Source organism: Mytilus galloprovincialis, chromosome 2, assembly GCF_965363235.1.
Source record: "Mytilus galloprovincialis chromosome 2, xbMytGall1.hap1.1, whole genome shotgun sequence".
Lineage (NCBI taxonomy): Eukaryota > Metazoa > Mollusca > Bivalvia > Mytilida > Mytilidae > Mytilus > Mytilus galloprovincialis.
In genome coordinates, this window is record NC_134839.1 from 93,455,764 (window position 1) to 93,671,367 (window position 215,604).

At 32.8% G+C, this 215,604-nt stretch overlaps 5 protein-coding genes and 2 long non-coding RNA genes across 15 annotated transcripts; 5 read left to right on the forward strand and 2 right to left on the reverse strand.

Moving 5' to 3' along the window:
- Positions 1 to 1,915: 1,915 nt before the first annotated feature.
- Positions 1,916 to 91,130, forward strand: LOC143064911 (uncharacterized). 6 transcript variants are annotated; one of them, XM_076238121.1, is made up of 11 exons: positions 1,916 to 1,934; positions 62,614 to 62,751; positions 64,566 to 64,721; positions 69,066 to 69,177; positions 72,994 to 73,017; positions 76,342 to 76,389; positions 76,724 to 76,756; positions 77,909 to 78,028; positions 84,123 to 84,233; positions 85,007 to 85,162; positions 87,663 to 91,130. In XM_076238121.1, exons 3-11 carry the CDS (start codon positions 64,584 to 64,586, stop codon positions 87,704 to 87,706), a joined length of 786 nt encoding a protein of 261 aa, XP_076094236.1. In that variant the 5' UTR covers positions 1,916 to 1,934; positions 62,614 to 62,751; positions 64,566 to 64,583; the 3' UTR covers positions 87,707 to 91,130. The 6 variants fall into 6 exon arrangements, with proteins under 6 accessions (XP_076094236.1, XP_076094233.1, XP_076094238.1 ...); XM_076238118.1 differs by lacking the exon at positions 1,916 to 1,934 and adding an exon at positions 18,913 to 19,025; XM_076238120.1 differs by lacking the exon at positions 1,916 to 1,934 and adding an exon at positions 54,651 to 54,670.
- On the reverse strand, positions 13,956 to 37,375 carry LOC143064910 (uncharacterized). 2 transcript variants are annotated; one of them, XM_076238117.1, is made up of 4 exons: positions 28,525 to 28,712; positions 21,166 to 28,305; positions 14,985 to 15,203; positions 13,959 to 14,648 (listed from the first exon to the last, which is right to left on the reverse strand). In XM_076238117.1, the coding sequence occupies exons 2-4, from the start codon at positions 21,212 to 21,214 to the stop codon at positions 14,008 to 14,010; spliced, it is 909 nt and encodes a 302-aa protein (XP_076094232.1). In that variant the 5' UTR covers positions 21,215 to 28,305; positions 28,525 to 28,712; the 3' UTR covers positions 13,959 to 14,007. The 2 variants fall into 2 exon arrangements, with proteins under 2 accessions (XP_076094230.1, XP_076094232.1); XM_076238115.1 differs by lacking the exons at positions 21,166 to 28,305; positions 28,525 to 28,712 and adding an exon at positions 37,252 to 37,375 and having other exon boundaries at positions 13,956 to 14,648.
- A 136-nt stretch (positions 91,131 to 91,266) lies between the features above and the next one.
- On the forward strand, positions 91,267 to 155,550 carry LOC143064909 (stimulated by retinoic acid gene 6 protein-like). 2 transcript variants are annotated; one of them, XM_076238113.1, is made up of 16 exons: positions 91,267 to 91,571; positions 95,383 to 95,455; positions 97,799 to 97,866; positions 99,829 to 99,971; positions 105,948 to 106,068; positions 107,056 to 107,104; positions 109,795 to 109,956; positions 112,960 to 113,066; positions 116,872 to 116,986; positions 119,338 to 119,467; positions 120,716 to 120,873; positions 122,466 to 122,514; positions 150,350 to 150,467; positions 151,398 to 151,529; positions 152,378 to 152,541; positions 154,900 to 155,550. In XM_076238113.1, coding segments are annotated over exons 1-16 (1,920 nt in total). In that variant the 5' UTR covers positions 91,267 to 91,569; the 3' UTR covers positions 155,229 to 155,550. The 2 variants fall into 2 exon arrangements, with proteins under 2 accessions (XP_076094228.1, XP_076094229.1); XM_076238114.1 differs by lacking the exon at positions 150,350 to 150,467 and having other exon boundaries at positions 154,900 to 155,038.
- On the reverse strand, positions 125,414 to 130,979 carry LOC143064906 (uncharacterized). The gene is made up of 3 exons (XR_012975347.1): positions 130,858 to 130,979; positions 127,009 to 127,096; positions 125,414 to 126,134 (listed from the first exon to the last, which is right to left on the reverse strand). It is a non-coding gene; the product is annotated as an uncharacterized LOC143064906 (long non-coding RNA).
- LOC143064908 (uncharacterized) lies at positions 138,646 to 142,829 on the forward strand. The gene is made up of 3 exons (XR_012975348.1): positions 138,646 to 139,087; positions 140,952 to 141,150; positions 142,522 to 142,829. It is a non-coding gene; the product is annotated as an uncharacterized LOC143064908 (long non-coding RNA).
- Positions 155,551 to 158,204: 2,654 nt separating the features above from the next.
- Positions 158,205 to 182,476, forward strand: LOC143064912 (stimulated by retinoic acid gene 6 protein-like). 2 transcript variants are annotated; one of them, XM_076238125.1, is made up of 17 exons: positions 158,205 to 158,262; positions 159,110 to 159,185; positions 159,891 to 159,958; positions 160,268 to 160,413; positions 164,299 to 164,419; positions 165,066 to 165,108; positions 166,234 to 166,359; positions 167,410 to 167,537; positions 169,719 to 169,833; positions 169,951 to 170,068; positions 172,444 to 172,601; positions 173,233 to 173,281; positions 175,255 to 175,372; positions 178,329 to 178,460; positions 179,555 to 179,718; positions 180,986 to 181,318; positions 181,973 to 182,476. In XM_076238125.1, exons 1-16 carry the CDS (start codon positions 158,258 to 158,260, stop codon positions 181,303 to 181,305), a joined length of 1,887 nt encoding a protein of 628 aa, XP_076094240.1. In that variant the 5' UTR covers positions 158,205 to 158,257; the 3' UTR covers positions 181,306 to 181,318; positions 181,973 to 182,476. The 2 variants fall into 2 exon arrangements, with proteins under 2 accessions (XP_076094240.1, XP_076094239.1); XM_076238124.1 differs by lacking the exon at positions 181,973 to 182,476 and having other exon boundaries at positions 158,206 to 158,262; positions 180,986 to 181,389.
- A 3,093-nt stretch (positions 182,477 to 185,569) lies between these two features.
- Positions 185,570 to 215,317, forward strand: LOC143064913 (uncharacterized). Its single transcript, XM_076238127.1, has 5 exons — positions 185,570 to 185,856; positions 205,216 to 205,292; positions 206,929 to 207,026; positions 212,429 to 212,554; positions 213,274 to 215,317. The coding sequence occupies exons 1-5, from the start codon at positions 185,809 to 185,811 to the stop codon at positions 213,549 to 213,551; spliced, it is 627 nt and encodes a 208-aa protein (XP_076094242.1). The 5' UTR covers positions 185,570 to 185,808; the 3' UTR covers positions 213,552 to 215,317.
- The last annotated feature ends 287 nt before the right edge of the window (positions 215,318 to 215,604 follow it).

The window sequence follows — 215,604 nt, forward strand, 5'->3', positions numbered from 1 at the left end:
AAGAAGTGAGTAATCCACATGCACTTGTTTCTATCCATAGGAAGGTCGACTATCCATCTATTTATATGGATAGTCGAGCTTCCTATAGCTATGGGTAGAAACAAGTGCCTGTGGATTATTCTATGTTTATAATCTTATAAAGAAAATCTCTTGTGTTGAAAGGTGTAGATTTTCTGCAAAAAAAGTTTGCTTTATTTGCCACAAAATCCATATTTTCTATAAAATGTAATAAAACATAGATAATAATACTTGGGAAGAAGTTTCCTTTTGGAATATGTACGAAATGACTGAACTCTTTTATTCGTTATCTTATCTTTTCTGTTTTGATATTATTAACCCCCTTGCTGCGTAGCGAAAATTCAAAACATTGTCAAGAAACGGGACAATTTCAGTAAAAAAATACCAAAAAACGGTAAATTGTTATTCATTCTGGAATAACAACATGTTTAAACACCGTTTAACTACCCATCGTGATGACAGACTGATTATTCGTCGTGCTAAAGCCAACCAATTTACCATAGGCGGATCTAGGGGCCCTCTTAGGTCAGTAAGTGCCCCTTCCTTATACAAAAAGTTCTGGATCCGCCACTGTAATAAATTACTCCTTCCCAGCAGCTTAGACACCCCTGGCCTCCAGGTGGTTGTGTTAATGTTCGAACATTTGTCTATCAACTTCATAGAGGCAACCTATGAGCACGTCGTGTTGTCAAGAGACCTGCCCTAACAGCCAGCACCGTATAATCAGGTTTCAATGGGCTAATGACCATCGACGCTGGAACATGAGAAGCTGGTCAGATGACAGTCGGAATCTGTTACGACCAGTAGACGACGGAATATGAGGTTGGCAGGAAAATAAAACTGACTATGACCAAAATAACATTTGCCCAACGCGTGCATTTGGTGCTGGTGGTCATACAGTATGCGGTTGCTTCTCATACTGTTGTAAGCTGGATATGCATATTCTCTAGGGTAACATGAACGGACAGACATACAGGAATTTGGTTTTTAGAAATACCCTTGTACATCGACGAAAATGCTAGACCACACAGGGCAATGATTGTAATCGAGTACAAAGATCAAGAAGCGATTGACACTATCTTTTGGTTTTCTATGTAACCAGACATGAACCCTTTCGAACATGTCTGGGATGCCATTGTCAGAAATCTCAATCGCAGTGATCAACCTTTGCAAAATCTTGGCGATTGAAGAGTGGCAATTGTTGAAGAATGGAATAGATTTCCTCAACTTTAGTTCAGAAGGCTTGCACAGAGTATGAGACGCCGTGTTATGAAACTGTACCGGAAGAGAAGTGGTTACACATCCTATTGACTCAAATATTGACATGAAATTTGCCGAACATACCAAAGATTTTTTGTAGAGAATTTTAATGATAATGGGTGATTTTTTGTTGTAAAAAATAAACAGTGAAATTTTAATTCCGTTTCTGAATTGCTACATGGGTGTTTTCTCTTTTTCGAGGAATAACTGATTTTTTTAAATGAAAAAAAAAATCTTTGTAATAAAAATAGGTGGTACCTAACTTTTGGTGGACTGTATGTATAACCTTTCAATGAATTTCTCTCTTCCTCTCTGATTATTTTGCTTTTCTTTTCCTCAGTTCTTCTTTTAGCTGTGACAAATCCAAGATCCATTCTTGAAAAAATAATACTCAACTTTTTATTATCTTCACACTTTTTATATTTATTTAGCAAGACAAACACATACCGTATGTTTAATGTAGATAAACATCTAATGTCTGATAAGTCTGAAATGAAAATGACGGCATTAGCTTGAGCGCCATATGTGATGTGTTTGTTTTTCTCCTCATTTCGCTTGTAGTTAAAACGTTACACAGTTTGTGAAGTTTTGAAGTATATTTATGATATTCATTTTAGGATTAAACCAAAGTAAAGAAATGACATAGCATCGTCTCTGTAAGTACTTTTTTTTGGTTCTATCACATTTTCTACAATTGATAGCCAGCATTTTGATACACCAAAGAATACAATAATCATGTATAATATACTGTGATTCAAAAATCAACTTCCACCTTTGGAGATTTTTTAAAAATTTTATATACATAATTATATCCTGCATTTTGTGAAGTACCATATTCATTTAAAATTTATTTTTTGGCAACGTTTTAATTTAATTTTAGTCCCTACCAAACGTTTTTAAAATTTATTTGTCATTTATTATTTATTATATATCATAGCTCAGTTTACACATTTCATCTTATTTTGCGTTTGTCTATCTGTACAATCATGTAAGACATCGCAATGACTATGTTGTACTATTATACCACTGTCCCAGGTTAGGGGGAGGGTTGAAACCCGCTTACATGTTTAACCCCTCCACATTCTCTATGTTAGTGCCTGTCCCAAGTCGGGAGCCTGTAATTCAGTGGTTGTCGTTTGTTTATGTATTAAATATTTGTTGTTCGTTCATTTTTTATACACAAATTAGACCGTTGGTTTTCTCGTTTGAATTGATTTACATTGTCATTTCGGGGCCTTTTATAACTAAGTATATGCTCGCCTTTAGTGACCCAGCACGATGTTTTTTTGGAATGTAAAGGTTGTTGATGACTTTTTTCAAAGTAAATGCTATCACATCACAGACAAAGAAGTGAGTAATCCACATGCACTTGTTTCTATCCATAGGAAGATCGACTATCCATCTATTTATATGGATAGTCGAGCTTCCTATAGCTATGGGTAGAAACAAGTGCCTGTGGATTATTCTATGTTTATAATCTTATAAAGAAAATCTCTTGTGTTGAAAGGTGTAGATTTTCTGCAAAAAAAGTTTGCTTTATTTGCCACAAAATCCATATTTTCTATAAAATGTAATAAAACATAGATAATAATACTTGGGAAGAAGTTTCGTTTTGGAATATGTACGAAATGACTGAACTCTTTTATTCGTTATCTTATCTTTTCTGTTTTGATATTATTAACCCCTTGCTGCGTAGCGAAAATTCAAAACATTGTCAAGAAACGGGACAATTTCAGTAAAAAAAATACCAAAAAACAGTAAATTGTTATTCATTCTGGAATAACAACATATTTAAACACCGTTTAACTACCCATCGTGATGACATACTGATTATTCGTCGTGCTAAAGCAGACCAATTTACCATAGGCGGATCTAGGGGCCCCTTAGGTCAGTTAGTGTCCCCTCCTTATACAAAAAGTTCTGGATCCGCAACTGTAATAAGTTACTCCTTCCCAGCAGCTTAGACACCCCTGGCCACCAGGTGGTCGTGTTAATGTTCGAACATTGGTCCGTCGACTTCATAGAGGCAACCTATGAGCACGTCGTGTTGTCAAGAGACGTGCCCTAACAGCCAGGCACCGTATAATCAGGTTTCAATGGGCTAATGACCATCGACGCTAGAACATGAGAAACTGGTCAGATGATAGTCGGATCTGTTACGACCAGTTGACGACAGAATATGAGGTTGGCGGGAAAATAAAACTGACTATGACCAAAATAACATTTGCCCAACGCGTACATTTGGTGCTGGTGGTCATACAGTATGCGGTTGCTTCTCATACCGTTGTAAGCTGGATATGCATATTCTCTAGGGTAACTTGAACGGACAGACATACAGGGATTTGGTTCTTAGAAACATTGTATTCCCTCATTTTGGTAATCACCCACTTGCGTCCTAAGACCCTTGTGCATCGACGAAAATGCTAGACCACACAGGGCAAGGATTGTAATCGAGTACAAAGATCAAGAAGACATTGATACTATCTTTTAGTTTTCTATGTCACCAGACATGAACCCTTTCGAACATGTCTGGGATGCCATTGTCAGAAATCTCAATCGCAGTGATCACCCTTTGCAAAATCTTGGCGATTTAAGAGTGGCAATTGTTGAAGAATGGAACAGATTTCCTCATCTTTAGTTCAGAAGGCTTGCACAGAGTATGAGACGCCGTGTTATGAAACTGTACCGGAAGAGAAGTGGTTACACATCCTATTGACTCAAATTTTGACATGAAATTTGCCGAACATACCAAAGATTATTTGTAGAGAATTTTAATGATAATGGGTGATTTATTGTTGTAAAAAAATAAACAGTGAAACTTTAATTCCGTTTCTGAATTGCTACATGAGTGTTTTCTCTTTTTCGATGAATAACTGTGTTTTTTTTTTTAAATCGTTGTAATAAAAATAGGTGGCGCTTAACTTTTGGCGGACTGTATGTATAACCTTTCAATGAAGTTCTCTCTTCCTCTCTGATAATTTTGCTTTTCTTTTCCTCAGTTCTTCTTTTAACTGTGACAAATCCAAGATCCATAATTACTCTCTATTCTTGAAAAAATAATACTCAACTTTTTATCATATCTTCACACTTTTTATAGTTATTTAGCAAGACAAACACATACCGTATGTTTAATGTAGATTAACACTGCTGCAATGTAATTGATCAAATGTCTGATAAGTCTGAAACTGATAATGACGTACTGCATTAATTAGCTAGAGTGCCATATGTGATGTGTATGTTTTTCTCCTCATTTCGCTTGTTCAAAAATAATATAGTTTAAACGTTACGCTGTTTGCAAAGTTTTGAAGTATATTTATGATATAAACCAAAGTAAAATGACATAGCATCGTCTCTGTAAGTACTTTTTTTTTTATTCTATCACATTTTCTACAATTGATAGCCAGCATTTTGATACACCAAAGAATACAATAATCATGTATATACTGTGGAGAATAGATATTTTCTGATTCAAAAATCAACTTCCACCTTTGGAGATTTTTAAAAAAATTTATATACATAATTATGTCCTGCATTTTGTGAAGTACCATATTCATTTAAAATTTGTTTTTTTGGCAACGTTTAAACTTAATTTTAGTCCCTACCAAACGTTTTTTTTAAATTTATTTATCAAATATTATTTATTATATATCATAGTTTATCAGTTTACACATTTCACCTTATTTTGCGTTTGTCTATCTGTACAATCATGTAAGACGTCGCAATGACTGTTGCACGTATTTAGCAAATATCCAGGTGTAATGATAAGTCGTTATCCTAAGGCTATTTTTTTCTTATTTTTTCTGTACACTTAGCTTTCATTTTTTATTACCATGCATTGTCAAGCTTGGTAACTCATAATTATTTGTCAGTAACTAAATGTACGATGCTGTCCCATACTGAACCTTCTGACCTTGTTTGTTTACATTTAAATTTCAATGGCGTCAAAATCACGTGATTTCAATTCGTTCTACCCAATCAAATTGCTCTACTGTCAATTAGGGGATTTTCCAGTCTACGGCAATTACGTTAATTCTTGGTGGGATATTGCTTCAAAATAGTTTGCAATAATTTTGGGTTTTATTCAACAGGAAAACTCTTTTTTTGCCATCCCTTTTGACATCAGTGGAATTCTGTATGAAAATTTATCTACAGTCATGATGGTCAGAATATCGATCTTTTTATAATGAATAAAAAGAAAATTCTATGAAAAATAAATGTAAATTATTTTTCATTAACCTACTCTATATTCCTGTACAAAATTATGGCATGGGCATCGTTTTTTCAATTAGTTTTCCTTTCATTTTGGTTGGGCTTTTTTCGCGGGAAAATCGCGAAAGACGTAAGGAGCATGTCATTTTAAAATTCCTAAAAATACGATTTGCTTGACCTGTATTGCCTGCCACAAGATTGATGACGCTGAATGGAATGTACACAAAGCAATGGAGGCCGGAAGTGGGATTTTGTGAAGTTCTAGAATGTTTTTAGACATTCGGAAGTCGGGATTGAAACGGCCATTAGAAATTTGGCATTTTTTAGCAATAATTGAGAACAACAATGAAAACTTACCTTCAGAAATGTTTTTTTATTCAAAAGTGCAGAAAAAACGTATTTTACATTGTTTTTCTACGCCGGAAGTAGCGTAGTGACGTCAATGCGGAGTTTCCCCGTGTGTTAAGTTCAAACACAAATACCTAACGAACTGACAAGATGAACGATTTTAGACTACGGTAGGATATAGCAAATAATTTGTATTTTTATGATTTTACATTATGCACGTCTTTCATCATAGTTTAATATATGCAAATATATACTTGTGTGTATAAACAGATTAAGTATTCATTCCATAAATAAAAGTTAAATCTACGGAAAGGTCGCTAAGCGACGTCCACTAAAAAAAACTTTTAAAATTGAGCAACTAAAATACATGTATTGTTATGCAGCATTTTAAATTTTTTTTAATATAGATTAGACCGTTGGTTTTCCGCTTTGAATAGTTTAACACTAGTAATTTTTGTGGTCCTTTATAGATTGCTGTTCGGTGCGAGCAAAGGCTCCGAGTTGAAGACCGTACCTTGATCTATACTGGCTAACTTTTATAAATTGTGACTTGGATGGAGAGTTGTTTAATTGGCACTCATACCACATCTTCCTATATCTATTAATTTCTTAAAAAATGGATAGCAGCATGGACTATTGTAAGATTGTTCTCAATGTGTGAATAAACAGTGGCGGATGCAGGAATTTTCGAAAGGGGGGTGCTAGCCCAGGGCAAAGGGGGGGTGCAGGGGTGGTGCAAACATATGTCCCGATTCAAATGCATTGATCGGCCAAAATAAAGGGGGGGGTGCGGACCCCCGGAACCCCCCCTCTGGATCCGCCACTGAATAAATATAACAAAATATCAGTTATTCGAGTTTCATAGATGTGAATTTAAGCATGGGTGCAATTAGGATACTCTTCATTAAAGATTCACGGATCGTTTGGGGGAAGGTTCAAACCCATTGAATCAATATGAATTCAAAATCAAATCGGTGGAACTTTATTGTAAATACATTGGTTGCCTTCAGCTGTTATCTGGACTTAGGTCGGGTTGTTGTCTCTTTGACAAATTCCCCATTTCCATTCTCAATTTATCTAAAAAAAATAAGCAGTGAATGGACACTTTTGTCTGGATCATAGATAAACGAAGGTGAAAAAACTGTCATCATAGGAATTAGGGGACCCTCAAGTTTTTCGAAATTTGTTAGTTATCTTATCGATTATCAGATTTTAATTGGCAATATAGTGATTTGATAAGGTGGTAGTTAATAATGCTAGGTTAATTGTTTCTATTAGAGGTCGGTCATTTAAAGACGTATCAACCGTATCGTATACGTTGACGTATCCGCATCTTCAGATCTATCAAAATTATATATAGATGTGATCCCGAACTTAAGAACACCTTACGTTCGAAACAATAAAACATTCATTTTCAAAATTTGCAATAGTGGTGTTTTGAAATTATAATAATAAGGGGGTCTATCAACTACTTTTACATGCACTTAAAAAGGAGTCAATGTAGGGCAGGTACACGAATATCGTACACAATCCTTTAATAATCAAGTTAAACAATATTTCAAGATCTTACATGAATAAACAAACACAAAAAATCAAATGTACTACTTATATACATGTAAGGAACTTTGAATATTGTTCATTTGCGATGTTATCATAAGAGGTAAATTAAATAGAAACAGGAGTTGTCTTCGGATGTCATATAAATACATGTACACCTAATAAAACAGTACTGATCGAGTATCACTCTATTTGTCAAATAACAATTTGGTTCTACGTGAGCACACGTTAGCACACAAATAAACGATTTTACCGTATTTACTCCTATCATAATCATGCCTGTAAACTGTTCCAACTACTGTTGATTCATTTATTTTCGTGGGTACCAATTTTCATGGAGTGAGGAAAACTTACATTTTTGTTGATATTTAATTTCGTGGTTTTGGCGAAATCTGTATACAAGCCTGTAGATAATTTGGTATTCGTTTAACATTTAATTTCGTGGTTCATCTATTCCCACGAAATCCACGGAAATTGGTATCCAACGAATAATAATGAATCCACAGTATCCAGAATATCTTTACATAAAAGTCGGATTACATGTTCGAAAAAACTCGATATTTCCTAATAGTTTTGTGAATTTTTGCATTAGAAATTAATCAGTTGCTCATTTGCATTATTGAAAGTACACAAAATTAAAGCTCGAGATCACATACTGTTTTTTGGTAAATCTGCAGATGCGGATATACGTCAACGTAAACGATAATATTTTCATCGGGACCAACTTGACTTAATTTATATAGTGATTAAAGAATGATAAAAATAATATAAAAATAATAGATATGACCATTATAACTATTACCATTCTTATCATGAACATGAACTTATATATGAAAAGGAAATTAAAAAATCGGAGTGGATAATTTTTTTTAATTTAGTTTGTAAAAAATAAAATCTTGAACTTATCATACATGAAGTGTTATTTGATTGGGAATATTTTTAAATTCGGTACATCGAGCACCCGCTTAACGAAATGTCCGTGCAAATACGTAAATAAAGTCATGTCGCGAGGTGTCCCTTAAGTTTACGACAAAAGTTATGATATATGTATTAGATACAATACAAAGGAAAAAAAGAAACAGGCCGCTAACAACCGTTGCCGGATAGTTTTTCTGCACGAGTAGTTAGGTCAAGGTCTGAGGCAATAGCCGAGGACCTTGACTTGACTACAAGTGCAGAAAAACTATTCGGCTGGTTGTTTCCGGCCTGTTTGTTTGTTACTTTTGTTTTGTATCTGACTTGTACGACGTTTCAAGAAAGTAGTTGTACATTTCTCAAGACTGAACATTTGAGAAACTTAAATGTCCATAAAGCAGTAAATGTAAGTTAAAGTATAAACACATATTTTTTCATTTCCCTTCAACCGAGAGTTTTTTCTAGAAAAAAATCAAGAATCTATACTTTGATAAAAAAAAAAAAAAAAAAGAACCATTTCAAGTAAAAGATGAATGTTGTATACAATTGTAACTTTTTTAAAATACAACTTCGTAAAAAAGTAAAAAAAAATATATTAAAGAAATATGTTGGTGGTTAGTTCGATAAAGTTTGATTTTTATGGGGGAAACGGAAAGGGGGAAAAAGGGGTGGGGGCTAAATTTATTTAAAATAAACAGGCTAGATCTTTATTTTGATGGAAAAAAGAAGGGTGTGCCATGCCATCCCCCATTCCCCCTTTGAAAAAAATGTAAAAATTGCACGTTTGCTGGCAAATTACAAGAATTCAATATTCAGTGGCGGATCCAGGTCGGTCCGGTGGCTGGAATCCCCTTTTTTGGACGATCAATGCATTTGAATGGGGTATATAGTTGGACCCCCTCCCTTTGTACTGGGTTGGGAACCCCTTTTTAAAAACGGCTGAATCCGCCCCTGATATATATATGAATTCAATATATAAATAAATTCAATAACAATATAAATGTATCAAAAGAATGAATATCCTACTTCTTTAGTGAATGAAATGTTATGAAAAACATGTATTTTGTCTTGTTGTTAGATATATTTAGGCATATACTTTGATTTTTTTTAATTCATGTTTGTCTCTGCAAGTGTTGATCGGGATTAAACACGTGTTACTCTAAGATCCAATCAAAGCCTACCGTCCAAAATTGATGACATATATATGAGTTGAATGATTTTCTTCAAAATTTGCTTCATATTTGGACATGTTTTACACGAATACTTTTTATTCATAGGATCAATCGTGCATTGGTGAGTTGATAGGGATTTTATCTTTTGATAAAATTTGATTTTTATTTACATATTTCCTGTCTTTTTTTATTGAAAAATTTTCGTTTCAGCATTGTCCAAAATACTATTCGTGTCCATATATTGAAGAAAATACATTTTATGACCGATTTTTTTTTATTCTTAAAGGGGGCGGGATGTTCTTTTCTGACTATGAAATTTTTTTTTTTTCAACGCCAGCACCCAAATACTTTTTTTTCAAATTAGCACTATTATATATTCGGTATTCGGAAAATCAGGAATCATGTAGAACATTAATTTGTCATCTGCTTTACCACTGTAAATTTTTTCTCTTAAATTTTGGGATAAAAAGATTTTTGTATTTGGGAGAAAACCATACCCCCCCCCCCTTTTTTTGGAGTTAAATGGCTAATCCCTTAGTGTACTGATATGAATAGTATTTTACTGGAATTGTTTGAAAAAAATATTGATGCTAACGTTAATATTTATTCTAAAAAAAAAAAGACAGGAAATATGTCGGTGAACCAAAAAGTTCAAATCTAATTGAAAGTTTAAGGATTATGTACCCCAATGTGTTGATTCAATGCTAAACATATGGAAATTTTATAGAAAATCCATAGCATTTATCCTTGTACCCTCATATTTGGCAATTTCATGACTGATAGATATAAATTATTGCATGCAGTGCTGGCATTGATTTCCTTAAAACGAGTTTATTAATGTAGATATTGGTTAAAACAAATTAAAATATGGACCAAATCAAGTACACCTTTTAGGGTGCGCTCGACTTTAGTGACTCAGCACGAGGTATTTTGGAATTTACAGGTTGTTTAGAACTTTAAAAAAAAACAAAAAAACACTACCACATCATAGAAAGGCAAGTGAGTAATCTATGTTTCAAATTTTATAACAAAAATCTCTGTATTAAAGGCTGTGGATTTTCTTTAAAAATCTCGGTTTATTTGTCACAAAGTACTCTTTTTCTATCAAATGCAATGAAACAATAAATAATAATGCTTTGCGTCAAGTTTCCCCTTGGTATGTGTACAAAATGGCCTATCTCTATTATTCATTACATCTGTAGTTTTGATACAATTGAAGTTTGAAAAATTCGTACAAAAATGGCTACAGAAGGGGTCATAAACAACATAACTTGGGACACTCTCGAAAACATATCTTACGACTATGACATGTCCTAAGACCATCATTAGACATGTATTAGTCATAATATACTTTCGAAAACAAGGACCCTGAATTACCTACATTAAATGTAGACAAGACAAGACAGACAATATTTTTTTTTAAAGTCTTAGGCAGCAACCATTTGATTTTCTGGGGGGGGGAGGGGGGCTATGGTTTTTTTTTTCTGGACAATTTTTTTTTTTTTTTTTTTTTCGCGACAAGTCGAAAACAATTTTTTCTTTCAATTTTAGCATTACATATAGTGGCAGCTGAGGGTGAAACAAACATTTTTTTTTCTCAGAATTAAAAACAAATTATTTTTTTCTCCAAAAACTAGAAACAAACTTTTTTTTCCAAAAAAAACCATAGCGTAACCCTTGGCTAGCGAAGATGCGTTCTGACTAACCTAGAAGTTTTTGCATTTCAGACAACACACTTTTGCTTTTAGATCATTGCAATTAGTACTGCTTTAAAAAAACATAGTAGTGTCGATTATATTTCTGAAAGATTGAAAGAACGATTGCTTTTTTTTGTCTAAACTATTTACAAAGTATAATGTACACTACAACGTTACAGTCAGAGAGGACATGCGTTTCAATGTCTGTTTTAAATTAAACGTTTAAACTCGCGATGATGTGAATAAAACAAACATTTTCTTTTCAATGAAATATAGCAGATCTTGCCAGTGTAAAGTAAACCTGATGGGCTTAACGTAAATATTTGAGGTACCGATGCTGTTCAGACGTTGTTCAGATTACGTCTGGTAAACGAGTTTACTGGCACTTCCTGTTGAGCTTTTCTGGTACAAAGTATAAAAAATATAGGGCGACTGTTCACCAATTTGTTTGTCTATCTAAATATTTTGTAAAATAGGAGGATGTAATGCCATAGATAACTGAATGAGAGCTTGTCTCGTTAATTACTCTGACCAAAATGATTTAAAATTACATCTGAATGACTTTTTTCCCGTATGTAAGTGCGGCAAGCTCAATGAGTGGAGAAACACAGTCTAGCGCTGAAGATGTAAGTGTCTAGCATCCGTCCGTCTGTCTGTGCTGAATGCACAAGTACACAGGCACGTACGATCATTAAATGGGGCTTAGAGAGAGTGCCACGCTCCCAGCAAGTTAAGAATCCTTTAAGCAAGCTTATTCGGGGGTCCGTTCACGTAAGGGGCCTCTTAAAAGTCACACTGTCTGTCACTCTCCATTATACACTCATTTACCAATGAAAGTCTTAATTTCTCGACATTCATCTCACGGGAATTTCATCTATTACAGGATCTATAATGTAACTATTGTATTCAAGGACATGTACATATCTTTAAAAAAATTAAGGTGAACAATAGATATATTTGGTTATTTTTAGGTCCCTTTTGGTAATTTCGCACATAGAATGCTTCAGTAACTAATACATCCCTGCAATTCACATTTTCATCTTTTAGAGTTCCGGATGAAGGTAAATCCAGAACAACGAGTAGAATCAAGTTCGAATTTGTTCCGGTCGGATAATTTTGTGCATAGTTATGGTCCTTGGACTTGGAAATTCACGCAAATATTTAGTTTTTCAGACCTTTTTCCATCATGCATGAAGATATTGATTTAATATTTAGTACATTCTTTTATTATGACAAGTTACACATCAAGTTCAAATTTATTTCTGGGTCTGATGATTTTGTGCAGAGTAAGGGTTCGAAGACTTAGAAAATTTAGTCAAGTAATCAGTTGTCCACACTTTTTTTCGTTATTCTTGAAGATATTGATAGGATAATTGGTATATAGTTCTATCATGGCAAGTTTGAATTTTGTTTTGATCTCATGATTTTGTGCAGAGTTATGGTCCTTAGACTAAGAAAACTCGCTAAAATAATAAGTTTTTCACACTTTTTTTCGTCATGCTTAAAGATATTGACATGATATTATAACGCCATGGCGAAAAAAAAAGAAACACAGACAAACAACAGTACACACAACAAAACATAGAAAACCAAAGACTAAGCAACACGAACTCCGCCAAAAACTTTTGGTGATCTTAGGTGCTCCGGAAGGGTAAGCATACCCTGCTTCATATTTGGAACTCGTCGTGTTGCTCATAATAGTACAAACCCGGTGATAAGTATAAATCTGTCCGTCACTTTCGTAAAAAGAGAATGGGATTGTAGTTACGACATAAGGAAAATATCCGTTATCATCTGTGAAACTGATATTCCATAAAATTCAACCAACTGTGATGGGTTTCATAACATTTACGAAGAGGCAATTTCAACTTCATCATTTGGAACCCTTCGGATTAATTGCCTTCTTGTGAACAGCAATTCTATAACAAGGAAATCGTGATAGAAAATACAAGCCCGGAGCTATCGTATCGACTGGGAGGTATATACTGCGTATGCAGGAGCTGCTGGGTTGTCTGGCGTAAATTCAAAATTTAATCCTAATATCTATGATGAATTGATTTGCTACATAGAAATGGAAAGTTCAAAATTGGGAAGCATCTATTTTGTCGTAAAGTTTTGTTTTCAACCGCCCTTTGTTATCAATTTCTAAATGTATTACTAAGTCAAGATAAGAGACATACTTAACTGTATCTGGTGTATCCTTTATATCAAGTTCGATTGGACAGATGCAATCAACATAGTTAACAAATTTGGAATTATTTAGTGAGATAACATCATCTATACATCGGAAAATAAAGTTAAAGGATACGCTAACTTCTTTTCTTTCTTCCTAAGAAGTTTATGTATGACGTCATTCTCATAAGAATAAAGGAACAATTTGTTTCAATCGACAAGAAGAGGGGCCTGTAATATGAAGTTTCCATGATGTCGGTTGTTTTTCTCGGATATATACCAGAATGTTTTCTTTCTGTAATAACTTTAATAATACAAGGAAGATACTTATAGATTATTACATGGCATTTTCCATATTGGCCCTGGTATCAGCCCTAGACTCCCATATCAAGCCAGAGGGCTTTAGCCCGAGGGCTTGATATGGGTCGAGGGCTGATACCAGGGCCAATATGGAAAATTACATGTCATAATCTATTTATCACATATTTTCATGCTGGAGAAAAATGAAGGAATATATCAAATAATTTTTTTATTTTCAACAAAAATAACATTTGAATAAAGAAAAAATTTTAAAAAATGTATCACAGTGCATTAACAATTTGTATCACAGTGAAAAAGTAAAGTGATGAGAATAATTCAACAAATATATAACAATAATCTTATTTTTCAGAGTTGTAAATGTTTATTGTAACATTGCCAATAGAAGCTTGTGGAAGAATGGAAAATGTAGAACATTTTCCACTGTTTATTTTTACATTTTTTTCTACAGATTCAAAATTTTCTATTGTTTGGCAAACTTCATTTAATTCAACACTGTCAAACATATCATCCTCCGGAAAATCTGCAGATTTGGCCTCAAAGCTAGTGTTTGGAGTTGGTTCTTGTGGTATTAATCCCCGGCTTCCTGAACCAATATCAGATAAGATATTTGACATAGTTTGCTGTTGCTGTAATGATGCTGAACTATACTCATTGACGGAAGCAACATTCTTATGGCCTGTCATGACGGTAGTAGCCTCCACATTGGAATGAAGAAGTGAGGACACTGTAGTTTTGCGAACACTATGGTTAACCTTTCTTCCTGTAAGACCACCTTTCATAGACATTTTTTTAGCTAAATCTCCTAGAGTATTTTTACCCAATGGCTGCATGGTAAACCATGTTTGTTTAGCATTTTCACTGGCATCAGGTTGTACCATCCTTTTAATACTTAGATAAAAGCGACTGTCTGGAGTCAGAGCATCTTCAGGGCGGCGACGAATATATTGCTTGAATGCATTCACTGGACAGCGTGGATTATCTATTTTAAGAAAATGAAAATAATCAAGGACATGCATCATATTAAATTGAAACAATATCTACATTTTAAAAAAAAATATTTTAAAGTGAATAAGCTTTAGTGCTATATATCTATTCTTTTCATTTGTTCATGTTTCCATTTTGAGTTCTTTGATGCGCATAGCTAGATATTTCTGGATATTTTGTGTTTTTTTTATATTCGTTTTAAAAGTATATGTAAGTTATATACATGATATATGTATGAATTAATTGTGTAGGCATACTTGTGTGGTGGTTTCTGTATTTATCATTTACTGTCAATTTTATATTAATTTTTAATAAATCGAAAGAAAGTTACCTGGTGTTGCAAACATTTTAGGTGCAAATGCTCTACTGTCACTGTGTCCTGTCCTGGTTTTAGTCAGCCTTTCGTTGTATTCCAAATATTGCTCTCTACTTGCTGTTGTCATCATTTTTATGTCTCCAAATGACATGTCAGTATGCTCCTTCCTTCCCCTCATACCAAAGTGCAAAGTATTATTTAACCATATGGTATTAAGTAGTGCCTCAGGGTTGCCTAAAAGTAAGAATTGACAGTTCAGATTATAGGATAATATTAAAACGTTACGTACACTATGTATAGCTAGAAGTTGCTTACATTCATTATCAATAATGACACTTTACATGTATATAGAAGACTGAAGCACATTTTCAACAAAAAAATATACGCGTTCACTGTCTTGAAACATGTATGACAAACTGCATTCTATGTTGATGTTGCCTAACATGTCTTATTCTGTTAAAACTTAAAGATATATTTTTGAAGCTGATATCATTATCATTTTATGTACATGCACAGTCACATGATAATATTGCATAAACCTATCTGTTCCTAGGAGATTCTGTTCAAATAGCATATCTATTTCAGAGGATGAGAATGGATCAGCTTTCATCTTTTTGTTTCCCAGTCCCTGTGACTTCAAGTGCTTTCTTTTCGCGGATAACACCTCTCTACTGTGGTGAAATTCCTTATCTTTAAGAATATTTATTCCACTCTTTTCCTTCAAGTGCCTATTATTCGATGACTGTATTGACTTCAGGCTGTCTGGCTCATACTCCTCATTTTTCCGAGACCGGACAGACAAATAAAATCTGGCTAAGTACTGATTGAGTTCAGGTACAGATATATCCTCTATTGCCCGTAATTCGTTGTTCTCCTTTAACCATTCAGTTAATAATTTTATGTCACTTTTAGTTTTTCTCTTTGTGTTATCATTTTTCATTTCTTCAATGAAATTACTGGTATAGTCCATTTGATTTCTATAAATCTTCAAAAATTAATTCTTAAAAATTCATCTTTACTAATAAATATTTTTTTTCTTCATGTGTGTTAATGTATGATATGTACGAACTCTGACTATTAATATCATAATTTTGAACCAAAAATCAAAAAAGTTACTCATTAGGTCTCTATGTTACTTCTATTGTTTTTAATATTAAATACTCAATGGAGTATATATGAGTAGTGTAACAGCCTTCTATTCAAAACAAAAACATTAGACATGTGCTTTAAACCTGTTTTATTGTACCATGTGACTTTACTCATTTAAATAACTCTGGTCATGTGATTACTGAGTTTTCTGTTTGCATGCTTTTGTATTTCTCATTGCATATAGAAAGCTCAGTAATCACATGACCAGAGTTATTTAAATGAGTAAAGTCACATGGTACAATAAAACAGGTTTAAAGCACATGTCTAATGTTTTTGTTTTGAATGGAAGGCTGTTACACTACTCATACCTACTCCATTGAGTATTTAATATTAAAAACAATAGAAGTAACATAGAGACCTAATGAGTAACTTTTTTGATTTTTGGTTCAAAATTATGATATTAATAGTCAGAGTTCGTATATATCATACATTAACACACATGAAGAAAACAAATATTTATTAGTAAAGATGAATTTTTAAGAATTAATTTTTGAAGATTTATAGAAATCAAACAGACTATATCATCGTTCGTTACAGTCATGAACCTTTCGTCGTCTGCTTCTGTTGCCATCTTGTTTACAAATAGTATTTGATTCACAGGTTACCGGAAGTCAAACTCGGGGGCACGATATGGGTTTTTGAGGGCTGATATCGATGGGGCTGATAACCAACTTTGACTTCCGGCTATTATTGGCCATGCAAAAACGTACATATCAGTACTAAATATGTGATAATAACTGATATTGGCTTGCTGCACCTGTATAGTTGTTTTAAGCAGATATATACATTGATCGACTCCCGATTTAAATCCAGGTTACAATGTAGTTTAAAATAGTATATTTTGGAGTGTTATTCATATATATTTACATGTCAGCTAGTAGAACATTAGTATTGTTTATACGGAGTATCTTGTAAAAATCAAACAATTTATGGATAATATAACTATCATATCTTGTTTATTGGAGCCGTAAATATCCCTTTGATCCCTCTTGTACATGTCCTATGGGGACTTGAACAAGAGACAATTTAACCACACAAACCCTGTTGCAATCTTACATATACAAATCCTATGGTTTGCCTTTCGAAAAATGTATTCGTTTGAGATTCGAGGAAAACATAACTACTAAATTTAAGAGTCATTCTTTATAATAACCAAAGGATAAAAAAAATTGAAATCCACTCATATTTTCAGAATTAAGTTATCATGAATTCAAATGAAATATATATTAACTTTCAAATAATTTAGACTTACACTGAAATAAAAATCATAAAATACTTTATTGAAACATGAAATTAAAATGGTAAGTGGTGCTACCGTATTTAAATTTATATCTATTTAAAAAAAGTTTTGATAACATTAACACATTACAAGAAAGAAGAAAAAGAGCATGACGCTATTTCTATTGACAGTTTTTTTTAATGAGTCATTTTAAATTTTGTGTACAAATTAAAGAGTATAGCAATTAAAGATTAAAGTTGTTTTAATTGATAAGAAAATACGGAAGACTTTGTTCAATATTACTTCCATGCTCTGACAGACTGAGAAAGCTTAAAATCATTGTAATCAATAACTGATGACACACAAGTTAAAGCTAACTAATTTACTGAGGTGGTCTATACTGTTATAGGAATACCTCTAATATAGATTCATATACTTATACTCAAGTTATTGTATGCGAACCAGTTAAATAGTTATTTTTGTTAAAACCCTTTTTTGCCCCTTATTCCTAAACAGCTACATTTATAACCTATAAATAAGACCAAACCTTCCTATTGGCACATGGAACATTGTGCTTAAATTTAAGAGATACATTCGTTTAGACTCAAGTTATTGTCTGCAAACTAGGGAAAAAAATTGTTTTTGGACCCCTTTCGACCCGTAATTTTTAAACGGTTTAGGCCATGCACCCCCAAAAATCAACCTTAACATTCCTTTTGTCGTACTTAACCTTGTAGTAAAAGTTCGTATAAATCTATATTCCTATACTTAAAATGTCCTGAAACATGACAAAAGCTTGCTTGGCCCTTTTTTGGTCTCAAATTCTTAAACAGCTATGACGATAAGCCCCAAAATTAATCCAAATATTCCAACTGTGGTGTGGAACCTTGTGCTAAATTTAATACAGTTATATACACTGATACTCAATTGTTATTTTCTGTGAAACAGACACATGTTTGTTTTATTAGGCTGTTCTTGGCACCTTATTTCTAAACTGCTATGACAATAACTCCAAAAATTAATCCAAACCTTCCTATTTTGGTATGGAACCTGAATGCTAAATTTCATAGAGCTATTATATATAAACTTATTCTGAAGTTATTGTCTTAAGACCAGACAAACATAAGTTTGGCATCTTTCTACCCAGCTACGAAAATAACCCTCATGATCAATCCCCACAATCCTTTTTGTGTATAGAACCTTGTGATAAAACTCGCAAAATTAATTCTTTATCTATTATAATTTTCTGGTGGCTGCAAGTAGCTATTAAGAGTATAATTTTCTATAAACTATCTAAAAGGATATTATTGATCTCTATAGAGTTATACAATATTTTTTTCGGTATTTTGATGGACGATACTTGTTGGTTTAATCATGGAAGTGGTATACTAATATTATAATATTATTTCCGTGATTTTATCAAGAGTAAATCTAATCTCATAAACAATTTAATTTCTAGTGTCCTTATACTTGACATTTTATTTGGTGTACTGGGTTTTTACAAGTTTATTTATATATATATATATATATATATATATATATATATATATATATATATATATATATATATATATATATATATATATATATATATCCGCTTACTGAGTCCTTGTCCTCAATCGTACAATATTTTAAAGACCTTGCAGTTGGATATCAATTAAATAGACACTATTTAATGGTTATAGCAGGTAAGTGGTATAAAATATTCGTCTTTAATTATTATATATTAAATAATTTGGGTTTTTTTAGTGTCCCGGTGAAATACACATATCATTAAGTTATTCTGTAAAATAATGTTTCAAACGGGATTTATTATTGACGACTGAGATTTTGTTTTAAAAGGACAGACGCAGATTAATATCTATCCAAATAATAGAATACAGGAGGTCCTTGTTACTTGTAAAATCAAAACTATATTGATCTGTATTTAATCTATGATAGTTTTGTCACAACCATTAGTGATTCACTTGAGAACATAACTATTACCTATTGATTACCTGAACTAACCTCACCAATACTATACAATATGTTTATATGACTATTTCGGTATTAACAGTATATGGTAATTGTATATTTTGCACAAAAGCTACCAGAAATATATGTTTAAAATCAAGAGCGAAACCCCTTTATAATTTAAAATAGATATAAGAAGGTCTGGAAAAGTCTGGTGGGAAGGTCTGGAAAGGTCTGGTGTGAGTATAACCAGGAAGATTTGGACAATTGGGACTTAGAAATAAATTAGGATCAGACAATATATTGTTTAGAATTTCCTTATTATTTGACGTGTATAGAAAATCCTAGTTTGTCGTAATTTGAATTGTCGATTATACATGTGGTTGTTTTGTTGGTGTGTTTCGTTTTTGTTAACTCTATAGTCCGTCGGAAATGAATAACAGTATTTTACAATCCAAACAATTTAGGCCCGTTTTACTGAAATCATGATAGAGGTTCCGTACTGGAAAGTTATTGTAAATCAATACACGAGACCGGATACATGAACGTTCACATACTTTATTTTTCCATCCAACATATATACAAAATAAATCACAGTTCATAAAGCATATTTACAAAACAGTAATCATGGCAACATATATTAACTCGCCGCTGCTCGTAGATCGAGAGCGGGGCGAACCGGTGCGTCACATGGTTCTCTCTATATTTTCTCTTTGTTTTTTTTCGTTCTCAACGTAACCTTTATAAAACATGATCATAGAAACGTTTTGTCCAATGAAAATAGAAAAAGGTACTTATAAACAAATAGTTTCCAAACAATGAAACATTTTAAAAGCAGATTAAATTAAGACTTAGTGTTAATTGACATTATTCACTCTATATACAGTTTGGGTGTTGACAAATAAATTACAATGATACGCAATGATGACCATTGTTGTCAAAAAGTATTCTCACGACCTAATCTTAATCTTAATCCATAAATATTTCCTAGTAACGCTAAAACGACTAATACATGTCTTTTATAAAATTATTTGAAAAATAGTTCAAAATCTTGTTTTCCGAATAAAATGCACTTCTAGCGTAATAAAAATATTGAAACTGAATTACTCACAAGAAATAATGACTTTTGATACCAAACATGACTTAAAAATAATCAAATGCAAAATTCCAGTGTAAAATCATTCAAACGGGAAAACCAACGGTCTAATCTATATAAAAACACCGAAAAACGAGAAACACTTATGAACTACACCAACAAACGACAACTTCTGAACATCATGTAGTTAAATTCTCTGAAAAACTACATATTTAAGTGCCTTTTTGGGAAAACAAATTAAATCAAACTTCAATAAAAAAAAAACTAGGCTTACTGTTGATGTCACCTTCGAATTAACCTCTATGAAGAGGCATACAAACCATTTATGATAAATTACTAGTATAAGGAAACAATATGTAAACGCATCTAGAGGTGGGCAGTTTAATTACTTAATTGATAGGGAATGCTGCTTGGGTTCTTATGCTGAGCCTGACTCAGCTAGTATAACCATGGGACTGTATCGCAATCTCGGCAAATTATAAAGAATAACAACTTGTGTGTGAAGATTGTAGATTATAATTCCACCAGAAATGGTACAGGAGTTTTACAGAGTGTGTAAACTGAAAGAAATAAAAATACAATATTTAACAATATGCACGAAAGAAATATATGAATGTTCAATGCAATAATAATATCAAGTCAAAAACGAAAGTAGAATTCTCAGGTCAATTCATAGAAATAAACAATTACAGTTCGTATTTGTTGAATAAACGTGGAATTCAAGTTAACGGAATTAACGGTATATATATTTAACAGTTTATAATCGATCTGAAACGTACTTGACGGTGATTTGTCACAATATCCACAGGAGCAGATTTGTCGTGGCATCCATTTGCAATAGACAGGTGAGGAAGAGAAAGTAAACGGTAGTGAAAATACGGATAAGTCCAGATTATTTCCGGAAAATATGAATGTCTGAAATTTCAATCCAATTGACTTTATAGTAAATATAGTTGCGTATGTGATCCAGAATACTCCCCGTCTGAAATCTACCTGATATCACTATTCCAGAAAGTATAATTCCAAATGTGAATGTCACTATATTAATCCAAAATATATACATATAATTACACAGGTTTGTTCTCTATGAGAAGAATCATGTCCACGATAGGGCGTGTGTAGGTTGTGGCTTTTCCATTAACGATTACTCGCACTTCTGCTTTTCGGACATGTTCGTCTGAACTTTTAAAAGAGTTCACTATAATTCCAACGGGCCATTGGGTACGGCAAATGTTTTTGTCCTTTAGAAGGATGACGTCTCCTTCGATGAGATCACGGCGATCTTCGGTCCATTTTCGTCGTTGTTGTAGTAACGGCAGGTACTCCTTCCTCCAACGGGACCAGAAAACACTGGCTAGAGCCTGTACTCGTCTCCATTCGGCAAGACATAGATCTCGTTTATCGAATTCTCCAAGATGATCTGAGGTGAATATGTAGTCGGTTTTCTGTGTCAATAACATAGCCGGAGTTAATATCAACGGATTTTCTGGATCTGTTGATACCGGTACCAGAGGTCTAGAGTTCACTATTGCTGAAACTTCTGCCATTAGTGTGTTGAGCACGTCATGTGTTAGGCTTCTTCCGGCTGCGTTAAGAAGCATAGAATCAAGAATTCTCCTAGTGATACCAATCATTCTTTCCCAGGCTCCACCCATGTGGGACGAATGTGGCGGATTGAAGATCCAAGTTGTACCAGAATTGTACAGAAAGTTCTTGAAGGGTCCATCTTCAATGTTGATTGAGTCAATCTTTAAATCGTCGATTGCGCCGATAAAGTTCGTTCCACGGTCAGATCGGAAAATCTTAACTTGGCCTCTTATAGCCGCGAATCTCCTGACAGCGTTTATGAAGGCTGAAGAACTCATTTCCTCGATTAATTCGATGTGAATAGCTCTTGTCACTAAGCATGTGAATAAAATTGCCCAACGTTTTGAGTTGGCGTATCCACCACGTGTTTTACGTGAAACAATTGTCCAGGGTCCAAAGGTGTCTATTCCAACGTTAGTAAACGGAGGTGAAGGTTCAAGACGGTCATCTGGCAAATCAGACATGATTTGATACTCGGTTTTTCCTCTGAGTTTGCGGCATGTCACACATTTGTGAATAATAGATGAGATCAAGCGTTTTGCTCCTACGATCCAAAATCCTGCGGATCGAATCGCTCCATCTGTGAAATGGCGACCTTGATGTTTTATCTTGTTGTGGTAGTGTCGAACTAATAATGTCGCTATATGATGGCGTCCAGGGACGATCAATGGTTTCTTTTCACGGAGGTCTAAGTCAGATTTGGCAATACGGCCTCCTACTCGTAATAGTCCTTGTTCGTTCAAAAACGGATTGAGGTTAGCTATCGGGCTCCGCTTATTAATTTGTTCCTGACGTTTAATGCAATCTATTTCATCTCCGTAAACTTCATATTGAGCAGATATTAAGATGAAATTTTCGGCATTCGAAAAGCCTTCCAGAGAAGTCACTGGTGCTGTCTGTTTTGACCCGTGTAAACGGGAGAAACGTTCCAAAAAGGCTATCGCTCGCATAAGTGATGTCCAGTTGGAGAATCTGTTGAATCTATCAGTTCCGACACCTTTATGCTCAAGTGTGGCAAATGTTTTTGCAACATTAACAGTTGCACGTATTTCTCCATCTTCCTCTGGGTCTTTTAGCTGATATATGTCCTCAGAATTCTTTTGCTCTGAGAAAAGAAGTTGTCTTGGTCCTAATAACCATTCGCTGCTATGAATTTCGTGGGCAGGTACGGACCTTGTTCCCGAGTCTGCGGGATTACGGTCAGTTGGTACATAATTCCATTGACTTGGAGAGCTAAATTTTCTTATTTTCTCTACTCGATTGGCGACATAGATAAAGAACCTTCTTGTCTCGTTACTGATGTAGCCTAGGACTACTTTACTGTCTGTGTAGAATTTTACGGTGTCTATATGTAAATCTAAATTGTCCATGATGGTCTGTGTTATCTCGACTGCTAATACTGCAGCAGATAGTTCAAGGCGTGGAATAGTATGACCACTTGTTGGTGCAACTTTAGCTTTCCCAAGAATGAAACCTATGTTTGGTTCACCACTACTGTCGGTCGTGCGTAGGTATGTAACAGCTGCTATGGCTTTTTCTGATGCATCAGAGAAGACATGTAACTCCTTTGTGGTGGTTTTGCTGAGATACAGCACGTAGGTACGTGGAATGCGCAATGTTTCGATAGCAATTAGAGTCTCTCTCCAAGATTTCCACTCATCTGCTGTCTCATCAGTGAGAGGTTGGTCCCAATCGACGGTTTCTGATACTATTTTCCTTAATAGGAGTTTCCCTTGTATAATCACCGGAGCCAAAAATCCCAGAGGATCGTAGAGACTGTTTATCGTCGATAAAATTCCTCTCCGAGTGATCGGTTTGTTTTCTGATGATAATTGAAATAAGAAGTTATCAGTGTTTACGTCCCAGCTGAGACCAAGACTACGTTGTAGGGGTTTACTGTCGCATTCTAAGTCTAGATCTTTAAGATTTGAAGCCAAATCACTGGCATGAAATGCAGACATAACTTCCGCACAAATAGAGGCAAACTTGTGAAGTCGTAAGTTCCCATATTTTGCTAATGCTTGCTGTGTGTCCTTCATGAGCTTAACAGCTTCCTCTTTAGTAGGACATGATGTTAGACCGTCGTCGACATAGAAGTCTCTTGTAACAAAGCTAGTCACGTGACTGCCAAACTCTAGTTCTGATGCTTGAGCTGCTTTTCGGAGTCCAAGCGTAGCAACGGCAGGTGACGGACTATTTCCGAAAACATGAACTCTCATGCGGTATTCGACAAGGTTCTCCTGAAGGTCATTGTCTTTATGCCATAAAAATCTCAGGTAATTTCGGTGGTCTTTTCTGACAACAAAGCAGTGAAACATATGTTGAACGTCTGCAGTTACTGCGGCCATTTCTTTCCTGAAACGCAGCAGTACTCCCAAGAGATCATTGGTCAAGTCTGGACCTGTAAGCAGGACGCTGTTAAGTGAAACTCCGTTACATTTGGCGGAAGAATCAAACACACCTCTTATCTGATCGGGTTTCTTCGGATGATAAACACCAAACAATGGCAAATACCAGCACTCCTCATGTTCATGCAATGGTGGAGCGAGCTCTGCATGATTATTGTCTAGGATCTTACTCATAAATGTAAGAAAGTGTTCCCGCTTAACTGGGTTTCTATTCAGACTGGTGTCCAACATATTAGCACGATGAAGAGCTTGTTGTCTGTTGCTTGGCAATGGCTGTCTTGGCACTCGGAACGGCAACGGTGCTACCCAACTTCCTTCCGAGTCTCTCACAAATTCGTTGTTCATCTGCTTCATGAACATTTTGTCCTCATATGACTGTCCAGGCTTATCATCGTCCCTTGTTTTTTCAAAGAGTGGCGATTGTAAATCTTTCGTTACAGGGTCTGTGTAGTTTTCCCGGATGTCAAACTTGCTTGTGCATGGTTGAAAGGTTGAAGGTTGTCCTGTAGGTAAAATGTTGGTTATTTTGACATTTAACTCAAGAGGCACATGCTGCTTGTTAATGCAGGTTTCTCCTATCACTACCCAACCCAGTTTCAGTTGTTGTGCATATGGAGTTCTGGGTGGTCCTATGCGCTGGTCGAGGACATGGTGTGCCTCTATAAGGTCTCTGCCAATTAAGAGAAGAATTTGGCAATTTTCCTCTATAGGTGGAATGCTATCCCTAAGTTCTTTTAAATGAGGGTGATACATTGTTACTTCAGGAGTAGGTATTTCGTCCCTATTATTTGGAATATGATCACATTCAATAAGTACAGGAAGGTCAAACTTGCCATTACCATTGATTGACTCCATGATGAAACCTCTTCCTCTTTTCCCGGAAGTGACTACTTTGCCAGAGCACGTTGATAAAGTATAGTTCTCCGGTTTATCTTTGACGTCGAAAAGATTAAAGAATTCGGGCGATGCTAGTGACCTGTTGCTTTGGTCATCAATGATGGCGTACATGCGAATAACTTTGTACTGGTTATCTTTGTGATAAACATTCACAGGAAGTATTTTAGCACAAGATTTTCCACTATATGTATCTTTGCAGATCTCAGTACAGGTAGAGTTAACTGAGGTTGCCTTAGTTTCAGCCGATTCTATAGGCTCCCCGCCGTAGGCTTGCTTAGGCGAGCTAGACTGTGAACTTGCAGGTTGCTGTGGTCTAGTGATCTGAAGTGCGGTAGTGTGTTGTTTACTTCCACATTCTTTACAACTTATGCGTGCATTGCATTCCCGGCTCCTATGTGTGGTAGAATCACAACACTTGTAACATACATTGTTTTCTTTTAAAAGACCTTTGCGCTCCTCTATTGACTTGGCTCGGAACGCTCGACATTCATTTAAGGAATGCTTTGTTTTGTGAAGAATACAAAGACCTTGTTTGCTGGCGTCTCCAGATTGCTGCTCAACTGCTGTTTTATGAGCACCAACTTTAGTCTTAGGGTAAGGCGTAGACCTTGGCGCAGCACCTTTTGTATTTGGTGTGGCTTTTGACCCAAAGATGAACCCAGGATCGTTCTTTGTTTTGCTTATTTCCCTGATGAAGGCAGAGAATTCTGTGAAAGGTGGAAAGGCAACTTCATATTTGGACTTGTATCTTGTAGCCCTTGTGGTCCACTTTTCTTGGAGTCCGTACGGTAATTTTTCAACAATAGGATTTATCCCGGACGAGGAGTCAAAATATGCTAGCAAACATCCCAGCTTGGGATTTTCCTTGTGATATTCTATTTCAGATAGAATGTCAGACAGTTCGTAGAGACGTGCATTGTCCTTATTCGTTAAGGTTGGGAATTTTGCAAGTTTACTCATGAGAGAGGCTTCCAACATTTCTGGAGCACCATACCGCTCGTCAAGCCTCTTCCATAATCTCTGTATACCTATGGTAGGATTATTGGCGTTCGACGCTCTTATGCTAATGGCGTGTTTAGCAGACTCTGGACCGAGCCACTTGATCAGTAAATCGATCTGTTCTGAGTCAGAGACTTGTAACTCATCAGTCACATTCTTGAAGCTTGCTTTCCAAGTATGGAAGGATTCTGCCCGATCGTTAAAGCTTGTTAATCGGGAGAAAAGCAGGTCCTTGCGTAAGAGGAATCTAGTTATCTCTGATGTAAGGTTGATTTGTTGCTGGTGTGCAACAGGGATCTCTTCTATAACGTCTTGTTTTGTGCGTAAGACAGGGGTCGCTTCTTTAACACCCTGTTTTTGGTGTTCAGTAGGGCTCTCATCTGAAAGACCTAGTTTTTGTATGCCGGTTACTAATCCCAGATCTGGGATAAAGGTAACTTCCGGTGACTTATTATCGGAAGGCAAGACGGCAGATGTCTGTGACAGCAAGTTCGATGCCACGGATGGCACGAACGCTGGTGCTTCGTGACTCAGCTCGATCTTAACAGGAATTTGTTTTTTCTTTTGAGGTCCTGTTACTTCCTTAACAACAGTTGATACAGGAAGTTTATTGACGAAATCTTGCACACGCTGGAGCGGGTCTTCCTTTTCGTCAGGGAGATCGCTATACGCTTGGCTATCATCGTATTCCAGGATACGAGCCTCGGCCTCTGCGGCTGCAGCTTCTTTCTGTGCTTCAAGAAGGTTAAATTTGGCTTTAAGCTCGGCCTTTTCCCGGCTTACTCGTGCGGCTTCTTGTTGCATTTGAGCCTTCCTGCGCATAGCCTCTTGTTCTAATTGTTGTTCTAATTGCGTTTTTCTGTGAGCGGCCTCTTGTTCTAATTGCACTTTTCTGTGAGCAGCCTCCTGTTCTAGCTGAACTGTTCTCTGTGCGGCCTCATGTTTACGTTGAGCGACTTCTTGCTCCATTCTTGCCTGTTTACGACTGGCTTCCTGTTCCATTTCAGCCTTTTTGTGTGCTGCTTCCTGTTCCATTTCAGCCTTTTTGCGTGCTGCTTCCTGTTCCATTTCACTTTGTCTGAAAAGGGCTTGTTCTTCTAACATTGCTTCCTGTTGTAAGATAAGGGCATGTTTTTCGACAAATGCTATCTTAGACTTTGCAGCCTCTGCCTTGGCTCGCTTTCTCCGTGCCAGGCTTGACATGTCTGACACGTTAGAGCTACCGCTGTGCGAGGTTTTCTTACCCCTTGAGGTCTTTGTTTTAGTGGATTTGGCCTTTGTTAGAGCGAGGCGATGCTCGTGTAGTTTTTCCATAACTAGCTCCACTTTGGACAGACGTAAATCCAAAGAGAGTTTACATGCATCAATTTCTTTTTGACTCTCCAATGTTCGGGTCCTTTTCATAAAGTCTAGGTATTCATCTGTAAGCCTACGATAATTATTACAGGCTTTAACAAGTTTGTCCTGGACTGTTAGGAGTTGCTGGAGATCGTTAGGAGGCGTTGTTACTTCCAATAACTGGGATTCAATGTCTGCCCAGAGAGCCTCTAGTTCCTGACAGAACTTGTCACGTTTTTCAGTGAAAGCTCCTTGTCCTTTTTCCGTGAGGTCACGTACTCGCCTAGCCTCGGGAGTTTCATCTGACTGTGATGTACTAGACGGATTTTCTAATAGTTCAGGGACATCTCCTTCTTGGGGCTGAATCTCTTCTTGTTGTTCCACATGACTGGGATCCATGTTGACTCAACGTTGTTGGGTTGCTGTCGAGTTCACACAAGATATGTAGTCCACTGTCAGTGTAAAGGTATGTACGTATGTACGTTGCTACGTTGTCGTTCCTTGTCTGGATATGTAAAGACAGGTTGTCGTCAATTTACTATGCTGAGCCTGACTCAGCTAGTATAACCATGGGACTGTATCGCAATCTCGGCAAATTATAAAGAATAACAACTTGTGTGTGAAGATTGTAGATTATAATTCCACCAGAAATGGTACAGGAGTTTTACAGAGTGTGTATTGTTTGGTAAACTGAAAGAAATAAAAATACAATATTTAACAATATGCACGAAAGAAATATATGAATGTTCAATGCAATAATAATATCAAGTCAAAAACGAAAGTAGAATTCTCAGGTCAATTCATAGAAATAAACAATTACAGTTCGTATTTGTTGAATAAACGTGGAATTCAAGTTAACGGAATTAACGGTATATATATTTAACAGTTTATAATCGATTTGAAACGTACTTGACGGTGATTTGTCACAATATCCACAGGAGCAGATTTGTCGTGGCATCCATTTGCAATAGACAGGTGAGGAAGAGAAAGTAAACGGTAGTGAAAATACGGATAAGTCCAGATTATTTCCGGAAAATATGAATGTCTGAAATTTCAATCCAATTGACTTTATAGTAAATATAGTTGCGTATGTGATCCAGAATGTTCTATTTTTTAAATTCTAAATACAGACGAAGATGTTATGGGAACTTTATTGACCTTATCATACATTTCTATCACATTGTGTATAGGAAGTACTCTCCTCCCTTACGAGAACAACAGGCGCTTGATAAATAAAATGTTTGTTTAATAGATTTAATTAGCCTAGGAAATGATAAGTTTTTTAACTTTAGGCACCAGTATATCATGAAATGAAATTATGTAGAGAAAAAATAGCCAATACCACCCTACAATCATTCATACTCAAAATGTTTACAAACATCGATATCCAAATCTTAGAGGAGTTGTTAGAAAAATAGTGGACCAAATTGTCGATCATAGAAATACCTTCGATATAGCCATTCACATGTACAATACTATTGAAAGATAATCTGTGTTATGTCCTTTAATCTATTGTATACAGATTTGTGTTCTATGATCAAAATACACTTTTAAAAAACTTTATTCACCAAAAAACATTACAACAACTTAATCGTGTTCTTTAAATCAATCACATTGTAAGATAATAATCATTAAAAAATGTCAAGATACAAGATACATGATACTTCTATTCTGTACAACAAAAGCAACGCACCCTAATTGATCTTGTTGTAATAGACGTTTCTATAGCATATCACTTTTTTTTAAACGTGATTGAAATAAGTCAAAATTATTTAATGCCGTTTTATCTACAAATTCTTTAAGCATGATGAGAATGGGAATTTTGACATCCATTCAACCCAAATAAATGTTTTTATGACCATTTTGAAATTGACTTATCATCGACTTTTGAGGTTATAATCTGAATCTTTGTCTCTAAAGTGAAAGTTCAATAGAAATTTTGCACAACTTCCAGGTTATGCTTAAATTTTGATAAAAGGTATGCACATTATTTACTCTCGAAGTCTGTAGGCTGTTTCGTATGAGGCCTTTAGGTGGTATCGGGATAGCATGCTCGCTGCGAGTGAGAGAGGTTGTGAGTTCGAACCTGGTTTGGTCAAACAAAACAATTGAAAATTGGTACTATGCTGTTTCTTTGCTAAGCGCGCGGCAATAAAGGAGCTAGTGTAAATACTGGTCGACTAAGAGTCAGCATAATGTGTCTGGGTGGGGTGACTTGTCATCCTGTGGATTGTTGCCTTCTGAACTAGCACGTTTTATATCCGAATCAGCGTGTTGGTCTAGTACTCAGCAGATTTTAAATTTATATTGCATTACCTTGCACTCGTTGACTTGCCATTGGACGTTAAACTGTTATCCATTTACGACTCGCTTGAGACAGTAACACTATTGCTTAATTTTAACTTGTTGATAAACTGATCTAAACTCAGCAAAATGCAAGTTATATTTCTTATTGTATTTCCGTTCACATAAACTTGATTTGTTAAGGTTACACATTTGCCTTTAATAACACGTGAATCTTGTTTTTAACAAAACATTAGTAACTAAATTTCTCTGAAAAATTCATTTCAATTGCCTCTTCCTAGAAAACTATTGATGTAAACTCAGTAAGTCCTCAAATGAAATTGAACTTTGATCTTACACTTAATTGAAGATTAGTTTGTAACCAAATAGTACTACAACCATAAGTATCAATCATAATATTTTATGAAATTAATTCAGTCGGACAAAATTGATTCTGTTGATTTTTACATAAAATTATACAAATTATGTGAAATTTTTATTTCTATGTCGTGCACAATTCTAACCCATTTTTACACTTTAATCTTAACTGCCTTTTTATACACGCTAAGTTCGCCGGTAAAGAGCAAATAAAATATCAGAAGTACTATATCCATTTCTAAACCCTCATAAATTTTGCACAAATTATCTTATACTCATCAGAAAAAATCTTTGATCTTGTATTCACTACAGAGGGTACTCATTTACTAAACAGTGATAGGCCTAAATTGTATTCAATTTGTCATCCTTATTTTAAAAAAATGGAAACCGGTATAATATTTCCAAGTGGCCTACTCTCGGGAATAATGTCACTGTCAAATACAATATTATATTTTTTTACCTATATAATGTTTTAAAGAGGTGAGACTCTAATAAATTATTTGTTTGTTTGTTTGTTTGTTTTTGTTTATATATTAGACATGATATCAATTGAACGCTTTAAATACTTATTTATAATGAGAACATTACCAGTATTCATTTTTTTACTGGACTATTTTCGGTAGTTGAAATAATAAAAAAAATATAAAAGGAGGAAGTCAATAAAAACTGGCAAAATCTTACGCTATGGATTAGTAAATCTAACGCTATGGATTAGTAAAACGATTGATCTAACGCTATGGATTAGTAAAACGATTGAAAGACAACTGTCATATTCTGGACTTGGTACGGGCATTTTTTTTTACGCAAATGGCGTGTTCAACCTGGTTTTAAGGCTAGTTAAATCTCCAACTTAAATGGCAAGTGTTTAAAGTTCCGTTATATTGGCAACATTTGGTGACAAATCCAAACAGAGGTATTAAAAGGGTTTGTGCGGCAATAATAGTGATCCTGAAGCAACGTTAAAACAAGACTTTAAGTTGTTTACTCTCACAGTTTAATTTCTTTTTTATAGTTAACGATAATTCATTTGAAATGACATTATTTTCATTTATTTCGGTTTAAGATGTAATGAAAATGAAAGCTACACTACTAACAATGAACACTGTCCTTTGCTGGACTTGACATCTATTTCTTTGACAGGAAACTTAAAATTAAAATTTATGACAAAAGAAATGAATTTTTATTGTCAACTGTTAATTTTCCATTTAAAGATAGTGACGTTCCCTTGTCATCATCTTCTGTTGTGTTTATATCTGAACTTGTTCAATTCGCTCGTGTATGTAACAATGTACTCGATTTAAACGAGAGAAATCTCTGTATTATTGACAAATTATTACACCAGGGTTTTCGATATCATACACTAGTCAACACATTTACTAAACTTTATTATCGGTACAAGGACATAATTTGTAAATATATTTCTACATGCAGACATCTTATACGTTCAGGTATTTCACATCCAGTTTTTTTTTGGATAATCTTTTACAAAGCCCAAACATGTCAACATTCACCTCAAAGCCAATCAAATCTCGATACTGTGTTCATGTCAATAAAGAGTGCATATTTTGGTATTTTTCGTGATTCACTTAACTCTTAGGGTCTTTGCATCGGAAATAAACACATTTATTCAAAAACAGTTGTTGACGTGATACGGGGTATTTTGCACAGGCCCTTGTCTCAGAAAAAAAATGTATATAGGAAACGATTCTGAGACAAGTGCCTGTGGTATTTTCTTCTCAAATATTTTATGATGGTATGATACTTTACCCGTAACGGGAGGGATTGTAATTGATTTTCATATGATGAAGACATAATCTTTCAATCAGTTTAATTGAGATCTGGAGCTGGCATGTCAGTAACTGCAAGTAGTCCTTTGTTAATTTATATATATCATTGTCATTTTGCTTAGTTTATTCTGTTACCTATTCTGACATCAAACTCGGACTTCTTTTAAGCTGAGTTGTACTGTACGTATTGTTGTGTGGTTATTTATCTACATTTTCCAGAGGAATATAGGGAGGGTAAAGATTCTTTTGCACCTGTCCTAAAACATAAGCCTCTGGCCTTCGTTAGTCTTGTGTGATTTTTAGTTCATTTATGTTTTTGGAGTTTATTATGAAGTCCATTTTCACTGACCTAGTACAACTATTGTTTAAGGGCAAGTTGAAGTCAGTCTCCAGGTGCGGGAATTTCCAATTGTGTTGAAGACCTATTTGTGGCCTTCAGTTGTCTTCTGCTGTTTGGTCGGCTTGTTGTCTAACATCCGTATTTTCATACTCAATTGTATTTGAATATCCAAAAATAATAAATGTTTTTAATAGCAAAAAAAATGATTATCTTCTTTGGAGGTATGTTCCAAATTTCAAACACACATCTATACTATTAAACGAGAAGCCTCATTCTGTGTGTCCCTTCTCTTCCTTCCACAATAAATTAATCATCATGCCTCTGTGTCCTATAGGTACTATGTATAGTCGCATTTGTCATCCATTCTTATGATTATTCAGTTTGGGTTATTTTGGGAGAAAACGAAAAAAAATGCGTCCGGATGTTTTTTTCGTCATTGGACGAAATTTTAAGCCAGACTAAACTTCCGGTTTTCGTTTTTCTATACTTTGAACATACAAAGACTATGAATAAAGTGTATTTGATATCTGCTATCATTTTCAAGTTTACTATCCACGGCGGTCACAGAGTTAATCAAATAGAGAGGGTCTATATAATATGTCAATGACCGCCGTGGATCGATTAATAAACTGAGAATTGATAGTAAAGAGCAAATACACTGTATTAATTTATAGTAATATGAATGTTCATAATATACTAAACGTATGTTACAGTGGCGGATCCAGGGGTTGGAACCCCCTTTTTTGGACGATCAATGCATTTAAATGGGGACATGTAGTTGAAACCCTTTTGCCTGGGTTAGGAACCTCCCCCTTTTTTAAAATGGCTGGATCTGCCCGTTCATAGTATACAGAATCACGCGAAAATAATTGTCCTTTCCCAAGTACTTATGGGTTCCTAACCCAGGACAAAAAGGGGGGGAGGTCCAACTACATGTCCCCATTCAAATGCATTGATCGACCAAAAAAGGGGGTTCCAACCCCCGGAACCCCCCTCCCCCTGTATCCGCCACTGATGAACAAACATGTATACATATACTATAAATAAAGTGTATTTGCTATTTATTACCAATTCCAATAGTTTTCTATCCACGGCGGTCATTGATATATTTCATATACTATTAATAAATTGTATTTGTTAAAATTTACTATAAATTCCAATGGTTTACTGGGGGGGGGGCTCTTTACTATTCACGGCGGTCACTGATATATACATATATAATATATCAGTGACCGTTTATAGCAATTATAGTATATATTTATGTTCATAGTTTACAGAAAAACAGAAGGAATAAAAATCGGTATTTCGAAAAAAGGGGCGAGGACAAAACAAATGTGTCCAGTCCCCAAGTACTCTGACTTTTGATACCTCTCCAGTTATACATTTTTTACAGTTTACATACGCTCTATTTCCCCGCGATTTCGCGGGTGTGTTCTAGTATTAATGATCAGAAGACGAAATATGTGTTCATCAACTGTGAGCTACAATATATATTTACTATCTGTCGGCTATATATGTCTTAAACCATAATAATGTTAACTTAGATGTTATCCTCCGAAACAGAAACCTATGTTTCGTCTTAATCTCAAAACTTAGTACATGTATTAATTTTTAATCTTCCGTCTATGACTCTACAAAACAAAGAATATCCTATTTTTTAATAAGACCTAAAAATTGTGGATACTGAACGTCTTTTCAAGCTTGCATACATTTAATTTTAGTACGTTTTACACAATCCTATTAACCACATGTTATCGGTTGGGTGAGCTGGATATATTTTCTCTTCCATTGTTGCCCTAACAAAGATTTTCTCTGTCTGGAGTAAAAATTATCACTTCTTCGGTCTGGCAATTGACTGGTAGTATTCAACACGAGGCGCTTCATCATTTATAGCCTCTGATACCATCTCATCCTTATCCAGGGGTCGAATTTAAGCTTTTTAGTGTACTGGCCAGTCGGACCAGTGGACTGTTAATCTACTGGTCCAGCTCCAAATCTACTGGTCCTGCATATATGACATTCATTTGACAAACACTAATATAAATGATAGATTTTTACTTTTATTTCCATGCTTTATTTAACATATGTTAGACAAAAAAAGAGAGTCTTTATCCTGATTTGATAAAGGCGTTTATAATCTCAATGATTTTCTTTATCAAAATCAGGATCAAGGACAGAAAAATGTCACAATTGTCTTCCACATCATCACAATCATCATAACAACCACAGGGTGCCTGACTGGGTGATCTGGACACTTTATTGACAGTGCTCTTCTTATATTAAATAAATCAGTAACTTTAATTCTTTGTTGTTGTTTTTTTTTAAATTTTCTGATTTATACCAAATCTCTATAATAGAGGAAATAAAGTTATATATATATATATATATCTTCAGTGTGAAACATTATGAATATTAGATCTGACAAAAAAGTTGGATGAAGTTCAGATTTACTATATAATTTAACCATTCGCGTTTGTGTTTTTTTACAAGATTTTTTTATATTTACGTTTCCTTTTGTCAATAAACTTTATTCCGGTATTCCTTAAAATTTGAATGTCACTTATTTTATTTTTTTGTCCGGTGGATTAACTCTTTCCAAATTGCTACAGAAATAGTACTTGATTTCGCAGGTAAATTGTTTGGTAAACAACTTGAGATTGCGATGGACATGATTTCCTAGGAAAATTAGTCTGGGGACATGAATTTTATCAAAAATATAACTATGCAACTCTTAAACATTACTAAAACATAACATTTAAATTTCCATGGTTTAAATGTAATTGAATTTATTATATGATTTTAAAGGACATGATTACCTAGGAAAATTAGTCTGGGGACATATATTACTAACATCGGACTAAATATACTAGTAAATTCTGTAACCATGGACTTTTTATACTAGTAATGTTTGTCCGCCCAGACATATTTTACCAGGACAAATTTATCACTTACACAATCAGTGATTTTTATAGACAAATTTCTACTGGTCCGACGGACCACCAGCTAACAAAATCTACTGGTCCGACGCAAATTCTACTGGTCTCGGACCACCGCACCAGCGCTGATTTCGACCCCTTTGACCTTATCATTAATATAGAGTTTTTCAAGAATAAACATTGTTTATTTTTTTCTTACAGACTTCATGATACGTTAAAGTTTTTATAAAGTTCCTCATTTTTGACTAGAAATTATTGGCTCACACCTAAGTGTGTACTTTTAAGATTACGCCATGCAGCTCGTTTTACCATTTAGAATTCAGAAAATTACAAAGTACGTGCTATGATCGGTCTTCGTTTGTCATGGTAACTCTGTTCAGAAGGAAATACATAACCATACAAAACTTTGTCAATTCCCGACTCATGTTAAAAAATCCGACAGAGTTTATCTCAACACTCATTATCTTTTTGCTCACAAATTCCAACGAATATTAGATTAATATGATGTGTTTTGAATGTTAATGACAAAATGTGTCCGCAATCAATAATCCAAGTGAACTATAATTACAGATCTAAACTTATTTAATTGCTCTGACCACAGTATGCTGATCTTAACGTATAAGTAACATAATAGCATAGATACTGTACCTATTACAAATCCTTGTTTAATGATTGTTGATAGTATCCAGTGGTAAACATTTCACAGATGGGTTTTGATATTTGAGCATCATAGTAAGAGTAACTTGCTGTGTTACAGATATTTACTTGCGTTCTTGAATGGAAAGCTGTGATGCAGTCTGTACGAAATTATGCAATAATTATACAAAATTATCTAAACAGTCCCCATACTTTGTCTATGCATGAGGATATTTTGTGTCGTGGCATATAATTCAATGAGTTCTATCATATTTGAAATAAAGACCAAACTCAAATCATATTACAACTGCAGTTGACCCGATACACATGCTACATGTACAGGGTATAGTACATAACAGGAAAGGGTGTCCTCATATAATTAAGCATATCTTGCCGCTAGAATACTGTGCCTGGGCTATATCCGCGTATCTTTTATAGATATACGCCCCAATGCTGTGTACTACTTTTAAGACTCTATGTCAAAGAGTACTTTAGAATGCCGTTCCCGATCCCGCGCTGTTTAGCATTTAGCCTACCTTAATCTTTACATCTGGTACTGCAGTTGAGAAGATCTAGTGGGCATAGACCGACTTGACATAGAGCAGCAGAGCAATCAAGATGAGGGACAATTCCTGTTAATCGACTATTGAACCCTTTGTCCTTACGTAATACTGCCTTCCCACGTTACAATAATTAAGTTCCTCAAAATTGACAATTGCATGCCTTTCGAAGTCTAATGTCTTGTGCATGAATGCTATAGATGATCAAGACCGTTACAGTGTATTTGAAATCCTTATCTTCAATATTGAAATCACCAAGAAAGGATAAGAAAAAGGACACATGACTAGGACGAGGGAAATAATACAAAGTAAAAAACTGATTTATATACATGTAACATAGCGTACATTATAGAATTTTGGAAGAGGGAATGTTACAGTTTATTGCTTTTTGATAATTTAGATTAAATGTACAACTAGAAATTCAAAATAATGTTTAAAAATCTTATTCCATCTTCCAAGTGTTTGTATCTAACTGTCCGGAATCCTTTCTGAACTGGCACGATCGAAGGGATGTCAGCTATAATCAAGATAATCGTTTTGGCTATATCTTAATGTTAAATAATAAATAATAATCTTAAAGTTTTTTTTTCAGTTTGTCAAAGCAAAGTTTCGAGTGAGGGATTGTATATATTCCTCAACGAAAAGGTAATCAATAGTTTTGTCCTTTATTCAACAGCTGAAGTACAAATGTGTACAGATAAATATGTCATACCGACCTTGAACAGTAAAATAATTATCCACTTTTGAAATATATTTGTTTTTGTTGCTTTTTAAATTTATCATTTAAACTATTTCACTTTCTGACATTGTTTGAAACGCATAAATTCTAATTGTCGACTTGCGATGTATTTGATTATTCTTATCTTTTTAATGGCGTAACTTGATGCAGATTCAAACATATTAAGATACAATGATATAATTATACGATCTCGTGACTGGAGTAGATATCTTTATTAAGTCAAAAGTCCTCTAATAAATTATTTTCTTAAAGTTGATATAATGTATTTCAAAAAAAAACTTACGTCGTTAAAAAATCCAGCCATGTATGAATGAAAATATGAAATATGATGTAGATTATCAGCAAAAGTTTCTAAACTGATTTTTTTTACATAATTGTGTATTTTGGCTTGTTCAAAATCTTCAGTTGAAGTCATATCCTCACATACATACGATTTAATCATCTCTAGTGTAATGAACAATAGGAACAGAGTTTCTACTTCATGTTCAAAATATGAAATAAATCAAATCAACGTAAACATTTGGTAGCATTTAATATATTGAACCTTAATTAATCTGTAAAAACAACCAAACTAGAAATTTATATATATACGATTATCACTACTACATGTAGTAGGTAGAAAAATTATATTTCCAATCGATAACATAAATATCTATAAAATCCGACAACTAAATGTGTATCGTTCATAACCTCTATTATATTTCATTAAGATCGATGCTAGGGGTCGTCTGAACTCGCAAATCATTGTATCGTGGGACCTTGATTTCGTATGTTTTCTTCCTTTAAATATCTGTAATTATTTTTTATTGACGATACTAAATTATTGATGTCGTCGTTGTTATAGTTATTGTATCTTAATTGTTTTATGAGCTGTAACTTAAAGTCTTAAAGACTAAAGTGCTGTCGTTATCTACAAAAAAGTTCAAACTTTGGCAATTGTGAACAAGATAAATACAAATTATTAAAGACATTCATAATGTCAGACAAAATCAATGATTAGGTATCAATTGGTAATGATAGAAAAATAGACTTTTTTTTTAATTTCATTCCAAATCAATAACTACAAAATTTCTGAAGGTTTTACTGTATTTGCAAAAAAAATGACATAATGGCACTTATCCTGTTTTATCAAAATTAAATGATAGTTTTTAGAACAAGAGTAAAGATAAAACATTCATTTATTACTTCTATGTAAATAATTTCAATCTTATATTTGTATGACTAGTTGCTTATATGTGTCCCAATAGTTGTGTGGTCTAGATGTAAATGATAGTTTGATAAATGTGATAAAATGTGGGAGACCTTCGTGCAATGAATATAAACTTTGTGAATATTGACATGTTGGTTAAAGCGAATGGACAAGTATCTGATTAACCATGCAATCTATACTATTAAATAAGAAGACCTCATTTTTGTGTCGCTTCTATTTTTTTCCACAATAAATTTATCATCAAGCCTCTATGTCCTAGGTTCCATGCCAATTCGCAGTTGTCATCCTCACTTATTCATATTCAGTTTGTGTTATTTTGAAAGAAAAACAGAAATAAAGGCGTCCGAATATTGATTCATTGGACGAACTTTAAAGTTATAAACAAGACTTCTGTTTATGACTGTTTAGGACTGTTTAAAATTACACTTAATCTTTATAGGAACTTTGGGACAATACAGCAGTTCAATAATTTTCGCGTTTTTCTGTATACTATGAACATAAGTATACTATAAATAAAGTGTTATAATGCCGCCGTTGATATAGTAAACTTGGAATTAATAGTAAATAGCAAATTCACTTTAGTGTATTATGCAGTTATAAAGTATTATGTATGTTCATAGTATACAGAAAATCGCGAAAATGATTGAAAATCAAAGAAAACAAAAAAAAAAGGGCAAAAGGGGCGGGGGGTATAAAAGAATTATCCAGTGCCTAAGTACCTATGTCTTTTGATACCATTCCTCTAATTATCCAGTCATAAAATCTTTTACAAAAACTCATCCTTTACACACTTTCAACCACGCTGTAAGTACCCGCGATTTTGCAGGTGTGTTCTAGTTATATTGAAGTGTATATATATGAACGTTTGCATATGTAAAATGCGTTTTATAAATCAGAGCATATGGAGAGCCCTGTGACGTTTTATTTTTGTAAAAAAAGACTATCTTATAAAATTGTATTTGTAGTACGATGATTTCTCTCTAATTCTCATGATTTTCGTGCAGTGTAAACAATGTTTGTTGTAGGAGGCTGAAAACAGACTCTGTCCGCATAGTACTACTCTGCTAATACTATACAGATATCGCTGTAAAACTCCCTCAATTGCCGAACTATTTGTGTGTATCGCAGTCGAATTCCAGTGACGTATTTCTCCGTCTGTGAGTATTTCAATCTCCGATTTGCCATCCATTTTGCTCATAGACAAACAAATACAGCAGGATTAACTTTATTTTCGTTCGTTTAAATCTTCAAGTTCAAAACTTTAATGTGATAATCACAAAATCAACCATGCAACACTGTCAATTATCGTGGAATGCTCTGACATATCGAAGTTCAGACGCGTAGGAAAAAGCAAACACTTATGCCTTAAATCGGACAATTGAGTGTCTGAAATTATTGAAAGTTATGTTACAATAAATAATTAATAACTGTTGGCGATGTATTGCTGTTGTTCACTGTTCATGTCAGTGGCGTAGCTAGGCGGAAGCTCGGAAGCCAAGGCTTCAACATCGTTTTGTCAAAAACAAAAAATCATAATAAAAACGAGCTAGAGGTATGAGAGAGAGGGAGGAGACTCCGAGTGAAAGAAAGTGAAGGGGAAAATAAATGGGGACTGTGCGGTTAAATAAACAAAAAGTTGTAGAAGTCAACGAGTCGATATCACTTCTCAGACTCTCGGCGTTCGTTCCCATCACCAGCGCTTTATTTTCCCTCTTTTTATAGCAGACGAATATTGTGTCTGCAATTTACAATGCAACGCAGAATTGACAATGCCTGTGACCAATTTCACCGCTGAATCAACGCAGTTTCAGTGTCATGTGCCGGGTTAAAACATATCTGCGTTATACGATGACAACCGAACGACTTTCGGGGCTATAGATGTATCCTTCACGCGTACAAGGAGACGTCCATTGATAAAGTAATTGACATTAGGCTTGCTTTTTTGTTGGTGAGAGAGATTGACTCTGACCAGGGACAGTCTATACTAGTTAGTATAGAAAGTCCCTGCTTTGACTCTTTTAATAATTCATATCCACACAAACAATTCAAACGAGAAAACTAACGGCCTGATTCATGTACAAAATAATGAAAGAAAAACAAATATGATACAGCAACAAACGACAACCATTACACTGAATTACATGCTCCTGACTTGGGACAGGCACATACCGAATGTGGCGGGGCTAAACTAATTTGAAGGCACCATCCTGCCCTAACCTGGGTACCCATTATATTAACCTGAATATATTGTTTACATCTCATCACCAAACAATTTTTAATGGTGTGGTTTTTGTCGAGCCTGCGACTTTTGTCACAAACGCGATCTTTACATTCCGTCGTCGTCGGCGGCGGCAGCGTCCAGAAATATTCACTGTGTGGTTAAAAGTTTTTGAAATTTTAATAACTTTCTTAAACAACCCTGGATTTATACCAAACTTGGACAGAAGCTTGAATATGATCAAAAGCTAGTATCTAGAAGGAAATTAAAAAAAAATATATTTCCTGTTTTTCCGTATATTACTTATATATGGACTTAGTTTTTCATCCAGTTACATACAGTCTGCAGTTAAAGTTCTTAAAACATTTATTAGATTCTTAAAGCAGGCGAGACACTGGTCTTAGCAAATATAACCTTTTTATCCCACTGGAATCTCCTGGTTTTTACAGTTTCTTTGAGGAACAATATATATTTTTTCACAAAATTATCTGACTTGTATCAAACAAAAATGCTTTTGACTACACCTTAACATTCAATATTTTCAGTTAATATTTGTGGGTCTAAAACCCTAAAATCCAGGAGTACCAGGGCTTTGCCCTGGACCCACTGGGTGCCTTAAGCGGCCCCCAGACCCCCTGCCGATTTGGGCTTCACCTTCAACATTTGTCTAGCTACGCCACTGCATGTGAGTTTTTCTGTCTTTGAAAGCAAAAGCAATGTACAAAATTATTTGCAGGATAAAGACAATAACTGTTAAGTGACTTTAAATATCAGTTGTATTTGTACTCGGATCGAAACAGGAGTAATAGCTCGCTGAAGGTCGCGTTACGCCTGTTGCTCAGCCTCGTAAAAATACAGCTCAGCTGATATTTATAGACACTAAACAGTTATTGTCTATTTACGGTTTATGGTCAGCATGAGGCAAATAACATCTAATATAATTTTAGTTGATACAGGCAACATATTTTACAGTTATTATCTAAATTTCTAAATTTTGCTTATATGTGTCCCAATGATTGATTGGGGACTTTCCGTTTTGAATTTTCCTCGGATTTCAGTATTTTTGTGATTTTACTTTTTACATAGCAGTTACAAACCCCTTCTTTTTTTAAGTGATACATGTTTACAATAAAACATACAATTTAGCAGACAACAATTGTTGTCGAGTGGTTTTCTTGGCTTTAAACACAAATAAAACACTCCTCAGGTTTTGGATTCTTTATTATGTTAACGAAAAGGTTGTAAACAAAAGACCCTGTAATTAAATATAAAATTATAACCAATGGTTCAAAAATGATAACATGAGTACAATATGAACTCAATGAATTTCCAATTAAAATAAATAATACAATTTCTTAATCTTTCTCTTATTTTGTTATTCTAACAAAATATCAATGTACTCTAATTGAATTAAGTTGCTTATTAATATAACAAACTATTCAATTAATATAATGTCTTAAAAATATAATTACATGCAAAACTAGATTCTACACGAAACAAACTAAATAGCTAATGTTAAGCAAAAGCAAAGCAATTAAAAATAAGCATAAGCAAACAAAATAATAAGCATTGATAGCAAAACATATAAAACCCAACTCAATGCTTACCTCACACTTAGATGCGAAGGTCAAACACAATATCCCCTCATGGGATGGAATCAACAATACATCATCATGATAGTAACTCCTGAATATAAAATAAGGAATATAACTATTGTGCCACAAAAATGCACAATTACACTAATACACATTTTGTACATGAAACTTTACTTTTAATTTATATTTACTAATCTAATGAAAAATACTACTCAGATAGTTTATATTAATATATTATGGTTTTAAATATTAACTCATAAACGTTTTTAATACTTTTTATTGTTTTTAACCATTTAATCAATTTAGCTGTATTAGCCGTCAGTCAATCAATCACTCATTTCAAATACACTAGAATTATTAATTAAATGACAATTAAATATATGTGAGTAATCATAAATACCTAAATGAATAATATGGTGACAAATTAACACAGTGGCTGAGTATAAAGACTCAAAAGGACATCAGAATAAGAATTTATATGAATAGTTCAAAATGTCTGCCTTCATGCTGAGTAAATCCAAAAGAAGAATTTCAAAGAACAAAGAGATTTCCCTCCACACATATACAATTCAATTCAATATTTTATTTAAGTCTCATCTCTCAATAATATATAATACAACATTACATTAAATGTAAAAATATATAAATATAAAAAGAGAGCCATTCTGTACAGAATTACAAGAGACTATAACATTAAAATTATATAAAGAATGCATCTATTATAAAACATATTGACTTTAACATTATTTACAGTATAAAACATTTCTACGTCTATTTAAAATAAGATTAAGGCTTTGGCACAGCTACGAATCATATTATTATCTGTAAATAAAAACACTAATTTCTGTTTATCATCATAAAACATAAAATCATTATTAAAATGTGTTGCTTCATCAAAATTTTTTTTTTCTAAAATCATCATACAAAGGACACGATAAAATAACATGGGCTTCATCTTCTAAAAATATTCATACAATTATCACAGACTCGATCTTTTAAAATTAATTTTTCAAATCTCCCCGTTTCTATTCTTAGTGGTGCTACACCACATCGAAATTTGGCAAAAGAACTCCTTTGCGAAAATGGCATTGGAATTTTACAATAAATTTCCGTTTCAAAACTGTTCTTAAATAGATTATATGTACGAAGTTTGTTACCACCTTTACCAGATAAAGCTTTCTCTGATTGTAAATTGCCTTGCCACTGTTCGACATATTTACTAAACATTTTAGACATAACAGTATTGACAACTGAGGTACTATCAACATAATCTGTAATGATACACAAATGTTCTGCATTATACTCAGAAAACGTTTTCCTTACATAAAAATTCCAATTTTTTATACACTTATGCTTTTTTACTCATAATGTCTGCCCATATGAAAATTTTTCTGTTTAAACGATCAGAACTCATATTGTTCAAACGGCACCATAGTCGAATTAAGCATTGCCATTGTTTTTGAAAGATAGGTATCCACCCCATATCCCCTGCAACTGCAGCATTTGGAGTATATTTACCCACTCCAAGAAAAAATCTGCAAGCTCTATTATGGATGGCATTTATAAAAGAAAATATTTTTACAACCCCAAATACCAGCACCATATTCAACAATTGGAAGCACCAAACTCTCATATAATTTTGAAAAGACATTATGAGTAACACCACCTAAGATTTTGCGCTTGGCTATAACAAGGCCAAGTGCTCTATTTGCAGAAGCTGCAACAGCTTTAGCAGTTACATTATAATCTAAAAATTCATTTAAAACTAAACCTAAATATGTATAAGTAGTAGAATATTCAATGATATCATTCCCACATTTAAATTCAACATGTGACTTATCAACAGAAGGTGTTCTAAAATGCACAATATTACACTTTTTGGAATTAATGGTCATACAATTATCTCCACACCATATATCTAATGCATTTAACAGAATTTGTAATTCTTTTTCATCGTTTGCAAGTAAAACCACATCATCAGCATAAAGCAAAATACAAACTTTTTCATCATCAATATCAATACCACACTCATATGATTTCAAGAATGAAACTAGGTCATTAATATATAAATTAAATAACTTCAAGGGAGATAATGGGCATCCTTGTTTAAGACCACTGTTAACATTAAACCATTCTGATAAATGGCCGTTTAATCGTACTGAACATAATATATTTGAATAAATAGACTGTATAGCAGCACAAAAATTTTCAGCCACCCCCATTACATTTAACTTGGACCATAGTATATTTCTATTGATGGTATCATATGCCTTTTTAAAATCAATAAACGCACAAAAAGTATACATGTGACATAACTGACCAATGAGAATAGACAAAGTGACCAATACTGACCATCAGTACTATGAATAGGCATTTAAAGGGTTCACATACCAGAACTCAGGTCATCACCTTAATTAGCATATAAAGATAAACAAAACAGCATGCTTTATTCTTTTATTATTGACATAAGATTCTATTCTGTAAATAAGTAAACAAATCCAATAAATACGTTCCAATGGATATTTTATTATACAGAAAAACATAACATCATATAGATCAAAGTACAATTCTGAAAGTTAAAACTATATACATACAAACCATTTAAATTTCACCCTTCCACACAATTATAACTACCAACTGTAAATTTAATATACAAATCTTTTAGTACAATCTCAACCCATAAAAGTATATTATGTAATAAGTGACAAAGAATATCTTCAATTTTTTAAGTTTAAAATTTGAAAAGTCAAATAACTAGATTTATCTCCCCTTATTTATGCATTGCTAATAAAAGTGTGACATTCAACTTTAGGAGCAGGTACTACTAATGCGATGTTTGTAAAAATAAACATTTGAAATATCTAAACCGCAATAGTAAATAAATCTACCAATTGTCTGGCCGAAGATTGAGAGGCGGAGGTGATTACAGTTTTACAAAATTGAAACATCATCACTTTTCTGTAAGTTCTATATTTTCCCAAAACAGGCTTGATATTGAAAAAGGTGCTCAAAGTTGCGCCACCATAACAATCCCCAAATTCCGAAAGTTTAATTAAATATTAGTATTCATCTACTACACTATTTTCTATGCATTGCTTTTATTTAAGATATAAAACACTACCATATCCAAAATACAAATAAACATCGTACCATAATATCACCTATGAGATATAGTGTAGAAATAATGTGAACCTAATTACTCGCATAGTACATTTATTACTTTTGGTTACCATACGATATATTTTATCAATACTTAACAAAACGGTAAAACGTGAAACACAGAACACCTGGTGATCAGTATTCTGGCGTTTTTTAATGACAACATATTTGTGGAATTGCAAGGAAGACTTTTTCAACAATAGTCGGCGCTCCTAGGCAACGAACTCGGTACCTCTCCTTGCTTAACTTTTCTTAATTTCGTACGAGACGAAGTTCCGTCGGACACTTGTCAAATGCAACAAGACCAAAGAAGCCATAACATTTAATTTTGCATTCAGATATATTAATGTTGTTCTTTCTATAACAATCCAAACTTTTCAGATTGGGTTCCACTAATATTTCCCCCCAATCTAGAAATTAAAGAAATAACAGACGTTGCTTCCTCCGCCTCATTTTTTAGACTTATACCTCTTATTTGACATGAGAGGTCATCTCATTACCAGAATCTATGAAAAATGGGAGAATTTTAATTTGAAATAACCCATTTCCTCCACCTAAGTAGCAAAGTACCAAATTCATCTGCATATGGGACATACATTTCACAACTCTTTCGGTATTCAAGATCTTGTTTCTGCAACTCAGACTTCATAAAACGTCAGGAGTGTTTGAATCGAATGTAGATGAATTGAGGCTCTGGCAAATAGTGTCTCGTCCTTTTTCGGAAAAAATGTTCATCGGACGATATCAGACCTTGTTGATTCATATTCCGTATCAACTTCATAAACAATATATTATGGTCTAGGAGTATAAATTCTATGTACTGACTTTGTTTGTCAATCTAAATACGTTTTATAGCGTCCATTTCTTTGTCTTTGTCTTTGTAAATTATCAACCTTCACAGTTAAGATATTTTTGTTATATCCTTTTGGCGTGACTCGATACTTATATATCACTCATAAAATTGAGAAAGGAAATCGGGAATGTGTCAAAGCGACAATAACCCGACCATAAAACAGACAACAAGTGTTTAAGTGTGTCATGTTAAATTTTTGCATTTCTTGCCTATCACTTTTATGTATTTACTTTGTCTATATGCCATTTTGTTTTTTTTGTTTTTGTTGTTGACATGATTATTTGTCTTTATAAAGTGGTTAAAATCATCACACAACTTTAACTACTGTTTTCCTATTTAAAAAAAAAAATTATACAAGTAATCAATCAATGTAATGTAGACCTAGAAAGTTATGGTTGGTGGTTCCGCCTAAGCCTTATCCAATGTAGATGTTTTAAGGACATTCTTAATCTTCAATCTTCCATTTTCTTGTTTGTGTTATAAATCTTTTGATACGGCCGTTTATAAATGTTATGGTGTTCACTTCTTTACAAAATATTTAGAAATTATCATCATCTCCGCTTTGTCTATCTGAAACTAATAGTTATGCCTTATGATGCAAAATTCGAGTAGCTGATTATTATGTATATATATTCATACTAGAGAAAAAGCTTTATCTAAGAACTTTTAAATTAGATGAAAAAGAGATCTAAGTGTTTGTTAAATCTGCATTTATGTATAGTATTATCATAATATCTTTGGCGTAGGGATGAAATCCCACAGCATTTCTAAGACTTCATAGATAGTTACCTGCAAAACAAACACATCGTGATTCTTATCGACAACATTGCTGAACAATCGTACATATCGTGAAGAAATCAATAATTGACACAGAATGTTGAGAAAATAGAATTACACGTTGTCAACTTTTATGCTAAATGCCTAAATGTTATGCTTTTTCGTATATATATTCATACAAATACAAGTGTGGACACAGATCAGTGTGGATAGTATGTTTGGATGTTTGACCTTGTTTGCTAACATGGGGTTCTATATATATTAAACTGTTGCAAAACCAATTACACTGAGTGCTAACCTGATCCAAACACTAAACATTAGCGGTATTATTTAATAAATACTTGTAAGCTGTTATTGGGCTATTAGTTTTTTTGTTATCTGTTATTGTGATAATGAATTTGCTGTTAACTGTTATTGAAAATTGGAATGTTAGCATTTTTTTTTTGACAGTCAATATTCGGTATAAATTCAAGATCATTGGACATTGGGGTCTACTACTACTAATATGTTTGTCCCGTATTCAGAGAAGGATTCCATTAACATTTACCCATCACAGAAGTGAGGTCCAGGACAATTCAAGCATATCTTATGATTATCCTTTGTAATAAATTCCATTTTTTATGAATGTGTATTTAGAATTATCTTAATTTTTTGTATGAAAATAATGTTCCTTGTTTCCCGTACGAACATATTAAATTAAAACAATTCTTAATATGACAAAAAGGAAAACTTATGGCCAGGAATATCTGACAAGGATCTCAAATAAGGACTAGGTCCTAACAACAAATTAACCTTTTATATAATATGGTACATAGACTCAGTTCTGTGATTCTTTTCAAAGCAGAACCAAATGCATTGTACAATGAAAGTTCCAACCATGTACTTGGGTCCGAAGCTGCACATGTACATAACTCATTACAAACAAAGATTTCTTTCGTTTCAAGCCATTGTTTCCCTACTAAACTATGTATTCTACTTACTAGTACACTTGGTACAATCAAAAACCTCAGCTGATAAAAAAATTGTTCAAAAAAGGCCTTTGAAAAAAGTGAAATAAATTGCTTTTGGAGTGTCAAAATTCGTTCGAAGTATTTGATAAATTGCATGCTTATAATTGGTGCTTTTGATTTTGCTACCCTATATACCACTTTGCCTCATAGTCTTATTAAGAAAAATTCACACACCTCATTAAATGGTCATTTAAAAAAAGTCAGAATATTCAAACTCTTTTTGGTCATTTTTTTTATTAGCAACAAATGGAGCTTCAGTCAATATATAAACAATACACCAACGTTTCATGAGAACTGCTGAAAGCATTTTTGAGTTATTTTTGAAAACTAGAAAATACCACCTTTTTCTAATGAATAAAATCCCTTAACTCAATAACATAAAATCTAAAATTAATAAAAATCGAAAGGGAGCTTACAACAATAGATATAAACATTTCAGCAAAGTTTCACGAGAACTGCTGAAAACATTTTTGTGTTAATGTCTGAAAACTGAAAAATCCCCCCTTTTTAATTAATAAAACCCTGTAACTCGGAAACGTAAAATCTAAAATTTATAAAAATTGAAAGTGACCTCATGTTAATAGATATACACAATTCACCAAAATTCCTTGCTTTGTGAAAGCGTTTTTGAGATATTATCAGAAAACTGAAAAAAAACCAATTTTATTGAATAAAACCCCATTACCCAGAAACTTAAATTCTAAAATTTATAAAAAAAAAAAAAAAAAAAAGTGAGCTCACGTCAATAGATATAAACAATTTCCCAAAGTTTAATGCAAATTGGTTAAAGAGTTTTTGAGTTAATGTCCGACATGTTGACAACATAATCATGATAATACGTTCCGTAAACGATCGTATAAAAACTATTATAATATATTGAGTAGTAATTTAAACACATGCTAGATACACAAATTAATACTAAAAACATAGTCATAGAAAATGGAATGCATTACAAAGGATTATATCCGTAATAAGAAATACTGATTTGTCAAAGACCGAATTATTTTAGTATTTCATTTACTGTTATCTGTTTTTGTCCATTTCAATTCCTTGTTATCTGTTATAAGCCAAATCAATTTTCTGTTTTTCTGTTATTGGGACCCCCCTTGCCCCCCCCCCCCCCCTCATCAGTAAAAGATTTTATTAAATGTCAAAATTGTTAATCAGATAAGAAGATATTATATAATGTCTGTTTACTTTGTTTTAAACTTTTTCACGAAATACAACACGTTTATGAACATACGACATGCTAATCATTTGTCATGTCTGTTTTCCCTGATATCATCCAAGTAATGCATATATTTTCCCTTGTCCATTTTGCTTTTTTTTCCACCATTGTGAACTAAAGGTATATATCCTACCACTAATTATTATATCAAGAAATACAAGGTGATTGAGTAACCATAGCTTATTAGTCCAAAAAGGTACATTAAGGATGTTTGCTGCTCAGTTTGAAAATAAATAACTTTCCATAAAACTAGTATTTTTTTTAAATTGAGGATTAAAAAAATAAAAAAAAATATAGGGGTCAATGTGCTTGTTTTCGAGATATTAGCCATTGGAATTTTGGCGGGAAAATGTTTTCTCTAAGTCTTGAATTTTCATAGCTTTATCATTGACCGCTTAGAGTTCTAAAAAACTACTTAAAAATAAATAAAATTTGATAAAACTTTTACAAATGGCTTATAATTGAACATGTAAAAGATTTTAAAAGAGAAAAATGGGGGTTCATGGGCAAAAAATTTTAAGACATTCAAATGGATAAAACCAGAGGATTTCGAAAATCTGACAAAAAATCCAAAACATGACAAGCAAACATCCTTAATAATAGCAACTCTTACCATGTCGTCATATACATTTCTGTGAACGTCTGGAATATTAGAGAAAGTAGCAACATAAGAACTTTGCATAGCAATTTAACACACTTATAAAACATTTTTGTCTTGTTTAAGGGAAAAAATACTTGGTTAGAACAAATGACGAACTTTTGGAAATAAACCTATAATTTCCTATTCAGGAGCTATCTTGACACATTGATGAATAATTGTTTGAATTTGATGCGACTGTCATATAAAGAAGAGGTTTAGCGCTATAAAACGAGGTTCAATCCACCATTTTCTATATTTGAAAATGCATGTACCAAGTCAAGAATATGACAGTTGTTGTCCATTTGTTTAATGCGTTTTGTCATTTGATTTTGCCATTTGATTAGGGACTTTACGATTGAATTTTCCTCGGAGTTCAGTATTTTTGTAATTTTACTTTTGACAATATCTTATGTAAACATTAAATTCCAATGTTTTTTTTTTATTGTTTTTTAAACAAGAGAATTATCAGTTCTCAATTCGCTAAAAGCTGACTCAAAGACCTTTGGATAAATTTTGACTAAATTTGACAATTAAAGTATTTACAGTTTTGACCTAAATCATTTCACGACAGTCTACTACATGACCAGATAATTTGATTGAGGCTAAGGTTTTTAATCATCAAAGAAGTGTACTTAATAACAATATACACGTCGATCAAGGACAGTTGCCAAAAAAAGATTTGTGTTTAAAATTGTCCTTCACCCATGGGTACCCGATCAAATCATTTAAATAGATAAAATATAAAGAATATCACATTAACTTCATACATGTTAGTCACTTGTCATTGACATTTTCCTTTGTAGGTTTCGTTGAGAACTAAATCCTTATTCTATTTGGCTGTTAAAGTGAAATATCACTAGCTTATATAAATATTTTGTGACATTATATGTATTACAAATCTGTTTTTGTGACATATTAAAAAAAAAGGAATTATTGAACATTTAGCAAGGATATTAGAAAACATTTTCATTTAACCAGATATTTGAGACGGTTTTCTGTATCATTTTTGTTCAGATGTCGTGTCTGCGTAACCACTATACAATAACCATGATATTTGCTTTAATACACATTTTTATTTTGATATGATACTGCAAAACTGTCATCTTTTTTCCAGTGATGTGTTATCCCTTTCATTAACCTTGAATTTCGGAATTATTTGGAAATAGTACAAACAACCTCTGCTTTTTCGTTCGTAGGAATCATTCATAAAGTTTTCTTGTTGTTTAATCTCTTTTTAAGTTAAATGGTGTCATAATCTTCGTGTGTTTATAAAAAAAAAATCGAATTTCTGTACATCACTTTTAGTTAACAAAAGTATCTGTGAAATTGGTGTCGTAATATTATATTTTAATTTTCTTTATGTCCTAAAATTTCGTTTTGTTTTATAACTGTTTATACTATTTGCCAATACTTCCGAATGTTTATTTGAATACCTAAGATGACATATGTCTGTACGTCCATTACATTCCATAAGGTGACATATGTCCGTAAATCTATTTCATTCATTTTTGTTTGATATAATGTGCTACTGCTTTCACGAAAAAAGAAATATGATATATAAATATTTTGTTTAAGAACAGGGTTTCATGAAGATTCTGTTTATGATTGTAGTCTGTGTTCACACCAAACGTAAAATACTATTACGCCGTTTACGAGTGGTTTCAATTTAATGTCCGTATGCGTATTTCGAGTATAATCATATCCGTGCCGAAAAACTGGCTACAGAGCAGAATATACCATCGGGACTAAAACTCCTCCAGCAGATGTAGTTATACCCGATACACGGAAACAATTTTATTGATTTAATTTTCCATGACAGTTCACTTTATTTATCGTTTAAGAGAAAGTCTCCAACATCTTTCCCAACTTAAGTTTATTTTGGCATCTTATCCAAGAACGATAAAACATTTAGACTGCACAACTGCAACAAATGTATAACGGTATTTCGAGACAGTTAAATTTTAATATTTAAAGCGCGAGCTTGGCGAGCTTTTTAAATAATTAAAATTCAACAGTTGAGAGTGGAGAAATATCGTAATACACGAGTTACAGTGGTGGAATCTGTTTCTCTTATGATTTTTATCCTTCCTTTTCAAAGAATTGAGGAAAGTTGTGTACTTTGACATGACGTCATTAGGCATGGTCGCCTTTTTCATGACGTCACAATAAGAAATTTCAACCAATCATTTACCGAGAAAAGATTTTTCACTGCTAGTGAGTAGAAATATTTTTCTCACACCGGTCAGGAAATTTGAAAATAGCACAAAAATTAGAGTACAGCAAATTTCAGTTTGTATTATTTTGAAATTCAAAATACATATAAAAATTATGTAGTTCAGCAATGTTTGATTATTTTTTCTAATGCGTTGATTTTTCTGTACTAATTTATAGTGTATAGTTATGGCCAAATTTTATAAATATTTTCCATTATCTGAAACTCAAGATCCCGTTTAATGAGATAACCCGCGTACAAGACCTACATTGTATATTGACTGAACGTGTTTTAAACTAAATGCAATATTGATTTATTGATGGAAAGGTATAGTGTGTGGTAACATTTTGTGAGGAAATTCGATGTTTGCTATACCACTGTTCATTCCAACGGAATTTATGACAATACTACTTTATCAATCAGAATGAAATTTTTGGCAGTGTTTTAAGAAATGATTTTACTTTGTAGTCGCGTATTATTTGTGAACTATTCAATGTTTTAAAAAGGCGAACTTTCGGTGTGAAGTCCATTATTATGCACACTTTTGAAGCCCAATCTTTCTAAAGCCTTAATACGCAAAAGAAAGATACAAAATCTATACCAATACAAAACTACATACTTATGAAATTAAAGCAAATCTTTTGATTGACAATTTTTTATTCATTATTGCAAAATAACGAACTCAAAATATCTGACATTTTCTCCCTTCCCAGTTTTCCCCTATTACTTTATATGATGTGGACTCGTCATCTATACTATTAAACGAGAAGACCTCATTTTTGGTGTCGCTTCTCCTCCTTTCACAATAAATTAATCATCTTGCCTCTGTGTCCTATAGGTAACATGTATAGTCGCATTTGTCATCCATTCTTATGATCATTAAGTTTGGGTTATTTTGGGATAAAAACGAAAAAGAATGCGTCCGGATATTTTCCCGTCATTGGACAAAACTTTAAGTCAGATTAGACTTCCGGTTTGTGTTTTTCTGTACTTCGAACATACAAAGACTATGAATTTGCTTTATGCTATCATTTTGAGTTCTAGCATGTATCATCCTTGCTTAACATGTTTCAGTTTGGGTTATTTTGGGAGGAAAACGAAAATGAATAATATTTGCTATTTACTATCAATTAGTTTACAGTGGCGGATCCAGAACTTTTCGTAAGGGAGGGGGGCGTTACTCTCATGCTTCCCCATATAATCAACAATTTTTTTTCAACGAAATGGGGGCAGACCCCCCCCCCCCCCCCTCGGGATCCGCCTATGGTTTACTATTAACGGAGGTCACTGCGGATATATTTCTATATACTTACAGACATTTACTATGAATTACTGTATTTGTTATAATTTACTATAAATTCCAATGGTTATCTTGGGGGGGGGGACCCTTTACTATTCATGGCGTTCACTGATGTATATATATATATATATATATATAAGTACCTTTGACTTTTGATACCTCTCCTGAAATTCTCTGTATTGAGTAATTAAAGTATATATGCATGTTCATAGAGTGCAGAAAAACAGAAGGTATAAAAATCGGTATTTGGAAAATAGGAGGAGGGCAAAAAAAAATGTGCCAGGTCCCTAAGTACCTTTGAATGTTGATATCTCTCCTGAAATTCTCCAGTCAGTATATTTTTTTTTTACAGTTTACATACGCTCTATTTCCCCGCGATTTCGCGGGTGTGTTCTAGTTGTCATTGAATCTTAGGCAATTTAATTGGATTAAGTTGTTATTAGTTTACTTCAAACTGTTTATGCTTTTAATACATGACTATTGATTAATCAGAACGTTCATGAATGTGTACGGTAACTAAAATTACCTTCAAACTGGACACTGGACGAGTCAATGTTATGTTTTATCAATGAAAGTAAAGGTATCAAAGGTGAGAATTGCCTTTTCAAAATTTTCCGAACACACTGTAGATATGCGGGGGAAAAAGAAAGTTTACTTATAAGACGTTTTATTCAATTAAACAAGTAATTTTTCGAAGAGAAATGCCGAAATACATTTTACGCACGGCTACGCCAGGTAAAATTATTATTTATCATAACAAAAGAAAATGCATTTTTCAGTTTCATTGGAATATGTTAATCACAATTAATTCTTAACTTATGTAGTCAGTAAATAAAGTCCTACTATGTCCGATATGCCTACTTCTTGGACATCAAAAGTCAATACGATCGATTAAATGTCAATTTTCTCTACTTCACAAAATCTAGTACATATAAATGTTCAGGTCACTTACACAACACCAAGCCAAGCTCAATGAGAAGACGGTCATAGTAAGTCACAAAGTGTAATACATATCTATACAGTGCAATTCGTTATATTTATTAAATATAAACTTTTGGTTGCGTCTCGACTTATTACTTATTTATTTATTTTGACAACTACTGTAATTAAATACCCGTTAACTGGCATTTCCGATTGAATAATAAATTGTATAGGATGACCTTATCGATGTTTGGTTCGAATAAAAAACTTGAGGTAAAGTAAATGTGATATTTTTAATTGAAAGTTTAATTTCATTTTCTATCATCATGTGTTTCAAGTATTTTGTTATGATATCATTGTAAAATATTCGTAGTTAAACTATCCGTTTACAAAAGGAGTGACGATATGCGTTGTGTCCCATTTAAGAGTTACAACAATTATCATATACATATACATAGTTGTGTATTGTCTGTTTTATAGTGTGTATATACTCTGTATGTACTGTATATTTATGTATTGCAAGTAGTGAGACTTTAATAAAATATTGAATCTGAATCTGAATCTGAATCTATACAGATTGTAGATCCCTCTTTTTAAAAATGGCATTAGGTTTGATAAATAACGTATGACGATTATTTGTAATAATTTTAATGAAACAGTCAACATTGAATTTTTTTTTATTTGATAAATACATCTCAGAAATTAAGGTTTTTCCCCTAAAATCCAGATATTTTGTCAAAAATTAATTATTTTTAGAGAACTGAAGCACATTTTAAAATCATATTTATGGAAAGAAGATTTTCATAATGTTTCTACAAAAATCCACTGTCGTTTATCTTTTGAAATAAAAAAAAAAATCAGTTAGTCTATCTAAAAGATAGAAATGTCCCAAAAAAGCGGAATTTTGAGTAAATGTCTTAAATTTTGATCGCTTTTTTCTCTTAAAGTAACACATGCATGTATATTTGTTATAACAATTGTGAATTGCTTCGGTTGAAGATAGCTTGTATACAAATTTTCGTTAACAATCATCATGGGATCGAAACTGTATCGTATGTGTACGCTGTGTAAAACAACTACAAGTTTTTTTATTTCTTTGATATCCCCAAAATAGATTAAGCGTTTTTTCGTTGAAGTGTACACAAACTTTTGGCGTTTACGAATCAGTTAACTTTTAATTTTTTTCACGTGTCTGTTTACTTCAAAGTGTTATTTTAATTAGTTTATGCAACTATTACATAAATGTTTTTTTCTGGTTTTGATCTTTGTTCTCATATTAAACTGTTTGCAGATTGAGAACCTTATCAAAGTAAGGACAATCTCTAATCTGTTATCCAAACACTATGTCTTTAATTTATGTTTTCCTAAAAGAATAATGTACTTAATATGGTCATGATTATAAATCAACTGTTAATTTTTTAAATACTAAGGCTTTTCTACCGCAGGTATAGATTAGCTTAGCTGTGTTTGGCAAAATTTTAGGAATATGTGGTCTTCAATGTTCTTCCAAAACGTACTTTAATTGGCCTTTTTTTAATTATTTTTTCTATTCGAGCGCTACTTAAGAGTCTTTTGTAGACGAAACGCGCTTCTGGCGCAAATAGAAGATTTCAATTCTGGTATCTATGGTGAGTTTATTCACGGTTAGTTTGACAATTTGTACTATTAATCATTATCTACTATGTATTTGCAAACACGACTACTTGACTGATTATTTAATAATTTCTTGCAAAAATAACGTTAAGGAAATTACTGAACTTATGCATGTATTATAATAAACTAAGTCTAACATACAATTTTCAAAATGTAATACAAATGTTGAAGAGAGGATCAAATAAAAAAGGACCCAAAATATATGTGCTTATCCCTACATCGGTTTTGATTATCTGAAGTAACCTAAAAATTATAATCTCAAAATAAACCAACTTTATGTGAAATCAATGGAATGGAATTGAAAATTTCGAATTGCACTGTAATGAACACACAAACTACATTTATTTTTTTAGGCAGAATTTTTCTCTCCAGATAATTCATTTTATTCAAAAATGTCCCAAAAATAGTTCGTATGGGGGTTGAAAAATGTCTGTATCCAATAAAAAATAAAACAGAATTATGGTTAAAGGACATCATGTGTAAATTTTCAATGTTGGATCTAAGACTTCGTTGATGATTTGTCAGGCTACGTATGTTCTACACTTGGATATGGCAATGTGTTATATATTATAAGTGCTTTGTCCCATCAAATATTTTCTTACATTTGATTGTCCATGTCAATCAATATAGTTCACTACATTTTTTACACGAGGAAAATGTTCAAACATCTTTCCTAACTTAGTGTATTTGTCATCTTATAAAAAACGAGAAGAAAAAACGTACAGCAAAATACAGTTAAGTTTGCAACATTTTTAAATTAAAAGTACATATGAATTGTATGTAGTTTCGGCCATTCTTAATTTTTTTTCAGGTGAACAGATCTAGACCAATTGTTATCTGCAACAACAAATACAAGCCACCTTGAATGATATTTACTATAAGTAATTGTTTGATTGACAAATTCTATAAATGTTTAAGTATGACCGACAGATTTAATTCCCCGAGGGTATTACCAGCCCAGTAGTCAGCACTTCTATGCTGACACGAATTATCATTGATATGGTCATATTTATAAATCAATTGTTAACAAAACTTTTGAATTTTTGAAATACTAAGGCTTTTCTACCTCAGGAATAGATTACTTAGCTGTATTTGGCAAAACTTTTAGGAGTTTTGGTCCTCAATGCTCTTCAACTTCATACTTAATTTGGCATTTTTAACTTTTTTGGATTCAAGCGTCACTGATAAGTCGTTTGTAAACGATACGCGTGTCTGGCGTAAATACAAAATTTAATCCTGGTTTCTATTAATATGGTTTTATTTTCAAAGAGATTTTGAACTCTTTTTTTTTTAAATTGCATGATAATTTTAGTACCTTTATAGATTTTGATAACTCATGGGCAATATTTATAACTCTTTTACCCCTGTTGTCTGATTTCCTTGATAGTTTGTATGATTGCAAAATTTGTAAGGATCTTATCTTAACAGTGTATTTGTAATTTACATTGGTCATCTACCTTTATTATACATGTATATGTACAGAATTTTCAAAATACCCTATCAATTTAGAATTAAGGCAACATTTGAGGTACAACAACTCTTAGACTAGTAAGCATATCAGCATATGCTGAATTGAGTTATTTTCTTAATAATAGAGAATGTTGATATTTCAAATATACAAAGTTAATTTATCAATATAATGGAATTTGATCCAACTGTCATACCAGTGAAAGATTTAGCTAGACCTAAAACGAGGTTTAATCCACCATTTTCTACATTTGAAAATGCCTGTACCAAAGTCAGAAATATGATAGTTGTTATCCATTCGTTCGATGTGTTTGAGCTTTTGATTTTGCCATTCGATTAGGGACTTTCCTTTATAAATTTTCCTCGGAGTTCAGTATTTTTGTGATCTGACTTTTTATCTATTCTAGCTTTCAAGAAAGACATTCTGTTTTTTTTTAAAGCAAAATCAAACATATTTTTGACTATGGTGAGTCAAAACTAAGAATTGTGACTTTCTATTTACTTTCTAATTATCAAATCATATAATCTGACAGAAATAAAATAAACTACCTAACAACCTGGTATTTTGTAAGATCAATATATAGTTGAGATTTTTGTAAAGTTTTATGAAAATCCAAATTGATTTGAAAAGTTATAGAAACTTTAGAAAGGTGATTATCTGAATTGAGTCCAAACTTAAACTTCTACCTTTTTTTACCTTTTAAATCAATCCTTATATTTGATCGTAATAGACCAAACTACCAAATTACCTGATTGGAAGATATTACTGACTCCTTATTATATATAAAAATAAGATATGGCATGATTGCCAATGAGACAACTATCCACAAGAGACACCGAATTTAACGACTATAGGTTATCGTACGACCTTCAACAATGAACAAAGCCCATACCGCATAGTCAACTTCAAAAGGCCCCGAAATGACAATGTAAAACAAATCAAACAAGAAAACTAACGGTCTAATTTTAGTACGAGTCTGTGAAACTTTTGATTTTTTGAAAAACTAAGGCTTTTTCACCTCAGGAATAGATTACCTTAGCTGTATTTGGCAAAACATTTCGGAATTTGGTCCTCAGTGCTCTTCAACTTCGTACTTTATTTGGCCTTTTTAACTTTTTTTTATTCGAGCGTCACTGATGAGTCTTTTGTAGACGAAATGCACGTCTGGCGTAAATATAAAATTTAATCCTGGTATCTATGATGAGTTCGTTTGATTGTTTTTGAGCAATTTGAAAACTATTACATGTCCTTCACTCTTTAAGTTTTTAAAATTGCATCGTGATCAATTATGCATATCGGTACACAAGGACATTATTCTATAAATAACCGAAACTCAGTAATTGTGTTATGTATAAAAAGGCACAGGTAATCACGTTGTCAGTCGCTTTACTTGTTGTTTTGAATGTTTAAAAGAATTATTTAGGTTGACACGGTTATGAAAACCGAGGGACACATCGCACATGCTGATTTTCCTCAGTTGTACAGTTGCGCTAAGGTAGACCATGCATACCAATTCTCACTGTTGCACGATAGCAGAATGTAAAGAACAATAGTCAAGGGGATTATTTTAAGGGAAAAAAGCAGCTAAGATTATGAAATCAATTATTTGTGCATGTTAATATATATTTTAGTTTCTAAACATTATTTAATGGCGATGTGAGCTATACATAAACTATAATGACAGGCAACGCTTTGACCAACATATAAAACGCCTTACTTCTAAATTTCAAACAGCGCATGCCTCTTACAAGTGAATTGTCTTCTACAATAGACATATTATGTCATAACAATAAATTTTAGCTTCTATCACGAAAGTCTAGCTAGATAAAGGAATTTTTACTCAATAAATCTAAGAACATATTATGACAAAAATGAATTAATATGATAAACGAAACCAACGAACAGAGTCAGAAAAAAACGTCAAGTATACATGGAATTGACGCTTTTGAGATTAATTGACTATCTACGCTGAACATGCTATATAAGAAAAAGAGCAACAAAATAGATATACATATGATAATGCTGTATTTGGAAATGCATGTATAACAGAGGAACTTAAGATCATAAATACGTATACAAACACTACGACAATAACACAGAAAGGCGTCTACATGTCAACATACAAACGCTCTCCCCAAAAATAATATGTTTATTCAGCATGTATGGCATTGAGGGTTAGAACGATAAAGGCCTTATCTTATTCCAATATCGATCAAATCCATCATGCGTTCAAGTCAAATAGAACGCTTTAAAAGTAACGTTGGAATGTATTCTTGAAAAAGGCACAAACAGACCTTGAAAAATTTCAAATCTTACAAATTTAGCCTTTTCCTGTTTGAATGTTTTACACTAGTAATTTTGGGACCCTTTATAGCTTGCTGTTTGGTGTCAGCCTAGGCCCCATGTTGAAGGCCGTACCTGTAATAGTTTACAAATTAAGACTAGATTGAAAGTTGTTTCATTGACACTCATACCACGTCTTCTTATATTATATATTGAATGGTATATAGAGCTGTTTACGACAAACTAAGTGAAAGATTTTAATCAAATATTTTATTTATTTTAAAAATGTATTATAAGCATCATATTGCAAATTATAGTTTGTCGACGTTTGTGCTAGCGCTGTTTCTTGTTCTAAAAACGTATGGATTTCACGGCCTGCTTTCTTTGTTCTTACTAGGAAATTGAAATGTATGCTAGCTTTGTGGTCATTGGGTCTTTGCATTCGAAATAAACACATTTATTCTAAAACCAGTTGTTGGCATGATACGGGTTATGTTCTTATATATTTTATTATGGTGTGATACTAAACCCCCAACAGGAGGGATGGTTTTTGACATTTATATGATGAAGACAAAATCTTTCAATTAGTTCAATGAGGTCTGGGTTGGAATGTCAGTAGCTCCTAGTAGTCCTTTGTTAATGTATTTACCATTGTAGTTTTGCTTAGTTTCTGTTATCACCTATTCTGACATCGGACTCGGTCTTTTTTTAAATCATTAAAACCGAGTTCAACTGTGCGTATTGTTGTGTGTTTCGTTGTTTTATATTGATTAGAGGTATAGGGGAGGTTTTGAGATCTCACAAAACATATTTGACCCAGCCGCATTTTTGCGCATGGCCCTAGAGCCTCTGCATTTTGTTAGTCTTGTATGTTTTTTTAATTTTAGTATATTTATATGTACTGGAGTTTAGCATGATGTCCATTCGCACTACTGTGCCCTTCATAATAGACAATCCGTCCCCATTTTTAGATATATTGAAACATCGTCTTTAAAAAAAAAAATGTGATTAAGAATCTCAAAATCTGAATTGGAAATTTAGAATTAAGTGACAAAAAGATTTGTTTCTTGTTTCAATATTTTCTTGAAATGAATGGCGATAGTCAATGAAAAAGGAGATATGATAAACGCGATAATATCAGTTTTTCAATTTTAAGCTAATCGTTATCTACCCAGCCCACTGCTTTTATGTGAATCAGTTGATCAGATAGATATATTCATTTTAGCAGTTCCACCAACAGTTGTTTATCCCTGTTACATTGCTAGAGCAGTTTCTACGTATTTAATTCAGTTTAAATCCGTAAGAATATCTTTAATATAAAGAAGCTCTGGTTTGTGTGTATCTTATAAACTGAGAGTGCGGGGACAAATGCATACATGATTTCCTGAGTTATGAAACACCAGCTTATATTAAAACGACCGGTTATTGTGTTATCTACCATGTTCAAATCTTTTATTTCTTTTTGTAAGTGCCTTTGAAATAGCTGTCAGTAAATGCAAGTATTCTAAGATATGTAGGGATGTGAAAGTCTGAAACTGAACGATTAAAGCAAAGTTTGAAGTGAAGTCTAAATTTATTGTATATTGGTTCGTACAAGTTCCCGAGACCAAGTTGACAATAAAAGATGCCATCGTTGATGCATTTTGAAAATATTTTGGTTTCATCGTTCTTTAACATCAATATTGAATTGAACGCCACTTATTTGTGCACACAAAAAAGGGCTACGTCCACTCTGTGTTTTAATTATAAAAGTACATGAGCTAACTTAAAGCCTTTTTCAATTAATTTTAATAGTTCGTTGAACAGTTACACCACTGTCCTAGGTTAGGGGAGGGTTGGGATCTCGCTAACATGTTTAACACCACCACATTCTGTATGTATCTGCCTTTTTCAAGTAAGGAGCCTGTAATTCAGTGGTTGTCGTTTGTTGCTGTGTTAAATATTTGTTTTTCTATAATTTTTTTGTACATAGATTATGCCATTAGATTTCTCGTTTGCCAGAATTGTCATGTACATTTCCATTTTGGGGCCTTTTAAAGCTGACTATGCGGTATGGGCTTCCCTAATTATTGAAGACTGTTCTGTGATTTATAGTTGGTAATTTTTGTCATTTGGTCTCATTTGATGAAGAGTTGTCTCATTAGCAATCACATCACAACTTCTATTTTATAGCTACTCTTTCGCATATACTCTTAATTTATTGTTCCTAAAATTTTAAAATGCTAAGAAATACTTCAGTTTTCATACCCTCGTCAGAGTCTTATATTCCTCTTTATTGTGCTATATCAGGTAAGGTAAACCATGTTGTTATCCATTCGTTTGATGTGTTTCAGCCATTTGATTAGGGACTTTTCGTTTGAATTTTCCTCGGAGTTCAGTATTTTTGTGATTTTACATCTTTACTATTTTTTCAATATGTCTTATGTTAAATTTAAAAAGGAAAGTATGACTTTTTTTGTCTGCAATATCATCGAAAATGTGATTCCTGTATTTACGGTTGACTTACAAAACTCTGACGGCGCTCAATTTTACTTCCTTTTTTAAAACTTTTTCAGTTATTGGTAACTGTAGCTTTTCTCATAATACATTATTCATATACAGTTACTTTAAAATGTAAAAGCAGACATTTCATCGTTTGAGGTAATGAATTCGAAATAGAAAGTAGAACAGACTGCAGATCCTTAAAGAGCAGTGAAATATATTTAATGTACCTTGTTGATGTAAGTCATTTACTTGAGAACCCTTAGGAAAATTTGTTGTACCTAATGAAAAAAACCGACTATTTATATATGTATTTTTTTTTTATTTAAAGGTACATTTAACGAGAAAAGAAAGTACGTCCACTATCAGCTAAAAGAGGGAACTAAAATCAGTTTTTTGTAAAATCTGAAAACTGGAATTACAACCTTATTACGATTACGGCCGGCAACAGCCATTAGAACATGCACATGTAGGTACAAATACGTAATTTATTTATAGAAAACGATTACACGAGACAATCGCATTGTGTATGAATCAAAACTTAACAGATAAAATTGAGAATGGAAATGGGGAATGTGCCAAAGAGACAACAACCCGACCATAGAAAAAAACAACAGCAGAAGGTCACCAACAGGTCTTCAATGTAGCGAGAAATTCCCGCACCCGGAGGCGTCCTTCAACTGGCCCCTAAACAAATATATACTAGTTCAGTGATAATGAACGCCATACTAATTTCCAAATTGTACACAAGAAACTAAAATTAAATAATACGAGACTAACAAAGGCCAGAGGCTCCTGACTTGGGACGGGCGCAAAAATGCGGCGGCGTTAAACATGTTTGTGAGATCTCAACCCTCCCCCTATACCTCTAGCCAATGTAGAAAAGTAAACGCATAACAATATGCACATTACAATTCAGTTCAAGAGAAGTCCGAGTCTGATGTCAGAAGATGTAACCAAAGAAAATAAACAAAATGACAATAATACATAAATAACAACAGACTACTAGCAGTTAACTGACATGCCAGCTCCAGACTTCAATTAAACTGACTGAAAGAGTATTTTTTGGGAGGAAATAAAAAATGATAAACTTAAATTGGATTTAATCAAAGATAGGATGCGAGTGTTCCCGAATATTCCTACCTGAGATATAATAAGACTTTTCTCATGAACATTGACTGATTGGTATTTGATTTCTTTTGCCTTCGCCAAATAACCCTATGTCGCGGCGATCTCGTGAAATAAACTGATTGAAGGCGTGTTGCTCCAAGAATGTAAGTACTATATTGGTATATATAGCACATCCGTGATCGAAGTGATGAAAACAAATAAAATAGCAAGTAAGTTATATATTCTTATCGCTAAAAAAATACAGTAAAGATAAACAAGAGAAATACTAGTAACTCGTCATATATACCAAGATATTGTACGACAGTCTACAAAAATCTCAACAGTGACGCTCGAATATAAAAAAAGATATGGAGTTAAAATGTTGAATAAATCATTAGATAAAAAGTTGTTTAGTTATACGACATTGTATAAGTATATTTGGTTCGTGAACTTTTTGTAACAAACTATATAAAAAAGGATTTTAATTCAACTATAAAAGCTTATTATCTCTTTTGGATATAGTTTATAACAAAAAAAAATGTTAAATAGGAATCAGATGTCAGACTAATTACTACAGTCATGTTAAATTGATATATCCAAAGTACTTTTAAACATACAAGCATGATAAGTTACCGTAAATCGGTTATGTCACTAGAGTTTGGTAAAATTGTGCACGTAACCTAGGCTCGTTGAACAATAACTGAAACATATAAAAAATGATGCATTTATCTCTTTTATTTTAAGTATACAATATTATTCCATTGAGATTCAAATTTTCTTTTCTTTTGTCTTACTGATGTGAATAACATTGAAAATATTTTGTGCTGCTATAAATTATTGTCTTGTTTAATTTACCGAAAGATTTTCCGTGTGAAGTTACCTTAACCGTATGTGTCACCTCACGTTAGAAATTCGGCAGCCTCACAGCTAATTTTTTGTAGTCAATTCTAAAAATAAATATGTAAAGTGGAGCGAAAGAGTATCCTTTGTATGTATCGTGGATAGTTGTTTCCTTACCGTTATAAAATGACCACACACACATAGATATATTAATGCATATATTAAAGATACATGTACTTGTAAAAAATAACCTTTTTGGGAGCTTCGAACTAATCATCAATGTAAGTAAATATTGTTTGAAAACACTGTTAAATTTTTTAACTACCTTTCCAGGAGAGTACAGTGGAGGAAATGAACATTGTTGATGAGGATGATGTTGAAGTGGAACGATTTAAAGAATATGACAGTAGTTTGACAGACCATCATAGAGGACTTTTCGAGGAGGTCAATATACCAAACCGCAGAAGGTACCTGAAGTGGTGCATACCGGTAAACATATATAAGCTATTCTAAATATTTGAAAATCGTTTTTTTATGAAAGTGAAAAGATCCACAAAATTGTGTCCTTTTAATTGCAGACATGTTCCTGTATTGTAATAAATCAAAGTATATATGGTATGATACTAAACCCCTAACGGGAGGGATTGTGCCTGTTATTCATTTGATGAAGACATAATCTTTTAATCAGTTTAATTGAAGTCTGGAGCTGGCATGTCAGTTAACTGCTAGTAGTCTGTTGTTATTTATGTATTATCGTCATTTTGTTTATTTTCTTTGGTTACATCTTCTGACAACAGACTCGGAATTCTCTTGAACTAAATCTTAATGTGCGTATTGTTATGCGTTTACTTTTCTACATTGATTAGATGTATAGGGGGAGGGTTGAGATCTCATAAACATGTTTAACCCCGCCGCATGTTTGCACCTGTCCCAAGCCAGGAGCCTCTGGCCTTTGTTAGTCTTGTCTTCTTTTTAATTTTAGTTTCTTGTGTTCAATTTGGAGTTTAGTATGGCGTTTATTATCACTGAACTAGTAGATATATTTTCACTGCATTGAAGACCTGTTGGTGACCTTCTCCTGTTGTTGGTCATGTTGTAGTCTCTTTGACACATTCCCCATTTCCATTCTCAATTTTATATTCCAACAAATTACATCGCACTTCATTACCTTACTCTTGATTTCTGGTTTCAATAATCAATAATTCAATGATTATAGTTTTTATATTTACCCGAGGGAAATTGCTTTAAAAAATAATTTTTATAAAATACTAAAAGTGTACTTTTTCTAAAGGAGTAGGCCCGGTAAGACTCCTTTTAGGCCCTAAATATAGCGTCTTTACAAAGTTGCTCTTTAATAGATATGTATATTAAGTTCGGAAGTTTCTTATTACAAACATCGATATAAAATCTGTATTTGTAGATGATGTTTATAGCGGTCATAGAGTTAGCACGGATCCGTGTAACTTATTAGCTTTTTTAAATAACCTAAATCTGAAAGATGATACATTAAACACTGTAGTAAGTTGTTTAAACATTGCCTTCATCCGTAAAAACTGATTTTGTTTTAAATAAATGTAAATATAACAACAAATGTATTGCTAATAATATGAACACTTCTGGTTCTGTGTCATACTTTGACTTTAAATTAATATTTGGAAATATGTACTGATTCAATGTTCTGTTTGAAAAAAAATAATGATTTACTTGTTTGAATTTACTTTAACCTTGCTTTGAGTAGATGTGAGTACTCTTGAATTGATAACTTGTGGATTAAGTAAGTTTTATTTTCAAGCGATCATCTATTTGACAGGCCCGAAAACTCGTGTAAACATATAAAAATAACACATGTCTTGAATATAAACATTTTGTGTTTTAGAGTTAAAAGTTTTTAATACTAATTTCTAAGAAAAACACGACCTTTAACACAGTCATAAACACTTTCTTCATCTAAACGTGTTGGTCCGAGAACACAGTTATTTCGTAACTGCATTTCTTTTAGATAATAAATGTAAATTAAAAGAAATCCCAACTGCGCTGTCTCAATTATATTTGTACAGTGTGTTGGACTACTTTCAGGACAAATTATATCACAATTATTTAAAACTTCATCAGCTCTAACTCACAATATGGACAATTTTATGTTATGGGTGTCTTGAAATCTTAAGACAGCTTCAGTCATTCTAATTTTAACCTTTGTCAGCTGGACTAAATCACTACTTTACTTTAAAATTCATGATCCAAATGTTTTGACAATGTCATTTCAATCCTCTCCTTGCTATTTGAAGTATAAAACATGAAAAAATAAATTTGAAAGGGGTATAAAAAAAATGTTTTGCAACACACTGTTCACACTATGACCTATATTAGACAACGAAAATAAAAGGATGGTAACCGTGTTCCCAGACCTATTACGAAACTAAACATTTTAGAAATATGTGTGCAAACAATATACATGTATTTAGAATAATGTTTACGATATAAACACCATTTTTTTTTTAGCTTACATGTAGTGAAGTTATAGGAAAAACATTTGCAAATTTGATCCTAGTGCTCTCGTTGTTTGATCACTGAAAAAATATTCTAGTCATAATCTGTGTTACATAGCCAATAGCAGGCTTCAATGAGATAATCTTACCGCAAAATACGTCTAAATCTCTGTTATTAACTCGTGAACCTGTTTGTAATAAATAACATAACTGAAAATATCACAAAGTGTTTTGTTTGGAACTGAAAGTTTTGCCAATTTCAAATCCCAGTATAAACCTAACCAGTCAATATCTTGCGATAAGTTCCAGTTGCACTTATCTTTGTTAGTTACACACCCCGAATTAATTAGGTCTGTTTTCAATTTTTGAGAATGTAAAGTACATAAATCAGACGTTTCGGCTACATCAAACCCGTTGTCTAAATACACAACTACTTTTAACCCGTCTTTCCGCCAATTTTGAACTACAGGTCTTATAACTTAAGTAGCTATGTAACCACTTGTTCTCAGGCCAAATGGAAGTACCGTAAAAATATAAAACTTGTTTTTCCATTGAAAACCTTAATATTTTCTGTATGCATTGGAGGCGTCTTTGTGATGATAGCCCGAATTTAAATCAAATATAAAACCAAAACTCTCAGATTTAATATATTGACTGACTGTTTTCAAATCTTCAAATTTAATTCTACTCAAAACTACATGCTCATTAGCATGACGTAAATTCAATACTTACCTTTCTTTACTTTTCGAACTGATAGATACCGTAAACGGATTTATTACGGAAACAACCTAAGCTGACACTGAAATAACAAGATCTTCAATTGCTGAATCTACAAATTTTTCATGCATGAATGCAGATTTATTATTATGTAAAGTTACACTATCTGGTTCATTTCCCATTGCAATTTTATACCCATTTACAATTACATCAATAATGAAATTAGACGCTCCAATAGTTTGCCAAACATTTTTGTAATTTACCTTTCATATGAATATTATTGAAACTCTCTTCATAATCGCAATAAGAACTAAACATATTTAAGTTATCATGTACTTGAAAAATGTCACTGTGTGGTCCATACTGTTCAAATGGCACCTCCTCTGTACCCAGCTGTTTTGACCTTGCTTCGGCAATCTCTAGCCCAGTGCCCGAAGTTGGCACATGAGTAGCACATGTCTTCAGCCTTGCCTTGTCAACTCGGGCCAGCTTGGCCTTGACTGCTACGAAAGGGCTGTTTTGTTGAATAAGTAGGAATAAAGCTCCCGGCGTTATGTGTACCTTGACTTGGTGCTCCTGCTGCTTGAGCGGGTTTTTTATGGCCTTGTTTTTTCTCCGTCTTCGCCGACATGATCTTCCTTACTGCTCGACTTTCCGCCGCACTGATACGTTTTTCATCCTCTGAATTACTGGCGACATCGTCTGAAAGATACTCTTGAACTGTGTTCAAGCCACTCTCCGACTTATCGGCTTAAGTATTTGAATCCACTCTTCAAGAAGCTTCGTATGTCTAGTGGGCCTTTTGCTGTCAATATACGGATCTTTCAATACTGTCGACTACGTCAGACTTCAATTCGAATTGTATCTGGTTACCTTTGAAACGAAACGTAGTCTCAACTTTCTTCACCTTGTTAGCCAGACTGTGAATTTTGTCGTCAAAGTTTCTCTCGATACCAGCCAACTTCATGTAAGTCTTGAAAAAGGAAATCAAATCTGCATTATTTACATCTTTTTCGGAATTTCCGTCTGGTTTAACGGACTCCATTCTGGCTACTTCACTGACAAACATTATATCTATTCCTATAACACAAATACGTATTTGGATTCGAGCGTCACTGATGAGTCTTTTGTAGACGAAACGCGCGTCTGGCGTAAATAAAAGTTAATCCTGGTATCTATGATGAGTTTATTTACTCGTTAGATGGTCTCCATCCTTGTCGATAACTTTTCTCGTGCACGCATGACTTTAAATTCTATTTTGTTATTACAATTAGCCTGCTACCTGTATTCGAAAAATCATACGCCTGTCGTACATAAATATATTTATTTCGACCACATTTTCAGTAGACTGCTTATAGAAGTGAAGCCTTTAAATAAATTGTGTTGCGTTTTGGGCAAAAACTATTGTAGACAATGAGAAACTATGCACAAAAATAATCAGAAACCCCCAAAAAAGAGAGATTTCAATCATGAATTAAGTTATTTTCTATTTGTTGAATATATACAATTGTACATGTGAGCGACAAAGGTTATTAAGGGCCTCTTGTTTGTGCTTTATTACCATTAATTCATTCATAGAAAAGGGGCAAAATATAAATTCAATTATATATCGTAAATTTCTACTTTTTAGATTGTAGTCTTTTTAATTCTTGGAATAGCTGCTGTTGGGATAGCTGCTGATCTTGGTCTTTTTTCATCTAAGACTACGCCAACTACGCAAGAAATAACAGGTGATAAAACAGGTACGTTGATCTCAGTGTTCTCGTTCATTTTTTTGTTTTTTGCAAATCCATTGACATTCATGTGACTTTCATGTCATAAGACAGTGATAGGTTCTCGATAAAAGATTTGAAATATTGTACTAAATCGCGATCGGTTTGTTCGTAAAAAAATGTGTCTACTTTAATGAAATAATAAATGTAACATCTTTTCAGGAATTTTCTCTAACCGGATCGTCAAAACTAAAACATTTCAATAACAGCATAGGTTTTTTTCTGCACATTTGCGTTGTATGTCGGTACGAAATACGTTTTCTCTGTAATTTGCACAAACGTCCATCGTGCATTACTACGCATTTCCGAAATAGGTCCATGACCAAGGTGAACCGATTTGAGTATTATGTAAACAAATAAAATGCATTGGTGCTAGCATAAGGAATATAAATTATGAACGGTACCCATAAAAGTATTGTATCCGACCTGTTACAGTGCCATCAACAAACGTCAAATTTAAGTGTTGCCTATGCCAATTTCATCATTTGCAGTGTACTATTAAAATGACATATCTATAAGTTAGCAGTTAGGATTATTTAGTTTTTGTTATGTCGGGCCTTTATAATTGACTTTACAGTATGTGGGGTTTTGCTAATAATTAATGACCTTTGCGGTAACATAATTTCGGTCCGTATACGGGCGTTTTTCAATAAAAACGTATTTTCTTGTCCTAGCCACTTTAAAAAAAAATGTGTTTGGTCTTTGGAAGTAATTTTTTGTGCAGTCAGTACATTGAATTAGATTTAACATTTTTAAGCAAAGAAACAGTTAATTTTGTAAAGGAATTGCTAATTTATTGATTCCTGAATGGTCCAAAACAACCAAAATGGCATGTCCCTAGACCGCCTGTTCAACATTCATACTCTAAAATATCGTAAAAAAATGTAGAAATAAATGTTGTTTTGACTTAATATAACTTCTTTAATAATTCAAAAGTATGTTTAGAGCCAACATATTATAATAAACAGCTTTTAACATAGGATTTTTAATTTCAGAAGGTGTGTCCCTAACAAAATGTCCACTACGAAACGAAGTCATTAAAATTTGATAATACACCGTTTTATAAAATCAATGTAATTTTTGTTTGCAAGAGATATAAACATTAGGGTCTTACAAAAGAAGTGATGCTTTTATAACGGCAATTAAATTGTTGGTAAAAACAATTGAGCACATCAAATGGACCAGAGTGATACCGTATTTTTGTAAATGTCCACTACGAAACGGGTCAAATCTCCATCAGTATCTGGTTTTAAAATTATGAAAAAAATATCAGTGTACAGCTTAATACATGCTTTGATGAATACAATCAGTCTTGTTACTTTTGCAATGAAGGGATTGTGGGAAAAATAAAACATGTGAATACGTCCCCTACGAAACGGTCACCTACGAAACAAGTATGGGAGAAAAACGTTTCGTAGGGGACACTACCACTACCATGCAGTCTTTTTTTACTCTTTTTTCAATTATATTCGTGACAAAAAGTTTCGTAGTTGACATCAACCCTATTCTATGTTATTTCCTCCGGTCCGGTTATCGTTTGGAGTCAATTATTTTTTACGATCTATGTTTATTAGACCATATAAACAAGAGGCTCTCAAGAGCCTGAATCGCTCACCTTAATTTTTTTGGTTAAATCTCTCATCAATGATTATTTTGGCTTTTCAATTTATTTAAATGTTTTTTGGATCGTCCTATTTTCTTCAAAGGCCAAAAAAAATAATCATTTTCTCCTATGTTCTATTTTAGCCATAGGAGCTATGTTTCTTGACATACAAGGAAATAAAATATAAAATTTATACTAGATACTCTGAAACTCATTTAGCCTAAGTTTGGCTGAAATTGATACAGCAGTTTCAAAGGAGAAGATTTTTTAAAGTAGGTCAACATGATGAACAAATTGTGAAAAAAGTCTTTAAAGGGCAATAACTCCTTAAGGGGTCAGTTGACAATTTTGGTCAAATTGACTTAATTGAAGATCTTACTTTGCTGAACATTATTGCTGTTTACAGTTTATTTCTATCTATAATTATATTCAAGATAATAAACAAAAACAGCAAAATTTCCTTAAAATTATCAATTCAGGGGCAGCAACCCAACAACAGGTTGTCTGATTCATCTGAAAATTTCAGGGCAGATAGATCTTGACCTGATAAACAATATTACCCACGTCAGATTTGCTCTAAATGCTTTGATTTTTGAGTTATAAGCCAAAAACTGCATTTGACCCCTATGTTCTATTTTTAGCAATGGCGACCATGTCTGTTGATAGATCATAACTTTGGATACAATTTACAAACTAGATACCCTAAGAAACATTCAGTTAAAGTTTGGAAGTATTTGGCCCAGTAGTTTCAGAGGAGAAGATTTTTGTAAAAGATTACTAAGATTTACGAAAAATGGTTAAAAATTGACTATAAAGGGCAATAACTCCTAAAGGGGTCAACTGACCATTTCCGTCATGTTGACTTATTTGTAAATCTTACTTTGCTGAACATTATTGCTGTTTACAGTTTATCTCTATCTATAATAATATTCAAGATAATAACCAAAAACAGCAAAATTTCCTTAAAATTACCAATTCAGGGGCAGCAACCCAACAACAGGTTGTCCGATTCATCTGAAAATATCAGGGCAGATAGATCTTGACCTGATAAACAATTTTACCCCATGTCAGATTTGCTCTAAATGATTTGGTTTTTGAGTTATAAGCCAAAAACTGCATTTGACCCCTATGTTCTATTTTTAGCAATGGCGACCATGTTTGTTGATAGATCAAAACTTCGGATACAATTTATATATTAGATACCCTAAGGAACATTCAGTTAAAGTTTGAAAGTATTTGGCCCAGTAATTTCAGAGGAGAAGATTCTTGAAATAGTTTACGACGACAGACGACGACAGACGAGGCCATAGGGTGAATAATGTTCAGCAAAGTAAGATTTACAAATAAGTCAACATGACCGAAATGGTCAGTTGACCCCTTTAGGAGTTATTGCCCTTTATAGTCAATTTTTAACCATTTTTCGTAAATTTTTAGTAATCTTTTACAAAAATCTTCTCCTATGAAACTACTGAGCCAAATTAATCCAAACTTGGCCACAATCATCTTTGGGATATTTAGTTTAAAAAATGTGTGGCGTGACCCGGCCAACCAACCAAGATGGCCGCCATGGCTAAAAATAGAACATAGGGGTAAAATGCAGTTTTTGGCTTATTACTCAAAAACCAAAGCATTTAGAGCAAATCTGACGCGGTAAAAGTGTTTATCAGGTCAAGACCTATCTGTCCTGAAATTTTCAGATGAATCGGACAACCCGTTGTTAGGTTACTGTCCTGAATTGGTAATTTTAAGGAAATTTTGCCGTTTTTTGTTATTATTTTGAATATTATTATAGATAGAGATAAACTGTATACAGCAATAATGTTCAGCAAAAGAAGATCTACAAATAAGTTTACCAAAATAGTAAATTGACCCCTTAAGGAGTTATTGCCCTTTATAGTTAATTTATAACATTTTTCATAAATTTTTGTAAATTTTTAGAAAATATTTTCCACTGTAATTACTGGGCCAAGTTGTAGCAACAAGAATGTTCAGTAAAGTAAGATCTACAAACACATCACTATAACCAAAACACAATTATGTCATGAATTTATCCGTGTCCATTGTTTAATATGCACAAGACCAAGGTGAGCGACACAGGCTCTTTAGAGCCTCTAGTTTTTATAATCATAATTTTAAAAGAAATGCATCATTTTCAAAACTCAAACTTAATTATTTCCTTGTAGATCGCGGATCATGTCTATTGCACGGTATGTATTATTAACTTCAATGTTATTTTTTGAGTACATCACATATGATATGGTTTGATTACAGTTTGAAAATAAGTTTAGTCTAGGTATAATTTAGCACACATAATAATATTAATAAGACGCGTCGAATTGCACAAAATTAGAACCAAGTGGGTGAAACATTCCGAAAAAATAATATTGACGATCACTTTTTTTTTTTTAACAAAAGGATTCAGAAACTAAGAAAACAAATTATTCACAATCAAAACAGAAGAAGTTTTTGCATGTACTTTAACTATGCACATTTCACAACTTTTGATTTCTCCTGTTAAATAAGGAGTGTACCATTACGAAGGAATTTCACTTTGCACATGAAAGCAACATTTAGCACATACTCAATGGTATTTCATAAAAACGTTATAGTGTTTTGATTCAAACAAGCTATATGAATGCTTATAATTTATGTAACAGCTGACATTCGAATTGACATCAATGAATACTCTTTAAATACATATGTGTAAGTTCCATTTTTTACTTTTGTCGTACAAAACCTGATCTTGTGGAATTGAATATTTGAAATATGAACATGTGAATGGTTTAACCAGTTATCAAAGGTACCAGGATTATAATTTAATACGCCAGACGCGCGTTTCGTCGACATAAGACTCATCAGTGACGGACGCTCAGATCAAAAAGGTTATAAAGCCAAACAAATACAAAGTTGAAGAGCATTGAGGACCCAACATTTCAAAAAGTTGCGCCTTATACGGCTAAGGTAATCTATTACAGGGATAAATCCTTAGTTTTTCCAAAAATTAAAACTTTTGTAACGGGAAATTTATAAAAATTACCATATAATTGATATTCATGTCAACTACGAAGTGCTGACTACTGGGCTTTAAATAAGACTTTCTGATGTCGAATGAATGGGATTAAAAAGTTGGTTATCATGATATCAATCTGTTCTTCCAAATAATTTAATGTATCAAATTGAAGTATGTCACATTTTTTTTTAAATATTCAAAAGGTTGTGAAGAATCACAATTTTATTCTTCCAATTGATAAAAAACTTGAGATAGTTTACAACTATACCATGGTCAAGGCAATTTAGATCGTTGACTGTACAAAATAAACAGCTGCGCCATGAGCGCATGATACGCCCGTCGTCTTGTGTGAAAGTTTTATTCAACAATCATAAAAAGTTTCCGAGAAAGTTTTAAGCAATAACCATATGTTGTTTATGAGATACGGCGGGACAAAAAGAACCCCCCCCCCCTCTTTATTTTTACAAAAATCTAAATATCACTAAAATAAAATTTTGAAACAAAACCAAAAAGTATACAGATCTTTAGATTAATATAACAAAGAAGTGTGTAAAGTTTTAAGCAATAATCATAAATTGTTTTTAAGATACGGCGCGACATGTAAAACCCCTCTTTTACAAAATACTCAATAACTCAAAAATGAAATTTTGAATCATCACCAAAAAGTATACAGATCTTAAGATTAATATAACTAAGAAGTGTGTAAAATTTTAAGCAATAATAAAAAATCGTTTTTGATGTACGGTGCGACATGTGAAAAAAACACACCCCTGTTTTAGTTACAAAGTTTTAATCTCATTTTCACCAAAAAGTATACAGATCATTTGACCATCATAAGAAACCACTATAATAAGTTTCATGAAATTTGGATAAGTCGTTCTCAAGTTACGGTGCGACATGTTCACGCCGGACAGACAGACCGACAGACGGACAGACGGACAGACAGACGGACGGACACTGGACATTTGTATACCATAATACGTCCCGTCAAAATTTTGACGGGCGTATAAAAAATCATTAATCAAAGAAAATCAGCGGAGCAACATTTATTGCGTTTCGACTATGCGAAACACCTTCTTCTTTTTCACAATAGTCTGTAGTCTGAAAATTTCAGTCGGTGGTATTCTATTAGAAGGAAATGCATTAAAAAATAATCTTTTATTATTTCTGTTTCGTTTTTCTTTTTTTTTTAATCTTCAGAATAACAGTCACACTTTGAAAAGGTTTTACACCATTAAGTGTATTTTGTTTGTGTATCATCGTATATTAAAATAAAAAGTAATTTCTATAATATCATCAACAAAAAGGACAAAAAGTATTAACAAAATAAAAAAAAAGTAATAAAACAAGTCATATGTTATCTTAATTCAATTAAGAAAGTTTTAGTAGAATAAACCATTTATTTTTAAGTCTCCACTTTTTTCTTTCACTTTTTTTTTTTAGATTTAAATGATACCAAGAATTAAAACCTCAAAATGTTATAACAGCTACCCCTTTATATTTGATGATTTAAAAATAAAAACCCATTAAATTTCAAATTAGTCCTGTTCTTTCTCTACTAACATTGTTTTTTACCTGATAATGGAGATACTTTTTTTACCAACAAATTCCTTTTTATAGAGTCCATATTGTAACACCGACTTGTTTAAACGTCTACATAACAAAAGGCCTGTACCAAGTCAGGAATATGAAAGTTGTTATCCATACGTTTGATGTGTTTGAGCTTTTGATTTTGGCATTTTATTTGGGTCTTTCCGTTTTGATTTTTTCTCGGGGTTCGGTAGTTTTGTTATGTTCTTTTTATAAGTATTTTCTAAACACCATTTTTTCAACAAAATGTATCCTGTGATTCAAAAAGGCCACAAAATTTATATTTTTCATATAAAAAATTACAACAAATATGATAAAAAAAAATATTTGTATCAATGTCATAGTTATATCAAATGTTCAAGATCTAGTTCGTTAACTCTAAGACGTAAATATTTGTACAGATACAACGAATGATATGAAATATTTATAATAAGCCTATAATTGAAAAAAAACTCACCATAGATACAAGGCTTATATAGTTCGGTATGCCAGACGTGCATTTCGTCTTTATAAAATTTTAGTAGTGCTTCAACCGAATCAATAGCTGAGAATTTGTATCAAATACGGCAATAGCTATCTGTGTCTGGGTAAGAAATCATAGCAGTGTTGTCTACCGTTGGATACGAAACATCCAATTGCAGACACATTCTTTGCACTTTAAAAAATATCTCTGTAAGGGTTTCATTTTCTGAGAGTCTGATGCATTCATATAACACAATTGGGTATATTTATGTCCATCATTTAACTTGAATAGTAACCTCTCATCGTACCAACTCGTACAACTACACTATCAGTTTAGGTTTAAAAGCAGACGGATTCAGGCTTTTTCAGATTTAATTAATGTTAATAGGCCGAATACATTTTTAATGTTGCAACTTTGAAATGTTTACATACATGTATGTACAGACAATTCCATAAATGTAAATTGCAGATATGAGTGACAAGAATGTCGATCCATTTATTGACACATGCAAATTCGGTAAGTACAGTTTGTAGAATTAATTAAAGTGTTTGCCAAATGTGTTGTTTGAAACTGCTTTTCAAATCAAATTTAATGTATTGAGCATTGTTTTCATTAGAAATAGAAAATAAAACACAAACAAAAAATGATTTTGAGAATCCGACACTTCAAACTATATATATAATACACCAAATTCACTGGCAATATATATAAACAATAGTAGTAGATACAAATTATACGTCATGCACGGCTTTCGGAGAGCTTTTCTGGATTTCCTTTCATTTGGAACACTCAAATAAAAAATAATTTATCTTGATTATAATTTAAGTATATAATCCAATTATTTTTTTAGGTAGCCGAAAGGTGAAGAAAAAATGCAATGAATGTAAGTTCCTCGTGTAGTCTTCTTAGTATCCTGATGGGTTTTTTTTGCTAGTGCTATTCTGTGCTTTTTTAACTTTCTGTGCTTTTTTTTAAACTAATCTGTATCTTTGTTCCTTCTTTTGATTTTTTTGTCTTCAATAGTCATTACTTTACCTCAGCTGCTTATTCTAAAAGTATCTGTGACAGTATATGATTCAAATAATATTTACAATTTTGTTTAATGTTTAACATGATTTCTTTAATGGTTGTGGACTGTTGTCTATTTCTTAAAGAGATACATCTCGTATAACACTGCACCGAGTATGATACAAAAAAGTGATACTAGTATGTTTATTATTATATTTTAATCAAATAACTTGAGTTGATACCAAGCGATGTTCAATCCTTACTCGTTATGGAACCTATAATTTTTAACACAATTGTAATATATAAATCGATATAATAAACATTAACAAAATGATAATAATTTACTCATAATGATACTAAATTAAAGAAGAATGATGCTATTCACGGTTTTGTTACTTTTATTTTATTCCAATATTAGAGCACATCAGAACAAGAGCTTATTTGGCTTCATTTTTATCAACAGGAGCCGTTGAAAAATCCGTTGTAAAAGTTACCATTTAGATCTGCTTTGCCGTCTAATCGAAACGACTGCTTATAATTATGTAGTATTTGTCTACTAACTATCGGCTGCTGCCCTTATCGATAGATTATCTTACACAACGTCAAAATAATTAGTAAACAAGCCATTATACTTAGCACTAAAAGAATACGCATAAATTGTGGTATGTTATTTTTTAAATTAGAAAACGATTGCAATAAGTATTTATGTTGTTACTTGTGTTTGAAAACATACTTTAAATGTTAATGTACTGCAGGCAAATACTGGACAGTACTGAATTAACCGCAGTTGTGTCTAATATGACTTACAGATTTGTTTATATATAAATGACTGATCATACCGATTATTTGTTAAAAAATGAATCAACCAACAATTTGCTATCGTTAAAAAAGTATAATTGTTATTGATATGATATTAAATGTATTTGAATCAATCTTGTTACTCCCAATTTTCTTGAGAACAAGTGTCATTTGAATGTATAACTCAGTATACATGTTTTTGAGAGAAAAAAATATTGACATGTTTCAGCTCCGCAGAGTTGTAAAGATTGTTGTGAAGACTGTGAAATGCTTTTACCAATCGTATGCTTTTGTGATGAGATTCTTCATTGTCCAGTTGAAAACAGTGATAGACCGGCGAAGATGGAATGTAAGAAAACGTAGAAATTTTAATTTACAATTCAATAAACCTAAACAAAAACACATCATGATGTACAACTGTCAACACTGCATGAATGTATGATTACTTTTTGCATTCCTGCATGAGATAAATGTCAATATAACATCATTAAAACATCATTAGAGTTATAACTTCTAACATTTAAAAGCTTTCATCGCATTTACTTTTTGAAAAAAGCATGATAAAAACTTCATTTTGACAAATTATTAAAAAATTCTATCAATTCTAATTGAGACGCCTGTACCACCTTTACAAAATATATGGTGACGGTAATAATGGATAAATTAAATGGCGTTAAAATTTTATTTAAGTTATGCTGTCTCTAAATCACCGACATACTCGGAGCCACCAGATGCAATATGTTTAGGAGTTTATTGTGACGGCCAATTTCACTGAACTAGGACACACTTTTTTGCAGGGGCCAGCTGATGACCACCTCCGGGTTCAGGATTTTGAAGACCTAGCCTTCGGCTGTTGTCTGCTCTTTGGTCGGGTTGGGTTTTTTTTGTGTATAGTCCTCATGTTCATTCTAAATTTCATTGTCCATAAGCATTGGTGTACAGTGGCATGCGGAATGAACTCAACATCTAAAATCCAATTAGTGAACTATCTACTTTGAAAAACAGATGTCAAAGTGTCCTCAGGTATCAAACTTAAATGGAATAATGTAATTAAGGATCTTCTGAATAATGTAATTAAGGATCATATGAATAATGTAATTAAGGATCTTATTAATAATAAAATTAAGGATCTTATGAATAATGTAATTAAGGATCTTATGAATAATGTAATTAAGGATCTTCTGCATAATATAATTAAGGATCTTCTGAATAATGTAATTAAGGATCTTCTGAATAATGTTTATCTGTTTAGTTCCATCTGAGTGAACAGCATGGTCTTCAGAAGTAGTTCTTGGTTCTGGTGGGTTAATAAAAAAAATTCTGTACTGAATAAACGAGACAAATGTTTCAAACATCAACGGGTGACTTTTAGAAAGAATTTTGTGTATTTATTTTTCTTAATCTTTTGACATATAGAGCAGCAATGGTGCCAAATTTTGTTGAATTGACATTTATAAAAGTTCCTGTTTAAATCTGTCTCCTTTGACATATACATGTGTATGAACTTTTAAAAAAATTAAGAAAATAATAAAAATATCAGAAATACTATTTGGAATCCTTCTTGTGCCTCTCCGAAGTCAGGAGCCTGTAATACAGTGGTTGTCGTTTGTTTATGTGTTACATATTTGTTTTCCGTTCATATTTTGTACATTGATTAGGCCGTTATTATTCTCGTCTAAATTGTTTTAAATTGTCATTTTGGGGTCTTTTATAGTTGACTATGCGGTATGGGCGTTGCCCATTGTTGAAGGCCGTACGATGACCTATAAATGTGCATGTCTGTGTCATTTGGTCTCTTATGGAGTGTTGTCTCATTGACATTCATACCCAACCTCCTTTTTTATATTGTAAAATTGAGAATGGAAATGGGAAATGTGTCAAAGAGACAACAACCCGAACAAATAAAAAACAACAGCAGAGGGTCACCAACAGGTCTTCAATGTAGCGAGAAATTCCCGCACCCGGAGGCGTCCTTCAGCTTGTAAACTTGTTTCAGATCGTTCTGATAAACACGTATTGCGGTCATGTCCGCCCGCGTCAATTCTTTGTTCTGACTTCATTCATAAGACGAATAAACGTGAGATATATTGTACTCTAAATCGTGATTACTTTCTTATTAGTTAGCTTACACATGACATTTTATCTATGTAATCATCAGTAAAATTGATGTAACACTGACTGGTTTTAAATGATAAGTTTAATTCCAGCCGATCAGTATAGGGGCATTTGGAATTTTAGATATTGCTCTGTTTACTTCATAAGGCACTTTTTTGGAGACACTAGATGCAAGTTCAAAGAATCTTCAAAAAGTTTGTAACGGTTTTTTTTTCCTTCGAACCTGTTGAAATGCATAGTACTATTATATTCTTAATTTATTTGTCAATTATTTTTTTTGTAATCGTAGCATAATTCAGAATCCTCTAAAAGACAAACAGAAAACGCACCTTACGAAATTCTTTAATCTTACTTGAATACCCCATTATTTCAGTTAGTACTTGTATCTAATATATCCCAGTTAACTTGAAATAAAAGATACTACTGATACTAAAAAGTAAAATCACAAAAATACTGAACTTTGAGAAAAATTCAAAACAGAAAGTCCCTAATCAAATGGCAAAATCAAAATCTCAAAGATTAAGTGTTGACATGAATATCAATAATGTGGTCATTTTATAAATTTCCTGTTCACAAAACTTTGAATTTTTCGAAAAAACTAAGGATTTTCTTATCCCAGGCATAGATTACCTTAGCCATATTTGGAACAACTTTTTGGAATTTCGGATCCTCAATGCTCTTCAACTTTGTACTTGTTTGGCTTTATAAATATTTTGAAATGAGCGTCACTGATGAGTCTTTTGTAGACGAAACGCGCGTCTGGCGTACTAAATTATAATCCTGGTACCTTTGATAACTATCAAAGACATCAAACGAATGGATAACAAGTGTCATATTCCTGACTTGGTACATGCATTTTCTTATCTAGAAAATGGTGGATTAAACTTGGCTAAAAGGACTGCTTTATACCATGATGTTTTCCTCAATATTGACACAGATGGACGACTTCAGACTTAAATCTATGACAAACGATTTCAAGTCAACATCCTAATTATCAATTTCCCAATTCTCAGCAGAAACATACTTTCTGCCACATCGTATGGTTTTTATATATCTCAATTGAAACGTCATGCTCGTATATGTCCATACTATACAGACATTAATCAGTGTTATGAGGAGGAAAAATTTAAATAAAACTATGTTTAGTGTATAGACAACATAACGACTTGTTTGATTTATACTATGTGTCTATAACTAAACTAACTTACGACATTTTTCCACGTCTTAAGATTTTGGTTTACCATCTACGTCGTCAAATCTGCTTAACCCTAACGTGGTCCATCCAGAATATGAATATTTTGAAGAGTTTGAATTCGACGTGTCGCAATATTTATTTATCAATTATTCATCGCACGTGGTTCGTCTACATATCTTTAGGTATTTTTTTATGTGTATTGGTTGTTTGGTCTTACAAGATCTTGCCTTAAATAACAGTTTTTTTTAATTTCTATATGTTGGTAAAAGTTCAGATAAAAAAATCAGCTACTTCATATATATGATTTTAAGTTTAAAGTAACTATATGCACTTTTTTCTTTTATATATATAGATTCTACCACTGCATAAGTGTATTATGATATTTATCCACTCGAGACAATTTACTCAAACAATACACAGGCAAACTTAATGCTTCTTTTCTAATGATCTGCAAATAGATGTGATCTTACTATATGAGGTCATCAGGCATGGTCGCCTTTTTACTAGCCTTCACAATATGAAATTCAGAGGAAAGCAAGAAAATTCGGCGTCATAATTTAATCCAATGAAGAACTGAGACCACACGTTGATTAATTTGCTTTATACAATGGTTGTAGAAAGGGATAAAATGACGAAGAAGTAGAGAAATATATAAATTATTAGTTACACGGTGTGTAAATAAACTCATCATAGATACCAGGACTAAATTTATTATATACGCCAGACGCGCGTTTCGTCTACAAAAGACTCATCAGTGACGCTCGAAGCCAAAAAAGTTAAAAAGGCCAAATAAAGTACGAAGTTGAAGAGCATTGAGAACCAAAATTCCTAAAAGTTTTGCCAAATAAGTGACCTAATACGAGATATATGGGGTATGTAAACACAACGTGTAACGAATTCATCTTACCGACTGTTTCACATGTGGTATTTAGAACATCGGCCTATCAAAGTGATTAAGTCTTCAATACTTAGTTTTAAAAATGTGAAAGAACCTACTTCCATTTGTCTATACAAAACACAAATGCCAACATTAACAACGTGTAAGCTTTAATGTTTTTTTATGAATGTATTTCAATCGTTCATTATGAGTTTATTCGTCTGTTTAAACCTTTCAGATTTCTATTTTGTTTTGAAAGGAAAGTAACTCCTTACTAACCCCATATGGTTGCTAACCTTATATGGTAACTAACCATGTATTTTTTAGTGCACCCTATACCAAACATATATAGTCACCCCGTGTAGTCCGTTAACCAATCATGTCCCCTTAAATTAATAAAAGGTAAGATGAATATATAAACACACTTTTGATTTATAAGAAAAACTAACATGATTAGAATATACAAATGATAGCATCATTACAATCGCTATTTCATTTTAATATTCCTGTATTAGTTAGAAAATACATAAAATAACACCATTGCAAACTCAATTACAATTTAATATTCTTATACGGTTATAAATACAGCAAATATATTTATTTTTAGAAATTTACATGTTATAATATAAACTTAACAAAAAATACGTCATTGTTTGTTACGTTCATCAATTCATGTGATAGGCAGTTTATATTTCGTGTGTGGTGTCCTGGTGTGCTGTCGTAAATTCATGGGAGGTGTCTGTTGGGTTTTTTTGCTGATGCAATGTACTCTTATGTTAAATATTTATGTATTTCTATGTGATGAGTGTTCTTGCGGGTTTTTTTTCATTCCTGTCAAGAAGTGTTGTCATTTTAGTGTTTTGTAATTATAACCATATTAGTGTGAGGTTTGACTAGCCATAAAACAAGGAATAACTCACATTTTTTAAATGTCTTGAAACAAGTCAGGAAATTGAAGTTGTTATCAATAGTCCGTTTCTATATGTGTTTGCGTTTGTTTTTGTTGCACTTCAGTGTTTTTGTTGTTCTCCTCTTATAGTTAGTGTGTTTGTAGTTACCCAGATTGATCCAGATTGTTTTTTTTTTTTTTTTTGGCTTTATCGAATTGTGACTATTAAAAGAGGGACGAAAGATACCAAAGAGACAGTCAAACTCATAAATCTAAAACAAACTGACAACGCCATGGCTAAAAATGAAAAAGACAAACAGAAATACAATAGTACACATGACACAACATAGAAAACTAAAGAATAAACAACACGAACCCCACCAAAAACTAGGGGTGATCTCAGGTGCTCCGGAAGGGTAAGCAGATCCTGCTCCACATGTGGCACCCGTCGTGTTGCTTATGTGATTACAAATCCGGTAAATAGTCTAATTCTGTAGGTCACATTCATGAAAGGGAAGGGGATTGTAGTTACGACGTAAGGAACATATCCGATATCATTTGTGAAACGGTTATTCCATAACGGTCAACCAACTCGTGATGGCGTCCGTAAAATTTACGAAGGGATGATTTTAACTTCACCATTTGGAACTCTTGGTCTAATAGCTTCCTTGTGAGCAGTAACCCTCTATCAAGAAAATCATGATAGGAAATGCAAGCACGGGAATATCGTATCAATTGGGAGATATATACCCCGTATGCAGGTGCTGCTGGAATGTTGCTACTTAGAAATGGAAAGTTCACAATTGGAAAGCTGAAATCATCTCTTTTGTCGTAAAGTTTTGTTTTCAACCGACCCTCATTGTCAATTTCTAGATGTAAGTCAAGATATGAAGCCGACTTAACTGTATCTGTAGTATCCTTTATCTCCAATTCGATGGGATAGATGCGTTCCACATAGTCACCAAATTTTGAATTGTTTAGTGAAAGAACGTCATCTACATAGCGGAAAGTAGAGTTAAAGGATATTGCTAACTTCTTATCTTTCTTCCTAAGAAGTTTCTGCATGAAGTCAGATCATAATAAAAAAGAAACAAGTCGGTAAGTAGAGGGGCACAGTTTGTTCCCATTGGGATGCCGACAGTCTGTTGAAAAACACGTCCTCCGAACGTTACAAATATGTTATCAATCAAGAAATCAAGCATCTTGATAATATCGGTTTCAGAGAATTTTTTGTTTGAATCAGAGTATTAAATCGCGGTTAATTACTATTGCTGTTATTTATGCATTTTTTTTGGTCATATTGTCCCATAAACGAATAAACTGTGACTGCCTGAAAGATAACACATTGCACTTTTTATTTCTAATAGATAACAAGTGTGTAGATGACTATTGTCCATGTCAGAATGGAGGCAATTGTAGTAAGGATCCTGAAGTTTCACTAGCAACCGCAAAAGATATAAAATGCTCTTGTCCTGAAGGTATATATATATATACTAAATATCTATAAAACAGCAGAAATAGTACCAATCAGGGTCAGCAAATTTACATGTACCTCCAATATACTTCATACTTTGTTGTACTAGATGAAAATTAAACATGACTTTGAGTATTTAAAACGTCCGCTGCTTAATTATAAACAGTACAATGTTTTTATTTTTACAGGCGTCGCCAAAGGGAAAACAGGTCTTGTAACTGCTTGAATCTGCATGTCGTTTATTTGTGCAGACCTTGGAAAAAAAATTGATCAAAATGTTCTTGTCTTCTATGAAAGCAAATCATTTTACATCACGATAACCGTGAGGGCATTCCGATGTATTGTTTTGTCACAAAGATTCGATTTTTTGTCTCTGATAAAATTTGTGTAAATTTTGCTTAAAACTTGATGTCTTTCAGATTGAACCCAATTGCTATATAACATATAATGCAACTAATTTAAAAAAAAATGCATTGGTGGTGTACCAAATAGTATAACTTGATGTCAACGTTACTGTTGGAAAACTTACTTTAACCATGGTTTCCGTAATCGTGTCGATAAAATGTTGGGTGTGAATGTGCAGAGCGGGGATTTGGGAAATTGGCTCGGTTATTATGTGTGTACTCAATCCACGTTTTATATGAAATTTTGTTTATGATACTGATTTGAGTTATATTCATAAGATTTTACGACGAAACAAAAAGATGAGTAAAGTAAAAAGTTGCTTTTAAGAGAGAAAAAAACATTCTAAGGTTTTTGTTTTTGTCTAATATGCAGGATTCAGCGGTCATTATTGTCAACATATACCAATCAGGATTTGTGAAGAACAATTGAGTACCAGTATGTTACAAACTAAAATTTGCAGTAGAAACTATGATGCAAAGTGTCATATTTCACAAAACAATAGCACTTTCATCTGTAAAATACCACAACGTAAGTTACAATTATACTAGACAAATAAACATATTTCATATATATTAGATAAATATTTTGCGGTCATATCTTTTTTTTAACTTTGCTAAAATTCTTTACGTTATTTAATGTTCCTGATATATTAGCACATTTGTGTCCAAATTTGTCTCACCGTGACAAAGGGATTTCAGTCCAAAATAGTGAAAAAGCCAAACAGGTACTAGTTGAAGAGCATTGAGGAACCAAAATTCCAAAAAGTTGTGCCAAATACGGCTAAGGTAATCTATGTCTGGGATAAGAAATTCTTAGTATTGCGAATAATTCATACTTTTGCAAACAGTTGATATTCATGTCAACACCAAAGTGCTGAATACTGGGCTGGTGATACACTCGGGGACGAAACGTCCACCAGCAATGGCATCGATTCAGTGGTGTTAAAAGTTATCAAAGGTACCAGGCGTTCGATTGGATACGCCTGACGAGTATGTCGTCTACAAAAGACTCATCAGTTACGCTCAGATCAAAATAGTTAGGAAGCTAAGCAGGTATAAAGTTGAAGAGCATTGAGCACCCAAAATTCACAACAGTTGTGTCAAATATTGCTCAGGTAATCTATGCCTGGGATAAAAAAAATCCTTAGTATTTCGAATAATTCATACTTTTGCAAACAGTAATATTATAAGAATGAACACATAGTTGATATTGCGGACTACTTGGCTGGTGATACACTAGTAGACAAAACGTCCGCCAGTAACGGCATCGCCCCAGTGGTGTTAATAGTTATCAAAGGTACCAGGCTTATAATTCGATACGCCAGACGCGCGTTTCGTCTTCAAAAGTCTCATCAGTGATGCTAAGATCATAATAGTTAGAAAGCCATTGAAGAGCATTGCGGACCCAAAATTCCAAAAAACGTTGTGCCAAACACGGCTAAGGTAATCTATGCTATTTTTAAAAAGCTTTATATTTCAGATAGAATAATACCTGGATGCTTCATACATTGAGGCCATTATTATTGTCCTCCATTATATGGTTCATTGACTGCTTGAAAACAAACTCTCATGAGAAGTACCAACTTATGATATCGGATATGTTCCTTACGTCGTAACCACAATCCCCTTCCCTTTCATTAATATGACATACCGAATTAGACTATTTACCAGATTTGTTATAACATAAGCAACACGACGGGTGCCACATGTGGAGCAAGATCTGCTTACCCTTCCGGAGCACTTGATATCACCCCTAGTTATGGTAGGGTTCGTGTTGCTTATTCTTTAGTTTTCTATGTTGTGTCATGTGTTCTATTGTTTGTCTGTTTGTCTTCTTTCATTTTTAGCCAGGCGTTGTCAGTTTATTTTCGATTTATTGACTGTCCCTCTTGTATCTTTCGTCCCTTTTTTTATTATGTTTAATAGGATAACTATATTTGATACATGGCTTCCATGGGAGTATACGTGTCTTTCAGACAAGATTAACATGATCTCGACCTCATTATTTGTACCACTGATCATATATCTTATTCAATATGTTCATTCCATCGAAAATGCATATTAGATCTCATAAACATGTTTATCCCCGCCGCAATTATGCGCCTGTCCCAAGTCAGGAGCCTCTGGCCTTTGTTGGTCTTGTATGATTTTTAATTTAAGTTTCTTGTGTATAATTCGGAGTTTAGTATGACGTCCATTATCACTGAACTAGTATACATATTTTTTAAGGGGCCAGCTGAAGGACGCCTCCGGGTGCGGGAATTTCTCGCTACATTGAAGGCCCATTGGTGACCTTCGGCTGTTCTATGGTCGGGTTGTTGTCGCTTTGACACATTCCCCATTTCCTTTCTCAATTTTACCTATATATAGAAAGAGGGAAGAACAAAAATGTAGCCCTGTTTAAGATCTAGTTATCGGATAGTTGGAGAACGTCTGTCGAAAAGGTGTCACCAGTTTAGAAATATGACATATAATTCACCAAATTTAATGTTATCACATTAACGATAAACAAAACATTGCTGATGTAGAAGGTCCATAGTCCATCAACTTCTTACCACAATATAAAATTTTATGTTTTTAAACCCTAGATAAAGCCTATATTCATCATGTGACGTTACTTATAATACAAATGTTACAGTAATATAAATGTAATGCGATATCTTATTTTATCATTATGATTATATCCTGGGCGTTTCACCCTTTTTTTTTAAGTTTTAAGTTTGTTTTGTGGATTAGCACGGGTTGGACAAAATGATTATTTATCATTTTGATATTGTTTTTGACTAAAGTCTATAAAAGATTGTTTCTTTAGAAAAAAAAAGATAAATTCTTCATTATTACATAATTAAGCATATCAAACTTTACCAAAGTATTCTTGCGTATTTATTTTTAAACCATTTTCGATAAAGATTTATTCGGTCTGATCTTTTCAATTCTTCTCAATTTGCAAAGATCAATTGAATTAAGAAATAGACAAGACGTTAACATAACTCATTTTATCATTTATATATCTTTTTTTTATGTTTTAGATCAGTCTGAAACTCATAACATACCTAACTGTACCAATGGTTGATAGGGTTGGCGTAGATGTAAATATTTTCCATCTGCTATACTCTAAACTGTTGATTGTTGATTCACCAAACAACACAATGCTACAATGATGCTAGTAAATAGACAATGATGCCAGTAAATAGATAATACTTTTAGTCTTATTCAAGGAAATAAAATGCAATTTGCATGATCATCTTAACTGTTGTACATACATAAAATTTGTCTTTCTGAATACAAACATACTCAATATCAAATTGGGCATGCTATAACTTCATTACATATTATAAACTATGACCACGAAACAGTATTTCTTTTGTTACATTGTCTGACATCAGACTCGGAATTCTCTTGAAGTGAATTTTAATGTGCGTATTGTTACGCGTTTACTTTTCTACATTGGCTAGAGGTATAGGGGGAGGGTTGAGATTTCATAAACATGTTTAACCCCGTCGCATGTGTGCGCCTGTCTTAAATCAGGAGCCTCTGGCCTTTGTTGGCCTTGTATTATTTTTAATTTTAGGTTCTTGTGTATAATTTGGAGATAGTATGGCGTTCATTATCTCTGAACTAGTAAATATATTTGTGTAGGGGCCAGCTGGAGGACGCCTCCGGGTGCGGAAATTTCTCGCTGCATTGGAGACCTATTGGTGACCTTCTTCTGTTGTCTGTTCTATGGTCGGGTTGTTGTCTCTTTGACACATTCCCCATTTCCATTCTCAATTTTATTTCAAAACAAAAACTTTATCAGGTGCGTACCTACCACTGAAAAACGAAGGAAAATTAAACAATGTTAAATTCAAAAAGCGAAGTGGCAATGAAACCCAATTAGACTTTAGTTTAGCCTGTCGGTTTTTTACTTTTGTTATATTTTTCATGTTTATGTTTATATGAATGCCGCGTGCTTCAGAACAAATTTTAAAGGAACATTCAAATTTAAAGAATATAAATTTATTAACATGTTTGGTCATCCCTAGTTTTCGAAATTCGATAAAGATATCTAATAATAACGATTAATAAAGCTAGGTCCATAAAATATCTATAAATTATGTAATTTGACAAAATAAGGGGAATACAGCTGGTTTGATTTATTTCTCAAAATGTTTAAGAGACATATGATTTGGAGAGCTTAATGCTCAGGTGATATTCGATATTCAAGTTCAGTTTCATTATTGATAGATAAAATTCATTTGAGCAAAACCTGTTCTCAAATAAGAATAGAAGAAATCTTTGAGCTGTATTTGGCAAAAACTTTAGAAATACTTGGTCCTCAATGCTCCTCAACTTCGTGCTTCATTAGGACTTTTTAATATTTTTTTGGATTCGAGCATCAGTGATGAGTCTTTTTGTAGACCAAACGCGCGTCTGACGCAAATACATAACTTCAATCCTGGTGTATATGATGAGATTATTTACTAACTAAGTCATTGGTTCATGTATTTGCACTTTATCAATGCATTTTTAACAGAGTTATTGTTGCTACTTTATTTGGAAGAGAATCCTTTATAGTTACACAACGTAAAAGGTTTCAGATTATTTCATCATTAAGAAAAAAAAGTCAAGATCGCACAAAATACAAACTCAAACTTTGTAAGTCGTCAGCAATGTCGATGCAAACAATTAAAATAAGCCAGGGTTTTGTCAAATAACGTCTTTTTCATTTTCTTTAAAAGTTCATCGGAAAGTTCAAAGACCTAATAAAGATTATTTAGTGGGTTTTTTTTCACAAATAATACAAGATGGTCTAACGTTATATATTCTATGTGAATGGGTTGCGTATCTTATTATTTACCTTGATTTGTGTTCGTGCTTTTATATATCGTTAAGTCGTATGACTTTTGACGTAACAGGGTTTATGCATCCTGTCTTCTCATTTTTAACTTCTGGTGTTCTTAGTGCAGGTTGGAACTAAGGTACACTTCGGACGCTATATGATTTAATTGTGTTGTTTCCATTTTGTTTACCCTCGTAATGATATTTTTTACTTGTAGTATTTTTTTTTTTTATGTTTTAAATTTTATTGATTTAAAACAAAAACCATTTTTTAACCACAATTTCAGCAAATCAATTATCATTTTGGAGAATATGATTCATTTATCAGATGTATTTGGCTTAGTTTTAGCTTTCAGCTAATCGGTCTTTTGAATTCAGCCAACTGAAATTTATTATTACAGTTAGTTCTTTAAGAGAGGGTTGAGCGCTTACAATCATGTATAAAACCGCTGCATTCTGTATGTGTCCGTACCAAATAGGTAGCATGTAATTCAGTGGTTGTTGTTGATGTATGTATGTCACATTTGTTTTTCACAAATTATTTCATATTACAACATAATATGTATACCCTTTTTATTTTGCCCGAGGAAAACAACAAAAGGGGACCCGCATTTTCACGGTCTCATTTGTTGTGGGGTGGGGGATTCAATTTTAAATGATTAACATCTAACTTTATAATTAGAGCTACCTGTATATATTAACAACTCTTGCTAAAACCGATATATTTTCATTCCTTCAAACCTATGTAAATGAGAACTACATACCAGAAAAAGTGCTGTGGTCGAAAATTGTCCGTCAGTTTTTGGAAAAGTAATAAAGAAAAATAGAAATGAACTCATACGGTATTCCAAAATTCACCTAAACCCTCTGTGAAAATAGATTAATAATGTTGACAGTTTTATATACCCATTCAAAATTCGAACTGTTAGTACTTTAGGCTTTAGGTTTGGCAGCCATAAAGAAGCTACATGTACTCTATGTTAAAAACGTTGATATAGTTAGGCATCTAATAATGGAGTGTCATGTTCTATCAACAGAAAAAAATGTTATGCTCTATAAAATTGTGGATGAACTTCCCATTCAAAAGTCCATGGACATTTTCAATTTAGACGACGATAACCTTATTGAAGTACTATTGGGATCTTTTAATGATACAGTATCCGATCTCAATCCTATAGTTTGGTCTAGAATTGTGTTTTACATAGCAACATGTTTACCCCATGTTTAAAAATTTAGACATGTATTATTTGAAAACAGGTTTAATTTTGAATTTGTAATAGACATTGATTGAAAAACATAGTGTTTTTGTTTAGTGTACCAAAATCTGTGTAGTGTGTGTTTATCTAAATATGTTCATTGGTTATTTATCTCAAAATGTATGATATGTTGTTTATTGTTGTAAATAAATTGTTTTCTTATTGTCTGCAAAATCTTCATATTCATGGATGAAATAGAGATTCATTCATTAATTTATATACAATTTATTTTGGTGACATGGAAACGAAAACATTCTTCACGTAAAATAAAAAAAACCTTAAAAACATAATCATAATTAATTATTTATAATCATTAATATTATAATGTAGAAAGATATGAACTGTTATGTTACATTTTATTTTAATATTATGTGTAGATTAATATGTTTTGATACTTTAATAATAAACATTATTCTTAAATTGTGTTGTGTATAAATAATGAAATACCAATTTGCAGGTTTGTCGAATTTCAAAACAGCACTGGCCCTATAGATTCTATTTGCAAAAATGGACGAACCGGGTATCTTAAAGCGAGTACGTAATAAAATACTTGGAAAACTTTCAAACACATGACAGCCTCTTTAGAATAGAAAAAGACCCAACATAAAATGTAGTAACAATGTACAAGTTACAAACAAAAGGATATATCTATAATTAATGCCTCTATTTAATTAAAATTTCTAAACTGCTTTTAACAATAACGTACACATTAGACGACTGACACAAAAATAATCACGGTATATCATAAAACAAATACTGATAAACTAATACATGTAGATGATAGTCCAAATGTACGATATCTGACTACAATAACATATGAAAGTTGTAGAAAAAATTCATCGTATCTGATTAGAAAAAAATGTAAGTGAGAATTTTAAATTTATTGATTTATTTGCTTAAAGACATTTGATACTTTGAATTAAACCAAATCATGAATAATGTTTGAATACAGAGTAGTTAATTAGATAACTTTAAATGTGATGACTATATAGAAAGCATCAACCCCATCGAAATATCCCCTTGCTGTATTTTTTCAAACCTTTCGGCATTTCATGTCCTAGATGCTTTTCGACTCCGTTCTTTATGTTGCTTTTTAACTTTATTGATGCGCGTTTGGTGAACACTTTAATCCTGGTTTCTCAGATGAGTTTATTGAAATCCAATTTAAGATAAACATAAGAAAACGTGGTATGATTCCAATTCTCCAGACCAAACGACTCTGAAATTAACAACTTAACTCTGCCTCATATCTAATTTTTGAAATTGAAATTGACATTGATGATTGGTTGAGAACAAAACAAATTAGAGCATTTCCGCTACCCAATTGTAAAACTTCTATTTCTACATAATAACATTTCAGCAGCACCTCAATAGTAAATATCTCCTAGTTAATACGATATTCCAGAGCGTGCATTCGTACTATCATGATATCTACGAAAGAAGGTTATTGTTTACATGGAAACTATTAGACCAAGACTTTAAAGGGGTGAAGTTGGAGGCATCTCTTCAAAACATTTAACGGACGCCATAATGCGCTGGTTTTCAATTATGGCAGATTTTTTCATAGATGACAACAGATATATTCCAATTGTCGAAACAACTATTTCGTTTTTTTCCTTTAAAAGAGGGGCGAAAGATACCAGAAGGACAGTCAAACTCATAGTGATCTACTGAATTAGACTTATTAGCGGATGTGTATTTACAGATGCAATACGACGGGTGCCCTATATAGAGCAGGATCTCCATCCCATTCTGGAGCACCTGAACCACTCCTGTTCTTTTGGGGATTCGTTTTGCTCTGTCGTTTGTTTTCTATGTTGTGTTTTGTAGACTGTTGTCTGTCTTTTGGTCTGTCTTGGTATCTTAGCCATGGCATTGTCAGTTCGTTTTCCAATTATAAGTTTTACAAATGTCCCTTTTGTATCCTCCACTCTTAAGTTTGTATCTTCCAATTATAAGTTTGACTAGTGTCCCTTTGGTATCTGCCACTTATAACTTTGACTAGTGTCCCTTTGGTATATTCCACTTACAAGTTTGACTAGTGTCCCTTTGGTATTCTCCACTTATAAGTTTGACTAGTGTCCCTTTGATATCTTCCACTTATAAGTTTGACTAGTGTCCCTTTGGTATCTTCCACTTATAACTTTGACTAGTGTCCCTTTGGTATCTTCCACTTATAAGTTTGACTAGTGTCCCTTTGGTATCTTCCACTTATAACTTTGACTAGTGTCCCTTTGGTATCTTCCACTTATAACTTTGACTAGTGTCCCTTTGGTATATTCCACTTACAAGTTTGACTAGTGTCCCTTTGGTATCCTGCACTTATAAGTTTGACTAGTGTCCCTTTGATATCTTCCACTTATAAGTTTGACTAGTGTCCCTTTGGTATCCTGCACTTATAAGTTTGACTAGTGTCCCTTTGATATCTTCCACTTATAAGTTTGACTAGTGTCCCTTTGGTATCTTCCACTTATAAGTTTGACTAGTGTCCCTTTGGTATCTTCCACTTATAACTTTGACTAGTGTCCCTTTGGTATATTCCACTTACAAGTTTGACTAGTGTCCCTTTGGTATCTTCAACTTATAAGTTTGACTAGTGTCCCTTTGGTATCTTCCACTTATAAGTTTGACTAGTGTCCCTTTGGTATCTTCCACTTATAAGTTTGACTAGTGTCCCTTTGGTATCTTTATAAGTTTGACTAGTGTCCCTTTGGTATCTTCCACTTATAAGTTTGACAAGTGTCCCTTTGCTATCTTCCACTTATAAGTTTGACTAGCGTCCCTTTGGTATCTTCCACTTATAAGTTTGACTAGCGTCCCTTTGGTATCTTCCACTTATAAGTTTGACTAGCGTCCCTTTGGTATCTTCCACTTATAAGTTTGACTAGTGTCCCTTTGGTATCCTCCACTTATAAGTTTGACTAGTGTCCCTTTGGTATCTTCCACTTATAAGTTTGACTAGTGTCCCTTTGGTATCTTCCACTTATAAGTTTGACTAGTGTCCCTTTGGTATTTTCCACTTATAAGTTTGACTATTGTCCCTTTGGTATCCCCCACTTATAAGTTTGACTAGTGTCCCTTTGGTATCTTCCACTTATAAGTTTGACTAGTGTCCCTTTGGTATCTTTTACTTATAAGTTTGACTAGTGTCTCTTTGGTATCTTCCACTTATAAGTTTGACTAGTGTCCCTTTGGTATCTTCCACTTATAAGTTTGACTAGTGTCCCTTTGGTATTTTTATAAGTTTGATTAGTGTCCCTTTGGTATCTTTATAAGTTTGACTAGTGTCCCTTTAGTATCGTTATAAGTTTGACTAGCGTCCCTTTGGTATCTTCTACTTACAAGTTTGACTTTTGTCCCTTTGGTATCTTCCCCTTATATGTTTGACTAGTGTCCCTTTGGTATCTTCCACTTATAAGTTTGACTAGTGTCCCTTTGGTATCCTCCACTTATAAGTTTGACTAGTGTCCCTTTGGTATCTTCCACTTATAAGTTTGACTAGTGTCCCTTTGGTATCTCTATAAGTTTGACTAGAGTCCCTTTGGTATCTTTATAAGTTTGACTAGTGTCCCTTTGGTATCTTTATAAATTTGACTAGCGTCCCTTTGGTATCTTCCACTTATAAGTTTGACTAGTGTCCCTTTGGTATCTTTATAAGTTTGACTAGTGTCCCTTTGGTATCTTTATAAGTTTGACTAGTGTCCCTTTGGTATCTTCCACCCCTTGTTATTATATTGAACAACACGGGTATATAGATTTTCTTGAGATCTTACAAAATCTTCAGGAAATGTTCCACTAATGAAATATTTTCTTCCAGTACATTAATTCGCAAGCAGGTTTTCCATAGACATTGACATTAGCACGATATTTCTAATTAGAAATTCCGCAACCGCACTGTGTAAATTTTAAGGGAAAATCGTAATGCAAGAAAAGTTAACAAACTTGGAAGGAAATACATAACCAACGTTTACATAACCAAAGCTTTAACAAAGTTTAATTAACTCATGGGAAGGAATGCATAGTATAAAAACATAAGCACTGCACTATCAGCCCGCTTATTATACTCACCTTTACATTCAAGATTATCGTCTATTTATGTTTTTTAAGGTTTTGAAACACAAACCCGAAAGTTAGTTGCCAAGGTTGTCAATCAACAATAACTAAATGAAGTATTTTTTCTGTCGATTATACGTAATGGTCATTTTAAAATTCATATTTAATGTCAAAATATAGGACTTCGTTTATCAATGTTCTATAATGAATTTTATGATTCGATATAATATGGACCTATGTGTTCTGACATTATAAGTAACATGAAAGTTTGATTTATGACATTCTACTACCAATACAATCTATATTTGATATTTGTTTTCCGTAGGTAAACAGCAGGTAGTGTGATACAAGTTGTACTCGATTACACAAGACGATTCCATGAAAATAATGAATCAGATAATAGAAAAAAACAACAGATAAAAACAATAACAATAACATGGTTTCCGTGTCACAGAGGACTTTTCAGGTGTAAAAACAAGACAAATTTCATAATTGCCTGTGTTTAACTAGTCATTACGAAAAACATTGTATCGAATTTCAATGTCTTACGTTGAAACATTTTTTGGAGTAGCGCTGCGATATGATGAACAGTCTCATATTTCGTTTATCTATCTTTTAGGAATTATAACAGTACAACAGACAGTATTGATACTGTAGTTAACCGTCTGGATTATGGGGCCTACGGATTGGCGGTAATTATTTTCTAAGATGTAAAAAATAATGAAAGAGGGAATAAAAAGTGAAAAAAGCGCAAATCTAACTAAGAAAAACTATCACTGAGGACTAAAATTAAGCCCATTTGAACCCCACAAAAATTAATATAACCAGGCTCCTATGAACCACAGGAACGGCATTAGCTCCATCTCCTCTAATGGTATCCGTTGTGTTGTGAGGTTAAATTTGAGGATGAGTTGCGTTCGAAAAGCCGTCCTAACAGAAGAAATGTGGTGAGTTGAATGGCTTTGTCAAGTTGAACTGTCTGTGATATTCTGTGACACAGATATTCGGTACTGATTAACCTAGATTTGATGTATATGTAAAACGTTTTAAGATAGGTCCTTGGATTAGGAATTTCTTTTAAGAACAACCCTCCATAAAAACACTTATAAGAAATTCAAGTTATCAACTTGGATAATTTCACGCTTTCTTGCATTTGAATAAGCCCAAGTAGAATAAGACGCGTTTTCTGTCACAAATTAGCAAATAATACAAAAGACACATTCAGACTCATCAGTCGAAAACTAATGGTCAGTTTCATGGTTAAAACAGAAAATGACAAACAGACAACAATTTTACACGAAACACAACATAGAAAACTAAAGACTGAGCAACACGAAATACAGGGTGTGATCTGAGGTGATCCGGAAGAGTAATCAGATTCTACTCCACATGTGGCACTCGTCGTGTTGCTACTGTTAGTACACACCCTGTGATAAGTCTTATCAGAAGGGGATGGGGTTATAGTTACGGCAATTGGAACATATCTTTTGTCATTTGTGAAACTTTGATGAAGAAGTTGAAAGCTGCTGTGAAAAATGACACATATTCATTGTTATCTACACAAACTATACTTATTATTCTTTGACCCAATAAGCATGATTATTTATGCACTGTCTTAAATTTGTAGAACAGTGAGGGTAGAGGTCCAATAACCGTATGGAAGTATAATAAAAACGCTAAAACGACCATAAGTATACTATTCAAAACCTGAATTTCGACTACACACATTGGCACTACGCACGTATTAGACCTTAATGTGAAAGCTTCGCCGATTGATCGTTTAATCTGATGATTTATTGACTTTTCATGTTGAACTCATATTTTTTCTTATATTGGAGCCTGGTAAAAAAAAACTTATTTGATGAGGAAATCGAACAAAAACGCTTGCAAATCAGTGTTGATTTGCATAAAGCTTATGGAATTCATTATCAAACAAATTTATCAAACTTAAGCCAGAAGATTTTAAAATGAACGTCAATCCTTATTTAAATGTAAATATAATGGAGTTGATTCGACTGTCATTCAAATGAGAGGTTTAGCACTATAGAACCAGGTTCAATCCACCATTTTCTACTTTTGAAAATGTATGTACCAAGTCAGAAATATGACAGTTGCTGTCTATTCGTGTGGTGTGTTTTGTCATTTGATTTTGCCATTTGCTTAGCGACTTTCCGTTTGGAATTTTCCTCGGAGTTCAGTATTTTTGAGATTTTACTTTTTTCATCTAGTCAATTCAAATATGTGCAAACAAATATACCTTCATGTGCTACTTTAAGAGATAAATGGGATCGACATTTGGACATTTACTAAAAATTAAGTGTTTTTTACATCACCATAAATAGAGAACATGACGTCATGAACCTCCATATGTATTCTTCTGACCACATATGGATGCATAGGGGATAATCAGGTGATGGCATTAAACAATTCACAATGTCATTTACCGGTGATGCATTAATACAAATTAAATGTAACTATAAAGTCAATTAAATCTTTCAAAATTATTAACTCTCCAATTAAGAATTTAATGCGTTTCCCTGTATGAAACCACCTTGTATTTAAGAAATCACGATATAAGGCACATTTTATTAAATATGACTAGACGGATAATGAATTATGATAAAAACATACTAGTATATGGTAAGTTATTATTTATGTTTCCTCTCGTAAACAATTTATGGCATTTGATGTAATGCTGAAAATATTGGATATCCTACTCGAAAATAGATGGGAACGATTGATTAATGATTAGACTACATTACAAAATCCATTAAGGGCTATTCCAGAAAAAAAAATGTATGGGGGGGAGGCACTTTTTGTCAGCCATCGCCACCCAGACAATTGTAATTGAGACTTATAGTATATTATAGTGAGAAAAGTTGCTCTGATACCCATTACCCATGTATTATTAATATAATGTGCCTTCCAACCCCCCCCCCCCCCCCCTACATTTTTTTCTGGAATAGCCCTAAGAAATAGTGCAAATTTGATTTAGTTGAATCAAGACAATTAAAGACAAATGTATTTTATTTCAGGCAGGTTTTGTACTAATTCTCTGCTGTTTCAATTTTGATGGTAAGCGTTGGCGACCAAAGTTTGTCATGTATGTACCCTTTAATAGTATGCATTATTGCCTAATAAAGAGTATTTTACTGTTTTATTAATATGTCTATATTATTAGCTATTTTTCTGCCATGTTTTGTTCCATGGTCTATTGAACTGGAAATTATCGTTTTATTGCACCTGTGTGCAGTCTATTGCACTGAACTGTTATGACCTCTTATTCTGAAATCTGATTAGTTGAAAGGTATTGATGTTGTCCAATCAAACTGTATGCATTAGGTAATAAAACAGTTATTGAATGTGTAACAGTGCAATAGATCAAAATATATTTCCCTCGGTATGAAGATCAGCTCATTGTTATATTGCCATCAGCCGTTGGCTTCGGGTAAGAGAACAATGAGCTGATCTTCATACCTCTTGAAATATATTTTGATCTATTGCATAGTTACATATTAAATAACTGTATATTACTAATGTTGTTTGTATTCAATGATAATGACTTTAATCGTTATAATTTAAAAACAGTATTATATAAGCATTAATAGAAAATCAACTCATTTTAGATGACTGTTGATGCGTATCAATTTGTGTATTTGGCCTAAAGCTGATAACGATTAAATAGCTTCTTCGGAAAATGGGAGGGGGGAGTCAACACAAACCCAGAATTATAAAGACAAGTTTAGATATGAATCTTGCTGTACAGTACGCAAAAAAGGTTATGTAAATCACTTGAAACAAACATCAACAATGTTCCGTAGTGTCCCCTGTATTGGCCCTGTTCGAAAAGCAATATTAACTCCTGATTTATATCGACAGGACAACATTAACAGTAATGCAAATGCTGATGTATCCGTATTAGGGTTTATTTGCTCTTATCATTTAATAAAAGAATAGATGCACTGTAAAAAAAAAGAAGCTTTAAGGCATGGGTAATCCGTAATATATGTTAATCAGGTATCCGACAGGGAATATACTGTAACGTTCCCGGTTTAGAGTTTATACGTCCTTAGCTGATGGAAAGGGGATATAAACCCTAAGCCGGGAATCCACATTATATACCCTGTCTGAGATCTGAATTACATATTTGTTACGGATTACCCCTGCCTTAATGTTTTCTACAGGGCATATTTTTGGGGGCATATCAATGGCATATCTATATGTAAACTAGAGGTGTTTTGGACTATTTGGTGAGGGTACTTATTTACGGTTTTTACCATTTCTTGTTTTTGCCTTACATCTTAAAAATTTGTAATCGATAGATAGACACTTATATAAGCAAGTATGATAAGAAAAACTACTTTGAAGTTAATATGGCGAAAAATCGTCCTACGGTACTCACCCCTTTATTTGAGTTATTGCTCTTTAATGACACTATTCCAATTTTCTAGTCTTTATCGTGAAAACTATAATAGATAGACACTTTATACAGAAAAAATTATCAGCCATACAAGATTTTCATATCAGTCAACTGGGCGAAAAATCTTCGGTCCTCTTGATTAAAGAGTGATAATGCTTTTAAATGACAATATTTATCAACTTTTTACGTTTTGACTATTATCTTATTAAAGACTATGACAGATAGATAACCATTTAATATAGCAAAGACAATCAGCAAAAACCAAACTCAAAAGCTTGCAGTAACTCAAACTTTGCCTAGATCATGATTATTAAACTATTTATCGGAGTGATTGCCCTTATATGACGAATTTTGTATTACCTTATTTCTGTTTTTACACATAAAAAAAAGAAGATAGAGAAGAAAAAAATTAACAGTCGACAAGACTAATAAAAACACCGATTTTTGTCTTTAATTCTATCCTTGTCCACAAAAATAGAGGGTGTCCATTTTTGAGGAAGCACATGGACCTAGTTGAGAATCTAATAACATCTTTGAATAAACCTTTTGGCTGTGTACTGATCAAGATTTAGACTGTGAGGGTTTTGTGTTTTGATCTGATGAGTCAAATCTAATGACAAAATCATTTGCAATATTTTTTTTCAGACCTGTAGATTTACTCGTCGATGACACTTTTGTTTATATATATGCGGCAGCATTTGGATGCACATCATTTGCAGTATTAGAGCTCATTTTAGATCCCGAGGAGTTGAAATCAGTATCAAGTGATATATTGCCATGGATAAGAGGTAATAAACGGATCACCCATTTCACTGCTCTGACCATTCTTAAATTGCATATTATATCTTATGGCACTTTATTTTTTTATTGTTTGTTCTCATTTAAGGAACAATGCTTGCCTTATGAGGCATCAAATACATATAGGTCTTCTTAATGTATAAATGCTAGAAGCATAACGAACTTCTGATAATTAAAATAAGAACTACTAGAAATTACATTAACAAATCAGAGAAAACAACTCAGACCTCTGCATTATCTTGAGTATTCCGATCTTGTTAATGCAAATAGTAAATATTCATGGTATCTAATATAAGATTGATGAAACTGACATGATTACTTTCATGTCGTAAATCGACAATTAGGGTCGGTGAGAACAAAACCTTAAGACAAGAGATATATTTAGCTTTCCAATAGTAATTTTCCATTTCTATTTCATAGTAACATTCAGACATCTTCATGTTGATACAATATTCCGGAGCTTGCATTTCCTATCATGAGACATCCAGCAATCATGTTCCAGCATGATCTCCAAAATTACCGATATTCCAGAGTTCTATTTCAAATCATGATTTCCTTGATAAAAGCAATAAAACCAAAAGTTCAAAGCTGTGACATTGAATTTATTCGCTCGACAAGTTGGTTGACCGTAATGGATTATTAGTTTCATAGATGACGACGGATATGTTCAATTGTCATAACGAAAAACCCCTCCTCATTTCCCTGAATGTATACTACTGAACGAGACTTTTAACCGAGTCTAAACTTACATCAGCAGCACAGCGGGTGCTTCATGTTGAGCACGATTTTCTTACCCTTTCGGAGCACATGAGACGATCCTAGGCTTTTCGTATTCTTAACTTATTAAGAAGGATATAGTTACGATACTGTTGTCAGGTCATTAAAGATTACATATTTTGGCGTTAATATTGATTCACTTATAGGGTCTTTGCATCGGAACTAAACACATTTATTCAAAAACCAGTTGTTGGCATGACACGGGTTATGTTCTTCTGATATATGTTATGATGGTATGATACTAAACCCCTAACGGGAAGAACGTGCCTGATATTCATATGATGAAATCATAATCTTTCAATCAGTTTGATTTAAGTATCGGGCTGGCATGTCAGTTAACTGCGAGTAGTCTGTTGTTATTTATGTATTATTAAGGTCTTTCCTTTTACTAAAGGGAAAGACCTTACTGTATTTCTTCTGATTATTATTCTTCTTGTTCCGCCAAACTTTGACAAAATTTCCCTCCGTAACCGTAAGACGTGTCGCTTTCATGTTCACACTTTGTATCGGTGTCATGAATACCTATCTGGAACTCACCCTGTGAGTCGAAATATTTTGTCGGTTCGGAGTAATCCCTCCGAAACCCAAAAACCTTGTTATCGTTCCAACACCGTAACCGTAATAGGTAGAAAAAAAATGAAGGGTGAAATTTGTTCAGGACCAGACCCCGGTTCTTCGTTACATTTGGATCGAAAAGATTCAACGACTCATTGGTAGGGTTATGCCCCTATGAAAATTAACCGGTGTCGGTTGGCCACCAAAACTCAGAAACCGTAAGTCGTAGACACATAGGATCTTCACCAATCATCATCATTTCATGTATCTTTAAAAAATACCTCAAGGTCAAATTTGTATGTTGACCTTGACCTTTGACCTAACACCTTGTTATGGGATAATCTCAGAAACCATTATACTTACAGAAGTTTTAAATGGTGGAAAATGTTTGGGTCATTATGGCGCAACTTTGTTACATTTTGACCAAAGAGATTTGACCTTTCTATAAGGGGCATAACCCCTGTTTTAGGTTTTTGAAAAGACAAAATCAGCTTTTACTATATAACCAAAGGTCCTAGACCCTTGGGGTCTTCAGTAATGGCATTGGGGACCAATGACCTTGACAAAGGTCAAAATGTCAAAGGTCAAGGTCATGTCCCAGATAGCGAATTTAGTGTTTTTAACCTTATTTAAAGGATTTTTAGTGTGTTTTCGAGCTTTTTAAGGTTGACCTTGACCTTTTCAATACATTCTACGTCTGTTGGAACATGTATTTTACATTAAAAAAGGAAAGACCTCTCAATTGTTCAAGAACAATTGACAGTTTAATTGTCATTTTGTTTATTTTCTTTGGTTACATCTTCTGACATGAGACTCGGACTTCTCTTGGACTGAATTTTAATGTGCGTATAGTTATGCGTTTACTTTTCTACATTGGCTAGAGGTATAGGGGGAGGTTTGAGATCTCATAAACATGTTCAACTCCGACGCATTTTTGCGCCTGTCCCAAGTCAGGAGCCTCTGGTCTTTGTTAGTCTTGTATTATTCTTATTTTAGTTTCTTGTGTACAATTTGGAGTTTAGTATGGCGTTCATTATCACTGAACTAGTATATATGTGTTAAGGGGCCAGCTGAAGGACGCCTCCGAGAGCGTGAATTTCTCGCTACATTGAAGACCTGTTGGTGATTTTCTGCTGTTGTCTTTTCTATTGTCTGGTTGTTGTCTCTTTGACACATTCCCCATTTCCATTTTCAATTTAATTACCATATAAGCTTAATTTGGCTTTAACTTCATCTTAATTAGTATATTTTCTCACAATATTGCACAATATATAAAAAAAGAAGATGCGGTATGATTGCCAATGAGACAACTATCCACAAAAGACCAAAAAGTCACAGACAGTAACAACTATAGGTCACCGTACGGCCTTCAATGCTTGTTAATAATAAATTTCTGAGTAAGAAGTAAAATCACAAAAATACTGAACTCAGGAAAATTCAAAACGGAAAGTCCCTAATCAAATGATACAGGTTCATGCGACCAAGCTTAGCGAAAGGTCGTGCGACATTATCAGTCAAACAAACTTTTTTAGATTAACTCTTTAAGGAACGATCGTTTTCATTGGTCAATTCAAACCTTCGACCTCACACCTGCGAAAATAGAACACACGTACTATAACGTTAAATGGACTGATCAATGTTCACGTAGCTGGTCAAGGTCGTTAAAAGCTTTCATCGTCGTATTCACGAACATGATTGTGTTCATGATTATCCAATTTCGGTTCAAGTTTTTATATATGTGCGTGTAAAATTCATTGATTTTATAATTTTAAGCAATAGAAAAATTTCAAACTTTAAGAATCTGAACTTTTTCCCCATCAAATATTTAATTCAATTGTCTCCTCTCTGGATTAAAGGACGACATCAAAAGTTCAATGTAGGATAAAAAAAAAACTATATTCACATAGTTTTTTCACTGACCCTCAACCCCCTCTTAACTTAATCTTTTGATGTCGTCCGTAAGGGAGCTATCATTTTATTTTAAATTTAGGGGGGAACTTGAAGAAACATTTTGTCCTGCATTTTTTAAGTTGTAATCTGCATCCCGTCTTTTAACATTTCAGTCTATTCAGTCTTGCCTTTTTTACTAGTTTATCTTGATTTTTTTTTACATAAATCGTCACCCTGCCTTTTTTGCCGAGTTGCTCATCTTGCCTTTTCTTCAAATATACTCAATGGACTCGATGAATTAACGTTGTACTTGAAATGAAACCGTACTTAATTACACAAATAACCAAATTACATACTTAAGATATTGCTCGATATGTTTTAGTAAATGGGTCTGTGTTATAAACTTTCATGTTCGCTATTCATATTCTTTTGCAAGTTTTAGGTATTTGACATGGGATAGTGTGATTTTTTTTCTAATTCATTTTACTTGATTTTGAAAAAAAAAATCCCGAATTTCTAAGTAAATTCAGAACATGTAACCTTACCAACCATGATTTGTTTAGAAAAAATGGAGATGGCAAACCATGGCACAGTGGAATGAAATGTACTTTATAAACTCCGGCGATATATTATTTTTATTTATTCATTAAATGTATTGATAAAAAGGTGAGTTCCTTCTTGTACATGCATTTAGTCATCCTTAAATTCTTGATATTTCGTTTATCAGTTTATCAAACATGTGATGATTTTGTATTTCCTTATAAATACGCATGCATACTACCATAGATCACTTTGGCGGACCGCTCAACAATGTTATGTAAAGCTATATTCTTACGGTATGAAATTAAAAGATAACTAATCATCCAATTAAAATCGAAAACAGTACATTTGTATTGTTCCTTATAAACTACGACATTTCTCACACGTATTTATTTATCATTTAGTTCCATACACATGCAAAAGAAATAATCTTCGCCGATGTAACATTTCAATCCTTTTTACACCAACATGCCTTCTCTTAATCCATTCACGTGGACAAATGATACGATTATTGTTGTTTTGTTTCTACCTTTGGGGACAATTTTCTCTGTTTATGATACGTTATTTTTGAATGATCAAACGTTTAGATACTGTGTGTTTGTTTTATAGCATTAAAATAATAAAAGAAGAATTTGCAATCCATCATAAATTATTGTAATGGATCAGTATTATGATATAAAAAAGAAGATGTGGTATGATTGCCAATGAGACAACTGTCCACAAGAGACCAAAATGACACAGACATTAACAAATATAGGTCACCGTACGGCCTTCAACAATGAGCAAAGCCGAGATCCTTATAAGAAAGTACGACATTGTCAGGATAATGAACTATCGTCAGTATGAAAGAAATTAAAAGTGGTTCATATATTCATCCGTATAAAAGCAGCACATGTATTTTATTTTTTCCTTACATTTTTTATAATGCGGTACAAAATAATTGTGTTGCTGCATGCATGCATAAAGAACTCAAGTATGATATTTCGACCCTACTATTTGAAATTCTCAAAACATTAATTCAAATTTGTTTACCAAAGATTTGTAAACTATTTACGTTCGTAGTAACATAGTACCTTCCATTATCGGTCAGATCACCTGTGTCAATTCACGTGCTCACCACGATTGTTGTTGTATTTGAATCTTTCGGCCAATGGAATGAGACGTTACAAGTTGTTTGTTTGTGATACGCAATAATCAATGAACTATCAAACGCTAAACTCGACTGCATTTCAGTGTAAAACATATCAAACGAATAGACAACAACTGTCATATTCCTGACTTGGTACAGGCATTTTTAAATGCAGAAAATGGTGGATTCAACCAGGTTTTATAGCACTAAACCTCTCACTTGTATGACAGTCGCATCAAAAGTCATTATATTTACAACGACATGTTAACAAAACAGCCATAATAAGTAAAATAGTCAAAATATGGGTACAGCAGTCATCACTGTGTCACAATCTCAAAACATACAAATATTTAACAAAAAAGCACAAAAAGCGTCTATCAAATTTAAAAACCACATGTATTGCTTCGCGTGTTTGAACGTCATAAAATGTAAACGTAACATAGGAAGAAATATAAAATAATTTTGTCTTTCAAAGTATTTTCCAAAATTATAATTTCACATTGGGCACGGTGACATACAGGGTTAAAAAATCAATAGTGTGTTAGAACTAATTTCAGACCGAGATTTTAAATTATCCAGAAGTTCTTTAGAGTTTTTAAGAATCCACATCTGGTTAATAACGTAAATACCATAACGCGAGTAAAACAAATATCGCTTCAAGTATTTTCAACTTTATAATAGAACAATAGCATAATGACATATAATAGACCAATAACATATTGGTGAGATCTTTAAAAGTTCAGATTCACGTCATGTGAACTAAAGAAACACGAAAAGTCGCATATACAAAACACACCAGCAAAAATGATAGATAATACAAACACAATGACGAGATGAATAAGTACCGAGCCACGTCAAAAGGATATCTCAGAAAACAGACCAAACAGTAAAATTAATATAATTAAAATAGAACAAAGACAAATGAAAGAACAATATAACACGGTGTTAAGATGATAAACAACGTCAGTACGCAGAATCTATACTTGAAGACCATCATGTATTGTTTGTGATGGAATTCTGATGGCATTTATATAGAAAACGTGTTTTTAAATATATGTTTATTTATTTATTCTAGTTCCGGTATGGTTATTGTTTGCAGTCGTGGCATCATTCAAATTTTACCCAATATTTGCTGCCATTAGACATTCTACACCAATAGTCGGTCCTGTTGTTGGATTTTTACATTGTGGATACCTGTAAGTGTAAATGCTTGTTTTCATTATTCTACTAAAGCTAAAAATAAATATTTTGATGAGCTTTCTTTTCTAGTTCTAGTATAAACATATATACTCTGAGCAAAGTTATTCCCCATTTTCCTCCGTAGAAACACACAGCTCATTCTGCAATCCTAAAACAACACACACGTTACTTCTTAAATTATTGTTTACGATGATAGAAATAGAATCAAGAACACATTAAGGCTGTATTCATTCATCAATGGAAAGTTTATGTTTGGTCCTTAACTTTTTCGACGAAGGTGCCTTTTTGAAAGAACTATTCTTGAAAACAATTTTTTCTAAGGTTGAGGTGGATATTCATTAAAATAAGATACATACATCTTAAATTCATTATTCGGACTTTGTTAAACTTATTGGAATTTCAAATATCAATTGTATGCGTTTCTTTTAAATCTATGACTAAATGCAATACAATTAAAAACAGTTTCAGCAACCTTAATTGATATATATATACAAATGTTTATATGACACAACATATAAGTCTTTTGTATACGGTTATTTTAATATTCGCTGTTTCTAAGAAACCTAGTTGGTCTAGTAGTTTCAGCGGTTTAACTTATAAACATATAAAAGCTAACGGGTATCCGGACACCGTAAAAGAGTGGCGAAAGATACCAGTGGGACTTTCAAACTCATAGATCGAAAACAAACTGACAACGCCATGGCTAAAAATGAAAAAGACAAACAGACAAATAAAAGTACACAATTACAACATAGAAGACTACAGACTAAGCAACAAGAACCCCACTAAAAATTACTTTCAAGTGCTCCAGAATAGTAAGCGATCTATATGAACTTTAAGAACGCGTATAGCACAGATTGAAATACGTCCAATTCTACGAAATAACTTATCACCAATCATTGCTCATCAGTTATACCTTTTATACGATTGGTGATACGTTCATAGAATATACATTTGATTTGCACACGTTATTTTAATTTCAGGATGTCAGAAACTCTCTTTGAGTTAATCCAAAGTAAAAAAGACGAAGATGTAAGTGTTTCTATGTTTTATGGCTTTTGAGTATCTTAAATCGTGACGTCGACTTTTTGACCAGTTCACACGGGGATATCTGAATCATTTCTTCAATGGGAATAGTACAAATACAAATCTTCAAAAAATTGTATAATAGTTTTTTTCCTTTATAAGAAATCGTTGTTAGCCTCATGACTTTGAGGGAGTTTTTCCCTCGATATATTAATTAAAGATATCCGCTTATTTTTTTTTCAAACTGTCGACAAAAGTTACAGGTCCTGTCAGCACCATCTAATAATGTTGTGTGTATACGACATCTTATTTCCTTTGGCAATTTTAGGTGGTGTTTGTGTTCCTCCCTGGGGTTGTTTTTTTTTCAGAGGATAGACTTTGTAGAAATCATCAATAATGATTTCACTTCCTCAAAAAAAACATTCATAAAGTTATTAATGTTGTCATATTTCGATTGTATGCTGCTAAATGATAAAGATATTCGCTACTCTTACTTACTTTGCGTCGGGTATTACACATTCTATAGTTTTATCCATTCAGTGTCATTATGCCCCATTTATGGGCATAATGTTTTCTGGTCTGTGCGTCCGTCCGTCCGTCCGCTCGTCCCGCTTCAGCTTAAATTTTTTTGTCGAGGTAGTTTTTAATGAAGTTGAAGTCCAATCAACTTGAAACTTAGTACACCTGTTCCCTATGATATGATCTTTCTTATTTTAATGCCAAATTATAGATTTCCCCACATTTTCACGGTCCACTGAACTTAGGAAATGATAGGGCGGATTGGGCATCCGTGTACTAAGGACACATTCGTGTTTTTAATATTTTTGCCATTTTTTATATTGTTATAGGTTTACTTAATTGTTTTTATTGTTTTATAAAGACAGGAAAACAGAAGATATAAGACGATTTCTAATAAGGTTTTGGATTAACATGTAACAAACAAGCAATTTTGCTTCTTGGTGATTTGCTTAGAAAGTTTAATCCGTCTCATATTTGTTATTACCTCCATCAAGAATTTTTTTTAAATATTTTTAAATTTGTTTTGTCAATTGTAATATATTTGAGTTGAAACACTAAAAATATCAGTTAACCGGTTTTAGATCAATTTGGTATTATTTATATAATGTATTATTCAAAATAATTCATAACATTTAACAGTGAATGTTCGAGGAAAAAACCAATATTTCAAATGATTTGGTATATTCTTAATGGTGATTATTCAACAATTGTCGGAAACTAGTGGTATAATATAAATAGGCATAATAGAGGCCGCTTAAAATGTTCTTACACGCAATGATCTTGAATTCAATTCACTTTTACAAAAGTTTGATTGTACACCCTTAAAAGGCATATGTAGAAAAAGTCATCTTTGCTTTTGATTTTTTTTTTCTTGAATTTGTTAATAGTTGGGTTGGTAATTATCGTTTTTCAAAGCAAGCAATAGTACGTGTACCCATTTATACTTGCGTCACAAATGACAACGAATATAAACTTGTTGTCGTCAACACAACCCCGTCCTCTTTCCTCGTTTGTGACAACATCGAACGCGACTTATCACTAGGTGTATTCTTGATGAGCAACACGATGCGTACTACTTATGGATTACAAAAAGGTCATTCTTCCGAATCATATGTGTATACACAAGGTTTTGGTGGGAAATTTGTTGCTTAATCATCTACATTGTGTATGCAGCGTTATTTAAAATCTTTTCATCTTTTTTTTAATTATGTGCCATGGCGTTGTCATTTTTCCTCAGGCATATGATATTTTAATGTCCCTTTTGAATCTTTTCTCCTTTTTAATACACACGTTGCAAGTTCACATCAGCACGGTGTATAGATATTTTTTCCACTGAAAATAAACATAAATGATATTCTGAATAGAAAGATATGATTTTAGCACATGTAAAATTTCTTATTCTTTTTCTAACGGATAAACAAGAAACTTAAGTTTTTTGGAAAGATTTAAAATAATAGAGACATCCACAGAATACAGACTTCCCTCAATTCATGTCTCAACATTTATTACTTTAAAATGCATTTCTAGTAAGAATAAGAAAGATTGTTCTGGTGGTAAAAAAATCAATCTGAGCCTCCAGGAACGCTGGCACGACAACAGGAAAAAGGGTGAACATCGTGTATCAAATCAACATGATGCATAATGGCTAGATACTAACTATAGTAAGCCCTCAACTCATTCAAAGGGATCGCTTATTTGAGATATTTTCTGTTCTGTTTTTGTTCCTTCTCCGAATATCACTTCGTTCTACTCGCATTTGATATCTAGCTGTGGTAATTGTTTTGTGTTTTTGATTATTTGAAGAGTCTTCTGATAACAGTTTACAAAAGTAATAAAACGAAAAGGAAAATCAAGCATTTATTGGCTCAAAAATAGTACGAAAGACCGGTTGGACATTTCTAATTTCCCAGTTGACATATCTGAGTTACAAGTTAATTTTTGTTTAAGTTCTGAAAAAAATTAACTTTAGTCGTTTTATGCAAACGAACATGGTAGTATGTGTGATGTTTTATATTATAAATTTGAAACAGATACTCTTCAAAGTGTTATGATAATAAAGTGTCCAAAAACGAAGTCGTATCTTATTGTTAAAGAAACTTCATTTTCTTTCGAATATATGTTTGTGAATCTATTATTTTAAGTATTCTAATTTTATTGGGCTTTTTTTCTATTTCTAGAATGAAAATGAACAGATCGAAATAAAATTCATAGCATACCTGATACTCATTAATGTTCCGATATTGGTATGCTTTACCATTCTTATAAGTTATTTCTTGTATAAAGGAACTATGGATACTGTTAATGTTATCAGAGGAGTTCCGTATAAAACAAAACTAAATGCAAGTATTATCATAATAAATGAAAATTCGACAAATAATATCCTCATGAAGGTCACTACAGTACTTTTGAATTGATAAGCACACAACAACAAAAAAGTAAGGCACTGGCGATTTTTTTTGTAAAATTGTCACTCTTGGTAAAATTTCTTCGACACCATTGATACGTCATAAGTGACCTTTCTGCTCTTTAGTGTTCAGTTTATATCCTCATGGAAATTTATCAATAAACATAAACATAAATTTGAAAGGCTGGAATAGGTTCACTTTTTTTCAATATAATTTTATACATCTTCATTCGGTGATATAAACCCACTTTTTTCTGTCCTTTAAAGGAAAAAGTAAGCCATATCTACATTTAGCAGAGTAATCTTTAAATTGGATTGAGGTGTACGATTTTTCTCTGTGTCGAAACCATCACTGCTAAATTTTAAAGAAGGAAAGCAAAAGATGACCGTTCCATTAAACTGTCAAAACAGCGAATTCTGCTTCAAGCAACACCGCTCGATGAACTTTGTGAAATAGTATAGATAATATGACATAGAGACAGTTGATTCAAAATTTGTTACTTATTCACAAATGAGCTATTTTACAAATTTGTGTCTGGATATTGATAATTAATATAAAACACGGGTTTTTAAGGCAAGGATAAGACAAAATGCTGCAAGTAGAAAAGTACAGAAATTATTCACAAAATAGGACAAAATACAAATAAAGAAATCCAGTGTTTTCTTAATATTACTGATAATCCATCAACATACAAATACATATCACCGTACTTTATAAAGGGGCATATTATTAAAAAAGGAGATGCATGATTAACATATAAATATGTTCTATAGTTTTATAATTTAACCTTCTCCATAGGCAACAGTAGATTCAATGTTCAGTATGTTTGAGATGCAAAGTTAATACAAAATATTTTAAATAAGTCTAAAAATTAAAAATAAGACGATTTTTTTTGTCCCTCCTTCAGCGGAATTCGAACTTTGATACACTACAACACCAATCGCTTAGCCTCATGTTCAGTGCTCTTTTTCCTTTTGATAAAATTTTATTGCACATATATATTTATCATCTACATCAATTTACATCTTCAAAATTCAATTCAAAAACATCAAGTCCTTATAGTATCAGGCACCTCAGTTTAATCCAAATGCAGCTTACTCATTCAACTTATTTCCGAAACCTACACAGAATACAAAATAAAAAGATAAAAATAGCTCTAGACCACTCGACCACTACCGTTATATAAAAAAAATATAACTTCAATCGTTACCTTGTAATGGAAGGCGAATCTCGAGATAGACATAAGACATGTGTTTTTAAAAGTTGCTAAGACAGGGCAATGAATCAATCAAATTAACCCTTTAACCCCCAATCCCGCCTGTAGGCGTGATGGCGACAACCATTATTTGATTGCCCGTATGACCCTCCATACTTTTTTTGAACTGCCCCTACTGAACTGTCATGATAGCAGGGACTTTAACCAAGCAGTTCATGGTCCATCAACTCTTCTCAGATGTCTGTTCATGAAAATTTGGCACTTTGAAAGCCGTTTAAGAGTTCAAAATCGGAAAAACATGAAAAGTAGCCAAAATCAGGTGGGGGTGGGCATCTTTTGATGGCCACTACGTAACTGGAAGTGACTGTTGGTAAAAACTATTATCATATATGCATGCATAGGTGGTGTAGGAACACAACGAGGTATAGTATGGCCAATAGGAATCTAGTCTGTAAAATCTAGGTCACCGTTTTGTCAAAAATCCATAAAAACGAACATTTAGGCAGACCTGACTTGACAATAATAATTCCCAAGCAAGACACTGAAGTCCAATATACTCCCAGCTAGCATGAATGGACTACTGTAACTATAGGGTAATACTTGAATGACAAAAAAACACAGTCTTGTCGGTGTTCACCTCTCAAGGTCGTTTTGAAATCGGAAAATAGACGGAAAATTACCATTTTTCACTGGGGGTGGGTTCAAACCCACGAGGAAATATTGCGAATGAGTTAAGGTTATCACTCACTAAATTTTACGGTCGCCATCATGAGCTTATTGACCATTATGACAAAAGTGTGTCAGAAATCATATCTGATATTCTTCCTTTGTCATAATAACCTTTCATCATTACCGAACTGAACAAAGAAATAACACGACGGGTGCCGTATACGGTGCAGGAAATGCTTACCCTTCCGGAGCACCTGGTTTCACTCCCGGTTTTTAGTGGAGTTCGTGTTGCTTCTTATTTATTATTTATAACTGTTGATGTAAATGTCTTTTGATTTTGTGAGTCTTTATTAACTCCTTGGTTTTGATTGTTATTGTCTTAAGCGTGCGAAGATGTTATATTATTATTTTATACACAATAATTTTTTTATTTGTCGACAATCTAACTCAATAATTTTTATATACCGTATGGGATAATGATTCAATTAACTATACAGTACTAGAAATAAGTATATCATACAAATAAGCAAGTGACAACCATACAATATATATATACCATCTGGATCTCAGTGTGTTTGAGGTGCAGAGTCAATACAAATATATAAATATAATTTTATATTTCAATCTATTTCTTACATTTGTGGGTGTAATTTTTGCATGCAAATAAAAAAATTTGGTGGAGGGGTCTCTAAATACAGCACAAACAATATTTTCCATTCTATAAATGGATACATCGATTGATGAAAGCTCATTGTCCCAAAAGAAACAAAACATGTTGCGTCGACAAGGTATGTGCCCCTTATGCACTAATTATGCAAAAATTAAAAACAAAAATTTCACACTCCGAGGAAAATTCAAAATAGAAAATCCTTTATCAAATTAAAAAAGCAAAAGCAAAGCTTAAACACATCAAACGAATGGATAAAAACTAGTAATATTCCTAACTTGGAACAGGCATGATTGTTCCTCACGTATAAATGAATATCACAATCGCTAAGTTAACCTCCTGCTACTTACTGTAATATGACATTTTATATCTTAACTTGTTAAAGATGAAGCATAGTGTGATTAATGGCTATGAAAGGCAGTATGTAAGATGGTTGTTGCAGAAAGACGAAGACAGAGGAACGAAATTAGAGACTGATTCCAAATCTCTTCAGTAGGTATCATTGAAAAAATTTCATTTACATATCCAGAATTTATTTTAATTTATTTTAAATGGTATACAAACAGATAAACAGTTATCAAAGGTACCAGGATTATAATTTAATACGCCAGACGCGCTTTTCATCTACATAAGACTCATAGTTATCAAAGGTACCAGGATTATAATTTAGTACGCCAGACGCGCGTTTCGTCTACATAAGACTCATCAGTGACGCTCATATCAAAATATTTATAAAGCCAAACAAGTACAAAGTTGAAGAGCAGCATCAGTGACGCTCAGATAAAAATGGGTTTAAAGCAAAACAAATACAAGGTTGAAGAGCATTGAGGACCCAAAATTCCAAAAAGTTGTGCCAAATACCTCAAAGGTAATCTATTCCTGGGATAAGAAAATCCTTAGTTTTTTGAAAAATTCAAAGTTTTGTCAACAGGAAATTTAAAAAAAGACCATATAATTGATATTCATGTCAACACCGAAGTGCTGACTACTGGGCTGGTGATACCCTCGGGGACGAAATGTCCACCGCAGTGGTATCTACCCAGTGGTGTAAACAGATATCAAAGGTACCAGATAACGGATATATTTAGAGTCAATCTGTGACGTATAAGTCAAATTGTAGCTATCATGTAAACTGATCTAGAACACTCTTGTACAGCAGTTATCTAGACACCAATAGCATATTCCGAGAAAAAAACGTTTCTTTCACAATTTTGGACTGTTTTGACCTATTCTCATTGATTTATCTGTTGTTTTAACTTATTTTACTTTTACTTCCAGAATAAATTACTTTGTGATATCGGTTTTACTTGTCATAAATTATAATGCATTAACCAATACTTTGGTTAACATTCAGAAGCCAATTTACATGCCTAACCCGCGTTATTATTTATATCTACAATTGGTTTTTAACTGAATTTTAAGTGAAGATAAAACACTCCGTTTGACAGCAGTGTAAACGTAAGAAATGTTAATCTTCATACTTTATTCAATATATATAGTTTTTTTTTCAACTTTGAAATCGTTTGAAACGATATTCGGAGAATTTGAAATACTGAATTTCCGTAATAACATGGGAAAAAAACATCAATTGGAGAAAAAAAAACCACCGAAAACTAAAATGATTATTTAAGTAAATAAATATATAGATGTTAATTTATGGAATTACAAAGTTAAAAAAAGTTTCTAAATAATGTGGAAAAAAACACGTCTTTATTGGAAATATCCAAAAAATATTCATCTCGAAAGTTTTACAGTCATAAACACTGTAAAAATGAATGTATGATAAATGTAAACAAACTAAATGCTGTATAATATATTTACAAATGCATATTTAAATATTCTTTCTCAGACAAAGGAGTAGGTCCAGTTAGACCCCTTTTTGGCCCCAAAATATAGCAGTTTTATTAAATTGTTAAAATATAAACTTTTAGTTATTTATTGGACAGTAGAATGCTTCTGCTACATAAATGTGGGCTGTTTTTGACAATACAATGCACATATATCTGGTACTAGCACCATAAAGTCATGCTAAATTACTGAAATCTTCACAATTCTAGCATTTTAGTTAAATTTTAGACGGTTTTCGTGTAAAACGAAAGTGGTCGCATTCGTGTTCATCCTTTATATTGAAATGTAAGTTGTATTTTATGATAATACATAACATATATAAAGGTTGAGGATGAACACGGATGCGGCCACTTTCATTTTTGACAAAAACCATCTGAAAAGTGACATTTTTCGGCATATTTGATAAATTGTTCATATTTGAACTTGAATCGGATGGTTTTTAATGACTAAATCAGTTCAAATCTTTCACATAAACTAATTGATTCAAATGAAATAGACACTTAAGTGTTTAAAAAGTGGTCAAAATCTTTCGTCAAATGAACCTGAAATTAGAGGCCAAAATCGGTCCTTACCGGACCTACTCCTTTGACATTGAATAAATCTATATCTACTATTTCTACTTATTTGTACTGTGATGAATAGTTGTCTGATTGTTAATCACACCAAATCTCCTTCGATTTATATTGATTTGTTTTATGTCTGGCCTCGGATTTCAAATGTTTGATTTTGAGCGTTCCTGACGAAGGTTAACTAGAAAATTTACTTTGGTGGCAAAAGATGTTTATAGTGTATTTTATCAAAATGAATTCTGTAATATTGAATGGAAAAATACGAAACCAAATAGAAACATACAAATACGGAGTTAACTGTACTGTATTTAAAGCTTGGCATTCGTAATATGTGGATTTTACAGTCGCAAATTGAGTTAACCTAGCGACGCGTAGCGTGGCTTTGTAAAAGAATATTCGCTACAGTAACAAGTTTTTCAAAGGCCAAGCTTAAGATACAATTCATTTATCTTCCTTTTAATGCTACATATTAAAATAAATGTTATTTAAGAAATATTTCGGCTTAAAATCCCATAAATGGAAAAGTCGAAACTGTCGCAACGTCTTTATCATTTAAACAATATGACGTCATGTCTTTACTCTGGATGTCAAACATAAACACTAGATATATTTATACTTTTGTACGCTTCAGCATGGTTTCATAATCGACAACAAGTAGATTTTGAGGTTCGAACCGTGACTTTCTTGTAAATTCTTTTTTGAGAATTACATACCCCAAACATTTGGAACTCAAAATGGTGGCTTTCTTAGATACAGACTGGTAGAACTGTAGAAATACATTTTTAAATGCATTTATGAATGTAGATTTTTGTAATGGTATGAATCGGTAGAAATGATAATGTTATGTTATTAAATATAGATTTGCAAGTTCGTTTTTATAGACAAAATGTTGAAACTCAAATTTGGAGATGAACATATAATAGAAGTCGTTCAATATCAAAAACTGCTAGAAGTCTATATTGCTTAATCTCTTTTGTGGGAAAATCAAATTGACAAAATATTGCAGTAATTGTAAGCAGATAACATCTTATGGGCCGACTCAAAACATATCTTCCAGTAAGTGTTCTCGAACTTAAGTATAATGAATATAAACATTTAATTATATGGTCTACTGCTGTACAGTGTGGGGAAATGCCTAAAAAACGGTGGGCAGCAAGAATAATTTTAAATGAAGGTTTTGAGATATCTTCGTCATTTGTGTTTAAAATGTTTGGAAGCCGATGAAATAAAAACATACATAATCTAGCACCTGAATATTTATCTTAACTTGTTACAAGTTGTTAAGTTGTTTTATAAATATATACACATTGAATTTATATTTCTAAAATGAGATAATATTTCAACGATATGACACTTGTATTGTAAAGGCATCAAATTGGATATGAGGAATGTATCGAGGATACAACAACACGACAAAAGAGCAGAAATTTAAGATAGCAAGAAAATCCCTCTTTATGCTTTCCATTACATTTTCCTCAGAAAATTAAACACGTAACAATTGTGAATATCAATTTTTCCCATGGGGAAGTACTCATGCATCTTTCTCAACAAAATTTTTCTGGACCTTCTGTGGGAGCATATAAAAAGGCACATTAAAGTTCAATTAAGACTTTTATTTTCTGAGACAAATATGCATTGTAATTGTGTTTGTATAGGTTCTGCCATCATGTCTTCAAAGTTTTCCAGATTCAAAAGTATGGTTTTTTTTCTAAGAGTAAATTTTGTGTTGAAAACACGGCAAATTTTGCATGTAACTTTTATTAAACTGTTTCGATTGCTTTCATAGTTTCAGAGATTTCCAACACATTAAAAGATTATAATAACATCTTTGTGTATTTAAAATGACATTTTTAGTAGTCGGTTGTATCTTCTTTTTTCAGAAAACTGAAAAGCGTCATTGCTACAATAAAGGGGAAAATGAATACAAATACACCATTGAGAACTTCGCCTAGAGTCGTGTGTACGTTTGTGATTTGTGGGTGTATAATTTTCCAGGTAAGTATATTCGGTAATTCGTTGTTTATCTACTGTTAAAATTTATCCTTTTTAGTGATTTCTTTTCGTGATCATTTCTTTAGCGTTTGTAGAAGTTTTGGGTTTTCAATAAATTTGGCCTTGAGCATCACTAAAAGTACTGTCATTGTCGAAATGTGCAGATGATGCAGTGAAATTGTACCGTTCAATGTTAGTATTACGGGCCGCCGAATTGGTTTTGATCTTTTTGTAATCAAATTAATTTTGTGTACACAAAAAAATTCAATTCTGTCATGACAAAATCATTTTTGTCTTACAAAAGTATGTGATACAGACTTGTTTTATGAGAACATTTTGTAATGACAAAATTCATTTTTGTAGACAAAATTTATTTTTGTAGTTTTTGTGTCACAAAAGTCGATTTTGTCTACATAAAAATAAACACAAAATTGAATTTTGTCATGACAAAAATAAATTTTGTGTTTATTTTTGGGTAGCCAAAATTCACTTTTGTGAACCAAAGTTGACTTTTGTGCAAAAATGACTTTTGTGACACAAAATTGACTTTTGTGACACAAAATTGACTTTTGTGGCACAACATTGACTTTTTTTGTTAAATTTTCACTTCTGATCTAACAAAACTCAATTTTGTCTACACGAAAATAAACAAAAAATTAAATTGTGTGATAAAATCTCAGTTTTGAATGCAAGGTAGTTCACAGAATCCAAACTAAACGAATTTGCATACAAAATTAACTTTTGTCGCCCAATTTTCAAATTAGGTAACAAAAGTAAAGTCTGTGTTACAAAAATGAATTTTGTCCACTGAAAGATAATTTTGTATGACAAAATTTATATTTGTAGTATGCTACAAACTTTGTTAAACTGAAGTATTTTTTGTTAAACAAAACTCACTTTTTGTCCGTATAAAATTGAATTTCGAGTACAAAACCACAAGAGTCCCATTCGGCGCCCCGTAATTATCGCTGAGTCACTTCGATTTAACTACCACACTACAGTCCTTATGAGCGTCACTGATGAGTCTTAAGTAGACGAAACGCGCGTCTGGCGTACTAAATTATAATCCTGGTACCTTTGATAACTATTTAAACCACTGGGTCGATGCCACTGCTGGTGGACGTTTCGTCCCCGAGGTTATCACCATCCCATTAGTCAACATTTCGGTGTTGACATGAATATCAATAATGTGGTCATTTTTATAAATTTCCTTTTACAAAACTTTGAATTTTTCGAAAAACTAAGGAGTTTCTTATTCCAGGCATATATTACCTTAGCCGTATTTGGCACAACTTTTTGGAATTTCGGATCCTCAATGCTCTTCAACTTTGTACTTGTTTTGGCTTTATTATTATTTCGATATGAGCGTCACTGATGAGTCTTATGTAGAAGAAACGCGCGTCTGGCGTACTAAATTATAATCCTGGTACCTTTGATAACTATCATAACAATTCATACATGCCTTTGTACCATGGTTGTGTAAAACTTTGAGGCATTCGTGAGGACAAATAATAGCTCTATAGTTGTTCTATTTTATAATGTTTTCGAAAAAAAAAAATATTTCTTCAGTCAGATGGTTTAAGTATGCCTCCTAGAGATAAGTGAAATGTGTACTTATTTTACGAGTTTATTACAAAGACATGAAAGAGACATGTTCTCATATTTTTTGGGGCCACTGAAACTATATATTGGCCCTAAGTTTATGATTGTTTTAAAAAAGAGCAAAATGATTAAATTCAAGTGCTCTTTTCTGGATTAGATATGATGAATTTATCATTGTCTTGAAATATGTTATAGTTCATAAACCTAGCTTGTATTGAAACAATTAGAATAGATAGTTCTATGGAGCGTTCGATCATCTCCCAATAACTGTTTAGACCAAAGCTTTAACTCAAACAATGTACTTTCTTTAGATTACTACTGTCATATGGTTCTTAGTCTAATGATTTATTTGTTATTTGTTATATGATATAATGTTACTAGACTAGATAAAATTCAAGTGGTTTTCTTTAAATGAATAAAAAGACTATTTATTAACTTCATTGTCAGTTGTATTTGTTTTGTTTTGAGAAAGAATTACCAACCAAACATTGAGAAGACTTCTTTGTCTAAGATTGCCCCTAATCATTTGTCTGTATAAACCCTTACATTATATGATGTTTGTTTTCTTTCGAATGTGCATCACTTTAAATTGACTATATCAATATTCAGAATCAATGACATTTGAGCTACGTCATTACTTTTCTGTTCCGGTGTCATTTTTAGAACATTTAAAATCTCGACTTCGTACATGATAATCTTTATTTCTATTATGATATGGTTTTTTTATTATTATTTATTATCAATACTTGTAGACTGGAGTTTTGTTTTTTTCTGTATATAACCCGCTAAGGACAATAATTGTTGAAAGGGTACATGAGCTACTGAAAAATGGAACTGGAGTACAAATACCAGAACTGAACACTTTTATAGAAGTTATGGACGGTAAGAACTTAAAACTCAAAGACGTAAAATTGGAGTGGAGTTCGGCCCATCAATTTTTTTCCGACGTGATTATTTAAAGATTTTCAACACATTAAAAATTAGACCAGTTTCATTTACCTACAATTAAGTATTATGTATAAATGTCTTTATAATAAAAAAAATGTTGTACTCTATATCAAAATAGCACATTTCAATTAAGCATATTAAACACCAAGAAGAATGGATATATTTCTGAAAATTGAATTGCAGATTATATATTTATTATTTCAAGTTCTATGCGTCAGATGAGATCAACATGGTCACCAAATTTTGAAATATTTTGTGACTATGTTTAAACTTCAAAAATGAATAAATCTTATTTTAGAAATACTTTATAACATCTGTTTAATTAAGAGCAATAACTCAGCTGGATACAATTCAAATGGCGGCTGTGCTTTTGAAAATCAACACGTCAAGCAAACAATTATCCCTTGTCAATAAAGAAAATAAAGCATCATTCTATAAAATAAAAGATTTGTTTCCCCTAAAATTGTTTATTCAAATCAACTATGGCCATGATGATTTGCATTGGCGACAAATAAAGGCAACAGTAGTATAACGCTGTTCCTAGGGCATAAATCGATTGAGAGAAAACTAATCCGGATCACAAACTAAAACCGAGGGAAACACATCAACTATAAGAGGAAAACAACGAAACAACAAACACTGAAGTGCAAAAAAAAAACCGACAATACAACACATACAGAAACGAACTATAAGAATGCTGATAAACAGCTGACATTTTCTTGACTTGGTACAGGACATTTTAAGAAAAAAATGATGGTTTGAACCTGGTTTTGTGGCTAGCCAAACCTTGTAAACTCTACAACTGTAAAGTTCAATTATATTTGTCTGTTACATTTTTTTTTAATTTAAGATCATCAACGATTAGCCAGAAACCATTACACTGAATATTTATGTACATGTACCTAATCATAATCAACCAAAAACAAATATGTCTAATCGGCAATATTTACATATTTATGTAAACCACCGATCGCATATATATATATAAATTGATTAAAATGATAAAAATGCTCTAAAATGTATTTACTGGCTAGATAAACGTTTACTTTACCTATTATATCACTGTTTATTAACAACTTGTACATTGATGGTCGATGCCATTTTTATCAAACTCCAATTTCTTGCTGTAGCAATACAATTGATTATATCGATTATTTTAAGCTAAACGTTTGATTTTTTCAGTTAGTTTTTATCTTTCATTAAGCATAGCGACTTTTGTAATGGCTGTATATGTAGTTATGATATACAGGACATATCAACAAGACTTACAAAAAATGTATAAAGGAGATTTCTCATTTTTACCTGCAAAAGTAAGAACTAAGGACAACAAACAATTTGTGGTACGTATAATTCATTTTTGTGAATCGTACCGATCAGTTGAGTTCAGCAACAACCCGCTTATTTAGTTATGTCTGTTCATGTATTGTGTTGTTACAGCACTGTCCCAGGTTAATGGGAAGGTTAAGGGCTCTCAAACATGTTTAACCCCACCATGTTTTATATATGGCTGTCCTAGGATCCTGCGACTCAAAGGTTGTCGTTGGGTTTTGTCACCTTATTCGATACTCGTTTATTGTTTTGTCATAAATCGTTATTTGTTTGTTTGAATTGTTTGACATTTTGTCAAATTTGTGTATTTCTTACTATACGTTATGTGTTTTAGTCTTTGTTGAAGAACGTAAGTCAGATCTAAAATTGCTTAAAAATGCTTCATTTCGGCATCGATAAAGTGTGGTTTTATTGGCTATCATACCATATATTCTTATCTTATATAAAAATGTCGTATGACTGCCAATGAGACAACTGTCCACGAGAGACCAAATACAACTTAATGTCACCGTAATGACTTCACCATCGAGGTAAACTCATAACTCATAGTCAGGAAGAAAAGGACCCGAAATTACAAATTTAAAACAATTTCAGACGAGAAAACTATCGGCTTAATAATGAACGAAAATACAAATATGATATACAGCAACAAACGACAACCATTGAATTACATATATGATTTATTGCGACACTGTTTAACGTAAAAGCCAATTAATATAGCCAATATACTACAAATGTGTCAAACCGTTAACAGCAATCAGGGACATCCAATACATTACTGGATCCAGACTTAGGATGGGCATATAAAGAATAAGTGAGTCGGGTTTTAGCATTTTGTTTAGCGCTCAATCCTGTACTTAACCTTGAACAGTGGTGTTTCAACACAAAATATAAGAAAATACTGTAAGAAAAAAGACAAAAATAAACGATTTAGAGTACTCGCAGTTACTGAACGCCATTTCAATAACTAAATTATGTTCTACAAAAACTAGAATGTCAATTAGTACACCTCGAGTGTATTATGGATAAAGACACTAAATCAGTCTTACATCAGCCTCGCCCTGACATTGTAAATTGCCAAAATATATGTTTCGACAGCATGTAGACGATAAGGATTAGTACCTACATCTGTAAATAGAAATAAGTTATTTACCGATGAATCTAATGTTTAAAAGTTCTATTATATATACAGTGCTAGGTTGATATCCTGTTTGCATGAGTTTGTTCAAAGGAACACAAAGTTTAAGGATCGTATCTTAATGACCATCTCTCTAAACAACATCACCGTTTTCATTTCTCCTCTGTTATAAGCTTTCTTCAAGTACATCTTAATATCTTTTAAAACAAATCTTTATTTTTGTGAAAACCAAGTGCATATTTTTTGTATGTATTTGTTCATCAAAATGTTTGCGCTAAATGGATGATTTGTCAGTTACACACAAACTACGTTCCTTGAAATCTTAAATATCTGTTCAGACACTTGCATAGCGTAAGATATTTAAAAAACAACAAGTATGTGTATTTGTGTTTTGAATTGAATTACCAAGTTGCATTAAGGTAGCTGAATAATCAAATGCAAACTCTGATTTGTTTTCATATATAGGCTTCAAGTTTGCGATACTCTGGTACTCAAATTGCATATATGTTCTGGTGTAAGTATTTTTAACAGTATATATTGATTTTTGTAATATGTTTGGTATGCCGTATTATTTAAGGAAATCCTACATAGCGCATATCAAAAAATAAAATGGAATGTTTGAGGGTACAACAGAGAAGTTAAAAGTTCAGTTGTTCAATATCTAGGTCTTATATTTTCGTTGGTACAGTTATATGTCTCAAATCGATGCATAAATTCAAATTCCGGTGCGTAGAAGAAACATACATTTTGGTGAAGCCTTAGACATTGCCTTATTTTGAACATTTCAGAAATTTTAATTGTGTAACTTCTTTAAAAAAACAAATAGAACTACTTATAACAAAACTTTATACCATTTTGTGCTTAGCTGTTACATGTTTGAATGTTTTAATAGTGATTAAGATTATACCACAAAGTTGACGGTTGTATCCATATATTTTTACATGTGTTCATATTATGTCTGTTTAGTTAAGCTCACACATCGTTATCAATATAATAGAATTTAATGCCACTGTCATACAAGTGAGAGGATAAGCTAGCTTTAAATCCAGGTTTAATCCAACATTTTCTTCATAAGAAAATGCCTGTACCAAGTCAGGAGTATGAAAGGTGTCATTCATTCGTTTGATGTGTTTGACCTTATGTGTTTGACTTTATGATTTTTCCATTTGATTAGGGACTTTCCTTTTTCAATTTTCCTGGGAGATCTGTATTTTGTGATTTTACATTTTACAAGTTCTCTGGTTGTCTAACAATTAGTTTCGATGTATCGTTGTTTCAGTTTACTGGAGTTTAAATTTAAATAGGCGCCGCATTTGGTTTTTCATGGTCAAAAGATAACATTTGGATGGTTCAAGAGACGTGTCTGGTATTTCAAATGCGTAATACATTCTTTACGATTATCACATACATTTCATATAAGTTAGTGAAGTTCTGCATCTTAAAAATTTTGTGGTTCATGTTTACCCTATATAACAGGAGAATACGTCAAATCTGTGTGTTTTTAACCGAATTTATTTGCCTAAAAGTAGCAATATAGAGTTAGGAAAAAACATTACAATTTACTCTTATGAATGTTTCCATCCCCTTTTCCTTGCTTTCTTGTAAATTTAGCTTACTGTTTGTGTTACATGTCTGCATATGTGTGTAATCAGTACCTTCCATAAGTTTGATATCCAGTGGTAAAAATAGTCAAATATAATTTCTTTTCTGTGTATCCATGGCAACAATTTGTTATATAATATTGCAAAAATGGGGGAAAAGATGTTACATATTCCCAAAACAATTGGCAAAAAGAAGAATATACATCCCTTAGAGTGATACCTTTTCTAAAACTATTTACATATATCTTTCAATAAATCCCATTAAAATCATATAGTGCGGTGACGGAATAGGAAAAGGTCGATTATTAAAAAAATTTAATTTCACATCAGGGTTTACGGCTAAAAATTGGCACAGTCCTAGAAAAATGATTGAACTTGAATTTAAGATTGGTCGTCAAAAAGTCGTATGGTGCATTTTTTTTTTTTTTTTAGCTTTTATTCATTAGTGGCATGCAGTTTGGCTTTTTATTAAAACGCTGCCCTCAATTATCTTTCTTTTTTGTTTTATTCAAACATCACACATAATGTTCTATCCATAAGGCGAAAAAGATAATTCTAAAAGCCTTTTGATGACAAGTTATGAAGGTAAACATTTCTGTAAATGGGAACAAATTGTGTTTCACCTGATTCCAACATCATATAATAAAGCGCTGATGATTGGATTATATCGTAAAACCTATAAAATAATAAAACTGCATTTTCTATTCATGTACACACATTTTTATAAAGTGAGATTGTAAAAAACGATATTTTTTAAAACTTTAAAAAATCCCCTCTATTTAAACATTAACTAAAAACAATTACGGATAGTTGTATCCTGTCCATGATTGTGCTGAATACATAGTTTTCAAATATTTTGGACTTGATATTTCTTGTTTTTGTTGATGTTATATTGATTTGTTGAATTATTTGGGTGTACGTTATTATTTTTTAAGGTTATTTTGATATAGTTTTATTTTATAAGAGTCAAAATAAGTTTTTCAGTTGTTTATTTAAGAAATAGAGATTCGACAAAATCCCAAAAAGATGACAAAACTAGAAAGTCCGTTGAAACTTGTCTTTAACATTTCAAAGAAGCAAACAAGAAGTTTAATCCCTTAAATACTGTTATTTTTTTAAAAGGGGAAGTGGAAATATTAACACTGGACACTTTTAATTTGCAAAACACTCATTTGCAAATCCGCCGCCGCCTCAAACAAGAGCTACAATATCATGTATATAACCAAAATGTGCGGAATTACATGGGATTCAATAATTTCATTGGTTTTATACTGTTACTTTCATATTTATTTTGCAATTTGAATTATAAAAACATGGGATTTTCAATATCCCATGGGACAGGGCAAAATCCCATGGGATTTACCATTATCCCATGGGATTTTGGTTAAATCCCATGGGATTTTTTTTTGTCCCATGGGATTATTGTAGTCCCATGGGATATTTGTTGTCCCATGGGACAAAAAAAATCCCATGGGACTATAATTATCCCATGGGATTTTTAATATCCCATGGGACAAAATAAAATCCTATGGGATTAAAATTATAAATATATATATATATAAATATAAAGTTATGTGTATGTTACAATGAATGCTGTTTGGTAGTAAAATGTTTTAAATGTATACAAGTTTTTTTTATATATACATATATATAATTTTTTTTAAATTTTGTCACAAACATGTTTTTTATTTGTTTATATGACAATAAAGATTATTCTTATTTTGGAATGTATAATAATAATATTTTACAGTCAAAGAATAAAGTCCTTTCACTGAAACAAAATGATGAAATTTCTAAATAAATGAAAAAATATTGTTTTGAAATCTTTGTCTTGTTTATTCTATTATGAAAAATAGAACTGAAAAAATATTTCATATTCTGACTGAATAGTTCACTCTTTTCATGAGGTAAGATTTTCTTTGTTATAGGTTCATTGCAATACTTGTATAGGCAAACGATTTGAATTATAATATATAACTTTGTGGTGTACATAATAGTATGCTTATATTTGCAAATTTATAATATAAACACTTTTTGTTAAAGTTTTTGCTTTCTTTATTCACAACTTGCTATGTACAATTATTCAGTCCACTATATAAGAGTGAAGTCAATAAATAATTTCATTCACTAGAATATTCCTGCAATTCTTAGACAAAACATTTTTTCAATCTGTTCTTCAAAGATCTTCCTCTGTACATCTTTATTGAATCGAGAGATTCAAATGAGAAGACAAAGCAAGTTTATTTGGACAACAACATTCTAATATCTTGTTCATTCGTTCCATCTTTCAATTGATAATTACATTGTTGTATTTATATGATCAAGTTCTTGTGCATCAATGATCGTGATGATATGACTCCTTTTTGTTTATAGTCATCATGTTGAAATTTCCTCTTTCAAATAAATGTAGGAAAAAACATGTTCCATTTCAAATTAATAAAAAAAGTCGCACTATGGAGAAAAAATATCAGCTTTAAGTTTTCCGTTCAGTATTGATCTGTGAATGATGACCATGAAAATCCAGATTTCTGACCTACAAATACACAAACTCAAAAATTATCAGTGAAGAGATCAATAAAATGGCTATTTTATCATGTTTATGATTAATATGATAAACTTTCATTTAAATATTCAAGTACTAAATTACAGAAATCGCTTAAATTTTATAATAGTTTAGTTAAAGTACAGCTTATTTAAAATTGTAATAAAAAATATAGGCCACCGTTGAGTTAAATAAGATATTACATTTTTAATGCCAAAAAATGGCATTTTTGCACCAAAGGGAGATAATTTGGAGCTTGTTCAATGATATATGCATTTTAAAAGTCATCTGGGGCCAAACCGAATTGATTGTTTTGAATGATTTGGTGTACCATATGATAAAGATATAAATAAATTGAGTTATGAAAAAAAAATATTAAAACATTTTTCTGAAATTGTTATACCCTAGAGCCTCCTTAAATGTCATTTGATCTCTATTGGAGAAATGTCTCATTGGAAATCAGAATGCTAAGTGTTTCTTATTTTTATATCAACCCAGCCATATTATACCTGTCTAATATCAGGAGCTTGTACATAGTTCAGTGGTTGATGTTGGTTCATACCCGTCATTTTTATTTTTCATAATTTTTTGTTTTTATAAATTAGTCTGGTATATTTGACGTTTGAATTGATGCTCCGTTTCAAATTTGGTTAGTGTTGACTTTTATAGATTACTATAACATGTATAGGGTATGGGTTTTCTCATTACTTACAGGTCATCAATGGCCTCTAATAAGTAATTACAATGCTTACATCCACTAAATTGAACTCTGATGGATAGTTTTCTCTTTAATCATACCACATCTTATTTTAATAAATATTTAATTATTATTCAAGGACAAAAATTTTTATAACAGTGGACTTACCATTTAGGCTTTGTTGACCTCTGTAAATCTATTTTCGTTGTTAATTTTTTCTGTTTATAGTTTCCCCTTTATCTTTCATGTTCTTGCCCTACACATAAAAGGGTAAACATCATTTAATGACAAAAATAACTACTACATGTATTACATAATTAGTAGGCAACTGAAAATTTTGTCTTATTTGTATATAACATCAACTTACTCATCATTCTTGCTGTTCAATATCATGAATATTATCATTATTCTATGAATATGAGGTCACAGTAAAATTAACCTTGGCAGGCAGACATCTTTTTTTATTTGATACCTTGTAGTCATTCCATACAACAAGTAGACCTATGCTTAAAAAATCTAAGGCCAAAATTAAAAATATGTTTGTTTCCCCTCCCCCCCCCCCACGGGTCAAAAAAAAATAAGCGCCCGGGTCAAAAAATTATTTTCCACAAAAAAAAATTTAAATTATTTTTTTCCAGAAAATAATTTGTTTCCATTTTTGGAAAGTGCTTGAAAGCAGAAGGATTGATAATCTAAATAAATACACTCAAATTGAGCAAACAACTGATAAGTGGCCTGGACTGGACAAGTCAAACCATTCATGTGACCATGCTATGACAATCACATCCAGTTAAAAAAAACTAGAGGCTCTCAAGAGCCTGTGTCGCTCACCTGTTAATGTGTTTACTGATGTCGGCCATCTTCGTTGGTAGGCGGGGTCATTAGACACTTTTTTTTTAAATAGATACCCTAGTGTTATGATTGTGGCCAAGTTTGGTTAAATTTGGCCAAGTAGTTTTAGAAATGATTTTTATACAAGTTACAAAAATGACGAAAAGTTGTTCAATATTGACTATAAAGGGCAATAACTCCTTAAGGGGTCCTCTAACAATTTTGATCATGCTGACTTATTTGTAGATCTTACTTTGCTGAACATTATTGCTGTCTACAGTTTATCTCCATCTATAATAGTATTCAAGATAATAACCAAAAACTGCAAAATTACCTTAAAATCACCAATTTTAGGGCAGCAACCCAACAACAGGTTGTCCAATTCAACTGAAAATCTGTGAGGGGATATATCTTATTCTGATGGACATTTAAATCTTGAAAGATTTGCCCTAAATGTCTTAGTTTCAAAGATATAAAGCAAAACCTGCATTTTACCACTATGTTCTAATTTTAGCCATGTCGGCCATTTTGTTTGGTAGGCTGGGTCAGCGGACACATTTTTTAAACTACAAACCACAATGATAATTGTGGCCAAGTTTGGTTAAATTTGGCAAAGTAGTTTCAGAGAAGAAGATTTTTAAAAAAGTTACAAAAAATGATGAAAAGTTGTTAAAAATTGACTATAAAGGGCAATAACTCCTTAAGGGGTCGACTGACAATTTTGGTCATGTTGACTTATTTGTAGGTCTTACTTTGCTGAACATTATTGCATTTACAGTTTATCTCTATCTATAATAGCATTCAAGATAATAACCAAAAACTGCAAAATTTCCTTAAAATAACCATTTCACAGGCAGCAACCCATCAACAGGTTGTCCGATTCGTCTGAAAATTCCAGGGCAGATAGATCTTGACCTGATCAACAATTTTACCCCGTCAGATTTGCTCTAAATGCTTTGGTTTTTGAGTTATAAGCCAAAAACTGCTTTTTACCCCTATGTTCCATTTTTAGCCATGGCGGCCATCTTGGTTGGTTTGACAGGTCACGCCACACATTTTTTAAACTAGATACCCCAAGGATGATTGTGGCCAAATTTGGTAGAATTTGGCCAAGTAGTTTCAGAGGAGAAGATTTTTGTAAAAGTTTACGGAAGACGGACGCAGGACGACAGACGACGAACGCCAAGTGATGAGAAAAGCTCACTTGACCTTTCAGGTCAGGTGAGTTAAAAAAAAACCTGCCTTCCTGGTCTGTTTACAAAGGGTAGACCCGGAGGAGGGGAAACAGACATTCTTTCAAATGTGGCCTGATAAAATGACAAAACCAAGAAAACTTATCATTGACCAAAGAACAATAAAATGCGGTCATGGTTTATATATGAATCTGCCATTCAGACATGCACACCTTACAATTGTTTCATAAAATTGAGAAAGGAAATGGTGAATATGTCAAAGCGACAACCACCCGACCATAGAGCAAACAACAGCCGAAGGCAACCAATGGGTCTTCAATGTAGCGAGAATTCCCGCACCCGTAGGTGTCCTTCAGCTGGCCCCTAAAATATGCATAATAGTACAGTGATAATGGACGTCATACTGAACTCCGAATTATACACAAGAAACTAAAATTTAAAATCATACAAGACTAACAAAGGCCAGAGGCTCCTGACTTGGGACAGGCGCAAAATTGCGGCGGGGTAAAACATGTTTATGAGATCTCAACCCTCCCCCTATACCTCTAGCCAATGTAGAAAAGTAAAAGAATAACAATACGCACATTAAAATTCAGTTCAAGAGAAGTCCGAGTCTGATGTCAAAAGATGTAACAAAAGAAAATAAATAAAATGACAATAATACATAAATAACAACAGACTACTAGCAGTTAACTGACATGCCAGCTCCAGACCTCAATTAAACTGATTGAAAGATTATGTCTTCATCATATGAATATCAGGTACAATCCCTCCCGTTAGGGGTTTAGTATCATACTATCATAAAATATATGAGAAGAACATAACCCGTGTCATGCCAACAACTGTTTTTTTTTTTTTTTCATATCTACCAAATATAATCTACCTGTAACTTTAAACATATGATAAACTGACAAAACAATGCAGTGTTTCATTGACCAATGAACCATGTATGCAAATGAGGTCAAGTTCATATAAAATATGACAGACAGCTAAGTGCATCTTACAATTATTTCATTCACTAAATAAAGGGGCCTTATTGCTTACAGTATCTGGAAAATAGACCAAACCACAAAAACTAAATATTTTCAAAGTTCCTTATACCCTGCCAATTTGTTATGGTTGTGCCTGTTCCAAGTCAGGATCCGATAATTCAGTGATTGTCGTTTGTTTATCTGTAACATATCTGTTTTTCAATTTTTTTGTACATAAATTAAAGCACAATACATTTGTACATGAAACACAAAGCTCATCACTGAGATAGTAGTCTCAGATAGAGGGAGGCGGGGTCAACCAAACTCCCCTATTCAATCTGAATGCAGGACAGAAAGTCACAGTCAAAAAGTCACACACTGTCACAGGACAAAAAGTCACAATTTAGTTTTGAGATTATTTTTCTTTGAACAAGAAAACACTCTTTTTGTATTTTTCTTGAAGTTTTATACATGAACATGATGTAGCAACTTTTAAATTAAAATTTATTAAAAACAAATAAATCAGTGCATTAGGTTTGCGCACATTACCATTACATTTGCACACAAAAATCATTACGTTTGTGTGCAGCTTTTGATTACATTTGCACGCATTTTTTAACATGTAAATATAAAAAAAAAGATATAGTATGATTGCCTTTTACAACTGACTATGCGGTATGGGCTTTACCTCGGGCTTTGCTCATTGTTGAAGGCTGTTTGGTGACCTATGGTTGTTAATGTCTGTGTCATTTTGGTCTCTTGTGGACAGTTGTCTCATTGGCAATCATACCACATCTTCTTTTTTATATTATGAACAATTTCCTAAAATTAAAAATGAATATATGTAATAAAAAGAAGATATTTCAAAATCTTTTTTCATTTATATTCAATCAATTGTCAACAAATTGTTTGTGACTTTTTGTCCTATCAACTTTGTTACTTTATGCCTGAGTTTGACATGTGTTTGACTTTTTGTCCTGTGACTTTTTGTCGGAATGTCCTGTGACTTTCTGTTCGTTTACCTTCCATCTAAATCAGTGAACTGAATAATTGTTTTTTGCAGAAGTCCGGGGAGTGTTAAAAAATCACATGTGCAAGTTGAGAGTCAACACTTACACAGGGACTACACAATACTTTTTCAGAATGTCAGGTTCAGCAAAAAAGAATCACTGGTGACAGGGGAGTGTAACCGATGAATTGATCCTGAATCAGATAAGATTTTCCCGGTACGTCTAAACACCGCTCAGGAGGACCTCCTGGGTGCACACATGCAGGACATACAAAGTGCACTCATGGCAGACCCTATATAGTCACCGTCGTATCTGCACACATGATGGATGTATATATTCGTTATAGATCGTCATACACTTCTCATTTTAGAGTTAAATTTGCAAGCAACCTCTTCTATACTATTAAACGAGAAGACCTCATTTTTGGTGTCGCTTCTCCTCCTTCCACAATAAATTGATCATTGTGACTATATGTCCTATAGGTACCATGCATAGTCGCATTTGTCATCCATTCTTATGATTATTCAGTTTCGGTTATTTTTGGAGAAAAACGGAAAAAAAGAAGTCCGGATATGTGTCCGTCATCACTCCGGCTTATATACATAGACAACTTCCTCTTCCGTTTATATTTCCAGAAGTTTGGTAAATTTACATTACACATGACATACCCTATATTATCATGTTTTATTTAAGATTCATTGCCTGAATCGTTATATAAGAATGTTGTCCCAAGTGTAAGCAACGACCCAGGCTGTGTGAAAATAAAAACAATCATTTTTGTTATTCATTGTCCCAAGTGTAAGCAACGACCCAGGCTGTGTGAAAATAACACAATCATTTTTGTCATTGACTTATCGTCACGTAAATAACGACACAGGCATAGCCTAAATTATGATGTTTTATTTGTCACGTAAATAACGACACAGGCATAGTCTATATTATCATGTTTTATTTAAGAGTCATGCAAGCCATTTTCACACACTTATCGTCACGTAAATAACGACACAGGCATAGCCTAAATTATGATGTTTTATTTGTCACGTAAATAACCACACAGGCATAGTCTATATTATCATGTTTTATTTAAGATTCATGCAAGCCATTTTCACATTGCCTGAATCGTTATATGTTGTCCCAAGTGCAAGCCATTTTCACACTTATCGTCACGTAAATAACGACACAGGCATAGCCTAAATTATCATGTTTTATTTGTCACGTAAATAGCCACACAGGCATAGTCTATATTATCATGTTCATGCAAGCCATTTTCACATTGCCTGAATCGTTATATGTTGTCCCAAGTGTAAGCAACGACCCAGGCCGTTTGAAAATAAACACAATCATTTTTGTCATTCACTTATCGTCACGTAAAGAACGACACAGGCATAGCCCATATTATCATGTTTTATTGTCATTCACTTATCGTAACGTAAATAACGACACAGGCATAGCCTATATTATCATGTTTTATTGTCATTCAATCACTTATCGTCACGTAAATAACGACACAGGCATAGCCTATATTATCATGTTTTATATATTTAAATAAGTAAAACATGCTCAACTTCATCTAAAACTACCTCGACCAAAAACTTTTACCTGAAGTGGGACAGACGGACGGACGGACGACCAAACAAACGAACGCACGGATGCACAGACTAGAAAACATAATGCCCATAATTGGGGCATAACAATTTATTGTTAAAAGGGAAAATAGTGATTTGGCAAAAATGAAAGTAAGGTAGAGATTAGAGGGAGGCAGGACCTTTTTAGGGGCGTCGGGATCGGGTGTTTTTAAGCTCGGGATTTGGGGATGGATCCTTACGGGATCCGGGAATATATTTTTCGATTTCGGGATATGAATTTCTTTAAATTCTGCATCTCAGTTTCATGGTTTTAAGCCCGGGATTTCGGGATCAGGACCCCTCCGATCGACAACCCCTCAAATTAGTCTTAGTCGGTATTAGTCATTTATACATGATTCAAATCCTACAATTGGCATGTTAATAAGGCTCTCAAAAAAAAAAGCACCGATAAATTGTCATAGAAGCATATTTTTAAGACTAATAATGGTCTATATATAAGCAGTCACATTTATTTCATGTTTGAAACGGTGCAAATTTTTAATTTGATTTGACTTTAACCAAAAGAAGCATTGTAGCAAAGGAGAAGAATAATTGTGGTCGTAGGCCAGAAACACGAATATAATTGAATTTAACAGAAAGGAAACAAATATCGGACTTTGGAAAAAGGGAGGTATACCTTCTATGTAATTCTCCATACATAATATCTTTTACAAAAAATCATCCTGCAACAGTTCACAAGCTGTATATGCCCGCGATTTCGCGGGTGTGTTCTAGTAAGATTTTAAAATAATAATGCTACTAAAAATATATTATTTCCCCCAATTTTCGCAATTTTTTCGCCATACAAAAAGATTTAGGCGACTTTGCTTTTAGTGAATATAAACGATTACGAGGCCTCACGAATAAATATAAATACGAAATATACTGGAACATCGATTAGCATAGATCGAGCAGCAGAGTAAACTTCCACATAAATCTCGAAGTTATTTACGCCGGATAACATAGACTGTGCTCCTGAATAAAGTTGTCAAATACATTAATTTGTGTTTTTTACTTCTACAAGAAATTTGATTCAAATGCTAATTACGCACCATTTGCTGAGCAGAGAATCATTCTAAGCCAGGAACCGTCTATACTAACTGATAACAGTAAGAATAGAACGAAGTCTCTGTAAAAAGGCAGTCAATCCTAACAGAACTATATTAACTTAATGATACATGTACATCAAGTTCCAGCACCTCACCAAGCACCCTTGCCTTGCATACTGAGATGGCAAACTGGTGTGTGTCAGTATTTTAATATAAAACTGCGTAGGTTCATATCGTTTGATTCAACGTTTGTTTGGTTATTTTTTAAGGATCGTTGTAATATTATATCTAAATCTTTGTTAAAATACGATTTTAAATTGTTCAATTCTTTCTATTTCATAATTTTGTCAAAGTCTACTTTTTAAAGTTTTAAATTTTACAGAAAAAATGAATATTCCATTTTGATTTGAAGAAAATCTTTTTGAACTGTTATGACATGGTGTTGCAAAGCTGATTACAGGTAACTATATAACATACAGTAATTTTCCATTTCGACAGTGCGTGTATTCTCGGGTGTGTATAACGTATAGTTTTCTAGAGAACATCCTGTCTACGTGTAATACAGATTGATGACATTATACAACATTACTTTGGTTAAATGTGATAAGGTATCTGTGTCCATTCCCTATTTCAACACCACTTATTTTTCGAAGAAAAAAAATCAAAAAAAAATTTATATGAAATTAAGAAGAAAAGTAGCAAATATAAACTTCAGTAATTGCGCATTGAGTAAACATAATTCCAATATTGCATGAACAAATCCGTGAGAAAACGTATATATACATGTATGAATAAAGATGTGTTTTAAAAGACCTATTGGCATTATTTCACACTAGGACCTAAGATAACTAGAACTAAGCAATGGTTGATCCAGAAATTTTCATAAGTGGGGACTCATTGACTGCCTTAGAGTGTTCACGTCCAGTCATGCTTCCGTGATTCCCTATATAATCTACCATTTGTTTCCAAAGATTTAGGAGGGGGGCTGGTACACACATATATATATATAAATATACCTCTGCGGCGGAGCCAGCCATTTGAAAAGGAGGGGGGTCTCAACCCAGGACAAAAGGGGGAGGGGGTGGTTCCAACCATATGTCCCCATTCAAATGCATTGATCGTTCAAAAAAAGGAGAGGTTCCAACCCCCGAAACCCTCCCCCTGGATCTGCCACTGATACCTAGTATACATATAATTAAGAACAGCTTTGAATATATGCATATAAAATAATGGTACGTTTAAAAACCGTTCAGGATCTCCTGGTTGCACACAGGACATTAAGTAACTTAGGACATATATATATAATAGTAAGAGTTCAGGGTATGCATTCGATAACTAACATATTTTATAATTTTGTTATTTTTGTTTTGATAAAATCAGAGACATATAATACATGTATTGAGACATATATATATGTGTGTCTCTGAAAAAATCAAACCATCTTTAAAGAAGTTATTTCAGTTTGAATCGACTGTCTTTTGCATTAGAATTCCAAAACGTTAATGTTATTTACAAATGCCAAAACCTGCAAGAAAGAAACATTTATATTCGGTGATTTTTACACTAAACGTTTTCGTAATTTGTTTTAAAAAATATTAAAAAGTACATGTACATCGTTTTTTCAAGATTTGTATAGTAACTGGTTTAATTAAGTCCCCATGATGAAATTTAAATTGCGAGACGCTAATTAATAAACTATGATCTATCTATCGGCATGCGTCGTTATTTGGGATACGTCACGGATGACCGATGATCATATTCAATACGATATATACCAATCATCATTTGAATTTGGTCAATTGATCTTTAATAATTAGGACTAATTGGTGATGGCAATGAATAAGTCGCTGGTGATGGTTAAAAACACATAGAAGTAAACTTTGCAAAAAAAAAAGGTTTCCTCGGAAAAAATTATGAAAATATATGAATATGCTAAATATTTTTTTTTTCCGAAATAATAATTAAAGACGTTTAGAAATAACAAATTTTCACAGTTGGGAAATTTTCAATTCAAGTTATTTCATTTTGAAAACGTTGAGAAATATAGATCTTATTATATGTTAAATGTGGGCCGCTTGGAGATCAACTTGTGAAACCCTGCATAATTAGGGTTTGTCTACTTTCGTCTTTTTCAATTGCCAAACATTCTATAATCAAGGATTTGTACAAGGCCTTGTTATAATGAATATTATCGCCAATATCACCATAATTAAATAAAGAACAGATACAATATTCGCCTAAAGAGTTTGCCATCTAACAATTCAAAATGAAATGTTGAGTCGAAACTGAGGTACCAAATCTATAAAAAGAATCACTATTTTAGTCGAAATTAAACTGTATATATTCTTTTTTTCAAAACTCATGAAATAATTTAACATTATCTATAGAGAGCTTGCATATGCAAATCTGTTTAGAAGTATGTGAGCGTAAATAAAATTTGTTTATTACCCCCCCCCCCCCTTTTTCCTTCTATAAAATTTAATTGTAAACGATTTTCGTTCTTAATTTGTGTTTGCTCATTAACTGGGGTTCATGCTGTCAAAAAACAAAAATGTCTCCTTGTGTAAAAGTTATTGATAAAAAAAAATTGAAGCTTCCAGAAGAATAACGGTACGTCTAAACACCGCTTGAAGGACCTCCTGATTGCACTCATGACATACGAAGTGCACTCAGGACCCTTTATAGTCATCGCACACAGGATGGATGCATATATTCTTTATACGCTTCTTATTTTAGAGTTAAATTTGGTACAATTTGAAATCGAACTTAGATAGATATGTTACATTTGTAATTCTTAGAAAATAATAAGGGCACGTGTCACTGATTACACAACTACTGAGCCATGAATTATCCAATCAACAAAATTAATTGGATTATCTTTATTGTTGTTTTATACATTGTGTTGTTACATTTTTGTAGTACAAGTGTGACCATGCGGGAAGTAATATTGTGACGTCTAGAATGAATATCACGATGTTTTAAGATTTTCGTCTTTTATTAAGATTTCGTTCCATAAATTTTTAAGTTTTATTCTTAATTTTATTATCATGTCCTGGACCAGTAATTAATTCTTTGCACGAGTTTGAAAAGAGAAATAAATGTTCATACTTTAAAAGAATTTATATTAATTAAAGTTTTGTATATGGAATCCGTTCTAAACGGTAAAAGCCGTACTTTTAAAACAATCAAACTCATATAAATGTAGTTAGATGTTATTTCTCATTTTTATCGAACTTGTCCAGGAATTTTATTTTTGAGTTATACGAATATTTTAAGAAATCCGTTTTTATTAAGTTTTTTTTCTCTAATTAAAGTCGTTTTGTCCAGTTTCACAAGCCTGAAACGAATTTCAATGCGAAAATAAATTCTGAAAATGAACTTGTCTCCGTTTTCGTCTCCGTTTTTTAAAAAATATGATATTTTGGGTATAATTATTTCTAAAAAAATATGTAAGTTAGATTGTAGTAGCGAGAAATTATAAAAAAGAAGATGTGGTATGATTGCTAATGAGACAACTATCCACAAAAGACCAAAATGACACAAACATTAACAAAGAAAGACTATTTCGAAGACAGTTTATTGACACGAAATCCGTTCAAACCACGACTAAGTCTTCGTGCACAGATTTCCGTTAAGGTTAAACTGAATATTGTACATAATTGTCTTCTCTTGTATAATGGTTTGTTGAGAATAAAGATATACAAATGTAATAAAATTTGATATTCAGTCAACATTGTGTTTGTTTAAAAACTTGATTTAGATAGAGAGAGAGAAAAGAATCACACTGAAAAACAAAAATCGAACTTGTTACAGAAAAAAAACTATAAAATAATTTTCTTTATTCGTGAACTGCAAAACACAACAAATTAATTTACCCGTCATCATGAAAAATAAACTGAAAAAGCACAACGAATGAGATATATATTTTATTTTTTCTATATGCAAATTCATGTTAAAGGTAAAACTGAACTAAACAATACAATTCCTAAAAAACAATAAAGATAATCCAATCAATTTTGTTGATTGGATAATTCATGGCTCATGCAGTAGTTGTGTAATCAGTGACACGTGCCCTCATTATTTTATAAGAATTAACATATCTATCTAAGTTCGATTCAAGCGCGGATCCAGAGGGGGGAGGGGGGAGGGGGGGTTGGAACCCCCCCTTTTTTTGGCCGATCAATGCATTTGAATGGGGACATGTAGTTGAACCCCCCTTTTTTTGCCCTGGGTTAGGACCCCCCCCCCCCTTTTAAAATGGCTGGATCCGCCCCTGCGATTTCAACTTCTACCAAAATTTAACTCTAAAATAAGAAGCGTATAACGAATATAAACATCCATCATGTGTGCAGATATGATTACGGTAATGGGTCCTGAGTGCACTTTGTATGTCCTGAGTGCACTCAGGAGGTCCTGAGCGGTTGTTTAGACGTACCCGAAGAATAAATCATTTCCTGAACCTAAAATACATTTATCTGTAATTAAAGAAAATTCGCCTAAAACATTCTCTCATATAAAAATTCGCCTAAAACATTCTCTCATATATTTAAACAATTAATTGTAAAATAATTAATTCAACGTCGGACTTTCTGTCTGTTTACTAATACTTTTCTTGTTCAGTTTAGTTTATACCCATAATAGATGAACGGAAATAAGTTTATTTTTTAGGAAAATTTACAACTAGATGAACGGAATTAAGTACTTTTTAGGAAAATTTACAACTCAAATTTTCAAAAACAAAATTCTACACTTTTTACCTGGATGTTTTTCTCTGTCTCGAAGCCGCAACCTTTGACCCCGTATCAAACGTAGCGACCAACACCTCACATGACGTATTCTCGATGTTGAGGTATTGACAATATACAATCACATTTATCAATATACAGCAAGTAAGTAATTTGGTGTTGAATGCCAGTAGATCAGAATTTGTTAATTGAACTTTACCTGTTTAAGGGGCACTAGCTGCCAAATTCATGTTCTTCATCGATTTTAATAAAATTCACATTAAACGTGTATATAGTGTTGAATTGTTTATTAAAATGTTGCGCACAATCTTGGCTGATATGCATTTAACCATTATATTTCATGACACTGCATGAAAAAGAAATTGACTTTTCGTATAATACCAGAACCAGAGACATATATATTGTATCTAATATCTCTGCCAGAACTAAAAAATAAACTACAGTAAGTCCACATACACATAAGAGGGTATGGATGTGAATTAACAGAATAGAGAACAAAGGACAAAGAAAAAAAAAGGAATAAAGAATAGTGAAAGAAAGAGAATAATGGAAAAAAAGTGTAAGTTTATTAAAAATATAACTAAAAAAAGAAGACAGAAAAAAAGACACCCCTCCGAGACGAGCCTTACATGCACTGTTATTACCCAAGGTTAATTTTACGGCGGCTCATTTTATTTTGGCTTAGAAATAAACATAATTGACAAGTTTCCTTCCCCTGCATTCTCGATCCCACATGTAAATAGCACGGTGATTTTCAAAAAGACATTGATACATCATTACAACACACACTTGCCGTCAGTATTTGAATATATTGATTAAGAAGGTATAGAAGATTAATGCACGCACACTATTATCCACCACTGGCCTAAATAGTTAGTCCGCAAACAACGAGGGTAATAAAAACCCAGCACTTTGAACACAGCCACCGGTATGGTGTGAATCTGAAAGCTTCCCACTATCCATTTCTACCCATAGAAAACTTTTGCCTTTCATTTATCAAAAATGAAATATGTTGATATTAATGGTATATATAAGAATTATTGGGGAATTCAAACCATTCCTATTGTAAGTGATAAAACTAAATTTATATCGGGGTGATTGAAATGAGGAAAAAAAAGGGGGGATCAGGAGTTCAGGGCCCCCTGTTTGGGAAAAGAATTGGTTGATTATATATGGAATCACTGAGTCATGGCAGGAGCAGGCCCCTCTTAGGCAGTCGGTGGGCCCCACTTATGAAAAATTCTGGATCCACCACTGTGGTCAGGGTGGTCTTCAGTTGTATTATCTTTTTAAAAAAAAATTACACCTGTATAGTGTATATTCTTTAGTGTAAATCAAGGGAAAATACTGTGAACTATCTGTGCATTGGGGCTTATTGAATGGGACGATAAAACAAATCAAATGAAATTAAAAGGAGGTCTTTGGGGGTTTCACCACTCTGTTCAATTTGAGAATGTGCTATTATCTTGTGAACGATCCAGATCCCCACCCCTAAACCATATATATTCTTGTCGGGGACAATAAAATTAATAATGAAATAAAATAAAAGTGAAGTCCCACCCCCTCTAGTTTGAAAACTTGTAAACGGTCAAGATCCCCACCCCTAAACCATATTTATATATTCTTGTATAGAACAATAAAACAAATAAAAGGAAATATAGGGTGAGTCCATGGGGTTCACCCCCACCCCCACATGTTTGAGAAACTTTTAAATGGTTGAGATCTCCTGTCATCCAGTGGTTAGGTGAAAAAATTTCAGGATTCCTGATCCCCACCGTCAAACCATATATATTCTTGTATGAGACAATAAAACAAATCAAATGAATATAGGATCATCCCCTTTGTCTTGGGTTGGGAACCCCCCTTTTTAAAATGGCTGGATCCGCCCCGGCATACCATCTAGCTAGCTATAAAGGCTTTAAAAATATGAAATCAAACAAGGAAATTAACAGTGTAGGCAACTGTTTTGAATTTAAAAAAAAGTCTTTTACATATATAACAATGTTAAATTTTTTGTGCATTTATTTTTGCTTATCGTATTTTCAATAATGGACAAAATTGCATGATTGAATATTGTAATTTAAGAAAAATCAGCATACATGATATAAAATGGGAAGTGGAAACTGGGAATTTGACAAAGAGACAACAACCCAATCAAAGAGCAGACAACGGCCGAAGGTCACCTATGGGTCTTCAATGCAGTGAGAAAAATTCGGCACTGGTCTTCAGCTCATAAATATGTATCAGAAATGAAAACGAGATACAGCTTTCAGTTGTATTAATAAAAACCTCACAATAAGTTCTGAATATCAGAATATACAGTATTGCAAGATTCTCTCAAAATGTACACATAGAGCTGAAAAACTGTCAGTGACTGTAAAATTAATCATGCTAACATTAAAGTCCATGGAGTCCATCTTAATATGCATACTCTCGTACAAAGGAATATAAGTATGCAATAGACATCAAGTTTTCAAAAATAAGAGTATCTATGCCATTAATTTACGACAAGATCTTAATCAAGTAATAATTTTGGTTTGTTTAAATATTTCGGAGGTTAGTATGACCTCCTCTTTGGTGATGATGTTTTCGTTTTAAAGTTGGGAAAATTGTTTGTACATGTACCAACAAAAATAAAAACACAAAGTCAATCTAGAATTATGTTTTTATCATTTTTTTATGTTTAGGTTGTCAGCAAGATGAAAAGGACAAGTATGCAGTTCAAAATTCAAAATGTGGATAAGTTGAGGTTCTAGGTCTTACCTTTGCAGATTTTCATATTTTGCATGAATGAAATCAAAGGTTATACGATGGACAGCAGAGAAAGAAAAAAACAACTTTTCAATTATCCTGCTCCTGGATAAATGTAAAACATCTTGTTTTTCGGTAAGTTTTATGCTCTGTTTTGATAGTGTTAGTGCATTCATCTTTCCAGTCTTTCCTCTAAATTGTAAGTTTTTGGTGAGTGTTCACCATGAATTTCAGTAAGTAACTTGTGGATTTACATGTATATACTCAAAATTTAGTACTAATATTAATGGGATTTTAGCATGACATCCTGCCAAATGCTTGTTAATCATGTTTATGTTCCAGAACAAACAAGTATTTGGACTGTACGCTTGCCCAATTTTAAGAAGTTGGTCAAGTTTATTACAAGCAAATGTACAGTACAGATCAACATAACTGAAATCTTTAATAGATTAATACAAAAAGTTTAATTGCAGTTAAAATAAAAACACAGGTTTGGTCGAGCTGGTACCAGACAGTACAAATATACTTAAATGGTCTGACTGTACACATATGGTGGGACTGTAAGTTCTGGACCGTAAAAGTAACATCCGAATACTGATATGGTCCGGAACATTTATACATGTCTTAAAATTAATATCAAACACATTGGTGTTTGATAGAACTATAATGTTTTGGGATATCAAAATCAAAAATATCCCATTTTTACTTTTAATAAAGAAGAAGATTATTGATGTATGTTTAAATGTATATTAAAATGAGACAGCAAGCCAACAACACAAAAAATAAGGATAAAACATACATATTTTTTTTGTATCAATGTTATAATTTCCAATATGTTCAAGGTATTTTTTCATTGAAATAAAACACAAATTGAAATCTGTCTGAACTTCAAAAGCTTAAAGAAATATTGTTTCTGTTGTCTGCATTTTGTATAATATATTGCAAATTCTTGTGAATAATGGAATGTTATTATAGTTGTCTAAAGTTTTAACATTGATCTTTATACTGTAAATTCATAAATTATTGCGTGCATTTATTATTGCGATTCTGTCATTTTAAACTTAAATGCGATTTTAAATTTTACGATTTTGAGAAAAATCCTGTTTAATCCATATAAAATATTTCATAATGCGAGTTTAAATTATTGCGTTTACAACTCCGTTGCATTTTTTGCAATAAAAAAAAACTCGCATTAATTCCGAATTTACAGTATATATATATGATATGTATATAACTTGGGAAAATACCCAAATGTTATAAAGAAGAATAAATTAATTGATTGTTATATGGTATTAGAATAGGAAGATGTGGTATATTGCTAATTTGACAACCCTCCATCAGAGACCAAGGATGTAGGCCGTTAGCAACTGATGACACTGGACAACCTTTAACAATCAGTAAAATCCATATCGCATAGCTATTTTTATTGAAAATCATATTATTGCTACATGTATGAAAACAATTTTGTTTAATCCATTACTTTAGATTTTATTGGTTCTTTTTCAGAAGGATTGAAATTCACCACCTAGAATAAATGGAGAAAACATAGAAACAAGACCAGAATAAATTCAAAGACAAAAGTTGGATCAGTTATTATTTTCATCACTCAGTCAATGATTTGAAGTTCTTTTAAATTCAAAAAAATATTGAAACCACAATAATGTCAAAGTTCTGTGCTGAATGTCCAAAAAGTGGACTTTACCATCAAACAATGCTGGATGATAAGAAACTATTAATGTTTTGTGTTGAGGGATATTGTGAAAAAAATAGATTAACTTAAATAGCTACTAGTATGTTAAGCCTAACAATAGAGTTTTTATTGATTTCAAATGGCTATATAATAATTGTGTTTCAAGAAAGTATTCTATAATTCATGAGTAAACATATATTGATACTTACATTATCTGCTTTGTTGTTTAAAAGTTTAGTTTTGAACAGTTAAAGAACAATATGCTAAATTAACATTTCCCAAGAAAAAAAGATATTCAATTAAAAAGATTCATCTTATAATAATTTACTACCAAATAGAAAACATTGTAACATACACATTACTGTTTATTTATATCTATATATTTACAATTAGAATCCCATAGGATTTTAATTTGTCCCATGGGATATTAAAAATCCCATGGGATTTTTTTTGTCCCATGGGACAACAAATATCCCATGGGACTACAATAATCCCATGGGACAAAAAAAAATCCCATGGGATTTAACCAAAATCCCATGGGATAATGGTAAATCCCATGGGATTTTGCCCTGTCCCATGGGATATTGAAAATCCCATGTTTTTATAATTCAAATTGCAAAATAAATATGAAAGTAACTGTAGAAAACCAATGAAATTATTGAATCCCATGTAATTCTGCACATTTTGGTTATATACATGATATTGTAGCTCTTGTTTGAGGCGGCGGCGGATTTGCAAATGAGTGTTTTGCAAATTAAAAGTGTCCAGTGTTATATTGTTTACCACGTACAGTAAACTGTTGTTTTTTGACACATTAGATAGGAGTAATGATGTCATTTACCCAAAAGTGCGCGAATGATTGTGACTTTAGTTCGATCGATCATTCTATTTGCTTGGAAATTGTTTATTCTAAAAGTGGATACGAATGATGCATAAGTCGAAATAATATAACAGTGTTTACCGGTTGCACTGCAATTGGAAATGCAGAACCTTTACACAGACCTAAAGAAAACCATTTTGCTTAGTTCTTGATTTCAAATTCAGATATACTAGAACACACCCGCGAAATCGCGGGCATTCAGAGCGTAGTTTAAAGTATGTAAAGTGTTGTTGGAAGAATTTTGTAAAATATTGAATGACTGGAGAATTTCGGCAAAAGTATCATTAGTCATAGGTTATTGGGGACAGGAAAATGTTTTTTTTTATCCCTCCTCCTTTATTTCCAAAAATTCCCAATTTTTGGTTTTCTAACAATTTCAATATGAACATACCTTTAGTATGTTATGAACATTTAAGTAAGGAGCCTGTTATTCAGTGGTTGTCGTTTGTTTATGTGTTACATATTTGTTTTTCGTTCATTTTTGTAGGGGGTCTCATTGGGGGCTTCTGATCCCGGATCCCGTTTACTGTTTTGTCAGACTCCCGTATCCCGCTTACACTACGTACGAAAGCAATTCTTATTTTTTTGTAATTTCCCGTGTCCCGCTAGACTTCATTTCCTGTTTTCACGGCACAATAATTTGACTTTCACGTGTCACGCTTACAAAAAAATCGGCAATCCCGCGTTACGCTTAGACCCCAATGAGACCCACTTTGTACATAGATAAGGCCGCTAGTTTTCTCGTTTGAATTGTTTTACATCGTCATGTCGGGACCTTTTAAAGCTGAGTATGCGGTATGGGCTTTGCTCGTTGTTGAAGGCCGTACGGCCGTCCTATAGTTGTTAATTTCTGTGTCATTGTTGGTCTCTTGTGGAGAGTTGTCTCAACATGGCAATCATACCACATCTTCTTTTTTTGTAATCAATGAATTTTGTAAAAGATATAATGACTGGAGAATTTCAGAAAAGGTATCAAAAGTTCACATGAATTATTTTAGCGCTTATCTGTATATTATGAACATCCATTACTGTATAAATAAAGTGTATTTACTTTCAATTCTAAGTTTACTTATCGATCCATGGTGGTTATTGATATAGTATACAGACCCTCTATTTAATAAACTCTGTGACCGCCGTGGATAGTAAACTTGAAAATGATAGCAGATAGAATTAAAATACACTTTATTCGTAGTATATGTATATTCAAAGAAAAACGCAAACCGGAAGTCTAATCTGACTTGAAATTTTGGTCCAATGACGGGACAATATCCGGATGCCTTTTTTCTCATTTTTCTCCCAAAATAACTCAATCTGAATAATCATATGAATGGATGACAAATGCGACTATGCACTGTACCTATAGGACACAGAGGCGTGTTGATTAATTTATTGAGGAAAGAAGAGAAGCGACACCAAAAATGAGGTCTTCTCGTTTAATAGTATAGATACTGAAGATTTCCTGACTCTTACCAACATGTCAGTCGATCTGTAATTACATTTCATATACTACAGTGAGCTTGTGATAAGGGATAATAAAGAAATTAGAATGTTTGCTTCATATCTTGACATTTACTTTGATTTTGACACAGATTATTTACAAACAATAATCTTTTGTAAAGGACAATTTCAAATTTTCAATTGTCAATTTCCCCATATCTCAATAGTATTATATCCTCTGCGCCGTCGTATAATATGCACATATTTGAATTGATACTTTACGCTCGTGCATGATGATTCAGTATAGACTTCATGAACATGGGTGTACACCTGACTTCATAAAACAGACTGCAGTTTTCAAACGAATATTCAAACACATTGGTCATATAAACGTCATGGCAAAAGTCGAAGAACGACGTAATGACACACATATTTCTATAAAACATTACAGAGAAAACTAAAGATAAATACGAACTGAAGACCGGCAGGGATTATTTCGTGTGCCACCGGAAGGAAGGTTTAGAAGATTTTGTTCCAGTTGTGACACCTGAGTGTCGAACGTGGAAATTTAGATTTAGTGACATGTACTGAGTCATGAGGAAGAACTGGTGATTGAAATAGACACAAAATAACTTTCTAAATCACCATATTACGAATAATGTATCTTTTAAGCTCTGTCGTTACCCATTCACAAGTAACATCTTTTCGCGGTACAAGATGTTTAAATACAAAGTACCAGATCAGATCTGAAAATTTGCTATTCATTTGTGTTTGATTCCTGTTTGTAATATTTTGATAATTTTGATTCGCATAGCAAATGTTACATATTGTTGACACAACCGAACTGAACTTTTTTGAAATATTTAGAATTCCCCAAGATTTTTTTTAAAAACATGAAGATCGGTAAATAGTTATCAAAGGTACCAGGATTATAATTAAGTACGCCAGACGCGCGTTTCATCTATAAAAGACGCACGCATCAGTGACACTTATGTCAAAATATTTATAAAGCCTGAAGAGCATTGAGGATCCAAAAATTGTGCCAACTACTGTTGTCTCTGATGTTTCTTAGAAACACACAGATAAAATAGCAGCAGGCTCAAGTCAAGAAACGAAGTCAGGGTTATCAAAGGTTGTGTTTTGTGTACCATGTTGTATGTGAGTGTTTTTATTTTTTCTTTGGCCATGGCGTTGCCAGTCTATTTTTTTTCGACTTATGAGTTTGAATGCCCCTCTTGTATCTTTCGACTCTCTTTCATATGCTTGCATCTATTGTAATAAAATAAAACTGCAACCAAGACGATGAATAACACTCGCATATTATAGTAAAAGCTTTACTGGAATTCAAACTTTATTCATGAATTACAAGGACATTTACAGAAGGAAGTGTTTTTTTAACATTAGCAGTACGATATAAATGATAACCTCAGTTCAGATATCGAGTCAATTATACAGACCTGACAATAGGGCAGAATGAACACGACAATGGAAAAGTTCCACTGCCTACAGCCATGTGATCATGACAAGTGTTTACTGTCGATCAGAGATGGCTCTTTTACCTTTGTTTCAGAGATATTTAGAGTTGCAATCAGCAGGAAAAACATTCCTGTCCGGACAGGGTTCATTTGACATTGTCCTATCGGTCCACTGATGTAACAGTTGTTTTATATTCCCCCATTTATAGATTGATACGGCCAAAGTGTAGTTTGCAATGACAAAATATTTTGAATTCAATGTCCAATGGTACTGGATAAAAATGATGTGGTACACAAACATTTTACCACCACTCTACTCCAAGGCACAGCAGGTTTAATGTCCAAAGCTTAGTATTCATATTCGCAATATTATTTGTGGCTTAAGAATTATGTCGTGTTCTTTAAACACTTGGGACCAATACTGACCCGAGATTTGCTAAACCTTCCATGTAGGAACATATGTTTTCCAGACAAGGGTCAGAACATCCTTATAACGTTCCCACATTACAAAAGTCATTTGAGGTCTGAACTACTGATTAAATGTAGTAATACGTATTTAGTGGTTGGTTAAACTGTTCTTGACCGATTTTTTTTAATCTTGCGTCACTAAGTTTGGGATTGAATAACTAAAACTGTCTCCATTTTAAAACGAATAAAAGACGGTTCTGTCATTAAAAATGTCTTTTTAAAGTTTTATTCTATTTCACACTGATTTATATTCCTATAAATACATTTCGTTTCATAGAAATCGTCATGCCATTGTAGAAACTCAATTATAAGTTTGTTTTGAAATCATTTTTGTTGCCAGTTTTGCATGTACAGAACTCAACGTATATGGCCAAAACTTTAGTTCCCCCTTTTATTGAGGCCTACTAAATGGTTATATTAACAAATACATATTTTTTTTGTAAAGTCGCATACGTGTACTCGAAAATCTCATTTAATGATATGTTTTAACTTTTTTGGTAAAAATCTGAATAAGGAAAAAAATAAATTCAAGTTTTCAATCATTCTACTGTAAAAACTGTATTTAAATTAGAATTGAATATTCAATTTTGGTTTAGTTCTAGAAAACGACATGTGACCTCTGATCTTGATTTCTGAAAAACTGCACCTTATTTTCTTTTGACGACCAAAATAATCTCAAAGTACACATATTTTCAAATCGATTGATATATGATACAACCGTATACCATTTTTGACGATTAAAATTTCATAATACCGACGTTGGTCACCGGCCTAATATGACTTTCGTCTCATTTTTGGGGTAAAATTGCGTCATAAAAGAGTGACGAAAGATACCAAAGGGACAGTCAAACTCATAAATCTAAAATAAACTGACAACGCCATGGCTAAAAATAAAAAAGACAAACAGACAAACAATAGTACACATGACACAACATAGAAAACTAAAGAATAATCAACACGAAATCCCACCAAAAACTAGGGGTGATCTCAGGTGCTCCGGAAGGGTAAGCAGATCCTGCTCCACATGTGGCACCCGTCGTGTTGCTTATGTTAAAACAAATCTGGTAAATAGTCGAATTCGGTAGGTCTCATTCATGAAAGGGAAGGGGATTGTAGTTACGACGTAAGGAACATATCCGATATCATTTGTGAAACGGTTATTCCATAACGGTCAACCAACTCGTGGCGTCCGTAAAATTTACGAGGGGATGATTTCAACTTCACCATTTGGAACTCTTGGTTTAATAGCTTCCTTGTGAGCAGCAACCCTCTTTCAAGAAAATCATGATAGGAAATGCAAGCACGGGAATATCGTATCAATTGGGAGATATATACCCCGTATGCAAGTGCTGCTGGAATGTTGCTACTTAGAAATGGAAAGTTCACAATTGGAAAGTTGAAATCATCTCTTTCATCGTAAAGTTTTGTTTTCAATCAAGCCTCATTGTCAATTTCTAGATGTTAGTCCAGATATGAGGCCGACTTAACTGTATCTGTAGTATCCTTTATTTCTAGTTCGATGGGATAGATGCGTTCCGGATAGTCACCAAATTTTGAATAATTGAGTGAAAGAACATCATCTATATAGCGGAAAGTAGAGTTAAAGGATATTGCTAACTTCTTATCTCTCATCCTAAGAAGTTCCTGCATGAAGTCAGCCTCATGATAATAAAGAAACAAGTTAGCAAGTAGAGGGGCACAGTTTGTTCTCAATGGAATGCCGACAATCTGTTAACAAATATGTTGTCAATCAAGAAATCAGGCATCTTGATAATATCAGTTTCAGAGAATTTTTTGTTTGAATCAGAGTGATCCTTTACAAAGTAGGATTTATCCCTCCCTAAGACATGATACTTGTATCTACGTTGGCCATTCTTTTTTATGAAGCAAAGCAAAACTAACTCTTTCAATTTGTCTTTTAGTTTGGAATGTGGAATACTTGTGTAAAGAGTAGAAAAGTCAAATGTTTTAATACTGTTACAAGATGAAAGAGAGTTAGATTGTATGTACTCTAAAAGATCTTTGGAATTTTTAAGTATCCACATCTGATTCACACCACCTCTAGAATAGGCAGTTTCACAATAACTTTGAAGCCCGTCTTTGATTGCTGATAAAATAGATAGAATACCTATACCATCAATGTTGTCATTGCATTCATAAGGTGTCGCAGTTCCCAATTGTCTAATCTAGTAGTCCTCTTTTTGTCTACGGAGAGTCGTTGAAAGATTAGGATTGTTAGAGCTATGGTATGTCTTTTCGATAATGTCATAGAAACGATGGAATGATCGGGCTGATTGAAATGCTGGTATAGAATGTCGTTAGCATTGAGGTTAATGTCTGATCTATGACCGCACATACGTTTGTTCAGCCTTCCTTTCGTTTCACCGACGTGTACCAATCCGCAAAGGTTGCACTCTAATCCGTAGATGACATTTATCGATTTACAATTCCGATCACCGTAACTTCTGGTAAAATATGACTTCTTGGTCAAATTGCTATTCAATTCAGCATCTGTAATTACAATTGCACAAGTTTTGCAGCCTTTGGTCTCACATTTCGAAATGCGACAGTGTTGTACTGTGTCATCAAAAACCAAAATGTCTTTAAGGAGAACTGAACATGGCTGTATATTTGTAATATTGATATTGTCACTAGGACAATGATCTGAATTAGTCATGTTTGAGATATGTGTCATGTCTGGTGATGAGGGGACACCTGCCGTATCAGACGACACCGTGTCCATGGTGACGTCTGTTTCGGACCTTTTTATACTTGGCGACGTCCGAGCCAGTTTCCTGTTTGATCTTCGTAAATTCATGCAATTGTAGTTTTGCTACTGGGCGGATGATGTCCTCGGGGACAAAATATCCACCAGAAGAGACATCGACCTAGTGGTTATAAAAGATACCAAAGGGACAATCAACCTCATAAATCTAAAATAAACTGACAACGCCATGGCTAAAAATGAAAAAGACAAACAGACAAACAATAGTACACATGACACAACATAGAAAACTAAAGAATAAACAACACGAACAATACTAAAAACTAGGGGTGATCTCAGGTGCTCCGGAAGGGTAAGCAGATCCTGCTCCACATGTGGCCTCATGTAGAAAAAATAGTGTTTGTAAACATTACATTAATTTCTTGACCTATGACCGGTGTAGTTAATAAAATACGGACAGTCAAACAGAAAACAGTACATAAAACATGTAAACATTAATCTTGATGTTTTATGAACCAACTTTGAATGATACATTATAGAGATAAACAAAAAATGTCTGTTAGAGTAAGATTGGTAGGTAATGAAAAAAGAAAAACAAGAATACAAATTCAAAATTCAAATTGTACATATTCAAAGTTTGATTTTCATGTTTTACACAGGTTACATAATTCTCTTTCTGACTATCTTGACGGTGTGCCTTGTAATGGCATATTTGTTCATTCTTCCCTTGATAAATAAAGTACCGGAGATATTTCTAACACCATTAAAATCATTACTGTAAGTATGTGTTTAACTGAACAATGGACGGTTTTAATAAAAAAAAAAAAAAAAAAAAAAAAAAGAAGTCATAAGTATGACACGAAAAGGAATGTTTTTATTAGATATTTTTGAATTTACACGTCTATTTCATCGTGAATAAAATATGCACGAGGGTAATGGTCAGTCACGTAATCTCATACACCTTATCGCTAATCCCGGCTGACCCGACCGCTTGAACTTTTGACGCATACAACATTTACTTTTCCATTGTGGCGTCAGATATTTTGTTTTATGACGTCCAAATTTTACAAGAACCTGTGTGATATCCAGTAATTGCGGACAAATAGCGATAAGGTGTACTGATACAAGGTAGCCGAAATATGAATAGGGTTTCCTATTACTTAAAGCATACTAAGAACAGTAATACTCAGTGCCGAATGCACAAGTCAGTATGAACGACAATTGGTGATGTATGTAAATCAATCCTTACCTTTTGTCCGCACTAGCTTAAGATTTTGTTGTAAAAGAGTTTCGTATGCTAGTTGTGCCGAAGTTTCTTTTTGATTTAAAGTTGAAGGTCTGAATTGACACGACATTTCTTTTTAAAAAGGGTCGTATTGCACTTTCGTTATGCTTAAACACAGTAAGGTATGTAGCGTACAAAACTGGGGAGGGGGATGTTAAAATATATAATCTAAAAAATATATATATATCAAGTTTACGTTTGCTATATCTATTTTGACTGTAGCACACAAACTGCAGAAAACCATTGTCTTTAACATTCTGAGTGTATCCATCATATGTAAACAAAGCAGTGTTAATTTCTTATCACCTTGTAGATTTCGAGACGAAGTGTTCATTAAGGTTGGGTTTAGATTAATGTAGGCACTTTCATACCATGAGAACTTAATTTGACTAATAATCTAATATGTTATATCATATTTTCAGACCTGTATACATTGCAAAGTATTTATTCGAATATTTCAAAACTGTATTAATCGATCGGCGACATCTTCAAGACCATAAAGTCAAGAAAAATAATTCAGAAGATTATCAGCATGCGCTGGCGTTGAAAAATAGGTAACTCCAATTTTTATATGGCATTTTTTTCAGTTTCAATAAAGGTGATTAAAACTAGATGACCATAGGGCATTCTACGTGAAAGCAGAAACACTTAATTTTTTAAACTGGTAACTTCTTTAAAGTCGCATTACAGATTGTGCATTCTAAACCACAACTATCTTTAAAAGTACTCTTTTTGTTGGGATTTTCTGAGTCCTTAAAGATCTTTGTCATAAAATTCACAAACGTCTAAAACTGACACAAATCTTGAACACATTATCCAAGCAGAAACAAACAAGTTTCTATCTTTAAAAATAAAAACCAAATTACTGCATATTTGAACGGTCAATTTCTGTTGGTATATACATGCACCAATTGTTGTTTTGTACATGTAACATGCAAAAGAACAGTGAGAAGAATACAACACTAAGTTTTCAATAATTGATGAAAGAAACAAAAAAAAACGAGATTTTTTTCATTCACTTCAATATTATATATCAAATCTTTCAAATGACAAGTTAGTGAGTTTCATATTGAACAATTTAAAAACAAATTGTGTAAAGGTAATAATATAGAACTTATTCCGAGGCAAGTCAAAGGTAATGGTTTTTGGTGAAGGGGTTGTCATAACGTGTTTGCTGTCTTAGTCTGATTATTCTATAGCCGTATTTCAATTTTTGACACATCCTTTTGCGGAATTTTCGGATTAAATTCACTGAAAAAAAGTTATATAGAGAAAAATGTTTTAAGTACAATATTATTTTTTTCAATTAACACATAAACAAACATTTCATGCCTTGAAACATGTTTTTCGATCACATTTATATGGTTCCTATGTCAATTACTAATATACTTTGTTTTTGCAGGACTTCATTCAACGTCTTGGACTATTTCCTGTTTTTCTTTCATGTGATCATAGGGTTTTTCGGTTGCATAAACAGAATACTTCGTGGAGCTGCAATAGGAATTTTAACTGTCGCTCGAATAGACGGTTCTCTCCTACCAAGAGGCTATGAACACCTTGATAATGGTTTGTATATGTATATATAAATAACCGGATAAAAAAGCGCTAAGTTTATATCTCTGTTCAATCAATTGTAAATCCGTTAAAAAAGTTGCTTTTAACTTTGAACTGTTTAATTTTGATTCAACATAAAGCAATATGACAGATAAAATTGGGAAAGGAAATAAGGAATGTGTCAAAGAGACAATTACCCTACCAAAGAGTAAAAAACCAGACATAGGCCACCAATGGTCAAGAACACAGCGAGAAAAATCCCGAAACCGGAGACGAACTTCAGATGGCTCCTAAACTGTAACTACACTGGTTCAGTGAAATGGACGTTTTACTAAACGCTAAATACATTTAAAAACAACTAAAATGATAAAAAAAAAGAACCATACAAGACTAATAAGTGCCAGAGCATGGTAAATTGATTACTCTGGATTCATTTATTATAGTTGGTACCAGTTTTCGTTGAGAGGATATTTATTTTCGTGGGTTCTCGAATTCTGCCTACAAACCTACAGAAAATGTGTAATCGTTGAACATTTAATTTCGTGGTTCGTCTGTACAAACGAAATCCATAAAAATTGGTATCCAACGAATATTAGAATCCCTTGTAGTTGGAAATTTTGCTGTTAACTAGATTTAAGTGTCTTTAGTCTTTGATTATTTGGTTATTTTTTTCTAAAATTAAGATAATGTATACGTAAATGGCATGTGCAGCGATATTTTCAAGAAACTATGTATACTTATATTCAAATAAGTTGAGTATGAAGGTTCAAACAAGATCTTTGGTTAGCTTGCTTGCTAGATCAATAAGAGTAGCTGATGTGAAAACCAATCCAACGAGTTTTCAATAAAATAATCAATTTGTTTACGAACCGCTCACCTTAAACTCTACCATATTCGTTATGTGGATGTCACAAGTTATGAACCTAGCACACAGTAACTTAAATTTGTAAATACCTGACATACATGTATCTGTTTTTTCCTTCACTGTTAGACTATCAGTTGATTTTCTGTTTACATGGGCACATCTTTTATATTCTTGTGATTGTTGATGGTAGAATCATGAGTATGTTGACCAATAATTGGTTCTTTAATCTATGGATAGTTGTCATATTGAAAATCATATCACATCTCTTAATTTTGAACTTCAAATAATCTACGAAAAAATCAACATCATTTATATTCGAATTGAACACTTCTCACTTTACACTCCACAATAAGATAAAAAAAAATCGGGCAATGCAACATTTGAGATCTCATTTACTTATAATTGAGGCATCGAATTTAACGTCCTCATTCTGACCGGCCGTGGTTGCATACTAATACATCACATCGAACGAATGCCAAGTTGTATGCATCAATATACAGTAAACGAAAAAAAAATATCCTCCTTCCCTTGCTATTTAACAAATCAGGCTTCCTATTTGTTTCATGTGCATATGTACGGAAACATCATCTTCCAAAGATATATTCCAATAGCTAACATGATGAAATTAACCATGGCAACGATCAGCATTTATTTGATACAAAAAAATGGGGGGAATGTCTCAAAAGTGCCCACAACTTGTAAACATGAAAAAAAAAACAATCTTGATATTCATATAAACCCACTTCGAAGGCTTAAATTTTCTCCATATATCTAAAATTCAATAGTATTGTTTTATTCCAAAATAACATCCATATTTGAAATATTCATCGGAGCTAAATGTGAAACAAAACCTAACTGCGTATTGATGCCTTAGCGTTTAACGAAAAATACTGGATAATTTATAGAAATGTCACATACGTTCTTTGGTAGAGAAAGAAGGAAAACCCTTTTTTATCTATTTTTCTGTATCTATTCATTTTGACTGACTTAATATCTTCCTTTTTCTTAGAATGAAATTCAAAACAGTGTGGCTGTGGCCATTGATTGACACATTAAATTCATCCATTGACTGGGACAATTTAGGTGAACGTTTGTCTGTAACGACCATTGCTCACTGTTTACTTTTAAAGACACTTAAACTATGGGGTCACCAAAGGTTCTCAACACCTTAATAAAGTAATTCGAAAAAATTAATCAGAAATAACACGATGTTTTGATTTATATCAATTATATAAATCAAAACATAAAGGTCATTGCTGATTAATTTTTCGAATTATTTTATAACTAAAGGCGTTAAGAAACCTTGGTGACCCCACAGTTTTTAAAAATGTCTATCGAAGTACGTCGTGAGCAGTGGTCGTTACATACAAACGTTCCAGTCAATGGATAAAAATGTGTCAATCAATGTCCACAGCCACACTGTTTTGAATTTCATTCTATGTATTTGATAACATATCCATGAAATATACATCAATTTCTAGCGTAATGTATCATTTTTCTTTCAGGATACGCGGCATATGTTGGCCTGATTATGTTTGAACTTCGACATAGGAATCCTGTTTTGTTGGTTTTCTGTGACGAACTCTTGACTTCGCAGAAAAACAAATCGACAGACATTTCACTACAGGCTCCGCAAGAAAACCTAGAATACCAAAGGAGTGTGTCCGATGGTTTGAAAAGACAAAGACAGACGTTATTACGCAATAAATGGTACAAAGCGTTTACGGTTGTCAACAATCCAAGTCTAAGACAGATATATAAACCAAAACTTTTGAGGGGTTTTAGCGAAAAGCATAATATTGATATAACACCATCTTATGTTTCAGAAGTATAAAAGAGATGTTATACAATAAACAGTTGTTCTACTAACTACTAAATACTAACTATATTCTCTAAGAAATCAATTAATATTTTATCTTATAACTTATTTTGCATCCATCCATGCATATATTTATAGTACATAATGCATTCTTTTAATTAAGTTTATTCATTTATTACATTTAAGTCTGCGTCGCAGAACATATGAAGATTAACCAAAATGATATTGCTCACTCCACACATTTACCTTAATAGGATTATTTTTAGATGAATTATTACAATTGTTGTTTTTTCTATTGTTTTGAAAATTATTATATTAAACTATCTTTTTGTTCCAATGACGAGTTGATTGATACAAGTTGGTGTCCATTTTATACTGCAGACAAAAAAAGAGTTATCAATCTTCAATAAAATAGTAATTGATGTTAATGATACTCACATAATCCATTTTACTTCACCAGATGTTAATTTCTCGTCTCGAACCTAAAAAGCGAATAAAACAGTATAGCCGAACACGGACCATATAGGTAAACATATATTTATTCAAAATGAATAAGATTAAAGAATTAATGTAAGCCAGTGCCAGCTTTTTATTGTACGAGTTGTATGTTTTATCCTACTTATCAAAACAATTTGATGTCATGTTATAAAAGTAGGAAATTAAAAAGGTGATGTGTATCTAAAAAAAAATTATTAGAAATAAGCAGAAGCGGCATGATTGCAAATGAGATAATTATTCAACAAAAGTTCAAATGAAGTGGATATAAGCAATTATATGCTTCAACAATGTTGATTATCCATACCTTATAGATGGCTATAAAAGGCTTCGTAGAAAATGTGAAACAGTTCATACGAAAAAACTAACGGCTTTATTTCAAACAAACCAATTACGAAAAACTAATATGAAAGACAAGAACCAATAATAACTATCAGTTTCTCCGTCGACCGAGCATGAGGAAAGGATAATTCGTTTTATGGTCCGCAACTGTCTTTTCTGAATAACTGCACTGTTAAATAAATTTTCTCTCAGGCTTAATAAATATATGCATTACTAATCCAAACAAAAAGACATTAAGCACTGACCTGAGTGTACTCGCAGCTAGTTGGGGTTGTAGTCAATAAGGTCTCTGGATATTGTCACCAGTCCTTACAACCCCAACAAGGCTTGTCATCGCCTGGTATACTACACCTCCACAACAGATAGAGGCAAGCGCAGTAGGGTCGATTTTGACATCAACGACTATGACCTACTGACCACACCATCACATACATCGCCTGTCAGCATAGAATCGAAAGAGGCAATGCAAGCAGCCATCTTAGCAGAACGGCCTGATACTCCGTACCAGCCACAACATCGCAGTCGGAGTAAGATGAAAGCCAAACGACAGACAGACCCAAATCTGTACATAGCTATATCAGTCCGCAATATCCAGACAGGATAGCCGGACGTTAAAAACCACATATCATCATCATGCAGTCAGGGTCGGTATTACGATCAGATCAAACCTATAAGTGATAAGATAAATACCTGCTTAGTGTTCCAAACATTTGATTGACTGCTCAAATCTTTCCAATAACTGAAACGTAGTAGAAGAATTGTCTTAAGCTACAAGTGAGCTGTATCGAGAAAAGTAGAAGAGCTAACGAGCAAAGAGAGCTTCGTTGATTAAGAGAAAGACATAGCGTAACAATATTACGAGCCTGTAGAGCTAACTATTTGAGATAGAAACATTATGAGCCAGTGGAGCTACAGCGCTAGTGAGTCTGTTGAGCTATGAGCTACAGAGCTAGTGAACAAGTAGATCTTGGTATTTATTTGACCTATAGAGTCGGTTAGCCGGTTGGGCTGAATATTTATTTTGAACTAGAGGAGCTTTAATGAACCAAGAAAGTTTAAAAGGCCAAAAGAAACTATACATTAAGTCTCAATTCTCGAGAATCAACTCGGGTACAGATCCCCGACACGTTACAACGCCACTTTTAAGCGCCACTTTTGGGATATTTCGTGGCGGCCATTTTTTTATTGGTGGAGGAAGCCGGAGTGCTTGGAGAAGAACATCGACCTTCGATAGGAAACCTGACAATAGTCGATTAAGATTAGGGTCGAGTGCACCATCACGAGCGGGGTTCGAACTCACAACATTAGTGTTGACTGACAAGTGATTACAGTAGTAGAACTATATTTTTCTCCTGATACATTTATGTTTAATATGTACAATGAAAAATTCACCAGACAGTACCTGGTGTCACAAACAGGCTCTTACGTGTAGTCAGTAAAACAACAGAAATTCAATATAAGTTTAGATATGCTACATTTCAACTAGTTTAGTGTAAAATTGATATAATATCTCTGCACGGTTATCTGTTACTTTGAAAACGGGATTGTTCGATATGAACAAAAAAATCTAATAAGGAATATAAAACCAGTAGATGTGGTATAATTGCCAATGAGACAACTGTCCACAAGAGACCAAAATGACACAGACATCAACAACTATAGGTCACCGTACGGCCTTCAACAATGAGCAAAGCCTATACCGTTCTTTTCTTTTCTCTGATTTAAAAGATAAAAATAGTGAGAGATGTATTTTTATAACAATGTTTAAAATAGTCTACTAAACTGAGTTTAGCTTGAATATTCAACAATACGAAATTTCTTCTTTTATAGATACTTAAGTAGTAGAACCACATAGACCACTTGGCCTCCGAGTTCCCATGTATCTAAGACTAATTAGATGTATATATATAGTATTGTTATTTTAAAGAATTGTTACATCTGAGATACATTTTTTACTCTATGGTATTGAAGAGCTTCAAATATACTCCAGTGGGGAACATTTACAATTGTGACGAGAGAACAACTAAAACAGGTTTACATTTTCTCACTTTAAAACCAAACACTTAAACATAAGGTAGTATAGAGCAAAGGATAAACCAGTAATATAATGTTAAATTTTATAAAAGTCCCAATGAATTCAGATAAGGGTAAGCTTACAGGTCGTTTACAGTATTATTGTAGATAAACACACACCTCTATCGTTATCAATGTCGTAAGTACACATATTGTTTGGACAATTATATTCTTCACAATTAAGTATATTTAATCAATAGGTCATAATTTCACCGAGGTCATATATAAATGGGTTATAATTTTGCAATGACAAGTTCAGCTCACAATAAGAAACTTACTTCCGTATCTTTCTGTCAGCTTTTCAGACATGACTTATTTTAGACAGAAATTCTGTTCAAACTTTTCTAGCTGTATTCTTGAAAATACATTAGACTCTATGCGTATGAGATGTATACACTTTATTGTCTGGATCGAATAAGACTATGTTAGTATGTATGTAAACTCTTCATAGATACCAGGATTGAAATGTTATGTCTACGCCAGACGCGCGTTTCGTTTACAAAAGACTCATCAGTGACGCTCGAATCAAAAAATGTTAAAAAGGCCAAATAAATATATATGAGTGTGCCTTGACAATTAAGTCAGGTCATATTACAATAAATTCACAGAGATATTCTCCAAATACCCTATTTGTATTAGCGAATCAAGTGGTTGGGGCTCCGCTGTTTGGACACACCCTTTTAGGTTTTAACTTGAACAATTGACGCAGGAACCTCTCTTTTTTCCAAGAGGAAGACACTTGATAATCCCTATACAAATTGCTTTAGTTACTATCAGTGCCAATAGGGCATTAAACAAACATATTAAAAGCAGGTGTCATGATTTATCATAATACATTCAAAGAAGGGATCGGCAAATTTATCTGGGTTTTTTTAATCTTTTTTCTAAGTCAACAGTAAAGAACTTTCCAGTTTCAAAGGCAAATGTTTAAATAATGCGAAAGGGTATTCTAAAAGAATGATATATAATTACACACTTTCTTATAGAACTGATGCAAATTCTACAAGTGTAGAAAGTGACGAGACACTTCAGAGTTTAGACTTAGGAGCATATGCATTGGCAGTAAGTGGCACTACACATAGTATCTTTTTTTATGACTTCTATGGGTTTAAGACTATTTTTACATACACTGTGTCAATTAAAGTCATAAAGATTTCATATATAGATAATTATTGTGCTTAAGTGCAATTTTGAAATAGTGAAATTAGATTTAAACGATAAAAGTTAAAAACAGAATTGAGCATATTTTTACAGATTTTTGAACACACAGGAAAATTGGATGCTGTTGAAGTAAGACAGAATTATTCCCTTTTTGTTCACAAATTTTAGACAATTTGTTATCAAATAAATACGTTGATTACATTTGCAATGGCAAATGGGACCTATTGTATGACCTTTTTTTAAAAACTATTACAACTGTGCCGGATTTTTCATTTAGCAGTTACTTCAAATCAAATTTAAGTTTATCTACATAAACTTTACCGTAAATTTCATTTTTTTTATACTACATGTATGTTTAAGTTATCATGGACTAATCAACATTGTAAAATCGTTCATACAGATATTTTAAAAGAGGTTTTCATTTTCAAATAACACTGTTCTATTTGGATCTGGTTAACAATATTAACGAGATAACGACACGATAACTGTTTAAACTATTGGCAAGTAGATGCATTAACAATAATCATTAATTTTTTTTCAATTCTTTAAATGAATAAATCAAACAACTTATATCGACTACTTATGACAGTAGTTTGAACTTTTCAGATATGTATATTGGTAGTTTTGTCATGTCTGGAACGAGGTTCAAAAGGAAAAAGACCAGGAATAGTAGTGTCAGTATATTTTGTAAAATACGTCAATTAAAACGATAGTCAGACTATAAATAAAAAAACTTCATTGTAATATCAAATCATTATCTGGAAAATGAGATAAATAATATGTTCCTCAATGGAAGTTGGAGTCAAAAGTATAATACTTGTATGTGTATTATATCATTTTAAGTTATCAATCTTCATTCGACATATTTTTTGGTTTCCTGCAGCTGTATTAACATATTTTCAAAAATATACGCATGTATTATTGGTAATAACGATTTTCTTCAATCTTTAATTTTCGTACTATATTGAAACTTCCTTTTTTAGCCCAGTTGATCTGCTGGGAGATGACAAATTGACCTATGCATACGCTGCAGCTTTTGGTTGCACGTCGTCTACAATACTACGACTTATACTGTCTGAAAACACGATATCGATAAACGTATCTCCTGAACTAAGACATTGGGTTAAGAGTAAGTATTAAAATATCAGTTCCCCCTACTTGTGAAACTTTATTCTTTTAATTACTACTTAGTTTTTTTACTGTTGTCAGAATAGTAGGGAGAGATCCGTTTGCGCCAAAAATGCGTCCTTTTGCGCCACAACTTTTTTCTCCAATGCTACGTTTGCGCCACCTGTTTTAAAATAACATGGTATCATTTGCGCCAAAATTAAAACATACGATTGCGCCAATTAGAAGAAAAATGACTTCCCCTTCCTTAATTTATTCGGCAAATGTTTCCTTTTCTGAAACATACTTTATCACTGAACTAGTAACATATTTGTTATAGGGCCAGCTGAAGGACTCCTCCGGGTACGGTAGTTTCTCGCTGCATTGATGACCCATTGGTGGCCTTTGGCTGTTTGTTGTCTGCTCTGTGATTGGGTTGTTGTCTCTTTTGACACATTCCCCATTTGCTACATGGGTACTTCTCAATTAAATGTATGTAGTAGCTTGTAACTTCACTTTATTGTCTAAAAAGACAAACATTGAAGGATGAAATGCATAAAAACAGTTCATAATAAATCTATATCCAAACATTTACATTTGTCCGCTGATTCTAGTGACCAAGCCGATGGCAACAGCAACAGCAGAGACAATTTATTAGCGTAATGAGAAGACTGGTAACTTATGTCCGCTCTACAATGCATACAGAAAGACATTCTAGTCTTTCCATCCTTCATGCATACAAACATTGGGAAATTGATATTGAAAAAGTTACTGACGCACTTGTGCTGTTAAGAAAAAACGTCGTTTGGGATTCCTTTTTTCTGACCAGAATTAATATGACTTCAAGATAGAATTTCAAAAGATTGAAGCAATGTTTTGATACGTTTAGGCTAACAGAAACTCCACATAATTTAATATTGTGTTTATGTTTATGATTATGTTTTTTATATACATCTTTGCTTACATCCTTTTCATTTGAATTTCACAAAATTGCTTACATGCACTTCCATTTACACTTTGGTGGATAGTTGTCTCATCGGCAATCATACCATATCTCCTTATTTTTATATCTACTTTGCTCAATACAAATACTAAAAAATGGACAAATCTCCGTGATTTTAAAGGCTCTCACAGCGTACAAAAAACACAAAAAAAACATGTTTTAAAAGTCTTCATTCGACTCGAACATTTCGAAGTTTAATAACTATTGATAACTATTTACACCACTGGGTCGATGCCACTGCTGGTGGACGTTTCGTCCCCGAGGGTATCACCAGCCCAGTAGTCAGCACTTCGGTGTTGACATGAATATCAATTATATGGTCATTTTTATAAATTTTCTGTTTATAAAACTTTGAATTTTTCGAAAAACTAAGGATTTTCTTACCCCAGGAGTAGATTACCTTAGCCGTATTTGGCACAACTTTTTGGTATTTTGGGTCCTCAATGCTCTTCAACTTTGTATTTATTTGGCTTTTTTTTTAACTATTTTGATCTGAGCGTCACTGATGAGTCTTATGTAGACGAAACGCGCGTCTGGCGTATAAAATTATAATCCTGGTACTTTTGATAACTATTTATACCACTGGGTCGATGCCACTGCTGGTGGACGTTTCGTCCCCGAGGGTATCACCAGCCCAGTAGTCAACACTTCGGTGTTGACATGAATATCAATTATATGGTCATTTTTATAAATTTTCTGTTTACAAAACTTTGAATTTTTCGAAAAACTAAGGATTTTCTTACCCTAGGAGTAGATTACCTTAGCCGTATTTGGCACAACTTTTTGGAATTTTGGGTCCTCAATGCTCTTCAACTTTGTATTTATTTGGCTTTTTTAACTCTTTTGATCTGAGCGTCACTGATGAGTCTTATGTAGACGAAACGCGCGTCTGGCGTATAAAATTATAATCCTGGTACTTATTAATAATTGACTAAAAAAACATAACAAAAATGTACAAATTTTAATACGGTCGTAACTGTTTTAAAACGCTATTATAGACCCCTCGCCCTTCGGTTTGTGATTCCACTTCATTAACAAAGGGGCTACGCCCCTGCCAGATGCTCATCTTCATGGTGAAATATTTCCAAACTTATAAATACTTTTTAAGCAAAAAATAAGAATACAAATTAATCATTAATATTTATGATAGATATGTGTACTGTTAAATTGGCGCAAATGAGTTTCGAATATTGGCGTAGTTGATACATTTGGAAAACAAAATTTGGTGCAAATGATACCCCTGAAAAACAGTAATTGGCGCAAAAGGACTGCTGCCTAATAGTTACTATTTAGTTTATTAAGAAATTAAATCATATTTTTTGATTGAGTTAAACCTGCCAATTGATATTTCATTGTGTGTTTTTAACCGGATTTTTGTGACAAAAATGTCGGTTATTGATTTGGGGATGTACGGCGAGCGGGCGGGCGGGCGTCAATCAAATGTTGTCCGTGCATTAACTCCTGAACCGTTCAACCAAATGTTTTAAAATTTTAATATGTTGTTACTGACAACTAAATGAAGGTCAAGTTCAATAATGACTTTTACCGTTCAGGAGTTATGGTTCTTGAAAGATTGAAAAATGGAGTTTCCAGTCGTGTCCGTGCATTTACGCTTGAACTGTTCTACCTAAGCTTCCCAAATTTTAATATGTTGTTACTGATGACATTATGGAGGTCAAGTTCAATAATGACGATTTTGACTTTTACGGTTCAGGAGTTATGGTTCTTGAAAGATTGAAAAATGGAGTTTCCAGTCGTGTCCGTGCATTTACGCATGAACTGTTCTACCAAAGCTTCCCAAATTTTAATATATTGTTACTGATGACAAAATGGAGGTCAAGTTCAATAATGACGATTTTGACTTTTACCATTCAGGAGTTATGGTTCTTGAAGATTGAAAAATGGTGTTTCCAGTCGTGTCCGTGCATTTTTTCATAAACCATTCAACCAAAGCTTTTGCAATTTTTATATGTTGTTACTGATCACAAAATAGAGGTCAAGTTCAATAATGACGATTTTGACTTTTACCGTTCAGGAGTTATGGTTCTTGAAAGGTCGTAAAATGGTGTTTCCATTCACGTTGTTGCATTTACTAATGAACCATTCAATCTAAGATTTTGATATGTTGATCCTGACTACAAAATGGAGGTCAAATTTGATATTGACGATTTTCACTTTCAGCATTCATCAGTTGTGGTTCTTGTGATATTGCCAGGACACAAATAAATGTTAATAAATCCGGTTTGCTGTCGTTGTGACAGCCTCTTGTTCTATGTTGTGATGTTATGCTATTGTTTCAGAAAAAGGGAGAAGGTTTGGATCCATTAAAACGTTTAATCCCGCTGCAAATGTTTGCACCTGTCCTAAGTCAGGAATCTGATGTACAATAGTTGTCGTTTGTTTATGTAATTTATACGTGTTTCTTGTTTCTCGTTTTTTTTTAAATTTTATATAGATTAGACCGTTGGCTTTCCCGTTTGAATGGTTTTACACTAGTTGTTCGGTGTAATCAATGGCTCCGTGTTGAAGGCCGTACATTGACCTATAATGGTTTACTTTTTAAAATTGTTATTTGGATGAAAGGTTGTCTCATTTGCACTCACACTACATCTTCCTATATATCTATTTTAGTTACTGCGAGCATTTCTAAATACGATTTTTCTTAAAAACGTAACATGTTTACTTTTTTTCCGTGTGAAATATCAACCTACTGTAAAATCCAATAAATAACAATCGTACACTTCAAAGTAACATTACTAGTTTAGGTGAGAACAATTTAAACAAAAAGATATATACTTGCTTTTTAGAGATATTGTCACTAGTTATATGAAATCTTTGTTTATTGTTTTAGCTTTTATTACGCATTCATTGTAGAAATTAAAAATCCTGAATTGTCTCTTTCAGTTCCATTGTGGCTACTTCTTTCAGCTGTCGTCTCTTTAAAGTTTTATCCTATTTTTGCTGCTATCAGTTATAAAATTGAGCCGGTTGGGATTGTAGCAGGAATAATATATTGCACATATCTGTGAGTAAAAAATAACTTTTGGTTCTCTTTGGTTTTGTAAGCCGGTATAATAGTTTGAACTTCGAAGTATTTTTTCTTCGAGCATCACGGACGAAAGATTAATCGTCAATATGCGCACCTGGTGCAGTAACATTGTTGCCGTTAATGGTATTGTGTATACGACATCACTGAAAACAGAATGGCATATATATATTTTTAAGTCAAATGCAAAAATTCAACATCTGTTGGACTTTCTAGATGTTTGTTTTGGACTGATGTCCGACAATATGGAGAAACAATTACAGGAAGAATTTAGATTTAATCTGTTGTTCCTGTACATATGTAGCATTGCGACAGAAATAAACAGACGCTTATACCGTTCTTATATTGAAAATCTAAATTTCTGAAAGATACCTTAAAGATGACCAAAGAAGATGTATATACTAATCATATATCTTTCGATGTAGTAGCTTAAGTTATTACAGACCACCCATGATCTATACTCCCCTGAAGTCAGCCCCGCGGTTTTCGGTTATCGTTGCTTTATTAGTAATAATGAAATGCAGCTACCTACTCTAAATGTTACCAGTGATGCTTTTTTAAATTATATTAAAATGTATTTGAAAACAGTAAAATTTCCAACATTTCGTGCAATCTCTATTTGAAGGATCGGCGAACTTATTTATCAACTTGTACAGCTTGATATTACAGTAAGTACAATCTATATAGGCTCACCACATGTTCGAAATATAGCGTTCATTAATTTAGAGAACTCTAAAATCATTTGTTTTAATGATAGGTTTGTTATTTCGCTTCATGTTTCTCTGTCAAAGTCTTTTCCATCTGCTTTTGACAGTTTGTTTATATGTTGTGGTGTACCTCACCGTCAACAGTTAAGAGAGGAATTAGCGCTCATATATATGCATAGTTAACTTTTGATGTGTGTCTGTCCAGCTGTTTGAATCCTCTTCCGTTGGAGTTGGATAGTTGTCAAATTGGCAATAATTCCAAAAGGCCTTATTTCAGTTTGTTTTGGGAATTATCTATCATTTTCAGTACTTTTTTTTAAAGAAAATTTCATGTCCAGGGCGATCGACATCACGGATCATGTAATAAAAGATAAATCAACTGTCTTTAGTAAGAATTACATCCAGTATCCTTATGCATGAATGGTTGTATCAAAACAGCACCCGTTGATAGTGGTTGTAATAGCCCTTATATGTTTAAAGTGCTTTATATTCTGCTAGTTACAATGCACACCATCTGTTTGATTAAAAGAACTCTTCACAATCTTGCAATGCATAAAAATCTAATTTATTATATGACATAAAAATTGATCTTCAAATGGAAACAAGCAGGCTCTCATTCAAACCTATGTTACAGTATAAAAATAATAAGATGTGGTATGATTTCCAAAAAACTATCCACCAAAGTTCCACGGCTTCCATCAATGAGAAAAACTCATACCGTGTAGTCTTTAATAATACATTATACAAACTACCAAAATCAAACCAAACATTATCTACAGGTGAGCGAAATTAACACTAACTGTCCCTGAAACATCGATCAATCAGAAGCGCTGATCTGGAATTACCTTCATTAGTAAAACTCAAACCGGACATTTGAACGCAAAGAACATTTATAAGCTTAAACAAATGAAATGCCAAATGACAAAAAGTAACATTAAATTATGTAAATCATCAATGAATAAGGAAGTTAAGAGACACGTTCTTGGCATTTGCGACTGAAATTGAAAATGAACGCTAGCAACGAACTGCGACACTGATTTTTGCGCAATTGTTAAAATGTCAAATATAAATCAATTTTCTTTTCAGACTCGAAATAGAAGTAGCATTATTACCTATGTACCAATACTGATATGTTATGGTATACTTCTCTGTCATTTTGTGTACCGTGCAATTGTTAGTGTAAAGACATGTACAAAATCTGGACATACTGGGGTTAGTTTTATGCATATAGTTTGACATGGAAGAAATTGTCAATGGCAAAGTGTTTATTTGTATCATCTGATAATACGCTAAAAGTATTTTGTATTAACAAATGATTTATTGCAAGATTTCTAGAAATGATAAAGAGAGGCGAGAGATGTTTAAACTCATAAGATAGAAAACAAGCTGACAATTTAATGACCAAAAACAAATTAAAAACGACCAAGAGAAAAACAACAGATCACGAAACACATCATAGAAAAACTAAAGACTAAACACGAACCCCACCAAAAACCGGGGTGATCTCAGGTACTCAAGGAACGGAAGCAGATCAGCTGCTCTGCATATGGCCACCGTCACGTTCTTTATATATGTACAAATATGGTGATTATTATGTAGGTCACATTAGAGGGGAAAAAGACGGGATTGTGATAACGACAATTTTGTGACATATTTGTGGTCATGAATGAAACTGATATTTATTAACAGTTAATCAACACTGGCTGCGTAAAATAAATTAATTTTGCTTGAGATTTTGATACCGAAATATTGTCAATAGTGTTGAGTGGCTTCCCTTGCTTTATAAATATCGCAATCCTAATACGAAGGAAGTGATCAGAGGAGCATGGAAGACTTTATATGGTGGTTATAATAACGTATTGTCTGTAATAAAAACGAACATTGTTATTGCCTTTCGATATCTGAAATAGCCTGATTGGTTCATAGATGTTGTTTCAGTACGCCAGACACGCGGCTTCGTCTATAAAAGACTCAGCAGATACGCTCGAATAAAAAAAAGTTAGTTTGCCAAATAAAATACGAAGTTGAAGAGCGTTGACGGCCAAAAATTCCAAAAAATTTGCCAAATAAAGCTAAGGTAATTTATTCTTATATGATAGGTATGTTTTGTTTATTTCAATTTACTGTTATTGGTTTTCAAATTTACAATTTACAATCTTTTTAATGAAATATCATTTCACACTTTGCGAAATTTCTACATGTGAATCTTCAAATCTGTCAGTACATTCTTGTCATTATTGTCTCTGTATTGTGCGTCTTTAGCAACCTGTTACACAGCTTGTCAGTTATAGTTACGAAAGGACATATGTGAAATGGTTGTTCAAAAGTAACAGTGGAAATACCTTAGTTGGAATTGGTAATGTTCAAGAAGCTAATGTTGGAGCTTATCAGTAAGTAATACAAATTAATCTGCTACATATCAGTAATATTTCAACTTTAAATTAAATTCGTGCGTCTGAGGCTTTTTTTCTGGATTTGCTTTTAATACAATAGCAATATTTGATATAAATAAATCGCCGCTTTGCTTCTGAGCCAATTGACATTTCATTTGCGCCAAAAAAAATCTTTCATTTGCGCCACAAACAATATTTCATTGCGCCAAAAATAAAACCCTTTCATTTGCGCCAATTTACAGGTAAATACAGGTAAAAAGTATAAGACTTTTAATAATAAGACAGTTGTTGTTTGCATAATGAAACTTCTTCCTCAGAAACCAGTCATCATTAAAACAGACAAGTAATGTTAAAACTTTATAAAACACAGTTGTGTTATAATTTGAAATCACACTGTTGATTAATGGTCGATGAGCTTAAGCTGGGGTCACACATTCACGATTTTTACTGCCGTCTTTGACAGGACCATTCCTGATTAAAATGTGTCAAAAGTCTGATAAAGATCCTGTGAATTGTGGCTTGAAATTTAAACTTTAATTAAAATTAATAAAAACATGTATTGAATCAGACAACAATCAGAAATTGTTCAGGAAACGTTCAAATTCAGTCGTTTCCAACCGAATTTCTCCAAATTATCCTGTTCTCAATCCGATTCTAATCCAATTTGTATTTTTTGCATGGTACAAAACGACCAAACATGATCCGACAGCGTGTCGATTCTACTGAATAAGATCTAACAGAGATCAGACAGTGAGCAGACAGTAACCGACGCTGACGTGAGAAAACTGTCGCCACATTCGGGATGATTAGGTACTGGCGGAATGAAATTCACAGTCTACTGTACCGCATTGCACACGGCTTTTTCTGGACTCAGTCGTTTCTGTGTTCTGTAATTGTCGGGAGTCTGGCGAAGGTATCATTACCGAAGTTCGTATTTATTTTGGGACTATTCCGTTTCGATTTCGGCAAAGACTGTTCGCAATCGGCAAGATCTGGATAAAACAAAAACATAATCGGCAAAAATACAGCAATGACAAATTTCTCCATATCATGCACGTTCCAGAGAACATTGATACGACTTTAATCCGATACATCAGAATCTGTCACGACATAGTTACGATTTTAGAAAAACTGCATTACGATAAAGTTTGTTTTAGTTATATCAGAATTATATACATTGAGATGATTCAGTTAACATCATCATAATCACACTGCTATCCGAAATTTGTATAGATACTTACATTAAGCGTTTCTCATTTTAAATATTGGTGTAGTTTTGTACACTTTTTCAGACGTATATATATTTTTTTTTTGGAATTCCGATTTGTACTACATACTTAAAAAACGTAGGTGAAAATACATAATGTGCCAGTTTGCAATATATTTTTCAAGATATTAGTATCATTTCATATCTTTCAAATGTTCATTTGAATGAGTTTAGTTTAAAGCAACTATGCGAACTGGATTTATTTGTTTAACAAAGTTTGATTTAGAAGAAAGACCGACATAGTTAGTTGCACTATTACTAACACTCTTCTCTATTAATATTCTTGTAATTGTTATACAATACATCAAATAACATAATTAAAAACCTAATCTTGATTTCAATCTAATTTTAAGAAATTTACCTGTGACGTTACTTTTTGTGGCGTTGATCCATTTGTGTTTCAGACACACAGTTCGTAATTCTATTAAGCTGCTTTTGTGTACTGTCCTAAATCATTTTAGTTATTCGTTATTATTCTGTGGTTAGCATGTCAAAATGTACTATTATATTATTTATTTATGTATTTCTCTGTCTTTGTTATTTTTGCATTTATTTGTACTCTGTTCCCTTCATGTTTGTCCGTCATTTTAGCGGTATATTTAACATTGCCATAAAGTTTAGAGGTTTGTCTAGCCACGAAACCAGGTTCAACGCACCATTTTTTCTTTTAGTGTTCTACACCAAGTTCGGAATATGGTAGTCGTTATCTAATAGTTCGTTTCTATGAATGTTGCATTGTTTTCTGTTATTTCGTTGTTTTCCTCTTATAGTTGATGTGTTTTCTTTCAATCTATTTATGACTTTTGAACAGCGGTATACTACTGTTTCCTTTATTTAAAACTATGCATTTATACAGTTTAAGTAAAATATGACAGCAACAAAAAAAAATAAACAAATGATTTATTTTTTAGGAGATTTGAATCATACAGAACTGGAATGATGAAAAGACTTAATGATAGTTCACCACTTAGAACATCTCCAAGAGTTATTTTCACCTTTGTAGTATCAACACTAATACTGCTGCAGGTAAATAACTGGGTTTTGTCTTCTATATTCCATAACATCAAAGATAAAAGGCACAAACTATCAATTTGATCATTCGTTGGATAGATCATACTCAATTTGAACTTTAAACTATTTCAGTTGAGCATAACCTTGTGTCTCTTGTATCAACCACTTCGACAATATGCAGTGGTGGCGTTGAATGACTTGAATTCAACAGCTTTATTTGATGGCGATCTTATCCTCCAAGTTACTGATGGTAAGGAATGTTATGATAAAGGATGTATATTAATATTATTTATTATTTATATTTAAATATATATTTACGCAAATATACACATCAAAATCAAACGGATATGCATGAATACGTATACCACATTTATCACTTGTCTTACGATTCCAATGTCACATTGGCCCTTAATTGCCTTATTGAAGAACTGTACGAACAGATTGCCTTGGCCGTAATTGGTACAACATTTAGGAGTAATTGGCTTTTTATACTTTTAAACTTCTTTTTTTCGGCCGTCTAAAGGTTTTGATTCGAGGACTATTGATGTCTTTTTGTAGACGAGACGCGTGTCTGGTGTAACATATTATAATTAAAAAAAAAAAGAAGATGTAGTATGATTGTCAATGAGACAACTGTCTACAAGAGACCAAAATGACACAGACATTAACAACTATAGGTCACCGTATAAGCCCGTTATCTTTGATGAGACTGAACTATATTGATATTCTATAGAAAATGGCAGGTCTCTGATTTAAAATTGATATTAATAGCAATCTTGATGATATGAGTTTCTACACCTATATTTGCAAATAAAACTAAATAATGATAAAAAATGCAAAAGACAAGATTAAAAAAAAAAATTAAAAATACTTAGAGTAAATTAAGAAATCAAAGATCTATACATTCAAAGGCATAGAGTCTACAAGTTCGATGACATTTATTTATTCTTTCTACTAGAAGGGGCATTTATGGTTCTTCCCTCTGCCTCATTTTTAAACCTATACCTCGAATTTGACATACACGGTCATCTCACTACCAGAGTCTATGACAAACGAGACGATTTAAATTTGAAATTATCGTTCCCCCCACCTTAGTTTTCTAAAACAAAAGTTTATCAGAAGGTACCGAGACATTGTTGCTAAATATTCCATATCAACTTCACAAATAATACACGATGGTCTTGAAGTATAGGTTCTGGGTACTGAAGTTGTTCATCATCTTAATAACGTGTTATAGTATTCTTTAATGTGTCTTTATTGATAATACTATTACTTATTATTCTGTTTTTATTGATATCAATTTGACGTGACTTTGTACTTATACATCCCGTCATGGTGTTATTGTTCAATAATAATTCTCGTATTCTTGTCGTTCAATTTTGCTTATGTGCTTTGTCTATATGCCTTTTTGTGCTTCTTTGTTTTATAGTGATTAAGATTACATAATGTTGACTATTTTTGACTTTTTTACATATTATGTCTGTTTGTTTTGTTCACACATGGTTGTCAATATAATGGAATTTGATGCGACTGTCATACAAGTGAGAGGTGTAGCTAGCTTTAAAACAAGGTTTAATCCACCGTTTTCTACATAAGAAAATGCATGTACCAAGTCAGAAATATGACAGTTGTAAGTCACTCGTATGATGTATTTGGACATTAAGAAGTGTACATAATATGGAAGATATAACTTGATAGTAAATAAGCTGCACTCAGCATAAAAAATTTCAAATTAATCCGTATAATTTCATTTTTTTCATAGTAAAGACATATTAATTTTAAGTTGCACCAAATGCAATGAATTGATTTTTCAGTTATGAGTTATATCACGTAAGAGTCTTTGGACATCTTTGATTTTGTAGTCTGTTTCTATGTATTTTGCCGTTTATTTTTGTTGTTCTTCAGTGTTTCTGTTGTTCCGTTGGTTCTTCAGTGTTTCTGTTGTTCCGTTGGTTCTTCAGTGTTTCTGTTGTTCCGTTGGTTTTTCAGTGTTTCTGTTGTTCCGTTGTTTTTCTCTTATGGTTGATGTGTGTCCTCGGTTTTATTTTATAACCCGAATTTGGTTTCTCTCAATTATTTATGAGTTTTGAATAGCGGTATAATACTGTTGCCTTTATATGGTTAATTTCTTTTTAAAACAAAAGAGTGGTATTTGTTTAGCAGTCTATACTGTGTTATCTTTTAAGATTAGTCCTAGATGCAGGAAACAAAAATACAACCAATGTATTCAAAATATTTGAAATACTGCAATTTTAGTCAATGCGCTCTATTCAACACCTGAATGTTGGTCTGATCAGTATTCTTCACATTGGATCAGCGAAAATGTGTGTGCATCATTTCATGTGTACATAAGTAAATCTGTCATCGTAAGTACCTATTATAGAAAACAATATCAAATAAAAACGTTATCCAATTGTCATAATTAAAACAATGAAAGGCAAACGTAAGAATTAATCAAAACAAACAAAAAACAAAAACATACATACATACAAAAAACACACACACATACAAAAAAAAGGCAATAAACAAATATGTTACTGTACTATTAGTTTATAGCGATATAACATTTCCTTTGGAAGATTAACGGTATTTTACTCATAGTGAATTCATCTGGGTTTTTTTCAGTGAGTTTCTATACATCTTTTGCCACTTCAACCTTAATAATGGCATTGTATAGTATACTAATATATAGAAGCTATCAAAGAGATTTGAGAAGAATGTATTCTGGAGATTTCAGCTTTTTGCCAAGGAAAGTCAAAAGATCTGATAATAAAGATTTCATAGTGAGTAAAATACACATTTGTAAACAGTTACGTGTTACAAATTTATTATGGCATTTGTCGACAGATTACCAAATAGTAGTTTCAATCTTAAAACAGTTTTCTCTTCTCGTGATCCTATTAATAGGGATGTTTAGTTCAATGAATTAGGAATAAATGAACACTCGGGTAATCCATTATACAAACACATAGCTTTTGATAAGGATATTGGCAAATCGCAAGTTCTTCATGGCCTAATTTAATATCACCAACTTTGATCACTTGCTTTGTTTAAAACGAATATCTAAACTTAAACTAAACTTCGTAACCTTCGAATATAACTCCAGCGGTCATTTAATTTCCAGAGTCTTTGACAGGAGAGACAATTTCAATTTTGAAACAATATATTTTCCTCACCTTTGCAGCAAAAACTAATACGAAATTCAAAGGATTTCAGTAACTCCTTAGTCTTCGAAAAGGTCATTAGTGTCTAAGCATCCCTTTTCAGTTTCGGCTTTGAACGTACTTGATGCGGGTTGGTCCAGAAGTACGATTCTTTGTATCAGCGGTCAATTAATTTTTGATTGTAATAGTAAAACCTTACATTTTATATTAATTATTAGTTCATTTAAATCATACTTTATCTTGTCAACAGGCGTCAAGTCTTCGATATTCAGGAACTCAAATAGCTTATATGTTTTGGTGTGAGTATTTTACACTTTTTCATTTTTTCTAAAGTTTGCTTTAGTTATTTCAATAGAAACCTACGTTGGTTTCTACGTTGTTGTCTTGGGAAAATATCATTAAAGCACAATAAAACAAACTGCATCATACTTAACAGAGTAAAACGAAAGTATGGTGTATATTGTACATTGTAGAATAATGAATTAAACGTAGATATATATTGCTTATATGTGAAAACATGAGAAACAAAAACAACCGGCCTGATTTATGCTAGAAACAATAAACAAAAAACAAATATTACAGTAAACTACGACAACTACTGACTTTCAGGCTTTTAGGACAGACACATAAAGAATCTGTCGGGGATAAACATGAATGTGAGCAATCAACCCTCCAATAATCAGATACAGGTTCTTCTAATTCCGAAAAAAAGACACTTTCTTTACAATGATTTGTCTGTTTAGTTCACGCATCATTGAAAATATAACGGAATTTGACGAGACTGTTGTACAAAGTGAGAGGTTAAGCGCTATAAAACCAAGTTTAATTCACCATTTTCTACATTTGAAAATGCCTGAACCAAGTCAGGAATATGACAGTTCTTGTCCATTCGTTTTTTATATGTTTTGTCATTTGAATTTTCTATGTGATTAGAGACTTTCCGATTTGATTTTCCTCTGAGTTAAGTATTTTTGTGATTTTACATTTTTCTTTGATTGTTATTCATAATTCGATATGCGTTTATACTTGAATATAAACTATACTTATCTGCAAGATGCTCAACTACTGAACAGAAATTGATACGGTAGTATATTTTCTCTTGTTATTTTTGGTAATTATAAAGTGTGGGTTGTTTTTAATTGTCTCCTATTTCACTCATTGATTTAAATTTGATTTATAGAGAAATTGTTTCCGGTCGTGATTACAACGATAACATGCGATAAAAAAATACATTAAAACAATCAGTACCAAGCCATAGGGTTGGCTTATGAGACACATATTTACAAAACATTTCATATTTAAGGATGTCCACCTACGAAGAGCAAAATATTTCTAGAATTAAACTTTTTTTTCTGAACCTGATTTTTGGGTTAATATGACTGTAAAATAATAACTGGTGGAGAAAAATCATATGGTGGTGCGCTTCATTTTTTGCTACGACTCTTTAAAATTTCATAATTTTGATGAGTTTCCCATTTTTCATCAATTTTGGGCTATTATCGGGAAAAAATCACGGTTTCACAAACTTTTTTTCATACTTTCAATAAAGATGAAGTGGACCAATCTGAATAAATTTTACTTATAAAACCTATAGGTAGGTGTTAATATTTTGATGCTTTTTCGTGTCAAATCTTCTATGCTGACAATTTTGTAAAGTTGTAATTTTTCTCAAGTTTTAAGAACAAAATGCATATTATTTCAATTTCTTCGTTATAAATGATTGAAAAAGTATATATTTAAGAAATCTGAAAACAAAAAAAGTGATATGGGGTGTACATGTTTCTGGTCAAATCATTTCTTGCAAACCTCACCCATTTTCTCAAAGTTTTGGCTTAAAAGACTGTCTTGATTGGTAGTAAAAAAAAAAAAATATTACTCCAAAATTGATTGTTGTAAATACATGTTTTTTTACAAAATTAAGTTTGATTATAACGTTTCTTAAATTCATTGATATTTTCCACTTGTATCATATGTTTTGGAAATAATTCCAGAACGAGATTTCAACGAGACTGAAACGTCAGAAGAATACATCCTTAATTATATGTAAATATAACATTTCCTAAAATGTGTTTTGTGGATACAGGTATTCAAAAGATATAATCAGTCTTGTGCGTTCATCCAAATCAATATTTGAATTCATATTGATTAGTATACATTCAGAACGAAAACGTTAATAAACAATTAATGCTATGACGAAAGAGAAACGACTTTATTTGTATACGACTTCTGGAATTGCAGAATTTTTCAATCAGCTTTTTTTTTAATCTTCTAGGCTATGTAATATTATTCGTTGTCATACTGCTGTTGTGTTACATGCTGGCATTTCTTCTTATTCTTCCATTAACGGGTAAAGTTTCAGACCAATTTTTAATTGGTGTGAAAGCTATATTGTAAGTAGAATATTAAAACATAATCTAGCCTAAACACTTACTGTGACAAGTTTTATGTTACAATGTGCGGAATTAATTTTTTTTCAAAATAAAGCTTTATACATGTTTAATCGATAAATGCTTGCTTAATTTAAGAAAAAAGTTATATAAATTGGAGATTAAGGATAGAAAGACATATCTACCAATATTGACTCCACCGTCGTGTAACCCTCGCAGATTTCATGAGTTAGTACATGTACGTGTTAAACGTTAAAGATGTTTTTGATAAACTTGTGTGTGTATTCCAATTGCGGGATATGTATGCATAGCAGCAGACCCTAACTGTGCTGGTCTATGGAGTTGATGCCGGTGTTTATTAGTCAGCAGACCCTAACTGTGCTGGTCTATGGAGTTGATGCCGGTGTTTATTAGTCAGCAGACCCTAACTGTGCTGGTCTATGGAGTTGATGCCGGTGTTTATTAGTCAGCAGACCCTAACTGTGCTGGTCTATGGAGTTGATGCCGGTGTTTATTAGTCAGCAGACCCTAACTGTGCTGGTCTATGGAGTTGATGCCGGTGTTTATTAGTTTCCTTGATTTGTTTTTCTTATTCTTGATAGATATATTAGATTTGAACATCAGTAAACTACGATTGTCTTAATTAATTCATGTCAAAAATCATGTGAAACTACAGAACAAAAAAATATTAAGACTATAGAACGGTATAAGAGGATATTAAGCTTCTAGTCGACGTCCGTAAAGCAGATAGTTTATGTCTCTTTTTCATATTCGTGTTCATTGCAGGAAAGTTTAACCCGTTCGATTATAACTCCGCCTCAACTGAGGAGGCATATACGTGTGGACCTCTGCACTCCCGTTAAACATGTTTGTCTAATTTATATTATTATTTTCAAACACATCATAAGAAAGAAAGTACAGAACATAAAAATTAAAGACGTTTTATGATTCCCCACTCGAAGGGATTGTTACTACTGTTTTATCTCTGTTTATTAATTCTAAGTTTTTGCCGCATTTTCTCAGCAAATACAAGTTTTTACTTCGTAATATATGCATATCTTATTTGCCATAATGGTTTATCCCCTTCCGTCCGCTTGTCAAACAGTTGTTTCACATTTTCTACCGATCTTAACTTTTCGGTTTTGTTTTCTTAAATTGACCTGTAATAAGGCAGCTATTATTTAATAGTCCGTTTATATATATTGGTGTTTGTTTTTGTTGTAGTTTGGTGCTTCTGTTTTTCCGTTGTTTTACTCTTCTAGTTAATGTGTTTCCCTTGGTTTTTGTTTGTAATTCGGCTTTGTTTTCGCTTAATTCAGTTTTGAATTTTGGACAGTGGTAACCTACTGTTGCCTTTATCTACACCCCTAAGCTTTTTTCATAGACAACGTGCAAAGCCAAATATATTAACGCCAATGTTTGATAATTACCGAAATACTTTAAGAACAATTTAATCAAAAGTGACCTTAGAATAACAGCCAAATCAAATGTATGGCATGAGGGAGTTGGAACCTTGTTTTCGTAATATTTAAGTAGGAATGGAACTTTTGCAAAAATTGGTTCTTGTTAAATGGAATAATATTTATGTGAAAGCAGTTAATAAGAGGCTGATGTTTGGAAAACAATTGGTGTTTTCATAATTGTTTTGTTTCAAAGTAACTTTCAATAGTTACTTAACTGAATTTGATAATCTCCCTTCAAAGAAAATAAAACAATACATAGTCATACTTTGCATCCGACTTAAATTGTTAGCAATATCCTTTAACTCTACTTTCCGCTATATAGATGACGTTCTTTCACTAAACAATTCAAAATTTGGTGACTATGTGGAACGCATCTATCCCATCGAATTGGAGATAAAGGATACTACAGATACAGTTAAGTCGGCTTCATATCTTGACTTACATCTAGAAATTGACAATGAGAGTCGGTTGAAAACAAAACTTTACGACAAAAGAGATGATTTTAGCTTTCCAATTGTGAACTTTCAATTTCTAAGTAGCAACATTCCAGCAGCACCTGCATACGGGGTATATATCTCCCAATTGATACGATATTTCCGTGCTTGCATTTCCTATCATGATTTTCTTGATAGAGGGTTACTGCTCACAAGGAAGCTATTAAACCAAGAGTTCCAAATGGTGAAGTTGAAATCATCCCTTCGTAAATTTTACGGACGCCATCACGAGTTGGTTGACCGTTATGGAATAACCGTTTCACAAATGATATCGGATATGTTCCTTACGTCGTAACTACAATCCCCTTCCCTTTCATGAATGTGACCTACCGAATTAGACTATTTACCGGATTCGTAATCACATAAGCAACACGACAGATGCCACATGTGGAGCAGGATCTGCTGACCCTTCCGGAGCACCTGAGATCACCCCTAGTTTTTGGTGGGGTTCGTGTTGTTTAGTCTTTAGTTTTCTATGTTGTGTCATGTGTACTATTGTTTTTCTGTTTGTCTTTTTCATTTTTAGCCATGGCGTTGTCAGTTTGTTTTAGATTTATGAGTTTGACTGTCCCTTTGGTATCTTTCGTTCCTCTTCTTTTACTCCTTTTACAAACCCGATAGATTGCTCGGCTTATTATTTTATGTAATGTTTGCCTTTTTGTATACTTTTCCTTCCAGTCAGTCCGTCTGTTACAACTTCTTTCTAATCAACTGTAAATCTTCTTGTTATGTATAGTAAGTTATATATGATTTTATTATTTAATTTCACATACTTTCAATTCCTTCAATATTCTACTTACTGTTCGTCGAAAACTTATATAACTGTAAAATTACATTTAACACTGAGTGAAGATATATGTAGTGATCAATATATTGCAATACATCTTGTTTGTCGTTTGTCATACGAGATGCATCAAGAAACATAAAATATAATAGTATTTATTCGATGGCTTTTAACTGTAACTAAAATGCAGTTCTTTTGAAATATATTCTTTTTTCCAGTCCGCTGGTTGCAGCTCATTACATTTTTCATCTGTGTGAGACTTTCTTGGTGAATCGGTATTTTTTACAAAACCATACAGTGCAGAAAGGAACATCTGGTGATGTACAACGGGTTATTGCAGTGAAAAACAGGTACGCAACATTCTACATTATTGAACAGTGTTTGAAATGTCTATATATTTGTGGGTTTTTTTTCATCACAATAAAGACACTAAAGTCCCATCACTGATCCTAGAATAAATTATTAGTGCCTTTATATTTAATTAGTAAGTTTAAACATTCTTCAGCAAATACATTTATGGTTTAAACAGTTAAAATCAAGATTTTACGTTATACAATACCGATGATTCTTATATTTAAACAATAGCTAGTTACTTGAAAACATATTTTTAGAGTCGTCTTGGAAATTAACCAACGTTCGAAATTGCAATCTATGCAAATATCTTTGTATAAGTTGTTGTCATTCTGACTCTATATATTTTAAGTTGTGATGTCAAAAGATGAGAAGTCCTGTCCTTATTTCAAAATTTTATTGAAAAAAATAAAATAACAAAAATACCGATTTCCTAGAAAATTTCAGAACGGAAAGTCCCTTATCAAATCACATCAAACGAATAGATAACAACTGTCATGTTCGTGACTTGGTACACAATAATCTTACGCAGAGAACGGTTTATTAAACCTGGTGTTATAGCTACCTTAACCTCTCACTTGTATGAAAGTCGTATAAAATTCCATTATATTGACAACGATGTGTGAAACAAACAAGCAGACATTAATAGATAAAAATATCAGAAAAAAGGTACAACAGTCAAGACATATATAGACAAAGCACGTTATAATAAATGAAGACAAGAATACACAAGATTACCACAATAACACAATGACGGGTTGTATAAGTACCAAGCCACGTCAAATGAATTTTACCAAAAATAGACTAAACAGTAAAAGTTAAACTAACATTGACAAATAAAGAATACTATAACACTTAATTAAGATGGTAAACAACCTCAGTATCTAAAATATGTATCTAAAAATATAATCCATCAAGTATGAAAAAGTATTACACTAGAACAATCTAATTTCGTATGAAACATATGCTAGCATGTGCTTTATGAATGCAATATCTACATTTAAATGACGATATCATTCAAATATGTTTACAGAGTGGAAAAGTTCATACCTACCTCTATTCTTATTTCTCATATAGGTTTCTTTTTTTTTAGAAAACTTTTCAGTGTTTTGATGTACTTCATGTTCTTCTTTCATGTCATCATCGGATTTTTAACCTGCATTCGAAGAATATTACTAGGTGGTGCTATTGGCATCCTTACTCTAGCACGTATCGACAGAAGTCTATTACCACGTGGATTTGAACAATTAGACAGTGGTACGTATCCTCAACAAAAAACAATTCAAGGTCAAGTTACAATTATATTCCAATTGTCCATTATTTTTATAAGAATTTACAGATGCTTAACTGTAACTAATGAATGTTGCTGCATGTTATTCTTTTGTTAGAATTAATACGTATTCATAAAATCGATGAACAATGCTATAAATCTGGTCGGGTATTGTTGACCTCAATTGGCATTCTTCGTTTTGACAAATGTTCGGTAAATAAGTTTGAAAGTTAAAAATCCGATTGTCCTTATAAGTGTAAGGCATTTTCCATTCAATCACAGGATTCCTTATGCTGATCGAGGACTTCAGTAGCCCGAGATTAGGTATAGGTCGATAAATGATACGAGGGTTTATTTGGAAAATGTCATCGGCCTATTGGTGATATTATGACTCATAGGTAACAATACAAAGTCATGTACATTGATATACAAATGCTTATTGAATAATCTCATAATACAAACTTAAATATTTTATGATACATGATAACGGATAAAACAAGGATCACCTACGTATTTATGGAACGACACTGACAACCATCACCCGAAAAACAGACGTACAAATCGTACAAACAATAACGAATAACAGGGAAAACCAGTTTCGCATGCAAACATACCTTTCACTTAGCCTTTATAAACCACGTTTCGTAAAATATATTGTATTTTACAATCTGAATTAGATTAGTGTAAAACGAGTCTTAAAAGACTACAATTCCCAATTTGGAATTAGTAACAAAATACTTATGAATTTAGAAATCTTTATGACTGATTTAGTTTGATATAACGGATTTTGTATTTGTAAAAAATAAATGGCATTACAGATTGTAAGATAGTACTACATGCATAAATAGTTATTGCATTAACGATTAACAAAATACATAAAATTTTATAGACTCTCCAATTAAAAAAAATCTATAATATGAGTTGTCTACTCTTTTAAATCACGAATTTCAACATTAGTTATGATGAATTATTTCATTTATTACGCATGGAGTGGGACAAATGATATAATTTTAATTCGTAATACCGTTTAGTTATTTCGAGTATAAATTATTGATACGATATAATCGATAGAATCTCCACAAAACGAATTTAAAATGTTCTAATTGCGAATTCAGATATCTCAATTTTTTGGAAATTTTTACAGATTCACTCAATCGAATTTGATAGGTCAAAAATGGCTTCACGAACAAACGATGTGATTATATAGATATTGTCAACCTGTTTGAAAATTGTAAAATAAATGATTACTTTCAGGATATAAAAGCTATGTTGGTCTTATAATGTTAGAGTTATACCATAGAAACCCCATTCTGATCGTGTTTTGTGAGGAATTGCGTCAAACGCTCATGGTCAAAGACAAAAGAAAGTTCATATCATTAGAAACACCGGGAAATCATGTATGCTATCAGAACAGTATATCAGGCAGTGAACTGATTCAAAGACGGAAACGCATCCAGAATATGTGGTTTAAAGCTGTCACACTTATAAATAATCCATCTGTTAGAAGACACCATGATGGCAAGATAAAACGTTCAGATTTTTATCCAGATAGGACAGGAGATTTTACTAAATGATGCATTGTGATAGGTAGAAACAATTAAGTTATTCATGATCAATTATTTTCTTTGAAGTCATTAATAATAAATATATGTACATGGTATGTGTTTCTGATAACTTTTAACAGCCTTCCCTTTACTTACATACGTGTTTATTTCTCTGGTTATAAGATTGGCATGTATACTTATGTGTATAGTATTTCGTCTTAGCTGCTACTGTACGATCTCTGTAAAAAAAAAAGTAATAAGCAATGCACAGCCAATCAAAACGTGCGGAACATATTTTTACCTCATTATGAAAATTTCGCAATACTGAGAAAGGATGCATATGTAACAAAAACAATGAGAAAGTATGAATAGTAGAGATTATCGAATGATATTAAAGAATATCGATTGTCTGACACAGTTCTGCATAGGGGCTTTCTGGAATATGCCAGGAGTTATAAGTTTGTTTTATTGCATTCTTTACAAGAATTTAAGATGAAGAACAGCAATAAAAGCATTGTTACTTTATGTTTCTGTGATTTCAAGATTGTTCTTTATCATGAACATCCGCTTCTTCTCATTTCCTGGTCTGTGTATAAGAGTGTATTCAATTTTTAAATAGATCGATTTCCCTCGAAACGATGAATATTAAAATTTAGAAACACAATTAATTGTCTTTTATTTACTTTAAAACATGTAGGAGGGAACAACAATCCTCCACTCAAGGATAACATGCTGATAATTTACTTTTTTGGGGGCCTCAGTGGGCAGCCTGTCAACGCTGAAATTGTGATAACTTATCACTCACGCTGTAGGTGTGATCGACTGAAACCTTAACCGACTAGGATTATCCGTATTACTACCGATGGTTCTCTCCCAGCTCCCTCCATCAATAAACTGTAACCGCCATGAAATAGCACTGAATTATTAAGCACTACTAATGTAAAAGACTTGTGCAACTTAGGAATATATATATTTAGAGCACTGAAGCTCAGAAATGGCTGCTTTCAATAAGATGATTTGTAATTCATTTTTTACAAATATCTGCTATTTGGAATTATATTTTATGTATTTATTTTTTGTGTATTTAATACTTGTCTGTTTTGTCATGGTCGTATATTTTTGTAATCTATGTATAGTATATATTGATTATACATGCACCTATATGTTGTAAAACATTTGGTTTATAAAACATTGAATTGAATTGCTGAAATTTACTTTTCTTTTATACGTTGATTAAATACACATTCAACCTGAATGATAAGATCTACTGAGAACAATGTTTCAACGTATGCTTGCAATTTTATTGACATTCAGAACTGGTTGGCAAAGAAAAAATGTAATCTCATAGTGGATAAACAGATTAATGTTCATTTAGAATTAATCAGGCAATGTTGTAATTTACGTATTTCCTGGTTATGTATCTACCTTATAAATGGTCACAGACAGTTTGCAACTAACCAATACGGTGTGGCATTTATGCTTACGTTATTTTTGAGTTCGTATTTTTCACGTTTCCTGTCAAAAATTTAAATGCTCATCAGACAAAACAATGAGAAAAAAAATGAAATTTCGATTTCCAACTTCACGTAGAATCAAAACATATTAAGAATATTCACATTGTGCTACAGAAAAGTCTACAATGTCCAAAGATAAAAGCTGTTATGAAGAATATATATATATATATATATATATATATATATATATATATATATATATATATATATATATATATATATATATATATATATATATATATATATATTTTTTTGCATATCTGTACAATCATTCAAGTAAGTAAGTAAATTTTATTTAGAGTCGGCATATATATATATATATATCACTAAAATCAGGAACGCCGGGAAAAAAAATTCATTTTACCAAAAAAATGAAAAACAAACTGTGATATAGGTAGCCACATAATTTGGACGATAATTTGGATTATCACTCACCTTTTTAATCCGCTCGAAAACTCAAAGCAACAAAAACAAAACATAGTCAAAGGTTGCTTCATAGTGCGGAAAGAAATAAAACTTTATTTAGATTCAGCATATTGACAAACATTTGACCATAAGCTCGTAGGAGCTTTTCGATTGAGGATTTGCATTGTATTGACACGCACCGTTTTAATCTATGTAACATGCGTCTTTTCAATAATATTGTTTTTGCATATCTGTACAATCATTCAAGTAAGTAAGTAAATTTTATTTAGAGTCGGCATATATATACATAATAACAAGCAAAACATGAGCTCTGGTGAGCTCTTTAACCGACTATCACATAAAAAAAATCATGCAGCATCATGCAAATACTACCAAATACAAAATGAAATATAAATGAAAAAAAAACATGCAAAATAATGAAAGCAAAACTATTTGATTTGTGAGCCTCCAGAGTCAAAGTTCATATGGCAAGCGCCTCTATGTGCATTGAAACGGGGTAATCAGTAAATCACTTGAAGATCATAAAATATAACAGACTAAAAGCATAAAAACAAGGAATAAATAAATATAAGCACTAGCGTTTAATGGCAGTTATATTCAATAAATGCATAAAAAGCAGAGCAAAAGGCCATTATAAAAAGAAAGGAAGAAATTTCAGCTTTGAGACAGCACTGGGTGGAAACGACATGAACTGCAGCAGCATTTTTGACCGCCACACCAGGAATTTATATAATTCCTTAACTGGTCAAAAGAAGTCATAAGTCTAGCCTCATTTATAGGAAGTGAGTTTCATACTTGTGCTGTCTCAAATCTAAATGTTCTTTTGCCATAACTTGAGGTTCTAGGTCTAGGTACCTCAGCAGTGTTTACATACCTGAAATTATAAGAATTGTTTTTTATTACAACTAAATCTTGAATAAATAAAGGACATTTTTTATTAATTATTTTAAAGATCTCCAAGGTAATTGAGCGCATTCTACGAGTTTTTAATGATGGAAGGTTTGAAATCTGCAGGAGTGTTTCGTATGAGCTCTGATGGTCTTCATAAATAAATCGAAGCGCTCGTTCTTGTATTTTTTCTATTTTTCTTGTATTTTGTTCCCCACAGAAATGCCAAGTCAAAGGGCAGTAACTAAAGTTAGACACAATAAAAGAGTAATAAATTGTAAGTTTACTTAGTTTATAAAAAAGAAGATGTGGTATGATTGCCAATGAGACAACTATCCACAAAAAACCAAAATGACACAAACATTAACAACTATAGGTCACCTATAGTTTGTTTAGATGTTTCCCAATTCTTTTCAAAACATTTAATTGCCTTGCAGCCTTTTTACAAATATTTGAAATATGTAAATTGAAGTTTAATTTAAAATCAATCGTAACTCCAAGTAGTTTAACCTCATCCTCACATGATATAGAAATACCATTCAAATCAAACACAATATTTTTATCATGTGCTTTTTTGCCAAGAGAAATAGCTTGAAATTTCTCTGGGTTGGCCTGCATTTTATTGGAAGAAAACCACTGTATTAAATAATTGCTGTCTTCCTCAAGAGCAGAAATTACATCTTGTAAGGAATTTCCAGACTTTGACAAGGTATTGTCATTAGCATAATTCAAAATGAAAGAAAGAAAAGGATAATGATATAGAAAACAATATGCATGTACAAAAACATATTTAAAATATTTTGTTTTATCAAGCAATAATGAGCACGGTCCGCAGACTCTTCCAAGTAACCTTATGTGTCTTAAAGTGATTGACACATTAATCACGTGTGTCTGATAATGATTGACACAATAACCTTGTGTGTCTGTAGTCTTGACGCACATGCCGTATATATGTCCGAAACAACTTTATGTTGATCCTTTTATTTAAAAAAAAAAAAAACAGGTGCAGTGATGTTTTGTATCAGATTTTACTGGCAATTAAAGCAACACATTTAAGATTAGGCCATCAACTATTCTTTCCGATTAATACAGCGAACATCAAATCGATATCTGATGAGTTTCTTACTTTCATGCCCTGTATATAATCATGCTCGAGATATAATCTTATTATTTTACCTTTTATCAATATTTCTCAATGCATGAAGAAATAAATCCGTTTGTTTACAATTATCAACTGTATATTGCAGAAACGAAAGCCCTTTTAGATGACAGGTCGATTATACATTATTACATTATAATCTGATATGCACAAGGCCTAGATTATTACATTTAAAAGATTTAAATAAGCTCCAGACTTGCTAGAACGTATCTACCTATACAATTCAAAAACTTCAATTGATTTATTGATTTACACAGGTATATACAGTTGAACCGACATTTTTAAATGGTTGCGAAATTGGTAGCATAGATAGGAGGCACTGTGCGTCCTAACTTGTATCAAGTTTTGCTTATACCATAAAACTTTGTTAGAATTTGTCACGATAATACAAACGTATATACCTATGTATATATACGTGTGAAATATAAGAAGTTTAATTTCTTCAGAAATAGATTTAATAGGAACACATTTCATTTAATTTTCAAGTAATTGAAATGAAGACTGGATTAATATGAATGTCAGAACAATGTTTCTTACGATTATAGAATGGAAGTAACCCATTTGTTTATTGTGATATGTCTATCTTATATTGAGGTATGTTGATTTCTTTAACATAGAGATACATTTAAGAGTCTTACAAGCCACTTATTGGTTCATGAATTGTTGGTTTGATCTTAAGATAAATATACATAGTATAGTATAGTATGATCTACATTCCATCTATTGTCAACACAAATGACACCTCATACTACTGTAAAAAGGCCTATATCTTTATGTGACTTTTGCTTTGCATAAAAATGATTCGCGAGAAGTACGGGCACTTGTTCAAATATATACGTCGCCGTGATATAGCCTTTTTGTGCTAATGCGGCGTAAAGCAACCAACAATCAATCAATCAAATATATACGTAGCGTATGTTAATTGCATATGAATGCCATTCAGATAACATCGTCTGAAGTCAGCGCCAAGTTTGTTAATATGTTGCATCTATCTTAAAATACATGGCGTTGTCAGTTTGTTTTAGATTTATGAGTTTGACTGTCCCTTTGGTATCTTTCGTCCCTCTTTTGTTCCTACCTTTGAATGTATATTTGCTCTATAATAGTATATATCCTTGACAAACTACATATCATTGCTGAAATCAGGAAGAGAATTTCTGTTTAGTACAATCCATCATAAGTGGATGTTGTATTTTGGGTCTTTTTTATTACATGTCTCTTGTCTAGATTATATATTAATTGTTCTTCAAATCTATCAATAATCAAGTAGATTTACCCACCGAACACCATTTTACTGTCTTTGTTTTAATTCGTTCTTAGATACACCTTTCAGTTTTAAATATTTTATCAAACTATCATTTTTATTCGCTTCTTGTCTATAGTTTGCCTCAATTTTAATAGAATTGTCTGTTTTACTTTTGATGGTTTACCAATATTCTTTTCTTCTCATAGAAAAAGGTTTATCACCATATGTGATCCCCCAAAGTAACAATATTTTATCGTAATGAGATGTCTGATGAAACTTTGTATGCATACAAAATGTATAAATAAAAGGTAACGTGGTTGCTTTTCAAACATTGAAAAATGATATCAACGGCGGTTCTTCCATCTATCTTAAAATATTGAACTTCAAACGACATAAAACAATACTGCGTTTGATCTTTTGTGCTGTGTAGATTGAGGAATCCTGTCTATGGTTGTCAAGTGTGAGCTTAAACTTCTGTGGTTTTTATCGAATGTTTGATCATAAGATAAATACAGTTTTCATCATGCTTATGTAACGATATTTTACATGTTTCCATTTAAAACTTATTTGTGTATCATTTCGGATTTCCTCACGTCATGCTATCGTACTGATATTTTTTAAATGTTTCCTGCAAAACTTTGGATAGTATGATATTGTCTGTTGTTAGTATTTCTTATGGTTTTTAATTGCATTGGTATTTCAAAAGTCAAAATCAAATGGAAATTTCGAATGGAAACTAAGCTATAATTAGTTTATCACAAAATGCAGTTTCCATTTAGGAGACATACCAAGACCAAATAATACAACGCTATATATCGTACAGCGTGAAGGCAAATTACAAAGAGAAAACTCCTTTGTTAGTTTTGTGTGTTTTTTTTATTTTGGTTCATTTATATGTTTTGGCGTTTAATAGCATCCATTTCACTTAAGTAGCATTCATTGATGTTTAGGGGCCAGCTGAAGCCCGACTCCGAGTACGAGATTTCCTCGCAGCGTTTACGACCAATTGGTGTTGTCTGCTATTTTGTTGGGTTGTTGTCTGCTCTTTTATTGTTTTGTAGTTTGAAACATTCCCCGTTTCCATTTTTCAATTTTAAAATCTGTACTAAATTTTAATTAATGTTATGATAATAGGTTTATCATTTATGATATTATTATAGATTCACACATGTCTTCAATATAGCTTTAAATGATACCTCAGTAGTATCTAAACCATAGAAAAAACAATATCACACAAAAGTATTTATTTTAAACGTTACATATTCTGTTTTAAAGTTTGTCTTATTGTTTAGTAACAAAACTGCTTTCAGGCTTTTTTACATGCGTGAATAGATTTTATCTCGCAAACTTAACAAATTTTAAAGTTGTAGTCTTTATTTGCCGATATTGACGTAATCGGGAATAATTTGGGTGTTTTTGTCGTTTGCCATGTAAATCAATTTGAATACTTTCAAGTTAGTCATTATTGTATTGTGTAACGGGTTAAATATCAAAAGATGAACCGTTATGTGCCTTTCAGGTGCATTTTAGTTCTGATCGGAAATACAAGATGGTCATCATGAAATATACATGTAATATATATATATATAGTTGTAATCTATTATTGATAGAAAAAAAAATACTGTAATAGACTGGATATTTGATGTTTCAAATATGATACTAATCATAAGCAGCTACAACGCATAGTAATACACATTCATATATAATAGCTCAAATAACATTGACTACATGTTGTAGTATACACCAGCTGGCATTGAAATATAAGGATGTGCAAGGTCAAAATACTACTAAAAATGTTTGATATAACTCGCATGTTTGTAGGAACATAGAATTTAAATACATTACGACCATTACGAGAGGCTTTTATGTTAATTCTGGCTTGTTTTCGTACCGAGAACACAATAAATTTCTTTATGATATTGATCTTTAATAGTGATTTATGTAAATATTTGCGTTTCCTTCCATACAACATATAAATCTTTTTTGAAGTACCATATCTTAAAATGTCTTTAGTTACTGCATAATGTTTTGAATAACACGGGTATGTAATTTTTACCCGATTGTTATTTTGAATGTGGGTTTTTTTCTCAATTCAACACGAAAGGAAGAATAAGTGTGTTATTGATACCACTACGATACAAGACTATTGGTCTTATTAGCGGTATCATCAACCCATTGACCAGTGCTGTTGTACTAGCATTTATACCAGTATTATTATAACCCACGTAGTTTATCAAACACAAAGCAAAAATAATAGTGTGCCTAATTGATATTGTTGGCAGATATACAATACACATATGTATCATGATAAAGTTTTAGTATGAACAGCAGTATATTTATTTAAAGGTCACATTAATCAACATTGTTTTGGGTATTAAAAATTATAATCACGTATTAATCGAAAACAATTTAAGATTCTCGATATTTTCTTCCTTACCAGAATAAATCCCCTCATATAGTATTTATTAACTTCGTTATATATTAATTCATTGAAAGTAGTTTGAACGACAGTAAGTTTGTGATATTTCACTTTATCTCTCTGAGAAGTTTAACAACCTTGTAAAATCCTCTTATAAAACTTCTTGATCAATAGTTAGACTTCACAGAAGGAATTTTCAATTGATTTCTTTCGGTCAAAAAACATCACTAAAAAAGAAAAAAAAAGAATATCCACTGTGATTTACATATTACCTTCCCTTGTCTAGACTTTATGCTTATTTAAAAGTTCAACTATCTAAAAAAAAAAGTGGCGAAAAATACCAGAGCGATATTCAAAATACACTTAAATTCCTCAGGTTAAAAAAAAAATAAACTACTTTCGGAAAAAGATAATCATATTATCATTCCTGAAGGCGCTTTTTCTCCTTATTTCCTTTTTTATGTTTACAATAATTGCGTGCCAGTCAAACGTCAACTGCATGTTACACATTCTTTGCAACAAGTTTATAATTGCATATTCTGCGGCGTTTTGTACAGTGGAGATCACTTCTAACCTCTCATTAGAACTGTCAGAATATTCTGTCATAGAACTGTTCTAACCTGTCCTAGAACAGTTCTACCTAGAACAGTTCTACCCTAGAACTGTTCTAAGTAGAACTGTCAGAATCAGTTCTAGGTAGAACTGTCAGGATCAGTTCTAGGGTAGAACTGTCTAAATCAGTTCTAGGTAGAACTGTCCAAATCACTTCTAACCGTAGAACTGTCAGCAGAACTGACTAAATCAGTCAGGACTGTAGAACAGTTCTAAATGACGTCACTGCAGTAAGGACACTTTAGAATTTAGAAGAAATAAATCACTTCCAATTACTTTGCTATATATTAAATAGCAGATTTTCTATATTTTTACTGATCAAACGACTTTTATTACGTTACATGTACAAATATCGAAGTGAATAGAAGGTTACCCAACTCATCGGAGAAATATTTTTATAAGATTGCATACGGAAACATCATTGTTTACGTTTCTTCGTTCCCCGTTTTTAACAGTCTCTTCCTAAATAAAACTGCATTTAATTCATGGAATTTTAATCGTAATTTACCTTGTTTGCCTTGGATTTACATTCATTTAAGATTCTGTTTTGACAAATGTTCAAACGAAAATTGTACAGTGGATGAATTATGGGATATTAATGAAAAAAGTGTTGTACAACGTAAAAAAAACTATATATACATTTGCACAATCTCGTCAATTTAGCCAGACTTATCCATAACGATTATAAATGATATCTGGGAGTCTGCAACTCAGAAAAATATACTGGATCTGAACATCAATGAAACATTTGCCCCTGGACGTTCGGCTACAAACAAAATCATGCATTTTTCTTTGCCTTCTTCAAATTATATTAACAGTATACTATTCCAAGAAGAGAACTTCCCATACATGTACTTTTTATTTTATTTTTAAAATAAAGTATATGAATCAGTCATGTGAGTGTTGGATGATGCCATTAAATAGTTTTGTTTAAAAAAAAACCATTACTAACATGTTAAAAAGTCACTTTAGCATGTTTAATGACGGTTCATTATTATGGATACAGAGAGGAAATAACGGTGTGCTAAATTCTTAGATATGGTATAAATACACCTTGTCGCTATTTGTCTGCCATTACTGGATATCACACAGGTTCCCGTAAAATTTTTACGTCATAAAACAAAATATCTGACGCCACAATGGAAAAGTCATTGTTGTATGCTTCAAAAGTTCCAAGAGGCCGGGTCAGCCAGGATTAGCGATAAGGTGTATTGTGTTTCAAAGTTGGTGTCATTTTTATCATACGATCCGTCCTCACATAGAAATAATATTGGGTACCATGTTTTCAATGAGGCCATATACATATAAAAAAGAAGATGTGGTATGATTGCCAATGAGACAACTATCCACAAAAGACCAAAATGACACAGACATTAACAACTATAGGTCACCGTACGGCCTTCAACAATGAGCAAAGTATATTTACATGATAAAGTGTAAATAAGTTCAGTTTTGGTTGATGCGGACAAATAATTTTGTTAAAACAACTCTCACTCAGTCTGATATATCGAAACCACTGAAATTTGTTTACAATTCAATATTTTGAATAAAAAGAGGACTTGCTGATATTCTAAATTGATGTGGAAATTTTTTTGTAGCCAATGTGTTCCAATATTCATTGATATTGCTGTCATTTGAATTATACAATACATCGTAATATGTATTACTATAAGTGATTTAGTATGCGGCTATATATATATATTAAGATTTACATAACAAAGTGTAATTATGGTCAGTTTTGGTTGATGCTGTCACATATGGTCAGTTTTGGTTGATGCTGTCACATATGGTCAGTTTTGGTTGATGCTGTTAAATATGGTCAGTTTTGGTTGATGGGACAAATAATTTTGTTATATTCATGAGTCAGTCTGAGATATCAAAACTACTGAAAGTAGTTTACGATTCAAAATTTTGATGAAAAAGAGGACATGCTGGCACTATAAACTGATGTGAGCATAATTTTATTTTCCAATATTGCTTTCATTTATATTAAACAATCCATCCTGATATAAAAATATACGTGATTTACTTTGCGGCTATTAAGATTGACATCATGTACATAATAAAGTGCAAATATGGTCAGTTTTAGTTGATGCAGACAAATTATTTTGTTATACCAGTCAGTCTGAGGTATGAAAACTACTGATAGTTGTTGATCATGATGCAATATTTTGAATAAAAGAGGACATGCTGGCATTCTAAATTGATGCAAATGAAATTAGGTAGCATTGTGTTCCAATATTTCTATCATTTGTATTTTCATGATTTTACAATCCATCCTTACATAAAAATATTACAGATTTACTATGCGACTATAAGAGTTACATAAAAAAGAGCAAATATGGTCAGTTTTGGTTGATGCGGTCAAATATGGTCAGTTTTGGTTGATGCGGTCAAATATGGTCAGTTTTGGTTGATGCTGTCAAATATGGTCAGTTTTGATTGATGCAGACAAATAATTTTGTTACATGATTACATGTTACTGTCAGTCTGAGGTATGAAAACTACTGATGTTTGTTTCTGATGCGATATTTTGAATAAAAATAGGAAATGCTGGCATTCTCAATTGATGCGATGTGATGTGGTCATTGATTTCCAATATTGTAGTTATTTATATACTACAGTCCCTCTTGACCTAAAATTATAACTGAACTACTGTGCAGCTATTTAGATTTACATAAAAAAAAAAGCAAATATGGTAAGTTTTGGTTGATGCGGTCAAAAGATTTTATTACACGACTCAGTCTGAAGTATGAAAACTACTGATATTTGTTTATGATTCAATATTTTGAATAAAAAGAGGACATGCTCATTGGCAGATCAAGGGGGGGGGGGTGTCAGGAGTTGGAACCCCCTTTTTTTTGACGATCAATGCATTTGAATGGGAACATATAGTTGGAACACCCCCCCCCCTTTTTTTAAAATGGCTGGATCTGCCCCGGCATGCTGGCACTATAAATTGATGCGAACAAAATTGTTTTCCAATATTGCTGTAACTTGTATAGTACAGTCCCTCTTGACTTAAAATTAAAACTGAAGTACTGTGCAGCTATATAGATTTGCAGAAAGAAAGAGCAAATAACGTCAGTTTAGATTGATGTGGTCAAAAGATTTTTGTTAAACAGGTCCGTCCGAGGTATGAAAACTACTCGTAAACAGATATTACATTTGGTTAATGAGGTCAGATAATTTTGTTATGTGATAACGAGCCATCCTGACTCCCAGAATAACAAATGTAAAACAATTCAAATAATACCCCCCCCCCCCCCCCCCCCCCATAATACTAATTAACGGCCTAATTTATGTACAAACTAGAGGCTCTAAAGAGCCTGTGTCGCTCACCTTGGTCTATGTGAATACTAAACAAAGGACACAGATGGATTCAAGACAAAATTGTGGTTTGGTGATGGTGATGTGTTTGTAGATCTTACTTTACTGAACATTCTTGCTGCTTACAATTATCTCTATCTATAATGAACTTGACCCAGTAGTTACAGTGGAAATGTTAGTAAAATTTTACAAATTTTGTGAAAATTGTTAAAAAAAAATGACTTTATAAAGGGCAATAACTCCTTAGGGGTCAATTGACCATTTTGGTCATGTTGACTTCTTTTTAGGTCTTACTTTGCTGTACATTATTGCTGTTTACAGTTTATCTCTATCTATAATAATATTCAAGATAATAACCAAAAACAGCAAAATTTCCTTAAAATTACCAATTCAGGGGCAGCAACCCAACAACAGGTTGTCTGATTCATTTGAAAATTTCAGGGCAGATAGATCTTGACCCGATAAATTTGCTTACCCAATGTCAGATTTGCTCTAAATGCTTTGGTTTTTGAGTTATAAGCCAAAAACTGCATTTTACCCCTATGTTCTATTTTTAGGCGTTGCGGCCATCTTGGTTAGTTGGCCGGGTCACCGGACACATTTTTTTAACTAGATACCCCAATGATGATTGTGGCCAAGTCTGGATTAATTTGGCCCAGTAGTTTCAGAGGAGAAGATTTTTGTAAAAGATTACTGAGATTTACGAAAAATGGTTAAAAATTGACTATAAAGGGCAATAACTCCTAAATTGGTCAACTGACCATTTTGGTCATGTTAACTTATTTGTAAATCTTACTTTGCTGAACATTATTGCTGTTAACAGTTTATCTCTATCTATAATAATATTCAAGATAATAACAAAAAACAGAAAAATTTCCTTAAAATTACCAATTCAGGGGCAGCAACCCAACAACAGGTTGTCCGATTCATCTGAAAATTTCAGGACAGATAGATTTTGACCTGATGAACAATTTTACCCAGTCAGATTTGCTCTAAATGCTTTGGTTTTTGAGTTATAAGCCAAAAACTGCATTTTACCCCTATGTTCTATTTTTAGCCATGGAGGCCATCTTGGTTGGTTGACCGGGTCACCGGACACATTTTTAAAACTAGATACCCCAATGATGATTGTGGCCATGTTTGGTTTAATTTGGCCCAGTAGTTTCAGAGGAGAAGATTTTTCTAAAAGATGACTAAGATTTACGAAAAATGGTTAAAAATTGACTATAAAGGGCAATAACTCCTAAAGGGGTCAATTGACCATTTCGGTCATGTTGACTTATTTGTAAATCTTACTTTGCTGAACATTATTGCTGTTTACAGTTTATCTTTATCTATAATAATATTCAAGATAATAACCAAAAACAGCAAAATTTCTTTAAAATTACATATTCAGGGGGAACAACCCAACAACGGGTTGTCTGATTCATCTGAAAATTTCAGGGCAGATAGATCTTCACCTGATAAACAATTTTACCCCTTGTCAGATTTGCTCTAAATGCTTTGGATTTTGAGTTATAAGCCAAAAACTGCATTTTACCCCTATGTTCTATTTTTAGCCATGGCGGCCATCTTGGTTGGTAGGCGGGGTCACACCACACATTTTTTAAACTAGATACCCCAATGATGATTGTGGCCAAGTTTGGTTTAATTTGGCCCAGCAGTTTCAGAGGAGAAGATTTTTGTAAAAGTTAACGACGACGGACGACGACGACGGACGCCGGACGCAAAGTGATGGGAAAAGCTCACTTGGCCCTTCGGGCCAGGTGAGCTAAAAATGAAAGAAAACAAATATTTTATGTTACACATCAACAAAAGAAAATCACTGAATTACGGGCTCCTGACTTGGAACAGGCACATACATGCAGAATGTGGCGGGGTTAAACATGTTCTCTTGCTGATTATAAATCTGAAATAAAACCGGCAAAATAGCAAAACTCTATATAATATTAATCGCTATTTTGCCGAAGCCTTTATGTTAAGACAAATATTTCTTAAAACTTATAAATCAATTCTAGCCGTAGAATTTATAAATCAATTTTAGCCGTAGAATTTATAAATTAATTCTGGCCGTAGAATTTATAAATAAATTCTAGCCGTAGAATTTATAAATAAATTCTAGCCGTAGAATTTGAAATCAATTCTAACCGTAGAACTGTTCTAGAAGTAGAACTTACCAAAGATTTGGTCAGTTCTAGCTAGAACTGTCTAAAACTGTTCTAGGGTAGAACTGTCAGGATCAGTTCTAGCTAGAACTGTCCAAATCAGTTCTAGGTAGAACTGACCAAATCAGTTCTAGATAGAACAGTTCTAACCTAGAACTGACTAAAAGGTGTCAGGCTGACAGTTCTACATACTGTTCTAGAACAGTTCTCCTGACAGATTCTGACAGAATTTATGAGAGGTTAGAACTGATCTCCACTGTAGTTGCGAGAAATTGGGTTTCATTTGCGCCAAACAAAAATCTATGTTGCTTCCGTCAAAAAATTATTTGAACCAACTTATGGATAATCAAGTATGAAACTGATAAGTGGTATATGATTTATCGACCTGATTTCAGTCGACATCCTTTCCGTCTGACAATCATCTTTCCTTAGCTGATCTTGCGGATATGGAGATGATAATGATAAAAGAGCATTTTTAACACTGTTTACATCATCACGTATATATGACTAAACTGATGGTAGCCATTACCCTTTTCTAGTCAAAATAACCGATCACCGTAAGATACGAAATATGTCACCTCCTGCGACATATAAGATTTGGAGGCAAAACTTAAGATTTTAAAACCCAGAACTCTTTTTAAAAACCTAAGGAGGCGTGTTTGAGAAACTAGGGTACAATGACGTTGTTTGTTGGAAATTAAATATTGATTGGTACATTCCGTACAATATAGAACTTGGTACTAATATTTTTCAAAAGTGAAAAAAAGCTACACTCTTACAATTATTTACCTTGGTTTTTTATATCTGATGTGTGCCATCCACAATATTGAAAGAGTATTGGATTGGTTGCCATTTGATGACGATAGTTGTCAATTTTGTCATGTTTTGTGTGTTTGGCTAATACCATTAAAAATATAATAGATAGCTTGAAACTTTAAAATGCGCAGTAATATAAGAACTGAAGATAAGTAAACCATTGACAAACTCATCAATTATTGTCCAGTAGATGACGATTTTTTACCGGCCTTTTTTTTTTCTTCGGTTTTGTGGTCAACTCTTCAATGTGTAAGTGCCCTTCAATTACAATAAAGACCTTTTTGCGTGTTTGCATTTTATCTTAAAAACTATAATAAATAGATAGAAACTTGATGAAGCAAAAATTATCAACTTGAAAAATTGAAAATATAGGTTAGCTAGCATACATCATGTAGACGAATTTGTCAGTTGTTTTCTTATCGGATTTCACGTCTGTCCCTATCTAATATACCCATGAATATTTTCAACTGGCAGTCCATATTTCATCGAGTCTTATCTCGGTGGCATCTATTACAGGACCACCTGTAATTATTGTTAATTTGTTTTCGTCTAGAACATGCATGTAATATTTGCTACTGGTCGTTTAAATAACGAACAATCAGTTGATTAAAATAACCAAACTACCGTGAATCGTAATATCATACTTTTCAAATATTATATATAATGTCATATGATAAAGAGAATCGTGTTTATATCACATATGCCAAGATTATAACATACACAAGGTTGTTTATTTTAGTTTTTACGTTAATTTCGGTTTTATTTCTTGATTATTGTATATCAATTAAATGTACTAGACGAACAGCCAAATTAAATACAAATAAATCACAATTGTCTTTAATTGCAAAATTCCCACATATAAAATGAGAAAACCTATTTATTTTGATCTGCCTGTAATGTAATCACCTTTTAAAAATGATTACTGTTAGTCACGGAATAGATGTATTTACACTGAATAAAAAGCTAATATCGTAAATAAATTATCAATGTATGTGTTCCTTCCAAAATTTGTTAACCAGCAATAATGAAAATGTGAATAAATCTAAATTTCAATGCTATCTGTAAGTGTAGTTGCAGATAAACAATATATTATCCGTGGACTCGGAGTACCACTGTTTTTCGTTTTTTAATCCTTTTTTCGCGATTGAATCGGCCATTTCAGAAAACAATTTGTATTTCGACAAAAATAATAAATGCATACTGTGATTTGTGAAGGGAAAACAGAAATAATGAAGACATGCTTGTTTATAACTCCGTTTCAGCTGTTTTAATTCCTTTATGTCAAAGTTTAACCGTCCTAGTTTAATATATGTGGTCAGCTTTAATTTAAGTAGTACTGGCATTAATATCATTGATTATACTTCAACCTTAAAGACAAAATTTCAGGACTAATCAAATGATAAATCAAATAGTAAAGATTGTAAACACTTCTCTCTGAATTTGAGGCAAACACGATGGGAACAAACTCTCGTATACCGCTTTTGACAATAATGTTATCAACGCCGTATCCTGCTGACGGTTTGCAATAACATGCAAAAGGTCAGATGAAACACATGTATTTTACTATGATATGCTCTGTTAATGACTACTGACGATTTGCGCTAATTAGGTCAGATGATACATTCTACTGATGTATACTGACGATTTGCTCTTATAAGATCAGATGATGCATTCTACTGATGTCTACTGACGATTTGCTGTATAAGGTCAGATAAGACATTCTACCGATGACTTCTTACGATTTGCTCCCATTAGGTCAGACAAAATACATATTGTCTATGTGTTCTGCTAATGACTACTGACGATTTGCTCCCATAAGGTCAGACGAAACACATATATTTAACTATGATATGCTCTAAAAATAACTACTGACAGTTTGCGCTCATAAGGTCAGAATATACATTCTGCTAATTCCTAATGATAATTTCGTAAACATCAGATAAGTTATTGACGAGTTGGCATATAATGAATATTTCAGAATAAAACAAACTGTTTATTGTTAATGCAACAAAGAGACAAAAGAAGGAAACTTGGAAAGCTGCCATACGATTATCATTAAATCATGAAAGAAACAACTTCTCTGGGTATTGTCTAAGTTCACATGATACCAATATAACATATTATGGAAATATCATACAAGGAAAAAGAATAAATTTTTATGTAGTAACATGGTAAGTGATTAGGGAGAGGCGTATTGGAAATACACGAGGAATATTAATAAAATGAAACTATAGATAAATATTCCTTTTTATATAACACATTTGGCAATATCTCCATTATTCAATGAAAATAAATGTATAAATTAATGAGTCTCATTGCAATCATAGCCCATCTTCTTTTTTCATACTGAGAAATCCACTCGAGAAATCTGTTTATTCTGATGTTTGTCTGTTCTCAAACGACAGTTGCAAACCAACAGCTTGGGTTCTTTGTAGGCTTTAAGTAGCAGCGAACCAATTTTGTTTACGCTTCTCATTATATAGAGACTTGGTGACTGTATCAATTCATTTGAAACATGTGTCGTTCGTGGTTTTTCTTTTCTTTGTTTTACGTCCATTTTGTTGTCTACGTCGTGAAATTAATTTTTTGTTGTATTGGTCAGTTGTTTGGGTATTCCTGGTATCTTTTGTTTGGTCTATAAAAAAGCATGGAAGTTATGAAGTTTGTGCGAACGTAAAGCTGATTTTACCTCACCATATTTTGTGTCTGAACCAAGTTAGGCTATCTAGGCCATGTTTTGGTAAGTCCGGCTATCTGGACCATGTTATTTGAGACGTATTTGTCTTTGTTTGTCTGTTTTTTATGCTTCAGATGAGTCGGATGTTGAAACTCACCTTTTGCATTTACATCAAATCTTAAATGGTTTTCTGATAAACTATGCAATATAAAACAATAAGGACATAAATACTTGTAGATTCTACCATAATTATTTTTTTTGGTTTACGTAGGAGGAAACGCAAAGTAATACTATGGGCCAATTTGTTTAACTGTTCTGGTTGGTCAATCGATTTTCTTAGTTTAGATTATTTTTTGTATAGCTATTGTTGCCTTTTCAAAAGGAACATGTATGTTGACAGTTTTTTTCTCCTCTTTTAAATATTTTGGTAAAATTCTTTATATTCCTTTGTGGTATTGAAATGAAATATCGATAATGAAGGCTGTTATATTAATAATTGTGATATATTGAAGATTAAAGTATCGAATATGTTGCGGTTGGCCTGAGTTTTTATATGGCTCAGATCCAAAAGAATCGCTAATCTAACAAACCATAAGTTAACGTTTGTTTATTAAGAGTTTATTAAAGGAATTATATATCCACAAGTGAGAATAGTGATACAAAAACATCTAAAAATATTAAAAATAGATCAAGACGATGGCTTTGATTGCATTAATTATCCCCATTTAACAAAGAACAAAGACACGAACAACTACAGATCATACTGTAGCCTTCAATGATGAGTAAAACCGACACTGTAAGTCAGCTATGGATCCATAAATAGCAAAAAGGAACACAAATCAAAAGTAACAAATCACGCCCTGACTCAAGTGAATATTTTATTAAATGATTTTAAATGTCCGTTGTTAACAACTGCACCAAGTGTTTCCATATACTTTTCTGCTTCATTTATAGACCACATAGCTTTATGAAAGTAACATCTACCTATAATGCATATTGAATTAGTACCTGAATAATAATATCATGAAATAAAAGAATTGTCCTGTTGTAACTATGGATTGGTTCAATAATCGTAGAGTCGATAACATATACAGTAATGCATTTTTTGAATTAAAATGTTTCTGCTTTTGTTTAAGTTTTCTTCATTGATTTTAGTTTCATGTTATTTTATTAAGACAGTTATAAGTGAGTGGGAGTCTCAAGTATCTCAAGTATATTTTAATTAGTTTTCATGTAAAGTTGTTAAAAGTTGAATCCACCCCATTTTTAGTCTTTTCATATGTAGCATCATAATGGTTTACTACGAACATGTTTTATATTTATTAGTATTTGCATATATGTCCCTCTGTTAAGTTATGCCAGAAGCATATACTTCATGTATTATATGTCTCTGGTTATTCTTATAAGATATATCTTCCAATTCTAAAATTGTTGAAATCTGTATAATTCTGGAACAAACGTTTTGTATTGTTCAGCAACTTCTTTGCAGTTGTGTGTATAACTTAGAGTTTCAAAGGATATCTAACAGATCAAATTTATTCGTTTATTGTGTATTAATGTACGTTTTTTGATTGAGTTAAGCCTGCCAATTGATATTTTATTGTGTGTTTTTCTATGTTGTGATGTTATGCTATTGTTTTAGAAAAAGGGAGAAGGTTTGGATCCATTAAACCGTTTAATCCCGCTGCAAATGTTTGCACCTGTCCTAAGTCAGGAATCTGATGTACAGTACTTAGTTGTCGTTTGTTTATGTAATTTATACATGTTTCTCGTTTCTCATTTTTTATGTTATATAGATTAGACCGTTGGTTTTCCCGTTTGAATGGTTTTACACTAGTAATTTTGGGGCCTTTAATAGCTTGTTGTTCGGTGTGAGCCAACGCTCCGTGTTGAAGGCCGTACATTGACCTATAATTGTTTACTTTTTTTTAAATTGCTATTTGGATGGAGAGTTGTCTCATTGGCACTCACACCACATCTTCCTATATCTATTGATGATCGTTGGTAAAAGCAGAATTATAATTTTGCTATTTTTCATATCCTGTTGCTTTTTAAATGCAACAGGTGATGCTGAAGAGAACACTATATCATACGATACTGCATGTAACCGTTTATAAATGTTACTTAATGGTCATGGTTGAGATCACATTAAGTAAATGCCATTTACAGTTTTTACAAATTATCTTTATATTTATGTCTGCAAATTGTCTATTTTAAAACTTTTAAAGGAATTTTAAAGGTTATAGTCAAACAAAGATATCATACTCGTGTGAAAATGGTAGCATAATGTCATCGTGTCAAATGTGTTGCGTATAATTTCCGTAAAAAGTAACGAGCAAATGCGCCCCTGCCCCTAAACGTAGCTGACTATGCGGTATGGGCTTTGCTCATTGTTGAAGGCCGTACGATGACCTATAGTTGTTAATGTCTACAGGTGTCATTTTGGTCTTTTGTGGATAGTTGTCCCAATGGCAATCATACCACATCTTCTTTTTTTATTGCCACGTACACAAAGTTTGACGCGATTACTTCATTGGAGACAACTTTATTGGAGACAAGAAAAATGGTTGCATGATTCAGAACAATACATAAAATATACATTTAGTAGGCGGTTTTGCGTTGGTATCTTAAGTTTGATTCTGCATTATTTTCTGTGAGACAAGCGCTTATGACCTTGAATATATATATATATATAAAACTAAAAATGTAGAACGATGCGTCACTCCACTCCCTTCGTCACATTTACAGGGACATATTTTTTAATAGATTCGTCTTTGCCATTCTATTTTCATCGAGTTTATTTCCTTATATCTTGTTATGTAGTCTTATTTGTTTGTGTTTTTGTGTTTGTTTTTTTTTTGGGGGGGGGGGGGGTAGCTGTTAATATTTAGATATTTTAAAATTGAAGTCAAAATATTAGGATTCTATGGTAATATTTGCAATCTTGTGTGTATTTTATTTCTGCTTCTATACGGTGTCTTCCCGATTGTCCCACTTTTTGAAATTACTGGTAAAAAGGTAGTGAAAGTGGGACAATCGGGAAGATGATTGTGGGACAATTGGGAAGTTTAATTGTTGGACAATCGGGAATTGCTTTGATTGTGATTAATCTGTTTTATAGTGGAAAGTAGGTAAATACAGGTAATTAATCATTTTCTTGTAAAATATGAAAAAAAGAACATAAAATAAAATAAAATATTTTATTTTGCACATATTGATATGAAAAAGCAGCAAACATAGACTATAATGTAAAGTCATACAATATCAGATATCAAGCACTGAGTCTACTCATTTCTTCATTAAAGTATGATAATGGGTTTCAATCAAGCATTTTAGAACACAATTGATAATAAAAAGCACAATTATTGTAGAAGGTTCAACAATAAAGAATAAAAAATACATACGTATATCATTAAAGCATAATTATAAAATTGTAACGAATCTGTGTCAAAATGTTACAAATAGGAGGCAGTGTCTGAAACTGAAATACAGTGATATCATCATTCTGTAGTTGATCTTTCAGTTGTTGAATGCGCTGGTTGAGTTTGGTATACTTCCTTCTTTTTGTAGGTCTTACTCCCCCAGCATGGTACTGGATACGAGTTATCTCGTTAAATGCCTGTTCTTCTTTGAGGTAGTTTAGTAGTGTATATATGTTTGGGTGTGGCACTTAAATCATCTTTTCAAGCCGCTGTGTCATCCTTCTCGGTGGTGTGTTGTCCTTAGTCCTTCTGTTTGATAATGATTCCATATCTGTCTGTTTGCTTCAACACATTAAGTAGTAACGTAATCTGCAAAGGGGGTAGTATTTGCAGTTGAGTCTGAATTTTCCAACTATTCCCGTTTGGAACCAGACGTCTTCTACTTCTGCTGTTGGTACGAATGGAAGGACTGCTGCCTTGCGTATCAGTTGGTGTATGTCTGGTTTCCCTTTGTAGTTTGTGACGAGCCCTGTTGATTGCACTTTACGCCAAATACATAGTGTAAAGTGGGAAAAAAACAGCCTTTGATAGTAATTCCAGGAAAAGATGTTCTGACCGAATTCTGTACAACAGATTCGTAATCTTTGAAGAAAGTTGTCGGATTCAGTTTAATTTGGCGTTGGGTGCAAGCAGTCTTCAGTAGTGAGAAGAATCTGGTATAGATGTCTTCTGACTTTCCAGGTAATAGTGCAAAAACCAGTGGGAACATCTTTCCACCAATCAGTGCATGTAGAGTGTACAGCTGTTCAAAGATTGATGGACATTAATCACATTATTTAGAATTTAAACAAAAAATATAAAATCTATGAATACTCTTTTTTTTTTAATGGATTCATTTTTTAAATATTTATTTAGAATCTAAACAAAACAACCATTATAAATGTTGGTATTTGTATTTGTTTTATAAATAAAAGTAACATTTTAGATATGTTTTTAGATACGAAATGTTATATTATTGAATGAAAAGTGCATTAATTTCATAATTTAAAAAAAATCATATCTTTTACTTAATAAAATGGATATAATCCAAAGATAATACTTTGAAAAGGTAATAATTAATTCTTGTCATTTTAACAAAATAAACACAAAGTCTACTGTCTATTTAACATTTCACATAAAAAAAATTACTGTGGGACAATCAGAACTTTTCATGTCGGACAATCAGAACTCTAAAATTTGAAAAAGTGGGACAATCGGAAATAAACCTATTATACGTATTATGTGTTTGTTTTGTGAATGTATTAAATATCTATTTAGGAATCGCATCGGTTGGGACTTTTGTAATGACTGAATACACTGTTGGGAGATGTAATGAGTGAGCCCCGAGCTCATCTTGGTTTAAATTATTAAATTTAATTGCATGATTTTATCAATAGCCAATATTTATACTGGAAATACTGTGATAAATCTAGCTTTTAATATTTTCTATTATGATTTAATCTAAGCCGACCCCAGGACATCATTTTTCGTGACCTGATAATCTAAAACCTTTATTATTCTAAGGTTTAACCGATTTCATTATTTTATCTTCTAAACTTTTTTATATTAAAAATATTTGCGACGAAAAACTGGAACCGCGCAACGTCCTCTGGATCTGTCCGTCCAACCTTGATCAACCTTCATTTAACATACAAGGTAAAAGGAACAATGAGAGTAATTGTAAATAAAATTTGTCACACTAACACGATAGTAAAAAACAAATTGTAAACAGAAACTTAGAACCTAATAATTTAATAAACTAAGTCTGATAAAGCATGCATGGTCTTTTTTATTAGTTGATGTTATCTTCAAATTAGGTTTCAATAATTACGAAATGTCTTAGTCGAAGTCTTGTATAGTTGGTTATTCAGTTACGGTCTATGTTGATGCCTTTTCACGTGTGGATGTGATGAGTTAATCCCTCTATGCCTTTTCACATGTGGATGTGATGAGTTAATCCCTCTATGCCTTTTCACGTGTGGATGTGATGAGTTAATCCCTCTATCCCTTTTTATATGTGGATGTGATGAGTTAATCCCTCTATGCCTTTTCACGTGTGGATGTGATGAGTTAATCCCTCTATCCCTTTTTACATGTGGATGTGATGAGTTAATCCCTTTATGCCTTTTCACGTGTGGATGTGATGGGTTAATCCCTCTATCCCTTTTTAATTGTGGATGTAATGAGTTAATCCCTCTATCCCTTTTCACATGTGGATGTGATGAGTTAATCCCTCTATCCCTTTTTAATTGTGGATGTGATGAGTTAATCCCTCTATCCCTTTTTACATGTGGATGTGATGAGTTAATCCCTCTATCCCTTTTCACATGTGGATGTGATGAGTTAATCCCTCTATCCCTTTTTAATTGTGGATGTGATGAGTTAATCCCTCTATCCCTTTTCATATGTGGATGTGATTAGTTAATCCCTCTATCCCTTTTCACATGTGGATGTGATGAGTTAATCCCTCTTTCCCTTTTTAATTGAATTTACAGTATGTTTTGCTGTTACACCACTATCAAAGTGTATGTGAAGGATTGAGCTGCACAGACAAGGAGCCTATTTGGTCCAGTGTTTGTTGTCTTTTATATTTGTTTTGGTTGGGTTTTTTTTTTTTGTTAATGTTCTAAGTTCAGATTATAGACAGTTTGTTTTCTCTTACTTTAAATTATTTTACATTTGTCATGCTAAGCTTAGGCTTGTTTAGAGTCAGAATAACTTACACACAAACAGGTCGCACAGTTCGGAAAGTCGGTCCATATTAAACATAAAACCACGAAAGGTCGGCGTTTTATTGGATTATACTTTCACAATGCCTAGTTATACTAGTATTATGCAGAAATGTTTTACAAAAAGTCTCTTTTAGTAATAATTTGCATAGTTTGTTTATACTGAAATATAAGACTCCAATGAAATCTATTTAGCCGGTATATGTCATTATCTCGATGACATCTTTGTTTGGCTTATTTTTTAATCTTTAAAGTATATTTCTCATTTTGGATGTGATACTATCTTATATCCAATATTCTCCAGAATTTAACTGACAACATTGAGTGTATTTAACCCTATCGCACTGAATTTCGTGCAATTTAAGTCACGAGTACTACTAGTGTGTTTTTTTATAAAACATTTAATTTATTAGACAAATACATAAAACAGTGAAACTATACTTGGGATTAAACATAACTTTATGTCTGCTGTTTTAAATTTGTGTTTGTTTATTTCAGGAAATAAGTTGTAGTTGTGGTGGTAAAAGTGATGGTTCTCAGTCAGAATCATGTTGGTACACCTTCTGGTATATATGGTAAGTTACTTTTATAGAATCGTATTGGTATACCTTCTGGTATATATGGTAAGTAACTTTCCCCTAATCGTGTTGGTTCATATTCTTGTATGCAGGTTAAGTGGCTATTTCGAAACCCTGCCCTTTTTAGTTTCTTTAAGAGTGATAACTGTTTAAGTATACAGTGTGCAACGTCTTCATACGATGTAATTTAAAACCTAATACGGATGCTTCGCTTCTTAAAAACTAGTGTTCTTTATATTGAATATCTTAAGAAAGCATAATTACTATAAAGTTAAGCCTATGTGACAATATAAAAACGAGACAGAACAAAGACCGGGAGTGTTAAACACGAACGAACACATACAAACAGCGTTCGAATAAAAACCCAGTACACTTGATAACAAACTTCCATAACTGATATAGGCAGGGATTAATATATAGATCGGGTGTCTACAGCCATCCTAGATTGTAAAATCAGCAGACGATAATCGATCAAGATCTTTAATTAAATATTCAAAAAGCGTTTCATTTTTATAACTTTTCATTTAAATTCAGAAAAAAATTGTTGTTAATATTGTAACAAATACAGAATTGTGTTGTCTGATTCCTTTTTTTTAAACTGAGCCATATGAAAATTGATAACTCAGATAAGTTAATTTCATTATGGAATTGACAGCAAAACTTTTTATGTTGTAGTGTAAATGAGTATAATGCACGTGATTGGAATAAGAGTCACCTTCTCATATATTATTTTAAAATGTTAATGTTTGGTCTCTTTCTCCTCACACAAAAGTGGGCTCTTTACAAAATCGGACGATTTTTTACAACCTCTATTTCAGCGATTCATACTTTTTATTAAAAACACCGGATGTAAAATTAAAAATTTTGGTAAAGTATTCCAACATTCTATTGTTTTTATTAAGATTCTCCCCCATTCAACCACAGTTGAGTGTTGCGAATCTTTTGGTTCGGTGATCAGTTTCTAGTCATCTGACTTTTATTTCACAGACGCTATTTAGCGTGAATCTATTACCGGTTATTATAATGTAGAACGATGCATGTCCTCATTTTTTCTTTTCTTGACGGGTCATTGTCAAAACAAAAAAATACGGTTTATGTATATAAAAAAATATAGTAGTACCATAGTTTATAGAAATAGCATTTGCTCCAGTTTGTGGTTCATTAACTGTAACCACAATAAATGAGTACTTTTGAATGAGGTCGGACTTCTCAGGATCCATTGAGGATTTGTTACCAACAACACATTGATCTTCTGTAAATAATATATGACCTGAAATTGTTTCATTTAAATCAAACGCTTCACCTAAATTAAGATTGCTCGTACTTGATTACATGTGTTATCAACCTATTGCACTAATGCTTAACATACTGACTTATTCTGGAAAGATTTTTATCTTTTAGTATATTTCTGACCATAAGAAATTTATCTTTGAAAATTCATGAAACAATGTACTCTTATATCATAGAGTTTCATAGATGATAAAACTATATATTTCCTCTTTGTTATGTGATGTTTTTTTAAGCCATGCATGGAAAGTGACAGAGGAGAACTTTATAAACTAGTTTTAGATTTATGCAGTTATGTATAACGTCTAAGTTACTATATGTAATCATTTTTGTTTTTCTTTCGCAGGGTGGCGTTAGCTTTATTTGTAGCTGTTTTAATCACAATAATGGTATTCTATTACAAACACAAATCTCGTCATCGGACGAGAGTACGAAGATTGTCAGGTATGTTGAACAAATATCAATTAGAGATTAGAATAATTTTAAATTTTTAGTCAAATTAAGCTTAATCAAGAGGTGTATTTTACGAAATTACCAGTACAAACTATGTATGGAAAGAAAGTATTCGAATTGACAACAGTGGAATAGAATAGTATAGACGATACTGCACCAAGGCGAACATATGAACAACAAGAATGTGTCCATAGTACACGGATGCCCCACTCCCACTCCCACTATCATTTTCTATGTTCAGTGGACCGTGAAATTGGGGTCAAAACTTTAATTTGGAATTAAAATTAGAAAGATCATATCATAGGGAACATGTGTACTAAGTTTCAAGTTGATGTAACTTTAACTTCATCAAAAACTACCTTGACCAAAAACTTTAACCTGAACTTTGCACTATCATTTTCTATGTTCAGTGGACCATGAAATTGGGGTCAAAACTATAATTTGGCATTAAAATTAGAAAGATCATATCATGGGGAACATGTGTATTAAGTTTCAAGTTGATTTGACTTCAGCTTCATCAAAAACTACCTCGACCAAAAACTTTAACCGGACGGACGAACGGAGGCACAGACCAGAAAACATAATGCCCCTCTATTATCGTAGGTGGGGCATAATAAAAACACATTATTGAAAATTAATGTTTACATTTTTTCATATGTAGGACAAAAGTGAAGTCAATGATAATTTGGTACCAAGAGGGGTACTCTTTTCACTAGCGAACACTGTCGCCTTGGTTTTGTTTCCCTTTCGATGAGTAAATGGAAAATTGACGTAAACGATTACAAAATACCAACTTAAAACTCACAAACAAAATATAATAGTAAAGAACAAGTTATGAAGACAGAAAAAGGGTTTAAATTATTTTCCAGACCTCAAAATCGTCCCAAAATAAAAAGCCTGGAAAATGTATTCATCAGAGAAAGACGGAGTTCTGTTAACTCAAAATTTCTAATAGAAAAAAAACCGCTTCAACTCCCACTGACGTGGACAGGTACATAACAAAGTGATTCTTGAGTATTCTACAGTCCACCTATAAGATAAATGGTTCCTCTCAGTCTCAGATCTGTCTTTGATATTCCTCTTCTTCCGAAACACAAAGTAGAGAATCACTACAATTTACACAGTTTTAATGTAAAAAAAACTGTCCATTATTTTTATCGTTATCTGCGTATATGGGATATTAGATAAAGTTTCACTACCATAAGAACCCTAGTATTTATTGAGGAAATCGATATCCTCAATAGCACTGTGGCAATGATTTTTTTTTTTTTTTTATCTATGATGATTATATCACATTACCTGAAAAAACGAAAATAATGGTATTCGCATTTAAATGTAAATATTAAAACAAAACCTAATTTATCACACAATGCAATAAAATAAAAGCTTAACAAATATGCAATGAATTCTTCTTTTGAAATTAACCCAAAAATCGATCACTTTCAAATTTGAAGTTGAATTTTATATTTGTTCAGCAATATTTAAGCCATTAATTTGCAGGGTATGCATTGTGCCGTCTGGTATCATTTCTTTGCTTAAGTAATGTACACTTTGTGCTCTTCAAAATTCAAATGCAAATTATGATTATAAATAAATTGCAAATGTTAAATAAATTTTGTCTCTTTGTTTTGTAGGAACCTACTTTTCAGACACGTTTATCTAATACTTATTTAAAAAGCTCCATTAAAGACATTAAACAAACTGTTCCCTACTAAGCAGAACAATGCTTCGATTGTAGTCGATCTTCAAAGCATTCCCTATATTATAAACCATACCGTCTTCTTATTGAAGAAAGGAGTCTTGAAAAAACAACAGATACTGTCCCAAATTCAAGTTCCTTTTTGAGCATGTGTCACGTGTTTTGATATATTTTTTGGCTTTTCAAACTACTAGCGAGGCAGGAATGTCTAAACGATGTAACAAAATATATCCAAAACAGTTTCAAAAACATTTGAAGACTGAAATTACCATATAATACTTATATCACTACTAAAAAGTTGACCCTTTATAATCAAGACCTTAGCATGACCTCCTTTTTTCTTTTATGATGTTGCAAGACTGATTTTATGTTGACTAATTGCAAACTTTTTTTCTGTTGGCTGATATTATTACCAGATGATTCGTTGAAGAACTGAATGCAAACTAAATACAAATGTTTTTTGAAAGTAAATTTGCAATCTGGGATCCAAAAGCCTCTCAGATAAAGATATATATAATTCTTGGCAAAATTTCATTTGACATCCCATTGTTAACCAGGATGTGGTATGATTGTCAATGAGACAACTATCCACCGAAGATGAGTATAGATTATCGGGTTTTCTACACATTGATATCGTAATATATCAGCCGCGAGCCACAATTTGAACCTTTTTGCCTTGTCTCGTTTTGAAGTCTTGATACGAGAATTACGGAACAACAGAGCAGGGTGATATAGGCGGAGGGAAGGACGATAAAAGCAATTATAATTGCTTCGTACGGCCTTTAACAACGAGAGAAAAAAATATATACGTATATTCAGCTATAAAAGGTCCCGAGGTAAAAATGTGAACTAATGCACATTTTAACTTCACTAGTTTGACTACTAACAGACTAGTATTACATATCTATCGCGTTCATTTGGCTGGAATGTTTCTACAAAGGCAAAATTCATGTCACAAAATGACAACTACATAAATAAGGAGATCTGCATGGACCTAATGCACTTTTGTGATATTATCTTACTCAAAGAAGTCGTAATGCGTACGAAAATAGTTACCTTTCAATTCAAACTTTGAAAAACAAATAAACATTATCAGTTTGGCTCATGTTTTAACAATGGTTATTGAATAAGAACCGATCGATATCAATTAGAGCTTGATTAGGTTAATGTAATGTCAATATTTCATCATCTATAAATAATTCAGATCACTAATGGGTTTCCTTCTATAAGTTCACGTAGTTTTCATTTTATCTCTAGCGAACTGAACAAAGGTTTCTTCTAAAACGGTAATGTTTTGTGTACTGAAATTGACATCATCACTGTTGGTAACAAAGCATACTAATCAGTGATTCAGTGCTGACATGGTTGGCTATGTCGCTACCACTGGTCACTTAACAAGTGATTCAGTGCTAACATGATTGGTACTTTCCGTACCACTGGTCACTTAACTAGTGATTCAGTGCTGACATGATTGTTACTATCGGTACTACTGGTCACTTAACACGTGATTCAGTGCTGACATGATTGGCTATGTCGCCACCACTGATCACGTAACCAGTAATTCATTGCTAACATGATTGGAACTTTCGGTACCACTGGTCAATTAACTAGTGATTCAGTGCTGACATGATTGGAACTGTCGGTACTACTGGTCACTTAACCAGTGATTCAGTGCTGACATGATTGGCTATGTCGCTACCACTGGTCACGTAACCAGTGATTCATTGCTAACATGATTGGAACTTTCGGTACCACTGGTCACTTAACTAGTGATTCAGTGCTGACATGATTGGAACTGTCGGTACTACTGGTCACTTAACCAGTGATTCAGTGCTGACATGATTGGCTATGTCGCTACCACTGGTCACGTAACCAGTGATTCATTGCTAACATGATTGGAACTTTCGGTACCACTGGTCACTTAACCAGTGATTCAGTGCTGACATGATTGGCTATGTCGCTACCACTGGTCACGTAACCAGTGATTCATTGCTAACATGATTGGAACTTTCGGTACCACTGGTCACTTAACTAGTGATTCAGTGCTGACATGATTGGAACTGTCGGTACTACTGGTCACTTAACCAGTGATTCAGTGCTGACATGATTGGCTATGTCGCTACCACTGGTCACGTAACCAGTGATTCATTGCTAACATGATTGGAACTTTCGGTACCACTGGTCACTTAACCAGTGATTCAGTGCTGACATGATTGTTACTGTCGTTACTACTGGTCACTTAACCAGTGATTCAGTGCTGATATGATTGGCTATGTCGGTACCACTAGTCACTTAACAAGTGATTCAGTGCTGACATGATTTGTACTGTCGGTACTACTGGTCACTTAACCAGTGATTCAGTGCCGACATGATTGGCTATGTCGCTACCACTGGTCACTTAACCAGTGATTCAGTGCTGACATGATTTGTACTGTCGGTACTACTGGTCACTTAACCAGTGATTCAGTGCCGACATGATTGGCTATGTCGGTACCACTGGTCACTTAACTAGTGATTCAGACTGAGTGCTGACATGATTGGTACTGTCGGTACTACTGGTCACTTAACCAGTGATTCAGTGCTGACATGATTGGCTATGTCGCTACCACTGGTCACTTAACCAGTGATTCAGTGCTGACATGATTGGTACTGTCGGTACTACTGGTCACTTAACCAGTGATTCAGTGCTGACATGATTGTTACTGTCGGTACCACTGGTCAGTTAACCAGTGATTCAGTGCTGACATAATTGGCTATGTCGCTACCATTGGCCACTTAACCAGTGATTCAGTGCTGACTTAATTGGCTATGTCGCTACCACTGGTCACTTAAAAAGTGATTCAGTGCTGACATGATTGGGTATGTCGCTACCACTGGTCACTTAAGCAGTGATTCAGTGCTGACATGATTGTTACTGTCGCTACCACTGGTCACTTAACAAGTGATTCAGTGCTGACACGATTGTTACTGTTAACCACTGGTCACTTAACTAGTGATTCAGTGCTGACATGATTGTTACTGTCGGTACTACTGGTCACTTAACCAGTGATTCAGTGCTGACATGATTGTTACTGTCAGTACCACTGGTCACTTAACCAGTGATTCAGTGCTGACATGATTGGCTATGTCGCTACCACTGGTCACTTTACCAGTGATTCAGTGCTGACATGGTTGGTACTGTCGGTACCACTGGTCACTTAACCAGTGATTCAGTGCTGACATGATTGTCTATGTCGCTACCACTGGTCACTTAACCAGTGATTCAGTGCTGACATGATTGTAACTGTCGGTACCACTGGTCACTTAACCAGTGATTCAGTGCTGGCATGATTGGAACTGTCGCTACCACTGGTCACTTTACCAGTGATTCAATACTGACATGATTGGTTCTGATCAATAAAAAAAAACAATTAAATGGACGTGCAGACATTGTTTTACAACCTTCCACACTTTTAAATGCATACAGAATTGATACATTTTTGTTGTTTTCAGCAGTAAGTGATTTTCTTAAACTATTATGAAGCGTACCAGAAATGAGTAATTTCGGTAAGGAAATCGTATTCATATTGTTGATAACTAAGCTGAAAAATAGATTTTTGCTCGACAAAATTCAAAGAGGGACAAGGTTTTGTAAATGAGGGAACATTCCTATAGAGTTTTATTGTTTTTTAATATTTCTTTTCTTTATTTTCAGCTGCTAGACCACAGAATCCACCCCCTTATTCCGTCCCTAGTCAACTTCCACCTTCATATGATGATGCTATTAAAGATAGTCTTCCCGTTCCCCCGGGTTATGTAACAGATTACAGATTAATAAGTCGTAAGTGGAATTAACTTAGTATTGCAAAGGACAAGGTTCATTTCTGGCAAAACACGGCATTGAACTTTAACGTTATCCCAATATATATCACAAATACCACAATTCTGTTCTTTTCCAAAGTGGTAATGGTATGTGAAGCAATTCCCATGATAACAGTCAATCGGAGGTTCAAAATACAGCACATTCTGGTAAAGTTTTCAAAATATGACGATTGTATGCAACTTAGGATCCAATTGTTGTACAACTAGATGTGTCTAAGTTTTAATTATATTTAATTCCTAGAAACAACGTGTATGCGAAAAACTGTCATAAAAACACTTAAAACTGACGTTGCAACACAAATAATGCCAAATTAAAGGGGGATCATAACTTCATAATTTATAATGTGAGATGCCAAAAAGAAATTACTTTGTAATAAAAATAATATTACAACTAAATATATATGTGAAATTGGTTGTGTTATGAACTCATTTGATCATATTATTTTTTCCCGACAATATGTCGTCTTAGACAAAATATTATGTATTGCGGTCATGATTAAAAGGGATAATTTTGATCTACGTTTGATAACACTGATTACCATCAGACATCAGGTCCCAAAGTGTGTTATATGATATGTTTAAAAAAAACAGTCCCTGATCATAAATATTTCCTTTCTGTCATATATTACATGTATATCATATTTATAAAAACATGTTGATTAATCATTTTTTTTGTAGAATATCATAATAATCGAGGACAAAGTGATGTCAGTACAATATCATACCCTCCGTCATATATAGAAGGTCCAGTACCGCAACCACCGCGACAACAGCTGGCCAGTCAACCACGACCCACACGGAATTCAGTTAACCCTCAAAGGCAACAACAGCCCCCGCCAGGGAACCAGGTTCCGCCCCAAAGTCAGCAAGCTCAAACAGGACGAGTTCATGGTCAGTCTCAAAGACAACATGTTCCAACAAGAGTAACACAACCACAACAACCAACACCTAGGTGATTTGACGTGTCTCACTTCGGTAAGGGATTGAAACAGTTTTAAATGGAACAACGAGAACTTATATTGTAACGCCTGCTGACCATTGCATTTCTGTGATAGAACTTAAAAGTATTTAATTTTTGTAATGATTATAAGTATTTAATTGTTTAGTAATTAATACATTTTTTGTAAGTTGTTGATGATGTAGGACTTTTAAAGTAAAAGCTTATTGTAAAAATAATTATGTGAAATTCAGCCAATTCTAAACAATCAGAGTTAAGTTTTGTATATATGGTATCACGGTATATTCATATATACAATGTGCAAGAGCAACCTAACATATGTGAAACATAATTTAATGCTATGTTGACATTGCATTAAAGCAAATTGACTTACCATACAATTGGTGATAAGTAGGTATAAATGGCATGCATAAGGAGCATTTATTATATCGAAACAGTTGACTTGTTTTTTTCTACTTTTTTTTTTTTGCATTGTGTTGAGTGTAATCAAATATGTTTTCAAATCGCTTTTTATTTATTATGTTTTTCAGTTGATATTCAAAATTCAAACGTTTATTAAATCTGTCTTTGGATGTTTGTGAAGTATTGTAAAAAGTGTTTTTATTCGATGGTGTTGACATTGTTTGACTATTTGCTGCTGTACTTATTATTACTTATTACTTTAATGTAAATCTTTCGATTGCATTTAAGTTAGATAGTGAATTATGGACAAATAGAAAGTATTATTTTAAGAGACATGTATTTTGTTTTATATTAATGTGTTTCTTTAACTAGTCATTTTCTATTTTCCCATTAAGTCATCAAACTCATCAAAGATTTGGTACGCCAGACGCGTATTATTGTATCTAATTGTTATTGTATTAAAAAAAATGTTTTTCTAATATAAATATTTACGGTTTTCCCGTTTAAATGGTTTTACACTAGTAATTTTTGGGGGCCTTTATAGCTTGCTGTTCGGTGTGAGTCAAGGCTTCGTATTGAAGGCTGTATACCTTGACCTATAAAGGTTTACTTTTATAAATTGTTACTTCGATGGAGAGTTGTCTCACTTTCACTCATACCACATCTTCCTATATCTATGTTCATCTTCGCTACCCAAGGGTTACGAGAGGAGGGGACTGGGTCGTAAACCTTGGCTAGCATCTTCAGGCAAAATAATACTTAACCGTAGTCATATCTCATATTAATGAGATTATCTTTTTGATACATATTTTTAGATTTTTATTTTACTTCAATATCATGAATGTGGTAATTGTAAATAAAAAAATGTTGAAAAATGATGAAAACACACACAGTCAAATTATCTTTATACGTTTTGAATATTATACGGAGTCTAAATTAATGTTTTTGAAACAAGTACAATGTAACCTTTTATTAAGTAGACAATGTTTTTGCTCTCGAATCCCTCAAATAGTGTATATATTTTTCAGCACCCCCACCCCCACCCTAAACATTTTATTGATTCTAGTATGAAACTAAAGATGTATACTCTGTGATAATTTTATTGTTAAAGTTTTTATGATATAGTTTATGTTACTTTTATATTTATGAAATATTTTGGATGTTAAGCATTGCATGAAATGATGAAGGCTTTAGAAGGTGTACTGAAAGTACATTTTAGCGCAGTTCAGTTTTATCGTTTTTTTAAGATTATTTTCTACGATGCATTTATTCGTTAATATTTGTTGATTCATTTTCTTGTTGATTTTCATATATTTGTGAAAAACAAAGATATTTTTCTATTAAAGTTTACAAAAATCCTTATTTGCATTCTTTTTGACTGGAACTTTTCTTTGAGTTTTGTACAAATTTGTGCAGGTAAAATATCTTACTATTTTGATCCTCGTATCACTAAAGTAAAGTGTTCATTTAGTAAGAGGAAAACTACAAAATAACCTTTAAAAGTGAAAGAAGAAACACGTCCTCTTGAAATTCTAGAGATTTACAACATATCATTTTAGGCTATCAATTACTTTATAAATACCGTTGTTTGCTTACTCTTGCACGTTAATTACAACTAAATTACCCTTGCATCCGTAGTACATCTCCAA

Excerpts from the sequence above, each read along its gene's own strand:
- LOC143064910 (XM_076238115.1), bottom strand. The coding sequence starts at position 37,318 with ATGATAAATTTAAAAAGCAACAAAAACAAATATATTTCAAAAGTGGAT. Across the intron at positions 15,204-37,251 it reads TAATTATTTTACTGTTCAAG|GCAACCCTGAGGCACTACTT; the intron begins GTCGGTATGACA and ends TCTTACTTTTAG. Across the intron at positions 14,649-14,984 it reads TAAAATGTTTGCAACACCAG|ATAATCCACGCTGTCCAGTG; the intron begins GTAACTTTCTTT and ends TTCTTAAAATAG.
- LOC143064911 (XM_076238121.1), top strand. The coding sequence starts at position 64,584 with ATGAACATTGTTGATGAGGATGATGTTGAAGTGGAACGATTTAAAGAA. Across the intron at positions 69,178-72,993 it reads AATAACAGGTGATAAAACAG|ATCGCGGATCATGTCTATTG; the intron begins GTACGTTGATCT and ends ATTTCCTTGTAG. Across the intron at positions 78,029-84,122 it reads TAGACCGGCGAAGATGGAAT|ATAACAAGTGTGTAGATGAC; the intron begins GTAAGAAAACGT and ends TATTTCTAATAG.
- LOC143064909 (XM_076238113.1), top strand. Across the intron at positions 95,456-97,798 it reads ATGGGGCCTACGGATTGGCG|GCAGGTTTTGTACTAATTCT; the intron begins GTAATTATTTTC and ends ATTTTATTTCAG. Across the intron at positions 113,067-116,871 it reads ACTGATTCCAAATCTCTTCA|AAAACTGAAAAGCGTCATTG; the intron begins GTAGGTATCATT and ends TTCTTTTTTCAG.
- LOC143064912 (XM_076238125.1), top strand. Across the intron at positions 159,959-160,267 it reads AAAAGACCAGGAATAGTAGT|CCCAGTTGATCTGCTGGGAG; the intron begins GTCAGTATATTT and ends TTCCTTTTTTAG. Across the intron at positions 169,834-169,950 it reads CAACACTAATACTGCTGCAG|TTGAGCATAACCTTGTGTCT; the intron begins GTAAATAACTGG and ends AAACTATTTCAG.
- LOC143064913 (XM_076238127.1), top strand. The coding sequence starts at position 185,809 with ATGGAAGTAACCCATTTGTTTATTGTGATATGTCTATCTTATATTGAG. Across the intron at positions 185,857-205,215 it reads TATGTCTATCTTATATTGAG|GAAATAAGTTGTAGTTGTGG; the intron begins GTATGTTGATTT and ends TGTTTATTTCAG. Across the intron at positions 205,293-206,928 it reads TACACCTTCTGGTATATATG|GGTGGCGTTAGCTTTATTTG; the intron begins GTAAGTTACTTT and ends TTTCTTTCGCAG.